The sequence below is a fragment of the Pseudoliparis swirei genome, chromosome 7, assembly GCF_029220125.1.
Source record: "Pseudoliparis swirei isolate HS2019 ecotype Mariana Trench chromosome 7, NWPU_hadal_v1, whole genome shotgun sequence".
NCBI lineage: Eukaryota > Metazoa > Chordata > Actinopteri > Perciformes > Liparidae > Pseudoliparis > Pseudoliparis swirei.
The window spans coordinates 14,782,381-15,070,738 of NC_079394.1; the positions used below are offsets into that span (position 1 = coordinate 14,782,381).

A 288,358-nucleotide genomic window follows, 5' to 3' on the forward strand; every position below is an offset into this window, starting at 1 on the left:
CCTTGGCAAAATGCGCCGGGCAAATCAGCGCGTTGGAGTCGTGTTTCGATTTAGAATTATAAAGCTCTTCGTAATTAATTACCGCTAATATGAGTGTCTCGTCGGGAAAACAGGCGCGCCTAAAACGCTAGAAAAACGCACCGCGCGGCATTTGAAAGACATTCACACGGCGATTTGCCAATTTTGAAGCTCAAAAAAGCAGGTTTGAACTGCTCAGTAATCCATTTGCAGCTGAAGTGGAAAACGCACCATCAAACCTCCACATGGAGCTGATGGAGCTCCAACGCAGTGACACGCTGAAGGCAACATATGAGTCTGTGGGCGCTAAAGAGTTTCCACATTTATCCCGACACGATGCCTCAGCTGCCCCCCAGGCTGCTCACACCTCTCTTTGTGTGGCAGCACATACCTGTGTGAACAACTGTTCACTTTGATGAACACAACTTAGTGAGTAAATTATTCATGGCTGTTGTTTGCCTGTAGAAAATGTTTTCACTTGAAATGACTCTGGAAAAACTGCAGATAGAGCCATAAGCAATAAATGAAACAGATTTTATTACTTTAATTTTTATTTATTTATGTATTATTTATAATTTATATTTCATTTATTTCATAATTAATGTTGTTTTATAGGCAATACTCTATATGCCTTGTTAGTTCCAGGTTCAATATGTGCACTAAGGTTCTTTCAATACGTTTTCAATAAATGTTGAACCCATCTGGCCCTTGACTTGTATCAATTTCTTTATTTCGGCCCACTGTGTATTTGAGTTTGACACCCCTGCTCTACAATGACAATGCACAATGTCAATGTACGATGCCGTAAAACTTATACAGATAAAAGGTTTTATTTATTATTATTATTATTTTAAGACCGATTCGGGGTCCTGCAGCTTTGGCCTAACCGTCCTTTGTCATCCGCCGGCGAGCCCTTGAGCAAGGCAGCAGCAGAGGAAGCGGGTTCAGTCTGCCATCGCTGCACTGTGGCATCGATACCGAGCTGCTGCTGGCAGAGCCACACGGGGAAAAACAATTAATCATTCTGGGTCGGGGAACAGTTCAGGTCCTGGTCCTGGTCTTGGTCCTGGTACTGGTCTGGAGCTTGTACCCCCAACACAAACCACATGCATATTAATATGAGTTCTTAAATATCTGATGCTTTTACTTAGTTATCAGCTAAAGTAAATATATCTATTTTTATTTGATATTTTACTCCAAATTAAAATCATAAAGTTGCTGAATGTTTAAATTTACGATAAGTCTGATATTGTCTCAGGTACAGACCCCTCAAAAGGATTATCTCATGATTATATTTATCCTATATGTATTTATTTATTTAGTTAAGATGACAAACTATTCGGCCAGCTATCTATCTATGTGTCTTTTTTATATTCTATATTACTATATATATATATATATATATATATTGTGGTATATTAGTGAGTCTTATGTCGTCTGTCTAAAAGTAGTCGTAGTAGTAGTTGTTGTTGTTAATCGCTGAGCCGGATTAATCTTTTAGACGATTTCTAATCTGCATGGAGGCTTTCCATGAAACGTCGATTAATATTACATATTAAGCAGTGGCGGCTGGTGAAATTTGGGGGGGGGGGGGGGGGGCGCAGTTGGGCGATGCGGTTTGAATAGCACTCAACAATGAGAAGAAAAGAGGTTTTGAGTAGAATATTGTAAAAAACAAAGCTTTATTTAAAGAAAACACCGTGCTCAACACTGTCCAATAACAACTATCAACACACTGTAACTTTGGGCATGAGAGGTTCAGAGCAGCTTTAAGAAACATTGGGTTGGGTTTCAGAGGTTTACAGAATAAAAGAGTTTCACCCTCACATGAAAGAGGTTCAGAGCAGAATAGAGTCAGAAAGAGATCACATGTTACATTGGGTGTTTAACAGAGTAGACCCACTTCTGTAAAGACAAGTAGCCCTCCTCTCTTTAAAGTTGGCAAACTTCTCAATAACTCTCTGGTTAAAGTCAATCATGTCTGTGATGAGCCTGTTTCCATTATTCTTGAGGGAATGTGTCTGTTTTTCAGAACTTCTTCGTTGTGTTTTCGATGCCAGTTCGGTCTCCTTCTGCTGCTCTGCTCTGCAAACAGGGTTAGCTTCATGCTGTTAGCTAGTTAGCTCCATGCTCTTAGCTAGATAACTGCGGCAAGATTCGTGCTTTACACTTGTCTGAAGCTCTTTAGATCCCTCACCCCGTTGTAGTCCAGAGAGTTTCAGTCCCAGGACTTTGGAACAACAGACAGGGGAAACTAAACAGCGCATTACTCACTGAGCCTCCAGCTAACAGCTCCGTTAGCAACCTGCTCGCGTAGCTCCGTGGAGCTCTCTGGCTGAGGGAACGATACCGGTCTCTGATTGGCCGAATAGTCCAACCACGTGAAATAAGAAACGATGTCATTGGCCAGGGCGCAAATTGTTGCGCCCCAAGATTCACGTTTCATCCGCCAATGAGAAGCCGTCCTTGCCGAAACGACCGTGAAATGTTTCCTCACTGCCGTACACACATTGGGCCGGCGCCCCGAAAATGGGGAGGGGCTTCTCTCCGTGATGATGAGTGGCGATATATTATTTATGTCACATTTAACTTAAGTGGATGTTGACAGGCTGACGGTCTCCCACACACATTTAGCGCGTCAACACGGTATATTTACTATTTAAATGATTTGGTATATAATGTTTTTTGACAGTATATATTATATTTTTTTCTTCTTCTTTTTTTTTTCATCTCAAAATTTTAAGAGGGGCGGCGCCCTAGCGCCCTCTATGGACGCACCGCCACTGATATTAAGTCGTATTTCCGTATCATTGAGCTGCGAGGAAACGTTTTAATCAGAACACACATCCTGCTCCATGCGCTGCTCACCTCACATGATCCACGGTTACTGCGCGGGAACGCGCACAGCCGGTACGCAGGGATGGATTAACCAACGGGCCTACCGGGCCCAGGCCCAGGGGCCCATGAGCTCAGGGGGCCCCTGGGCCTGAGCCTCCGCGCGTGACGTCGCTGTGATTAACATTGTATTGATATGAATATGATGATATGACACGATGCGCCGTAGCCGGTATATGCTAGGCTTAAGTCATTCATGTCAGTAACAGGGCCCCAATAGTCCTACTGAGGGATGGATTACCGAACGAGCCTACCGGCACCAGGGGCCCATGAGCTCAGGGGGCCCGTGAGCTCAGGGGCCCGTGAGCTCAGGGGGCCCGTGAGCTCAGGGGCCCGTGAGCTCAGGGGGCCCGTGAGCTCAGGGGGCCCTGAGCTCAGGGGGCCCCTGGGCCTGAACCTCCGCGCGTGACGTCGCTGTTATTAACATTGTATTGATATGAATATGATGATATGACACGATGCGCCGTAGCCGGTATATGCCAGGCTTAAGTCATTCATGTCAGTAACAGGGCCCCAATAGTCCGACTGAGAAACTAAAGAATAGCCTAAACATTCACTTTGAAGATGTCACAAGAAAGAAACCATCATGATACCTTTCAAGTGAGTGTTTATCCCCTCAGTTTATCTAGAGGACTTTAGAGGAGCTGAGTACTCCATGCAATATGGGCCCTTCAACTCTGTAGGGAGAAATCCAAAAAGCAAGTGCAAAACAATAGCAGTAGAGCTCTGTCTAAGCACCCCCAACACACACAAATGCGCTGTTTATGTATTTCTGTAAAGTTGTTCTTCATGAAGACCCCATTATAATGTTATCCACCCCTGATCTGTCTGAATGGAGCCCCTCAATCATAACACATCATAACATTTCACTGTATGCTCCTTTAAATAGGTTTTACTGGTAGGCCTTAACTGGGACAAGTGAGATTCCTTACATGAGTTTAAAAAAACTATTTTGAACAGTTTCTAAAAAAAAAAATCTCGCAGTAAACTCGCGATAAAAAAATGAACGGCGTTAAAATGGGTTTGCGTTAACACCGTTAAACTGACAACACTAGTTACAACTATCGAATATTTAAAGTTAGTAAACTGGAGACAGGCAAGTTCACGATAAGGTCAATCAATCTCGAGAAGAGGACAAGCAAAATGAACAACAGCCGGACACGAAGTGGAGCAGCTAAACGAAAGCTAAGGAAAGAGAAAGATGCAAGGCAAGCAGATATTGTCAATCAAGTTCCTCACATTTCAATTTTTTTCCAAAAAAAGGATGAGAACAACAACATTGCAGCGGACGCTCACGAGCCCAACATGGGAGGTGGTGGTTACCGTGGTGGCGAGGAGGAGGAGGACGAGAAACAGCCTGGTAGCAGCACTGCTAATGCTGCACCACCGTGGCTACTGTTGTCATCGGCGGGTGATGCTGTACCACCGGCACAGAGGCCACTGTTGGTTGGTGAGGAGGAGGAGACCGTCACCGGTGCTATAGAAGAGGGTCAACAACGCCAACATGCGTCGACTCCGCCGACTGTTAGCATCATGGAGGATAAGTTACAGTCTTCTGAAGGAGAGCAGGGCCAGGGTGAGGCTTGGTTTGAAGCTGTAACTGACCCAGCTTTATGGAGGAACACTCACGGTGAGCGGGCCAAAGCATTTCTTATAGATAGAGGAGTTAAAGTGTTCCACAATCGGTGTGCAAATTATCCAGCCTCTATTAGGGACAGTGGGATTGGTGGCAAGACTCGAGTGTTGACAAATGAGCAGCTTGCTCCATGCAGACTGCCCAATGGCCAAATGGTTGATAGACAGTGGATAACGTATTCCCCATCCACAGGAAATATTTACTGTTTTCCATGCAAGCTGTTTTCCTCAAAATCTCAAGCATTCGTTACTGGCTACTGTGACTGGAAACACCCGGAGCGAATCTGCGAGCACGAGACAAGTGCAGAACATCTAGCCTGCATGCTTGCCCTGCATCAGAGAGCCACAGGTGCCACCGTGGATTCCGACCTTGTTAAGCAAATCGATGGAGAGAGGCAATATTGGAGAGAGGTGCTGAGGAGAGTGGTCTCTGTCATTAAGTTCCTGGGGGAGAGGGGCCTCGCATTTAGGGGAAATGATGAATTGCTAGGTTCACCACACAATGGCAACTACTTAGGCATCTTGGAATTGTTGTCACAATTTGACCCGTTCTTGACAGAGCATATTAGGAAGTTTGGACAGATGGGTAAGGGTAATGTTACGTATTTATCTTCAACAACTGTCGAAAACGAAACAAGCAATTATAAATGAATTACAAAACGCTAAATATTTCTCTGTAATAGTCGACTCTACCCCTGATCTATCCCATGTAGATCAGCTCACATTTATACTCAGATTTGTGAACCAAACGGGCCATGTAGTGGAACGCTTTCTAGGATTCGAGCCCATCACTAGTCACACTGGGGAAAGTTTAGCAGACTGTGTTGTCTCAATGGTGCACGATCTTGGCCTAGACTTGACAAACTGCCGCGGACAATCATATGACAATGCCTCCAATATGTCTGGAAAATATAATGGATTGCAGGCGCATCTAAAGAAGAGGAATCCATTGATTCATTATGTCCCCTGTGCTGCCCATTCTTTGAATCTGGTCGGAGTCAACAGTATTGAAGCCTGTAGCAATGTAGTTGGAAAATATTTTGACTTGTTGCAGTTTCTATATACGTTCACCTCCGCCTCCACGCATCGCTGGGGCACAGTATTTGGAGATTCCCATGTGCACATCAATCTCACTCTTAAATCTCTCTCCACTACACGCTGGAGCTGCCGTGCTGACTCAACAAAAGCACTTTGGGAAAATTACCAGAATATACAAGAGAGGCTCAGGACTTTGTCTACAGATGACACCGAAAAAAGGGACACGCGCTCTGAAAGTGCTGCGCTCTGTGCACAATTGGAGACATTGGAGATGGCGTTCATGGCTAAGTTTTGGGATACTGTATTATCCAGATTTCAAGCAACTAGTGCTGTTTTGCAGCGGGGTGATATAGCCCTTGTAACTGCAGTTAGGGCACTTGAATCCTTGCGTGATTTTGTGGCTGCACAGAGAGACTTTTTTGACAGTTTTGAGAGGGCCGCTCTGAGTTTACCTGGCGTCAGCCAGACTTGGAGACATGACAGCCATCGCAAAAGGAGACGCAAGACTTTTGCTGATGAGAGTGGAGAGCAGGATACTGAGCTTGATGGAAGACGCAAGTTTCAGGTAGAGACCTTCAATGTTGCCATCGACATGCTCACTCAGAACCTTGGACACCGTCTGGAGGCCTACAGGCACCTGTGCAGTTTGTTCAGTGTGCTTTTCTGTGAAAAATCGGAGTCCAATGCCTCAGTGATTGAGAAGGCAACAGTTCTGGCATCTGCATACCCATCTGACCTAGATGACAGTTTAGGCGATGAACTGATTCAGCTCAGATCATTCATTAAGCCTGAAGATGACACAAGCCCAAAAGGACTGCTCCAAAAAATTCTAGATTGTGGCCTGCAATCTATGTTTCCGAATGTTTATGTGGCGCTGCGGCTATTTCTGACTCTGCCCGTCTCTAATTGTGAAGGGGAGCGCTCATTCTCCGTCCTGTCCAGGATCAAAAACGAATTGAGGACTAAGATGACACAAAAACGCCTCAAGGCACTTTCTCTCATGGCAATTGAGAGCGAACTGACAAAAACACTGGACTTTGATGATGTCGTGGATGATTTCGCACGAAGCAGAGCCAGAAAAAAATGCATAGCTTAAGGTAAGACTATTTTATGATTAATTTAGGCTTATAAAGTCTTCCTGTGTTTTCTATATATGACACCATAGCTTGCTGTCAATTGTTTTTAGACTTTGTTCTTGTTGATATTAGAGGTGACTTAAATGTTCCCTTCCTCCGGTCTGCAGGCTGCAGCTACTGGGGCTGGCTGCAGCACCTGTTATCCCCAGCTCCTCTGCTGCCATTTTTGCACTACACATACACTATGCTGATCTGCACTACACACACACACTATGTTTATCTGCACTACATGTTTCCCGTTACCTCCTCTTGCTTCTCAGTTACGGATTTTTGTAAATAGTTAATTTAATAATTTAATAAATTATCTTTTGAATTCTAACCTTAACTCGGTGTGGTCTCACTATGTTATTTCCACTTTGAGTCGTGTGGTTGTAACGATTACAAAAGTTATTCGTTTAATTCATATAACCGAAGTCCCTGCTATCATATAATTCGCGTAATGTTGTCTGCTCAGCTCCGGTATCGTTGTTCCATACGGACTGTTTTTTTTTGGTTTTTTTATTTTTATTTAATTTTTAAAAAACTTTTATTGTATTTTTTTTGCGGGCGGGGGGGCCTTGACACGTCCAGGCCCAGGGGCCCGTGGTTTCTTAATCCGTCTATGCCGGTACGGGGAAAAGAGAAACGCGTGCCCGCGGGCGAGCGAGAGCCAGAGAGAGAGAAAGAGAGAGAGCCAGAGAGAGAGAGAGAGAGAGAGGAGGAGAGGAGGCAGCAGCCAGTGTTCCAGTAGATGGACCGTGTCTCTCTCTGATGCTGAGATGGTCGGACACACAAGATCCTCTTCTACACTGGAGACCCGGAGTGAGACCAGCTGAGACCTGAACCCAGCTAAGACCAGCTGAGACCTAAACCCAGCTGAGACCAGTTGAGACCTCAAACCAGCTGAGGACTGAAAGCAGCTGAGGACTGAAAGCAGCTGAGGACTAAAACCAGCTGAGGACCAACACCAGCTGAGGACTGAAACCAGCTGAGGACTAAAACCAGCTGAGGACTGAAACCAGCTGAGGACCAAAACCAGCTGAGGACTGAAACCAGCTGAGGACTAAAACCAGCTGAGGACCAACACCAGCTGAGGACTGAAACCAGCTGAGGACTAAAACCAGCTGAGGACCAAAACCAGCTGAGGACCAAAACCAGCTGAGGACTAAAACCAGGTGAGGACCTGAAACCAGCTGAGGACTGAAACCAGCTGAGGACTAAAACCAGCTGAGGACCTGAAACCAGCTGAGGACTAAAACCAGGTGAGTCAGTGGAAGTTGCAGGTGCACAATCCCGTCTGGAGGCTTTGATTCATAAATTTACCCAAATTAGTCGTTTCTAATCCAGTCCCGTGGTCATAATGAGGATCAGTCTTTAATGTGATGTCATCGTTTTGAACCGGCTGAAGAATCAAAGCTTTTAAAACGTGAATCAGACGCTCTGCTTCTACAATGATGCCAGTAATAATTTAGACTTGTCAGAATGGTTATTCAGAACATCAGCAGGAATGTCCTGAATGAAGTACTGCGAGTGTGGGAGTGGGCGACAGGCAACAGAAACAGGATTGTTCCACCCCCCCCCCCCCCCCCCCCCCCCATACAAGCTCTTACTATGTGGACAGAAATGCGCTCTAAAGATCTTTAGATGCAGCTACGTCGTGAACGTCGTCCTTCAGACGGATTCCGAGTCTCCGCTGGGAGTGTGTGAGCAGATGGGCTGCGACTGATGTAACATAATACTTCCTGCCTCCTGAATAATAAATGAGGGAGACGTATTGACCGTTATGTACCGGTCTACTCCTAGCGTCGGCCCGGCCTCCTCAAAAGGGATCTTTCGGTACGCAAATGTCACGGTTCGCCTCCTTCGATGACTCTGAACCTCTTCTCCCCCCCAGGTGGCGAGATGGGGAACGGTTCCATGAAATCGAAGCGGTACAAACACACGGACATCTCCGCCAACGCAGCCAACGCCGCCAACGCCTCCAACAGCCGAGCCCACAAAAACCACGGCTTCAAAAACCCATCCCTGGACTCTCTGAGGAACCGGGTGGACGAGCTGGAGCTGGAGGTCAAGCGGCGGGACGAGGAGCTCGGCGCCAAGGAGCGCCAGATCAAAGGCCTCCAGGAGCAGCTGGCCGGCCAGACCCGATCTCTGGCCGAGCTGAGCGAGGAGCTGCAGGAGAAGGGCGTCCAGCTCGGCAAGCTGCAGGACGTGATGAGGAGCCAGGGAGGCGGGGCCCCGGCGACCTCGAGAACCCCCTCCGTCAAGGGAAGCGTCAACCGGAGGAAAGGGGCCAAGTCCGGGGTGTCGGCCGAACCCACGTCTAGGACCTACGACTCCGGAGGCCTGCCCAAGTTCTCCTTCGAGAAGGCCCGGGTGTCGAAGGACGTCAGGTGAGACGTCCGAGTCCATTTCTTCTAAATGTCTGGCTCATCCAACACTTTCGATGGTGAGGTTCGAACGCTTGAAACCAGAAGGCGGAGGTGGTGACACCCTCGGTGTGGGTAGTAGATATTCCAACAATCTCAAAAAAGGGTGACCTCACCCATTGGTTTGTGGACGGCAAAACATTTAGAGTTCGGCGTCAGCGTCTTTGTATCGTGGCCGTCGCCACGTTATTTTTTGTGTGTGCAGCTAATTAACAGAAGTGACCATATTTAGAATATGGAAGTGTGCCGTAGAAACTCTGGCAGTGACTTGTCAATCACCTTGTAGCCCCGCCCCTAAAACACCCCCTGCTTTATTGTCTGTTTGACTCTAAATGACCATAAATGACTTTAATTTATTAGAATACTTGAAACAAGAAATTGAGCCCATAATACTCGCCCCCTGGTGGTCAGGAGAGAGAATGCGGCTTTAACACATAAAGCATTGACTTCTATACAACCAGAGGAGTCACCCCCTGGTGGTCAGGAGAGATAATGGGGCTTTAACATATGAAGTGTAGACTTCTATACAGCCAGAGGAGTCGCCCCTGGTGGTCAGGAGAGAGTATGAAGCATTGGCGTCACTCGTGAGAACAGGAGGTTTTGTATTAAACAAAAAGAAAAATCTTTAGTTATTTTCCCTCAAGATTTATTAAAGTTTTGTTTATAGTTCATCGCAAAAAAAACAATATTTCATGTATGACCTTAGACGGTGTAAAACAGGCAGACATCAAGAAGGCCCTTCCCCTCGTCCCATATAAATAAATAAATAAACAAAATACAATTACCTTTCCTCTCTCCAAGCTGTTATCTTATTGATTTATACGTCCGCGTTACAGTAAGTCCCGCCCCCACAGGAAGTATATCAATTCAAGGAAGTAAGTTGATCTCAACACGCCACGCCGCCTTGTGGGGACGCTCAAGCTTCAGGGCTGAAAACCATCACAACTACTGAAAACCATCACAACCAGAATCTTTCAGACACAAAGGAGAAGCTCAACAATGGCGACAAGTGAAAACTGAGGAAACAGGATTGTTTACATCTTCTTCCTGTAACACCGTCCTTCAGATGTACGTCAGAGGACTTCAAGGTCCTTCTCTAAAACCCCCGAAAATAGAGTAACAACCATTAAAACCTGGAAATTCTTTACTGTTAAGAGATATTAAATAAACATCTGTACGATATGACTAATTGATGTACTTCATACCTAAGAAATCATAAAGAAGTGCAGAGGATAAAATAACTGGAGACGTGCATGACTCATGGGATGCTGGAGAAAACGGGAAAAATCTGTGAATTGGACCCTAAGTCTACCCTGTAATTGTCCTATCGGAATATTTATTGGGCTCCACAGTTGCCAGGTAACCAGCGGTTCCAATGTGTTACTGGTCGTGGCCACGAAAATCATCAAATATGAATCATAAACATGAAACCGTGAGTGGACCCCTTGGTGTGTCTTCTTGCAACAAATGAACAGGAAGTGACCATATTTGGAATGAGGCGCGACGCATAGACACCGTCAACGTCTCTGGTAGAAACCTGTCAATCAACTTGTAGCCCCGCCCCTAAAGCGTCCCCTGCTTTATGGTCTGTGTGACTCTAAATAACCATAATGTACTAAATGATGACATCATGTTGTTTAGAAGAAGACTTGAAACTAGAGATTGAGACATAAACTCATGTTTACAACGTTTACTGAGGGAATACGTCAAGAGAGAAGTAGTCATTATATAGACTTCTATACAACCAGAGGAGTCGCCCCCTGGTGGTCAGGAGAAAGAATGCAGCTTTAACACATGAAGCATAGAGTGTCCATATCCTTCAGGATCTGAGCTTGGATTTCATCCACCGGTTGTGGTTGCCTTGCCGACGAGGATATTTAAATTAGACTTTTTTTCATACCTCTGCCATGGAACTCAAATTGCCTTTTCGTCGTAACACACAACGAGAGCAAATGAGCAGCGTCTGCCTCTCTCCACCTGAGCCTCATGTTTAAAGAACGCGTCGCTAATAAGCCGCCATGCATGATGTAGATGAGGCTGGAGTCCTTTGAGGAACCAGAAGAGGCTTCAAGGAGGAGAGGATGATGTCATCGCTCTGGTTTCATGAAGCCTCCTGACACCGGGTCACGTGACCTACGGTCAGAGTTCAACTTTCTTTTTGGGTTTACAACTCCACAAAGGAAGCGAGATGTTCTTCTTCTTCTTCTTCTTCTTCTTCTTCTTCTTCTTCTTCTTCTTCTTCTTCTTCTTCTTCTTCTTCTTCTTCTTCTCCTCTCTCACCTGGCTCATGTTTTAACCACGCCCCCTGTTGATGCCCCCCCCCCCCCTCCCCACACACACAGCGTGAAGAAGCTGCTGGTCGACGCCCTGAACAAGAACCAGTACCTGAGGCGGCTGGAGGTGCAGCAGATCAAGGACATGGTGGAGTGCATGTACGAGCGCACCTACCAGCAGGGGGATGACGTCATCCAGCAGGGGGAGCCCGGGCACCACCTCTTCGTCCTGGCAGGTACGTTCACTTCACCAGCGTCATCCTCCTCCTCCTGTTCCTCTTCTGGAAGGTTCACTCTTTCGGTCCAGAGCAGCCCGAGACGCGTCACGTTTGCGATTGCAAACGTCACGTGACATGTAGGCGGCCAATAGGAAGCACTCAGGTAACCACAGGTGATGTCAATGATAAGAGTTAATTAGTGAGTGGAATTTGCAGTTTTACACTCGGCTTTTTAACACCAGAGTGCAATTTATATATATATATATATATATATATATTTATATAAATGTGTATAGTTATTTATACATATATATATATATATATATATTCATGTTTATTTTAATTTATATATATATATATATATTTATAAATATATATGTAGATAAATATTTATAAATATGTATTTATATATATATATATTTATATATTTATATGTATATATATTAGGGCTGTGAAACGATTAAAATTTTTAATCGGGTTAATCACAGGTTTTTGTGGATTAATCATGATTAATCACATATTACCGATATTCTCGGTATATTTTGTGAGAACATAGAGATTTATGACAAAAGACGGATATATACATTTATACATTCTTCTATACAATGGTGCTGCAACTCAGCAGTTATTTAGCAGTTTTCTTCCATATGGAACATTAATACATCTTCATCCTAAACAGAATGTTTAACCCTCCTGTTACCTTTCGGGTCAATTTGACCCCATTCAATGTTTAATGTCGGTGTTCTTTGGGGTCAATTTGACCCCAGGCTGTTTTTCACTGTGTCAAACATATCAGAAATATCAACTTTTATTTTTATTTAAAGGGCTATTTAGGTAGTCAACAAACAAACATAAAGTACCTCACACTTAAACTTGGGAAACAATATTAATTCTAATAATTTTCTGGAGGTTTTAATTGCTGGGGTCAAATTGACCCCGAGGGTAAAATATGTTAGTAAATGTAAAGGTAACAGGAGGGTTAAACAGAGCATTTTTCTCTTGTTTGTCAACCATTAACTCCACCATGATACAATCTAAAGGTGGACAGATTGACAGGTTACTTTTTTTGCTCGGTCCCGATGCGCGCGCACGGAGCTCTGTGGCGCGCCAGACGGAGATCGATAAGTGTTAACGCAACGCGAAGAGACAGAAATGACATGCTGCTGTGGAGATACGATCAACAACAGACGTTTAGTTTAATAAAAGAACAAAGGCGTGCTATAGAGAACATGTCAGGAGGCGGGCCAATCTTTTTAATGTCATGCGATCTACCGACACTACGCCGCGATCGACTGGCAGGTCGCGATCGACGTGTTGAGCCCCTGATCTACAGGAAGTAAAAGTCGTAACAAGGTTTCCGGAGGTGAACCTGCGGAAGGATCATTACCGATGAACAGACCGTCTGCATGAGAGCGGACAGAGTTCAGATTGAAGTGGTGTATTGGAAGCTCATTTTGCAAGTGACTTTTTTTCGTCCCGACGACCAACAACAGACGGATTGGAAGCTCATTCTGCGCATGCGTTAAATGCGTAAAAAAAACAAAACTAGTTAAACCTGTAATTGGATTAACTGAGTTAACGCGTTATTTTTCACAGCACTAATATATATATATACAGTATATATATGTAATTACTTACATATGGATGAATTTATTTATATATATGTATTTATATATATATATTGATATATATTTCTCTCTCTATATAATTATCTCTATATATTTATTTCTATATATCTATAGATGTATACATATATTTTTATATGTATACATATGTACATATACATATATATATACACATACTGTATGTATTTATACATATATATATAGATATATATTAATGCTTACTTATTTACTCTAATGACTTAATCTAATGTTTGGCTGTTTGACTTTTCTTCATCTCATTACCTGGTTGGTCTCAGACCTTCAGACCACTGAGTACCACATGGTCACCTGGTCTCTAAACAATGGTCCTGTGTGGTTGCCATGGTGACATCATTCACAGACAACATGTCCTCGTATTTGTTCTGCTTTCGGGTGTGAAAGACATTTATCACCCTGCAGACCGACAACAATTACAAAACTCAAATTCCTAAAAGTCCTGATGCACGTTGTATTAAAATAACTGCAAAAGTATAATTGTACTTGTTGCAGCTTTTTTTGTGTTGTGAATAATTGATAATAAGAGGAATAATGATTATTCATAATGACCCTCGTACGTCAGGAGCCGGTGATTCTAATCTCATTAAAGAGGTTTTTAATTGAGTCATAATTCATTGAGAAAAATGATTCAATTTCATGGTCCAACAGCCTAAAAATATCTATTGTGTCTTTGTGCTGAGGGTAAGGATGCTAGGTAAGGATGCTAGGTAAGGATACTAGGTAGGAGGATGGGAGGAAAAGACACAGGCATTTATTCTTGACAAATTTATTGGATTTTTAAAAAAATACACAATGGGACATTTTTTCACTGCATTAGCATTTTAAATGAAATAAATCAAATTAAAGAAATGAATAAATAAACGAAATAAAAGAAAAATAATGAAATGTGGAAGTATTATTATTATTTTTTTTAAATAGCCAAACATTTTTGCAAATATGTAATAATAATAATAATAATAATTATTATTATTATTATTATTATTATTATTAATTGTGATACATCCCATAATTAGTTTTGGAAATAGTCTCTCAAAATGGTAAAATCCCATGAAATGAAGGATTATGTCTATATATATATATATATATATAACAAATATATATCCTAAAAACCCTCTGTTGACTGTCCTCTTGATTGTGTCTACAGACGGGAAGCTGGACGTGTTCCAGCACAACAAGCTGCTGGCGTCCATCACGGTGTGGACCACGTTTGGAGAGCTCGCCATCCTGTACAACTGCACGAGGACCGCGTCGGTGAGAGGTAACCACGGAGACGGCTATCACGTTATGCTTCACGTATAGCTCACGTTGTATTCCCCATTTCTCTGGTCTACTTTACACACCGATGACTCGTGACTTTGAATGCATGAATAAACAAGAATAAATAAATAAATGCTTAAATAAATGTATAAATTAATAAATAAATGTATAAATAAATAAATAAATGCTTAAATAAATGTATAAATAAATAAATAAATACAGAATGAATAAATATAAGTTATAAATCAACAAGACATCTTTAAATAAATATATTTCTGCATTTCTGTATTTCTTCATTATTATTTCTCTATTATGTGTCCACACGTATTTCTTCATTTATTTATGTGTGACATTTACGTGTCCGTATATTCAAATGAGCTGGGCGGTCCGAACCTCTGTCTGAAGCATGATTGGTCACAGGAGTGTGATGCACCTGGTGTGTTATGCTCTACTATTTCTGCCTGGCACATGACGCTGAAGTTGACTCGCTCAGCTCACCGTTAACAGAACTTAGCCTAGACAGCTTTTTGACTTCAGCCGTTTATCAATTCCAAGAACACTGAGTACAGACTCGTGTTCTTTTGGAGTCTGGTCTTTGGAATCTGGTCTTGGGAATCCAGACTCGAGGACGCAGGATTGTCTTTCTGGTCTTGTGACGTCACCACATCAACTGTTCTTGCGCATGAATTTACTCCAATTATTCACTGTAAAATACTTTACAGTGGAGTAGAATATTCGGTGTTCACTGTTGTTTGGCGTAGGCTACGAATAAACGGTAATAACTATACAACGTCTCGTAGCTTCCTGACCCAGGGTCGCTACAATATGAAGTTATGAATCTTAACCCTCAGTCAAATTGACGTAACGTTATCTTTTAGGAAATAATAAACTCGTTGTGCTCTTTAGATCCTCCAAAACCTAATTATATCTCATGTTTAGCCGCTACAGGAGACGTCGGAGCCAGCGGAGCATTTCAAAAAGTCCTGCCGAGATCAGGCTTCTCTCGGCGCCACACAGCGCGCTGAGCCCCGGCGCCAGGCTCAAAGGTCCCATGAGCAGGACCTCAAATCTCCGTCGCATATCCTTATTAGGCTGAATCTCGATAAACCGACCACAGATTTGATGCTTAAACTACTAACTTCTCGGCTGAAAACATCCTTAAATTACATTCCGTGACTCAACAACAGTAGTATTTAGAATATACAGACAAGAATGCATAATAAACGCTGTTCTTCTACAGATCCAAGTGCTAGGGATCGATTGCTTCTGTCTTGCTCCTGACTTTAATCCAATCCTGTTCAACAATGAGGTTCCGCCCAGCTCATTTGAATATACGGACACGTAAACAATGTCATAAATAAAAATGAAGAATACGTGTACAATAAAATAAGATATAAATAAAAAATGAAAAAAATAGAAAAATTGAAATATTTTTTTGTTTTATTCCTGTTGAGTTATTATATTTATTAATTTATTTTTTTTTTCTGTTATTTATTTATTTATGTATTTATTTATTTATTTATTTTTTTTTATTTATTTTTTTTTTTATTTATTCATTTATTTATTTATTTATTTATATTTATTTATTTTTAAGTCATTTGAGTAGTAGTCACTTTATATTCCATATTGGAAGCTCATTTTGCAAGTGACTTTTTTTCGTCCCGACGACCAACAACAGACGGATTGGAAGCTCATTCTGCGCATGCGTTAAATGCGTAAAAAAAACAAAACTAGTTAAACCTGTAATTGGATTAACTGAGTTAACGCGTTATTTTTCACAGCACTAATATATATATATACAGTATATATATGTAATTACTTACATATGGATGAATTTATTTATATATATGTATTTATATATATATTGATATATATTTCTCTCTCTATATAATTATCTCTATATATTTATTTCTATATATCTATAGATGTATACATATATTTTTATATGTATACATATGTACATATACATATATATATACACATACTGTATGTATTTATACATATATATATAGATATATATTAATGCTTACTTATTTACTCTAATGACTTAATCTAATGTTTGGCTGTTTGACTTTTCTTCATCTCATTACCTGGTTGGTCTCAGACCTTCAGACCACTGAGTACCACATGGTCACCTGGTCTCTAAACAATGGTCCTGTGTGGTTGCCATGGTGACATCATTCACAGACAACATGTCCTCGTATTTGTTCTGCTTTCGGTGTGAAAGACATTTATCACCCTGCAGACCGACAACAATTACAAAACTCAAATTCCTAAAAGTCCTGATGCACGTTGTATTAAAATAACTGCAAAAGTATAATTGTACTTGTTGCAGCTTTTTTTGTGTTGTGAATAATTGATAATAAGAGTAATAATGATTATTCATAATGACCCTCGTACGTCAGGAGCCGGTGATTCTAATCTCATTAAAGAGGTTTTTAATTGAGTCATAATTCATTGAGAAAAATGATTCAATTTCATGGTCCAACAGCCTAAAAATATCTATTGTGTCTTTGTGCTGAGGGTAAGGATGCTAGGTAAGGATGCTAGGTAAGGATACTAGGTAGGAGGATGGGAGGAAAAGACACAGGCATTTATTCTTGACAAATTTATTGGATTTTTTAAAAAATACACAATGGGACATTTTTTCACTGCATTAGCATTTTAAATGAAATAAATCAAATTAAAGAAATGAATAAATAAACGAAATAAAAGAAAAATAATGAAATGTGGAAGTATTATTTTTTTTTTTAAATAGCCAAACATTTTTGCAAATATGTAATAATAATAATAATAATAATAATAATAATTATTATTATTATTATTATTAATTGTGATACATCCCATAATTAGTTTTGGAAATAGTCTCTCAAAATGGTAAAATCCCATGAAATGAAGGATTATGTCTATATATATATATATATATATAACAAATATATATCCTAAAAACCCTCTGTTGACTGTCCTCTTGATTGTGTCTACAGACGGGAAGCTGGACGTGTTCCAGCACAACAAGCTGCTGGCGTCCATCACGGTGTGGACCACGTTTGGAGAGCTCGCCATCCTGTACAACTGCACGAGGACCGCGTCGGTGAGAGGTAACCACGGAGACGGCTATCACGTTATGCTTCACGTATAGCTCACGTTGTATTCCCCATTTCTCTGGTCTACTTTACACACCGATGACTCGTGACTTCCCTCTATTCATCTATCTATCTACCTACATCTCTATCTATCTACAGGTAGATAGAGATGTAGGTAGATAGATAGATTTATAAATAGATAGATAGATAGATAGAAATGTAGAAAGGTAGATAGGTAGGTACTTTATCAATCCCACAAGGGGAAATGTGTTCACTAAAATAAATAACATAAATAAAATAAATAAAATAAATGAAATAAATGAAATAAATGAAATAAATGAAATAAATAAATAAAATAAATAAAATAAAATAAATAAATAAATGAAATAAAATAAATAATACAAAAATGAAATACATACAATTAATATAAATGTAATACAAGGAACAATAGCTGACATGTGCATAATTGTAGCTGTGTCTAAAGGTTAAAGGAACTTTAAAAAAAAAATCTTCCCAGCCATTGTTAAAATCAGTTTCTCATCCTGTTCTTCTCCCTTTATTAACGTGATAATCTCTCATATGTGATATTCATCCCCCCCCCTCCCCCGCCCCCTCCCTCCAATGCACCTCCCATGCAATCTGACACCTTCATCCAAGAAATCGCTTGATAAGTCTCAAGTAAACAAGCTCTGGCATCGGTTTGTTGACAGAAGGCTCCGCCTTGTATCCACAGCTTTGCATTCTGATTGGTTCTCACCTCATCGGCGTTCGTCAAGTGCATCGGGTGGAGGATGTGAGTGCTCTGTGTTGGGGTCTGTATATTTAACCGGGTAATTGACTCGTGGTCTTTGGGTGAGGGGGATTGACCTCAATACTCAGGGTGAACTGGAACAAGTCTCTCTGAGTGGGTTTTACATGAGAAGTGCATTATGTGGGATCTCTTTCTTTGCTATCATGCAGTTCATGTCAAAATTAATTCAATTAATCAAACAAAGTTAACATAAAAATGTAATTAATTAAATAAATACAAGAAAAAATAGCTAACATTTGCATAATTGTATGACCCACTGGCCGAGACAGAGGAAAGGTCTCAGTGTTTTGTCCTCCTGACAAAATAAAACAGCATTTTATTTAATTGATGTGATTTTATTTAATAGTCTAAGTATTCTCCCTGTGGTTCCTTTAGTATGTACTCATCAGCGCCGCAGGTTAACCAGTGTTTCCTGATGGACGTGATGTTGTTCCTGCAGCGGTGAACAAAGTGAGGACGTGGGCGTTGGACCGGGAGGTGTTCCAGAACATCATGAGGAGGACGGCCGAGACGCGGCACGAACAGTACCGCAACTTCCTCCGGAGGTCAGTACCCACGAGATCTCCACGAGGATCAAAAAACGACACGATTTAAATGTCCAATTAGAAATAAGTAGCTTTTAGATGATATGAAAAAAAGATGGTATCTGACCATCTCATGTAAAACAGCTGGTAGCCGGTGATGTTCAGTCGACAGGTCACTTAGATAGCAACATATTGTTAAATAGTAATACAAAAACGATGGAGTGTGTCTTTAAGTGGCATATATATTTAAAATAAATAAAATAAATAAAATAAAATAATAAATAAATGAATGAATAAATGAATAATTAAATTAAAAAAGAAAAGTATATATAAAAATATATATATGTGTTTATATATATATATATTTGATTTTCTTTGTCCATCGATAAAGTCATTTTTTCCACCCACAGAAAATAGATACCTACATTTAACGAACAGTGAAGCACTTTTGGACCACTAAGGGGCAGAAATATTCAAGAAGAAAAAAACTTATTTGTCATCAATGTACTTAGTTTTGCTTGTGTCCAGCCGATGAGTCCAATATTTACTCGTTAGCTGTAGCTTCGTCGGGCCTGAATATATTTATCTTTCGGTACTTCTTTTACTCTTAAAGTAAAAACATCGTTGTTAAGACGCTCTGGACCGTGGTATGTTGTTGTCTCGATGCATTACCCAAACACCCGACAAAAGGCTCTCCGTGAAAAGGTCCCGACATCTATTCGTAACTCATCTGTCTAATAACGTCACACAGAAAAAAGCGAGCGCTCATCACTTATATTCTTCTATGTTTTCAGCGTTTCCCTCTTGGCTTATCTACCGGAGGACAAGCTCAGCAAAATAGTGGACTGCCTGGAGGTGGTAAATGATTCTGTCCGTCTACCTGAGATTCTGCTGCTGGGGACAATTTAACTTCTCATTGTGAAGCATCTGTCAAAACATCATCATCACCATGATGGCCATGCAGCATTACTGCGCGTCAGCGTAATTCTCTCTCCCTCCATTCGGCGAGACTTCACAAATTACCTCGTTGATGAACGGAGACAATATTATTATTATTACCGTAATTATTTGATTAAGAAAAAAAGTGTTTATTCAAAGAAAATGTGGGAAGAGTGATTTCTTAAAGATGTGCGAGTGACATGTGTGTGTGTGTGTGTGTGTGTCATATTTCAACTGTGGAGGCTCGTCGGTGTCGGGACAATAACAGCCTCCGTCAGCGTCTTTTGTTCTTTCTTTCTTTTTTCAAGGACGTTCCTCTGCACTCGCTCGTCTCTTTACGGGAGAATCTCCTGATTCAGTCGTTTCTCATGGAGCTCGTTCTGCTGCCTTTCGGATGGGGGGGGGAGTGGTGATGGAGGGGGGAGAGAGGGGGGGAACCCAAAAGTGGTGCAGATATTCGTTGAGAAATGAAAACAACGTCTCTATTCATTCACTCGTTTTCATTCGTCGAGCAAAATCCAACGACGGCCGAGCAACGGTGGTCCGAATTTTAAAGCTTGACTATGCTAACAAGCTAATGTAGCATGCCCGCTAGCTTTATTCCCCTCTGTGAAAGAATCTGACCTTGTTAGTTTGTTCCCCCTCTGAACATTTAGAAAATAATTGGGAAGCAAAGGTACAAAAATACAACCGACAACACGCCAACCAGAGGTGATAGCAAACGGCTGCTACTGTAGCTAGCAAGGTGTTAGCGAAGAACCACGTTTTGAAGGTTCTTTGAAGAACTCTTGAAGGAAATGGTTCTTTAAAGAACCCTGTTTTGAAAGGTTATTTGTGGAACCAGAAATGGTGCCTTGAAGAACCATTTTTGAAGGTTCTTTAAGACGTCTGGTTGTCTGGATTTTGTTTGCTCGCCTTATTTTTCCCGCCGAAGTCCTGATTTGGACTGAATTTGGCGCGATACCCGGTCACTTTTGGCTCGCTCGCGTCTCATTGGCTGACAGGTGTCAGATATATTCAAGGAAACGCATTAAGGAGATTTCGGGGCTTTTTCCATTTAAAAATAAAATAAAAATGTTCTCCATATTTTGGAAGTTTACCTCAGTTCTCGTAATAATAAACTGTGTAATCAAAATACAAACACACACGGACAATTTAAACCTATTAAGACTACAATGTTCTTAATCAGTCCAACATCTACATTCTAATAACTCAAACTTTCAATCTAGAACCAAAGCTTCAAAAGGGATGTTTTTAAAAACTATTTCCCACCACATTTAGATATTTTCTCATATTAATATATAACAATTTTATTGCTACTTTTTGACACCAAAGTGTGAAAGAGTTAAAACACCGTTCTATAACAATGGGTCTATTCAACATGCAGGTAACCATAGCAGCAACACTGGTTACCACTTTACTCTCCAAACAATTATCTCTCTCTCTTTGTCTGAGGAATAAGGATGATAAGATATACAAAGATATACAAAGATATACAAAGATATACACTGTTTTGTTCCATCAGACCTGATATTAAAATACTGCACAACTGGTACATTTACATTCAGACGACTAACAGAGAGAATGTTTCAGATGACTGAAACTGTACGATTTTAAACCTGTAAACAACTGATTGTGACAATATTATATATGAAAGGAGAATCGCGTGACAAAGCAGGACATTTAAAGTCAAACTCTATTCGTCCTTTAGATGAAGAACCGGAGCCCTCATGGCGGGAGGATGACGTCATGAGGGCTGAACTCGGCTCTCCTCCCTCGGGGGACGGCTACCGGGAACCAGACGGTTCAATGGCCGAATCAATGTAACGCTTCAACTCTGCTGTTGTTGTCCCCCCCCCCCCTCTCCCCCTCTCCTCCCCTCCCCACCCTCCCTACACCCCCATTAGGAATACTTTGACAAGGGAGAGCACATCATCCGGGAGGGAGAGGAGGGGAGCACCTTCTACATCATCGCACAGGGGAAGGTAACAGACCCACACACACACACACGCGTACACACACACATACACACACATGCGTACGCACGTGTACACACACACACACACATGCACACGCACAACAGGATAAGAACTGGATACGATGATATGCGCCTTGTTTTAAATATTCTGTGGTGGCTCAGGTACTGCAGTCAGCACAGATTTCCCCATAGAGCACAATGACACAAGACGAGGAAACTGTGGACGGGACACGACAAACTGCCAACATGGTCAGATATGACTTCATGGGTCTACATGCACACGGGAAAATAATTCTCATTGGACTGAGAGGCGGCCATCTTGGAATGGAATGGAAAAGAGTGACCGTGGCTAAAAGTTACCGACTGTTACAAATAAACTATAAAGGAAACTTTACTACGTGGAAAGTCCAAAACATAACATGCAAATATTCAATACTTTGTTCTGGCCGTTATTCCCGCTAGTCCCGATGCTACAGCTGCACTGCAGAGATTTCGGGGATGTTTTCTGGAACAATGAGACTCATTAGAGACAAGAGACGTAATCCTGTAGATACAATGAAGTAAATCCTGCTGCACGACGTCTCTGCTGCTCCGATAAGGACGAGGCTCTCTCTATCAGGGTGAGCGTGAACGGCTCCAGACTTCTTCCTCTGTCCCGTAGCTTTGGTTTAAGGAGTGGAAAACAAAACTGAACAGAATCAGAATCAGCTTTATTTGACTCCGGTTACACATACACGCTCTCATCGTCCACATGTGTAATTTACGAATAGCAAGATGAATATAAAAGAGACATTCAGGTCAACAGAATAGCAACATGTATATAAAGTATAAAAATAACAACAACAGTGACAATGCATTGGGTGTAATAGCTGCAGTTAAATTATAATAAAAAAATAAAATAAATGTGTATTCGACTTTAATGTCTAAATTCCCGCTGAAAGTTTATCACAACCAATATAAATTAAAGCCGAAAACGAGTTAAAACGCACATAAAATAAGTGAATTTTCCTTAAAAAAAACAGACCAGACCAAAACAATATGAGTCAGAGTGTAAGTAACCTGACACTGGGGGGGGGGGGGGGGGCTAATACAGGAAATGGCTTTATTACCCCAGAGTTTATCCCCTCCCTGACCAGGGAGGGGATAAAGGAGGTCACCAGGGACCAACAGGGGAAGTGAAGGTCACTGAGGTCCAACGAGACACTTAGCTAAAACACATCGGCAGCACGGTGACTTCCACCGGGGGGCGCCGGCTGGGCCGGCTATTTCTTTTACAGCCTCACAAATTAAGACGTTTTGTTTGCCCGGAGTACTTTTTTTTAAAACCCGCTGCAGTAGAATCCAGCAGAACAAACAGAAGTCGGCAGATTTAAACCCTCTCACTGCAAAACATTTCTATTTTGACAGCATGTCGAGAAAATATAACACACTGACGGCACTTTACCCCCCCAGCCCCAGCCATCGTGTTCCAATTACTATCATTAAATATATGTCAATTATTCTAATTTCCTCGCATTCTTTTTTCTTTCTTTATAATGCACGCACAACTATTGGGAGGGTAATTGAAAGCATTTGTAAAAGCTGGAGAACCGGAGACGTCGGTGCAGAGTGCTTTACCAGATCCAGCTGACCGTGTTGTGCAGGTGAAGGTGACCCAGACCACCGAGAACCACGAGCTGCCGCAGACCATCAACACGCTGCACAAGGGGGACTACTTTGGAGAGAAGGCCCTCATCAGGTAAAAACAGACTCCGGATGTCTTGGTGGGAACACGGTGTTAACTGGTGAGCCGTGTTTATTTATACTAGCCATGTAAAAAAACATATTAACAACCTGACCACCAGGGGGCGACTCCTCTGGTTGCATAGAATTCTATAGAAAATGACAAGAGCTTAACTCAACCTAAATGCTTTCTAGATCTTTTTTGGAACACAATGTTTCCCATACACGCTCTATTAATTCCCAAATCCCCATGTAAACAGTGAGACGTGTTTGGTGTGTGTTTCAGTGATGACGTCAGGTCGGCGAACATCATGGCTGACGAGAACGGGGTGGAGTGCCTTGTCATCGACAGAGAGTGAGTATTCTGACATTTGGAGAGATCTGGTTCTCTCTGCAGCGAAAGGTTACGGAAGTTAAGAAAAACAACGACAATAAAATGTTTTGGTTGTTGCGCAATAAATGATTTATTTGGGTCTGAACCATTTTACAGCTTACTTTTTGTTGTTGCAATACCCAATCTGACCAAAAGAGGCTGGCTAGTGCCACCCCCTATGGCAAACATGAGTATTACATAAACAATAAAAAAGACCTTAAAGCACCAGGCTTCTACGTCACTACAAAGTCAACCCGACCCGATGCGTTAGAAAGTGATCCTGATTCAACTGAGAGTTATTATTAGTTACTAGTATAACCCCAGATCTCTGGTTTACACCCCCCTCACCTGGCTTCCTCGTGTTGTAACTGAATAAAGTTAAGAACATGTTCTGGTTATTTTGAGGGCTTCCTAAATGATCCTGTGAGCTTTCCTGTAGCCTCGTGTGATGAACAACCGCATCAGATCTCCCTCGGGGAATATTAAACGTGGTGTTTTTTGGAGTTTTTCTCTGGCCCTGATTCCTGATGCAGGTTGTGAAGGTCGTACCGTTGAAGTGTGCGTGTTGTGTTTCTAGGACCTTCGATCAGACGGTGGGAACCTTCGACGAGCTGCAGAAGTACCTCCAGGGCTACGTGGCGACGCTTGACAGCGACGACAAGAAGAGGCACGCCAGGTAACACCACGGCCCCCGTATCCCGAGACTTATAATATATACTTATATTTGGTTATACAAACTCAGCCCCCCCCCCCCGTCTCCTCCCAGGAGGTCGGTGTCGCATCACCAGAGCCAGCCGCTGTCGCCGGACGTCCTCCAGCTAAAGGAGATGGTGTCGGAGTTTCCTCCGTCCAAGCCCTTCGACCACCTGGAGGTCGTCGCTACCCTCGGGGTCGGCGGCTTCGGTCGGGTAGAACTGGTGAGCCCCGAGTCCTGATAATTGTATATTTTAACATTGACAAGCATCACAAACCTCATTTTTATTGTTGTTAATTACAACTTGAACATAATATAAATATTTATAATAAACCGTTTGCAGGTGAAGGTGCGGGGCGAGGACGTGACCTTCGCTCTCAAGGTCATCAAGAAGAAGCACGTCGTGGACAACAGGCAGGAGGAGCACATCCACTCGGAGAGGAAGATCCTCGCCGAGGCTCGCTCGCCGTTCGTCGTCAAGTCAGTCCGACCCCCCCCCCCATAACCCACAACCCCCAACCCCACCACCCCCCACCCCATTTATCTCAAGCTGCTCCATCAGTTTGGGGGAACAGTGCGCTGCTTATTTGCTTTTGATGAGATCACAGTAGAGATCACATCTTCTCAACGGGGGCGTAGAGCGTGAAATATTGCGGCGGTAGCTTTTTCCTTCCCCTTTTTTTTCTCTCGTGAGATTACGATGATTCGATTTCAACCGGATATTAAAGCCATTCTTCACCTTCTTCCCGCTCCTCCAGGTTGACCCCCTCCTCACACTTTCTACCCCTTATCTCTTCATATTCCATCTTATGGTTATTCCGAAAGATCCAAGACTCGTCTTTTGATCTAGTGGTTGGCTATTGGCTGAAACGTCACCCCGAGGGTCCATTGCAATCACATCGGTGCACCCATGAAGCAATAAGCTGAGCAGTAATGTCTTTGAATACTTTGCATTGATTAATGTGAGCAACCCGCTTCCTGTTTATGGTCTGTCGTGCATCATTAGCTCCCTCCCTGTATATTTGAACCATTTGAAAGCCTTGTCATTGCTTCTTTTCCTGCAGACTCTATCGCACCTTCAAGGACGACAAGTTTGTGTACATGCTGCTGGAGGCCTGTCTGGGCGGAGAGATTTGGAGTCTGCTCCGAGACCGGTAGGAGAGGCCGAACGCCGACATATAGACAGTAATTACGTTGCTGTCGGTTTACCGCCTAACGAGGGACTTGAATCCCCAGAAGAAGAGGCGTCGTGTAACTATGTTGAGCTGCAGGTCTGACTTCTTCTCGCGCCCTTTTTTCTTTTAAAAAGGGGAAGTTTCGATGAGCCCACCGCCAAATTCTGCGTGGGTTGCGTCACGGAGGCGTTCGATTACCTCCATCGCAAAGGGGTCCTCTACAGGGACCTGAAGCCTGAGAACCTCATGTTGGATACCGAGGGCTACATCAAACTGGTGAGCGACCGCACAAAGTCTATCTCGAACAAAATGACTGACGATTACCTCAAAGTTATTCTGACTGTAGTTCTCATCGTACACTGAGTACTTCTTGTACTAAATGATGGAGCTAAAACAAAGTACTCGTCAGGGCGTTTCATGAGATCTAAAGAAAGCTGATAAGCTACTCAACACAACCACAGTCCTCAAAGTGTTCCTTTAAGTCAACGTTCATCTTAAATTGGACCCAACTGATCGACCCCACCTTCCCCAGGTCGACTTCGGCTTCGCCAAGAAGATCCGATGTGGCCAGAAGACCTGGACCTTCTGCGGGACGCCGGAGTACGTGGCCCCGAGATCATCCTCAACAAAGGCCACAACTTCAGCGTGGACTTCTGGTCTCTGGGCATCCTGGTGTTCGAGCTCCTAACCGGCAGGTGATGCGTCACATAATCTCGCTTCCTCGAGTCATCGCTTTCCATCGGATTCACGATTTGCGGTAATAATCGTCAGCTTCTTCTTCTTCATCTTATTCGCTCCGCAGTCCTCCGTTCTCCGGCAGTGACCAGATGATGACGTACACTTTCATCTTGAAGGGAATCGAGAAAATGGACTTTCCCAAGAAGGTCACCAAGAGACCCGAGGACCTCATACGCAAGCTGTGCTGGTACGACGTCGCTTTAGAGATTTATTCCGATGTACTTACTGAGTCCTTTTTGAAGTAGTACACAACCTCATCCAAGTGTCACAATATTAAGTCAGTGCAACTTTTTTACTAATGCTCAAACTGGAAGGACACTGACATTAACTTATTACGATTTAGGCCTTTTGTTCCCTCAGTGAACGTTGACTCCTCTGGTTCTATACAAGTCTATGCTCTAATAAGCAAGATATTATTATTATTTTGGTGAAAGCATTCATTTCCAACTCTGTTCAACTTTCCAGGCGAAATCCCTCAGAGCGACTCGGCAACCTCAAAAACGGAATAGCTGATATCAAGAAGCACAGGTAAGAAGTTCTGATTTTATTTGGGGAAATGTTGGCTTACCTCAGGCCTGGCCTCCTAGACTCCTGGCCTCTCCTGGGCTCCTAGCGTCCTGGCCTCCTAGCCTCCTGGCCTCCTGACCTCTCCTTGCCTCATAGCGTCCTGGCCTCCTAGCCTCCTGGCCTGCCCTGGCCTCTCCTGGCATCCTACCCTGTTGGCCTCCTGGCCTCTCCTTGCCTCCTAGCGTCCTGGCCTCCTAGTCTCCTGGCCACTCCTGGCCTCCTTGCCTCCTTCCAGACAAGTAGACTGTATCGCCCACGAGGAATAAGGAGTCAAGTTCATGTTCATAAAGGTTCCTCAGCATCACTGTAGCATCAGTTTGAGTCAGGTGGACTCACCTTCTCATGTGTTTCTCTGCCCCACAATGTGTCTGAAGGTGGTTCAACGGCTTCAACTGGGAGGGACTGAAGGTCATGACTTCACAGTCTCCATTGAAAAGAGAAGTAAGTGTCTATATTCAACGAGACTAACGCTAACCCGACGAGGAGCCTTTTGCTAAATTATAATACAAAGCAAACGTAAGCACAGATTGAGATGTAACTTTCTTTAAATAGCTTCAATGTCAATGTGAATTAAAACCCTTAAATCCTGAAGCTCGTAAAGTGCCGCAGGGACGACGCCTTTTCGTTCGGCAGACCCAAAAGTCATCATTGTTCAACGAGGGGAACTGATTGAGCGATGATCCTCTGACTATTGGTTTCTAGCGCCCCCTTAAGGCCTCTCAGAAGAGGATATCAGTTGAACATAAACAACCTTGCGATAGCGAGAATAAGCCGAAATTTGACCTTTGAAATCGACGTGTCGATTATATCTTCACCAACAATAGTCTTCCGCTGCTGTTGGATTACACAACTGTGAGTGATTAATCTCCATGAATCAGAATCTCACCCTTTCCTCCGTCTCCTCTTCCAGCTCACAGGACCGACGGATCACAGCTATTTCGACAGCTACCCTCCGGATGAGGAGAGTCCACCCGATGAGCAGTCTGGTTGGGACGTGGACTTCTGAGGCCTTCGGCTCCATCTTTCCATCATTGTCCTTCCTTTGCACACCCCGACAAACCACAACTTAAGGGGGAAAATGGGTGTTGGGGTGACCTCGGATCCCCTCGGGCAGCCATGGTGGACGTCCACAGGTTCTGGGAAGCCGTAGCTGCTGTTAGCTGGCTACTTTGTGAGCTTCTGGTTAGCCTTCTCAACACAAACAAACAATTAGAGGAGAATTCTACTTCGACTGTCGAGTTAAACCGCTTGTTACGTTACCATCACGATCCTTTTGGACAATATATCTGACAGGCACTCGGATAAAGTGTGCTAGTACTAAAAGTGGTAGTGTAATCGTACAGTGTATTAAAACTAGAATCCTTAATACTGAAACACAGCAATGGTTCTCCACAATCTGCTGTTGGAATAAATTGAACCTGTGTGTTGCGATCAGGCCGCAAACTCCGGTTCTGCCGAGTGAAGCCAAACGTGCACACTCTCTCTACTGGCTACCAGAGGGCGAGTCGTCTGGTTGTATAGAAGTAAAAGCTTAATGTATTCAAGCTACATTATCTCTACTATCTACCGGGGGGCTGCTCGTCTGGTTGTATAGAAGTCTATGCTTTATGTGTTGAAGCTGCATCATCTCTACCAGCGACGAGGGGGCAACTCCTCTGGTTGTATAGAAATCTATGCTTTATGTGTTAAAGCAGCATTCTCTCTCCTGACCACCAGGGGGTGACTCCTCTGGTTGTATAGAAGGATATGCTTCATATTTTAAAGCGGCATTCTCTCTACTAAACACCTGGGTGTGACCCCTCTGGTTGTATAGAAGTCTATGTCATGTGTTAAAGTTGCATTCTCTCTACTGACCACCAGGGGGGGCGACTCCTCTGGTTGTATAGAAGTCTATGCTTCATGTGTTAAAGCTGAATTCTCTCTCCTGACAACCAGGGGGCGACTCTGGTTTTATAGAAGTCTATATAAATGACTCTACTTCTCTCTTGATTTATCCCCTCAGTAAACATGAGTTTATGTCTCAATCTCTAGTTTCAAGTCTTCTTCTATACAGCATGATGTCATCATTTCGTACAATATAATAATAATTTAGTCAAACAGACCAGAAATCAGGTTTTGCTTTAAGGGCGGGGCTTACTGTGATTGACATGTCTCTACCAGAGATGTATATGGCATCTCTGCGCCACTCCTCCGCATTCAGTTCCCCAAAACAAATATCATGGCCCCTTATTCCAAGATGGCGACGGCAAAATTGCCAAACTGAAATACGACGAGTCAGGACGAGCTCTGCACTGTGATTAAAAAAGTGTTCAACAAACTAGAATTTATTTTAAAGAATTCCTTTTCCACTCTGCGAGTCTGATTCCCTTCACATTTAAATCTCAAACTTTTGGACTCAAACTGCTTTAGCTACATTTACGCTCTCCGTGTTTACAAAATGGCCGACGGGAGCAGTGAAAACAAGCCAACGCCGTTTATCTTCACCACACTGACAGATGGGAGCGACTTCAAAAACTCAACATTGGAAGGTTTAAGGGTCTTAAAAAAGGCGACTTGCCAACACTTCGAGTCATGTGACCATTGAGTACTTCCTTTATAGCCTCATCTCTTCAAAAAATGTAAAAAGTGGTGCAAAACGTGCAAGTTTAATACATTTTATCAGCACTATTATTATTTATATTTTCTGCAATATCCGATAATGCAAACTTGGCCTGTAAAAGATACGTCATTCCTTTAAATCCACCCCACCCCTAAACAACCTTGAAAGATCTGAGTCTTGCATACTTTTTATTCATTACTTTGAATGCTCTGTCAGGAGCTCAGAGGGACCACACCTGTACAAGATATGCAACATACAGAAAATAAATAGATGCATGTCAACGGCTCATTTCCATATACAAATATATTTCATGAAGCTTATTGTAGAAGCATTTATGTTGTAGTTGTTTTTAACGACCAGCATAACATATACAGAACAAGATTTAACCGTGAAGTGGAGTAAATGGCTTCACTTTGATCTCTTTCCACAACCGGGGAGGTCTCGAAAGAAGAGTCTCAAGAGGCCGCCGCTTCACTCGCAAATTAGAATCTGCGTTGGCACGAGATGAGGAAGCACGAACATGCCGGTACGAAATATATAAACTTTTTTAAAAAGAGAAAAATTATCCGCCCTTCGTTATTGACACAAAATAAAAAGTCTCTGAAAATATCAAAATAGAGAATTATTCAAAAATACATTTGAGAGAGTAAGTTCCTCTGGCGATCGTACACTAAGTACATGTTCACTCATTGTGGACCAAACTTTCGTACCATAAAGAAACTTTTTTCCACATGCTGTTTGCCTTGACTTCAACTACATTGCAAACTGAGCTCAGTCTTTCCCGAAATAGGTCGACCAATCAAATGGAACGGTTCGGAAAAAGCAAGAAATCCATCGGAAGGCACTACTATCTCAGAGACATTACACTGTCATCGGCGTAGAGAGTGAGCATTACACTGTCATCGGCGTAGAGAGTGAGTATTACACTTTCATCGGCGTAGAGAGTGAGCATTACACTTTCATCGGCGTAGAGAGTGAGCATTACACTTTCATTGGCGTAGAGAGTGAGTATTACACTGTCATCGGCGTAGAGAGTGAGCATTACACTTTCATTGGCGTAGAGAGTGAGCATTACACTGTCATCGGCGTAGAGAGTGAGCATTACACTGTCATCGGCGTAGAGAGTGAGCTATGTACAGACAACAATAAACAAGTCGATGGAGAGAAAAACGTTTTTCTGCTATGCGTCAGACCAATTGCTCTGAATATATATTTGGTTTCATGATCTCTGACATTAATCCACAACCCAAAGACAACATCACGACCCTCTTGGTCAATGCTGACCCGACGTGATCGAACAACCGCACGGAGTTATTTAAAAAACAACTCTTTACAGTAATATTCCAGGCTTACGCAACCCAGGAAAACTGATCAGCCCAAATCATTCATTATATTATATGTAATATAACCTTTACTAACAGAATCTGAGTGAAAAGTCGGTGTTAAAAACCCAAAGGCACAATTTGTTATCATTTTGAGGGACTCTAGCTCATTGTTGTTCATATTAAGAAGAAACACTTTAGGAGTCGTTTACTTTAAAATTCAGATCACTGTTTTTTTTCTTGGAGCTAAAACCACAATAGCTTTCATCTGAACTTCATTTTTTAAATTCCTGCTATTTTCTTTTCACGAAATTTGGCAAATAAACAACCTAAAATGATATACCTTAAGAATATTCAAAGCAAAACTGATTCCAGACCGGACCTTTTTGTTTTTGTTATCTTAGTTGATTTCTAGGATTATTCTGACAGTTTATAAGAGTTCTTCTTCATAAATGTCATTCTATGCTGTAAATACATACATTTAAACACGAAAACAAAATGTAAAAAAATACACCAGCATCAAATACATTTTAAATCCCTGTGGTTTTACACTTGTAATGAAAAACTCCATCTTTCTGAAGTTGGCATGTAAGACATTTTCATTGGTCTCCTCAACATATAATAAACTCTTAAAACGTGGTTCTGTACAACAACGGATCTAAAAAACACGAACACGCACACCTTCTACTGTTCCGTCTGCGTCACAGGTCTTCTGGCTTTGGAATCTAATATATCTCTCTATAGCAGCCAAGCCGATAATTACACGATAACTTCTCATATAGTGAATAACACAGTGATGGTACGGACATAAATACGTACGACGAGTAACAAAACCATGCAAGTGCGAGCGTAGGGTGACCGGAAGACGACTTCGCCAGGCGTCGGTTCAAAAGTCTCTCGCCTTCGTTGGTGTATTTTCATATCTTGACAGGCGAGTTTATGAAAGACCGCCCGAGAAGATAATAACTCCCGAGCGGACCGGCCTCCTCTTCACGGGGAACGACCGGCGGCGGCTCAAGTTGAGTCCAACGAGTGTCTGACGAAAGGAACGGAAGGAGAGAGAGTCCTTTTGGGGGTTTCTTCTTAGGGCTGCACGTTTTTCTTCTTTTCTGTGAGTTTTATCTGAACAGGCATTGAAAAATGTGATTACAAAAATTCTATTTATATTTAAACTATCTGCAAGCGCAAGAATCTACAGTCATGTTGGGGTAGACCTTCAGCACCACGTTCTTGTCCTCGTCGAAGAAGAGGATGCTGAGGGACGTCATTTTCTCCGGGACGCAGCACGGCTCAGGGATGCCGGGCACGACGCCCACCGCCCGCACGATGCTCTGGATGGTGGCATGGTTGGAGGGCCGCAGGGCCTGCAACGGGGACGAGAAGGGTTCAACAACGGAGGAGGAAATCTTGTATCGCTTTGAAGGCAAAGCGTTTCATTGATGCACTTCCTGTAGCAGTTTTGTAGCATTCTGTCAAATTTCTTTAAGTATTTTATAGCATTTCGGAGCATTTTGTAGTGTTTTGTAGCATTTTGTAGGATTGTGCAGCATTTTTCAGTGTTTGGTAGCATTTTTGTAGCATTTTGTATCAGTTTTGTAGCATTTATTAGCAGTTTTGTAGCTTTTTTGTAGCAGTTTTGTAGCATTTTGTAGCAGTTTTGATAATTTTTTAGATGCACATAAAGAAGATTTCTAACTAAATGTCTTTGGAGGAGAAACGGTAGAGAATGTATGAATATCAAGCCAACATGTCCGTTCACAGGCCGAGTTCCTCTTTTAGAACTGCCGCATCAACGATGGCGTCGGAACGAGAGAATGTTACCGACATTCAGGCTGCGCTCAAGTTCGGCTTCACCTGGTTTAGATGAACTTGAAAGTTGAATTATCTGACATTATCACTCATAATAGTAGATATATGTAAAGATGGAAACATATGACTTCAATTGTGTTTAACCCGTCTTTGTAGGCAACCTCATTTCCTCCTCACTTCCGTTGTTTTTGGAATCGTAGTCCAGGTCAGACAAACACGGGACTTTTACCCAGGAGACCCGGTGTTCGAGTCCCAAACATTTTAATGTTATAAACTTACTTTCCAATTGACATCTGTAACTTTAACGATGTAAGGAACAAGCTCATTTAAATCCAACTCGATGATGTTTTTAGTGATGGTAACCGAGTTGTGTTAATCTCGTGTTTTAGAGACAATCGATCTGATCGGCTGCTTCGCGTCTTCTGGTCCAATAAGGGACGCCTTTTAATTTAAGGAGCTTTTTAGCAGCTTCTAAGACTTCAGCCTGTCATCAACCAAGATCACAGGGTCGGGGTGGGGTGGTGGTGGGGGGGTCGCCTCGGGCCCTCCTTCTGGGACTAATTACCAGCAACTACAAAGGCTGGAGACTCCGAGGTAATTAATTAAGTGGACGGATCTCGAGCATTCCGGCCATGTTTAAAATACCTGTGATGTTATCTGGTCACAAGGGGGTGAGGAGGGGGATGTTTAACAGGGTTCTTTATTTCTCTCACTTCTCTGGCTTGTCTTTCTGGGTGAATGTTTCCTTTAAAAGGAGTGTCTTAGGAACCGAGTCGCTTCCTCAAAGGAGCTTGTTCACTTTTTTCCCACGAGGCTGCCGATTAATTTGTATTGATTTTTTTAACGTTGAGGTCTGCGTGTTGAGATGGTGCATAATGTCGTTAACATGTTTCTGAACCAGAGCATCGAAAACACATTGATATGAATATGCCTGTTGACCAAACTGATTACAAGGCTGGTAAAAGAACTGAAGGTTTAAAACTGGAAGAAACAGTTGCCTTTGAACCGTGACCCTCAAATAAAACCCCAAAGAGACGAATAAAACCAAAGAGACGAATAAACCCAAAGAGGCGAATAAAACCCTAAAGAGACGAATAAAACCCTAAAGAGACGGGGGGGAAAACAAATAGACAAATAAAACCCCCAAAGAGACGTCTTATAGTCGTCCAGTGACCCACAATGCATCAGTGTCTGGCTCTGGATCCATTCTCGAGGCAAACAAACCAATAAGGAACCCTCATGGAGCCCCCCCCCCCCCCCCCCCCTCACCTTGGGCATGGGGAACTGGCAGGACCCGGAGCAGTAATAGGCGTCGAAGGACTTGGGCGATATAATCCACTCGCTCCACCCGATGTCGGCGAAGTCCACCTTCAGGTACCGGCGGGCGCAGTTCCTGGGCTCGATCCACTGCCTCTTCCTCGCCTTCTTGATGGTCTGCTCGTCGAACTGCAGCAGGGGCATCTTGTGCCGCTGGCTCTTGCGTGCCTTCTTGCGCGGCCGGCGGCTCGGCTTGCCTTCGTAGGTCTCGTAGGGGCTCGCCTCGTCCCAGCCGGGCACCTCGTACGGGTACTCGGGCCCCGGCAGCTCGTTGTTCTGCAGCGGCAGCAGGACGTTGGCCGAGCGCTTGCCTCTGGGCGGCGGTGGCGGCTCTCGTCCCGTGTCGTTCCTCAGTTTCTGGAAGGCCTCCCCGCCCACCGGGTGGCGCCTCTGGAGCGTCGCCACCACGCTCTCCGGCTCCGAGATGGCCGAGTCGTTGGCGTAGACCAGGATGTAGGGCGAGCGGTCGGACAGCAGCTGCTTCCACGGCCGCGGCCCCTGGGACGCCACATCGATGCCGATCAGCAGCTCGTCGTGGTGCTTGGCCTGGCCCACCACGCGCGTCACGTCCTTCCACTGCCAGGAGATGAAGTCCCGGTACAGCGTGGACGCGTTGAGCCGGAAGTGACCCAGGGTCCGGGTCTTGTTGTCCACGGAGGCGAAGCTCCACACGACCACATGGATGTGCTCGTGCCGGTGGGAGCCGCGGCGTGCGCAGCCCTTGTGGCGGGGGCAGCCCCCCCCCCGTGTGGCGTTCCGCAGGTCTCCGATGTAGTAATGGAGCGTGGCGGACAGGACGTCCTCGGACTTGGTGAGCGAGGTGAGGTTGAAGATCTGCAGCTGCTTCTTGTTCATCGTGCCTGAGCATGTGATGAATAATATGGTTTACAATCACAATAATATGTCACGTATTTACATTATTTAAACTACACAACATCTCCATGAATGTGGAACGACTAGACACCTCAGAGAGGTGAACTGAGCCTTTACGTGCAATACAGCCACCGGCCGACAGGAGGCAGTATAATCTCACAAACTGTGACCCTTTGTGTAACCTGGTGGTCTTTACTGCTGCACACGTCCCTGTGATAATAACACAGCGTGGCCTGAAAGCAATTCAGAGTTTATGGGATTAAAGTTATTAAGAATAGTTCCTTAATGGAAACACTCATAAAAAACATCTTATTTAAAATCTCTCCGCGGGCTGGTGGCTCGAGGGAGAACGAACAAAAAGGGTTATTGACTATTTGACAGTGAAATCCTAAAAGGTGAGGAAACTAACAAATGTGTCCGGGGGAGGAGAGAAAACACGATTTAGCTTTTAAAAGAACTGAAGCGGAAACTCTGGGAGGAGGGGAGGGGCAACAGGTTGATCACACCCCACTGGATCAACAGGTGTATCAGCACGGGAATGTGAACGGCATCAGTGTTCACGTATAAAAAATTAATAATATATATATAAATACATATATTTAAAAAAACGAAATCAGGATAATATTGAACATGTTTCTACTAAAAAATGATAAACGTCTCTTTTTTCTCTATTGCCTAAATTGGGCACTTTATTCCACTTGACAGTTTCTTTGAACCAACACATGCATATTTATATATATATATTTATATATATATATATGTGTATGTGTATGTGTATGTGTATGTGTGTGTGTGTGTGCGTAATGCCTCACGGCTGAGTGTAACCGTGAGTAAAAGCTTGGACACCTACCCCAGTGCGCTTTGAAGCTGCGCACGGTGTTTCCGTCCTTGAAGGGAAACCCGGCCCGGTTGTACTTGGCGTAAAGCATTTGCATGTGTTCCGTCATTGTATCCTGTAAGAGCAGATCCATGTCGTCTTTCTGCTTATTATTATTATTATTATTATTATTAGTAGTAGTAGTAGTCGTAGTAGTCGTAGTATCCTTCTCCGAACGGGTAAAATCCACCTTCCGACTGTCCGTGTTCAGCATCGCGCAGTATCCAATGCACAGAGAACTCCATCCGTAGAGCAGCACGAGCGCGAGCCCGGAGTAGAGAGCCATGCTTGAGCCCAATAGGTCAAAGTTATGGCAGCAAGAAGAAAATAATAATAAAAATTAAAAGTTACAGTTGTGGTGAAAACTTAGCGCGTTTCCAAAAAGTGTCTCCGATCTCCAAAAAGACGCATCGTCCCCGGAGGAGTCTCCTCTCAGAGAACGATCCCGTCACCTCGTAACAGCAGGACTGTGGGCAAGAACATGAAAACAAAGGTATCCAAGTTGTCTTTGTTGTTGTTGTTGTTGTTGTTGTTGTGTATTCTCTAAAGTTGCGATGCAGCTCAGTGAACGCGCACACAGAAGGTGAAGATCCGCTCTGGTTGGAGCTTCAGGACCTGCAGCTCCCCCGTCTCAGCTTTCATTGAAGGTAAAAGCATGTTGTGCTCGGTATTATAGGACTTGTGGGACCAGCTGGGTATTCCTCACACACACACACACACACACGCGCGCGCACGCACGCGCCAGTGAGAGAGGGAAAGAGAGAGAGAGAAAGGCGAGAGAGCGAGTTTCCTGTTCCAGACACTTTTACACGCATTCAGCCTGAGTCGGATCTTTAAAAATAATAATAAAATTGTTTTATTTAAAGGAAATTCCGCCGGTTTATTGAAGTGATTTATTTTGTGTGTGTGTGTGTGTGTTTTTTGGTGTGTTGAATATCTAAACTGCCCCCCCCCTCCTCCTCCGTGCGTAATGTTCCCTGAATGCAGCAGCAGTGAACGCGCACACAGAAGGTGAAGATCCGGATGTCGGCATTAAAAGCTCTCTGGCTTCTTTAGTGGAGTTCAATGGAGTTAAGCACGCACATCCTGGACCATCGCGGTCCGGTCCGGATGCTGTACTGTGCCCCCCCCCACCGCCCCGCCACTGGGCTTCTCTTTCAGGGGCGGTCGAGAGGAAATGATTAGCCCTACCTCCCCCCCTGGACATCTGATGGCAATAATATGATCATGTCCTTCATGGCTGAGGGGTTAACCCCTTCAGCCCGGAGGAGACCCACCCCACTGATCCACCAGGGAACGTCCACCAGACATAAAGGAGATCACACAATAAAAGATAACACCATAACTTTGGTGTTTGTGATGAACTTTTACATGTGGTCCTCTGACCCTGAGACTAACCCTAACCCAGACCCTCATGCTGCGTTATTCGTGAGTTTACTTGCTTGATTATTTGTGGTTTATTCGCGTCATTAGCGTCATTCGGACCTTAGAGGGGGCGGGGCTTATCTTTGAGGCTTTACATTTCCTTCATCCACCATGAAGAACTAACCACTAGTTCTGCTTTATACTTGTTGAAGACAACAAACAAATGTCTGAACATGTAGAGAACACACAGAGAACCCACAGAGAACACATGTAGAGAACACACAGAGAACACATGTAGAGAACACACAGAGAACCCACAGAGAACACATGTAGAGAACACGTAGAGAACACGTAGAGAACACATAGAGAACACTTGTAGAGAACACATAGAGAACACATAGAGAACACATGTAGAGAACACTTGTAGAGAACACATGTAGAGAACACATGTAGAGAACACTTGTAGAGAACACATGTAGAGAACACTTGTAGAGAACACATGTACACTCAAAGAAATGACTCATTGGATGAACTCAATTAAATTGCTGGCAGGTTTTCCATCCAATAATTATATGCAACTCCAACTCAAATTTAGCACATCAGTGCAATAAAATGTAATTAAGTTAGTCCAACTCATTTGTATCAAATACATCTCAAATTAAATAACGATATTCATTAAATTAATTTGTGTTTGTCCAACTCAAAATATAAACTAACTAACTAAGAAAATATGCAAACTCCACACAGAAGGAACACATGATAGAGAACCCACAGAGACCTCTGGCTTTGAGAACACATGCTAGCCACTACACCAATAATCTAATAAATGAGAATAAATGAAAGAACACATATAAATATCGTTTTGTAGAGAATTTAAATGTATCAAACTATATAGATAACCACTAGAGAATCACTTTAGAGAACAACTAGAGAAGACATGTAGAGAACACATAGAGAACACTTGTAGAGAACACATGTAGAGAACCCACAGAGAACACTTGTAGAGAACACATAGAGAACACTTGTAGAGAACACATGTAGAGAACCCACAGAGAACACTTGTAGAGAACACATGTAGAGAACACATAGAGAACACTTGCAGAGAACACATAGAGAACACTTGTAGAGAACACATGTAGAGAACACATAGATAACCACTAGAGAACACTATAGAGAACTAGAGAACACATAGAGAACACTTGTAGAGAACACATGTAGAGAACCCACAGAGAACACTTGTAGAGAACACATAGAGAACACTTGTAGAGAACACATGTAGAGAACACATAGATAACCACTAGAGAACACTAAAGAGAACAACTAGAGAACACATAGAGAACACATAGAGAACACTATAGAGAACAACTAGAGAACACATAGAGAACACACGTAGAGAAAACTTGTAGAGAACACATAGAGAGAACACACATAGAGAACACATAGAGAACACACGTTGAGAACACTTGTAGAGAACACATAGAGAACACATAGAGAACACTATAGAGAACAATTAGAGAACACATAGAGAACACACGTAGAGAAAACTTGTAGAGAACACATAGAGAACACACGGAGAACACATAGAGAACACACAGAGAACACATAAAGAACACACAGAGAACACACGTAGAACACATAGAGAACACATAGAGAACACATAGAGAACACACGTAGAACACATAGAGAACACATAGAGAACACACGTAGAACACATAGAGAACACACGTAGAACACATAGAGAACACACATAGAACACATAGAGAACACACGTAGAACACATAGCGAACACAGAGTACACATAGAGAACACACGTAAAACACATAGAGAACACACGTAGAACACATAGAGAACACACGTAAAACACATAGAGAACACACGTAGAACACATAGAGAACACACGTAGAACATAGCGAACACACGTAGAACACATAGAGAACACACGTAGAACACACAGAGAACACATAGAGAACACACAGAGAACACATAGAGAACACACAGAGAGACACACATAGAGACACATAGAGAACACACGAGAACACATAGAGAACACACAGAGGAACACATAGAGAACACCGAGAACACGACATGAACACATAGAGAACAAACGTAGAACACATAGAGAACACATAGAGAACACACGTAGAACACATAGAGAACACACAGAGAACACACGTAGAACACATAGAGAACAAACGTAGAACACATAGAGAACATAGAGAACACACGTAGAACACATAGAGAACACATGTAGAACACATAGAGAACACACGTAGAACACATAGAGAACACAGAGAACACACGTAGAACACAGAGAACACATGTAGAACACATAGAGAACACACAGAGAACACACGCAGAACACATAGAGAACACACAGAGAACACATGTAGAACACATAGAGAACACACAGAGAACACACGCAGAACACATAGAGAACACACGTATAACACATAGAGAACACACAGAGAACACACGTAGAACACATAGAGAACACACGTAGAACACATAGAGAACACACAGAGAACACACGCAGAACACATAGAGAACACACATAGAACACATAGAGAACACACAGAGAACACACGTAGAACACATAGAGAACACACGTAGAACACATAGAGAACACACAGAGAACACACGTAGAACACATAGAGAACACACGTAGAACACAGAGAACACACATAGAACACAGAGAACACACGTAGAACACATGTAGAACACAGAGAACACACGTAGAACACATAGAGAACACATAGAGAACACACGTAGAACACATAGAGAACACACGTAGAACACATAGAGAACACACAGAGAACACATAGAGAACACATAGAGAACACATGTAGAACACATAGAGAACACACAGAGAACACACGCAGAACACATAGAGAACACACGTAGAACACAGAGAACACACAGAGAACACACGCAGAACACATAGAGAACACACAGAGAACACACGTAGAACACAGAGAACACATGTAGAACACATAGAGAACACACAGAGAACACACGTAGAACACAGAGAACACACGTAGAACACATAGAGAACACACGTAGAACACATAGAGAACACACAGAGAACACATAGAGAAGAACATCCAACAAATATAATTCCGTGGCTCGGTATTCCTCAGAAGATAAAAGTAAACACCAGTTGTCACTCTAATGAAAACCGACCGCTTTAAAGCCCAATAAAAGAAATGATAAGCGGGAGTCACCTTTGAGATGAGACTTTATTGTGAAATCATTGCTGTGAGTTCAGGAAACTTGTTTATTTGTTTATTGGGGGGGGGGGGGGGGGGGGAACACACCCAACACAACCATTCTGCCTCACCCACAGCTTAAAATAGATTTTCACATTATTTATTTAAGACGCACAAACAATTTAATAATCGAAACACCCAGTTAACCGCCGGGTTTATGACAAATTTTTTATCATCATCATCATCATCATCATCATCATCATCATCATCAACCTAAAACACCAGTGACGAAGATAAGCCTAAACCAAACCCCCTTTCCCCAAACTCTGCTTCTACAGAACCAGAACTACATCTGGGTCACCGCTCGGTTACAGTGGTTCAGGACCAGAGCAGCAGGAGCAGCTTTAAACTCTTTTGTTTAAAACCTCGTAACATTAAGAAATAAATTGCAGCTGAATTTATTAATCCATAGGAAAAGTCTCCACGTTGCCAGTTTGAGGAAACGTACGGCTAAATACAAACAATCATAATATGAGCATCGGGTCTTTAAATCAGCAGATGGAGCAACACGTCAACGTCACAAGGTCCTCAAAAATTTTCTCCTTCCTCTGGTCACGGAGGAGGCGGGGCTTAAGGACCGTCCTCTGGTCACAGAGGAGGCGGGGCTAAAGGACCGGGTCATCTTATTCCCAGAAGTGAAACCCCCTGTGGCAAGTCTTCATTCTAAGCTAAGCTAAGCTCAGCAGCTTCTGGAGATCTCTTCTCATTGTTTTTCTTCTACAGACTATTGTTTGTGTTGCTCTTCTTTTTATTAATGTCGTGATATCATGAACTCTACATCGGATACGTGCAATTTATACTTCATTTAACATCTAAATTTATACCCCCAATGTTTTTGGGGAATGTAAAGTCTCCTTGTAAATGAAGGACATGCTGTTTCTCTACAGAAAACACAAAACTTAATTCATGAACAAAAAGACAACGGTGCCTGTGGTGGAGCTGATGTTTTCCATGTTTCAATAACAATAACAAAAAAAAATGTAAATGTAGAACAAAGTGTCTGAAATTCTTCCGCACCTCCTAAATAACTCCTACAGCAGGTTGTCTCCCATTTAAAGACTAATATGCAAATGAAGGAGCTCTTTGATGTCCTGTAAAGTGCGTCTAACGTCTGGGAACATGCGGAATGCTTTAAACCCATTACTCGTTCCTCCAGCCGGAGATACCGCAGCCCGGGGTGGAGGACATAAAAGACCCCCCCCCCCCGTCATCTTTCAAAGCTCCAACGCCTTTAATTTGTTTAGACAAACAGCCGATGGGACGACCCGGGGTCCCGGAGCCTGTCACCGTCCCTTCAGGGGGACACGCCGAAGAAATAAGAGGAACTGGGTCTCCACCAGAAGAGTTTAAACATGAAATGACAGGTTATTTGAGGAAAGCCGTCACAGATTGTAAATGACGGGGCGACGACAGCGAGCTGAGATTAGAGGCTTCACGTGTCTGGACCTCTGGAGCTCAGACGGTCCTGATGCTGTGGTCGTAGATGACGGTGTGGCTGTAGAGGTCTGACTGCAAGAAGGTCCGTTTGGAGTCCTCGCCCGGACCGGCCTGGAGCCCGGCGAGTCAGAGAAAAGACAACGTGAAAAGTGAATTTCCATCATTGCTTCATAAAATTTAACCAGTCAAGTCCTTTTCTCTTAAGATTTTTTTTCATTCGTTTTCCAGGCGGCAATGCCCCACCCCTCTTTGTGCCCAATGCCCCGCCCCTCTTTGTGCCTTTCCATCGGCTTCATATACATTTGTGTACCTTCCTCTAAAATGTTCTCCGCTGTCAGTCTAAACACACATGTGAGGATTTTTTTATGCAACATCTCGCTATTTCTGGACTTCTTTCAGGGGGCGGAGTCTCTCCCAAAGATACCGCTGGCTGTTCAACACGTTAGCAGACACTCTACTTAAAGATGAAGGTCCACCAGGGAGGTCCGGAGACGATTAACCAATCGGCTCGCTCGAGGCAGGAGGTCTGCACAATGCGTTGTTGAGGTTTGAGAGTTGTGCACGTTGGCCCCTCCCACGTTAACCATAACACCCTGTTCTACATTTGCGTTACGGGGCGTCTTCACAAAGGCACATTTCCACCTCTAGTTGCTTGATATTCCACTTTCTGAACACTAGTTGCTATATGCGAGCTGTGAGACTCAACCACGGGGCGCACGTTTAACCTGAAAGACCAAAATACGAGTTAAGAAAGAAGCTGTCACGGTTAGATTCAACCAAACAGACTTAGCTAGGGTTAGATAACAGCATCTTCGTAGAATAAGTACACGCTTCATGCGACTCCTGTGACATAACACCCTTCTCTGCATTTGTTTGTGGAATATGACTACTACCAACTACACTTAGTCATATTCATTGATTGTGTTGTTACTGTGTTTTAATTTGTGTATAATGATTCATTCTGTACACATTACATCTATTTTCCCCGTGAAGGGTTGTTTGGGAGTTTTTCCTGATCCGATGTGAGTTTTTGGGACAGGGATGTCTATATGTACAGATTGTAAAGCACTCTGAGACAAATTTGTAATTTGTTAAAATGGGCTATACAAATGAACTGAATTTAATTGAAATTGTTCGCAAATACGCGTTTCTGGGAATCTCAGAAAGCCCCCATTCCAACTTTAGCTGCTCGATATTCCACTTTCAGTACGAGCTCGTTGCCGAGCAGGTCGTGGCAATCTCAGTATCGTGAATTGAAAATAGCCTCCTAACATTTTATATGAGAGCCGTGAGACTCAACCACACTCAAAGAAATGACTCATTGGATGAACTCAATTAAATTGGTGGCAGGTTTTCCATCCAATAATTATATGCAACTCCAACTCAAATTTAGCACATCAGTGCAATAAAATGTAATTAAGTTGGTCCAACTCATTTGTATCAAATACATCTAAAATAAAATAACAATATTCATTAAATTAAATTAATTTGTGTTTGTCCAACTCAAAATATAAATTGAGAATTAAATATTCTATTCCATACCGCTTATCCTCATTAGGGTCACAGGGCGCTGGAGCCGACCCCAGCTGACATTGGGCGAAGGCAGGGTCACCTGGACAGGCCGCCAGTCCATCCAGGGCATATAGAGTCAGACAACCATTCACTCTCACATTCACACCTATGGACAATTTAGATATCAATTAACCTGCTGCATGTCTTTGGACTGTGGGAGGAAGCCGGAGAACCCGGAGGGAACCCACGCTGCCACGGGGAGAACATGCAAACTCCACACAGAAGGACCGCCCCGACTGGGAATTGAACCCATGGCCCTCTTGCTGTGAGGCGACAGTGCTAGCCACTACACCACCGCGCAGCCCTGAAAGCGTGTTCACCTCACGCAAACAACTGATTTTCAGCTGGCGCATGCGCAAAGGGTAGTCCCAAATGTAACACATTTATTTTTAGTTGATATGCACACCATTTAACCTAAATAAATCTAATAAATGTATTCCTACATTTTGTGTTACACCCATTAAATATAAATATCTATTTTTGTAATTGATTTATTTAAATGTATCAAACAATATTTAAATGTGTCCCCTCTAAGAAGGCCTTGAATCGTTTTTTTGAGTGCACATGGCGCACATTTAACCTACAAGCCCAACATACGTGTTACAAAAGCAGCTAGAACGGCCATTGTCGTTGTGTTGGTATTTGACACCCTGAGAGTGAGATCAAGCTGCAATATTAATATAAAAAAACATGTGAAGGACTGACATCAATGAATCGGTAGTTATTAAACAAAACCTCAGATATCCAGAACACGTCTCTTTAGAGGTTCAGTGTATTAAAGGGGGAGGCTGAACTGTAATTTTTCACTCTTCAAGATGTTTTGTGTTACTGTGATTGTCGAATGGGACGCGACCCCACCACTAAGATGTGAAGCCACGAGCAGCTGGGAGCATTTATTCAGGGATGAGTGTGTCAAAAGCTTTCAGTGGGATCCAACGCCCACGTCACACTCTATTTACACTTTTACCTCAAACACACTTGTGGGTGTCCTTATGATTGAGGCGAGTTCAAAAGAGGCCCATTAAAAAAATAGGCCCTTAATGTTCATAAGACACATTAAGGGTGGACTAAAGTATGTCATTAACACTCCAAGTGACTGAAAACTAGATTGAATCAAGGTATTGTCATAACAGACATACGTCTATGCCACCAACCCCCCAACCCTCCAGACTCCCCCAAGCCCCCCAGTCCCCCTTATTGGCTCGGATGGAAGAAGTGGTAGCACCAGAAAAACTGACCAAACCACCCAAAAAGGAGTTGATGCAAGCCTTGGAAAGGTACCCGGCTGTGGATCCGTGGCTCATGAGCTCACGGTTGGTTCGAAAGCCGGATCAATTCTGCGCCGAGCCCCAGAAACGTGGGCTGAGCGGAAGCTGGGTTCTGCGTTCTGGGGTGGTTTTTGCTGTGTCCGGCTTCCCGTGCGCCTCCTCTTGTGTTTTTAATAGACAGGCCTGGTCGGGGCGGTGCTCCACCACAGCCAGCAGCCAGAACACTGAAGCCTCAAGAACGCAGCAGTCCCCACAGCGCCGTCTGCAATTTCAAAATAGGTCACCCCCCCCCCCCCCCCCCACACACACACACACTCACTGGAGTGAAAGAAAACCACCAGAACAAAACCAGTCCGTCGGTGGTTGTTCTTGCAGTGAGGAGGAAGCACCTGTCTGCGACCCTTTGATCCATCCGATCTTTGTGCAGGTGGAAAGCAAATATCTTTCCCTCCCACTGACTGTGGTGTACACTCTGAGAAATAAGTGTTCTTCTTGAAGTTCTACGAAGAAACCTTCTGCTTCTGGAGAACTCTAATTTTTTTAGTGTGACCAAAAGTTTGATTACGAATAGTTTCCTATATTTCTTTTGGAAGAACCAGTGCTTGGAGGATTGTTGTGAACATGGGTATTTAAAGAGACCGCCCACAGAACCCCAACAACTGTGATCGTGACGCATGATTGCAGGGTCTGGGATCAAACTCTTCTCGGTAGAACCCCCTGGGTGGCTTCTAGATGAAACTTAACGTATACAATACAAAAGGGTTCCGATTGGAAGCCGTAAAAAAGGTGTCAAAAGGTTAGCGTAAAGGGTTCCCCTATGAGGACAAGCCATAGAACTCTATATGGTTCTACTTTCCACCTTTATATCTAAAGTTTAGGATCTGATATCTGAGTTTAAAGACAACACAAAGTGTGTTACAGACATCCCTGAAGAGGCTGAAGCCTTTTTGTCTTTCCTAGGACACTTTTACAGCCATGCAACAGGTGAACTGACCCAACTAGCAGTGCCATATGTCAATAACCACAACAATAACACAAACCTACCAATGGGTCCACGTTTAGGATCTTCTTGTCCATCTTGTTCTTGAAGAGAAGGCCATTGGGGTCGTCGTAAATCACCTCAAAGTTGGGGCTGGAGTTGGACGTGGACACCTGTGTCCTCCAGTTGTAGTAGCTGTGGAGAAAAGGAGAAGTAAAGAATTACTTGGACAGATTTCATTTAGCGGTTTAAAAAAATCAGAATGCAACGCTGGTCTGTGATTGGCTGGTTCTATCACTGCACCTAAATACAGAGTGAAATGAAAGGACAGCTCATCCATGGTTGACCCTGCAAAGTCTGCAAAGCTCGTGGCGCATGCTACCTGAACATTTGGCGTTTTGAATCTTTTCTTCACAGGCTTTAAAACAAACGCGACAAACTAAGGTCACGACTTTGTGAGTTTTCACGGAAGAAAGTAAACCGTCGTGCATGGAAGAGCATCGCACGGCTTCTGTTATCATATCGATATTCAACGGTAGGTCATGAAAAGTCAAGCATCTTTTGGAAGGTCTGGAAGGTAGAGTTCTGGAAGGTAGAGGTCTGGAAGGCAGAGGTCTGGAAGGTAGAAGTCTGGAAGATAGAAGTCTGGAAGGTCTGGAAGATAGAGGTCTGGAAGGTAGAAGTCTGGAAGATAGAAGTCTGCAAGGTACATATCTGGAAGGTAGAGGTCTTGAAGGTAGAGGTCTGGAAGGTATACGTCTGGCAGTTAAAAGTCTGGTCAGGGACGTGCGGTCAGCGGAGGCAGGTGAGGCAGAGCCTCATCTGTCATGAGTAAAAAAAGTAAAATAAAAAATAATGATAACATCAAATTTATATTAATATTTGTCCACCGATCTTTATGTATGACTAATTTCGAACATGTTATCGTCAAAATCGCTGAATTTGCCTATTTCCTGTTCAAATACAGGATGAAACGAGAGTTGAGGCAGCGACGAATCGAGCCTCACCTCTGATTGCGCAATCCATCACAAGCTGGGTTGATGCATACAATTGGCCCGTGCGGGTTGCCGTATATCTGCATGTCGCCAATATAATGTTTGCAGATATGTTTATTTGCGCTGATTTTCCACAGTCTGGCTAAGGTCTTTAACCATTACAGTTTAATGTTTGTAAGTGACATATTTAGTTTTGCTGGTGGGAAATAAAGCCGCAGTGAAAAGGCGCAGGGTGAGGCAGATAATACTCTGCCGCCCTGCAGGGGGGCGCTCGTGAGCCAACGGGTACTTGTTGCTGCTTCTTCTACGCAGAGGCGCCAGGCGAGTAGAGTCCGTTTGTTTTTGTATTTTGCTACGTCAGACTGCCAACATGGAAGAGGAGTATATATCTAAGTTTAAAATGTCTCAAAACTGGACTTTCAGTCAAAAGTGGACGTGATTAACACAGGTAGACCAACACCGGAGCTAAAAGGTTTGCTTCAAACTGTTTCTTACCTTTACGTATCTGTAATATGTACCGTGTGTGTTGTGTGGAGAATGCTGATGAGACATGAAATAACCAGTAGCCAATTGAATAAGCTACACTTTTGGGTTTATATATTTGTAAATCTGACACTAAAGGAGTCAGTGCCTCACCAACCATGAACCTCACCGCACGTCACTGAGTCTGGTAGGTAGAGGTCTGGAAGGTAGAAGTCTGGAAGGTAGAGGCAAGGAAGGTAAAGGTCTTGAAGGTAGAGGTCTGGAAGGTAGAGGTCTGAAAGGTATAAGTCTGGAAGGTAGAGGTCTGGAACGTAGAGGTCTGGAAGGTAAAGGTCTAGAAGGTAGAGGTCTGGAAAGTAGAGGTCTGGAAGGTAGAGGTCTGGAACGTAGAGGTCTGGAAGGTAGAGGTCTGGAAGGCAAAGGTCTAGAAGGTAGAGGTCTGGAAGGCAGAGGCAAGGAAGGTTAAGGTCTGGATGTAGAGGTCTGGAAGGTAACGGTCTAGAAGTTAGAGGCAAGGAATGTAAAGGTATGGAAGGTAAAGGTCTGGAAGGTAGAGGTCTGTTTTCACTTCCCCGGCTGGGTTGGAAAAGGCCTATAGCATTAAAGTAAAGTAGTGGCTAATAAGCAGTTGAAACCAAAGAAAAAGAGGAATTCTAAAATAAATGACAGCACCCGATTGTTTTTGAGGGTTTCTGTTATTCTTGATACAGCAGGGTAATAAAAGTGTGTCACGGAGCAAAAATAAGGACTAAACATATTGGCCCTTGAGGTTACATTAATACATTAATAGCGTGCGGACCCATTGGAGGACGGGATTTATCCACATGTGCTGCGTTGCTTAATGAGGGAGCGTTTCTCACGTCGTGGATCAACTGGAGCTTCTCTGGAAGTTTTTGGCGGAGACAACATGTTTGTTGAAAGAAACTGAAAAAACATCCGCGGCAGCGTGACATTTTTCTAGCCGCGGAATTGGCCCAAACTTCTCTCATTGTTGGTGTGAGTTACGAGGATATCTGAAAGTGGAAACGCCTCGTTAAGGGAGCGTTAAAGACCACATTGTTCCCACGTTGGGATTCATCTGAGAGGAACCAGGCACGGAAACCGAGGACACAAATCCTTTGGTTAAACTTTGGTTAAAAAGTAGACCATCTCGCGATGGAATTCGGGTGTTCAACGGTCTCTTATTGGCTCATTGACGTTTTTTAAAGTAAAGTCTCGTTTTTTGTGACACAATCGTGGAACCCAGACAGACATCCAGGGGTTTATGATTATATTCCTCTCTCAAAGTACTCGAAGGTTGCGTTCATGGTAGTTCTTGGTCCAGTAAGTGTCTGCAGGACCTCATTTAGATACGATGACACACACACGCACACACACACAAGTTGAATACAATAAGGTGGTAACGGGCCACATTGAGCTCTAGTGCCCCATCTGTTTTCAGTTAATCAGATTCATTCTTCATGTGTCAAAACTACACTTTTCGTGATATTGCCAACGTTGTCGTTGTCTGGCTATCGTTCCTGAAACGCGTCCGTTTTGTCTCTCTTTTTGAAGCACCGTGATGGCGGTAACACAACTCCACAAGTCACACTCTCCGCTAGTTCGCTCTAGCCCGGGGGCTTTCGGCTGTTCCCCGGTAGCAGTTTGTGGTCCAAGAAAATAAATAAAAAAGGTTGTACCTCAGAGAGGAAGAAGCTCAGGGTAAATCTGGGAAGAGGTTGTAAATATGAGACCATAATACGATGGAGAGTCGCCAGCGTGCTGCTTTTATCGGAGCCAAAGCATGATGAACAGCAGGTATGAAGTATTAATGACCCACAACTCAAAAAGTTCTCCTTCACATTGAGAGACCTCGGCGATCTTTCAAATATATGTTTTTGGCGGTTTGTTCGGCTGGTGGATCCGTTTCAGGGGCATCTGAGCCATAAGGATATGTTGGGACTTCATCATAAAGCAAAGACATGGAACAAGCAGTTTGAAACTGTACCCATTTGACCTTTCCAAAACCCACAACACCACCCCTCTGCCCCCCATGCAATTTTGGGAAATGTAAATACATATTTAGCAGAATGCTTTTTTGTATATCTATGAATACGGCCAGCATATTCTAGCCAATAGCAGTTAAGTGACCAACTTTACTGTTGGTATTTAACTTTTACATATTCCCTTAAGACAGTTTTTACACCTGAAGACTCACATCCATCTGCTTTGGGTTTGGACTCACAACCAAGTACTGGGGACTTAGAGTGATACTTGACCGGTTCTGCTCTCAAATAACAAACTCAAAGCCGGAGTTTGGACCTGTTGTCTTCCTCCTCTGGCCTTGAGAGTAATCAATTTGAGTTTGTGAGTTGCTCCATGACATTGCTTACTCTATATATATTATTTATTTAGTCCTTCTTTTGAAAGCTGAGTTTCTTTTTGAGTTTACACTTTTCTTGGACTCTTCTTTGGGTTTTCAGCCAATTGCTAAAGTCTCGCCCCCTTTGACCTCCTTCTTGCTCCCTTCTCGACCCCTTCTGGCCCACTTCTTGCACCTTTTTGGCCCCTTACATGTTACATGTTACATGTCATTTAGCAGACGCTTTTATCCAAAGCGACTTACAATAAGTGCATTTCAACCTAGAGTACAAACTAAGAACCTATTTAGCTTTAGCTGGTTGACGTTAAGCACAAATCACGGACGTCCAGTCGAACACATTTAAATCCAACCGCCTTTGTTTTGTCACTATTTTTGGTTTTGCGGTTTGTTGGAAAAGCCCAAGAAACCGTTTTGATGTTTATTTGAACTGTGAGGCACATCTGTCTGTATATGTAAACTGAAAATGTTGGACTAATGTTTATGTTTTTGTCCCCTTTTGTGTTGAATGAAGGGAAACCAGATTCAAGGAGCACAATAGCAACATTTAACTGAATATCACATTAAAATGTATGAATAATTCAAAAATCAACCGGGGAAAAAACATTTGCAGTGGAAAAACTTGTATACTTGTTACTTTCAGTATCTGGTGCATTGAGGCGGTTTTCTCCCTATTTTTAAAATTATTTTATAAGCTGTCAAAGGTCACAAAAAGATGAAGCTGAAACAAATATTCAATTAATGAAAAGATCAATTGAAAATACATCAGCGAAACCTAATAAAATCAATTAATGGTTTAACTGGTTTAATCAAACAATCTGTGTTTCCAGTGAATTTCAGCTTCTTTATTTAAAATCATCGTAAACTGATAAAAACCTTTTGGATTACAGAGGTTGTCCCTTTGGAGGAACTTCTGAGGAACACTCTTTATTCTTCTTTTGATTTATATGTTAACAATCTTAAAATATACACATATATTTTTTTTATTAAAAGTGAATAAAATAGGACGGCGGTTCTAATATATTTTTATGTGGAAAATGAAGCCAGGCACACAGATGCATCCACAAGGCTCCGGAGGAGGCGGAGCCTTCAAGTTCAATCTTTAAGGTCCTTCGCTAACTCCACGCAGGAAAAGCTTCACGTGAATTAAGTATACTGATTTTATGAATGACGATAATGTTTCCGCTGACTTCGGAGGGCCGATGTGTTTGTTTTATGAAGTTAAGAAGAGATGGAAAACTCATGAGAGACTCACGATGTTTTCTTCTCTTGCAAAAACAAAACTATTTACAAAAGGAAAAGAATAAATTAGGACTTCGGTATATATGTCAGATGTTGCCGAGCCTCTTAAAAACATTAAATAAAAACAGTCTACTAAACAGTGAGCCTGAAGAGGGAGAGAAAGATAGAGTGTGTGTGTGTGTGGGGGGGGGGGGGGGGGGGGGGCGAGTGCATAAACAGATGGTCACTTTGCTGGGGGAACATTAAATAGACATCAGAGATGCTGTAGGCACATCTGGAGTGGCAGGAAGCTGCAGATCTGTGGGGTAATTGGATGAGAGTCAGGCTTTCAGTGTGTGTGTGTGTGTGTGTTTGTGTGTTCGCACGCGCGTTAGAAGCTAAGTAGAAAGTAATAAAGATATAACCTTTAAGCACCTGCTACGTTATAATTTAAGCAGTTTCTTTACCCTCATAGCTCAAATGTAATTAAAGGCTTTTAAAGTTGGTCAATTTCAAAGTCAGAGTGTTAACGGTGTTAGCAGTGCATGTTAACAGTGAATGTTAGCAGTGCATGTTAACAGTGCATGTTAATAGTGCATGTTAACAGTGCATGTTAGAGATGCTAAAACTTAAAAGGAACTTTTAAAAGTTAAAGACAAGATTCACATTTGTATCTGAAAGTCTTTTAGAGAAAACATTTTTTTAAAGATCTCATTGAGACAAATCAGTATTTGCACAATTCTTTCAAAACAAAGTAGGTTTATTCATATTATTATCAATTATTGCTTCTTCTCTGATGTGGTTTGTGTGTAATTGGTGGCTTCTACAACGTAAACCTTTTTACATATGCAACAACTTTACTTAAAACGTACTTTACTTTAAAACATATGCATTTACCAACGATGTTTATAAGTCCCACCCACCCGGTGGACTCAAATAAATCATTTGTTTGCCACTCGCTGCAGAGTCGATGCAAAGTGAAACATGAAAATCATAATATAAGAGCGAGTGCAGCTTCACCCGGCTAAAGTAATGACAAAAGTCGAAATTAACAGTCTCAAGAAAAAAAGCTCCAGCTTCCTATTTTTGCAACCGATGTAAAAAAATCACAACAAACTTTATTTCGAAACGTTAAAAAAAGTACACATTTAAAAAAAAGTTTAGGTAGAAAATAATGGAGGGAAGCTTCTTCACATCATCCTGTCCTGAATCAAAAAGGTTCAAACAAGCGCGATGCATACAAGTTGTGTGTTTTCTCATTTTGCATGATGGCTTTTAAAGCCAATTACAGAAAAGTTGTAAAGTACGGATTTGTTTTCCTCCCCAGAAACCGCTGGAGCAGAGTCATGTTTTACATTTTCAATATTTCCCTCCACCTCTTGATACTTAGCTCTGGCCCCCTGAGACGCTGCAGACTGTGGACGTGAACCTATCCACCCTTCCTCGCTGGAGGTGGGAGGTGGAGGCCGGAGCTGGCGCTGGTGTCGCTGCTCTGTGTTCTTTGTGGCCTTGCAGGAGGAGGAGGAGGAGGAGAAGGAGGAGGGATTCAGAGTCCTGCGGTGGGAGGTTTTAGTGCACTGAGTGGGCAGCAGCTCCAGCATCTGCTCCCTCTTAGTGGCAACCACACTGGGTGTTATTGTTCCCGACAGAGATGAGGAGAGAGAAAAAAGAGAAGAAGAAGAAGAAGAAAAGACAGAGAGATGGGTTTAAAAGTGTGTGAATAAGGAGACAGAGAGGGGGGGGGGGGGGGGCTCATAAAGCCTCATTAGGGAGTCGCCCAGTGACTCACACCTGCAGCTTGTGAGCGCTTCCACTCAGCAGAGAGGAGGCCGGGAGGCGGGGTTCGTGTTGTCGGAGCACGTGGTGAGAAACAACACGGCGTCGCACACCTGACGCTTCGGTTCCAAAGAAAAGTGGAAAGAAAAGCTACTTCCGCAAAATAAAAGACACAACGGTGATTCTTGTCGCTGAAGCAAAACGCCTCTAAATATTCATGCACACAATGTATTTTTTCTTTTCTTCCAAAAACCTTGGTAGCAGTTTCCAGTGAAAAAGGAAACAAGCTGAAACTGACATGCGTCGCCGAACTGTAGGAAAACGTGTGAAAAATGAGGAGTGAGCTTTCAACGGAGATCAAATGAACCTTTTCACGAGGACGTGTTGCAGACGATGTCATCATTCAATGTGTTTGCGATGGCACGACGGTCGCTTCTGCAATATATACCAAACACTTTACTGTCGTCAGGCTGGGCAGTCGTAGCTCCGCCTAAAAATAATGCGCCGCAATTTGGAGATTTAACCTCAATTAACCCTAAAATAAGAATTTTAACAATGTTTTCTCACTAAGTATGTCACGATTTTTTCCTAAACTTAACTATTTCACGATCGTTTCTTTAACCTAAGTTAGTATTTTAAATTTTTTTCTTAAACCTAACTAAGTATTTAACGATACTTTCCTGAACCTAACAAAGTACTTCCCGATCTATTTCTAAACTTAACAAAGTATGTTACGATCTTTTCTTCAACCTAATTAAGAGTTTCACGATCTTTTCTTTGTCCTAACTAAGTATTTCACGATCTTTTCCTGAACCTAATCAAGTCTTTCACGATCTTTTCCTAAACCTAACAATGTAATTCACGATCTTTTCCTAAACATGGCTAAGCATTTCACGATCTTTTCCTAAACCTAACTAAGTATTTCACAATCTTTTCCTGAACCTAACTAAGTATTTCACGATCTTTTCTTAAACACACCAATGTACTTCACAACTTTTTCTTTCTGAAGCGTAACTTGTTATTTGGTCACCGGTTTACGATGAAGAGCAAAAGGCAAAACAGAAAAGATGGTCAAGAGCAGACAAAGGGTTAATTCCCCCTGAGCGAGGTCACACAGGGTGCACGTCATTTGGCTGAACCCCGTACGGCCGCGTCGACGCTCGGCCCCATCGCTCCCCTCGTCTTGTCGCGTTGGTCCTCGTGGGATTCTTCACACGTATCCGAGATGTTGATAATATGTTACTATGCACGAGCATGTGGAATGTGGGAATGGTTTTGGCTCCGACGACGGGCGCTCCGTGCACATGCCGGATTACGAAGAGGGACCGGGCAGTTCTAGCTGACACCTGTAAGGTCAGCAGTTCGCTTGTGGCCTGGAGGAGTTGTGTTGCCTGGCATCAGAGATACAGTATGGGAGTTTAAAGACCCTGAACACTTAAAGCAGCCATGTGCAGATTTATTTATAGGATTATAGCATTTATTTTAATTTAACTTTCCACAAAAATAGACCAGTAAGCTTGTTTTCTCTCTTTTGTTTTCAGCCTCGAGAACCACCTGTTTCGTAACAGCTTTCATGTTTTATATTTTGAAGAGTTGAAAATTAAATTATGATAATAAAAAGAATCCATTTAATTGCTATAGCGCTTCTTAAGATACTCAAAAACACTTGACATGGTACAATAATACACCGTAGACACAGCTTCGGGGGTTAAGAGTCTTGCTCAAGGACACATGGACTAGGGCGGGGATTGAACCACCAACCCCCTGATTGGAAGACTGACCTGTTCACCACTGTCCCACAGCTCTACCAGTAGATTTGTACAAATTGCTTCATCAGAAAATCTACCCGACAACAAACATCATTTTAACACTACAACTATTCGGTGCTGCAACTAATTATCAAAAAGATGTTAAAAACATTTCACTGTGAAGACGAGAAGACGAAGACAAATAAGAACTCAAGCCCGACCGTGCATCCCGCGCTGATGGCATAAAAACGTATTATTCGATCCATCCATCGTCCATCAATGTGTCTCGTCCTCACGACCTTGCGATGCGTTACACTCATCTGGAGGCGACACGTTTACTGCGCAATAAAAGACGAGGACGATCTCACAGGTCTAAGTCTCCCCGACTCTGGTCCAGACGGGTTTCGGGACTTTGGCAGGCCGTCGCCCGGCTTCACTTCAGACGCGTATATATATTTATTCCTCGTCCACGACGGGGCCGGCACCGCACGTTTAACTACGCGCTCCGGCTCCTTCCAAGCCGACGTCGCTCCCTCACGTCGACCCGAGACTTTAATCCGGCAAAATCAGATTTCCTTACCCTTCAAGTCTTGTCAAGCCCCCCCACCCCCCATCGACGTGGCCCGTTACGATGGAAGGAGACTCACCATAAATCCGAGCGTCTTGGCACCAGCTTCTTCTTTCCGCTGAAATATGGTTCGAAATCTTGGGTCTTGAGTCTGTGGGCGTAGTCGATGTAGCCGGATACTTCCCGTCCGAGAGGATTAAGATCCCTTATGAAAATGATGGACTGTAAGAAAGAAAAAAGCAAAAGAAGGAAACCCTCTGTGTAAATAATCATCACGCTCCTGCTGATGGAGAGCCAGGGGAGGCCGATACCACTTGTTAGAAGTGGACAGATAAAAAGGATCCGCTACGAGTCCCTACCACTTCGAAGAGACAAAACCGATCCGGCTAATGCGGTTCCGCTTGTGGGCTGTCTACACGATATCCTGCGTGGGACTCAGGAGCCCGATCCTCCTCCGATCTACAGTAACTAGAGGCTTGGATCGGTTCCAGCACACCTACATGAAATGTGGAGGTCCTGAGTTAAAACAGGAAGCTGTGAGTTGAGTGAAGAGTTCGGAAGTTTTTAGTGGTAACGAGTAAAGACCAAAAGAGGCCCTTAAAAGAGGTTTGATGTTTTTGGGGTTGTCTGTGAAGAACACCAACTCCCACAAGGCTGCTTCTCAGTTAGTTATCGCCAGTTTGAAGGTCCGATCAATCTATAGACTTCTATACAACCAGAGGAGTCACCCCCTGGTAGTTTTAAGACACTTCTGCATTGGCTTCGCTCAAAACCAGAGGTTGAATGCCAAAAACTTTAAGTATGAACACAACAGCTGAGAGAAAAAACATGTCGGCTCGACATAATCCAAACACCTATTTTTGATTAGCACTCTATAAATTAGAAAGCGGGGAACGAGATTCTTGGATTCAACAAAACTAAAGTACATCAATCCAAAGACAGTTTCCCGCCCGCTCGTCAGGTCTTTGAAGTCCGACACTACCTGGAAGAAGAAGAGGCAGAAGAAGAAAAAATAGAAAGGATAACAAATGGTTTTGTCACCAGATTCAGACAAAGCCAAATGAAAGGGTTCCCTTGGGGAACATGGAATGATCTTTCCATGTTGGATTGTGATGGTTCAGATAACAACGTGATGACAATGGAGGACACGCTCAGGTGTGAAGGGGTTGTTTTGTCTGCCTTCACAAAGATAATAAAAGAAGAAGAAGCTTTGAGGAAAGCTGGACCTCTTGTCTCCGACTGGTCTTGTTTACTCCGAGCCTGAATGAGACCCACTTGTGGGTCCACAGTGACATGGTAAGAGGATCCAAGAGGACTACCTGGACTAGCGGCATCACATTCGTACAGCTGTCAGCCCATCTGTGGATCCCCTCACTGAGCAGGCGTAAGACAACCAGCACTCCAGAGATCAGAAGCAAAGAGAGCTCTTTCTCAAACGGTAAAAACAGATGCTATCAGGTCCGAAGCTGGCTGCAGGCCGGGGCCAGATACCCTATCGAAGGGCTCCTGTCCTCCTGCAGCCAGCCTGGAAAACACATCATCAGCTGGACCCGCCGGAGTGAAAGGAGGCGACCGACAGTAGTATCTTTAAAAGGTGGGCTAATTATATAAAGAGTTGTATTTCCTGGTGGTTCTGGTGCCCCCTGTGGACTAAAGTGGTAGTGTTGGTTCTGGTGCCCCCTGTGGACTAAAGTGGTAGTGTTGGATCTGGTGCCCCCTGTTGACTAACGTGGTAGTGTTGGTTCTGGTGCCCCCTGTGGACTAAAGTGGTAGTGTTGGATTTGATGCCCCCTGTGGACTAAAGTGGTAGTGTTGGTTCTGGTGCCCCCTGTGGACTAAAGTGGTAGTGTTGGTTCTGGTGCCCCCTGTGGACTAAAGTGGTAGTGTTGGTTCTGGTGCCCCCTGTGGACTAAAGTGGTAGTGTTGGATTTGATGCCCCCTGTGGACTAAAGTGGTAGTGTTGGTTCTGGTGCCCCCTGTGGACTAAAGTGGTAGTGTTGGTTCTGGTGCCCCCTGTGGACTAAAGTGGTAGTGTTGGATTTGATGCCCCCTGTGGACTAAAGTGGTAGTGTTGGTTCTGGTGCCCCCTGTGGACTAAAGTGGTAGTGTTGGATCTGATGCCCCCTGTTGACTAACGTGGTAGTGTTGGTTCTGACGCCCCCTGTGGACTAAAGTGGTAGTGTTGGTTCTGACGCCCCCTGTGGACTAAAGTGGTAGTGTTGGTTCTGGCTGCCCCTGTATTCTAAAGTGGTACATTTATTTTCGACTTTTCTGAAAGAATTTCTGGAGCTTTATGTTCGCAAGGAAAACAAATAAGATCAGGGTGAAATGTTAAAAGCAAAAAAAAAGTAGAAGGCCTGTGACAGGTAAGCTAAAGTTCACTTCGTTCTCAAGGAACTGGATTGGTGGGGGTAGTGGGGGTGGGGTCAGCAAGGAAAACAAGGGACCTTCACCGTGCACCATGGAAAACACCATGGAAAACAAGCGGTGGCCTTACGTCACCTGCCGGCAATTACCCAGAACAGGTGCTGTGACCTCACAGGGCAATGAGCACCCCCCCCCCGGAGAAGCTGTGCAGGGACCCAGGTACAGATTCTGTCTGCGACTCTATATACTGTTTTCTTTTTCTTCTTCATGTGGACACAGTTCAAATCGGAACCAGCAACCTCGAGACGAAGCTCACGTAAACCGGTCTAGAAACAGTGGATACATACACGGTGCACTTGATAAACACAACAACAACCACAACAAATGTGTTTAAGTCATTTAGAAAAACAACACAGTGAAACTTTCAGTGTTGACGACGAGTAAAAGCCCACAGATGTGAATCACTCCACAAACCTTTTGGCTAATCGTTCAAAGACCCCCCGGCTAAAAGAGAGGGGCGGGGGGGGGGGTACGAATTCAAGTCAAACAGAAGCTGACACGTACTGTGACCCCCCGCCCCCCCCCCCCCTTTGTGCTGTGACAATGTCCTACAGGTGGAGCCACAATGGACACACCACCTGACATCCTGTGCCACGAGTTGTCGGAATGTGTGTGAGTGTCTGTGTGTGTGTGTGTCTCTGATGTCGCTGTGTGTGCACGAGTGTGTGTCTGTGTGTCTGTGTGTGTGTGTCTGAATTCACTTCATATCGGAGAATTTTTTCTGTGAGAGAAATTAAAGTAATGTAACATATGGTATCGTACAAAAATGTATTTGTTTTTTTTATATTAGTATATACAGGACTGTCTCAGAAAATTAGAATATTGTGATAAAGTTCTTTATTTTCTGTAATGCAATTAAAAAAACAAAAATGTCATGCATTCTGGATTCATTACAAATCAACTGAAATATTGCAAGCCTTTTATTCTTTTAATATTGCTGATTATGGCTTACAGCTTAAGAAAACTCTAAAATCCTATCTCATAAAATTTTAATATTTCCTCAGACCAAGTAAAAAAAAAGATTTATAACAGCTGAGTGTTTGTCAAGGCTCAGGAAACCCTTGCAGGTGTTTCGAGTTAATTAGACAATTCAAGTGATTTGTTTAATACCCTACTAGTATACTTTTTCATGATATTCTAATATTTAGAGATAGGATATTTGAGTTTTCTTAAGCTGTAAGCCATAATCAGCAATAAATCAGAATAAAAGGCTTGCAATATTTCAGTTGATTTGTAATGAATCCAGAATGCATGACATTTTTGTTTTTTAAATTGCATTACAGAAAATAAAGAACTTCATCACAATATTCTAATTTTCTGAGACAGTCCTGTATATATATATATATTTATATATATATATAAATATATATAAAAATTAGAACATAAATCCTCTTGCAGCTGCTAGAGGTTAGGAAAAGCTTAATCTCTGAGAACTCTTTTGTTTTACGCAGACCCCCTCCTACACAAACACACACAAACACCACCGACCTGCCCCCCAGTCCATGGGAACAATCCTGCAGTGTCAGGGCGCTGTGCAGGTGTCTCGTGGCGTCAGCTGCTGTTTGTTATTGGTGCAGCTTCAGGAGGGACCCCGGGCCATCACTAACAACTGTGTAAATGAGTTGGGGTAAAAAAAACATGGCCACGGACGACAGGAATGTCGTCGTCCCCCCTCTGGACATGGAGTGTGTGTCTGTTTGTGATTTGTTTAGAGACGCCTTCAGCTTCAGGTTTTTACAATACTCCAGATGAAAATCAATATTTATTTTATCGAACATGAAACATAGAGTTCTATACAACCAGAGGAGTCTGTTGGTCAGGAGAGAGAATGCAGCTTTAACACATGAAGAATAGACTTCTATACAACCAGAGGAGTTGCCCCCTGGTGGTAAGTAGAGAGAATGCAGCTTTAAACACATGAAGCATACACTTCTATATAACCAGAGGCCGTCTCCATGCTGGTTCAGCTCTCGTTCTTATTTGATTCAGCAACAAATCCTGATCATTAACATATCAACTTTAATTTCTTCATTGAATTCTGTTTTCTTTTCTTTTTTTGTGTGTTCTGCATGTTTTTGAAGCTCATTGTGTGTGTGTGTGCGTGTGTGTGTGTGTTTCAGAGAGTTTCGGGCTTCGGGAGTTGGCTGGGGACGACCATTTATTTAACTTGGAAGTGACTTCACACAGCCCGGCCCGTGTGATCGATGCGACGGTTAGAAACCATGTGTGTCGAGGTGCTCTGCGTCCGCGGGGATCTATCCTGAATTACACATCCTGCAGGAAGTGTGAACCAGAGCCAGAGCTCACTTACAACAGACACTAACCTACAGACACATGTTGATATTGTGACGCAATGCATGTATACTGGCATAGAGGAGCAGATAAATCGTACCCACTGGCACCTTTGATGACAAACACAACACTGTAGTAGAGGTTGATATGTGAGAGTCACACACATATCCATCACACATGGAGCCATGTGGTATGACACAAAGAAATACAAATTTTACTTGGCAGTGTTCTCTGTGATGAAGAACCTTTAGAACATATCTTTGATTCCTAAAGGCCCAGTGGACGTTATATCGGTCTACTTGTGATAGCAGACGCATTCATTACAGATGTGGGCGTGTTCAACACTGACTGATGCACAGATGTTGGCCCAGGGTGCAGGAATTCCTGGAAACAGTTGAATCCAGTTCATGAAGGAGCTTTATGGAGAGACGTTAAGTCACACAGGCAACGCAAACCACCCACGTTATATCAACGGATTGTTTGGTGTCTTACCGAAAGTTATTTGTAATGCGTTTTACGATGAATGTACTGAAACACGCGCAATTAGTGAGCTTGTGCAGAACGTAGTTTGGGTTGAAATAACTATAGAAGTAGTGTTTCTTAAAAATGTAAGTTACGTGATTAATGAGTCAACTTTTGGGTTAAAATAGCTACAAAAGTAACAATACTTAAGAATGTAAGTTTGTGATAAATAAATCAACGTTAGATTTAAAATAGCTACAAAAGTAACAATACTTAAGAACGTAAGTTACGTGATAAATAAGTTAACATTTGCATTAAAATAGCTACAAAAGTAAGAAAACTTAAGAACATAAGTTACATGATAAATACAGTAAGTTAACATTTGCGTTAAAATAACTACAAAAGTAACACTACTTAAGAACGTAAGTTACGTTATAAATAAATCAACGTTTGGGTTAAAATAACTACAAAAGTAACAATCTTTATGTACAGAAGTTACGTGACAAAAATATAACTTTCTAGTTTCATAAAAGACACGAACGGCGGCCTCCTGGGTTAAAGTTCCTCCAACTCCAACCGGTTGCCCTCACCTCCCATGTGATGAAGGTGCTGGAGAGGCTGGTCTTGGCCCACCTCCGGCCGCAGGTGAAATCGTCGCTGGACCCTCTGCAATTTGCTTACCAGCCTCATGTGGGAGTGGACGACGCCATCATCTACCTGCTGCAACGAGCTCAGTCGCACCTGGATGGAACCGGTGTCTCTGTGAGAGTCACTTTCTTTGACTTCTCCAGTGCATTTAACACCATCCAGCCACTGCTGCTGAGTGAGAAGCTGCGGGTGGCCGGTGTGGACGCGTCCACCATCTCCTGGATCACTGACTACCTCACAGGCCACAGTTTGTCAGAATGGGCCGTGTGCTGTCTGGAACGGTGGTCAGTGATGTTGGAGCCCCACAGGGAACTGTTCTGTCTCCCTTCCTCTTCACCCTGTACACCAGTGACTTCCAGTACAACACAGAGTCATGCCATCTGCAGAAGTACTCTGATGACTCTGCAGTGGTCGGGTGTATTAGGGATGGACGGGAGGAGGAGTACAGGGCAGTGGTGAGTGACTTTGTAAAGTGGGCCGATGAGAACCACCTTCGGCTGAACGTGGCCAAGACCAGAGAGATGGTGGTGGACTTCAGGAGGAAGGCGACAGCTCCTCCACCTCTGAGTGTCCTGGGAGTGGACGTGGTGGAGGAGTACAAGTACCTGGGCGTCTCCATCGACAGCCGACTGAACTGGAAGGCCAACATCAACGCTGTGTACAAGAAGGGGAGGAGTCAACTCTTTTTCCTGAGAAAGCTTCGATCCTTCAACGTGTGCAGCAAGATGCTGGAGTTATTCTACCAGTCGGTTGTGGCCAGTGTGCTGCACTTTGCCATTGTCTGCTGGGGGAGCAGCATCGAAGGCGGTGACACCAGCCGTCTCAACAAACTGGTTAGGAAGGCTGGCTCCATCATCGGCTGCCAGCTGGAGCACCTGGAACAGGTGGTGGAGAGGAGGACGTTGAAGAAACTTGTGTCCATATTGGACAACCCGGACCACCCTCTCCACCACCTCCTACAGGGACAGAGGAGTACTTTCTCCAGACGTCTCCTCACGCTCCGCTGCCACAAGGACAGATGCAGGAGAACATTCCTGCCGACGGCTATGAGGCTCTACAACAGATCACCTCTGGCCAGATCATAGTGCAATAACTGTAATAATAACTTCATATTTACACTATGTTGATCTGCACTTCACACATTTCATTTATTTACACTACACACATACATACACTTTGCATTTTGCACACTGTCTATATTTAATATTTTTATATTTAATTTAATTTTACACTGCAGTCATTAGTATTGTATTGTGTATGCATATATGTTGTATATATATACATACATATTTTATTTTGTATTTTATATTTTACTTTGTATACTTCGCACAGTCATTGTATTATATTTGTTTGTGTTTGTATATATATATACATATATGTTTCATTTTATATACATATACTGTATATACTTCATTTTGTATTTTATATTTTACTTGTATACATCTATATCTTTCATCCCTGTTTTTTATATTTTATATTCTATTCTCGTGTGTTTAGTTTATTGGTGCTGCTACTGTGACGACACATTTCCCCTTGGGGATTAATAAAGTATATATCTATCTATATATCTATCTAACTCATCCCTATCTGCACTTTGACACTCCTTACACTATGTCGCCTCACGCGGGTCGGACTCGCTCTCGGATCGTTCGCCCGGCAGATTTAATGATCAACATGCAAAAACCTTGTTTCTGTCATGATCCCATCCTGATACCTCGCCGTCCAGACCATTTCCAAAGCTTTCTGTTGTGCCGTGCCACAAGAGGCCGTATCGTTGTGTGCGTTTGCGCAAAAAGGACGGAAATAATCGAAAGACTTTTCTTCTACTTTCGTTCATAATCACAGGGTGTGTCGCGACACAGATGTCTTGGCACCGGATACAGAAAAATGCACAAGTGAACTGTTCAAAAGGACGTTGTCTGCCCTCCATGGTGGTTTGATGTTATATCTGTTTTCTCTGCACCGCGGCTGGCCAGACAAACGGTGGCGAGAAGCATTTGAATTATTCTACGCAATGTTTTATTGCATTGGAGGACTCGTTTCACCTCCTCATTCTTTATTAAATATTTTAATTCATCCTCTGATGATTTACTACAATAAATACATTCATTGGCGAATGTCCAGCAGCTATATAATGTTCTTTTTCTTTCTTCCTTGAGAACCGGGTTGTAACTGTGTAGGAATCCGTATGGTTTTCTGCACGTATAAATAGTGTTGCGTTCTGCGTAAGAGGTTTTCTTTTTTTAGCTGATTTGTTTGTCATCTTTATGTCCTCGAAGACCACAAGAATTTGTAAAATTCCGGTAAGTTTAACTATGGCAAAGGACGCGGTGCCAAATAGTGCTCTGAGGATTATATGACTGGAAGCCCGGATGAGCTAGTAATGCATCATCCGGTGTACAGTAAGTCTGGCTCAACCGACACAATTTGGGCCGCGCCAAAATACTGATGCTGGATGTTTGGTTGGTGTTTAGACGTCAAGTTTAGGAAAATAAAGGGCATGTTTGTGCATTTGTTTACCTCCATCTGTATCCATAAACAGACTTCGTTTGGGTGTTTGTGCAAAGAGACGGAGTACATAAATCTAGAAGCAGGTGTCCTCCCATCAGGCTTCCTAAGACACCGAATGGTGGATGGCGACGCCCAGTGAGGTTAGAGCAACCGTGGCCGGATGCCGTCGATCCGTCGAAGGAGAGCGAGGCCGCGAGCTAGCTGCGCCCCCTTTTCGTCCTCTGTCTTTTTTGGAGAACTCACCAGTACAGGCCGTGCCGCCACAAAATAAGTGGCCTTGAACCCACGCGCTTTAAATTACAGGACGCCAAGGGGTGGGGGGAGGGGAAGGGGGGTCAGGAAAAATGCTATCCTGCTTCTCGCAATTGGCATTTTAGGAATTCTATTAAAACCTCGTTCAGCCCCACCGTGAAGCTCCAGTGATTTTCCTCCCCGACGGTTTGCGTCGGTTTTCGGGGGGGGGGGGCAACGCATGAAATGACATTGTAGTTTGGCAGAAAGAGCGTCACGGGTTGTCTTTGGATGACAGTGATGGTACACGGACACAGCAACGCGATCTCTGGACCCTTTGTTACGTCGATTTTCCACTCAAAAGTCAAAGAGTCCTTCCTGGGATTCTGACTGGAACCTTTTTGTTACGGTAAAGTATTAATAATCCCAAACAGACAGATTTTGACGAGATTCACATTGCGGGACCATCTCAACAACAACAGCCTTTTTCTAGACATGCGTGCAACCACTACCTCAGAACCCGGACAAAGAGACAATGGGAACGACTCTCAGGTGACGATGAGCTTGTCGTTTGAGATGCTCGGCAGGTGGCAAACGAGGCCTTCAGCCAGACAGGTGGCATCCCTTACAGGGCGAGAGAGAGAGAGAGAGGGAGACCCAACAGTAAAGTATTCTCATGCCTGCGTTGGGCTTGAGAATAGCCGGTGGTGTCTGGCCCATGTGGTCAAAACACAGAATCAGTCAAATGCCAAAGTGGGCGAGCGAGGCGTATCTCCCCGACAATCATGTCCCACATTCCTCTGGCTTTTAAATTACCAAGTGGAAGAGAACGATCCCAAAAATACACGAGGAAGCCGAGTGGCGGCGGTGGAGTCGCTCGTCCGCGGAAAAAAAGCTTGTCTAGCAAAAAAACAAACAGAATTCTTCATTTCTTTTTTTATTTACCGTTAACTTTGTGGGCACTTTAATCCTTTTTCGGTTGCACTTCCTGTCTGTTTAATGCGGCAAGACTTTTTTTCATCTTCTTCTTTTGAGGCACGTCGCAGCAGCTCTACACGAGGCTCATGGAACATCATGACAAAAAGGGAACGATTTTACTGTTTACTTTGATGCTGCGTGTACATTATTACTGCTTCAGAGACAAAGGACTACACGTAATACATTAATCATTACACTATTCATAGGTGTGACTGTGCAGAACAATGCAAAGAGAAACATTGTTCTTGGAGGAAGCTCTGATCTAGAATACAATATTTAATTAATATGGATAGATGGGAGCTTCCAAAGGTCACTTGGGGTCAGTTCAGGCCTCGACCCTGACGCAACACCTTTAAATGAACTGAGGTCTACTTCCTGTGATAACAGTATTATTTCGACGGGACTTTTCCAGGCCTTGAAAATTACATTTTAAAATTCCATGACCTTTCCAAATATTTTGGAAATTAAATGTAGTTAAGGACTTTACAGGCCTGGAAATTACATTTAAAAATGTCATGACTTTTCCAAAATTTCAGAAAATTAAACCATTTTCAAGAACTTTTCCAGATCTGAAAATAAACCATTTTTAAATTCCATGAGAGTATTTGAGCATCAGACAAAATTAATTTTTCTCAACTGAAATGAGCGGCGATCGTCCTTCGAAGAAACCCCCCCCAAAAAAAGATAACTACATGACCACATGGCTGAAGTGCTGACACACGGAGGCCTGGTGCTTGTGCAGGTATTGGTGAAGTCCCTGAGAATGTGTCCACGGACGTCTTGAGGTGTAGTTTTTCGGCGGGGAGCCGGTCGTGGTCCGAAGCTTCCGTGTTTTCATGGGGGAACGAAGGCGTGAACCTCAAGGTAACCAAAGCCGCGTAGGTGTGTGAAGAGGAGGGTGCGCAAATAACGCAGCGGTGGACGTCATCCGTGACACCCAGTTCGACGCTGTGGACGAACCGGTTTGTTTAGACTGGAACCGATACACTGCAGGGTCCACACGGTGAGACTGTCAATCACCACTTCACTGGGTTGTCAGGGAGAATTATTTTTTTCACGGATCTAAGTTTTTTATTTTGTATTATTCTAAACACAAGCAAGTTTGACCCGAGAATTACGTTTCAGTTGGTCATATGATTGTCCAGTATTTGCTGTATTTTGTACACCTGTCGATCACCTTGTAGCCCCGCCCCTAAAGCATCCCCTGCTTTATGGTCCGTTTGACCATACATCAAGAGAGAAGTAAAGTCATTATATAGACTTCTACACAACCAGAGGAGTCGCCCCCTGGTGGTCAGGAGAGAGAATGCAGCTTTAACACTTGAAGCATAGACTTCTATACAACCAGAATAGTTGCCCCTTGTGGTCAGTAGAGAAAATGCAGCTTTAACACATGAAGCACATACAACACATGTGGTTTAAATATTTGCAGCTGTTGACTTCAAGTAGATTACTTCTCCTTAACTTCGGTGTGGAGCTCCGGTGGCTACATCTGCAACACAGAGATGACGAGCTGCACACGATACCAACATCCTGCGAGCCAACCAACTGGAAACAGAAACAACCTTAGCCCAGTGGGTCCCGAAACACTTTGTCATCGTCACCTCGGAGACTAATCATTATGAAGCGGTTTGACTTATCGTACAGAGTCCCGTCCCCCCCCCCCCCCCGCGGTACAGCTCTGAAAAAAATTACACGGTGCCCTTAAAAATAAAGTGGACACGAACGAGGCTGCCACAAACAACTCTATTTCTGAGTGCACTCACTTCCTGTTATTTAAGGTGGTTCTGTTAACAGATTTAGTTATTTTTCGTCGAAGTGGAGGCAAAAAATAAACGTAACAAACAACAGATACAGCAGATACACCTCAATGGAAACGTCTTCTTCTGGTAACTGTCACACCACAGGGTCTGTTGTGTACTTTAACTTCTAAAAAACTACACACTACCTTTCAAAAGTTTGGGGTCACTTAGAGATTTCCTTCTTTTTCAAAGCACTGTTTTTTTTTAATGAAGATAACATTAAAGTAATCATAAATACACTCTACATAGTTAATGTGGTAATGACTATTCTCTGGTGTTTAATGAAGTCTCTACATAGGTGTATAGAGGCCCATCTCCAGTGTTCTAATGGTATATTGTGTTATCGCCTTAGAAGACTGACGGAGGGGTAGAAAACCCTTGAAAACCCTTTTTATGTGAGCGCAGCTGAAAACAGTTATGCTGGGGAGAGAAGCTATAAAACTGGCCTTCCTTTGAGAGACAAGTTTGAAGAACTAAATTAATATTTCAAATAAAAATCATTATTTATAACCATGTCGATGTGTTGACTATATGTTATATTCATTTTGCAATTCAGTTGATAAATAAAAGTGTGAGTTTTCATTGAAAACACCAAATTGTCTGGGTGACTCCAAACTTTTTCTATGTGTGTAGATTTGTATTACTATAACTTAATCTGATTTAACTTCAGCTACTCTGTTACATCAGAGAGAAGACATCATTTATATATAAGCTACATATATCCCCCTCCACTTCCCCCAAAATAGATGACATACTGTGCCTTTAAAAAAAAAAGTGCAAAAAATGACAACTCATTTAATTAGTTTCAAGCCCAAACTTTCAGAAAGAGGTCAACTTTAAGGAAAAGGCTGAGAGGAGGTGAGGAGTCGGTGTATCGGCGTGTCGAGGGTGGAGTGGCATCGGTGCTCCGTGCATTGACAGTTTCAAAGACACCCTCATAATATTTTCCTGGAAGCCATACAGGTGTGACACCTGCCCGACAACCCCCACTTTCTTTTTCTCGGCCCCTGTAACTTAAACCCTGCTTAACAAATAAAATGTGGAACAAACAAGTTCCTTTGATCTGGAACCACGCAAACCTCTGCCGTCATCGTGGAGAAGAGGAAGTGTATGTCGGGGGGGGGGGGTGCTCAGTCAGAAGCCAACACAGGTGTGTAAACCTCACTGTAGCTCAGGGGTGGAGAAGAAGAAGAGGAACAGCAACAACAACAACAAGGAGAAGAACAAGAACAAATAGACGAAGGAGAACAAGAAGAACATGATCATGTCCCTGCTTCGCACAGTCTCCAGCGTTCTGTCACAGTATCTCTGCATAACAGCGTTGGACAATGTCCTGACAGATTTTATGGCACTTTAGTTCATATGGCAGTACATTTAAAATAAGTGTCAAGTTCTAGGAATTGACAAACTGCACTGAAAGTGTTTTCTGGTGTCTCACTCTAACAGGGACAACCCATGTTATGGCACTTTCATTCATATGGCAGAACATTTAAAATAGAAGTGCGCTATACACTACTTTTGAATTAATTATTGAATTTTGCGTATACAAATGCGATTAATCGTGATTAATCAGGGAAATCATGCGATTAATCGCGATTAAAAATTGTAATCGTTGCCCAGCCCTAAGAAGAACACAAAGTAGAAGGAGAACAAGAACAAAAAACAGAAGGAGAAGAAGAACAAGCAGAAGAAGAAGAACAAGAAGAGGAAGAGGGAGTAGTCCACTGTGAAAACACTCTCCAGAAAGCCCCCGAGACATTATTATATTCCTTCCTTTTTATCTGTCTTGGAGAAGGTTTTGTCGGATGAAGTCAGACTCAAAGGATTTAAGTGTCTTTATTTCCCACATCTTTTAACTGACTACATGTCTGCGTCGGGATCCAACTGTGGCAAAGATGTTCACTTGTGGGAAGAAGTGGATGTCCACGGGTCGGGTTGCACGAGACATTGAACGCAGCATCGCTCCGGTTCTTCTAATATCTGTAAACCTTTCAAATACCACGATGACAAGGAATGTTGTGGCTTTGAAGAAATGGGCCCATGGATGTCCAACGTGTGAGGAAACGGTGAATAAATAACATCTATAGACCTAAAGTATCAACCTAAAAGACACTTTGAACCCCGATCAGACCTGGACTGAGGCGGAACTGTACAAATCCAGCTTGATTTTGGTTTGGATCCAATTTGCCCCAAAATAATTGATCTCATTTAATTCTTCTCTCGCTGTCCAGACCTTCTACAAGTCCATCTGGACACAATGTGGACGTGCCCACAACTGGATGTGGCAGCCTGAACAAAGCCTCAGATCTCCAAGGGAAAGGAGGAAGAAACCAACGTCTTCCGTAAAAATTAGAGAAATCAGATTTCAATGGGTATTTGAGTTTGTCGTTTCCAATTTTAAAGATCCATACTCATTTATCTAAAAACTAACAGGTAGTGTATTGTTCTACATGCGCTCAATGCTTAAGAACTTACAGTATTCAAGCATTAATAATATGGGAAGGCTATAAAATCCTGCAACTATGTACATTTCTGGCATTGAGGCGTTATCGAAAAGGACTCAGTCGTGTTAGAATTGATTCGAGTCAAACATGGGCGATTTAATCACAAGAGGACAGTTCTAAGCACATTGTAGTTTTAAAAGTAATTTTGAATGGATTTCCAGGACTTTTCAGGCCTTTAAACCAAATTTATATGACCAAACATGTTGTGAAATCTCCGTGTATACATGAAAAAGTGAGAACATTTGGTATTTGAACTAACAATGAGTACTTTTCCATATGTAGCCAGGAGTGGATACATCTACACTTCCTGGCATAGTGGATTATCCCGACCACTTTCCTTAAATGCTGTTGCTATGGCCACCAAACTTTTCAGTTAAGGTGCGTTCACTCGCGTGAGAGCGTACGCCGGCTTATATTTTGAGCGTCTTTCTATAAAATCATATTAATTATTTCAAACTCAGCATAAACTAGAACGGGCACTCGGTAGAGCGCATACCTTCGCATATCACAATATTGGGCATTGAATTATGAACATGTTGGTATTAGTTGCATGCCAATTGGATAGAAATTGACCGCGCTATGGTAAAAAGAAGATGTTGACCTTTTCATGACCTTGACCTTTGACCCGATCGATCCCATAATCGAATCAAATGGTCCCCGGATAATAACCAATCATCCCACCAAATTTCATGCGATTCGGTTTAATACTTTTTGACTTATGCGAATAACACGCAAACACGCACACATACAAATAAATAAAAACACGGCCATCAAAACATAACCTTCCGCATTTTCAATGAATGAACATATCAATACAACAAATTTGCATAACTTTGCAAACACTTTTGAGATCTTTTCAAGGTTTTTTCCAGGCCTGGAAATAACCATTTAAAAATTCCATGACTTTTCCAGGTGTTCCATGACCGTATGAACCCTGGATACATACCCGGTCTATTCCTTGACGGGTTCCTGGCAAACAAAATCGACAAAAATGTTTGATGTACTCGCTATTTGTCTCAACGGCCTTTTCGACCCGGAGTGTCCTTCACACTTGTATCTGAGCGCTATCGTCAAAAGACTCTTTTAAAACAAGTGCAAACAGGGTATTACATAATCAAAATAACAATCAGTGGATAAGGAATCCACTCCACATCCTCCCTTCCTCACTCCTTGAACTTCCACCTCTGGTGTTTTAGGCCGAGCCGCCAATGCGTGGACAGAAAACAGACTTCAAAGTCTCTGGGTGGGGCACAATTTCCTCCCCCCAAAAAATGTTTTGGAGATTAAGTCTGATGTTCGCAAATCTACCAAAACGTAAATGTGCAGCAGACATATTACGCAATTACCGCCCCGTTCAAAGCCGAGCGACACGCGCCGTTAGCGAATCGGCTCCCGAGGCATTTCGCCGTTTCTCGTCTCCAGGAACTCCCAAATTTTGTTTCATATTGTCGGCTCCCGCTGCGCATTAATCTGGGATTAGGGGGGAAGTCCCTGCCTCGCTGATTCAACATGAACCACAGATACGCACGGCGGTGAATGTGCCCGTGCATGTCAACAAGAACGTATGCAAACACACACACACACACACACGGGATATTGATTCCAGTCCACAAGCTAATGAGAAGCAGCCTTTTTCTAACTGCTCGCACTGCATGTGACACGACGGAGTTCCACCGTATTCAGTCTGTTAACATTTACGAAGAGAACTTTTTGAGTCGAGCCAGGAACCACCGGGGCGGCGTGCCAAAGGCGCGCCGGGTGGCCTCGCGGTTACGGCAACCACCTTGTAACTGAAAAAAAAGGTCATGGGGCGTCACGTGATCTCAATGCAACGGCCCCACATGGCCCGTCGCATTCAATTGAAGCCGAAACCCACCGGGCGCTCTACATGTCAGCCCAACGCCAAATGTGCAGATGACTTGGCGACGGCTTCAGGGTACGGACGGAGCTTTGGAAATTCGTCGATCAGCACTTCTGTTCATCGCTACATTGCATATGAAACTGACTGAGTGAAGCTGGCTTTATTTTACTTCCTTTCCTATTCAGAAGTCTGCAACACATTATTGCACGCCTTCTGCAACGTCAGGTCGGGTTTTGGGCCTCGACTATAAATTTCACAGCTTGACACTCAAGCTGCTACATTCAATATTTCTACTTTTTAAAGTAGGCCTAGGGCATTTATTCAAAGCAGAAGTTCTAAGCACCTCATTTTTATTGTGTCCAAACTGCGAGAACAACGACCCATCGTAGCTCTTGTGGTGATGTTTTCAGAGGAGGTTCTCTCCCAACGCAAGAGGAACTATGAGGGACGTGAGCGTAGAACAATTGATCTGTTAGCCGTGTAAACAACAGAACACAAAACCAGGGCTCTCAAGTTTTGAAGACAGGCAAGCGTGAGATTTCCATCAGCACCCGATACAGCTGACCGTTGCGCGCGCCGGCATCGAGCCGAAAAGAGTTGTTGACGGGGGGGGGTGCTAGTGACTTTTTTTTGCTCCATCCCAATGCGCGCAGACCGGCGTCGGAGCTCTGCAGCGGAACAATCGATCGGCGTATTGAGCACCCCTGCATTCAAGCATTAAATAGCCGAGAGGTTTTTTCAGCGTGAGGAATTCGATGTGTGGCGGGAGTGCGTGAGATGAGACCGAATTGCGTGAGTCTCACGCTCAATGCGTGAGACTTGAGAGCCCTGCAAAACACATCTCGTAACAACAAACAAACACTGAGACAGAGGACGAGTGAGAGATGCTGTTAAGCAAGCTGACCCAGTAGCACTAATGCTGACCTTAAAGCTAACCTAGTAGGACAAAGGCTAACCTAGTAGGACTAAAGCTAACCTTAAAGCTAACCCAGTAGCCCAAAGGCAAACCCAGTAGTACAAAGGCCAACCCAAAGACTAACGTTATAGCACAAAGGCAAACCCAGATACGCAAAGGCTAACCCAAAGACTAACAAAATAGCAGAAAGGCTGACCTAGTAGCACTAAGGCTAACTCAAAAGGCAAACCCAGTAGCACAAAGGCTAACCCAGTAGTCCAAAGGCTAACTCAAAGGCTAAGCTAGTAGCATAAAAGCTAATAATAGCAATAGCAAAAAGGCCCAAAATGTCTAACGTATTGCACAACGATTTATCTCCTGAATCTGCCATTTCCCTTCAGCTCTAAGGAACTTCACAGCGTCTATCTTCTCGTTGCGTTGGTCTCATGTCTCGACTGATTAGTTTTCTTGCATCCGTTTCATCGGCATTTAGTTTTCTACAGCAACAGCAGGTAGCCATTTTCTGAAGGGGCTGAATCTGTTGCATAATGGTGGGAATAGGAGTGCCCGGCCCTGAGCTCTGACTAATCGTGATTACACAGGTGTATTTTAACATAAAAATGTACCGTGGAAAGCTGGTGGAGAACCAGCTGTGTGAACGTTGCTCCCTGCCCCTCTTTATAAAAGATCACTGTAATCTTTGTGTCTGTTCTGAAAGCCACACAACACACTCATTAATACGAAGGAACCGACCTCGTCCGACTTCAAATACAAACATTGTTTCTTTCTGAGCTTTTGCAGCTGTGTAAAGAGTTACCTTTGAACTAAAAAGCAGTCTTAATAGCCCCATCCACCCCCCCACCTCCGTTCATGGCATAATGATGAGTTGTTCCGTGATTATTGTTTACCCCGCTTAAAATAACTTATTAAACAGGTGCGGCCATTATCAGAGCCGTATATTTGTGGCCGCATTCTCGGGCAGACAAAGCCACAGGTGTAAGGGCTTTGAAAAGGGAAAGTGTACACAGCACAATCAGTTCTTAAGTTGGACAAATGACTGCCGGGGCCACGGGGAGATGTTTGCACTCAATTCTATCACTTTTTGTTTGTGCGGTCGATATTGAAAGTGTTTGTAAAAGGCAGATTCCTGCTAGTAGCTAACGCTTGAAGGTCTGGGTCAGTTTTTCTTCTTCTTCCACTAGCAAAACTTCAAATGGGAAGATCGGCAGACGTGCCTTGTAATTAAGTCCTGTTTCTTTTTCGGTAAACTATTTGAAGAGGGAAGAAAAAAAAACGAAGTGACATTCGACCAGAAACCGGCTGCGGACATTAATGTGTACTCCTTATAATAAAGACAGATCTGTCCCCCCAATTATATCTGCATCTGTGTCCCCTTCTGAAGAAGGAAATGCGGTTAGGATTTTTTATTGGTTGCTAAATGCAGATAAGAATTTAAGATGGTCAAACGGTAACACATGACAGAGCTGCGAGGGATTGATTTCCACTTTTGGTAATTAAAAGGTTGAGCAGACGGAAATAGACACAGCGGAGGAAGGATATGATTAGGTCTTTGAAGATGCAGATAGGTTTTCAGGATAAAGAAAGCTATGTTTGAAACAAGCTGCATGTGGTAATAGAAGAGATATGCCAATAGAGATGTGAAATACTGAAAATCAAAGTGTAGACCTCTATGCAATTTGAGTCCACTCAAATGCTCTAATCGTTTAAGGATGTTCAAGATGGCAGATGCACAGGGGAGACCAAATGGTTCCAACAAGTCCTCCAACCTGCCCCACATTGGGCATTGTTCTAGTTAAAGCCCATTGCTTATTTTCTCATCCGCCATCATTATGAGTGTGGTCAGGTTAAGGTTACGGAAAGGTCATTGTTTGGGTTACAGAGCGTTTAAGGAAAGAGCCCCGTCATGGTTAAAAGAACAGCGTCTTGAGGAAAGAGTCCCGTCATGGTTAAAAGAAGAGCGTCTTGATGAAAGAGTCCCGTCATGGTTAAAAGAAGAGCGTCTTAAGGAAAGAGCCCCATCATGGTTAAAAGAAGAGCGCCTTGAGGAAAGAGCCCCGTCATGGTTAAAAGAAGAGCATCTTGAGGAAAGAGCCCCGTCATGGTTAGATTAACCCATCATTGGTAGGTGTTTTTCCACGTCACTTTGTTGGTCCACCTCCAGCTCCTCCCACAAGGGTTTTGTGGTTTACGCCGTTTCCACCACTAGGGGTCCTCATTCGGTGAATGTGAATACATTTATTTCTGGTCATTTGAACAAACAAATGCTGTCTTTTATTCTTTCTATAATGTACTTTATCACTCTTTTATGTAGTGCTATAGTCATGTGCATGCCCGTCCCTCACTAGAGAGACACCAGCACTGGTTGAAATCATAAAAATCATAATTTTTTACTGTAACGTAATAGTGACTTCAAGCCAGAGTTCATGTGTTGTCTACCAACCATCAACTTTGTTTTTCTTTTACCTTACACAAGAAGATTAAAACTTGCCCAAAGTTATTCAAACTGTAACCATAACGGTGTCGGACACATCAACGAGTCCTTTGAATTTTCCCTTTCTGGCCTTCTTTCGAGGAACATTTCCTCCATCACTTCTCATTCTTCTTCCTCGTGTGTCTGTCTTGCTATTTCCCTGAAGAACAAATCTCATGTCAATACAATCAAAATGCAGCTTGTTCTGAGCTCTCCCAGAGGCATTCCAGTGGCCAGTACCACCACTAAGCTAACAAGGCCGACGTGTCCCGGTGGTGGAGCCTGGGTTTAATCTGGCAGTCTGCCGGGTGTCCTAAACAATGAGGGCGTGTGGTGAGGAACATTTTACACATACCGAGCAAAATTAACTCAAGTGTGTTTCTAAGAGTGGGAGTAACCTCAAGTCAATCTTGAAAGGCCTGACTATCACACTCCTGATCCACATTGAGCCGTGCACACAAGCAGGAGGTCAACTCCTCTGACCCAGAGACAAACTCCTCCACGTTTTTGGGCCTATCTGCCGTTGACAGAAGCTTTTAGGGCCCGTTGTTTACTGAGCAAACATGTAGGAGAAAGTACCAAGAATGACAACCATGCCGTTGGCTGGTGGAGACGAGCTCGTCGCGGCCAGAAGCCAGAGCTCGGCTAATTCAAGCCGCTCCATTGAGTTATGATTATCCAAACAGAAACACAGATATTATCTCTCCAATATCGGTCCATTTACTTCCATTAAAGTCATCTGCTGTCAGCCACTGGAAGCCGCCCAGTACACACCAGCCTCCCAGTGCTGGACACTGGGATCCACTGGAGCAGCTGGGTTCTCCCCACGGACCCCATTCAGCTTCCTGCTAGTGCACCGCTAACCTCTAGGCTACTTATTCCTGTTTATTTGGAGAAGCGGTTATTAGTCGTGTTTACGCCGGTTAAAATCTTACAAGCCCGGATGAACTCACTCTTAACACAGGGGTGGGGGGGGGGCAATGTCCGGCCCTCCGAACTTAAACCAATCGGTGTTTGGAGCTGCGGCCTCACTTGTTTACCTTATGAACGGTAAACACGGAGGTGAAAGCTGTAAATCTAAACATCCACCGCACACCGAACCCCATGGCTGAAAGCTTTGAAAAACACGAAGACTTGGAGACGCAGTTACAGGTTCCTTCACATTCCACTTGACAGATCGCAACGAGCAGCAGTCGTAAATAAAGAGAGCGCTGGCCGGGTGCGTGGAGCCGGTCGGGGTGACGACGGGGTCAAGTGGCACCGAGCTCTTTGCCAAACAGCTCCCACCTGCGCCCCATTCAGAAAGATGGCGGCCGCCACCTCCCCCCCCCCCCCCCCCCGGGAACACAAAGCAGAGACGTGCCTCCACGCCACGTAATTTGAAAGTCATTTCACAAACCGTTTTCGTAAAAATGTTCATCTTTGAGTTCATCTTTGTGTTCTTCTTTGGTTTCGTCTTTGGGTTTGTTTTTGGGTTCTCTTTGGGGTCTTAGGTCTTTTTCTTAATTTTACATAATTTCTTAAATTCACTTTTAAAAGGCATTTACATTTAATACATACTCCTGTGTTATATATAAAATAATGCAGAACAATCTCTGCTCTCTATATAATTAAGCACAATTGTCTTTAGGCACAGTGTAAAGAGGTAATCTGGCCCTAAAGCTACAAAGTTGAAGTCTGATTTATTAAAATTCTTCAAATCTCGTGAAAACATCTCTTTACTCATGTGGACGAACTGTTTTGTTGCTTTAAATTGGTTTATCAAAGCCTTACGTTCACAAAAGTGGTGGAATATAGGAATACAATAGTAGATAAATAAATGTCTAAAACCAAATCTTGTAACTTCGTTTTTTTAGTAAAAGTGTTGTCTGTCACTCCACTGGAGAGAGGGACTGAGATGCGATAATTTTGTTGTAATCATTGAATTAAAGCTGAAGTTCTCCATTTCAACTGTTACGAATCTGTGCAAAGAGGTACAATTGTGTGACAGTCCATATATGTTTGGACCTGACTGTATGTAGGATGCTAGAATCCTGGAGGACCTTAGTCCACGAGACGTTTATTATCTGACTCTGGGACAATGGGTCAATGGTTAGCAGGTCTAGCCTATAGTCCACGTGTCCTTGAGCAACTGTAACTGAAACTTAATGGCACCGTTTCCATACAGGACGAAGAGAAACCCCCAAGAAAGCTACAAGACAAACTTGTGTTATGGGCAGCAGAGATACGTCCGACACCAACGCTCCAGCGGTCTGATCAAAGTGGACGACATAAGCCAGCGCCGCCCTCAGAGCGTACAGAGCGGGATCTCTATCAAAGGCGGGCCTGTTTAAAGCTCCTGATTTACCCCCCCCCCCCCGACCCACCCCTCTACCCCCATCCCAGTGGAAATAGGTGTTCAAACATGATTCTGTTTGACTTGGCCTGCAGCTCATCGGAGGAGCTCCCCCGTCGGGCCGAGAGACTCCTGCTCTCGGCAGTCACCAGGAGTTCACAGTGTTTTCTCAAAGCATGAAATGCACTTCGGTTCAGAATGAATAATACCGACCGTGATTCTGTTTGATCTCCGCTTTTGGACTGTGAAAAAATTAAATAAAAATAGTTGTGCTCACGGTTTAAGACAACACTAATGTTGTCCAAAGCAATAAAAGTGACGTTCTCCAGTGCATACACGTTCATCTTCTTTTTCCTGATATCTGACTTTCTTTCTGCAAAGACAATAAGATAAACGAGGGGGATATCCATATTACAACCAACCACTGCGATATCAGCCGGGCCAGATGGTGGCTGGAAATACACAGCTGATAAATAAAGTGAAGCTGGAAGTACAGGATGGGAAGTAAAGAAAACAGTCCTCAGCTAAATACTAAGGCCTTCAGGCTGCAGTGGTGTGGAGGGTTTATCTACCGCGGCACCACTCTGGTAGTCACTAAACAAACAGCTCCAGAGCAGGTGAGTCCTGGCCAGCCAGCGTGGTCGCTGTGGCCGCATGTTAGTTTGGATTGTGTGTGTGTGTGATTTGGAGGGAGGACAAAAAAATGTGCTGTAGTAAGCTGCGGTAATCAACATAAATCATTTAGCTATTTGTGAGACCGGTGTGGTTTCTGTTCTGGATTATAAAAAAATGTAATTTCGAAATAAAAGCATGGCAGTGCGTTCTTCACTTATTTCTTTTTTCTTCTTCTTTCTTTTCTTTCTATTTCTTTCGACATTCTTGCAGCAGGAACATGTAGCATTTCCTGTTTGGGTGTTCCTCCCAGGAACGATCTTTCTCACAGTTTGTTTAGAACAACATGTAAACAAAAATGTTTTAATTCATCTGGCAAACGTGTTATTGACACAACTTGCTAAAAAAGAATGGGAGTGAAAAGTGGAGGGAAACCAGAGAACACTTAAAGGAATTAGGCCGCAGGGTTCTGCACAGGGTTCTGCCCAGGGACCCAAAACCTGTAAAAAGAAACGTAAAAAATATGTGAGATCTGGCCAAAAATGTAAGTTCACAATAATTCTGCCTTCGAGATGAAGGTGAAGGTCTCTCACGGCGTAGACGTCCAGCCTCCCGATTAGTGGCACGGTAAACACAAAGATGGCAACGCTACCGGCCCACGCCGCACGATAAGAGAATAAGATAGCGAGGTTTTTGTTTTCATAACCTGTAAATATAGATTGTATGAAATGCTGTTCCCTAATTCTTGATTCTTTGACTTTTAAGAACGACGAGGCTGAACCAAGACTCAAGGCTTTTTTCTTATCCATTACCGACCGTTAGCATTCCGGCTAACGCAATTAAATGTCCGCATCACTCTTCTTTCTTGACGCTCTGCTAGAAAATAATCTAAGAATGGAAATGTTTTGAGAATCCAACCAAAGGACCTCAGAAAATGCACCGTACTGTCCATCAAACGGAAAATTCCCCCCAAAATCGAACAAAGGTGTAATTAAGACAAACAGTGCCTCGATACGCTTCGAAATTAACTCATAAATAACCACGCTGAGGCATTAGAAATACATCTATCTGACGAGATAAAAAGGTTACATATTGCGTTTCTGACTAATATGGGCGTGCACATGTTGCCCTCCAACAAAGCTCATTACAGCAGAATATATCGGTTCCAAAGCCTGTACGTGAAATATATCAGCCGTCAGTGTCAGATAAGTTCTCGAGGTGATGCATCGGTGTTTAATGTTTTTATTCTTTTTAAATGAACCTTTAACCTTTAGTAATTTTTCTCATTTATTTTTGTATTTTTGTGCTCTTTTGGTCATTTTTACAACCCATAATGACACTTTTCTTGCCAAATTGTGTTTACCTCAAGGGTTTAAGTGTCTACTAAAACGTGATGAATCAAAGGTTCAATGCTAACATGACAACTGTAACTTCTAATTAATTAATAACAACTAAGCAGAGAGGATATCCTCTGTTTAATAGGTCATTCAAACGTAACTGATTAAAAATCCCCTTGGTATTTGTGAATAGACTTGAACCATCTGCGATCGTCTCTGAACCTCGGACGCGTGCTAATAAGCATTACAATGACCTGCAAATATGCTGAGAATGTCTCGATTCTAGAAGCTTGAAAGTTGAACCATGAGCTCAAATCTTTGGCATTTCCAGCGAGGAGGAAGCTCGGGAGAGACGCGATGAGAAACTGTCCGTCACTAGCAGCTGGTCTCTCAGGACACCAATACCAAAACTCTCTCTCTCTCTGTCTCTCTCTTTCTCTCTCTCAGGGAGGCGACGGGGCTGAGAGAAGGAGAGAAGGTGCCTTTGGGCCGGAGAGATGCCGTCCAGTATTTACTCAGGTGGAATAATACCGGAGCGATAAAACAAAGAAGATTCTGAAGAATGTGCTCCATATGTTGCTCACAGCGGACGAGCGTTAGCCCCAATTCCCAGATTGGGTGTCAATGTTTTTGACCATAAATGGATTCCTTCAACCACGACCTGATTGGCCAAGAGGGTTACATCGTGAATCTTGAACAATGAAACATCGCGTCTTCATGTCCAACTGCAGAGAAGATTCAAGCTCTACATTTAGGAGGGCCAGTTTAAAGAATTTGTGTTGGCTAGAAGCTCCCATCACTTTGATCACAGTCGATCCTGAGCAGCGGCCAATAGAGAGGGGGCGCAGCTAAGTGTAACCCGGACAACACCATGGCCGCAATCTGTCAATCACAAGGTAGTCCCGCCTTTTATGGTCTGTTTGACGAGAGAGAAGGCAGCTTCAACACATGTGGCTATAGACTTCTATACAACCAGAGAAGTCGTCCCTCTGGTGGTCAGTAGTGAGAACGCAGCTTTAACACATAAAGCATAGAGTTCTATACAACCAGAGGAATCGCCCCACCCCTGGTGGTCACTAGACAGAATGCAGCTTTAACACATAAAGCATAGACTTCTATACAACCAGAGGAGTCTTCCCCCTGGTGCTCAGTAGTGAGAATGCAGCTTTAACACATAAAGCATATACTTCTATACAACCAGAGGAGTCGCCCCCTGGGGGTTAGGAGAGAGAATGCAGCTTTAACACATGAAGCATAGACCTCGTTCCACAAATAAGTTTCCATGTCTTGAAATGATTCGAGCCTGCAGCTGGATTCATATTTCTTTGATCTGAAACCCATGAAAACACGGACAGCCCTGAAGAGTCTTTTCCTAATGCGAAGAACACGAAGGTCTGTTTGGTCACTCACTCCTTATTGACAACACAAGCTGTTGTGGCCAAACAGGCCTTTCCTGCATTGAATGAATGGTCTACATATTATATTATATTTTATTATATTTAATCTTGTGTGTTTGGTTTATTGGTGCTGCTACTGTGACGACAAATTTCCCCTTGGGGATAAATAAAGTATATATCTATCTATCTATCTACATATACATTTACCCAATGTTCAGATCTAGATTATTTGATAATTAGTGCTCTGTCTCTCATATGTCTTCTATAACCACCAAATGGATACGGTAGTTACATAAGAAGATGATTCTCAGCCTCAGACGGTGAGTAACCCGTTGGCTTCCCTTCGCGACGAGAAGATGCATCCAGACACAAACTGGAATGATCTAATCACTGTTTTGGAGGCGAATCCAAAAGGGATGATGTAATGGTGGTATGCAGAAGAAGAAGAAAACAAAAGGCTGCATAAACACAACTATATATTTTGTCTTTTGAGAATGCGTTGGCTGTAAATTCATTTGAAGAACATATCTTCATCCATTACATTGATTTAAAGGTATTTAAGTGACTATATTTCAGAGCGCAGTGTTGATGTTGAGCCCGAGGAGTCTGCAAAGAAAACACAGCGCCTGCACTCGGCAGGTGTACATTCCTCCGGGGACACGGCCAGAAACCTTTAAGTAGTATTTAACACTGATGGTCCATCCTCCCTTCACATGTGACACATGCACACTGTGTCTTTCTAATACACGGATGGGAGTTGGAGTCAAATGAAAGGAATGCAAAAGATAACACGGCTGTAAATAATGATTGATTACAGCAATGGAGGATTTTAAACCTCACAGTGGAACTCTTCTCACAACAGGGAGAGAAGCCTGTGACCTTCAAAAGGCCTCCAGACTACAGTATAGGGGGATGAACTCAAGGAACAATAGGGTTCCTTTAATGCCGGGTAGGTCTCTAGTTCCTGTTGCAATCATACAACCTCATCCACATACAACGGTTCGTATGATGTCTTACCAAAAGTGATTGGCCGGTCTGCGTTCTGAGGGCGGGTCTTTCGCGAAAGGGTCTATTAAAACCGTTGCGTTCCAACAATGGTAACAACCGTTTTACTCCTGCAACTGTATCAACCTGGACAACCGACCTAAAACCTACTGGCTACCAAACTCCTCGTAGACTTGGGTTAGGGTTAACTCGTAGACCCGATGTCATTTGACAAGGGTGCATACGCAACATTTTCTAGAAGACATGCGAAAGAGTCCCGGTTCTTCGGAGGTTCTTCCGCCCGGGGTTACAGGCTGTTCAGGTGTTTCAGTGCAAAAGGGGCAACGAGTTATTTGTTGCCCGTGATTTAGCAGATGTAGATATGGGATGTGGGAGGTGACAGGAGAAAAATACAGAAATCCCTCCAATAATCTGCTTCTCAATAACTCTTCAATGGTGACGAAGAGTGATGGTAGTCCATCCAGACGGCCAGCTCTTAATGCGTGACTTCCTTTTGAAGACTTCCTTTGATAACCACGCTGTCAGCTTTATTGGGACTCCCCCATCTTGACAGATGTTTTGATGGCAAATTCCACGAATACACATTGAGTAAAAACCAAAAAGAGAGCTTACATTGAGCGTATCCGTTGTTCAGTCGCTCGGAAAATTGGTCCTGGGGGGTTTGGGTATTTTTTGGGAGCGATGTCTCTGGACAATAGCAGCTGTTCATAGGAGGGCGGGGTGCAGAAGAAACCATTACAGCAGTGTCTCTCCCTGTCGGAATAATTAAAATATCTATCAGACCAATCTATTATTATCTTTCAATTGGCATCCGTCAAAAAGCTCAAGAAGACGATATCACATGAAGACTTCTCCTCATTCCTTTGCAAATCCCTCTGTGGCAGATTGGGTTTATTGAGAGACGCGGCACAGCTGCCATGTTGGCTGCGTTTGACATGGCACAAAAATGCTTCAGCTATCCATTTTCTCTTTCTATAGACAAAGACACTGGCCATGAAGTCAACGTCTTGTTATCAGCCAAAAGTAATATTTCACAGTCAAACGTTACGGTTTTTCCTCTCAAGACCTGCAACCGTGAGAAAGTGCAGCCAAAGTATTACAGCTCAGAAAAAAAGAGGTGTGGAGGAGAAGGGGGCACATGAATCAAAAGCCAACAAAACAACGAGGTTGGTCGTTTTGGGGTGTATACACCCTGAAGTCTTAAGAAGTTAAAAAAGAAAACAGATGCCGAACAGGTGATCTCCAATATCACAATGGTCGCTTTTTTTTTTTTGTCCACTTGATAGATGGTTGCAAACTGTTGGGAGGGGGGCTCACGACCCACCTCTCCACAACTCTGTGACACCATTCAAGTCAAGGTCATCCGATAGCCCCGCAGGACCCTTTCCTTTCTAAAGGCCGTCCGCCTTGGTCCCGCTGCTTTGAAATCAAACTTCCCATTGTTGTTTTTACTGCCCGTGACCAGGACAAAGGGGAGCGGGCCGGTAACGCAATAGGGCTGGGAATTCCTCTTTAATTTCAATGCTATACTTGATCTCTGGGCTGCATGACTGACCACCTTATTATCTATAGCGACAGGAGCTTATCAATATAGAACTGGCTGGGTCCACAGACCAAAGACAAACACTTTCTTTATGCAGGGTGTCCCCTCTGGGCATGAGAGCGCAGGCCGACCGGTTGGATTCCACAAGTGAAAAATGGTGGGAGATTGAAAATAATGTGAAAACCGGCAAAATACATTTTACCTTTAAAATGTCCACATTGGTTGCATTGAGATATACTTAATGCTTCTTTCAATCTCTATATCTCAATAAAACAGCATTCAAACGGTACTAAAGGAGTGTATTGTGAAGTATATATAGTAGAATTGTGGTTTTCTTCTTATTTTTATCATGATATCCGAAAGGGTCTAGAGAATTATGGAATTTCACTGGTTTTGCTATCGACTAAACCTACGAAATGTTTTGCGAAAAAGAAACAAAAACTGCACAAAAAAACTGAGTTGGATGATTCCAATCCATGAGATATATTCAGAAGCTTTGGAAACATTATTTCTTTATCTTGACTTCCATCGGTTGGCTTTTCCTTTCCCGCCGACACAACGCAAACTGACCTCTGTGACGGCGTTCCCGCTGCTTTTCAGCAGCGAGCCGAGAGCAAACAAGTGCCTCTTTATGGCGAAGCATTGTTTTAATGACGCTCCCCGTTGTTAGCTAGTGAGTGATCGGCTCCGCCGGTACAATGAGAAACAGATTCATTCGCTACTTTAAAAAGGGAGTGAATGTTTACTTTCAGGGTTTCATTGCGCTCTTCGGTCAACATCGCCCGATGAAGGTGGAACGCATCGCCATCCGTCATAATCTGTCGTGTGATGTGTTTGTAATGCACCATAGGTAAACCAAGTGTCAGTCACATCGATGTACCGCCTGTGTATTGCGCAATAAGGTAGGCATCGATGTACCGCCTGTGTATTGCGCAATAAGGTAGGCATCGATCTACCGCATGTGTATTGCGCAATAAGGTAGGCATCGATGTACCGCCTGTGTATTGCGCAATAAGGTAGGCATGGATCTACCGCATGTGTATTGCGCAATAAGGTAGGCATCGATGTACCGCCTGTGTATTGCGCAATAAGGTAGGCATCGATCTACCGCATGTGTATTGCGCAATAAGGTAGGCATCGATGTACCGCCTGTGTATTGCGCAATAAGGTAGGCATCGATGTACCGCCTGTGTATTGCGCAATAAGGTAGGCATAGATCTACTGCATGTGTATTGCGCAATAAGGTAGGCATCGATGTACCGCCTGTGTATTGCGCAATAAGGTAGGCATAGATCTACTGCATGTGTATTGCGCAATAAGGTAGGCATCGATGTACCGCATGTGTATTGCGCAATAAGGTAGGCATCGATGTACCGCCTGTGTATTGCGCAATAAGGTAGGCATAGATCTACTGCATGTGTATTGCGCAATAAGGTAGGCATCGATCTACTGCATGTGTATTGCGCAATAAGGTAGGCATCGATGTACCGCCTGTGTATTGCGCAATAAGGTAGGCATCGATCTACCGCATGTGTATTGCGCAATAAGGTAGGCATCGATGTACCGCCTGTGTATTGCACAATAAGGTAGGCATAGATCTACTGCATGTGTATTGCGCAATAAGGTAGGCATCGATAAACCGCATGTGTATTGCGCAATAAGGTAGGCATCGATGTACCGCATGTGTATTGCGCAATAAGGTAGGCATCGATCTACCGCATGTGTATTGCGCAATAAGGTAGGCATCGATCTACCGCATGTGTATTGCGCAATAAGGTAGGCATATATCTACTGCATGTGTATTGCGCAATAAGGTAGGCATCGATCTACCGCATGTGTATTGCGCAATAAGGTAGGCATCGATCTACCGCATGTGTATTGCGCAATAAGGTAGGCATCGATAAACCGCATGTGTATTGCGCAATAAGGTAGGCATCGATCTACCGCATGTGTATTGCGCAATAAGGTAGGCATCGGTGTGCCGCATGTGTATTGCGCAATAAGGTAGGCATCGATGTACCGCATGTGTATTGCGCAATAAGGTAGGCATCGATCTACCGCATGTGTATTGCGCAAGGTAGGCATCGATGTACCGCATGTGTATTGCGCAATAAGGTAGGCATCGATCTACCGCATGTGTATTGCGCAATAATGTAGTCATCGATGTACCGCCTGTGTATTGCGCAATAAGGTAGGCATCGATGTACCGCCTGTGTATTGCGCAATAAGGTAGGCATCGATGTACCGCATGTGTATTGCGCAATAAGGTAGGCATCGATCTACCGCATGTGTATTGCGCAATAAGGTAGGCATCGATCTACCGCATGTGTATTGCGCAATAATGTAGGCATCGATGTACCGCCTGTGTATTGCGCAATAAGGTAGACATCGATGTACCGCCTGTGTATTGCGCAATAATGTAGGCATCGATGTACCGCCTGTGTATTGCGCAATAAGGTAGGCATCGATGTACCGCCTGTGTATTGCGCAATAAGGTAGGCATCGATCTACCGCATGTGTATTGCGCAATAAGGTAGGCATCGATGTACCGCCTGTGTATTGCGCAATAAGGTAGGCATCGATGTACCGCCTGTGTATTGCGCAATAAGGTAGGCATCGATGTACCGCCTGTGTATTGCGCAATAAGGTAGGCATCGATCTACCGCATGTGTATTGCGCAATAAGGTAGGCATCGAAGTACCGCCTGTGTATTGCGCAATAAGGTAGTCATCGATCTACCGCATGTGTATTGCGCAATAAGGTAGGCATCGATCTACCGCATGTGTATTGCGCAATAAGGTAGGCAGCGATCTACCGCCTGTGTATTGCGCAATAAGGTAGGCATCGATCTACCGCATGTGTATTGCGCAATAAGGTAGGCATCGATCTACCGCATGTGTATTGCGCAATAATGTAGGCATCGATGTACCGCCTGTGTATTGCGCAATAAGGTAGGCATCGATCTACCACATGTGTATTGCGCAATAAGGTAGGCATCGATGTACCGCCTGTGTATTGCGCAATAAGGTAGGCATCGATCTACCGCATGTGTATTGCGCAATAAGGTAGGCATCGATTTACCGCCTGTGTATTGCGCAATAAGGTAGGCATCGATGTACCGCCTGTGTATTGCGCAATAAGGTAGGCATCGATCTACCACATGTGTATTGCGCAATAAGGTAGGCATCGATTTACCGCCTGTGTATTGCGCAATAAGGTAGGCATCGATGTACCGCCTGTGTATTGCGCAATAAGGTAGGCATCGATCTACCGCCTGTGTATTGCGCAATAAGGTAGGCATCGATCTACCGCATGTGTATTGCGCAATAAGGTAGGCATCGATCTACCGCATGTGTATTGCGCAATAAGGCAGGCATCGATCTACCGCCTGTGTATTGCGCAATAAGGTAGGCATCGATGTACCGCATGTGTATTGCGCAATAAGGTAGGCATCGATCTACCGCATGTGTATTGCGCAATAAGGTAGGCATCGATGTACCGCCTGTGTATTGCGCAATAAGGTAGGCATCGATCTACCGCATGTGTATTGCGCAATAAGGTAGGCATCGATGTACCGCATGTGTATTGCGCAATAAGGTAGGCATCGATCTACAGCATGTGTATTGCGCAATAAGGTAGGCATCGATGTACCGCCTGTGTATTGCGCAATAAGGTAGGCATCGATGTACCGCCTGTGTATTGCGCAATAAGGTAGGCATCGATGTACCGCATGTGTATTGCGCAATAAGGTAGGCATCGATCTACCGAAAGTGTATTGCGCAATAAGGTAGGCATCGATGTACCGCCTGTGTATTGCGCAATAAGGTAGTCATCGATCTACCGCATGTGTATTGCGCAATAAGGTAGGCAGCGATCTACCGCCTGTGTATTGCGCAATAAGGTAGGCATCGATCTACCGCATGTGTATTGCGCAATAAGGTAGGCATCGATCTACCGCATGTGTATTGCGCAATAAGGTAGGCATCGATCTACCGCATGTGTATTGCGCAATAAGGTAGGCATCGATCTACCGCATGTGTATTGCGCAATAAGGTAGGCATCGATCTACCGCATGTGTATTGCGCAATAAGGTAGGCATCGATCTACCGCATGTGTATTGCGCAATAAGGTAGGCATCGATCTACCGCATGTGTATTGCGCAATAAGGTAGGCATCGATGTACCGCCTGTGTATTGCGCAATAAGGTAGTCATCGATCTACCGCATGTGTATTGCGCAATAAGGTAGGCAGCGATCTACCGCCTGTGTATTGCGCAATAAGGTAGGCATCGATCTACCGCATGTGTATTGCGCAATAAGGTAGGCATCGATCTACCGCATGTGTATTGCGCAATAAGGTAGGCATCGATCTACCGCATGTGTATTGCGCAATAAGGTAGGCATCGATGTACCGCCTGTGTATTGCGCAATAAGGTAGGCATCGATCTACCGCATGTGTATTGCGCAATAAGGTAGGCATCGATCTACCGCATGTGTATTGCGCAATAAGGTAGGCATCGATGTACCCATGTATTGCGCAATAAGGTAGGCCGATCTACTGCATGTGTATTGCGCAATAAGGTAGGCATCGATCTACCGCATGTGTATTGCGCAATAAGGTAGGCATCGATGTACCGCATGTGTATTGCGCAATAAGGTAGGCATCGATCTACCGCATGTGTATTGCGCAATAAGGTAGGCATCGATCTACCGCATGTGTATTGCGCAATAAGGTAGGCATCGATCTACCGCATGTGTATTGCGCAATAAGGTAGGCATCGATCTACCGCATGTGTATTGGCGCAATAAGGTAGGCATCGATGTACCGCATGTGTATTGCGCAATAAGGTAGGCATCGATCTACCGCATGTGTATTGCGCAATAAGGTAGGCATCGATCTACCGCATGTGTATTGCGCAATAAGGTAGGCATATATCTACCGCATGTGTATTGCGCAATAAGGTAGGCATCGATCTACCGCATGTGTATTGCGCAATAAGGTAGGCATCGATCTACCGCATGTGTATTGCGCAATAAGGTAGGCATCGATCTACCGCATGTGTATTGCGCAATAAGGTAGGCATCGATAAACCGCATGTGTATTGCGCAATAAGGTAGGCATCGATCTACGCATGTGTATTGCGCAATAAGGTAGGCATCGATCTACCGCATGTGTATTGCGCAATAAGGTAGGCATCGATCTACCGCATGTGTATTGCGCAATAAGGTAGGCATCGATCTACCGCCTGTGTATTGCGCAATAAGGTAGGCATCGATCTACCGCATGTGTATTGCGCAATAAGGTAGGCATCGATCTACCGCATGTGTATTGCGCAATAAGGTAGGCATCGATGTACCGCATGTGTATTGCGCAATAAGGTAGGCATCGATCTACCGCATGTGTATTGCGCAATAAGGTAGGCATCGATCTACCGCATGTGTATTGCGCAATAAGGTAGGCATCGATCTACCGCATGTGTATTGCGCAATAAGGTAGGCATCGATCTACCGCATGTGTATTGCGCAATAAGGTAGGCATCGATCTACCGCATGTGTATTGCGCAATAAGGTAGGCATCGATCTACCGCATGTGTATTGCGCAATAAGGTAGGCATCGATCTACCGCATGTGTATTGCGCAATAAGGTAGGCATCGATCTACCGCATGTGTATTGCGCAATAAGGTAGGCATCGATCTACCGCATGTGTATTGCGCAATAAGGTAGGCATCGATGTACCGCATGTGTATTGCGCAATAAGGTAGGCATCGATCTACGCATGTATTGCGCAATAAGGTAGGCATCGATCTACCGCATGTGTATTGCGCAATAAGGTAGGCATCGATCTACCGCATGTGTATTGCGCAATAAGGTAGGCATCGATCTACCGCATGTGTATTGCGCAATAAGGTAGGCAGCGATCTACCACCTGTGTATTGCGCAATAAGGTAGGCATCGATCTACCGCATGTGTATTGCGCAATAAGGTAGGCATCGATCTACGCATGTGTATTGCGCAATAAGGTAGGCATCGATCTACGCATGTGTATTGCGCAATAAGGTAGGCATCGATCTACCGCATGTGTATTGCGCAATAAGGTAGGCATCGATCTACCGCATGTGTATTGCGCAATAAGGTAGGCATCGATCTACCGCATGTGTATTGCGCAATAAGGTAGGCATCGATCTACCGCATGTGTATTGCGCAATAAGGTAGGCATCGATCTACCGCATGTGTATTGCGCAATAAGGTAGGCATCGATCTACCGCATGTGTATTGCGCAATAAGGTAGGCATCGATGTACCGCATGTGTATTGCGCAATAAGGTAGGCATCGATCTACCGCATGTGTATTGCGCAATAAGGTAGGCATCGATCTACCGCATGTGTATTGCGCAATAAGGTAGGCATCGATCTACCGCATGTGTATTGCGCAATAAGGTAGGCATCGATGTACCGCCTGTGTATTGCGCAATAAGGTAGGCATAGATCTACTGCATGTGTATTGCGCAATAAGGTAGGCATCGATCTACCGCATGTGTATTGCGCAATAAGGTAGGCATCGATGTACCGCCTGTGTATTGCGCAATAAGGTAGGCATCGATCTACCGCATGTGTATTGCGCAATAAGGTAGGCATCGATCTACCGCATGTGTATTGCGCAATAAGGTAGGCATCGATGTACCGCATGTGTATTGCGCAATAAGGTAGGCATCGATCTACCGCATGTGTATTGCGCAATAAGGTAGGCATCGATCTACCGCATGTGTATTGCGCAATAAGGTAGGCATCGATCTACCGCATGTGTATTGCGCAATAAGGTAGGCAGCGATCTACCACCTGTGTATTGCGCAATAAGGTAGGCATAGATCTACTGCATGTGTATTGCGCAATAAGGTAGGCATCGATCTACTGCATGTGTATTGCGCAATAAGGTAGGCATCGATGTACCGCCTGTGTATTGCGCAATAAGGTAGGCATCGATCTACCGCGTGTGTATTGCGCAATAAGGTAGGCATCGATCTACCGCATGTGTATTGCGCAATAAGGTAGGCATCGATCTACCGCATGTGTATTGCGCAATAAGGTAGGCATCGATGTACCGCCTGTGTATTGCGCAATAAGGTAGGCATCGATCTACCGCATGTGTATTGCGCAATAAGGTAGGCATCGATCTACCGCATGTGTATTGCGCAATAAGGTAGGCATCGATGTACCGCCTGTGTATTGCGCAATAAGGTAGGCATCGATCTACCGCATGTATTGCGCAATAAGGTGAGCATCGATCTACCGCATGTGTATTGCGCAATAAGGTAGGCATCGATGTACCGCCTGTGTATTGCGCAATAAGGTAGGCATCGATCTACCGCATGTGTATTGCGCAATAAGGTAGGCAGCGATCTACCACCTGTGTATTGCGCAATAAGGTAGGCATCGATCTACCACCTGTGTATTGCGCAATAAGGTAGGCATCGATCTACCGCATGTGTATTGCGCAATAAGGTAGGCATCGATGTACCGCCTGTGTATTGCGCAATAAGGTAGGCAGCGATCTACCGCCTGTGTATTGCGCAATAAGGTAGGCATCGATCTACCGCATGTGTATTGCGCAATAAGGTAGGCATCGATCTACCGCATGTGTATTGCGCAATAAGGTAGGCATCGATGTACCGCCTGTGTATTGCGCAATAAGGTAGGCATCGATCTACCGCATGTGTATTGCGCAATAAGGTAGGCATCGATCTACCGCATGTGTATTGCGCAATAAGGTAGGCATCGATCTACCGCATGTGTATTGCGCAATAAGGTAGGCATCGATCTACCGCATGTGTATTGCGCAATAAGGTAGGCATCGATGTACCGCCTGTGTATTGCGCAATAAGGTAGGCATCGATTTACCGCCTGTGTATTGCGCAATAAGGTAGGCATCGATTTACCGCCTGTGTATTGCGCAATAAGGTAGGCATCGATGTACCGCCTGCCTATTGCGCAATAAGGTAGGCATCGATGTACCGCCTGTGTATTGCGCAATAAGGTAGGCATCGATGTACCGCCTGTGTATTGCGCAATAAGGTAGGCATCGATGTACCGCCTGTGTATTGCGCAATAAGGTAGGCATCGATGTACCGCCTGTCTATTGGGCAATAAGGTAGGCATCGATGTACAGCCTGTGTATTGGGCAATAAGGTAGGCATCGATGTACCCTCGGCTGAGGGATATTGACTACGATGGAGTCGGTAGCCTAACTAAATTAATAATAATAATAAAATAATTCGATACCCCTTTGGTCCATTCTGGTAGTTCTGCTCATCATGTCGCCTCAATGTGACATTTCATTTCCTTCTTGTCCTCACTGTGTTTCCCTTTTAGAGGCACCGGAAACAGAACTTTTTTTATAAAGGGGTCCAGTTGTGTATTAAGCTGACCAATTCATCTTTTATATAACTAACTAAATTCAAATCATCAGTAATTTGCATTTCAATGGAAAAGCATTCGGATATGATTGATATAATTCAGCACCAACAAGTTTCTGCTTGATATCCTACGACTAACTAAGTAACAACTGTGGTTGAAGGTTTCGACAACAAAGTGACACGTTTTTAGTGTGGACGCAATATCTAAACATTGCAAGACGGGGCATTTCTGAACACGTCTGATACTCTCTAGAATTTGGCACACGGCATTTATTGAACTCGTTTATTTCAATCCTTTCGTCTCTTCGTCAATAATGCGACGTATTGCAATGTCCACATTGATGCTATCAGAGCCCTTTGCGACACAATGAGAACAAACAGGCAGCAGCGAGGGTGGTGGCACGGCACCTTTCGGTTTCACATACAAATCTTTCAACAATGGACGCGCCCCCACCCCCAGGCATCCTGTGCAGGTGTGAACTGGATTCGATTTTTTTTACTTCACTTCTTACACCCAGTGCAAACAGAGCCAAAGCTGCCCAGGTGCAGCTTTTGTTTGTGTGTGACTTTCAGGCGAGCGAGAGGCGGCTTTACGCAACCGGTCCGAGGAAGGGGAAGCACAATGGAGGCTGAGGACCAGGAACTACTGAAGTACTCTGGATGCAAAATAGGCTTCACCATCTAGTGTTCCTTTGCCTTAAAGAAGGGAACCAGTGTGGTTCACCGGGAGTCATGTGTGCACTGAGGCAGAAGAAGTCTGTATTAAGTGACAGGTGTAATTTCAGACTGGCTTGAAAGGCTGAGCAGGACACGAAAGGAGGGTCAGCCCCCCCCCCCCCCCCCCAACCTCCACTCTGATGAACGGGGCCAGGACCACAATGAAGGTGAGACCCGCCCTCCCCTCTCCCCCATGGGCGAAAACCACAATGAAGGCGTCGTCCGTTTCAACGGGAGACGATAAATCAGCGTGGATGATTTTCTGTTTACTGACGAGACGGTGGAAGTTTAAAGTCACATAAAACAAATCGTGCAATTTGTGTTTGATTTTTAAATGGGTTAAAGAGAAATCCTCTGTAGAAATCAACTAGAAGGACCTGTTTATTATTTGAAAACACATCTCAATTTTTAAGGTTTTTTCACGGAGGGGATTCTTAAAATGTCATTCACAGACGGATATACATTTAAATTCAGAAAAACATGACAAAAATGAAGTTATTTATGGCTGATGACAGTATTTTATGATTTTTTGAAGACACAATCCCAACTCCTTTAATGCCAAAATAAGGTTTAAGAAAAATATAATGAAAAATATACTATAACAAAATATATATATATAAATCTATAATTAAAAAATATTTAAATATATCTAAAAAATATATTCTAAAAAAATATCTACATATACATATATAAAAAATATATTATTAGAAATAAATCATAAAACATTTTTATAACACATTATTTTAATATGTATATACATATATATATAGATATATAAATATATTCTTCAGAAAATATTTTGAGAAAAGTCTCCTTGAAAAAAATAATTGCAAACGTACAAAAATAATGAGAAAAAAGTGAAAATCAGGTGTTGGGACTGTTTTGCATTAAAGACGAGTGTATGTGGAGACCTGGACTGCGTTAGTGGGACTGATCCTCGGTGTTGAGGAGCTGGAGTCATGTGTATGAAAATGTCCCATAATGCACAGGGTAAAAGATCCCCCACGACGCCGGGTGGTCTTATTATTGAACCGCATCGAAGATTAACGTGGGTAATTTGAGACTTTCCCGTAAAAAGGACCGTTGGTGCAACCGAGAGAACGAGGGATGAAATCCAAACCTGTGTCCAAGGTATAGATAATACAGTGTTAGGGGTTAGCAATTGACAATATGAATGTTAAAAAGCATACATACAGGAGAATATGAATGTAAAGTATGTGGGGTGGGAAAAAAGACCCTGCACATGTTTTACTGAATGTCTGGAATACATCTGCGTAATGTAAATATGCCGCTGAGGTCAAGCTTGGTCAAATCAAGATTACCCGTTACTTACCAAACAGGTTCAAAAGAGCGGCGGCATTAAGCGTACAAATGTTGGTTCAATTTCAAACAAGAGTGTGTGTGTGTGGGGGCTCCCTCGAAAAAGAAAATAAACATCTTCCCCTTCCAGATTTTTCAGCATAAGGAAGACAAAATTAGGGAGACGGTGGAGGAAAAGTCGGCAAAACGATGTTGGGAAGACGCAACGTGAGATTTTGCTTGTTTTTATTCTGGCCCTCTTCTCTGACTACAGGAAGAGACACTTTACATCACGCGGTTCAACACTGGCAGGTTCTTTGAGAAGAGACAAGCTGTATCGCTCTCATGGTTCAAGGTATGGAGGTGTGGGGGGGGGGACACCGTTTACACAGTAACTCCTGGTGTTACTGCCTCGACTCCCCCCTCCGTGCACTCCATGTGATCTTATAATTGCAGAGCCCACGGGAGCAGGTAAGTGGAGGTCAAACAGAACTCTAGCATCTTGGAAGTGAATCATTTGGAGTCTATCAACACTTATGGTCCCTGCAGAACAATGCTGAGTAGATCAGCAGATTCCCCGCCCCCCCACACCGCCTACCCCCCTCACCACCACCACCACACTCTCTACACATCGGCTGCACCTGGAGATTCGAGGCCTTTTGCTGGAGATTCAGCTGCAGATAAACAAGGACCGGACAGCTAGCCTCAATGGACCCAGAACCCTTTGGAGCCCTCCCCCAGGCCACTTTGCTCAACTTGTGTCAATGTACACTCGTTACTTGCAAAAGCGTCTTTTCAAAATAAAGTCCCGTCTTCACAGGAAGTCGGGTCCGAGCCACAAAACAACTTTGTTAGGGTTAGGAATAACAACTCACTTAACTAACAATACTAACGGCTCTTGTGAATAAGGAAAGTCTAATAACTCACATGACTAGCGGCTCTTATTCACGCGACCACGTAAGTAACATCTGGCTTTGGGTTTCACACAGGACATGAAGTCTCGGGCGCTTCACATACTCTTGAATGCTGAAGACTGGTTAAATGCAGGGATCAGATTTCATGTAAGTGACGATTGAAATTAAGCTTTGATTTTAGGTGTAAGTGTTTGTTTGTTCGCGTGAAAAAATTAGCATGAACAGTTACATTTATTTTTTAAATAAGGCTGGTATATAGGCTGGAATACTGAGTCATAACTTCTTTTAGGATTGATAAGACCCCTTCAGGCTTCTCCTCAGGTGATCTAGACATGCCCCTCAATCTAAAAGTTGCACCTCGGAAACAAGGTACTTTGGAAAATGGGGCTTTATAGAAGGGAGAGGCAGCTGGCTCTCCTGGTATTTGGGGAGGGGCAAGGCTCAACTTGACACAGTATGTATTCTGTTCCTATCCTAATGGAATTGCAGAACTATTTGAGGGGAATCCCATTACGTAGCAATCGGAGTGGTGTAGTAATGTACTCACGCTGGTTTTCCCACTGAGGTTGGCCTCCTCTCGCTCTGCCAGGGCCCTCAGGAAGTTATCTTTGAGCTCTTTTCCTGCACTCGCCAGCGTCCTGGAAAAGACAACATTCAACCGTTACCCTTAACCTGAAAGAGAAGAAGTCACATGAAGCCCTAAAGGATCGTTATGTAAGCTTTTCACCCTTTAACATTGTTTTAACTCAGGCTTATCTCTGCTTGAAGAAAACTCCTTAAAAAATAGATTGATTTCCTCCTGTTTGTCAGAAACATTTACAAGAGCTTAAAATGTATAATTAATGACACATTTAAATAAGTTCAGGCGATGAATGTGAATGAGATTGTGAAAAAGCTCACCAAATAACCAAAATAATTTGATTTTTTTAGGAAAATATCATTAATACTTATTGAGGTTTCGGAAAAGATCGCTAAACACTTAGTTGAGTTAAGGAAATGATCGCTAAACACAGAGTTGGGTTCAGGAAAAGATCGTGAAGCGCTTATTTGGGTCTCGGAAAAGATCGGAAAACACTTAGTTGGGTTTAGGAAAAGATGATGAAACACTTAGTTAGGTTTAGGAAAAGATCGTGAAACACTTAATTGGGTTAAGGAAAAGATCGTGAAACACTTAGTTAGGTTTATCAAAATGTCATGAAGTAGTGAAAAAGCTTAGCAAATATTCAAAATACAAGATATTTTTTATAGAAATTATCAGAAATCGACGGGTAAAAGAAATCTGAAAACGACAAAGATCATGAACAGAATGTATCTATATTATCTATATACAAACATATCTCTATGATATCCCAGTTTAATGACTCCATGCGATACATGGGGAAGCTTTCTTTAACACTTTTTAGGCCGACCCTTTTCTTCAGGCGCACACTAAATGTGTCCGCACCTGTAAAAACACCGGCGCTGATATTTGAACAGTTAGCGCTGCGCTCCGCATGCGGGTTCACACGTCGGAAGCCGTAAACAGGTCGCTGGGAACCGCTCAGATGTGGTGAAGAGCGCAGAAGAAGAAAGAATGTAAAGATAATACAAAACTTAGAGGGGCCCATTCATTAAATCAGAGTTACAGCACCGTGGGGGAAACGCGCCTTGAAGGCCATTTTTTATATTGATGATCTAAACCAGTGGTCGCCAACCCGTCGATCGCGATCGACCGGTCTCCAAAATAAAATGAAAATAAATTCTGAAACACATTTTTCCACATTCTCGAACATTTAATGGAGAGTCTTCTGAAATGTTTTCTTACGGACTTCGGAAGATCAACGTCAGAAAAGATCTCCGTCTGATTCATGAACATCTGAAAATGTATTCTTAAGGTGCGTTCACACAGCGGTATTCTCAGCTGTGCTCCACTAATGAGGGGAATGTACGCAGCGGTACGACAGGTGAGGCGCAGGGGGAAATGCAGAAAGACCTTTATTGAGAACTTCACATATTACACAAGTTCTATGTACACGGACACATACGTAATTAATAAATCAATGGCGAAAAGGCTGTACCTTCGTGTTAATGTTTACGTTACGCCGTTAACAGGTTATGCTTGCGCATGCGCGACTCGCCATGTCCTACCCCCGTGAGATTAGCTGCCCTTCAAAACAAGAGCTCAACATTGAGCATGAGTTGAGAGTAGCCGTATCAAGCCGAACACACACACCAAACCCAGCTTCACACAGCCGAAGCGTTCTTAAATTGAACGCGCGTTCTCGTGCACCAGGATTTGCAAACAGCAACCCCCCGCCAGTTCTCCAGAAGCAACGCAAAAGCAATGTCAGACTGATAAAACTCATGTCACGGAGATAAGCCACGCCCCCTCTCATTCGCAAATGAATCCAAAATAAATAATACTAAAAAAATAGTCACGTTAGTAAACTCACGCAAGTTTCGGTGTGAACGTAGCAATAGCAAGCATGGCAGAGGCTCCACAAAAGAAGGCAAAAACCTACCATTTCCATCCAGAATGGGAGGAAGAATTTATGTTTACCATGGTAAAAGAAAAGTGTGTATGTATATTGTGCCACCAGTCACAGGCACTGTCTAAGCGAGGAAATTTGGAGCGGTACCACAACACTAACCGCCAAAAATTCAAAAACGGCTACCCACCAAAGAGCGAAATCCGCGCCAAGAAAGTTCAAGAGCTGAAGGTAGAGTTGAAGGCTCAGCAGTCGCTTTTCACAAAACCCACTTCTCAGAATAAAGCTGCAACTGAAGCGTCATTTCGTGTTAGCCATCTTTTGGCTAAACACAAGAAGCCTTTTACTGATGGGGATTTATTCAAGGAAGCAATGGCCATCACCGCAGAGACTGTTTGCAGCAACTTCAAAAACAAAGAGGAGATAAAAGCCGCTTTCCGTGCTGTACCGCTTGGTCCTGCAACAGTGACACGAAGGGTCGAGTTACTGTCAGAGGATGTTTGTCAACAGGTGTTGAAGGACTTGTCTCTCTGTGAATATTTTTCACTTCAGTTTGATGAATCTCTGGATGTAATGGACACAGCTCAGCTTGTTGTATTTGTCAGAATGGCTTTCCAGGACTTTACAACAAAGGAAGACTTCCTCACTCTTCTCCATTTAAAGCAGAGAACCAGAGGTGAGGATATTTACAATGTGTTTAAAAGCTATGTCCATGAAAATAACATCCCCATTCATAAGCTTGTGTCAATCACTACTGATGGGGCACCGGCAATGTGCGGTGTGCACGCTGGTTTTATAGCACTGTGCCGTAATGATCCGGATTTCCATGACTTCATGAAGTACCACTGTGTGATTCATCAGCAAGCCTTGGCTGGGAAAGTTCTGGACTTTTCTCATTTAATGACACTGGTGGTCAAAGTGGTAAACTCGATCCGAGCAAAAGCGCTTCAGCATCGCTTATTCAGGGCGTTATTGGATGAGCTTGATTCCTCCTATGGAGACCTGATTCTGCATGCTGATGTCCGGTGGTTGAGTTGTGGCAAAGTGCTGCAGCGATTTGTTGACTTGCTGCCTGAGATAAAGGCGTTTCTATCGAAAAGGAACGAGGAGCACGAGGAACTATCTGATGATGCGTGGCTACTGGACCTGGGCTTTCTGACAGACCTAACGGCAAAACTGAATTTACTCAACAGCGACCTCCAGGGAAAAGACCGGCACCTGCACCACATGATAAGCGCAGTGAATGCGTTCAAGGCTAAACTCTGTGTCTGGACCGGACATCTTAAGAAAGGGAGGCTGACACACTTTACCAACCTGGAGAAAATGTCACATGCCATCAAAGAGAGTTCTGATGTTCACCCTGAGCAATACTGTGTGCACATGGACAAACTGGCAGCAGAGTTTAGTCGACGTTTTGGTGAGTTCGACGTAATGGAGGATATTGCTGCATTTGTTGCGAATCCATTTCTGCCCATTAACACAGAGGAGGTTGCAGACAAGTTACATAAAGCATTTGCTTTGCCAGGTGGAGTGGACATGGAGATGGTTGATATGCAAAATGACAGAGCTGAAAGCCAGGTCAAGGGACAGTGACTTTTGGGGACTTGTCAACAGAGAGAAGTTTCCTCTCCTCAGTGCATGTGCACTAAAAGTGAGTGCCTACTTTGGTTCAACATACCTCTGTGAAATGGCATTTTCTCAGATGAAAATCGCAAAGTCAAAGTACAGGAGCCGTCTTACTAACAGACACCTAACAGACTGCCTCCGACTGGCGGTCTGTGCTTATGAGCCCAACTACAAGGCACTCACAGACAGTGTTCAGTCACAGCCATCACACTGACTTGAGTCACATGACTTTTGATGGAATTGTGATGGGACACAGAGCTCAACTGCACTGTTTTTTCTTGTTCATATTTTCTGTGGTTCACAAATAATTTCCTTTTGTATGTTGCACTGAAATTAAGTGTTTGATTTCATTCAATGAGGCCAAATAAAAAGCCTCAAGTTGTAAGTACAGTCTGGACAGTCTTTTTCTCTCAACGCCGCAATAGGTAGATCTTGCAGGTCACCAAGGCAGAGGTCAAGGATCTTTGGCTTGAAAAGGTTGGTGACCACTGATCTAAACGATATAAGCTGCGTTGAATATTTATGATTTTATCTTGATGTTTTACAAGTGTGTGCTGTGACCCCAGTCAAATCCCCAAAGTGATATATATTCACTTATTTTCATCCATTTAATTGTTTTAAATCTGAAGCTCAAGCTTTTCTATCCTTGAAGCATTTTCTGACAATCCAAGTGCATTGTGCCTCGCTCAAGAATACTAGGAACGAAACAGAAAATCAGGTACAACGTGCAATTCTTCCATAAAATACCTTATTTTCAGAACCAATAACAAAGCAGTACTTTTTGGGGGGGATAGCTTACTTTCAGAAATTAAACCCCTTTATTTTACCAAAAAGAAGCCAACATGTACAAGAAAGCTACACAGCTGCAAAAGAACTAAGTTTTAAAAAAACACTCTGAAAATGAGCAACATTATGATTAGAATCAGGACATTAAACAAACAAAGAAGAAGTCAGCTTTCGGTACACGGAAAAGAAAAAGTGCTGAAGCAATAATCCCCCAAACCTCTCAAACACCTGTTAGGTCGACCCCCCCGCCCCTCCCCCGTCATAAATCTGTTTCTTTTCCTGCTGAATATTCAAAACTACTGAATCCGGTTGTGTCGGCTTCACAGTCCAGAGAAAGTTCGATTGTATTCTCACGTTAACTTTCCAAACCCGACCAGGCCAACCCCAACCTGCTATTAGCTTAGCTTATCCTCACAGTGAAAGAGAACAGGAACCCAAATGTTTAAATCCACTAACATTTTTGGGAAAGGACTGTAATTCATATGCGTCGTTTGGAGAAATCACACGGTGGTAAAAGTGCAACGGGCAGCATATACTTGAAGGCTGGAACCTCCTGAGTGAGTGAAGGATTGCTGCTGGGTCATGTGGGGGGGGGGGGGTGAGGCCCCAAAGTAAACACAGGTGTTGAGGAGGAGGCAAGTGACTGGGGTTACCCTCCCATCCAGTAGCTAAAGCAACACACACAGTCACGGAGAGTGAATAATACTTCAGCAGAAACACACCAGCGAGTTTTGAGTTTCCCCGTCAATTAACGAATTTCTTATCAAGCCTCATTTAGCAAGAACGTCACTATTAAATGATGGTTATTAGAGGCTAATGACGAAGTATTGAGCTCGCCGGGATGTAGTTTAAAGAGTCTTGCTTTTTGGGGATTGTGGTCGAGGCAGGTGGGCCCCGGCATGAGAAGGGAGGGATGTGAATGGTCGACATCTGGCTCTTGGAAAAAGAAGTACGTCTTTCTAAGACGTGGAATTACTTTTCATGAAGCTCTTTATTATTTAAAGGGCCGGCGTGTAGAATTTGGTGGCATCTGGCGGTGCAGAGATTACGACTAACTGAAAGCTCGGCTCGCTCACGTTAACTTGAACCCAACGTATCTTTGTACGATGGTTTGCACGACATCTTACAAAACGTGAAACTTTTACGCCGAAATCCAGCAAAAGGTTTACATTTCTACTCGTCACACGCACACAGTCTTTAAAAAACAAACTTCCGTCTTCACAGGAAGGTTTAAGAAACAAAACTACTTAGCTAGGTTTAGTGGAGATCATGAAACACTTCGTTAGGTTTAGGAAAAGTTAGTTTCGGGAAAAGATTGTGAAATAATTAGTTCGGTTTAGGAAAAGATCGTTAAACACTTAGTTAGGTTTCGGAAAATATGTTGAAATACTTCGTGAAGTTTAGCAAAAGTTAGGTTCGGGAAAAGTTAGTGAAATAGTTAGTTAGGTATAGGAAAAGATCGTGAAATACTTAGTTATGTTTAGGAAAAGATCATGAAACACTTAGGTTTAAAATAAAGTGTTAAAATAGCAACCATAAAAATGATCAAGTATCAACGCGTATCAAAAAATGAATGTCAGATGCTCCATCGATACCTCGTTGCACTCGCCACTAAACAGTAAAGAAATGCACTCTGCAGGAGTTGCATAACTCCTGCCGTCAACACAGCGGTGTTGTGCCAATAACTCCGGCGTGAAAACGCCACACGGCCAAAAACTGAATCACGAATAGGTCGCTGTGAGAGCCGGGCCACCACCTCTGTTGGGGGTGAACAGCTGTTGCTGCACAAGTGTGTTTACGCGGTGTATTTAAACAGATTCCAAAAGCCAGGGGCCCTCTTCCTCCATCATTAGCCTCCTAAAGCCATGTTTTAAAAAATGTCTATTCTTCGTACAACACTCCATAACCCTGTAGACATGTTCTGGACGTTGGTGCATTTCTTATATCTTTTAGCTTGGATGATTCTAATGTGCAGATGTATACATTTATTTTAAATAAAAATGCAGTTATTCACTTGAATAATGACCCGTGTTCTTTCTCTCCCCTTCATTTGGACATTTTGTGGATGGACCAGATTTCATGGTGGAGGCCAGAGGCGACTCTTTTGTCAGTGAACACAATCTGGATTGCGCCACAAATTATTTTGTTCAATTTTGCAGCAACTTGAATAACTGCATCGCGACATACAATCTGTTGATTTATTTTGTCCCAAAAAAACGGTGTTAACGGTTAAAAACTGCTAGTAACAAGCATTACTAGTTTCTTTCAGGAACTGACGGCTAACGTATATTTTTGATTCTTTGAACATATGTAATGTTTTTTTTAAACCTCATCTGAAAACATTTTTTATTTGATATGCAGAAGAAGTATGTGTCCACGTGATGGTTTTTGTGACGCTGTGCTCCCTTTTTAATTAGTCAGGTTTAGGAAAAGATCGTGAAACACTCAGTTAGGTTTAGGAAAAGATCGTTAAACACTTTATTGGGTTTAGGAAAAGATCGTTAAACACTTAGTTAGGTTTAGGAAAAAGATCGTGAAACACTTAATTGGGTTAAGGAAAAGATCGTGAAACACTTAGTTAGGTTGAGGAAAAGATTGTGAAACACTTAGTTAGGTTTAGGAGAAGATCGTGAAATACTTAGATAAAAGAAAAGATGGTGAAACACTTAGTTAGCTTTAGGAAAAGATCGTTAAACACTTTGTTAGGTTCAGAAAAGATCAAGAAATACTTAGTTAGGTTTTTTAAATTTAGCTTTTACGGCACCGTTACGTGATTATTTGATGCTGAAGGAATATTTACAAACCAGAAGTAGCTTCCCCGATGTAAATTCTTGCCGTCTCTCTTGAACGCACTTTGACGCCGTCGACGTGCTTCCTGCTGCACGTGTTCACACACCTGCGTGTCATCGACCTGCAGCCGTTGGACTCAAAGACCGAGCCGCTAGCTGTTTGCACAGCTGAGAGGAGGAGCTACACTTATTTCAGGGAATAGTTCAGAAATTCAATATACGGTAGAGCACGTCGCCAGCTTTTGTTCAATTTCATCACCCTTCGCCAAACAAACTGGATCTGTATCGGGTCGAGTCCTCTTTGTGCCATGGTAATTAATGGAATGCCATTAAAAAGTTATTTGAGCTGAGGATGGGGGGCAGGAGGTAGGGGTTAGCATTCCTTCTTAATTCGCAGCCTTCGTTTAGCAAATAAATATTCCGCGAACGTACAAATTGGGATTTTTCTTTTTCACGATGCGCTGCAGATGTCACGCTTTTGAAATAATTTCTTGGTTTTATTCTCAAGCCAGATAGAAGCTTTTCGACAGGGTGTCAGGCGGGAACTTTTAAATAATAACACATTGATTTCTTAAGGAACAACACACACTGGACCAGAATATTTTTCCTCGCCATGCTTGGAAATATTTGTTTGGGCGGGCGGACAACGTCGAGGGAAATTCCACACAGCATGACAATTTACTTTATTTTGGCCTTTTTTTACAGAAAAAAAAATCCTCTTGTCACCTCTGATTACAATGAGCTGGATGTATCAGTTCCACATGTGCCACGCATGATATTCTACCTGAGCGTTCTCTGTGTAATGTGGCTGCACATCGCCCGCCTGGTGGGTTTGAAAAAGGGGGCTCAAAGGAATCAATGTCATCGTCTTCATACTGAGCTTATTGCACCAAAATTAGACGTGTTCACTTTTGGGGGGAACATGCAGCGATGGACACAACAGTCCAAACACACGGAGTCAGGGAGTGAAATGTGATGTGCCGGTTTGGATGGAGCTGCAGGAAAAAGGATATCTACCGCGATGCCAGTCCTGTAAATGAAAAAACAAGCTTGCTGTCTGTCTTGCACATGTCAGAAGTGAGGTTTTCTTCTTCCTCATTAGTTGTATTATCTTACAACGTGAAGCAAAACCAACACACGTGAAACAGTTCAAGAGTATTGTTTCAACTCGTTTCAGCAGCTGATTAGCGAAGAATTTCCTGGGCGAGTAAATTGTGACAGATCTATTTGTTACGGGAGCGGCTGCGACTCATCCTGCAACAACAAGGAAGCCGGTTCGATCCACCGGCATGTCCAAGTGTTCTTGAGCAAGGACTTTATTTATTTATTTTTTCTGGTTGCTGCTGGGAATGCCTAAGAGATGGAACTACATTTTCCTGTCCAAAACTACAGTCATGCACACACACAAAAATCTATTAAAACAAGGCGACAGACATGAAATATTAGCAGGGCTAGACAAAAAGGGGGTTGCAAACAGCAAAACGTGCCCCCAGACAATGAATTAGTCATATTCACATGGTTTAGTTTGGTTACTGGACTAGGATGACAGGTGGCGTTCCCCAAGGTTCAATACTGGGACCTCTTCTATTCAACATCTACATGCTTCCACTGGCTCAGATTTTGAAAATAAACAAATAATTATGCAGACGACACACAAATATACATAAGTATATCACCTGCAGGGAACTATAACCCCATACAAGGACTGGCTAAATGAATTAAAGAATGTTCTTCAATTAAATAAAGTTGAAACAGAAGTCATTGTTTCTGGTCCCAATGGACGAACAATCAAAAAGTCAGCGCTCAGCTTCAATCTCTGATGTAAAAACCACAGACCGAGGCAGAAATCTAGGTTTAGTTATGGAATAAGACCTTAATATCAAAACAATCACAAAATCAGCCTATCACCTGAATAATGTATCAAGGATCAGAAGATTTTTGTCTCAACAGGATTTGGAGAAACTTGTCCATGCGTTCATCTTCAGTAGACTTCTGTAACGGTGCGTTCACAGGTCTCTGTAAAAAGTCCATCAGAAAACTGCAGCTGAGTCCTCACTAAGACCAGGAAAGTGGATCACATCAGTCCAGTTCTGAGGTCTTTGCACTGACTTCCTGTCCAACAAAGAACTGGTTTATGAAGCACTGAATGGTTCAAGGCCTGAACACATTTGTGATCTGCTGCTACCTTATCAGGGTTTTTCCTGGGTCAAAATGGGTCTTCGGTGCTCCCAAAAAATGTTTTGTGTCTGTGTTGCCATGTCACCGTAATTAGCAGACATCTATGTATTTTTGTTTTTTTCATAAATCAGTCTTGATCAGACAAGAAGACACACTCGATCTGTCTATCAACGCGATTACTATTGCTCAAAACAGAACGAGGGTTCGGCAGTACCTGAAAAATACTATTAAACATATTCGCGGACATGCATTGCACGAGTGATTAACGGCTCCAATAGAAGTTATAGCGAGCACATAGAACTTTATATATATATTCTAATCAATTTATTTATTCCCAGGTGTTTTGCAATTTCCTTTTATTTTCTTCGTGCCTACACTATATATTATGATTCCATGTTAATAATACCAATGGAGGCTGCGTTGGAAATCGTTAATCAAACTTTTGTCAGCATTTTGAGTGGAAATTTCATTTGCATTTGTACAGGTGTATTTGTGCACGTCGGGCTGTTGAGTGATCAGCAGCTGGCCGCTCTGTCCATTCGCGCACCTCACAGTTGCGTATTGATCAGACAAGAAGACAAGCTTATCAACTCGATTACTATTGATCAAAACAGAATGAGGGTTCGGCTGTAGCCTACTTGAAACATACTATTGAGAACATATTCGCTGACATGCACGTGATGAACACAGTTTTTTGTTTTTTTTCCATCGCAGAGTTTTTTTTGCCTTAGGGCACAATCACACCAGACGCGACTCTAAAAAACGCAGCCGCACCAAAATTGCCTTGTCAAAAACCTGCCGGGCAAAACAGCGCGGTGCACCTGTGAAATGGACCTGCGTGCGCAACCAATCGTTGATTTTGGGTTTAAGATATTTTTAAAAAGAAAGGAAAGAGTACGGCGAACACCACCATCTATTCCGCCAATTGTGTCTCGATGGCGAGGCTTTCAGTTTCACTTCCGACCGAGCAGGAGTCAGTTTGAGTCGTGTTTAGATTTAGAATTATAAAGAGCTTCGTAATTAAATACCGCTAATATAATATATAATATGAGGTTCTCCTCCGGAAAACAGATAGGAAAGCCTCCTGCTTGATTCGATTGGCTGCATTGGCCGAGTGTGACGTTGATGAGCTGTGAGCCTCCGCACCTCGCTCTTAAAGTTGAGAATATTTTAAATTTTAACCACCCCTGAAAAACGCAAAAAACCTGCGCCGCGTGGCATTTAAAAGGCGCGTCTGAAAGTCGCGCCGTACCATAGGGAATCAATGGTTTTGCGGGCTACGCGTTTTTTGAGAGGCGCGTCTGGTGTGATCGAGCCCTTAGGCGCTCGGGATTTGTCATAGGCGTTCGGGAAAACGGCTTAGGCGCTCGCCCACATTTTCTCTATGCAGGAAAAACCCTGCTTATGAACCATCCCGACCCCTCAGGTGGTCTGGGACTGGTCTACTTCCTGGTCCAAGTGTCAGAACTAAACACAGAGAATCAGCGTTCAAGTCTTCTGATCCACACATCTGGAACAAGGTCCCTGAATGCTGCAGGTCTGCTGAGACCCTCAGAGACCCTCAACTCTTTAAATCCAGATTGAAGACTTTTTTGTTTGCGGTTGCCTTTAATTGAAGCAGATTTAAGGACATCAATCAATGTCTGCATCTCACTAATGCATTACTTGCTTTCTAACCTTTTAATGTTTGAATTAATGTTCTTAATTGTTTTGTAATCTTGTTTTGCATGATGTTTTGATGCTTTTATGTGAAGCACTTTGAATTGCCTTGTTGTTGAAATGTGCTCTACAAATAACCATGCCTTGCAAGAAGTCTTTATTCTTTTATGTCATGAGCCAAGATAGAGTTGAACACTGTATTAAGAGACCCCCGTACTCCAAACAGACCACGTAATCCATCACACACATCCTCCATGGACAAGTACAAAGAGAAAAGATCACAGTTGGGCTTTCAACTTGATTACCAGAGCTATATGATGTGGAAGCCACTTCCTGCCCTTCATCGGGGGGGGGGGGGGGGGGGGGGGCTGCGCTATGTATGGCCTTTTGGTTTAGGTCAAAGTGGTTTCTATCCAATGTGATCAAAGATCAAGGACCGCTTGAGTGTGTGGGTGCAGGATGCGAGGGTGCAGGATGCGAAGGTGTAGGATGTGAGGGTGTAGGGCAGGGCTATTCAACTTCAGTAGCAAGTGGGCCGAATAAGAAAATCACGGGGGGTGTGAGGGCCGCACAGAATATTGATCAAATCAGCACCCGATGCTCACCTGTGCGAGAAGGATTGTTGGGGGGGGGTTGCTAGTGAGAGTCGCGCGCGAGCCGAGAAGGATTGTTGACGGGAGGGGGGGGGGGGTGCTAGTGAGAGTCGCGCGCGAGCCGATTGTTGACGGGGGGGGGGGGGGGGGGGTTTGGTTGAGGCAACAGTGAAACTCGATGGCTCTGGGTTAGATGTCTCAATGTATAAAAGAGGCGTGTCCGTCAGTTTTATTTTTTCTTACCAAGCTATAGTGATTTGCAGGCAGTCTTGCGGGCCAGAGTTAAACTCAAACGGGCCGCATCCGGCCCGCGGGCTGCTAGTTGAATAGGCCTGGTGTAGGGTGTGAGAAGCAAATATGAAGCGCTCTTCGTTCATTTAAAATGAGCCTGAGCAACTAAGGGACGTAAAGATGAGACTGGAGGACCAGTTGGGTTTAAAAATGACAACGATGACCCTGTATTTACACTTAGAAAAGAAAAAAGAAGATTAGAAATGTCCTTATTTTTCAAAGCACTGTTTTTATTTCAATGAAGATAACATTAAATGAATAAAAAATACACTCTCTACATGGTTAATGTGGTAATGAGTATTCTCTAGTGTTTAATGAAGTCTCTACATAGGTGTACAGAGACCCATCTCCAGTGTTCTAATAGTACATTGTGTTATCGCCTTAGAAGACTAACGGAGGGGTAAAAAAACCTTTAAACCATTCTTGTGTGAGCGCAGCTGAAAACAGTTATGCTAGTGAGAGAAGCTATAAAACTGGCCTTCCTTTGAGCGACAAGTTTGAAGAACAACATTAATATTTACAATAAAAATCATTATTTCTAACCGTGTCAATGTCTTGACTATATTTTAACTATGACTATATTATAAGTGTGAGTTTTCATGGAAAACACTAAATTGTCTCGGTGACCCCAAACTTTTCAACAGTGGTGTATAATATGTTGGTGTTGTAGTATTTGGACATTGAGATGTAAACTGGGTTATAAATGGAGAATTGTTCCTCAAGACTGATTCTAAGCTTAAACTTAGAATAGTCGACTAGTTTAAAAGTACGAAAAACAGTAAAAACTGTACCATTCAATCTATAAAGTATGTCATCAGAAATATTTTGAATTTGTTAATCTAAGTATGTGAATATGTAGTTTTAATCTGGACATTAATAAAATAATGGATATTTAACCGACTAGTATTTTCAGTGTCATCTAGGTCAGTGGTTCTCAAATGGTGGCACGTGGAGCCCTGGGGGTACGTGAAGGCCCTCTAGGAGGTATGTGAGATTTGTTTTAAATGTATTTTTAAAATAAACATCCATTAAAAAAAACTTTGAAAATAGTTATTTAATAAATATTCAATAAAGTACAAGTGTAGGTTCGTAAACTGAATTTAATTTATTATATATTATATGCAAAACGCTGCGTTTTAGATCTTTTTTTCAACCCAAAATCCTTTGCACTGGTCAGGGGGTACTCGGCTGAATAAAATATTTCACATTATGTAAAATAATAATCGGGAAACGTCAAAATTCGGTCAAGACTCCGAAAAACTTGATAGTGAAAAATATAATCTGACTTTAATAAATCAGGTAAATTTGTGAAATGCTAAGACTTAATATAATTTACTGCAGGAAAACAAAGATGGATATTATACTGTAGTACATAACTGGAATAAGGTTGAGAACCATCGGTCTAGCTAGTGAAACATTGACTAATTGACAAACTGACTAATAGTTCTAACCAGCAGGTTTTGGTGTCATTCCTCTGGGTCAATTACAAGTACTTTAAAGTACTTTTACCCATTAATCATTGTGTTATTTCGTTTGTGCATAACAGCACAAACATTCTCCCTAACATTTTCACTCAATAGCGCATAACAGATAATTAATCCAGACCTCCTAAAATAACACAGAGTGATATTTTTAAGAACCTGTGCCGGTGAACATGTGGTTCTCCTCAATGCGGGCCAGAAATAAAATTTGAATCATAAGCTATTTCTTTGTTTTTCTATGTATCGTAGTCCTATAACCATTCTGAGATAATTGACACATTGTATGTTATGTTCAGTTTGAAATGTGCAAACTAGTTCGGGAAATCAATAATACGAGCAACAAAAGGTTTGGGTGAGTAGATTAAAAGATTTGGGTCCCGTTTACATCCTGTGTTACCACGCAGAGTGTGTGGGTAACTTTTCTTTCGTTTTGGTGTCTTCCACCCACCCAGTGAGCGAAGGCAGAAGCTCCATAAATCAGGCCGTTAATCTAAAAAAATCTGGTACGACGTCCAGGACGTAGAAACGTTGGAGTCCCAACGACAGCTCGGTTCTTTATTAGCCGCCACCCGCCACCAGCTGGTTCCCCGAAGCCGGGCGTGATCTACGCGCTGCACGGTGGGATATGGTGGCGAGCTCTAAGCCCTGGCAGGAAGTGTGTCTCTGGACATCGTTTCTACAGGGCGAGCGCTCCAGAGCTACACACCCCCGGCCCAGAATCACAAAGAGCCGGCAGAGGCAATTGGCTTGACAGCACGTGTAATGGAGACCAGTCCCCCCCCCCCCCCCACACACACACACACATCTCCCCCTCGGCTGCAGCCATGAAGAGAGTGGCGGGGGTTTGGCTTCTCGTGTCAGTCACTTCCACAATCTCATTTTCTCTGAGCATCTGGAGGGTTGAAATCTGTATCCACTGTGCGTGTTCGTGGCGCAGGTTGTACTTGGCACGGCCAGTGATAGCTCGCTTTTTTACATTATATATATATAGAGAGCGAGAGAGAGAGTCGTAGAGGGTTTAGAGGGAGAGGAGAAATCTTGAGGTAGACTTGTAAAAAAAAAAAAGCAGCCAGCACAATGGACAATGAGCCTGGCTGTGGTTTCTGGACTGTGGGGAGATCGCGGGGAGTCTGATGGAAAAGCTTGCCGGGCTGCTGTGAGCACGCGAGGTCAGAACATGTGCTGACATGGACTTCTGGGCCCGGAGAGAGGAGAGGAGCCATAGAGGAGAGGAACTAGAGAGGAGCCATAGAGGAGAGGAACCAGAGAGGAGCCATAGAGGAGAGGAACCAGAGAGGAGCCATAGAGGAGAGGAACCGGAGAGGAGCCATAGAGGAGAGGAACCGGAGAGGAGCCATAGAGGAGAGGAACTAGAGAGGAGCCATAGAGAAGAGGAACCGGAAAGGAGCCATAGAGGAGAGGAACCAGAGAGGAGCCATAGAGAAGAGGAACTAGAGAGGAGCCACAGAGGAGAGGAACCGGAAAGGAGCCATAGAGGAAAGGAACCAGAGAGGAGCCATAGAGGAGAGGAACCGGAGAGGAGCCATAGAGGAGAGGAACCAGAGAGGAGCCATAGAGGAGAGGAACCGGAGAGGAGCCATAGAGGAGAGGAACTAGAGAGGAGCCATAGAGGAGAGGAACCGGAAAGGAGCCATAGAGGAGAGGAACCAGAGAGGAGCCATAGAGAAGAGGAACTAGAGAGGAACCGGAAAGGAGCCATAGAGGAAAGGAACCAGAGAGGAGCCATAGAGAAGAGGAACTAGAGAGGAGCCATAGAGGAGAGGAACCGGAAAGGAGCCATAGAGGAGAGGAACCGGAGAGGAGCCATAGAGGAGAGGAACCGGAAAGGAGCCGTAGAGGAGAGGAACCAGAGATTCAAGATTCAAGATTCAAGATGTTTTATTTGTCACATACACACACAGGGTGTGCAGTGAAATGAAAGTGGCAATGCTCAGCAGGAATGTGCAAGGGCAACAAGTACACACTATTTACAATAAAAAAACAACACAATATTTACAGTAAGTGTGTGTGTGTGTGTGTGTGTGTGTGTGTGTGTGTGTGTGTGTGCCTAAGAGGGGCAGTTGTGTGGGTCTATGTGGGGGTCCTGGTGAGGTCGGAGTTCACAATCCTGATGGCCTGAGGAAAGAAACTCCGTCTCAGTCTCTCTGTTCTTGCAGCGTGACTACGGAGGCGCCTGCCTGACCGCAGCAGCTGAAACAGTCTGTTGTTGGGGTGGTGAGGATCCTTCATGATCCTGCCGGCTCTGGTTCTGCACCTCCTGGTGTACAAGTCCTGCAGGGTGGGGAGTGTAGTTCCAATAGTGCGTTCAGCCGAGCACTACTCTCTGGAGAGCCTTCCTGTCCTGAGCGGAGCAGTTGCCAAACCAGGCTGTGATGCTTCCTGTCAGGACGCTCTCTACAGCTCCAGAGTAGAAGGACTGAAGGATCCTCTGGGAAACTTTAAATTTCCTCAGCTGCCTGAGGTGGTAGAGGCGCTGCCTTGCCTTTCTCACCAGAGTGTCTGTGTTCGTTGACCATGTCAGATCCTCGGTGATGTGGACTCCCAGGTATTTATACCCGCTCACCCTCTCCACAGTAGTCCCGTTAATCCCCAGTGGTGAGTACGTCCTCTGTTGTTGTACCCTCCTAAAGTCCACAATCAGCTCCTTAGTTTTGGTGACATTCATGATGAGGCTGTTGTCCTGGCACCAGAGTGACAGATCAGCAACTTCCTCCAGGTAGGCCTTCTCGTCGTTGTCGGAGATCAGGCCCACCACCACTGTGTCATCCGCAAACTTGATGATGGTGTTGGAGCTGAACCTGGCCACACAGTCATGTGTGTACAGGGAGTACAGTAGGGGCTGAGGACGCAACCCTGGGGGGATCCTGTGTTCAGGGTGAGGGATTTGGAGGTGTGTCTGCCCACCCTGACCACCTGTGGCCTGGCGGTCAGGAAGTCCAGGATCCAAGCACACAGGGGTGTTCAGTCCCAGCTCAATCAGCTTGCCGGCCAGTCTGGAGGGACTATGGTGTTGAAAGCTGAACTATAATCAATGAACAGCAGTCTCACATAGCCCCCTCTGGCTGTCCAGATGAGAGAGTGTGGTGTGCAGTACCTGGGAGACAGCATCATCCGTGGATCTGTTTGGGCGATAAGCAAACTGCAGCGGGTCCATGGAGGAAGGGAGGAAGGCGCAGATGTAGTCCTTTATCAGCCTCTCAAAGCATTTCATGACCACCGAGGTGAGGGCCACGGTCGGTAGTCATTCATACATGCTGGAGAAGCATTCTTGGGCACAGGGACAATAGTGGATCTCTTGAAGCAGGCGGGGACCACGGACTCAGCCAGGAGAGGTTGAATATTGTGGTGAACACTGGAGCTAGCTGATTAGCACAGGTCTTCAGTACTCGCCCAGATATGCCATCTGGACCTGCAGCTTTCCTGGTGTTCACCCTCAACAGAGCCCTCCTCACACTGTGCTCGGTCACAGAGAGTGTGTGTTCATCCCCAGCGGTAGAACTCACCTCGGCTACGCTTAACGGTGTTGTTGTTAGCCGGCGAGCTAGCGCTGTTGTTGCTAGCCTCAAACCGTGCATAAAATGAGTTCAGGTCGTCCGCTAGGGATGCGTCGGCACTCACCATAGCGGGGTCTGCTCTGGTAGTCTGTGATAGTCCGTAGCCCCTGCCATAGGCGCCTGGTGTCGCTGCTCCATCTGTGATTCCACTCTGTCTCGGTACCTCCTCTTGGCTTCCTTCACCGCCTCCTCAGTCCATAGACCGCTGCCTTGTACTCGTCCATGTTGCGGATACAAGACCGGAGTTATAGGCAGCAGTGCAGGCGTTCACAGCTTCACGGATGGATCTATCAACCCACGGCTTTTGGTTAGGAAAGACCCTAACTTTTACCGTGGGACGATGGTGTCCGCTAAGCGTTGCTATGAGGCTCATTGCTACTTCATAAACTCGCTGGCGTCACTGGAACTGGATTGGATCATGTCCCAGTCGACGACACGCAGAGCGTCCTGTAGCTCAGCCTCTGATTGGTCAGACCACCGCGTTCGTTCCTCGTCACTACCGCTTCCCGCGCGATCTTTTGTCGGTACTCTGGAAGCAGAAAAATGGCGGCATGGTCTGATTTGCGAACGGAGGAGAGAGACAGCCTTGTAGCCTCTCTTGAATGGCGTATAGCAGTGGTCCAACGTTCTTTCCCCTCTGGTAGCACACGTAATGTGCTGGTGAAAGTTCGGCATGACTTTTAGGTTTGCCCTGTTAAAGTCCCCAGCCACCACCACAGCCGCGTCGGGATACTTGTTCTGATGCCGACATAACACATCATGTAGGTCCGATAGTGCTATGTCGGTGTCCGCTTGTGGTGGTATGTAGACGGCTGTGGTGATGACCGAGCTGAACTCCGGGGGAAGGTAGAATGGATGGGATCAGATCGTCAGATGTTCCAGGTTCCGCGAGCAGGAACGAGAAAGAGTCTTAATGTTCTTGGGGTCGCACCACATGTTGTTAGTCATGAAGCAAACCCCTCCACCCTTAGATTTACCAGACTCTTCCGTCTGTCTGCACGGAAAACAGAGAAGGACTCGGTTGGGCATATGACTCGATCCGCACCAGCGGGTCAGCCATGTTTCCGCAGACAAAGATGTTACAGTCCTCATGTCCCGTTGGAATCTGATCCTTGCCTAACATCATCCATCTTATTTTCCAGAGACTGGACGTTAGCAAGAAGGATGCTGGGCAGAGGTGGACGGTGGGCTTGAACTCAGTCTGTTCCGACCGCTCCGTTTCCCTCGATGTTTTCGCTCTCCCGTAGTAGCGGCTCCACTGTTGTTGATGTGGTTCGCTCGTCGATCTCTGCCGGCCACGCTGGATCGATGGAAAAAGTGGACAAAAACCCTTGTTTTGCGCAAAAGTTTATGTCCAAAAGTGTGCTGTGGTCGTATGCTGTTAGTGCCGATGTGTTTGTGGCAAAGAAAACATTAAAAATAAACACAAAACTAAAAAGAGCGCACAATCTCCGCGGAGCTACCTCGACGGCGTCTGGACACAGCCGCGCCATCAGAGGAGAGGAACTAGAGAGGAGCCATAGAGGAGAGGAACCAGAGAGGAGCCATAGAGGAGAGGAACCATAGAGGAGAGGAACCAGAGAGGAGCCATAGAGGAGAGGAACCGGAGAGGAGCCATAGAGGAGAGGAACCAGAGAGGAGCCATAGAGGAGAGGAACCGGAGAGGAACCATAGAGGAGCCATAGAGGAGAGGAACCAGAGAGGAGAGGAGCCATAGAGGAGAGGAACCGGAGAGGAGCCATAGAGCCAGAGCCATAGAGGAGCCAGGGAGTAGAGGAGAAGAGGCAGAGTCATAGAGAAGCCGGAGCCGGGCCCGAGTCGGGGCCGGAGCCGGAGAGAAGACGGAGAGGAGGCGAAAACATAGAGGAGCCGAAGAGGAGCTGGAGGCCTCCTGTCTGCTCAGCAGTGTCTTCTCGTTTGTCTTTGACTTTATAACAAATGTTATTCTTGTCCGAGATATTTTTTTTTATGTTTAAAGACATCAAGACGTCTGATATGGACGATAACATAAAATAACTAAAGTATGTCCTGCTGACAACAACGTCCTGGTGGGCTGACCTTCTCTCACTTTCTCTCACTTTCTCTTAATATCTCTCACTGTTCTCACCTTCTCTCACTTTGTCAACACAAAAAAATTAACTTTTTATTTGTTATTTTTTGCAGGATTTTTGTTTATTGGCTTTTCATCAAATCTGTTAGTCAGAATGAAATTAGTTCACTTCAACAGAATACATATAACTAATGTTTATTACAGAGACTTTAATACCTATAACTAATGCTTATTACAAGGACTTTAATACATATAACTAATGTTTATTACAGGGACTTTAATACCTATAACTAATGTTTATTACAGGGACTTTAATACATATAACTAATGCTTATTACAGGGACTTTAATACATATAACTAATGCTTATTACAAGGACTTTAATACATATAACTAATGTTTATTACAGGGACTTTAATACCTAAAACTAATGTTTATTACAGGGACTTTAATACATATAACTAATGCTTATTACAGGGACATTAATACATATAACTAATGTTTATTACAAGGACTTTAATACATATAACTAATGCTTATTACAAGGACTTTAATACATATAACTAATGCTTATTACAGGGACATTAATACATATAACTAATGTTTATTACAAGGACTTTAATACATATAACTAATGTTTATTACAAGGACATTAATACATATAACTAATGTTTATTACAAGGACTTTAATACATATAACTAATGTTTATTACAAGGACTTTAATACATATAACTAATGCTTATTACAAGGACTTTAATACATATAACTAATGTTTATTTCAGGGACTTTAATAACTATAACTAATGTTTATTACAGGGACTTTAATACATATAACTAATGCTTATTACAGGGACTTTAATACATATAACTAATGCTTACTACAAGGACTTTAATACATATAACTAGTGTTTATTACCGAGACTTTAATACATATAACTAATGTTTATTACAGGGACTTTAATACCTATAACTAATGTTTATTACAGGGACTTTAATACATATAACTAATGCTTATTACAAGGACTTCAATACATAACTAATGCTTATTACAAGGACTTTAATACAAAGCTTTACCAATATTAAACACACACAAACACACAAACACACACACCTCTTTAACCCCTTTCACAGCCGAGCTGTCAGGAGGAGCGTGTTGTCCTTAAGAACCAGACATCTGATTAGCATTCGGGGCCCTATCTCCACTCCCCTGGTATTTTATTACCACAGGTGGTGCAGAGTATGTGTGTGTGTGTTGGGGGGGGGGGGCACTCATTGATGGGATGTGCACGCTACGGGGCGAGGTTATAGCCCTTAATTGAAAACAGCTCTATTTATACACCTGCAGGCACTAAAGGTCTCCGAGAGGTTGAAGAGAAGAGAAAGGAGGGGGGTGGGGGGGTGGACACAGAGCAGTGACAGAGCGGTAAGTAAAGACATGCCTCTGGGAGACATAGGTTAAGGCCGACACAGGGAGGGCATGCAGGGGATCAGTGTGCAGGTGCAAAGGACTTTGGGGGAAGTATAAAAAACTCAGTTTTAATCTGGATGGATTCTGCGTTGCGTTTGTTTACCGGCCACAGCGGCCGATTTGTTTGCCGTTTTCAGAAAACAGTGTGCCGATTGTGCTCGGCCGCTTTGCAGGTGGTACGTTGCATCCGGGGACTCGTGTTTTCACAATGTGACCATAGCAGGAGGTCGGGGGGGGGGGGGAAGAGTCCAATCAGAAAACAAAACCACAGAGGAGAGAGGAAAGGAATGATGGAAAAGGGCTGCAAATCCTGTTACATTTAAAAAGTGTAGAAAAGCTATATAGCTGACAGCTACTTAGTCGAAACTCTAAATATAGCTGACAGCTAGTTAGTCTTAACTCTAAATATAGCTGAAAACTAGTTCGTCCTAACTCTAATTATAGCTGAAAGCTAGTTAGTCTTAACTATAATTATAGCTGAAAGCTAGTTAGTCTTAACTCTCATTATAGCAAGTTAGCCTTATCTCTAAATATAGCTGACAGCTAGTTAGCCTAAACTCCACCACGGACTTCCAGGTTTGAAACGAGAAGTCGACGTTGGATTCATTTGTTGCGTATAAACGTAACAAGTGGAAATGAAACGAAAACAGATTTTTCATGAGATATGAGAAGCGCGTGAGGATAAGTTACTAACATACTAAGTTACTAACATACTAAGTTACTAACATACTAAGTTACTAACATACTAAGTTACTCACGTACTAAGTTGCTAACGTATTAAATTACTAACATGCTAAGTTACTAACGTACTAAGTTACTCACATACTAATCTGCTAACGTAGTGATCCAACTACAACTGGAGTCTCAGCGGAAACGGTACGCATTCAAAATGGCCGCTATTCCGGCCACGCTGTCGTGTCATCCTGAACAGGAACGTCTGCTCGACTCCTATTTTATTTCCACGGATATATTTTTTATAATTTGAGTATTGAATATTCACCCCTACACTTAAAAAAGGAATAATATAACAATAATTATAATCCTCTACTGTAGTTTAATCATATAACATATTCCACAAATGTTTATAATGAATTGTAGGCATGGGCTTACAAAAATAAATGTCAGTGACATGGATTCTGATGATGATATTTGACCTTATTAGTGTAGTAGGATGGTTATAAAGCATTAGAAGTACTTTTAATGATGCATTATACACATAGGTGTCATTGAACGTTCTACAGGATAAAATAAACTATCTTTGGCACGAATACACTTAATAAAAGGTGCAACATCCAAGATTGGAAGCATCATTTATATTTGTTATTCTTTTCAGCTGTCAGCTGACACCACGCACGGCCCTGGCACGGCTATGTCAACGAAGATACGATGGCAGCACACGCAGCGGGAGAGAGGGAGGGGCTTCCTTCCTGGCTTTTCTGCTTTTATTAATGTCCAGGATGTTAAATAAGAGCTCCTTCAAAAAGGTTGCAGATGCTTTTATTTTGGAATCCACTCTGACGAGACTACCTTTGAGCATTTCATAGCGAACGGAGACGCTTCTCACATGAAAGGTTCCCGGTGTGTGTTCCCCCGGATCCTGTCGGGACAAGATGAAAGGCTTTGGCGGCCCTAATTTCACCGTAACTGCAGGTGTGGAGGCTCCCGTTACACCTGCGTCACCGATGTTCACAGTAGTTTGGATGAGGGGGGGGACATCTGCACATTTGGATAAGCATCTGAGGGTTCAATCAAATTCAACACCTAAAGCAGGTAAATGTTTAGATACCTCCGCATGTGTGTGTGTGTGTGTGTGTGTGTGTGTGTGTGTGTGTGTGTGTATGTATGTGGGTATATGTATGTTTATTTGTTTATTTGTTTATTTATTGGATCCCCATTAGCTGACGCCTTAGCGACCGCTAATCTTGCTCAGTACAGTTGAAGGATAAGATATATGTTATGTTATGCAATTCAACTTAATTCATACAAAGAAAAAGAAAATCAGATGACTAAAAAGCAATAGAATACGTCAAGTGGTGAATGTTCTTAGGTGCGCCTTTAATTGTTTTTTGAATGACAAATTATTACTCATGTGAGTTAAACGAGGAGGTAGTAAGTTCCAAGCGGTAATTGCACGATAGATAACGGTACGTTTGAGGAGGTTAGTTCTTGGGGTTGGCGGTATCAATTGACCTAAACTAGCATTCCTTGTGTTATGGTTATGTCTGTTAAATGTGTAACTGATTGAAGAAATATACCGATGTCTGATTAAATACTACTTTCCTGAAAAACATGAGAAGACAAAAGTGAAGTTGAGTTTCAACTGAGAACCATGACAGGCGAGAGTGCATATATGCAGTATTAGTTCTAATTGAACACTGGAGTGCTAATCTGGCAGCTCTGTTTTGAACCATTTGTAGTTTATGTATGTCCACATTATGTATGTGTGTGTGTGTTTTTGTATGTTCATGTGTGCGTGTATTTATGTATGTGTGTGTGTGTGTGTGTTGTTTGGAGTCTGTTCTGGCTTGTCATCAAAGGGGGGAAACCACAACCACATGGCTTTATCAAGAATGAGAACAATATCTGTGTGATCCTTTCCCCTCGGGGGGGGGGGTTGTGTTTTTTTTCATTCGGCTCGTTTACATTCATTTGGATTTCCTTTTTTTCGTTCAAAGAAAGAAACGCTTTCCGTGGAGGACATGGACTTCCATTCATCCTGTCTTTTGTTATAAAATAAAAAGCAATCATAAAAAAGAGATTATAGAAGCTATAAAAGATCCAGACGTCATGCCCCGCCCGGCCCTGATGAGCAGAGCTCTACATGTTGCTCTGCAGGCTCAGAGAGATGTCAACATACGTGTGCTTTAGATATTCAACATCTACTGACCTCAAGGTCACGGCTCGCTGGTCAGGGTCTTATCAGGGGGATGAGAAAGGGAAGAAAGGGAGAACATGTCACTTTAAAGCTCTTATTACACTAATAATAAACTACTTTACCTCACTTTATCATACATTACTGTACTTTACTTTACCTTACTGCACTTTACCATACCTGTTCATTATGGTCTGTCAAGGGACTACAGATGCAAATTAGCTGAAGCTGCAATCTGGTACCGAGCATCAAATGGTGACATTTATGTTTTAACTGTACATAGTTCCTCTTAAATAAAGATAATAATTAGGGATGCACCGATCTGATCGGCGCCGATCCATATCGGCCGATATTCCCATTATCGGTTTTGATCGGCGTTCTCAAAACGGCCGATCAGATGACGTAACATCTGCGAGAACTATCAGAGACGTTTCAATCGCCGTGCACCGCAACGGAGACCATGCGCCCGGCGAGGGCCGCAGAGTGAGAGGTCCACGAGGGGATCCTCACGCGCCGAGCGGCGTCCCCGTCCCCCGAGTTGAATCTCTGGGTCAACTCAGCCGACTCTCACATGTCTGCCCCTATAGACTGATGTTGACGGTAAACGCATTCGATCGGGAGCGCGCGAGGGTTTTGATAAAGTTAGCGGAAGGATTTAAGTGACAACATTCGGTTTTGCAAAGTTAGCGGAAAGAACCACGTGAAACAACATCAGTTTTCAAAATAAGATGTCGACAAATCATACACGAACATATACAAGTAAACAATGAACTGATTTTGTATCTTTATAGATCGTTTCTGAGATTTAGCTTAACTTATGCTAACATTAAAACATTTTTACTGGACCAAGGAAGAGTTTATAAAAATAAGTCAGACTTTTGTATGTTAAAAAAAGTCCTGTAAATAGATTTCCCCAAGAGTTCCAGTTAATGAATAATGCAGATGTGTCCATACATATCTGAAATCCCCTACAATAGCAATCAAACCATTTTAATGTATCAATTAGGACAATTTTTTTTTTTCAAAGTAAAAGTCCTAAATGTTTAAAAATCTGTAATTTCTTTAATGTTTGAGTTGCTTTATATATGTATTTCCTCATAGTCCAAGGCAATAATGCTACACAATAAATAGAATGCTTCAATCGACACCGTGATCGGTGATCGGTATTATCGGATCGGCAGATACTGATTTCAGTGATCGGTGATCGGCACCAAAAACCTGATCGGTGCATCTCTAATAATAATGGAAAAAAAAGAGTGTTGTACTTCCTCCGTTCAACCGTTCATTGTTAAAATCGTATTTACCGTACACAACCTAATGACCTCGGACTCAATCAGACTCTTCTTCTTCCTCTTTTCTCCTCCTCCGTGTCTCGAGCGGGGTTTGAACTCACGTCGGCCGGCTCCGGCCGTAGAAGGCGTCGCTCCTCGCGGCCTCGCCGGCCTGCGCCGCCGCCTTCTGCTCCTGGAACTGCTCCCTGCTCAGGACACTGCCCTGGTGGCCGAGCTCCACCAGCTGACGGGCCACCTCCCCACTCTGAGGGAGGAGGGAGGAGAGATGAGAGATGGAGAGGGAAGAGAGAGGAGAGGGGAAAGAGGATAGGAGAGAGGAGAGGAGAGAGGGAGGAGAGCCAGGCAAGGAAAGAGGAGATAGGAGAGGAGAGGGGAGTCAGGTGAGGAGAGTGTGGGTGTGTGTGTGTGTGTGTGTGTGTGTGTGTGTGTGTGTGTGTGTGTGTGTGTGTGTGTGTGTGTGTGCTACACTGTATTTCTATCACCGTCCGTCATTAAAGTCATAGCGTTTCATCTAAAAACCAAAATATTGCCGACAAATCCTACAGCTATCAAAGCTTCGGCCACATGGCCTCAGGAGCCGGTGGCCGGCGTCCGTATCCCTAGAGTAAAAAGTTATATTTCCCTTTATCTTTGATGTGGCTCACCATAAAAGAGTCTCAGACATTGAGTCTCTTCGTCTTCATCATCTCAATTCTGATTGAATACGTTTGAATGAGTCCACACACCAGGACCTGGATCCAAGGACCTGGACCTGGACCTCAACCCTCAGGGGGAAAAAACGTTTTAAAAGCTTTTTTAAACAACAGCAGAATGTGATTTATAATTAGCAGCGTCATTAGGGGGCGGGGCTTATCGGGGACCCGGATGGCTGCGCAGTGTCCCAACACGCGGCTGATTGACTGCAACTGATTTTCAGCTCAGTTATGAGAGGCTCTCTTCTCGGTGTGGACACAGGTGTTCAAACAAAGTGGCCCGCAGCAGCAGCAGCAAGACCGCCACCTGCTGGCCAGAAGCTTGATTTGGGACATTTAAAATGCTAAAGCCTTAAACTATTTGAAAAGACCAACAACAAAAAAGAGGACAATGAAGAGGACGTAATTAAGATTGAGAGCTCATGAAGATGCCACTTCCTCCTCATAAAATAAACCAAATAAAGACTATTTCCATTTCATAGATGCATTAAACTCACACATGTGGAAGACTTCACGTCTCAAATCTACCACAACAAAGACCTCAAACAACATGTTTCGTGTTTTTGCTGCTTTGAAATGTCAGTGAAGGAAAGTTTAAATGTTTAAATGTTTAAATGAGGCCGGAATGTCAAACATGTGTGTGACTGCCACCTGGTGGGCGGACACGTGCACTACACCCACAAAACCAAAATCAATTTAACAATCCTAAAAAATATTTATACAATATTCAATGCATGCATATGCTTAGATTAGTTCACAGCAAATACATGAAGAACAAGTCAAATACATGGACAATCGTGTTTCTTGAAAGCAACATTTGAACCATGTGATGTTGTATTAATATTCGAAGAAGAAGAAAAGAAGAAGAAGAAGTGTTGTGTTTTTGCACCGTCTACTGCTGCATGTGTAACAGACTGACTCGTGTTGTGTATTGGAGGTGATTTGTCCCTTCGGTGTTGCCGTGGAAAGGTAACTGGTCTCGGGTAAACAATTTTAAAAAAAGGATGGGAGTAAGAAGTCCACAGTTGTGTTAAACAGCGACTCACTTTTAAGTAAAACAAATCCTTCGGCGTGACTCGGGACTCCAGGTAATCTTCGTAGACTCGAAAGTGCGTCGCGGCGTCGTGGAACCGAGCCGCCGTGCTGCGCTCCATCTTCAGGGCACTTCCGTGTTGTCAGCGGCTGCCACGGCAACCGTCTCGCGCTGCGCGTCGGTTAGGGGCGGGGCCGACTGCAGCGGCGCACGCGATAGGTCACGTGGGCTAGGAACGCCTACTAGAGAGACTTTTTTTTTAAGTAACTTTATTTGTCCTCTTTGTTTCAAACAGTGGAAATGGATTCCATTTTGAATACTTATAAATAAACTTTGTGACTGTTTTTGAGTTTAATTAAACATGTGGGTCAAACTAAAGGCATAGTGTCACATTAACATATAGTAAGTACCAAATCAATCTTACCTGAGCTAGCTAGCTAACAATGAAGCTCTAAGTTATAACTATGAGATGCTAAGTTATAATTCTGAGATAGTAGGCTAAGTCATAATTATGAGATAGTAAGTCATAATTCTGAGATAGTAAGTCATAATTGTGAGATAGTAAGTGGAAATTATGAGATAGTAAGTGGAAATTGTGAGATAGTAAGTCATAATTATTAGATAGTATGTCATAACTATGAGATAGTAGGCTAAGTGGAAATTATGAGGTGATAAGTCACAATTATTAGGTAGTAAGTCATAATTATGAGATAGTAAGTGATACATCCTAATTTGTTCTCACAGTGGCGGCAATGGGCATTTGTCTGTTTCTATCACATACACCTGAACTCATCGTAGACTTTATCTTGAGCCTAAACCTGGACTAATGTCCCGAGAGGACAGAGATGCGGTCCCCTGTAAACGAGTTTTCCACGCAACACGTCGTGTAATTTACCGCCAACGCGAGTGGGAAGTGGAAGGCGGATGGAACCGGATCCTTCGAGATGGACTCAAAACACGCTTCACGGAGCGGCGTCTTGAAACACGCTTCATTATTTAGAACGACGAATAATAAACAAACAACTTCTTTTAATCTCTATTTTCTTCTTTTGAGTTCACGTCGCCCTCAAAACGATTGTGACCATGTTTATAGTTATACTGTGAAGAAGAAGAAGAAGAAGAAGAAGAAGAAGAAGAAGAAGAAGAAGAAGAAGAAGATCAGGTTCAGTGGTCAGGTTCATTGATCAGGTTCATTTTAGACAATTAACAGAAATCCGAGTTCTTGGTTTGACCTTTTGACCTTTCAAGAAGCGGTTCCTCTTCTCTGGATTCATGGTGGAGGCCGTGGAGCCTCCTGCTGATTGGACTTCCCCTAGAGCCAATCAATAGTGAACAATGGTTATTGTAATGGTAACTATATTCCCACAATGCATTGCATTCATTAAATATTGGTTCTTTATGAATAAATAATTATTTGACAGATGCATGTTTGATTATCTGTTAGAGGAAGAGGCTCCGACTAAAGGTCCCGAGTACGAGACCATGACCTTCTTTGATCTCTGACCTCCTCATGGAAGAGAGCAGGCAGCTCATCATACCTAGAAGAAAATGGAGGACATCGGTCTGTAATCAGCCCTACAAACACACACACAAACACACACATGCCCACACACACACACACACACACACACACACACACACACACACACACACACACACACAGAGGCCTGTTTTAACTAAAGGAAAACCTGTCATGACCTCAGAGGACTTGGAGAACATCAGCCAACACAGTCCTGTCTGCACACACATATACACACACCTGTCTTTCATTAGTCGGCCACTGTGATCCTGGACAACTTCTTCTTCTTCTTCTTCTTCTTCTTCTTCTTCTTCTTCTGTTCTTTGTGAATTCAGTGGCAAATACAAAACTCTGAACAAACATCTGATTCTCTGCAGTAACATTAAAGATTAATTAAATCATATAAACACATCTTTAAAAGAGTCATTCTCCCAAACACAACATAATACTTATGAATATTCACTGATATATTTTATTTGTATTAGTCATATAACACACAATTCTTCTTTATACATATGTCTATATACTGTATATAAATATGTATACATATAAATATATATATACATGTATATGTATTTATATATATAAATATATATATATATAATATATACATATATAAATAGATATATTATATATAAATATATGTATAATATATACATTTATATATTATATATGTATAAAATATATATATATATATATATTTTATATGTAATACATATATAATAAATATATATACATTTATATATAATATATGTACATATATATATATAAATATTTATATTTATACAAAACATTCTGGTAGAAAAAATATTTCTTTGTGATGTTTAAGAGGATAAAACAACATGACGACTTCACAGTAGATCATAATATTTACAAAAGCCCCACAGCTATATATATATATATATATATATATATATATATACAAACAGTTTTCCTCTTTATTGACCTTATAACAGAAACATTGTACCCCTTTCGGGTATTTTCGTTGTATTATCTTTCTTATCATGTACAATCTGTAAGGTTGATAAATTCTCTTCATAGTTTCTGAAGACTTTGTGTCTCCTGATCGTCTTTTTGCGTATAATCTTCCGTCTGTGCTTCCAGATGCAGATTAACAACACTTTCTGTTAAATGTTTGTGCACAAAGAGTTCTGCACAGGCTCCAAACCCGACACCCGAACCCGGGTCCTTAAGACCCGACCCAAATGAAAGCCTTCACGTCATCCTTCTGTGGCTCCTAACCGGAGACACGATGGTCGCCGCATATCTACTGCAGCATGCGTCTCACATGGGAGAAGATTAATACAACAGAGAAATACCAATTTATTATAATTAAAAAATGATAATGTATGTATATATACTTAGATATATTATATATATATAAATATAAATATATATTTATCTATGTACAATATATAAGTATATATATATATGAATATATATTTATATATATATGAATATATATAATACATATAAGTATATGTATATATATAAATATAAGTATCTAAAATATATAAGTATATATATATATTTATGTAAATATAAAGATATATATATATATTTATATATGTATATAAAATATCTATATAAGTATATATATATATATATATAAATGTGTATACATGTATAAAATATATATATATATAAGTATATATATATTTAAATATATGTATATATATATATGTATATATATATATATAAATAAATTATATATTTTTAAATGACCAGACCCCAATCAAGTTCAAAATAAACTCTGTGCCGCACTTGAACCATCCTGTCGAAATGACTCACGCTGTTAAACAAAAGTGTTGAAAAATAAAATAAATGTTTTTAAAAAATGCACTGTGATACTGAGTGAAGATATGAGAACAAGCATGTAGATAAACATGAACTGTATATGTTCTGGCTGATTATGATCAAAGAGTTTTAATGTCTTCTGCAGAATGTCCCCCGAGCACAAGTTAATCAAACTAAACAATTAAATTAAATTAAAGCGTTTCGTTTACGTCCTGCCGGCTGTCTGCCACCCGATATCCTCCAACCTTCACCCCCAAACCAGAGGCCCTGAGCCCTGGCAGTTGTCCGGTGGTGAGGGGGTGGTGGTGTTGTGTGTGTGTGGGGGGAGGGTCTCCTGGGACCAGGTCCTGATTTTCATGTAGATTATTGCAGTAAGAGGGCCAGTTGGTCGACGTGTGTTGAGGCAGGATGACGCGTTGTTGGAGAGCTTCAGGCTGAAATACATACCCCAGGGGTGTCCAAAGTCCGGCCCGCGAGCCAATGGTGGCCCGCGGTCAGATTTCATATGGCCCGCGACATCGGTCATATAATGTGTTATTTGTGGCCCGCCAGATCTGTCAGAATAAATAAATCATAAAAACTTGAAAGACGTAATTCCTCCTTTCTAATGTATCTGGCTCTGCATCCGTTGCCATGGCGACGGCAAAAAAAAGGAGAAAAGTTGACAGTGAGGGCCGCCGCTTTCAGGAGCGGTGGGAATTACGAGTGTTTCCCATACCATGAGAACAGGGTGGGGGTCCGCCCCACTGACATGTTCTCTATAGCGCCAGATTACAACATAAGTAATGTCAGGTTGTTTTATTCAACTAAACGGTCGTATATTATTGATCGTATCTACACAGCGGCATGTCATTTCTGTCTCTACGTGGTGGCGTTCACACTTCTCCTGGCTCTCGGTATCCCGGCGGAGCTCCGCCCCCATGCGCACAGACAGGTGCGCACATACAGGTGAGCGCGCTCCAACCAGCCGGCAGAGAGCGTCCAATATGTCGCGGGAACAGCAAACCGACACCTCTGCGTTCCCACGGTGGTGAAGACGGACACGTCGTCTCAGAGTCGCTCTCTGCTAGAGCAGAGACGAGGTGGGGCGCGAGGGTAAATGCAGATTCTTTTATTTCAAGACCTTGTTTGAGAACTTCACATATTACAAACTACACGGACATAAAACTAAGTCATCAATAAATAAAGAGCGAAATGCCTGTCGCCTACTTTCGTGTAAATGTGTACGTTACAGCGTTAACCGGTTAGGCTGCGCATGCGCGACAGACTAGATTCTTGGCGACTTGCCAGGTGTTACCTCTCAGCGTTCCAGCTGTTGCCCTTCAAAACAAGAGCTCAACATTGAGCATTATTGAGAGTGGCCGTATCAAGCCTGCAACCCCGTTTTAAAAAGAGGTGAAGTGGAAAGCCCATTTTATCACACAGAGTAAAACGTGATGACTCAAACATATCTGCACTTGTTTTGTTTTTCAAAGATTGCGCGTTTTTGTTATTTTGAAAATATATGCAGTGTAACTAACACTCAGTAAAACTCTTGATGCCCAAATTCTTGATCTTATTTGGTTTAATTTGTCACAGGTTGCACTTTATTGATATTATCTTGAAAAGGTATTCAGTGCAAAACAGGTTAATTGCAGCCACAATAAGCTAAATGTGAAGTGTGTTGAACGGTAACATATGTCATTAACAGTGAAAAACCTGTAGATGTGACAAACTATTGTGTTTCTGAAAAGATCTAGTAAAAGATAAGGGCAAAATTAATTAGTTTGTAAGTGTAATGATAACAGACCACTTTGCATTACTTATAACTCCTGTTTAAAATGTTCATTAAGCAACGTTATGTAACTCATAGAAATGTAAGGTATTCTATATACAGCGTTTTCATTGTTATCTGACTGAATGAAAGGCAGGCTTGGTTCTATTATATGTGGTTACATTGTCATTTAAAAAATAAAAGTAATTGTGACAGTTAAAATACATTGTTTTATAACAGTCTATATTCATGTAACTTTTGTGGTTTAAATTTTTTTTTAAATGAACTATTAGCCCTCGGGCATCTTGACTTTATCACAATTGGCCCTCATTGCAAAAAGTTTGGACACCCCTGACATACCCTATTTCTTTGTTTTACTATTCACATTCTTGTGATATTTCAGTTTTTCTTTTTTAATAAATTTGCAAAAATGTCTACATTTCTGTTTTTTTCTCTCAAGATGGGGTGCTGAGTGCACATCAATGAGAAATAAAATGAACTTTTTTTATTTTAGCAAATGGCTGCAATGAAAAAAAGAGTGAACTTTTTAAAGGGGTCTGAATACTTTCCGTACCCACTGTATTTAATATGTGCAATATAAGTCGACTGTTGCTTAAATGGTCTTATTTTTAATACAATGCATTTTCTTGTGCTTGTATAATGAAATGATCAACAACAAAAATAGTATATTCAAACCAGAGCCGACGCACAAAAACATGAATCCGAGTCATCACATATATAACTTTTAGGCATTGTACAAAATATTTGTTGCACTTCTCAAAAATTGGGAACGCATCTTCATCAATATCTTCTGAGGTAGAAGGTTGTGTCTGTATTATTACGACTGATGATCGTGACGTGATTGTCGTCTTCTCCTTATTGCAAAAAAGAAATAAAATTGAAGTTTCTGTTACCCCATAAAATTCAGACTGGACTCTTTCAGCGAAAAAGAAAAAAAAATCCACAAGCCCCGAACTCTTTCGTGGCCCGAATTTACCACAAAATAATGACCGTACGGTCCCTCATGGACGGAGGACGTTACGAGGTATTTTCCAATAAATCAGACGGTAAAACATGGACGACAAAATAAAAATTGTGGATTTCAGCTGCAACATATTTTGACTCTTAAAGAAATCGGTTTCAAGACGGGGAACAAAACATTAGTCATAAAACAGGACAGCGCCTCATCATCTCAGGTGGAGACCATGAGCCTATGAGCACCTGGGGCCGGTATTTCAAAACTTGTAATCCAGATTAGAATGATCCGGATAACCAGATCCCCCTTTCCTCAGCCACAGATCAACCTGATCCATCCCGGTATTTCAAAACTTTGCGGGATTGGATCAGAGTGATCCTGATACCGGCAGATTGGGATTTCCAAATCCGTCCCAGCCCCCTGGATCACAGACAGGTAACAGGAAGTGGAGCGAACCTTTTTACAGAAAAAAGGAGAAGCTGGTACAACGATCGTCTCTAAATCTAAGTATAATCTTGGTCAGTGTTGATTCGTCCTAAAACGAGATGAAAGATAATCACTATATTAAGTTAACAAATTACATTGAAAGGAGAGCTCGGCAAAGTAAAATAAAGCCGAGTTCGCGCTAACGCGAGGAGCTAACAAGCTAGTAAAGAGGCTAGCGTCTGTACGTCGCGCTCCACATTTTAATGCATTTACTCGCAATGCATTGGGTGTAGATTTTAAAATGTGTTGTGCATATCTCCGATGTGAGGTCCTCGGACGGATGTCGATGTGTACAGTGTGTAAAGCCCTCTGAGGCAAATTTGTAATTTCTGATAATGTGCCAGTGGCGTCCCTAGGCTAAAACATTTAATTAGCCCCGAATGTTAATTAAAAATAATAATAATAATAAAGATTTGGCACACAAGTGGTAAACACCTCCAGGTCGCACGTGACGTCTTTCACCCAAAACAGCGGAGTCAGGCTGGCAGCAGGCGCACGTAACAGCAAGCTGCTGTCTGAGAGTGTTTCTATGTCTAAAAATGTCGCTGCTTCACTCTTCTGGGCTAAGCCCAGCGCCGCCGCTCCCATCACGCGCACTACGCGCTGCGCGTAGGGCACCAAGTCCTGAGGGGGCACCACAAAATAGGCAACTAAAAAAATCCTCATAGTAATAATAATTATAATGCCGATATTATTTCAGTCTAGAAATATTAGGCGCCTTTTAGGCATGTATATCACAAAACAGGCAGAACAAGAGATATATTTAATCGCTCAGCACCCCCCCGTTAACACTTCTCGGGTCGCATCGCTCTGCCGTGATGCTCGCCGACACATCCGCGCACACAGGTGAGCACACGAAGTTGTTATGCTTAGGGCACCAACATGGCGAGCAGCTGCACTGGCTAAGCTCCAGATGTATCAAAATCCTAGAGATGCCCCTGTAATGGGCTATACAAAATAAACTCAATTAAGTTTCATTTTTAGGAAACAATTGTCAACAAAAGAGATACAACCTTGATATGTGTTCTCTTTAAATATGTTTGTGGAAAGAGAAGACAGCCAGTTAACACAGAGCTGCTCCAAATGCCATAACCGTTAAAGCTTTGGCTATGAACATTAAGTGTGTGTGCTGAATGCATGTTAATGAATACATTTGACTGATTTTCAACGAATACATTGTATTTTTTTTTTTACTTCAATTTTTCACTGTGTTTTCTGAAAAAGAAAGGAACGTGCAAAGAAAATAAACATTGATCAAACAGCAGTCTAGCTATATCTGTATCAAACAATGAACTTTGGGAGTAGTTACACTTCGGCTGGTCCAACCTTTTCATGTAATCTCCCTCAAATCCACCTCTGAGGTGGGATCAGGGTAATCCTGATTTTTAGGATCAAACTGATCCAGATTTCCCACTAAAGTTTTGAAATACTCAACAGCAGTGTTTAATCCGGATAAAAGGCAGGATTGACTTACCAAATCCGAATCTGAATCTTCAGGATCAGATTTGCTTTGAAATACCCGTTTATGGGATCTGATCAGGATTTAATCCAATCCAGGATGATTAATCCTGGTGGATCATTTTGAAATACCGGCCCCTGGAGACCCGGAATGCTTTGAACGCTATACACACCAATGGTTGTCAAGTTTTTTTGGGAGCGTGTCCTTTGCCTCCGCTCTTTTTTTGGGGGCGTGTCCGTCACTTGTGTGTTCAGCGTCTTCAAACTTTTTGGGGGCATCTATCCAAACCGGTATTTAGGCCAGTATTTGACAGGCGTACGTCTCGGCCCCGTTCCCGCACAGACGGCCTTGACAACCAGAGGTACCGGAGGTTTGACCACCGGAGGCTTGGCCACTGGAGGTACCGGATGTTTGGGTACCTGAGGTTTGACCATCTGAGGTTTGGCCACCGGAGGTTTGACCACCGGAGGTTTGGGCGCCGGAAGTTTGACCACCAGAGGTTTGGGGTTCGGGGTCTTCCACCTCTCTTTGCTGCGGCCCGTGATGGTGAAGCCTCGCTCGCCGTCATCCTGAAGAATGAGCCTCGGCAGGAAGTGCGTGGCCACATGCTGCGGTTTGACCCGCGGGCTGGAGCCCATTTTGGCTTTGCCACGCTTGTTGAGGGCCACAAACCAGTCGCGGCCGGTCCGGTGGTTCCGGTGGACCACCGAGGCGTACGTATTGTAGCTGTTCTCCTGGAAGCGTTCCCGGAACCGGCAGTCGTCGGAGAACCGATCCTGAAGGAAGAAAGAATGTAGACTTTAATCATTATCACGTGGGATATAACTTTTTTATAAATCTCATCTCATAGACAATGAGTCTCATTAAAGATTACAACAAAAGAATAGCAATATATATATAAAAATGTATACAGTATATCATGACATTTTATATTTATATAAATATATATATTCAAAACATATATATTTTTTATTTTTTTATATATATATATATATATATATATTGATATATATATATATATTGGTTCAAAATGGCAACATAGTTGAAAAATAGAATTATAATTAAAGCTGCAAGCAGCGATGAACGGGTCCTCGTTCCTGCTTCGCACGTCGGGGGTGCGGGCCGGACGCCGGCCCCCTCCGCCGAGAACACATGCCCGCCGTTCGGACGTTTTATCGTTCGTCACGCGACACTGATTTTACTTTGCAAGTGGGTGGCGCTTTGACTCTGAGTGAAAAAAGGCTTGTTGATATCCTTAGCAGGGTTTTTCCTGCATAGAGAAAATGTGGGCGCGCGCCTAAGCCGTTTTCCCGAACGCCTATGACAAATCCCGAGCGCTTAAGGGCTCGATCACACCAGACGCGCCTCTCAAAAAACGCGTAGCCCGCAAAACCATTGATTCCCTATGGTACGGCGCGACTTTCAGACGCGCCTTTTAAATGCCACGCGGCGCAGGTTTTTTGCGTTTTTCAGGGGTGGTTAAAAGTTAAAATATTCTCAACTTTAAGCGCGAGGTGCGGAGGCTCACAGCTCATCAACGTCACACTCGGCCAATGCAGCCAATCGAATCAAGCAGGAGGCTTTCCTTCCTGTTTTCCGGAGGAGAACCTCATATTATATATTATATTAGCGGTATTTAATTACGAAGATCTTTATCATTCTAAATCTAAACACGACTCAAACTGACTCCTGCTCGGTCGGAAGTGAAACTGAAAGCCTCGCCATCGAGACACAATTGGCGGAATAGATGATGTTGTTCGCTGTACTCTTTCCTTTCTTTTTTTAAATATCTTAAACCCAAAATCAACGATTGGTTGCGCACGCAGGTCCGTTTCACAGGTGCACCGCGCTGTTTTGCCCGGCAGGTTTTTGACAAGGCAATTTTGGTGCGGCTGCGTTTTTTAGAGTCGCGTCTGGTGTGATTGTGCCCTAAGGCAAAAAAAACTCTGCGATGGAAAAAAAAAAAAAACTGTGTTCATCACGTGCATGTCAGCGAATATGTTCTCAATAGTATGTTTCAAGTAGGCTACAGCCGAACCCTCATTCTGTTTTGATCAATAGTAATCGAGTTGATAAGCTTGTCTTCTTGTCTGATCAATACGCAACTGTGAGGTGCGCGAATGGACAGAGCGGCCAGCTGCTGATCACTCAACAGCCCGACGTGCACAAATACACCTGTACAAATGCAAATGGAATTTCCACTCAAAATGCTGACAAAAGTTTGATTAACGATTTTCAATGCAGCCTCCATTGGTATTATTAACATGGAATGATAATATATAGTGTAGGCACGAAGAAAATAAAAGGAAATTGCAAAACATCTGGGAATAAATAAATTGATTAGAATATATATATAAAGTTCTATGTGCTCGCTATAACTTCTATTGGAGCCGTTAATCACTCGTGCAATGCATGTCCGCGAATATGTTTAATAGTATTTTTCAGGTACTGCCGAACCCTCGTTCTGTTTTGAGCAATAGTAATCGCGTTGATAGACAGATTGAGTGTGTCTTCTTGTCTGATCAAGACTGATTTATGAAAAAAACAAAAACAAAAATACATAGATGTCTGCTAATTACGGTGACATGGCAACACAACACAAAAAAAAATTTGGGAGCACCGAAGACCCATTTTGACCCAGGAAAAACCCTGCTCAGGTCGTGAATTCTATGAAGCATGAGAAGTTTGGAGCAGATTCGAGCGAGACCAGTGTGGCCAGTAGGGGGCGCTTTGACAATTTGAACATATACATGCATCATGTGTATCTACGTGAAGTGTAGACCTTGTCATGTAAATTACATGTGAATGTGATGCTTTTTAGGCTGATTTGCTTTGGCCGCTCAGTGGCGCGATGACTCAAATTTAGAATTAGCATCTGGATGTCTTCAGGGTCAGTATGTTATGACATACGAGGAATATGGAGCAGATTGGATAATGTATGGCCGATTTACATCAACTTACATTTTAATGGCGAATGCTGATTATTTGCCGGTCCGGAGAACGCACAAACTTTAATATTTTTAAAATCTTTCAAAGATTTCTCAAGACAAAGGTCTCAAGACTATACTGGCCTAGTTTGGAATGAATCGGGTTTAAGCTCTAGGAGGAGTTAACTGTTTAACAACCCCCCAAAACGTGAGAAAATAATGCAAAAAGTCCCACTATACCGGGGAACAGCAGCCCTGAGTCTATTATTCATGCAGTTGGCAATGTATGGGGCAGAACCAATAAACCACCAGACAGTAATGCTTATAGACGTCTGAGGTCTTACTCTGGCGTCACTACTCATGCAGGCGAAGAATGCCTAGACAGCTGGTTGGAGCAGGTTAATTCATGGTGAATGAAGGTGAATGCTCTGTGAAGGAAAAAAGAAGAAGACTACTTGAGAGTATCAAGAGAGTTTCATATAGATCCCTCCAACGGCTGCCGGGAGAGATATTGTCAGATTTCCTGCAAAGATTAGAGAGGTCTCTTATCAAAGTAGTGCATGGAGGTGGTCTACAGGTTAGCGCCGCTAACACTGCCCGAGTTTAGCGGCTAATTCGAGGTTCAACTTCTGACCTCCTTTTACTTCAGTTGAGAGTTAGGGAGTGGAAAGATACCTAACTTTCTGACTATTACAAGAGATTCGAGAAGAAGAAGATCGCCAGTCGGCAAGACGAAGCCTAAGAGCACCGCTGCGTCGTCACAACGTGCACGCAGTACAAGCAGAGAAAGAATTTGAGCCGGAGTTGGTTTACAAGAGGGAAGAACTGAAAGGTAGGATTGGTGAGCAAACAAGAACCGAGCACCAGCTACCATCTGATTGTCCACCAAGTGGTACAAAGGAAAACTGAGTCACACACTGAAATACAGTCACTTAGAAAACAAGTGAAAGTATTGGAAGATGAAACGAGTGTGATGGAAATGAACTTTCCTGTCGATTCCCCACGAGAGACTACGTCCCAGTTTGATCGATACAAAGGAGCATCAAGCCCCAAACCTGTTCTGTTCAAAGTGCAGTCTTCAAGTAAGAAGAAGAATACTTCTGTTACAGATGTGGAGAGAACGGACATATTGCTTCAAGGTGCTCGGAACCGGAGAATCCACCGAAAGAATATACCCTCTCAATATAACCCCTCAAGGTAGAAGTCCCTGAAAAAGATCCCAGGCTGGACACATGGGAGTAGAACGAACCACTGAACTGATCAGAGACCGATTCTATTGGCCCAGCATGACAACTGAGGTCGAGCAGTACATCCAAACCTGTGGACGATGTATCTCCAGAGAGACGCTCCCGCATCGTGCCTCACCGTTGAATCAGATATCTAGTCAACGTCCCTTGGACCTGTTCGTATTGACTTCCTGCAGTTGGAGCCTGATTCCAAATTGGTTGCTAATGTGTTAGTGATAACGGACCACTACACACGGTATGCCCAGGCATTTCCAACTAAAGATAAAAAATCTCTCACAATAACTAAAGTACTCTGGGAGAAATTATTTGTTTATTACGGTCTACCTGCCAGAGTACACTCTGATCAGGGCAGAGATTTTGAGAGTCGGCTGATCAAGGAGTTTCTTACTATGCTAGGGATCCCGCAAGGTGATCCCAATCAGAAAGGTTCAATCGCACTCTCCTGGCGATGCTTGGTACCATGGACCCTGAACAGAACCATCACTGGAGCCAGCACGTCAGTCAACTAGTACATGCGTACAACTGTACTAAAAATGGTGCTTCTGGATACTCTCCATATTGCCTGATGTTCGGCAGGGAAGCAAGATTACCAGTCGACCTTTGCTTTGGAACATCGCCTGATGGTGAGAGTGAGTCCTCTTACCAGCAGTGTGTTGCACGGATGAAGAAAGAGTTGCAGAGTGCCTATCGGATGGCCTCTGAAGCCGCAACAAAGAGTCACCTGAGAAATAAGGCATACTATAACCAACGTGTAAAACAGGGGTCCCCAAACTTTTTCCTGAGAGGGCCACATAACGTTTCCCTTGTCTGCTGGAGGGCCAGCCGGGGTGCTAGTGAGAGTGTGCTCACCTGTGTGCGCGCATCACGGCTGAGCGATGCGCGCACCACTCGCTGTGAGCACTTCGCGTGCAGACAGCATTTAACGGAGCGGAGCAGCGCGTGCGCTCTGATCGCTCTTTTAATGAAGTATCGATACTAAAAATATGCTAAATCACATCGTTTTTAACGTACGGGTACTTTGTTAGTATCGCTACACCGTGCAGCGTGACAGCAGTAGATGTAGCGGACTAACATTCAAGCTAACCTAACTTCCCAAACGCTGTCGACATCTGAACGCTGATTGGCCGAGACGCGACACGTCTCATCAAAGATGTTTTATTGCGAAGAGCACCACTTCACATTTTCTCTGCGTCTCACTGCAATCTCAACGGCAGCGGGCAGGGTGAAAAAAATAATAAATCGGAACGCGTCTCTGGTATTGTTCAGGGGGCCGGTCCAAATGTGGAGGCGGGCCGAATACGGCCCGCGGGCCGTAGTTTGGGGACCACTGGTGTAAGAGATCTGTCCTTGGCAGAAGGGGCCAGAATCCTTCTTCGATATATATATATATATATGAAGAAAGGACACATTGGTGAAGATGTATTATTTGGGCATATCTGTAACCCTTCTCCTCAGCTTCCCCCAGAGGATCATGGGAAAGGTCCCTTTTAAAAGAGCGTGACCAATCAGAGCCGCTAAAAAGCAGCTGTACAAGCATTATGATTTTAACAATAAGATCTCTGGAATCCGGCTGCGACCATTAAATCCTGTATGAACCACAGCGTGGGGACCAGAGCTTAGTGTGTGTGTGTGTGTGTGTGTGTGTGTGTGTGTGTGTGTGTGTGGGTGGGTGGGTGTGTGCGTGTGTGCCAGAGCTGCAATGTTGGTCTGTTAAATCGCTCCAATCCACCCATAGCGGTGACGCAGGAGTTCTGTTCCACTTTCATAATCATCTTTAAAACAAACAACAACAACAACAACAGCAGCAGCAGCAGCAGCCAAGAGGAACCCGTCAGTCACTTTGAATAACTAAATGTTCCTCGTGTTCCCCAAAACGCTGTAGCGGCATCACGTTCTGCTGCTCTGTCCTCTGCAGCGAGACGCAACGGTTTGTTTTCGTTTCAGAACTCCAGGAAAGGGGCGGGGCTAGAGCGAGGAAGTCGAGCAGGCATCCCCGGGTCCATGTCACAAGTTTCCCACCGCGAGATATTTATAGGCACAAAACGGCGTGGCATGGTTTATGAAAAGTGGTGCACGGTATCTCATTTCAGTCTCATTACCGTTCAAATTACCGTACAAATACAGCTAGCATTGTTAGCGTTGCACATTTCTGCAAAAAACACTGATACCCCGAAGTTTCCGAACCATGAAGTTCAGCGTTCCGTGAATACTTTCCACGTCGACCTCGATTCACGCTACGTGACGTGGTTCTAAGGTGGACTTTTCACACGTAACGTTGTGACAATGGCTCAAAGCCAACAACGTGTTGGGGTCACCTGGGTTAAAGTCCTTCAGAGATGTGGTTGGCTAGATTTAGGTAACAAGGCTACCTGGTTACGGTTCGTGTCACGATAATAACGTACAAACGTAAATAAACGACAACCGACTTTCGTTGCGTAACAACAAAGTTAACGTGTTGGGGTCCCCTGGGTTAAAGTCCTGCAGAGACACGGTTAAGTAGACTGAGGTAACAAGACTACTTGGTTAAGGTTTGTGTTACGATAATAACTTACAAACGTAAATAAACGACAATCGTCTTTCTTAAGGGACGTTGCGTAAGAACAAAGCCAACGTTTTAGGGTCACCTGGGTTTAAGTCCTGAACAGACACGATTCGATAGATTTAGGTAATGTTACTACTTGGTCAAAGTTCGAGTTACGATAATAACGTACAAACGACAACCAAATTTCTCAAGTGACGTTTCGTAACAAAGTCAACGTTAACTTTCCCGTGGGACATGAACAGAGGCCTCCTGGGTTAAAGTCCTGCAGAAAAACGGTTGGATAGATTTATGTAACGCGACTTCTTGGTCAAGGTTGAGGTTTGCGTTACAAAAATAACGTAAGAACATAAATAAACAACAAGCGATTTTTTCTCAAGGGACATTGCGTTACACATCAAAGCCTACGTTAACCTTTAAGTGGGACATGGACAGCGGCCTCCTGGGTTAAAGTTGCTACACATTGCTACCACGTCACTTTTCAATAACTGTCGCTAAAAATCTGATACGCGTCGCAGGCCGGTTAGCAGAATGTTGCCCAACATCAAATGTTCCTCCTCGATGCAGTTTTCGAAGACACGCTCCCCAAAACCTCTCTGGAAATATTGAAATCCATCGATTTAATAGATCAAATCGATTTAATTAATTGACCAAATTCAGTTGTTTTTTTAATTTCCCTTCGTTGCAAACAACACGACCAGAGCGTCTTCACTCAGAAGTTTCAGAGAGGCTTTGATTGACAGCCGCTGTGCAACTGTCAATCAAAGCCTCTCTGAGATGGGGAAAGTCTGCAGAGATCACAGACAAAGCTCCTGTGATATTTGAGCCACAACGATCCGATCACTATCAGATGTGACGAAGAGCAAGATGATATTGTGTGTGTGTGTGTGTGTGTGTGTGTGTGTGTAAGCGTAAACAGAGGGGAGGATCTGGATGGTGGGAGTTTTTCCTCTGGAGAAATAGGAGCCATCGCTTTGTATCTCTCTCCCCAATTTAAAGACGATCATCTCAGCCGACAGGAGGGACCCGGTTCAGGTTTCATTAGAGATAATAAACCCACTTACGCACACACACCCTGGCACACACCCAATAAAAATAACAACAACCCCCGATGCAGGCCTGAGTCGTGGCTGGAGATCGCAGAGGCCTGACACGGTAGTGGCCGCTTCACTTTAGTCCCCAATTACCTCTAATCAGCTCAACAGCTGTTGCTGTACCATATATCACAACAATCCCCTCCCGCTTAGGCCCCGCCCCTCTACCTGACAGTGAGGCTGGATTGGCGGTTGGTCTCACACGCCAGAAAACAATGACGGACAGATCAACCAAAAAATTAGAAAACACAAATCCTATTGTATACAGGGCTACCTTTATATATATTTTATTATTATTATTATTATTATTATTATTATCTATCTCATCAAAATATGTTATAAGGGCTGCATATATATGTATATATATATATTAGGGCTGTCAATCGATTAAAAAAATTTAACTAATTAATCGCACATTTTGAAATTGCGATGAATTAATCGCGATTAATCGCGCTTAAAAGTGTTTTCCTTCTTTTTAAAGACAAAACTTCACACAGAGCTGTGTTTTCAAAGAGGCTCCTACATATACAGTGCCAGCGAGGTATTTAATATCGTGGATGATAAATTGTTTCTTCAGTGAAACATCAGATTAGTAAAAAATATATATATATTGAGACCCCATTGGTCCTGTCATCTTTAACATTGAACAGCAGCAGAACCAGTGGCCTTGGTAACTGACTGACATTCAAATAGGAGGCTGGGGGCATTTTATACATTTTACAAAATAAATTAAATTCACCGTTTAAAGTATTTTGCATGTGACACATCCCCACGTGTTATACATCAAACATTCCAGAACAATCTCAGCTCTGAAATTAGGCTCATGGTCCTCGCGCCGTGTTCTCTGGTTCTCTGACTGACAGGCTGCTAAATGAGCCTAACCTGTGAGGTGGGAGGTCCTTTGTGATTTACTGAGTGTTCATTGGTTGTTTTTTTACCGAAATGTTGACAGACAAACGGATTGACAAATCACGGTGAAGGTTTCGTGTGACGAGTTCTTTCCGCGCCGCGTCACCCGACACGTCGCCCTCCGTTCCTCTGGCTGTGTCTACTACCGCGCACTTGAGCACTTCGAGCACTGACTTTCAGTGCTCGAAGTGCGCCACACTGACAAAACCAGCAAAATTCAGTGCACTGAAAGTACCCGGATGGTGCACTGCAAACGGGCCAAAAATGTAGTGTAAAACGATGGACACTACTCGCACTAAGCGGCCGCCATCTTGGCGACGTAGCGGAAGAGGAGGAGCCCTTTCGCCAGCTTTTCATTTTATTTCTAAAACAATGGCGGACAGCACAAGCGGTAGACCACGAAGCTACAGACCGTAATGTAAGTATCAGCGGTAATTACACATTGTACTGGTATTACAATGTACTACTAACATGCCATTCTCAGATTAGTGATCATACCTAGGTAGCATTAGATGCCATTGGATCTCCATGGCAGTTATGATAAGCTAGCTGGGTAATCCACCACCCGGCCAGTCCGACGAAGGTGCACTTTTATCGGACACTTTTCGCTTGACGAGCGGGGGCAGGTCGGCTCCAGGCGCTTGCTCCAGCGGCAAGTCCGACGACAGATAGCTATGTCAGTCATCGGACAGTGTTAAACAACGGCTGTTCTGTTAAACAATCGAAATAGCAATTTTAATAATGGATTAACAATGGATATGCTCAGTTTAATAACGGGTTAACATGACACCGCGAACGTTTACCAACACGCCGCCCGATAATTAATACCGTTACGATCGCTATCTAAGCTTGTCCTTCTTGAAATAATTGTAGCTTTCAATCATCGTTGTGTTTTTTTAATGTCGTGTATGTATTAATTTAAATGTAATCGTGGTCTGGGACAGAGCACTGAATGGCTATCCTATTTCTGTTTCCTGCCCCAGAGACGTTTCCTGGAGGTGCTGGTGCTGGTCCTCTGCTGCCCTCCCACATCTGCATCTGGCTCCAATGACCTCTGGCACCTCACATCCACCTCCAGGGCCTTTAAGAAGATGGACCGCCATCGCGTATCCCGAAGGACCTCTCCACAACACACCTGACAGGCAGCAGTTGTAGCTTGGAGGTGACAGGCTGCCTGAAGGGGTCATGAGGCAGATGGGTTGGGACAGGCAGGGTAGCCACCATCCCCAAGGATACAGTATCCTGGTGGAGGGATGACTGCTCATAGAAGATGGGGCTGTTATTCAGGACCCTGGCATCATGCACTGAGGGGCCTGTCCCTGGCCACCACCCGATAGGAGGTCAACAAATAAAAACTAGACAGGAGATCCCAACCGTGGTCAGTCAGTGCCCAGCACAGCCATGAGGGCGTTGAATGACTCGGTGAGCCTGAAGTCCACCCTCATGTCACTGTGGCCATCACAATACAACGCCAGCAGTGGCATTGCAACATTGATACGGCAGCGCCGCCTGGGACTGGGTGGCTGCTGTAGAGTGTGTGGGGCGGCAGGGAAGATTATATTAATATGTAAGTCATTTTATCAATAAAATGTTGTCATTGAGGTTTTGTAGTCTTATATTGCGTTTTCTGATTTATATTAGAATTGATGCATGTTTGTAACAATAATTAATATGCCTGTGTGTTCAATTGCTAATTGATTCCTGTATCAGGGTGAACTTCACTACAACAGAGATGTGTATAAAAGTACAGTCAGTCAAAGTAGGCCTATTACTGTGTGAATTCACCCAGATGATGCCTATCATTTCAGTGGATAATTCTTAAAACTAATTGGAATCTGGGACAAACATGTACAGATTTGTCATGTTTTATTTCCATATGGTGGTTATGTGGATTGCAAAGAAGAAGGCTACTTCTGACAAAGATAATTGAGAATTTAGCATACCTAGCGAGGAGAATTTAATTGCAACTACTACATGAAGCTATGCTGTGAAGGTAAGGCAAAATCACAATTAAATTTACATATACCATCTCGACTTCAGCCAGAAGGCGGAGGCTCCTGCCGCGATTGTGGAGGTATCGCAGTTTCCACATGGGGTGGAGAAAGGTAAACAAGGGACAACAAGAGGGCAAGAAGTGCATTCATTTTGTCACTAAGGGTTAGGGTATCGCAAACAGATTTGCATATGTCACTCCCGGCTTAATTTCGCGGGTGCCGTGAACAGATTTGCGTCCGTCACTTCCGCCAAGTGGTTAACGGTTAAGTGTTCCATTTGAGACAGCACTTCATCAGCGACGCAGTACACTGCAATGCAGTGCACTGAATTGCAGTGCACTGCATTGCAGTGTACTTCGTTAAGTGCGCGGTAGTAGACACAGCCTCTGTGTATCAGAGGGGGAGACGGGAGGAAGGAGGAGCAGGAGGAAACCCGACTGATTCATCCACGAGTTAAACTGATTTCTGCTCCTTATTTTCGCGGAGAAATAATTGTTTTAAAAACGGAAACAGTGTCAAACCGTACTGCCGCGGTTAAAAAAGAAAAAGAAGAAAAAAAAGAAGTTGCGTTAATTGCGTTAAAATATTTTAGTGCGTTAACGCGGCCAAATTAATCGCATAGATTAACGCGTTAACGCTGACAGCCCTAATATATATATATGTATTTATGTATATATTTTTATATATAAATATATACACATTCATATATGCATATAAATATACAGTATATGTATACATATATATTTATTTCTATATAAATATACAGTATATTTATAGAAATATACATATGGAAATATACCGTATATATATGTATATATAAATAAATAAAGAAAAACTTTAGGAGAAAACCAATACTAATTATACTTAGTTAATAATCTCTGAGATTTAAGAGGTCTAAAAGAATTAAAAAAGTAACATTCTCTGAGATTAAAGACACCTGAATTTTGGGTTGTTGTTAAGGAACCACATAACTTTACTTGGCTTATTGTATATTAATAACGAGACATTTCACAGAATTAAAATGAAAGAAATTATTATTGTTTTTAGGTTTTATCTGACCAAATAAAACATAAAAGATAATGTCAGAGATTTGGAGAAATATGGTTTTAAAAAAAAGGGATATGGTAAAAAAAATACCATACATTTTTTTGACATATTTTTGAATTTCAGGGGTACGTTTAAATTCTGTGAACCCTGAATGTTTATTGAATGCAATTTAGACCTGCAGGTGGCGCTAGAGTCAGTAGGACTCTGGAGACCATGAATGTGTTGAAATATGCCCCTCAAACATAAATATATTTTTATATATATATATGTAAATATATATATATATTTAAAATATTATATATTTATATATTTAATATAAATACATCACAGCTGCAAAAGAGAGCGTAGCCGAAGCACTACAAAAAGCATGCGTTCCATCAAGCGGTCACATTTGCCGCTCTTTGACCCTTTGACCTCTCCAAAGATGATGTTTGCGATGTGCATCCGTCTCCTCGCCACCCGACACCCCCCCCCCAGACCTAAGGGCCCAGATGCCTGACGGAGAGAGAGCCCCCATCGAGGGTTCTACATCCACCCCAAAACTATAAAGTACGCTGTAGCTGTAGACACAGATTGGAGTTTGAGTTGTTCAAATATTTCCCCGAGGCAGAAGGAATGAGCTCCGCCGGTTGGAGCCGGAGGGCTCGACTCAGAGAGCGAGGTATCTGAGGTGAGCGTTAAAGCTGCAGAAAATTACAACGTCTCACTCTTCATTTACCGCACATTAAACATTTTATATGAAGTTTTTAAAAGCCCGCTGTCAGCTTTGAGTTTTAAATGGAACAAACAACATCACACTTTTTTTTTCAAATATATATAAATATATATATATATATTGTGCAAACTTAATGCTGAGCTTTAAAGCGGTATTCTAAACGTCTTCTAAACATCTTCTGAACGTCTTCTGAACATCTTCTGAACAACTTCTGAGTGCCTGCTAAACGTCATATAAATGTCTCCTGAACGTCTTCTAAGCGTCTTCTAAACATCTTCTGAATGTCTTCTGAACGTCTTCTAAATGTCTTCTAAACATCTTCTGAACGTCTTCTGAACACCTTCTGAACGTCTTCTAAACATCTTCCGAACGTCTTCTGAACGTCTTCTCAAAGTCTTCTCAGTGTCTTCTAAACATCTTATAAACGTCTTCTGAACATCTTATAAAGATCTTCTGAACGTCTTCTGGACGTCTTATAAAGATCTTCTGAACGTCTTCTGGACGTCTTCCTCGGCAGACTGGGTTTTAGTTCTGGAAAGATGTGGAGATCCAGCCACTCACAATCACAGACACAAAGGAGACCCTCGCCATCCACGCTGACATGCCTGATAAGGACAGATCATGAGTCCTACTAATTGTCCCCCGTCCTAAGCCCCGCCCCGCTTTTGCTCAGAACTCCAGTAGCTTATAACACAACACTTAGATTTAAGTATATAAGTATATCGGTTCAAAGGTTATTCACAGACACTTTACGTTGTATTTTTTTCTGCAAGGGTTTGGGTTGCTACTGATGAGTTACCGTTAGCCAGAAATTACGATGGCTAACATTTTCTTTGTGTTTAATTAGCTCTCTAAGGCTACCTCCGGTTGTAAATCCTGCAGTCTGCTGCTCCACTTCCTCCTCGTCCATCATATTTATATTAGATGCTGGACACCCGGCGGTCGCATGAGACAGAACTCACTTTGAGGAAGCAAGATGGCCGCCAAGAGCGTAGCTCCCCGCCGACGAGGGATCCGAGCTTATAGACTCTCCGGCTCTGATTGTTTACTCCACATATTAATCTTCACTCGGCTCTGAGTGTCCGGACTGGACTTTAATCCGCTCTTCCCGTTAACACATGCTAACGGGGAGGCGGCTGGCTCTGCCCGCCATGCCGAGGCCGAGCTGCTGTGGGCAGATTTGGGCTTATTTGTGTGTTTGGGGGGGAAGGCTTGGGGGCAGGGTGGGGTTTGAAAGTCTTTATAAACCCGTGGCTAAAGGTTGCAGCAGCATGCCGTGACACGCTGACGTCTGGTTGGTAGATTTTGTTTGCAGCACAGATGCAAAGCTGCACACGTTAATAAATAAGACACATAGCTGCACTGGGCCACGTTTTGATGGAGCAGAACAGATGTTTGAGTCCAGAAGACAGACTTCATCTTTTGATTCCACGAAACGCACGAGTCCGCCATTATCGACACGTGTACTTCCGTTTATAGAAAGGTGTTCCAGAGAGACGAGAGCAATCTGATAATGAATATCTTTGTTCATATTAATATTAAACATCACTGGAGGACTTCAGCCTCTTTTAGCTCATTGTTTACATATTTACAGATTCATCCTCATCAACTCTAGCTGTTAATAAACCAGGTGTACACCAGGATGTACATTAGTATTATCATCATGTACACGGGTTAGCACCAGAGGTAAAAGCATGTCGTTGGATACTCACGGTGGCGTAGAGCCGGCCTCTCCTATTCATGGCCAGGAATCGGTTCCCGTGGACCCCCTTGATGCCAATGACCCCCTGAGAGACGGCGAAAAGCTCCAGGACACCTGAGGACAAGCAGACGTGGTTGATGGGCGATACAGAGAGTTTATTACTGCTGCATCCACTTCGGTAAGGGAACGGATGCTTATGTCAAACTTTGGGTATTTCGATTCACAAAAAAATGTATGGTGAACAGATGAGCAGCGATACAAACACATTTTAGTTTCATGGCAATTTATTTATTTTCCTCATCAGTATTTTCAAACCACAGTCAAAAACAAAGTCATTATTAGGGAGTTGTTTTTTGTCACTAGATTTAAGTAAATGCCTGTAGTGAATAATATATGTTTTTAAAGGTCCAGGGGGGCGGGGGGCGTGAAAATGTGGTTTCTATAAATATATATATATATATGCATATTTGTATATATATAAATATATTATTAAATATATAAATATGCTTTTTTATATATTTATTTGTATTATATATATGTATTTATTTGTATTATATAGATTTAGATTTATATATATATTTTATATACTGTACACATATATATTTATATTTATACATAATTAATTTTTCCTTTATTTTATATTGAAATTGCTTTTGTGTGTTTATATACAAAAATGAATACCATATATTGATTTTCTTTTATTTTGATGAAGAATAGTCAGCCGAGCGCTAAAATTATCTTTTCAAAATAAAATCTTCCACAGTTACGGTGATACGTCTGTGAAGGTTAAACACGACTTGTTCCTCTACCAGAAGTCGTTCAAACACTTATTTAACATTATCTTTAGAGACGCTGAGACACGTAACCTCCGTTAGCCCTGTACTCCGGTTAGCTCGGTACGCTAACCGGAGTACAGAGCTAACGGAGGTTACGCGTCTCGGCGTCTCTCAAAAGTGGGTCGGCTCGTATTTACTGTATCGAAATAAATAAGTGCATCTTATAAACCCCGATGTCATAACAGGTTCCTCAGGGTTCTGTAAACAGCATTTTGTTTTTGTGTTTCATCCCATGTCACTCATCTATAACATGTGATGACCTCATCAATAGAAGATGTCATGTCAACACAGTGGTATAGTTTCTTGGTAAGCAATAACATGTTGCTCACTAAAAACATCAGTAAATGAAACATTGTTGTTATTAGAATACTTATTGGCTAAATAGTATGATAATCATCCACATAGAATAGTATAAATAAATAAAACTCAACATGTTCTGTCTATATCATCCAGTAACAGCCTCGAAAAGCCCTAAACCCCTTAAATATGTGTCTATCCAGCCTCAATAAACTTCTTCATCACAACAAATATCACAGAAATAATATTGTACTCGTACAACAACATATTACAGCCTTTTGTTTGTGTGTTGTTATCCAAATATTAAAAGTAAAATCAATGAATTTGCATGAAAGTGTGAAAAGATTCAATATGAGTCTGATTTGATTGTCCAATCACTTCCGGCTTCATTGCACCTGTCGCACCTGTCGCGGGCGCAATTAGTCTACCTGCCGACACCAACAAGGCCCGCGGACCAGATACCTCACGGGGGGTCAGGCGGCCTGAGTTCAGGCGCGCGCACCTCCCGTGTCAATATAATAATAATAATAAAAAATCTAAAATAGCAAAACTGCAAAACAGAAGAGATGATCAATGAAAGAGCCGTGTGCGCAATCCCGCGGCGAGACGCGCACTCGGACCCATCCACGCGCCCAGAGTGCGCGTGGTCAATCACCTCGTAATTCTAGAGACTCACTCAGCTGGTCCGGCTCGTGGCTGCCGTTGACGCGGCCGTCCGGATGGATCTGGAGGTGGAAGCCGATCCCGACCCGGCAGTAGAGCCGGCAGGTCCTGCGGCCCGACCGGACCCGGTCCCGGTCCTCCAGGAGGACTTGGCGCTCCAGAGAGACGCGAGGCGCTGCGGCGGCGCAGACCAAGTGCGCGACGGTCAGAAGGTAAAGAAGAACGTGCATGGTCCAACAGAGAGAAGGACGCGCTGCTAGGACACTTCTAGCATGTTTTTTGGGGGGTGTCGCTCTTGAGGCCCCGGATACTCTCTCACGCGCGCGCAGCGCTCCTCCTGGGCATTACAGCCGGATATTTATATCGCCAATGATCTCACTCCCTGGCGCGTGCCTGAGCTCTGAAGGTCCTCTCTTTCCTCCGGATGCCGTCGCCACGCTGCCGCTCCCGCCGCCACAGCCGCGGCAGCGCGCGGAGCAGGAGGAAACGCGCCGGACGCCGCGCATGTTCCCAGGAGCCGACAGCGCCATTGCGCGCGGAGCGCGGCATTTTACGCGCGGGGAGACATCGACGGTTCATGACGCATCAGTAGGGTTCGGACCGCGTATACCACCAGGTGGACTCCCGGCAGCAGTATCTATAGGCTTCAGTCCACCTCAGCACCGGATACGTGCGCGTGCTGCTGTGTGTGCATGCTTTGAGTATTTGGAGCAGAGCTGTGGCTCGTTGGAAGAAATAAAAATGTGAAAAGATGATGCACTTTTTATTGTTTAGTTTTCTATTTCCCAGAACAGAATTCCTTAATTCTGCTTTCCTGTTTAGTTGCATGTGCCACTGTTCATGCAGTGTGTGTGTGTGTGTGTGTGTGTGTGTGTGTGTGTGTGTGTGTGTGTGTGTGTGTGTGTGTGTGTGTGTGTGTGTGTGTGTGTGTGTGTGTGTGTGTGTGTGTGTGTGTGTGTGTGTGTGTGAGCCGTATTGTAATCATTTACACGCAGGACATGGACAGAGGTCTCCTGGGTGAAAGTCCTGTGTGTGTCTGACCCGTCTGAAATCACACATTTCTCTTTTCAATCTTCAGAGCACGCAAAGTTTTCTGTTCTTCGGAGCCTCGCATCGGGAAACATGAAATTCGAACAAAGCGTCGTCGTAATCGTTTGAACGTTAAATAACGGTCGCTCGATGCACGGCAAAATAAAACGTTGACGTGCAACGTGCCTGTTTGTAGAATCCGACATGTTTCCCTTGAGGCTGTATGAGAATGAACAAATAGTCCTTTAATGCACATTGTGGTTACTTCTTTTGACGAGTGTTTGAGATTGAAAAAAATAAAAAAACACGACATAATCATAACCCGCATGCCTGTTTCTAAAGAGTCCGTTTTAAAACTTCTCTCTGACCATGATCTGTGGCCCCGCCCCCCTCATTGTTTTTCTATGTTTGAATTCGATTACTGCCGACGCCCTGGCGGTGGCTTATGGTCTGCATCGGGGGGCCCGACTGTCTCTGGAGGCCCACGCGGACCCTCCTGTGTAAACAGTGTTCAGTCCCACCGGTCTCCACTAACGGTGAGGTAATCCTCCCGACTCGTGTAAACACGGATGATCCTGATGGATTCCTCCGCCGCGGTGATCCGGAGCTCTTAGCAGCTTTTTTAGTCTAAGCAAGCGGTCGACAGCCAGTTCTGTCCGGGCTTGGAGACGGTGATCCATCTGAGGGGTCCAGGGGGAGCTTTACGGGGGGAGGCCTCGACATAACGCCGACAATAACTCTCTTGACCACCAGGGGGCGACTCCTCTGGTCAAACATGATCATCTGCCTCCAAAATAACGGACATTAACTTGCTGCTGTCACAGCTTCCACTCATAGGGGTTCAAGCTTGTCACTTCTGGTTGTATAGAAGCCTATGCTTTATGTGTTATCGATGCATTATCTCTCCTGACCACCAGGGGGCGACTCCTCTGGTTGTATAGAAGCCTATGCTACATGTGTTAAAGCTGCATTCTATCTCCCGACCACCAGGGGGCGACTCCTCTGGTTGTATAGAAGTCTAGGTAATGACTCTACTTCTCTCTTGATGTATTTCCTCAGCAAACATTGTAAACATGAGTTTATGTCTCAACCTCTAGTTTCCCGAGGCTACCAGGTGATTGACAAGCCTCTACGCCACTCCTCTACTTTACAAACATTGTAACTTCTGTTCATCCGTGTATATTATTTTAATTTCATCATGTCTCGTGTTAATTTGCATGTGAACATTTTCTTTGGCCCCCCGACATATTTATTTAAAGATGGCCGACCTCCGGACCTCCGAACCTCCTCCTCGGTGGCTCGAGGTCGGCCAAGTTTCCTTCATACTCTCCGGCCCGTATGATTTATGGTGTTTACGTGAGTGTACGAGGTCGGTTCCATCCACGCCAACAAAGGCCCGCCGGCTGATGTCCGTGAATCCACAAACATGTGAGACCTCGCCATCAGCAGACCCTCGCCGTGGACGATTTCGCCGTCGCCATTTTGTATCACGGCCGTCGCCACGTTGTTGTTTTGGCTCCAGATGAACAGAAGTTACCACACTTGGAATGCGGAGGAGTGACCTGTCAATCACCTTGGAGCCCCGCCCCTAAAGCATCCCTTGCCTCAGGAATTCGGGTGGTGAGACGGTCGCTGAAGAGCAGCTGATGGCGACCTCTGAACCTGGAGCTCAGCCAATAGGGAGCAACGGTTTCACATTCCACATGCCGTCCCTCCAATGGGTGGAACACAAACAGAGTTGATTACATTCGACGCACAAAAACATGTAAAATAATTATTCCATCAAGTTATTTTTGAAATAGGAAGAAAATACAACTTCTGATCTCAAAGAAATCAGAAAATGTGTCCTCGGAAGAAAAAAAACTTAACCCTTTGATTTTTAAATGTTTCCGTGAATGCAAACTCTCCTCCGTAGTCATTTGTAATGATTATTTGGGTAACTTATTGTTATTGTGGGCTGATGAAGTTGTCTGTTGTCACCCTTTAAAATAAAAGTATTATCATCGAGCTCTTCTTGTTCTTCTTGTTTTATTGTAATTCTTCAATTGTGAAAAACCTCTTTCACACGATGTGTCGATACCGGCTGCAAAGTGGGAAAGACCCCCTGTAGTGGGAGGAGGAGTTACCTTCACCTAGGAGTCCTCTGTTCGGGTCTCAAAGTGTTGTTGGCATCTTACTTACTGAACATACTCATCTGAAGCTTTATTCAAACCCTTAGTGAGGCATAAGCCCCGCCTCTCGGCTTCAATGTCCAATCACACCTGCAATCACGTCTGCAGGTGCGTTGCTTTTCTGCAGAAGTGGAGACGAAGACGAAGAGTGAATGTTTCATCATCACACCATTTAGCTTTTGGCCTTTTGAAGATGTGTCAATCACAAGTCAAGGGTTGATTTCCCTCATTTTAAATTGATTGCACTGTGTGTATATATATATATATATATATATATACACACAGTGTATATATATATATAAATAAGTTTTAAATAAATGTATAACAATTGTGTATATATATACATATATATATTTATTTAAATATATATATAAATACGTTTACTTAAATTGTGTACATATATATATACATATATATGTATATATATACATATAAATAGATATAGATATATAAATATATATATGTATATATATAAACATATATTCATATATATACAAATATTTAAATAACTTTATATGAAAATATATATTTAAATAAGTTTTACATTAATTTATTTACATTGTGTAAATATACATATATATATACATATATGTATATATATATGTAAATATATATATATGTTTGTTTAAATTGTGTACATATATAGATATAAATATATATATATATATGTATTTATATATATATATATTAGGGCTGTCAGCGTTAACGCGTTAATCTATGCGATTAATTTGGCCGCGTTAACGCACTAAAATATTTTAACGCAATTAACGCAACTTTGTTTACTTCCGGTGTTCGTTGAAGTTTTTACACTGTTTCCGTTTTTAAAACAATTATTTCTCCGCGAAAATAAGGAGCAGAAATCAGTTTAAACTCGTGGATTAATCAGTCGGGTTTCCTCCTGCTCCTCCTTCCTCCCGTCTCCCCCTCTGATACACAGAGGAACAGAGGGGCGACGTGTCGGGTGACGCGGCGCGGAAATAACTCGTCACACGAAACCGTCAACGTGATTTGTCAATCCGTTTGTCTGTCAACATTTTGCGAAAAAACAACCAATGAACACTCAGTAAATCACAAAAGACCTCCCACCTCACAGGTGAGGCTCATTAGCAGCCTGTCAGTCAGAGAGCAGAGAACACGGCGCGAGGACAACTGAGCCTCATTGAATAGAGATGAGATTGTTCTGGAATGTTTGATGTATAACACGTGGGTATGTGTCATATGCAAATGCCTTTAAAAGGTGAATTTACATATTTTTGTAAAATGTATAAAATGAGCCCAGCCTCCAGAGGGTTAACGTGACACATGTGAATGTCAGTCAGTTACCAAGGCCACTGGTTCTGCTGCTGTTCAGTGTTAAAGATGACAGGACCAATGGGGTCTCAATATACTTCTTTTTTTTTACTAATCTGATGTTTCACTGAAGAAACAATTTATCATCCACAATATTAAATACCTCGCTGGCACTTTATAGGTAGGAGCCTCTTTGAAAACACAGCTCTGTGGGAAGTTTTGTCTTTAAAAAGAAAAAGAAAAAACTTTTAATCGAGATTAATCGCGATTAATGAATTTCAAAATGTGCGATTAATTAGTTACATTTTTTTAATCGATTGACAGCCCTAATATATATATATTAATATATATACATATAAATAGATGTAGATATAGATATCTAAATATATATATTTATATATACATATATTTATATATAAACATATTTAAATAACTTATCTAAACAGGGTTTCAGCATCAGAGATACGAAAATCCCCGAAATAAAGAACCCTGAAGATCTGACGTGACAGGGTTCAGGTGTTCCCTCTTTACCTGGAGCTCTATCTCAAGACTTTGACCTAACCGGAGCCAACGTGTTACCATTCTTCTTCTTCTTCTTCTTCTTCTTCTTCTTCTTCTTCTTCTTCTTCTTCTTCTTCTTCTTCTTCTTCTTCTTCTGCTGCTGACTCGTTATGGTTCGTCCTTCTGAGCACATGTTCACATCCTGAGACCTTCTCCCCCTGGGTGGCCCTGAGGAGATGGATCTGGTCTGATGGATCTGGTCTGCTTCTCCTCACAGGAAACAGACCCACTGATCTCCACTCATCCATTTTCCACCTCTGCATCTGCCCCCTCCATACGTCTTCATTTGGACCATTCCCTGGGCCTGATCACACACTTAACCCCCCACAACACACACACACACACACACAGACATTCTGAAATTAATATGTGTCTTCGTGCCTTTCATCATATTCCTCACTTACTCTCTGATTGTTGAGTGCATACAGAAGAATATAAATATATATTTTGTAATACACACATCATGACTTCTTTACAACCAGAGGAGTCACACCCTGGTGGTCAGGAGAGAGAATGCAGCGCTAACACATGAAGCATAGACTTCTATACAACCAGAGGAGGGAATGCAAGTTAAAGACGCTTCTCCACTTCACTCGTCAAACTGAAGGTTGCTGCATGACTTTTAGGCTAAACGGCTCCTGAACCCTCCTGTTACCTTAGGGTCAATTTGACCCCATTCAATGTTTAATGTCGGTGTTCTTTCGGGTCAATTTGACCCCAGGCTGTTTTTCACTGTGTCAAACACATAAGAAATATCAACTTTTTTATATATTTAAAGGGCTATTTAGGTAGTCAACAAACAAACATAAAGTACCTGACACTTAAACTTGGAAAACAATATTAATTCTAATAATTTTCTAGAGGTTTTAATTGCTGGGGTCAAATTGACCCCAAGGGTAAAATATGTCAGTAAATATAAAGGTAACAGGAGGGTTAAACATTGAATGGGGTCAAATTGACCCTAAGGTAACAGGATGTTTTTCTAATAATACTTTAATGCCGGACTCGTGTTGCTGAGTCCTTCTCATCACGGCCTCGGTCCCTCTCGGATATGATGATAAAAATATAAGTTCCACCAGTGACGTGCGGTGAGGTTCATGGTTGGTGAGGCACTGACTCCTTTAGTGTCAGATTTACAAATATATAAACCCAAAAGGGGCTTATTCAATTGGCTACTGGTTATTTCATGTCTCATCAGCATTCTCCACACAACACACACACGCACACACGCACACGGTACATATTACAGATACGTAAAGGTAAGAAACAGTTTGAAGCAAACCTTTTAGCTCCGGTGTTGGTCTACCTGTGTTAATCACGTCCACTTTTGACTGAAAGTCCAGTTTTGAGACATTTTTAAGCTTAGCTATATAATCCTCTTCCATGTTGGCAGTCTGACGTCGCAAAATACAAAAACAAACGGACTCTACTCGCCTGGCGCCTCTGCGTAGAAGAAGCAGCAACAAGTACCCGTTGGCTCACGAGCGCCCCCCTCAGTGAGGCAGAGTATTATCTGCCTCACCCTGCGCCTTTTCACTGCGGCTTTATTTCCCACCAGCAAAACTAAATATGTCACTTACCAACATTAAAATGTGTTGGTTAAAGACCTTAGCCAGACTGTGGAAAATCAGGGCAAATAAACATATCTGCAAACATTATATTGGCGACATGCAGATATACGGCACCCCGCACGGACCAATTGCATGTCTCAACCCAGTTGGTGATGGATTGCGCAATCAGAGGTGAGGCTCGATTCGTCGCTGCCTCAACTCTCGTTTCATCCTGTGTTTGAACAGGAAATAGGCAAATTCAGCGATTCTGACTATAACATGTTCGAAATTAGTCATACATAAAGATCGGTGGACAAATATTAATATATATTTGATGTTATCATTATTATTTTTTTACTTTTTTTAAAATTACTTTTTTTACTCATGATGACAGGTGAGGCTCTGCCTCACCTGCCTCCCCTGACCGCACGTCCCTGAGTTCCACCTAGTTTCACCATGCACTTCCTCTGCTGCGTCTGAGGAGGTGGTTGTGTATATCTGTGTGTGTGTGTGTGAGTGTATGTGTGTGTGTGTGTTTTTGTTGTTGTTGTTGTGAGCTCAAAGTGAACGGCTGCCGGTTTTAAATAAGTAAGATGTCCTCTGCTGTCGCTCCAGAGAGACGGGAATACGACGGGCCGACAACTCTCAACCTGAGCCAGAGTCATTACTGAGTGATGAAGGTGGGTTGACTTTCATGACATGGGGGGGGGGGGGGGCGGGATATGCCTACCCGGCCTCGAAGAAACCCTTATTTACCAACGGCTGTTATGGAGAAAGTAATGTGAACATATTTTCACCAATGTCAATTGGATAACTTACACGAAAAAATTCATTCTAAGTATTATAATCAATAATATTTATTTTGATATATATTATTATTAATATATTTATATATTTTTAATACATATTATATCATCAATAATATTTATTATAAAAATATATCTTAATTAGTATTTATATAAATACATGTATATATATTAATTAGTATTTATATATATAGTAATATAGTTTGAATACAGATAATATTTATTTTTTATTATATTTTTTATTATCATTCATCTTTATTATAATATAAATCTGAGTTATGATTCATATGTATATACAGGACTGTCTCAGAAAATTAGAATATTGTGATGAAGTTCTTTATTTTCTGTAATGCAATTTAAAAAACAAAAATGTCATGCATTCTGGATTCATTACAAATCAACTGAAATATTGCAAGCCTTTTATTCTTTTAATATTGCTGATTATGGCTTACAGCTTAAGAAAACTCAAATATCCTATCTCTAAATATTAGAATATCATGAAAAAGTATACTAGTAGGGTATTAAACAAATCACTTGAATTGTCTAATTAACTCGAAACACCTGCAAGGGTTTCCTGAGCCTTGACAAACACTCAGCTGTTATAAATCTTTTTTTTTACTTGGTCTGAAGAAATATTAAAATTTTATGAGATAGGATTTTAGAGTTTTCTTAAGCTGTAAGCCATAATCAGCAATATTAAAAGAATAAAAGGCTTGCAATATTTCAGTTGATTTGTAATGAATCCAGAATGCATGACATTTTTGTTTTTTTAATTGCATTACAGAAAATAAAGAACTTTATCACAATATTCTAATTTTCTGAGACAGTCCTGTATATTAATACATTTTTTATTTTAATACTATTTATTATAATATATATACTAATTAGTATTAATATATATTAATGAATTATTAATACATATTATATTATAATATTATATATATTATATATTAAATATTCATATATTATTTATAAATATATTAATATAACTCAATCTTATGAACTTATTGAATCGTGTTCTCGCCTGAAGCCGGAAAACAGGTGTCACCTAAATATCCACGTCCACCATGTGAAGAATCCAGGACCCGGGACAGGTAGAGTCCAGCATGTGGACCAGCATGTAGACCAGCATGTGGACCAGCATGTGGACCAGCATGTAGACCAGCATGTGGTCCAGCATGTAGACCAGCATGTAGACCAGCATGCGGTCCAGCATGTGGACCAGCATGTAGACCAGCATGTAGACCAGCATGTGGACCAGCATGTGGACCAGCATGTAGACCAGCATGTGGTCCAGCATGTGGACCAGCATGTGGACCAGCATGTAGACCAGCATGTAGACCAGCATGTAGACCAACATGAGGACAAGCATGTAGACCAGCATGTAGACCAGCATGTGGACCAGCATGTAGACCAGCATGTAGACCAACATGAGGACAAGCATGTAGACCAGCATGTGGACCAGCATGTGGACCAGCATGTAGACCAGCATGTAGACCAACATGAGGACCAGCATGTAGACCAGCATGTAGACCAGCATGTGGACCAGCATGTGGACCAGCATGTAGACCAACATGTAGACCAACATGAGGACCAGCATGTGGACCAGCATGTAGACCAGCATGTGGTCCAGCATGTGGACCAGCATGTGGACCAGCATGTGGACCAGCATGTGGACCAGCATGTAGACCAGCATGTAGACTAGCATGTAGACCAACATGAGGACCAGCATGTGGACCAGCATGTAGACCAGCATGTGGACCAGCATGTGGTCCAGCATGTGGACCAGCATGTGGTCCAGCATGTGGACCAGCATGTGGACCAGCATGTGGACCAGCATGTAGACCAGCATGTGGACCAGCATGTAGACCAGCATGTGGACCAGCATGTAGACCAGCATGTAGACCAGCATGTAGACCAGCATGTAGACCAGCATGTGGTCCAGCATGTAGACCAGCATGTAGACCAGCATGTGGTCCAGCATGTGGACCAGCATGTGGACCAGCAAGTAGACCAGCATGTAGACCAGCATGTAGACCAGCATGTAGACCAGCATGTGGACAAGCATGTAGACCAGCATGTAGACCAGCATGTGGACCAGCATGTGGACCAGCATGTAGACCAATATGAGGACCAGCATGTTGACCAGCATGTAGACCAGCATGTAGACCAATATGAGGACCAGCATGTGGACCAGCATGTAGACCAATATGAGGACCAGCATGTGGACCAACATGAGGACCAGCATGTAGACCAGCATGTAGACCAGCATGTAGACCAGCATGTAGACCAGCATGTGGACAAGCATGTAGACCAGCATGTAGACCAGCATGTGGACCAGCATGTGGACCAGCATGTGGACCAGCATGTAGACCAGCATGTAGACCAGCATGTAGACCAGCATGTAGACCAATATGAGGACCAGCATGTGGACCAGCATGTGGACCAGCATGTAGACCAATATGAGGACCAGCATGTGGACCAGCAGGTAGACCAACATGAGGACCAGCATGTAGACCAGCATGTGCACCAGCATGTGGTCCAACATGAGGACCAGCATGTGGACCAGCATGTGGTCCAACATGAGGACCAGCATGTGGACCAGCATGTAGACCAGCATGTGGACCAGCATGTGGACCAGCATGTAGACCAGCATGTAGACCAACATGAGGACCAGCATGTGGACCAGCATGTAGACCAGCATGTGGTCCAGCATGTGGACCAGCATGTAGACCAGCATGTGGTCCAGCATGTGGACCAGCATGTAGACCAGCATGTGGACCAGCATGTGGACCAGCATGTAGACCAACATGAGGACCAGCATGTGGACCAGCATGTAGACCAGCATGTGGACCAGCATGTGGACCAGCATGTAGACCAACATGTAGACCAACATGAGGACCAGCATGTGGACCAGCATGTAGACCAGCATGTGGTCCAGCATGTAGACCAGCATGTAGACCAGCATGTGGTCCAGCATGTGGACCAGCATGTGGACCAGCAAGTAGACCAGCATGTAGACCAGCATGTAGACCAGCATGTGGACAAGCATGTAGACCAGCATGTAGACCAGCATGTGGACCAGCATGTAGACCAGCATGTGGACCAGCATGTAGACCAGCATGTGGACCAGCATGTAGACCAGCATGTAGACCAGCATGTGGTCCAGCATGTAGACCAGCATGTAGACCAGCATGTGGTCCAGCATGTAGACCAGCATGTGGACCAGCATGTAGACCAGCATGTGGACCAGCATGTGGACCAGCATGCGGACCAGCATGTAGACCAGCATGTGGACCAGCATGTAGACCAGCATGTAGACCAGCATGTAGACCAGCATGTGGACCAGCATGTGGACCAGCATGTAGACCAGCATGTGGTCCAGCATGTGGTCCAGCATGTGGACCAGCATGTGGACCAGCATGTAGACCAGCATGTAGACCATCATGTGGACCAGCATGTAGACCAGCATGTGGTCCAGCATGTGGACCAGCATGTGGACCAGCATGTGGACCAGCATGTAGACCAGCATGTGGACCAGCATGTAGACCAGCATGTAGACCAGCATGTGGTCCAGCATGTAGACCAGCATGTAGACCAGCATGTGGTCCAGCATGTGGACCAGCATGTAGACCAGCATGTGGTCCAGCATGTAGACCAGCATGTAGACCAGCATGTGGTCCAGCATGTGGACCAGCATGTAGACCAGCATGTGGTCCAGCATGTAGACCAGCATGTGGACCAGCATGTAGACCAGCATGTAGACCAGCATGTGGTCCAGCATGTGGACCAGCATGTAGACCAGCATGTGGTCCAGCATGTAGACCAGCATGTAGACCAGCATGTAGACCAGCATGTGGTCCAGCATGTAGACTAGCATGTGGTCCAGCATGTGGACCAGCATGTAGACCAGCATGCGGACCAGCATGTGGACCAGCATGTAGACCAGCATGTAGACCAGCATGTAGACCAGCATGTGGTCCAGCATGTGGACCAGCATGTAGACCAGCATGTAGACCAGCATGTAGACCAGCATGTGGACCAGCATGTGGACCAGCATGTAGACCAGCATGTGGACCAGCATGTGGTCCAGCATGTGGTCCAGCATGTGGTCCAGCATGTGGACCAGCATGTGGACCAGCATGTAGACCAGCATGTAGACCATCATGTGGACCAGCATGTAGACCAGCATGTGGTCCAGCATGTGGACCAGCATGTGGTCCAGCATGTGGACCAGCATGTGGACCAGCATGTGGACCAGCATGTGGTCCAGCATGTAGACCAGCATGTAGACCAGCATGTGGTCCAGCATGTGGACCAGCATGTGGTCCAGCATGTAGACCAGCATGTAGACCAGCATGTGGTCCAGCATGTGGACCAGCATGTAGACCAGCATGTGGTCCAGCATGTAGACCAGCATGTAGACCAGCATGTAGACCAGCATGTGGTCCAGCATGTAGACTAGCATGTGGTCCAGCATGTGGACCAGCATGTAGACCAGCATGTGGACCAGCATGTAGACCAGCATGTGGACCAGCATGTAGACCAGCATGTGGTCCAGCATGTGGACCAGCATGTAGACCAGCATGTGGACCAGCATGTGGACCAGCATGTGGTCCAGCATGTGGTCCAGCATGTGGACCAGCATGTGGACCAGCATGTAGACCAGCATGTAGACCATCATGTGGACCAGCATGTAGACCAGCATGTGGTCCAGCATGTGGACCAGCATGTGGTCCAGCATGTGGACCAGCATGTGGACCAGCATGTGGACCAGCATGTAGACCAGCATGTGGACCAGCATGTAGACCAGCATGTAGACCAGCATGTGGTCCAGCATGTAGACCAGCATGTAGACCAGCATGTGGTCCAGCATGTGGACCAGCATGTAGACCAGCATGTGGTCCAGCATGTAGACCAGCATGTAGACCAGCATGTGGTCCAGCATGTGGACCAGCAGGTAGACCAGCATGTGGTCCAGCATGTAGACCAGCATGTAGACCAGCATGTGGACCAGCATGTGGACCAGCATGAGGACCAGCATGTGGACCAGCATGTAGACCAGGATGTAGACCAGCATGTAGACCAGGATGTAGACCAGCATGTAGACCAGCATGTAGACCAGCATGTGGACCAGCATGTGGACCAGCATGTGGACCAGCATGAGGACCAGCATGTAGACCAGGATGTAGACCAGCATGTAGACCAGCATGTAGACCAGCATGTAGACCAGCATGTGGACCAGCATGTAGACCAGGATGTAGACCAGCATGTAGACCAGGATGTAGACCAGCATGTAGACCAGCATGTAGACCAGCATGTGGTCCAGCATGTGGACCAGCATGTAGACCAGCATGTGGACCAGCATGTAGACCAGCATGTAGACCAGGATGTAGACCAGCATGTAGACCAGCATGTAGACCAGCATGTAGACCAGCATGTGGACCAGCATGTAGACCAGGATGTAGACCAGCATGTAGACCAGCATGTAGACCAGCATGTGGACCAGCATGTAGACCAGGATGTAGACCAGCATGTAGACCAGCATGTAGACCAGCATGTGGACCAGCATGTAGACCAGGATGTAGACCAGCATGTAGACCAGCATGTAGACCAGCATGTGGACCAGCATGTAGACCAGGATGTAGACCAGCATGTAGACCAGCATGTAGACCAGCATGTGGTCCAGCATGTAGACCAGTGGGTGGGACACGGCGTGTCAATGAGTGCCTGTCAGCGCGCCCCAGATGAAGTGCATTGTGGGTCAGGAATAGTGCTCAGAGGACGATGTTTTTTGTTTATATTTAGTCTTCGTGAGATAACGGCGAGTCAGCGAGATTCCTCCTCAGCCGGACTCGTGTAGACCCCCAGACCAGGACTTTAAAACCGTGGAGCGCATGAGATCAGAGCTGCAGGTCGGGACCTTGAGGACCCTGAAGGTCCCTTAAGGTCCGTGAGGGTTTTAGGTCTGTAAACTTTCTCTCAGACATTTAAAACTTTTATGAACACTTCTCTGTATACCCACAATTCAGAGCGGCGTGACGTCCAACAGGAAGCTGGATTACGTTGACACGGAAACATGAGGAATGAAAGAACTGCTTCTTGAAACAGGTGATGCCTGGTGGAGCCCAGAGGGGTCAGGGGTCAGGGTTCTAGGGGGTGGGGCCTCAGGGACAAGTCAGAGAGCTCACTCTTTCACCCAAACCGTTCCGTTCTCACTTTACCTCGCTCACCTTTCCACCGTAACTTTTCTTCGTTCACTTTTCTTCACTCACTTTACCTCGCTCACTTTTTCACCGTAACTTTTCTTCACTTTTCTTCAATAACTTTTCATTTCTCACTTTTCCTCGCTCACTTTTCCTCGTTTACTTTTCTTCACTCACTTTTCCTCGCTAATTTTTCTTCGCTCACTTTTCCACCCTAACTTTTCTTTGTTCGCTTTTCCTTGTCACTTTTTCTTGCTCACTTTCTTCGCTCGCACCGTCAGTTCGATGCCAGTCGTGAAGTCATGTGGGGTGACGGGGGCCAAGAGGAAGTTCGGGCTTAGCAGAGATATAAACTGTCCACCGCCACTCGGGCGCTGAGTGGTGCGGTGACAAATGTCTACAGGGAAGGAGGAGGGGGGGCACAAAAGGGCCGATGACACAAGCAGCAGAGCACGAGGGCCCCACATACCTCCTCTCTGTCACATGACCCGTGGGCAGCTCTGGTTGCACAAGTTCTCACATCCGTCTCTAATTTTTCAAAAAGTTATTTTAACAACGTTCATCAACAGATTAAAATACTAAAACTCGCCTGCTTTTTTTTTCTTTCTTTTTTCGGGATTTTTTGTTGTTGTTGTCTCTGTTACGGCTCTGAGTACTACGTCACCCAGAATCCTCGGGTGCGAGAAGAATTCCACCTGGAAGCTCCTGAACTTGTCCGGTGTTTTCATCGAGTTGAATCTCGGTGATTTGATACTTATCGTCGAAATTTTTCCTCGACCGTCAACGTCGAAACATTATTATTTTTTTTTACCACAAAAGAAACTTTATTGTGGAACTTTCCATGTGGAATATTTGAACTTTGGAACTAAACCACCTCCATTGTATTTTAATGGCAGAAGACGTTTCACCGTTTCAGGCCCAAAACCAGCCAATTGGCTCAATATAGACATAAATTAAATATTTAAATTATATATTTGTATACGTTTTCCCCCCGTGGGTCACATTACTGACTCGTCTTTACCGGCAGCTGGTTTGGTCGTGGTGGAGATCGGTGGACACGTGACCTCTCGTTGCATCTGATACGGCTGAAAGCTCCGGGGACCGTAGAATTTAACGGTGATATATTTATATATTTATATAGTTTCATCAAACGAATGTCAAGATGTGTCGGAAGTCAAACCGAAAAGCTTTTAAAACGCCTCCCGGTCGAAAGCCTCGAACAGCTGAAGAGACGACGGCCGTGACCTTTGACCTCTCGGCTGCTTTCGATACCGACGATCCAGGAAGTTATTTAGTCCTCCCAGAATGCATTTCTCATTTATTTTTAAAGATGAGTATTTATTTATTTCCATATTTATTTACTTATTCATTTAATTTAAAATGTAATGTTTTATTGCATTTAAGTTAAATAACATTCTTTCATTTTGTTGATTTATTTATAAATTATTTAGCATCTTGTTGATTTATTTATGAATCATCTATTATATTGTTGATTTATTTATAGATTATTTATCATACTGCTGATATATTTGTACATTATTTATCATACTGCTGATTTATTTGTAAATTATTTATCATATTGTTGATTTATTTATAAATTATTTAACTGCATTTAATTCATATACCATTCTATTATATTGTTGATTTATTTATAAATTATTGAAATGTAATTAAGTTGAAAGATTTGATTCTGTCTTACTCTTATTAGATTGAATCCTTATTTTATTTTATATAAATTGTACATTTGGTATTATATTGTATTAATTCAGTTAATATTTAACACGAATTTACTACTAGTAGTGTTTACGAATGTTATTAAATATTTGTAATTACCTTTTTTAATAATTGTATTGTCTCACGTGATCATATCATACAATATAACCTTCTTGTAGTTCCCACGTTGACCGCTAGATGGCGGCGTTGAGCTTTGTTTCCGCTTCACGTTGTTCTCTGTCCTGAAACGTCCTCCATTGATTCTTCTTTTCCATTTGAAATTATTACATTATCATCGATACACGGTTTTAATATTAATCCACAGCCACTGTTAACATATAAAATAATTGGCTTTCTCTCTTTTGGTTTAATCTGAATGTTTTTATACATAAAGGTCACAGGCGGCTGATTATTGATATTAATATCACGGCTCATACAGCGTCCTCGCGACAGGTGAACTTTATTTTTAACGTGTTTTAGAAATTAATATATATTCATAACCTGATGTATCTCTTTGTGTAACGACAAAAATCCTCTTCTGTGTTCTACCATTAAAGTGCTTTTTATTCATACGGAGGAAAATTAATCCAACATATTAATTATATATTAATCCAAAAAGCAGATGTATGTGTTTTATTCTGTGACGAAAAGAAAAATGTTCTGATGAGCCAACAGTCTGTTCTGTATTTTGTATTATTATTATTATTCATTGACTTTTTCCAAATAAACAAAAGATCTGATTGAAAATCATTCTCTCGTCATTTTAAAGCTTTTATTCTGAAAAGCCGTCCACCCTAACTCTTTATGTTTAAAAGGGAAACCGGATGAAAAAATGTATGTACTTCTTTATTTTCCCAATACTCTAAATATCCTTAAGATCAACACGACCTTTAATGGAGACTAATATTATATTATATTATACTAATTATATATACTACTAACAATAAATAATCCTATTCATAAAAATAATAAATATGTACTTCTTTATTTCCCCAATACTCGTAATGTTGTAAATATCAACACGACCTTCAATTGAGACTAATATAAAATAATATAATACTAATTATCCACTTATACAATACATAATCCTATTCACAAAAATAATACAAATTCAAATGTGCTTATATAGGAAATGAACACCCCAGTCAAATATTGAAACATAAATTCACTTTATATTATCTGTTTCATTTTATTTAATTAGATTTTGACTGTACATACATGTGGTATTTGTATTTTCTTCTTAATATTAAATGGCGGCGCTATATGAAATGTATTATACAAACAAATTAGGTCAAGAAATATCTAAATGTTTGTGCTTCATACACATTTTATATGGGATGTATATTATTTTTCTTGCATTAAAAAAACATTTCTACTAATTTTATATGAATTTAATGTGATGTTGGTTGTTTCATGAATGCAAAATAAAGACGGATGTCAGCATCAATACATAAATCACAAAAAGAACAATGCAGGAAGGCCACGGTTGAAAATAAAGCTATTTTATTGTCAATGCATTCAACGTGATTAGATAAACTATCAAGTAGTAAATGTTCCGCAAAAGGAAGAAACACTGAAACTATTCCCCACCGACACAAAATATTACACTTCTTGTATTTCAAATAAAACAAATTATTTACATCTTAGAAACATTTAATAACACATGCACTCTGAAATATAGTCTGACGTAACATCCCAATGAAAAAAAAAGAAAACAAATTGCTGCGTGTGACTACATTTGTATTTCTTCTCTATATTTTGCATTTATATGATATAAAATACAACTTACTGTACATTTACACATATTTCAATCTTCCCTTATTCTCAAACATTTAAGTGCTTCATAAATAGAATCATGTTGCATTTTTCATACACTCAAAACATGACATTCTGTACAGGAGGGGGAGGACCCGAGGGGTCAGGGGGCGTGGCCAAGGGGCGGGGCAAGTAAACGGATCGGAAAGATCGTAGTCCAAAGTGAAAACAAGTGCACGCGGTGTTTGTATTTCTAAGTGGTCTATCTCCAGTCGGGCGGCTTATATCCAGGAGGGGGAGGGGCTCGGGAGCTTGGGGGCGGGGCCTCTCCTCGTTCTGTTAAAAAAAAGGTCAGTTGTGGGAGGTCATGTGACGCGACAGGTGGTGCCGCTCCCGGAAGGACTCGTTGCAAATGGGGCACTTGAGCTTCTCCTCGCGCCGCCGCTTCACCATGGGCTCCATGGCGAACTCCTTCTTGTGGTGCGAGCGCATGTGGTAGACGAGGTCGGAGGTCATGCGGAACGACGCGTTGCACTTGGCGCACCAGTTCTGCGCCGGCAGGCAGAGTGAGGTGAAGGACGGCGGCAGCAAGGTGAGCGCCGACGGCATCTGCAGCTGGATGGCGCCGGAGCTCTTGGGCCAGAAGGTGGTGGCGTAGACGAACGGGTTCTGCTTGGCCACGCCGCCGCCGCCGCCCGGCACGGGGCAGTTGGCGCCCAGCTCGGCGCCGTGGAGCTTGGCGGCGAGGTGGTCGGCCTGGTAGAGCCGGCTGGACGAGATGGTGTCGCCCACCGCCGGGCGGCAGTCCAGCAGCTTGGTCGGCATCACCAGCGGAGAGATCTGGGAGAAGGAGCGCGACGGTTGGCTGAAGGCGCTCTTCCTCTCGCCGCCGCCGTGCTGGGCGACGGAAGTGAAGGCGCTGCCCATCGGCGAGGCCTGCGGCGGCTGCGTCTCCGACAGCACCTGCCGGATGTTCAGGTGCTTCTCCAGCGGAGCGCCGCTGGGGCGACCGCCGTCTTTGTTCTCGGAGTTGGCGCCCTGGAGGTTCTTGCCGCCGTGGTGTTTGAGGTTCTGCGGCGTCTTCTTGACCTCGGTGAAGGCGCTGCGTTTGCCCTGGCCCAGTTCCGTGGCGGCGGGTGCGGAGAAGGTCTTGTGGTTCTCCTCCAGGCCGTACGCCCCGCGGTAGTTCTGCGCCGACGTGGCGAGCTCGTCTTTGGACTTGGCCTGCAGGAGGCCCGGTGGCGCCCGGCGCTCCCGGTCCTCCACCTCCGAGAACTTCCTCTTCCCTGAGCTCTCGCTGCAGATCTCCGCCTCCTTGTCGCTGGGCGGGCTGGTCCGGTTGTTCTCCAGGTCCCGGGCCAGGTTGTGAAAGTCCGTGGAGGGTTTGTTGGCATCCTGAGCGGCGGCGGCGGCCGGTCCCGGCTTTGGGCTGGTCCCGGTGGGCGAGGTGGCGTTGGCCCGCTCGGCGCCGCCACCATCTTTGCAGGGCTCCCTCTCTTCGCCATTCGTCATGCTCTGCAATCTTTTGGTGCAGCGGAACCGGAGGTGGGCCAGGAAGGGGAACTCGAACTGGAACCGCTGGCTGCAGTCGGGACACGAGTAGTGGGACGAACCTGCAGGAGAAGAAAAAGATGTTTAAGATCTGGTCATAAAGAAAAGTAGCAAATCTAGAATCTGAAATCCTACGTTGAGTTCATCATTCTCACCTTTGGTCTTGGGCGGATTAAAAAAATGTTTAACAACATTTTTCATGATTCTTTTTTTTAAACATTTTTCATGAACATTACTGAAAATTTGAAGCAAATAAATTATTAATGTATTTAATTTCACAATTATTATTACTTTACATTTTTCATGATTATTTCTGAGAATTTGAAGCAAATTATTATTTTTTGAAGAAAATATTTTATTAATTTATTTACTTTCACGATTATTATTATTTTTTAAACATTTTTCATGATTATTACTGAGAATTTGAAGCAAATAAATTATTAATGTATTTAATTTCACAATTATTATTACTTTACATTTTTCATGATTATTTCTGAGAATTTGAAGCAAATATTTATTTTTTGAGGCAAATATTTGATACATTTATTTAATTTCACGATTAGTATTAAATATTGAATTTTTGAAACATATTTTGTTAATTCATTTACTTTCACTATTATTACTTTTTACATTTTTGAAATTTATTACTGACAATTTGAAGCGAATATTTATTTATTTTATTTCACAATTAGTTTTGTTTTAAAAGCTTTTTTTTCAAAAATGTGCTTAGAATTCTAATAAAAGTTGAAAATTTTAAGCAAATATTTCAAGAAAAAAAAACCTTCTTTACAAGAACAACCGAACATCACGGAGCCTTGTGAGTCATCGCTCTGACCTTTGGCCTTGGGCGGCGCCCGGGTGGCGCCCAGCAGCAGCAGGTCCACAAGGTCTTTGCCGTACCAGACCAGTAGCTCCTCGTCCTTCTCGATGCGGTGCAGCGAGCGGTACAGGAGCTGGCCGTTCTTCACGTAGGCCTCCAGGTTCTGCTCCTCTGGGTCCCGGGCCGACTGGACCAGCCGGAGCCACATCAGGCCCTCCGAGGTGCTGTTGGCCGCCGACGTGTCCACCTGAGCGGATCAAACGCACCCGTTGAGTTATGGCTCAAAGTCGTTGACGGGCAAAGATTAATCTTCTTTTATTATCATTATTAAAAAAGACTGCAAATATAGCCATTTAATTTACGACTTATCTATGTTTCAATATCTTCATCTTGAAGTTCTTTAATTTCACTATTTTTATGATTATTACTGAGAATTTTAAGCAAATATTTTATACATTTATTTAATTCCACTATTATTAATATTTTTTTATTTTTTTAAGGTTATTACTGAGAATGTGAAGAAAATATACATATATATATATTCAGCAAATATTTTATAAATTTATTTCATTTCACTATTAGAATTTTCTTTACATTTTTATGATTATTACTGAGAATTTTAAGCAAATATTTGAATTAAAAAGTATATTTACACGAACAAAAGGACATCACAGTCTGGAAATAATAAAACCAGGTTTTCACAAATTAATAAAGAACTGAAAGACTTTGAATGGGATTTTGTTGCAGAATATATGCTATATATATATATATATATATATATATATGCAACAACAACAAATATATATATTAAACTAATTCTGCAAACATCAACATGACGTCATGGTGATGCTCGTGCATGTGGAATATTTTGCAAACATCAGCTTCTTTATCCAGTTATGTGCATAAAATAAAAAAAATAACCTGAACTGGTAACAATAGATGTTTGAGACCTAACTGGTTCCACTTTTTACACATTTTTAAAATCACAAAATAGACATTTTTTAAAATGTAAATAGAGGCCACGTGCACGCGCGCTCACCCTGAAGATGTACGGGGCCGTGCGCTTGTCGGTGGACTTGAGCGCGATGAACGCGATGCTGTCGTACAGCGACGTGTGGCTCAGCACGCACGGGCCGAAGATCGCGTTCTCCAGGATGTCGCACGTGGTGAACACGCTGGTGAAGATATCCGTGAGGCACTGCTGCACCGCTTTGGCGTCCCCATCCCACACCGACTTCTGGGCGCTGGACTCCTCCATCTCACCCTGCAGAGGCACGAGGGGAGACGTGAGAGATTCATATTAATAATATGTAACATAATAACATATTAGGACGTGAATACATGTGTAAACTGGCTATTTGGCGTCCCGGCTGTTGGGGAATAAATGTGCTCCTCTGCAGACAGGCAGGATGAAGCAGCTGTCGAGGGCGTCGTTTGGGGGCCCGCTCCTTTCTTTTCTTTTGGCCCGGGCTCTCTAATGAATTCAGACCCCGTAATAATAATAATGATAATAATGATAATAATAATAATAATAATAATAATAATAATAATAATAATAATAATAATAATAATAATAAATTCATACGTTTTATATTTTATAGAAGAAGAAAGAGAAGAAGATGATGATGATGATGATGATGAGAGTATTATTATTATTCCCCCACACTTCATAAATATTATATATATATATATATATATATATATATATAGAGAGAGAGAGAGAGAGAGAGAGAGAGATTTACGGATTATGATATAATTTACCAGCCCGTCTCAATTACTATAATAATCATATTCATAATATCAAGCCATAAAAAGGGGTATTAGGAGCGGTATTAATAGTAATATTACTATTAGTATTAATATTAATTGTAGTATTAATGCCCTGGCCTGGTCAACTGTAATTGTGGGAGATTAAAACGAAAATAAAAACACCCCATAATCTATAATATTTCTATAATTTTCTATAATATTTCTATAATATTTCTATAATATATTTAACGTTACTCCTCTTCGTGTTTTATGCTGTGTGTGTTTTATATATTCGGTGGATAATATAAACATAATATTGACTTTAAAAAGCGGTCTGGGGTCCGTGCGCGTGCAGAGCGCGTGTCCTCCAAACGGCCGCGCACGCGCCTCATCTCCATAATCCGGTTTGTTCCCCTCGGACTGTAATTAAAGCGGCACGACGGGTTAATTATTTCTCCTCTAACCTCCTGGATGTGCGCGCGCGTGCAGCCGTCACGCGCACCGGACACGCGCGTGTCCAGCGCCCCGAATGGGCATAAAAACATAAATAAAAAAGCATATTTTATTTTTAAATGTCTTGCAACGCCGAAGAAGAAAAAAAAGGTAATTAATTGCTGATTTATTTCTGTATTTAATGATCAAGTGTGTTTGATTATAGCGGCACAAAAAAACAAAAATCCCTGTCATATTGAGCAAATATAATATGTATCTTTATATTGTGGGCGAGACGAGCCTTTTTATGTATTATTAGTCCGGGCGTGATTTATTTTTGACGTTTAATTCTCCTGTTAACCGTAAATCGTAAATCCCCCCCCCCCCCCACACACACACTGACACAGTTTATCAAGTACACAAATCAACCCAAAAGTTTAGTTTTGCGCCAAACCAGCAGCGCGCACGCGGACGTAACACGCGCATTTAAAAGAGACCCAGTTCAGACCCGAACGGTCCAGTGACACCGGATCAGACCCTAGTCCGGGTCTTGTCCGTATCACGGAATATTCGTAATATTCTGCTTTATTGCCAATGAAACCTACATATTTTTTAAGGGGGGGGGGGCCTGATTTAATAAGCCGGGATAGTTATATATATATATAAATATATATATTTGCTGTTCGGGTCTCGTGGTCCCCCAAAGTGTCTCTCAGCGGAGCTCTGCTGTGGTCGTTTCCGGTAACCGAGAGAAGACCCCTCCGGTTGTTTTGGAATGGGAGTGAAGGGGGGGGGGGGGGTCCCGTTAAGAGGTTCCAGACCGCAGGAGACCATAACGTGCACGTCGCGGGTCGGATGAGAGGAAGAGGAGTGTAGCGTTCCGCAGGAAACTCAGAGCCCCTCTCCATTGAAAGGGTGAGGGGGGTGAGGGGGGGGGGGTGACCCATCTGCCAGCGCCGTGCAGAGCCGTGCCGTGTCAGGCTGAAACACTGTCCTAAATCAGCGCGGTGACAGAACTGCGTGGCTGTAAAGGACGCGCAGCTACACGCGCGTCCTAAAAAAACCTCTCCACCGACACCTACCTTTACGTGACGATGAGGAGGAGGAAGAATAATCCACGGATGAAGAGCGGCCGATGCTGAGAATCCCTCCCAAAAAAAACCAACAACAACAAAAAGAGGAAGAAGAAGCAAAAAGCCCCGGGAACGAGCGGCGTGATGGAGGTGATGATGGAGATGGTTGCGCGCTCCCGGTCCGCTCCGTGCTGTCAGTGCGCGTCCCCCCCACCCCCGGTGCGGCGGTAGTGACAGCGGCGCTGCTGCTGCGGCGGGAGAGACACCGGAGTGAGGGCGGGGAGAGAGAGAGCCGCACGGATAAAGGAGAGAGAGAGAGAGAGAGAGAGAGAGAGAGAGAGAGAGAGAGAGAGAGAGAGAGAGAGAGAGAGAGAGAGAGAGGGGTCGTGCAGATGGGGCTGATGGCGCACCGACACACACTTTTTGTTTGCGGCACATAATCCACCCAATGAGGCGTGACGTTGCTCCGCGTCTCCTCCCGTTAACTCTTCACCGCCCGCATGTCATCTGATGCGATTTATGGATAAAGGACCCCCCCCCCCCCCTCTCACTATTATTGTAATTCTAATCACAAAAGTTGCTGGTTGTATTATAATAAAGTGACATCTTCAGGTTTTTAGTGTGTTTGAATTTAACAGTGTCGTGTGCAGCTGGATGATGACAATATTTTTAATTTTATTAATTTTAATTTTATTTCTATTTTTATTTATTTATTATTATTATTATTAGTAGTAGTATTAGTATTATTATTGTTGTTGTTGTTGCTTCTTTAAAACATCGCTTTGCTCCCCCCAAAAAATTAAAAATACAAATAAAATACAAATGAAATACAAATATAAATATATAAATCGGGGTGTCAATCACTGCACACTATATTTAAATATATGCTAATGACACGGGATCCCTTTGTGACTTTCTGGACTGTGGCTCCACCCCCCCTGTCTGTACTGTGTTGTGGCTCATTTAGGGGGCGCCAGTGTATAATGTGCGTTGAGTGATGGGAGGGAACAGCTCCAGGTCACCACTGATGTTACATATTTATACTTAGTAAGACTTACATCTGTGCTTGATTAAATGTGTGTTACGGATTTTTTTTTCTTTCATCTGTTTTGCAAATAATTTCCAGGCCTTTTTTTCAAATATACAAAACAAATGAATACAAATTAATAATAACATTAATATCTTGTCCCAAATCTCAAATGTCTTAGCGTTAATAATCCATAATTAGTGCACATCTAAGGAAAACCAAGAACACAGAGTAAATTACTCTAATAACATTTTATCAGATATTGAAATTCAACGAAACACCTATTGTCACACGTTGTGTAAAGTGTCGGCCTCAAACGTTAAAGAAAAGAAATTAAAATGATCTGTGATATTATTTAAAACTATACTCAATATTTAAGGCACAAAAAACAATTTTTATTTTTATTTTTAAGACAATGTTGTTCATTTGAAATAAGACAATGTGATGCACGTGACGAGGAGGGGTCAAAGGTCACAGACGGAACAGAAATAAGGGGACGTGGTGACAACGAGTCAAACGAGTCCCTTCTCACACAAGTCATCATCAATGTTGAAGTATTTCATAGCATATTTTAAATTAATATAATTAGATTCATATATGAAGGAAAAATAGGGAAAAAAAGATGAAGATAAAAGAATCCGTGCAGATCGGCCGAAGGAATGAACTCACGAGTCTCATCGAGAGCTTCTGGGTTCACTCTGTGTTTGTGTGTGTGTGTGTGTGTGTGTGTGTGTGTGTTTAGACACATTCTTGCACACAATCAAGGGGCAATCAAATCAAAATCTTCCGTCTGTCTTTTTTTTGCTTGTGAATAATTCGTTAATTGATAACTGAAAGACGTCAAACTCGTGAATAAAAAATAATGAAACCACTCAAAATATTTTTTGGGTTCAAATAAATGTCCAGAAATTATCATTTAATTAAACAAAATCACCCCATTGAACACGTCGGCTGACTTCTATACGCCTTCGCGTGTTTTGGAGTGTTTGGCTAACCATGTTTGACTAACCGTGTTTGGCAAACCGTGTTTGGCAAACCACGTTTGGCTAACTGTGTTTGGCTAACTGTGTTTGGCTAACTGTGTTTGGCTAACTGTGTTTGGCTAAGCGTGTTTGACTAATTGTGTTGGGCTAACCGTGTTGGGCTAACCGTTTATGGCTAATCGTGTCGGGCTAACCGTGTCTGGCTAACCGTGTTTGGCTAACCGTGTTTGGCTAAGCGTGTTTGGCTAAGCGTGTTTGGCTAATTGTGTTGGGCTAACCCTGTTGGGCTAATTGTGTTGGGCTAACCGTTTATGGCTAACCGTTTATGGCTAATCGTGTCGGGCTAACTGTGTCTGGCTAACCGTGTCTGGCTAACCGTGTTTGGCTACGCATGTTTGGCTCACCCCGGGGTCGGGTGAGTTGTCTGCTACTGACCACAGGCTAAACGTAGCTTCCTGTAGGGGGCGCTGTGAGTCATGAAGTCCACTGAGCTGCTCATACAAACCGCGACCAGCTCCGTGTGCAGAACCAGCAGCAACGTTAAGGGAGGAAGAGGAACAATTAGCGCAGAAAACGCCGACGTTATGAACGGTTGTTGACCTCGTTCACTCGGGTCCCCCTCTCTCCCTCATTAATTCACCCAGTCGTCGTGGTAACCATCTTTGTGTCAATTAAAGAGAGAGAGAGCGCCTGATAGGAGGGCTGTGTTTTTTTTAATCCATTTGAAAAAACTTCTAAACTTTGTGTTTAATCTTCTCCCACTGATGCAAAATTGTGCAGAAATGACAAATGAAGCTCACACACACACACACACAGACACACTGACACACACACAGATCACGAGGGTTTCGGCAGACAGGCTCTGGCAGCGCTGCGTCCCGGGGCGTACACGCTCTCTTCCTGTCACCGCGGCTCATCAAATATTAGGCGTGTTTTGTGCTTTCGGAGAATTAAAAAAAGAAGGGGGGGGGGGGGTGGTGCAGCTCTGGAGAGTAAATGCATTGATCTGTGATGGGTAAACACATCACAGTTATTCATCCGGATGTCAAAGTGTTGACAGTCATCGCTTCATAAATCTCTCTCCACTTTGAGGCGTGGAGCGGAATATGTTTAAAAACACAAATGTTACAGTCCAAAACATGAATAAAATAAAAGTCTCTCTCTCGCTGGTGGGTTCATGCACATCGAGCATCGGGGTGTTATTAGCATGTAGACAAGCCCTTTAACTTTCATTAAATATCAATCAATATCTGTGTCTTCTCTTTTTGTTTGTGGCCCTGTGAGTGTCACAGAGCTCAGGAGGAGCTGATTGTTTACACAACAACATGGAGGGACTTCAACGCACATCTATGTGGAACAATGTAAAATACACAAAAATGCAGCATACTCTTGCAAGAAAATACTCTCTTGAATATCTAAATATCTCTTTTTAATCAATTTTAGAAATCTTTTCAGTGACGGGAAAACCTCCTATCTGCTCTTTGTGTATTTTATTATAAATCCATGTTTGTATTATGTATTTAGAATCCTCATCAAATCGCATTCTCCAAGAAAACAACACCACTTTTTAAAATAATTCTTTAATTTTTAATTATTATACAGTCGATATTCTACTCTTCATTTTTTACCCTGAAAAATTGTTGAAAGAAAATCATCATCACGGTGTTTAACAGGGTTCCTTGTTTTCCACCTGGCGTGTATTAAATATATATATAAATATATAAAAATATAAATATAAATATTTATATATATATATATAATTAGATATATATATATTCATATAGTTATATATATATAATTATATATTTTTATATATATATACAGAATATATATATAATCTGTCATCTTTATTCATCTCTTTGTACCGCTGAGGAGATGACATCGTTAATGACGTCCTACCTGAGCCTTGTTTCCTTTATGCATTCAGCTTTTTGAGGTTTCGTTTTTTGTGTGCGTTTGTGTCACATGTTTAGTGTCTTTTGTCTTCGTGTTGTATCGGGATCATGTTCTAAACTAAAAAACATAAGTGTTTTCTACACCCATAAATAAACAAAATCCAAAAGCGGTTTACACCAGCGCATTAGGACCGTCAGTTCAACGCTTCCTGTGGAGGAATTTAGAAAGTTTACAAGAAATAAGATTCACTGACGCACGAATGATGTTGATCCGGTCCGATTCCTCTCAAACCGTTGAGCTTCCTTGTGAAGTTTTGCCTCTAAAATGACAATTGAGGTGTGTGTGTGTGTGTGGGGGGGGGGGGGGGGGGTCCCTTTGTTGTGAAAAAGAGCTAAAAAACCCAAAGACGTGATGGGGAGTCCGTGAAGACCTTCTAGTCTATCTCCAATGGAGGGCAGGAGAGGAGAGGGAAGAGAGAGGAAGTGTGTGTGTGTCTCTATATATGTGTGTGTGTGTGTGTGTGTGTCAAAGTAATACAATTCCTGTGATAGTGGAAGAGGAATGTGAAAGCTGTTCATGTGAGACAAAGGAGGAGGAGGAACAGCAGCGGTATAACAAATAAGAAAAGAAAGAAAAAGGCCAAAAATCGTCTTTTTTTTCTCGCCCATCTCATCACAGTTTTTAATAATAAGACTGAACGCCGGTCGTCTGGATGAAGCAACGCCACAGGGACTCCACCTTCAGCCGGTTCAGGGCGGCTCTTATGATGTTTAAATCCTCCTCTGTCACACAGGAAGTGAAGGAGATAAACAAGGTTGTGAAGTAAGAGTCCGACAAACGGACACAACTTAAAGCTAACGTCACGTTAACGTACCGCCAACGATGTTAAAATACACGTAGCTTGTAGTTATGATGTACACGGTCACGTATCGGCTAACGGCTACAGAAATAAAGGACATGTTGTTTTACTAGTTTGAATTGGGCCTGGTCAAAGCTCTGCGTTTGTAGTTCTTGTGGTTGTTTCTTCGTCCAGGCGGACGAGCGGAGCCAAGGGGGGAATCGAACTGCTGATCCTCCGATTTGAAGGACGCCCGCTGAGCCGCAGCTGTGTTGTTAATGCTACCGCTAGCTACTGCTGGCAGCCAGAAAACAAAGAAGAAACAAAATATATATATATATTTTTAATATATCTGGATATTTGTTTCTGTAGGTGGAATTGAGAGTTTTTGCCACTTTTTGTTTTCTTCTTCACCAAACTTTTGTATTCTAGCTTTAGCGGTGTTGCTAATGCTACCGCTAGCTAATGCTAGCAGCCAGAAAACATCCGTTTGTTTGTAAGAAGAACTGAAAAACCTATATATATATATACTGTATATATATATATATATACACTACCGTTCAAAAGTTTGGGGTCATCCAGACAATTTTGTGTCTTCCATGAAAACTCACTTTTATTCATCAAATGAATTGAAAATTGAATAGAAAATATAGTCAAGACATTGACAAGGTTAGAAATGATTAATATTTGAAGTATTAATTTTGTTCTTCAAACTTCAAGCTCAAAGGAAGGCCAGTTGTATAGCTTATATCACCAGCATAACTGTTTTCAGCTGTGCTAACATAATTGCACGGGTTTTCTAATCATACATTAGTCTTCTATGGCGATTAGCAAACACAATGTACCATTAGAACACTGGAGTGATAGTTGATGGAAATGGGCCTCTATACACCTCTGGAGATATTTCATTAGAAACCAGACGTTTCCACCTAGAATCGTCATTTACAACATTAACAATGTATCGTGTGTATTTTTGATTAATGTTATCTTTATTGAAAAAACAGTGCTTTTCTTTGAAAAATAAAGACATTTCTAAGTGACCCCAAACTTTTGAACGGTAGTGTATATATATAATCTGTAAGAAAAACAGTTTGTCTCCAAGGTGACCCACAAGTTGTGGAACTAAGAGTTCTTCTGTTGTTTTCTTCTTCACCAAACTTTTGTATTCTGGCTTTAGCTGTGTTGCTAACGCTAACGCCAGCAGCCGAGAAAACAAACATCTCCAGTTTATCATTGTTTTTTTAATCCAAACAATGAAGGCGGTCTGTCGGAGGTGGAGCGTTTCTAAACAGGTGTTGTGTTCGGGACCGACAATAAACTTGAAAACGCCAGTGGGTTTAAAAAGTAGTTTAAGAGTTGTGTTTTTTTTCAGATGGAAACTAAATATTTACAGGAGGAAGACGAGCCGCAGCCCGGTGGAGACAGGTGCAGAAATCAAGAGTGTTTAGAAACCGCCGAACAGGCTGTTGGTTTTGGCCTTTCGTGAGATCTCACGAAAAATAGAAAAAGATCTCAGAACTCGGACGTTACCAAAACGCAGCACGAGGAGAGAATCCCTTCCTCTCCAGCCATCAACAGATTTGGGTTCTGTTGTTACGATAAACCAATTTCGCTCCGATTAAAAGCAATTAAAACCTCATTTGTGCGACAGTAGTGCACAATACACACAAAAAGCTACATTAATGCGTGAAAGTGGACTTTCTAATCCCCGTAATTTAGCCCCCGAAACACTTTAATCCTCACTCGTTAAATTAACTCGTAGACGTCAAATGGATCTGGGGGGGGGGAATGAATTGAGAAAAAAAAATGAAAACACACACAGAGGGAACTGAAAAGAAAAGTAGAAAAAAATGGGAAGGAATGAATTAATAATGAGCCACTTTTATACCGGATCCAGCGATTAGACAAATGGGGGAAACGGCCAAAAAATATTCTGCGTGGCATATGGCACTTCAGATGCCATATGTGCCAGTTTTCACAAAAAATTGGCAATGACGTTCATGACGGTCAGTGGTAACTGCCAAAAACACAGCAAGGCCTGAACAGAGGGAAAGGGAGAGAGAGAGAGAGAGAGAGAGAGAGAAGGGGGGTGGGGGGGGGGAGTGATGCTTCAATAGCTTTTGTTGGCTGGCTTGGACTCTTCTCTCCACAGCTTCTGGTGCTCCAACTACAAAGAACAGAGAGACAGAAGGAGAGAAAGAGAGAGAGAAGACAGAAGAGGTGGAAGGAAGACAGACAAAGAGAAACTGTCTGTGTTCACAGATCAAGAGACATTTGTTTTCTACCTCTGTTCAGTTCAATTTGGTTTGAGTTATTACGATGCCACATGTTCTTCTTCTCCTCCTTCTTCTTCTCCTTCTTCTTCTTCTTCTCCTTCACCTTCTCATCCTTATTCTTCTCCTTCTTCTCCTTTATCTTCTCCTCCTCCTTCTTCTTTTTCATCTCCTTCTTCTTTTTCTTCTTCTTCTTATCCTCCTTCTTCTTCTTCTCCTTCTCCTTTACGTTCTCCTCCTCCTCATTCTTCTTCTTCTTATCCTCCTTCTTCTTCTTCTCCTTCACCTTCTCCTCCTCCTCCTCCTTCTTCTTCTCCTCCTTCTTCTTCTTCTCCTTCTTCTTCTTCTTCTTCTTCTTCTTCTGATGATGATGGTGGTGATGATGGTGATGGTGATGATGATGATGATTATGTTGATGATCATGGTGATGATGATGATGGTGGTGATGATGATGATGGTGGTGATGATGGTGATGATGATGATGATCATGATTATGATGATGATGCTCAGGACTTTCACCCAGGAGACCTCTGTTCAAGTCATTCAGCTGTATAGTTCGAAGGTTTTTTTTCTCCATGTTTTCTGCACTTCATTTAACCCTTGTGTTGCCTTCGGGTCATTTTGACCCGATTCAATATTTAACCCTCCTGTCGCCTTCGGGTCAATTTGACCCGATTCAATGTTTAATGTCGGTGTTCTTTCGGGAGTCAACAAACAAACATAAAGTACCTCACACTTAAACTTGGAAAACAATATTAATTCTAATAATTTTCTGGAGATTTTAATAGCTGGGGTCATATTGACCTCAAGGGTAAAATATGTTAGTAAATATAAAGGTAACAGGAGGGTTAAACATTGAATCGGGTCATATTGACCCGAAGGCGACAGGAGGGTGAAACATTGAATCGGGTCAAATTGACCCGAAGGCAACATAAGGGTTAAATGAGTTTTAAAAACTCATTTAAAGCTCGACTGTGAATCCATTTGTTCAAAACGTTTCTGCTTGAACCTTAAAACTGAGGCGACAATCATTCAGAACAATAAGACACAAACGAGCAAGAATCACACAAATAAATGATAAATAAACCATAAATAATCAGGATGATTCTGAGATTAAAGACAAAATGTACAGTAGATGCCATAATGATCAGTTTTTGGAGACGATGAGAGAATCACGTGACGCCGACGCCAACACACGATTGGCTCACGAGTCTTCCACACATGGCACACAAACCAAAAACATTATTTTGGAACCAGAAACATTTAAATTAATATTATTAATAATAATAATAATAATAATAATAATAATAATAATAATAATAATAATAATAATGTTGTCGCCTCCTTCTAGAGATTCATGTAAATCATCGTTGTGTTTGTTGTTTCCCAGGAGCTCCGAACTCACACCTGGACGCTCATTATTTGTTTGGGCACGTTTACAAAGGGGTCGGCCATCTTTTAAAATAAATGTAAAAAATCTATCTGGCTTGTCTCTGGACGAATGCGACCGGAACAAAGGGACCCCTTCTGGGGCGGATACGTGATCCCACCTCCCTCACAAAAAAACTAAAGTGACAAAAATCATCTCCGTCGCCTCGGACTGGGGAGTGTCCCAGAAGAGTGAGCCGAAGGGGGGGGGGGGGGGGTCTCTAAAAACCTGTGCCCACCCCACGCTGCCACCTCCAGCCCGGGCGAGCTGCCAGAGCCGCTCAAGGCTCCAAGCGTAACGTTCCAGGTTCCTCTGGCCTCGGGGCATCCGCCCGTACGCCCACTACCCAGCAGCCTCAGAGACGCACGTCTGTCTGGGCAACACACACAAAAAACAACTCCCCCCCCCCCCCCCCCACACACACACACAAAAAAGGTCCACCGAACTCTTTGAACGCTCCACTCTGCCTTCGCTATAATCGAGATTATTCAAACACACTGAAGTTGTTTGTTAGTAAATACTAATGTCAGACACACACACAATCTCACCACCCATACCTTCTGGGGACCACAACTGGTGTCTTTGTGATGATGACACGAAATTACAAATGTGTGTGTATGTGTGTGTGTGTGTGTGTGTGTGTATGTGTGTGTGTTCTGGTGCAGACACACATCTTTTGGATGTTTTTACTAAATAATTTCAGACATTTGAAATTACGTTAATTATAATTCTTTCACATTTCGCTTCTATATTGTATATATATAGATAATGTTATTACTATACAAAAAATTGAAATATTCCGACGGACGGAGAATTAAAAATGACGAACGGTCGTTTCTAAAACTTTCCCAACTTTGTTTAATTTTTAACTGTGATTTAATAATTCTGATTTAATTTGAATAATTATAAGGAATTAAATTCCCAAATGGAACATTTTAAATGTGACCTTTTACTCACAGTGCTGTGGCAACCAAGTATTCTCAATGAGAGTGGTGTGTGTGTGTGTACAAGAATAATTATATAATAAAAAATAAAAAAGTATTCAAATTCAACGTATCATTGTTTGTAAACCTCCAGTAGATAACGTTACCATAACCCATTAACCATAAATTCTCTTTACTCCTGTCTTCACTTCCTGGTTTGGAGGTTGAGCGTCCTCCTCCCGGCCGCCCCATTGGTTCCAGTAGCTCCGCCTCCGCTTCCCATTGGTTGAAAGCAACGCCTGTCAAAAGGTGAGCAGGTATTTAGAGACACAGGTTGAGTCGGAGAGGCTTTCCACCCTCGCAGCCTCTAGTACTCAAAACAAGTCCCTGAGGGTTCAGGGTTTAAGGCCTTGGGGGAGGGGGGGGGTATGCAATAATCAACAGGAAGTTGACGTAGATTTGAAACTAAAAGCATATAAATAACACATTGTATAAGTCATATCAAAACAAAACTAGGAATAATAGTAAAACAATTAAAAACATTTCACACACACACACGTAGGAAATATTAGGCATTACCTGTGCCCCCCCCCCCCCCACCCCTCGGCCCACACAGGCGGCCGGCGCCACATCACACCGGCGTCGCCTCATTTGAATGTTAAAACTTCCGTTTGAAGTCGTTTCGGAGCTGAAACCAAAAATGAAAAATAAAGATGACAAATGATGTGGAATGCCTTGAGGAGGGTCTGTCAGCACCACGACCCCCCCCCCCCCAAACACCCCTCAGAACCCGCGGTGAGGCCGGCCAGCTGCTGTGGTGTGTGTGGCCACTCTCACAGGAGAAGCTCTGCTTCGCATCAAAGTTTCATCAAATAATAAAAGAGCGAAGAGAAAACAGAGTACCGCCGAGAGGAGGGGGGATGGGGGTGGGGGGGAGGAGGCTCCTGTGATTGCTCAAAGGCACGTGGCAGGTAGAGATGTGCAGCACAGATGCAGCGAAGTGGAGGAAGTGACACAATCACCACACTGAAAATCACAAGAGCACGAACTGAGGATGAAATGGTGGTTGACTTCTTCTTCTTCTTGTCTTCTTCTGCTTCTACTTCTCCTTTTTCTCCGATATATTCTTCTTCTTCTCCTTCTTCTTCTCCTCCTTCTTCTTATCGTCTTCTTCTTCTTTACTGTATATTCTCTTTCTTCTCCTTCTTCTTCTCCTCCTTCTTCTTCTAATCATCTTCTTCTTCTCTTTATTCTCTTTCTTCTCCTTCTTCTTCTCCTTCTTATTGGTCCTTTTACAGCCATGTCTAAGTTTTGATGAGTTCTGGTTGTCAGTTGGTGTTCCAGTTCAACGAGTGACCATGTTATCTGGTGACTCTCGAGTCGCTGTGTTCTGGAAGGCTTTTATTTTGAAATACATAATCTGGCTTCCCGCGAGTCCTGTACATTTTACACATTGTCTCAGCACCATACGGCCTGCAGGGTGTGAGCGGTGGCGTTAATTAATAAGAATATTAATAACCCCCTGTGGACTTATGCGATGCCTCACAGGGTGCTAAAGGGGCCGAGGGTTAAGGGCGGGGGGTGGAGGGGGAGGGGTGGGGGGGCAGTCACCAGGGATCCTTTAACTCTTGACCCTGGCTGACATGGATAACCGTGTCTGACCATAATCGCTCTGAAGCCCCCCTCTCCTCCAAGACGTTTAAGCCGAGGAGAGGACCCCCCCGCCCTTAATGAGTGACCCCTGGTTTTTTAACGAAGCCCCCCCCCCTCCAGGGCACATTATTCCCACTCCGGGGTCACGCATCCCGGGGCTCGTCGACCTCATTCTCTGTCACAGCAGTGGGCTGAGCAGACGGGCATCACCTTCCACACTTTCTACATCGGCGTGGGGGGGGGGGGGGGGTACAGCAGATTTACCTCATAACCACCAACATCCTCATCCCTCGGCTCTCTGGGGAATCCCCTAATTCCCACTGTGATCTCCTTTGTCTTTGTTGTCGTCTGAGGCTGGCACGCATCCCCGAAAACCACCAGTCCCTCTTAGTCTTATGGGTGGGGGGGTAGAGGTGTGTGTGGGGGGGGGGGAGGTGGGGGTGCAAGAGGCTTTCTGGAGCAAAGAATGTGCAACGTGTTAGCAGGACGCCTGCCAGCAGAGAGGAACCAGGTTTTAATTGGTCTCATATTCTTGGCCTCGAGATTGAAAGCGACTGGATAAAAAAAAAGAAGAGGAGCAGGAAAGGAGGAAGGGTTGTGAGAAAAAAACTCAAATTCATATTGTTTGTTTATTTTTTAAGCAAAACTCGATCTGCATGAAGAGTTTAGAATCAGTGCATGAGTTATTCAACCTCACTGTATGCACACAAAAATAAGCAGAAGGTGCGTTCAGGTGCACTCAAAAAAATTATATCCCGGGCAAGCGCTTAGCGTGATCCACTGAAACACACACACACACACACACACACACACACACACACACACACCCCTTGCTCTTGAGTGGCGTTCGGTGCTAAGCTAACGTGACTCGAGGCTCAGGCGCCGCAGCTCAACGTCCCGGCAGCTCATCGTCCCGGCAGCTCATCGCTCAGATTGCCCACCTCCCCTCCCTCCCCCTCCTCCCCCTCCCCGGTCCGTGCTGGTATCGTAAGTGGCGCTCATTTAAAAAATCGTGTCCGCCTCTGAAAAAAAATTGCTCCGTTCATTACTGTCACAGCCCTTTAATATGACAATAGTGACCCCTCGTACATTAAGAGGGTGACCGGAGAAGGAGGCCAGAGGGGTGGGGGGGGGGGGAGTACTCGCATCCATCCAAACCTCTTATGTTCGCTCGTTGAGGAGGGAAATGGACGCAGAGGCCTTGGCCCGTGTCATCCAATGTGTCCCGTGATGGCATTAAAAATTCACGCTGGCGGTCCGAGACTCTGGTGTACGTTACCGGGACGTGGTTCACAGGGATGTGGTTTACGGGGACAAGGTTTACGGGCACGTGATTCACAGGGACTGTCACGGGGAGTGTAACAGGGTGAGGCTCAGGCGCAGAGAGACAGAATGGACAAAATATAAGTAACAAAAAGCACTCTTTAATGAGGCAAAACAGTTGCAAAATAAACAAGGTCCAAAAGGGGCAGGCAGAGGATCATCGGTCAGGCAGGCAGGGTCGGATCGGACAGGGCAGGCAGGCAAGCAGGATCGAAGCAGGCAGGATCAGGAACACAGACAGGACGACGGGAAAAGGACACGGAACAAGAGACGACAATCCGACAGCAGACAAGGGAAAGACTGACACAATATATAGGGGGGGAAACAGGTGTACGACATCAGACAGTAACGAGACAAGAGTGGCTGAGGGCAGGTGCAGGGAATTAAACGAGAGAGAAGACACAGAGGAGACATGGAACATAGGAGACACGGAACATAGGAGACACGGAACCGGGTGTTACAGTACCCCCTTCTTAAGGGACGGATACCAGACGTCCCAAAGGATCAACAAGGGTGGGTGGAGGGGAGCCGGCGGAGGGACCAAGGGCATGGCAGAAGCAGTCCGGGGGGTGGGCCGGCGGGCGATCACCAGGCGAAAGGCGCGCCGGAGTACCGGTTTGGGTAGCTGGGGTACCGGGCACAGGAGAGGCCGGGGTCTGGAGCCAGCTGGGATGGTGACGGGACACTGGGAACTGGAGCAGGATGAGATGGCGACGGGACACTGGGAACCGGAAGCGGGCAAGGGGGGGAACGGCGACGGGACAGTCTAGAGTGGGACTGGGGAAACGGCCAGGACGGCAGTGGAACACGAGGAGCCGGGACACAGGGAACTACCACCGGGTGGGAAGGGGACGGAATAGGAACAGGAGGGACTAGAGCCGGCCGGGGCAAAGACGGGGCACAGGGAACTGGGGCCGGCCAGGACAGAGATAGAGCACGGAGAACTGGGGCCGGCCGGGACGGAGACGGAGCAGGAGGAACTGGGGCCGGCCGGGACAGAGATGGGAGAGGGGGAACTAGTGCCGACTGGGAAAGGGCATGGGGAGGTCGGATTGTTCTGTCACGGGGAGTGTAACAGGGTGAGGCTCAGGCGCAGAGAGACAGAATGGACAAAATATATGTAACAAAAAGCACTCTTTAATGAGGCAAAACAGTTGCAAAATAAACAAGGTCCAAAAGGGGCAGGCAGAAGATCATCGGTCAGGCAGGCAGGGTCGGATCGGCCAGGGCAGGCAGGCAAGCAGGCAGGATCAGGAACACAGACAGGACACGGGAAAAGGACACGGAACAAGAGACGACAATCCGACAGCAGACAAGGGAAAGACTGACACAATATATAGGGGGGGAAACAGGTGTACGACATCAGACAGTAACGAGACAAGAGTGCCTGAGGGCAGGTGCAGGGAATTAAACGAGAGAGAAGACACAGAGGAGACATGGAACATAGGAGACACGGAACATAGGAGACACGGAACCGGGTGTTACAGGGACGTGATTCAGGGGGATGTGGTTTACGGGGACGTGGTTCACGGGAAATGGTTTAGTGGGACGTGGTTTACGGGGACAGGGTTTATGAGGAAATGATTCACAGGGACGTGGTTTACGGGGACGTGGTTTACGGGGATGTGGTTCACGGGGAAATGGTTAACGGGGAAATGGTTCACAGGGACGTGTTTTACTGGGACGTGGTTCACGGGGACGTGGTTCACAGGGACGTGGTTTACAGGGATGTGGTTCACGAGGAAATGGTTCAGGGGGAAGTGGTTTATGGGGACATGGTTCACGAGGAAGTGGTTCACAGGGACATGGTTCACGTGGACATAGTTTACAGGGACATGGTATACGGGGACATGGTTTCAAGGGGTGTGGTTTACGGAGACATGGTATATGGGGATGTGGTTTACGGGGACATGATTCATGGGGACATGGTTTATGGGGACATGGCCCCGGGGGTGGAGATGGAGGTTCGTTAGAGCTGATGGTCCACCGTGAAGGCTCAAGACGCCCCGATGTGCCTCCGGACAGAAGATAAGTCCGAACTGAAGCCTGGAATATCTTGACAGCCCTCCGAACTCTGGGAAGGAGGTTTCCCTCACTGACAAGTGTTCGTGCAGAAGCTGGTGAAGCGTTGAGGCCACATCAAGGACGTTAAAGGAAACGTGGATTTAACGTGACATAATCGGCAAATCTTGTCGGAACCGTTCTGAGCACGAATATCGAGCTAGTTGTAGATTCCACTTGCAGGTTTCAAGTGGACTTGTTCCCTCTCCTTCAGGTATAGGAGTAGTAGTAGTAGTGTCAATAGTGGTAATATTACGTACAGTAGCCTCAGTTTATAGTACTGTCAGTAGTAGTTTCAGGAGTTTTATTACTATCAGTAGTAGTGGTAGTCGTAGTTTCAGGAGTCATAGTACTATCAGTAGCAATTTCAGTAGTTATAGTACTGTCAGTAGTAGTGGTAGTAGTGTTAGGAGTTATAGTACTGTCAGTAGTAGTGGTAGTTTTAGGAGTTATAGTACTGTCAGTAGTTGTGGTAGTAGTAGTTTCAGGAGTCATAGTACTGTCAGTAGTAGTGTTAGGAGTTTTATTACTATCAGTAGTAGTGGTAGGCGTAGTTTCAGGAGTCATAGTACTATCAGTAGCAATTTCAGTAGTTATAGTACTGTCAGTAGTAGTGGTAGTAGTGTTAGGAGTTATAGTACTGTCAGTAGTAGTGGTAGTTTTAGGAGTTATAGTACTGTCAGTAGTTGTGGTAGTAGTAGTTTCAGGAGTCATAGGACTGTCAGTAGTAGTGTTAGGAGTTATAGTACTGTCAGTAGTAGTGGTAGTTTTAGGAGTTATAGTACTGTCAGTAGTTGTGGTAGTTTCAGGAGTCATAGTACTGTTAGTAGTAGTGTTAGGAGTTATAGTACTGTCAGTAGTTGTGGTAGTTGTAGTTTCAGGAGTTATAGTACTGTTCGTAGTAGTCAACAGTGGCCCTCCTCTGGCCACTTTTGTTGAACTCTGACCTTCCATATCTCTGCCAGGTCAGTTGTGTCAAAAGGAAGGAATATTCAAAACTGTTGAGTTAAGATAAGATCCTTTATTATACATGATTTACAGCAGGAGAGGGTAAAGTGCACACAAGAGACGTCGTAAAAAGAAACAAGAGCAAAACAGGTATTATATATAAGCAAATAATCAATAAAAGAAGTAAACTGACAGCAGCAGGAAGTCCCTGTATACCAGGAAATCCTGATATTTATGGATATTTATAGTACCCAGAAGACTCCGGACCGCCTGGCTTTCCTTATAGTGAGGTCTGAAACCTTTAGACTGTGTAACTCTACACTTTGTATGGATGTCTGTTTACTTTCTACACAATCGTTGTGTTTCCTGTCCTAACAAACATGGCTCCGATACTTCTTACGACATGTGTTTCCTCTCACTTGGGCGAGGTTATTGATTACATTTCACGAGCGGAGGATCACTGGCGTGTCTCAGCCAGTGTGTCGTAGCTCATGTGAGGAGCGACTCCCCTCATCAACACTGTCAGTTCCTCACAGCGGGGGGGCGGCAGCGAGGATTTTGTCCAAGATTATTCTCAATTTTTGGCTTGGATTTCTACTTTTGCGAGCCTCGGGAAATGCAAACAGAGGGACGGATAGATATTTCCTTTGGAGACTCAACGTTCCCGGCACATAAATTAAACACGTTTCTGGCATTGCGTCTCGATCCGTCTGTAGTTTCGTCTGCAACGCAAAGCTATTTGAAGACCACAGAAACCTCACGAAGCCTTGTGGACTAAAGAAGAACCCCGAATCAAGGCCTCGGTAGAGGTCTGCACTCCAAAAGCACTTCTAGTTTCCCTGTGTTACACTAGTCTACTGACATACTGACAATTAGTAGGTGAACACTTTGCATTCTCTCTCTTGACCACCAGGGGGTGACTCCTCTGGTTGTATAGAAGTCTATGCATCATGTGTTAAAGCTGCATTCTCTCTGCTGACCACCAGGGGGCGACTCCTCTGGTTGTATATAAGTCTATGCTTCATGTGTTCAAGCTGCATTTGCTCTACTGACCACCAGAGGGTGATTCCTCTGGTTGTATAGAAGTCTATATAATGACTCTACTTCTCTCTTGATGTATTCCCTCAGTAAACATTGTAAACATGAGTTTATGTCTCAATATCTAGTTTCAAGTCTTCTCCTCTACAGCATGATGTCATCATTTAGTACATTATGGTCATTTAGTCAAACAGACCATAAAGCAGGGGATGCTTTAGGTGCGGGCTACAAGGTGATTGACAGGTCTCTACGTATACGTATCACGACTTGGCGGGGAGCCACAGGAAATAAGACTCAATTGCAGACTGCAGAAATGAGGAAGTCAGATTCGAAAAGCAAACGTTCTTTACTGGGCCACATTTAGAGACGAACCGACACAGATAAGAGGTCGACACAGAACTAAATACACAGGGGAATGAGGCACAGGTGGAAACAATGAGGGCGGGGTCTGCAATCACACAGGAGGGCGGCACACAAGGAGGGAGGAGTCTGAAACGAGAGACAAGGTGAGTGACAGACAACACAACAGAAACAGACAGTGAAAACAGAACTACCCAGAGGGTCTGGGTCAGTGTCGGTGCGTCCATAGAGGGCGCTAGGGAGCCGCCCCTCTTAAAATGTTGAGATGAAAAAAAAACGAAGAAGAAAAAAATATAATATATCCTGTCAAAAAACATTATATACCGTGTTGACGCGCTAGCTGTGTGTGGGAGACCGTCAGCCTGTCAACAACCACATAAGTTAAATGTGACATAAATAATATATCGCCACTCATCATCACGGAGAGAAGCCCCTCCCCATTTTCGGGGTGCCGGCCCAACATGTGTACGGCAGCGAGCAAACATGTCACGGTCGTTTCGGCAAGGACGGCTTCTCATTGGGGGATGAAACGTGAATCTTGGGGCGCAAAAATTTGCGCCCTGGCCAATGACATCGTTTCTTATTTCACGTGACTGGACTATTCGGCCAATCAGAGACCGGTATCGTTCCCTCAGCCAGAGAGCTCCACGGAGCTACGCGAGCAGGTTGCAAACGGAGCTGTTAGCTGGAGGCTCAGTGAGTAATGCGCTGTTTAGTTTCCCCTGTCTGTTGTTCCAAAGTCCTGGGACTGAAACTCTCTGGACGACAACGGGGTGAGGGATCTAAAGAGCTGCAGACAAGTGTAAAGCACGAATCTTGCCGCAGTTATCTAGCTAAGAGCATGGAGCTAACTCGCTAACAGCATGAAGCTAACTAGCTAACAGCATGAAGCTAACCCTGTTTGCAGAGCAGAGCAGCAGAAGGAGACCGAACTGGCATCGAAAACACAACGAAGAAGTTCTGAAAAACAGACACATTCCCTCCAGAATAATGGAAACAGGCTGGTTACAGACATGATTGACTTTAACCAGAGAGTTATTGAGAAGTTTGCCAACTTTAAAGAGAGGAGGCTACTTTTCTTTACAGTAGTGGGTCTACTCTGTCAAACACCCAATGTAACATGTGATCTCTTTCTGACTCTATTCTGCTCTGAACCTCTTTCATGTGAGGGTGAAACTCTTTTATTTTGCAAACCTCTGAAACCCAACCCAATGTTTCTTAAACCATTCTGCTCTGAACCTCTCATGCCCAAAGTTACAGTGTGTTGATAGTTGTTATTGGACAGTGTTGAGCACGGTGTTTAATTGAAATAAAGCTTTGTTTTTGACAATATTCTACTCAAAACCTCTTTTCTTCTCATTGTTGAGTGCTATTTAAACCTCGTCGCCCAACTGCGCCCCCCCACCAAAAAAATTCACCAGCCGCCACTGGTCTGGGTGTAACATACGGTGTCTCTACGTCACTCATCCGCATTCCAAATATGGTCACTTCCTGTTCACGGTCAAATCGTCGAACTCAAGGCTTCATGTGACTTTCTGAATGTGTAGAGACACAAATAAAGAAATGAGAGAAAATGACGGGAGTTTGCTGTGAGTTCATTCAGAGTTTGAGCTGAACAGCAAGAAGACAGAAGCTGTCGGTCTGTCCATCGCTAGCTAGCTAGCATTCAACTAACGTTTAGTTCACAAATTTTGGCTGTTTGGGGCCAATAAACATGAAACGCTCCAGATGTTACATTTCGCCTTTAAAGTGCAGAGAGAAGTCTAACCCAGTGACAGCTGAGCAAACTCCAGGAGGAAGACTGTGAGACACAGTTTAAAGCCCTGAGTCAAGCCGCTAAATAAAGCTTGTGGGGAGTCATAAACTCACAGATGTTTGTTCCCTTTTTTTTTAATACGCTAAACTTGTGACATTTGACCTGGAGGAGTCACACCTTGAAGAGGTTTCATATCATGACACATGGCAACGCAGGATGATAAGGATTCATATTAATACACAATAATCCTGTTTGTCAAAACAACTGTTTTCTTTCAACTCCTTTACTGTGATTATGTAATCTGTTTTATTATTACCTATCGTTCCATAATAATTGTATATTTTTTGTTTTTCCAGTGGCTTTCAGGACTTTTCCAGGACGTTAAACCAAACGTCCATGACCAAACATTTAGTGAAATCTCCGTGTATAATGACATACATGAATGAGAAACAATAGTTTAATTAAAAGAAAACATATTTATATAAATTGTTATTCTTTTAATCAAACTACGTAATGGAACATAAGAATAAAACATCATTTATCTGACTTTTCCAAAGCTTTTAGCATTTAATTTTTTATGGACTTTTCCAGACCGCAAATAACCATTAAAAATAAATGTCTTCTCTTTCTTCTTCTCTTTCTTCTTCTTCTCCTTTTTTTCCTTCTTATTCTTCTCCTTTTTCTTTCCTCTTCTCCTTCTCCTTCTTGTTCTTCTCTTTCTTGTTTTCCTTGTTCTTCTCTTTCTTCTTCTCCTTTTTCGTTCTTCTTCTTCTCCTTTTTCGTTTTTCTTCTTCTCTGTCTTCTTTTTATTCTTCTTCTCCTCCTTCTTGTTCTTGTTCTTCTTGTTCTTGTTCTTCTTCTTCTTTTTCTTCTTCCACTGCTGCCGGCCCTCAAGGCAGCGTTGTTAATCTCTGGCGACATCGCTGATCTCCAGGTCTAGAAAACCTGAGCGTAAAAAAAAAAAGGCGTGCGAGAAAGGGGGGGGGGGACTCGGTGGTCGGTATTGAAAATGGCAGCTGTCAAGAGATGTGCCCCACCACCTCCACAACCACCACCATCTCCTCATCCACCTCCACCAGGCCTGTCTGAGGACTTTGTCGCATGCGCTGCAGACTCCTGGTCGTCAGAACAAATATGGAGCGGCAAGTTGTCAAGTTGAGTGAGTTGGTGAGTCGGTGTCTGACTGTTGAGGTGAACCGTTAACATGGGGGGGGGGGGGGGTTCTTCATGTGTTCACATTTAAACATCACGGTGCTTCACGTGTTGCCGACAGATCAAGAACACAAGATGTGAATGGAAAAATAAACTCATGCAACTTGAGGGGGATTTTAAAGGAAGCGGGCGGACGGGGGTTCGAACCCGCGAGTGAAAGCGTTGCATTGTGGGTAGCCGCTAGATTGAGATGTAATGATCCAATAGTAATGCAAATGCAGTAAGAAGAATAATAATGGTGGAATCAGGGAAAGAGACCACAAAAAGACGATATTATTCTCACATTTGCAAAGTCCATGTGTGTGCATCAAACACATACTAAATATAATAATATTAAATCATGTAAATAATCTACCGAATTAATTAAATAAAGTTCTGTGTGCATGTGAAAAGAAGAAGGAATGATAATTTAATTAAAATAATTAAATACATCAACAAGACTTATTTAAAAAAAAGTTGAATACAATTTTATTAATTTAAAATAAAAAATCAATAAGAATTATTTTTTTAAAGGTTGAATACATAGTAATTAATTTAAAATGAAAAATAAAAATGACTTAGAATCATTTTAAAAGAGAGTAAATAAAAATGTAATTTATTAAAAATAAAACATTAATAAGACATATTGAAAAAGAGACTAAATAAAACATGTATGTATGTTAATTTAAAATATCTCAAATATCAATAAGAATTATTTTAAAAGAAAATGTGAATTCATTTTAAAATAATGTAATGACACTGCAACATCCAGAGCAAAAGAAGATTAAAGGCGCTTGAGTTGAGTGATATAAAACAATCGGATACATGCAGGAGTTCAAAAACAGTCGTTGCAGTCGTTGTTTCCTCAATATCGACGTCTTTTATTCGCGGTACGAATAAAATAAACGTCACTGGTGTTGACTGAACATGCATGTAAAGTTTAAAAGCACCTCTCACACGGTGTGTTGTGGAGACACCCCCCTCTCCCCTTTTAGTGGTCACCCGAGGTCAAAACCCTCCCCTGAGAAAACAACAACAATGTGCCAGCAAGTTTTTCTTCTTAACGTCGGAAAAAGTGCAAAGACTCCTGGTTATGACAGGCTGGAGAAAACATCGACGGGATGAACTGTGAACACGGAGATCGCTCTCGCTCCGAGATGCCCCGAGGGCAGTTTGAACCGGGGCTGGTGGAACGAGGGGGGAGGGGGGAGGGTGGGGTGGGGGTGACGAGGCATGGACGGATTATATGCTGCCGATTTAAGCGACAGCAAGGCTCGTGCACTTCCTCGTTCTTTAAGAGAAGTGTTTCCCCCCCAAGGGACAGGATGCTGTGGGACGGTCATTAAGCTGTAAAAGAAGGGGGGGCGGGGGGTGAAGTGTGTGTGTGTGTGTGTGGGGGGGGGGGGGGGGGTGCCCACCAATCAGCCCCTGTTAGAGTTCAGCGGCGCCGCATCCTGACATGTGAAGCAACAGCTACCGCGAAGCCTCGTCCACTTCGTTCCCTTTGTCCTTCTTTGTTCCGCTTCAACTGTTCCTCCTCCGCCTCTTATGCACCCGTTCAAACACACGCACGCCTTCTCTTTCTTTTCATTTTCCATCGTCTTCTTTAAAGAAACTCTAAGCGTCAAATGCCGGAACATTTCTTTGCCGTTTAATCTCGATTTAAAGAGGGAAAGTTATGCCTCATGTGTTAAAGCTGCATTCTCTCTCCTGACCACTAGGGGGCGACTCCTTCCTCTGGTTGTATAGAAGTATACAGGACTGTCTCAGAAAATTAGAATATTGTGATAAAGTTCTTTATTTTCTGTAATGCAATTAAAAAAACAAAAATGTCATGCATTCTGGATTCATTACAAATCAACTGAAATATTGCAAGCCTTTTATTCTTTTAATATTGCTGATTATGGCTTACAGCTTAAGAAAACTCTAAAATCCTATCTCATAAAATTTTAATATTTCCTCAGACCAAGTAAAAAAAAAGATTTATAACAGCTGAGTGTTTGTCAAGGCTCAGGAAACCCTTGCAGGTGTTTCGAGTTAATTAGACAATTCAAGTGATTTGTTTAATACCCTACTAGTATACTTTTTCATGATATTCTAATATTTAGAGATAGGATATTTGAGTTTTCTTAAGCTGTAAGCCATAATCAGCAATATTAAAAGAATAAAAGGCTTGCAATATTTCAGTTGATTTGTAATGAATCCAGAATGCATGACATTTTTGTTTTTTTAATTGCATTACAGAAAATAAAGAACTTCATCACAATATTATAATTTTCTGAGACAGTCCTGTATATGCTTCATGTGTTAGAGCTGCATTCTCTCTCCTGACCAACAGAGGGCGACTCCTCTGGTTGTACAGAAGTATATGCTTCATGTGTTGAAGCTGCATTTTCTCTCCTGACCACCAGGGGTCTTTGTAGCAACAAAATATCGAGCTTCTCCCGCCCATGCTTCTCCTTTTGGAAGATCCAGCCAACAGAGGTGTTTGAAGACTCGTATCAGAGGGAATAAAGTCCCTCTGGTGGTTGGCGACTGTTTGCCAAGAGAGGTCGATAAAGGTCACGCGTTGCTCAACGGAGCTCGTTGTCTTGATGTTTCTCGTCTACGTGTGCTTTGTGACGATACTGGAAATAGAGGAACTTAAAAGTTCAAGAACCACAAAGCTGAGAAACTCTACGTTCTGCTTCTCAAAGACGTGTTTTATGATCCTCTCTGGGTTCTTTGCAACATATTCTCACTCAGGGCAGATCTTCAAAACGTCTTCAAACTACAGTTAGTGACCGTTTGGGCTCCATAGAATTGTAACTCTAACAGGGGGCGGGGCTTAGCTAAGGGTTTACTGATTCATAGTTTGCTTATACTTCACTAAAGTGATAGACTGCCCAACTAAGCATCATTAAAGTATTCCAATTTAAAAGATAAGAAAGGAGAGTCCAAACTATCCCATCATCTTCGACAAACTCAACTTCAGTAAAGCGCTGCCCCGTCCCCACTGCTCGGCGTCAGGAGTAAACTACCCTCGTGTGTTCACACTTTGACGTTAATCTGTTCCCTCGAAATGAATCCATCCGTCCTCACGCAGGCGTTCCAACTTACTCTTGCGAAAGAAGCTGAAGAGGTAAAAACTCTCGAACTGTCTCCGTCACCTGTTTTCATCCGGCCCCGTCCAGGGAGTGTATTTCATCCTCATCCTTCCTCTAATCCAATTAAACGCGGGAGTCGGCTGTCACTGCCAAACGTGTTTTCCGCTGGAGCCTCGAGACAGATTAAGGCGAAGAAGATCCTTAATTTGTTAATCACTGAACTCTGCTGTCACTGATAGGGCGAGCGAGCACGACTTCATACGCCTGATGTGAGCGGGGGAGGGGGGAGTGGAGCGTGAAACACAAAGGGGGAATCAAGAACAATTACCGGGAGACGCCGAGAGGCTCAAACGTGGATTTGTTTCATTATGTGGACGTCGCCTGGCCGCCCGGACCCGTCTCCCTCAGCGCTGACGTCTTCCTCCAAGGAGTCGGCGAGGAGTTGGCAATGATCTCGCTGACGTCTTTATGATGACGTTTTATAGTTTGACACGTGGAGCTCTACAAATCATAACTCTAATCTGTAAGTACGGTGGCCGGAGTCATTACGAGGGGCGCAAGAGGAGGAAGTCAGAGTAGTTGTGATGCTACCGTGAGGAGTCGCCCCCTGGTGGTCAGAAGAGAGAATGCAGCTTTAACACGTGAAGCGTAGACTTCTATACAACCAGAGGAGTCGCCCCCTGATGGTTAGGAGAGAGAATGCAGCTTTAACACATGAAGCCTAGACTTCGATACAACCTGACTTATTTTTGCTGTGTATGATTTGCTGATTTTAAGAAGATGTATTAGAAGTAAATGAATCGGAAACTAAGAATTGTGTAATTGCGTTATCTTACAATGAGCCCTTCATAGCTGCAGAGGGAGCAGGTCCTCTGCCCCGTTACTACGGTGACCCGGAAAGAATAAAACGATTTTCTCTACTATTTGTACACAGTGAGCAGAGGAGTAATAATGTTGGATGCAATCTACAACCTCACAACTCGATGTCATTATATTCCACACGCTGCTCCTTAAAGTTAGGTACGTGAATATATTTGTATAATAACGACGTAACGTACATCTAGTTCTCGTACTTTAAGTACGTTGCAAAAGTACTCATTTGAAACCAAACCATGTTCTTTTTCCAAAACTTAAAGAAGTAGTTCCGTCCCACGAAATAAAATAAAACGGTCATATGTCGAGTTTAGAGTGTCACTGTTTTCTTTCCATTGGTTTATCTGCCCGTAATGTTCAGAAGAAGCAACATAGCCTCTGAACTTTTCCTTTTGATCTCTGGTTACAGGACATCTGGGTAATTTAAATGCCCGAACCGGAAAAGTTACCCCGTGCAACCTGAAGCCATTTGAAAATACAACTTTAGTCTTCCTAATGTGCGACTTGAGAATGGCGTTGCTCAATCGGTGCATATTTAAAAGAGAATAAATAAGGATAAAACACTATACGTATCCGCAATAAAAAGCAATACGAGTATTAAAATGAAGTATTGTAGAATCGCAATGAAACTAGCAGCAGCAAACATGATGACTAAATCACATGTAGCTGCTCAAATGGACAAACCACAACACTGAAACAACAAGAAATGTAATCTTGTGTATCTTACATCCAATTGGAGACATTCCAACATAGCGGCGTAACGGACAGAGCTGGTGTTGAGTTTCCATGTCAGCTGGTTGAAGTCACTGTGCAAAATCACCATTCACACACTTTTGGCTTTGGTGTGCTCTGACTCTTGGCCCTGAGTCGTGATTGATAGATGCTGTTTACTTGTGGGCAAGGCACTCAATTTCAACTTAAGATGCCATTAGTGACAAACAATGCTTTCTCAAAGGAGGAAAAACAAGCTAAAACAACAGTTATTAAGGTAATTGTGAGTTATGGACGCCATTAGGGCTCAATTGTGACTAATATTTCTTTGGTTGGTTTTCTTGAGGTGCTACGATTTTTTGACGCCTCTCCAATTATCGATAACGAGGTTTTTTATTCTTCCTGATGAAGCATCATCAACCTACAGCAGTTTTAACTTGAAGGACAAAGTTCAGTCTCCGATCTGCAGATCAGTAAAAAGATATTTACTGTGCCTTTAAATACAGTGAGTCACAGAGAGCAGAGGCTGGATCAGGATCCATTGGCTTTTCACAATAAAGCAGAACACCTACTGCGTGGTCACTGCTTTGAAATGTGGATATAAGTTATTTCAAATGTACTGAGCGGTTCATCATCACTATGATCAACAGCCCACTTTGAATCTGAGGAAGGAAAATTATAAAATGAGGAGATGGAGGAAAAAGCTTGCGACACCTGCTCAATTATCCTCCTCCAGATATTAGCGTCAGCTTGATAATTAAAATATCAGACAAAAAATTAAATAAAAGTAATGTGGTTGTCTTGGTTTAGGCTTGTTTGCGGCTCCTTGTCCTAAAGCTGAAGATGGTCGAGTGGACAAAATGTCGATATGAAGGCGTTGAAGATTTTTTGAGGGCTTATTTATGTTAGAATTGCCTCGTAAACAATATAAACGTAACATTTGGCTAATGTTCACAGCACGCCATAACAAAGAAGTAGATAACACTGTTCATGCTACATTAGCATAGCATAACACTGGTAGCAGGAACAAACGGTCATCCACCGTCATCAGTGGAAAATCATGTATTTCAAGATATACAAAATTGGCACCGTTAGCTCTGTCAGCATTTTCTCTGTAGTTGTCCCCGTTAGCACTGTTAGCTCTAAGTGTGCAGACTTAAAAATGAAGGCCGGCATTCTGAGTGGGGAAATTGTTCAACTACACAAGCTAACGGGTAACTAAACACAGTCTCATGAATACCATCAGCAGGACAGATATATTTTAAGTTGTTGGGAAACAGGCTAGCAGTTTCCCCCTGATTGCAGTCTTTATGCTAACTAGGCTAAAGGGACTTGCTCAATTAAACGAGAGAAAAAACATAACAACTTTTTTTGAATTAATATTTAAGCCATATGGGTCTGGTTGGGTTCAGATAAAATCAGGAAGATAATGACAAAATAATACAATCATTTTTACCATCAAATTAATAAACACAACGTAAGCCACAATAATCAGCAAGCCATTTTCAAATGCTATAAACACAACTCACACAATAGTAAAAATAAAAACTCAAGTATCACATTTAGAATTTGCCTTAATTAAAATTGAAATGAGTCGTTTCTCGAGCCAATTTCTCCGATAATGAATAAAAAAGAAAGTTATTATATTAAAGAAAGAGGTTGAGGTGTTTATAGGTTTTCTATGGATCTGTTTAAAAAAATAATCCCACCATTCATGGAGTGTTTGTGGGTAAATTGTTGATGGAAAACTTTTGTTTTCTCGAAACAGAGCTACGTGTTTGTCGTTTTTGTCACGGCTTCATTCGGCGAATTAGCTTCAGCGCTTCGCTGTGTCCCTAAATTAAAGTTGTTGTTTTAACTGTCGCTTTTGATTTCTCCTGCAGCTTAAAAAGCCCCGTGACGAATCAACGTACTGCAACGGTTTTCTCAAGCCGCTGGTTTTCCCAAACAATAGAGAATACATGCTTGTGTTTTTTATCTTCCCCTGTTCCCTTTTGTTTTTATGGAGCGCTGCTCAGGATACACCGAGTCACGGAGCATACACTGAAACCAAGCGGCGTGCAAGAGAATTAACATTCTAATTAAAATCTAATTATACTTTGATTTGCCAGATAATTACACTCGCGTGTCGCCGTTCTCTCGACTATTCGGATTTGATGAGGTGTGTTAGCAGTAATTACCTCCACTGATATGGAGTTGTGTGACAGCGCCACTTTACACGAGCGTAGGCCAAAACAAAAGAAAGCGACGCTCCTTATTAATTGTGTTTTAGTTTTAGTGGTTTTACTGAAAGAAGAACAAAATAAGAGCTCCGGGATTTAAATAAAATCGGTTATATTCCATATTTCCACTGTCAATACGTTCAATAGCTTCTCATGACAAGTGTGGCAAGAAAACTCACCGAATTAATAACTTAAATAGTTGAGAGATTACATTAACTGAGCGTATCGACTGACATCCAGGTCCAGATGTTATATATTTATTTTGAATGCAATAGCCAAACAGCCTGTAAGGGAGGTTGTTCATTATTATTATTACTATATAATCTCAATGTTTGCATGAAACGTACAATGTCTGGTTTGACTTGTCACAAATCAACTCTGTTGTGGGCGAAATGTGCAAAAATATTAAAATTTCTTGTCGTTGTTGCTTAACGAATGGTGGAACGTTTGTTAGGAGGTCACGGAAAAAACATTTCACAATGTAGTCGGAATTTGGGCGAATTTGCAAATTGTTAAGCCGTTAAAAATAAAAAAGGGCACTTCAGTTGATAAAGGGCACCAAATTAAACAGAACATATTAAAAATAATATAATAATAAATTTATCAGAACAAAAGGCTGTCGCTTGCCTTCAAGTTTACGGGCAGCAGCTCTCGCTGAATCCGAATAAATTAATGAATTTAATGCGCTGTAATGAATTAATAAATACATTTATACGTAAGCGTGAGCCAGGAAGGATAAAGGCCTCAAATACCTGCAGCGGAGTCGGGTTTCAAACAAACACTGGACCTTCACCCAGGAGACCCAAGTCAACGTCGGTTTATTCGTCACGCTACTACTCCTCGTAACTTAACGCCACTCCTATAAAGTTATTTCGATCTTTTCCTCGACCTAACCGAGTTGTTCTGGCGCCGAAATCTAACTTGAGTGGCGTCCCCGTGAAGAAAGAAGTTCACTTTGAAAAGACCGCGTGGAAACGGGATGCTTTATCGGGAAAAGGCACGAAATAACAGACGGGGACACGTTACTTCACATCCCTTGTAAAATCAGCAAATACAGAGTTTTTTAATGCCAACGTGTGTTATAGAAATCACAATAAATGCCTAACACCCTTTGTTTATTGAGAGCATTCGTCGCAGGTGAACCAGGTAGAGATTTAGCAGCAGCTGTGGTGCTTTTCACATAATTCCAGAGCCTGAAGCTGCATACACACCTTGTTCAAACAAGAGGCGTCTGGAATTTCCTGCATGTCGTAAAAAAAAATAAAAAAAACACGTCATGAGGAAAGACGTCATTAGCGTTCAGGAGTTACGCAATGTAATTACTCATCTCGATTCAACATGTGTGACGAATGCGCGGGACATTTGTCATCACCCATTTCCAGGATTTCTTTTTTTTTTAAGGAAGGCTCGTCTGTATGGAGGACTTAAAATTACTTAACCCTTGTGTTGCCTTCGGGTCATTTTGACCCGATTCAATATTTAACCCTCCTGTCGCCTTCGGGTCAATTTGACCCGATTCAATGTTTAATGTCGGTGTTCTTTCGGGAGTCAACAAACAAACATAAAGTACCTCACACTTAAACTTGGAAAACAATATTAATTCTAATAATTTTCTGGAGATTTTAATAGCTGGGGTCATATTGACCTCAAGGGTAAAATATGTTAGTAAATATAAAGGTAACAGGAGGGTTAAACATTGAATCGGGTCATATTGACCCGAAGGCGACAGGAGGGTGAAACATTGAATCGGGTCAAATTGACCCGAAGGCAACACAAGGGTTAAGTATAAATAAATAAATGAATGCATGAATAAATATAGGAATAAATAAATGCTTAAATAAATAAATAAATACAAGAATAAATGTATAAATAAATATAGAAATTAATAAATATAAGTTATAACTCAACAGGACATCATTAAATAAATGTATTTCTACATTTCCTGCACCCCCCCCCCCCCCCCCCCCACACACACACACACACATGCACTGATACGATCTAAACTGATGTCCTGCCGGTGCCTTTTTACCCAGAACCCCTTAGACTGGCCCGTGAACGGAGGACTCAAAATGACTTAAGTATAAATAAATAAATGCATGAATAAATATAGGAATAAATGAATAAATGCTTAAATAAATGTATAAATAAATAAATAAATGCTTAAATAAGTGTATAAATAAATAAATAAATATAGGAATTAATAAATATAACTTATAAATCAACAGGACATCATTAAATAAATATATCTCTACATTTCTGTATTTCTTCATTTATTTATTTCTCTATTTATGTGTCCATGTAAAGAATATATATTATAGCTTAGCATAGCCTAGTAGTGTATTGTGCATAAATGTTATGTGTAAAGTGGAAAAACACTGGACGAGAGTTAGAAACATCAGCAGGGCATTCCGGCGCCTGAACTGATCAAAGGAGATAACAGTGACACACAAAAGAACTTTATGCACCAACGCTCACCCTAGATTTGAATAGAACAAAGCAACACTCATGCTCACATGAGGAGAGCCACAGAGACAACGACTGAGCGCAGATAAGATAAGGAAAGGTCCAGCTTTGACAATTAATATCCGGATTCAACCACAGCCCTCTCTGACACACACACACACACACACCTACACTGGCCCTTTGTAAATATCCTGGGAACGACCTTCTCGCCACAGCGCACCCCACCTAGGAAGAGATAAGACTATCTTAGAAAACTCCCCAGCTCAGTCAAGGAAGCTACATGTGAATTCCATCTTTCTTCCTTTCTCACACTTTCACAACATATGCTCTCATTGGCTGGCCACTAGAACCAATGAAGGAGCGACAACGGCAGAAGCAGAGGAACAAGAGCCAATGAGAAAACCCCACCCCCTTATCTCCTGACCAATCAGAACTGGTCCTTTCGGCTATTTAAAATGGCTGCACACTCTGAACCGGCGTCTTCTCTCCAGCGCTGGGGCCACTGGTCCCAGCTGAGGAGGGGGGTCCATGCATGATGTCTACTTGTATCCTGAATTCTGAATAAAACGCTAACAAATGTAACGTAGAAGTCTACCGCTGCTTTCTTCCAGTGAGTACCGTCCAGGTGGTGTGTCGCTGTCCAACTCCAACATCCACACGTATTTCTTCATTTATTTATGTGTGACATTTACGTGTCCGTATATTCAAATGAGCTGGTGCGGTCCGAACCTCTGTCTAAAGCATGATTGGTCACAGGAGTGTGATGCACCTGGTGTGTTGTGCTCTACTACTTCTGCCTGGCACATGAAGCTGAAGTTGGCTCGCTCAGCTCACCGTGAGCAGAAGTTAGCCTAGAGAGCTTTTTGACTTCAGCCGTTTATCAATTCCAAGTACACTGAGTACAGACTCGTGTTTTCTTGGAGTCTGGTTTTGGGAGTCCAGACCCTCGAGGACGCAGGACGGTCTTTCTGGTCGTGTGACGTCACCACATCAACTGTTCTTGCTCATGAATTTACTCCAATTATTCACTGTAAAATACTTTACAGTGGAGTAGAATGTGTTGCGGTGTTCACTGTTATTTGGTGTATACTTTGCTCACAGTAGCCTGGTACTTGTTCCCGAATAAACGGTAATAACTATACGTCTCGTAGCTTTGCTGACCCAGGGTCGCTACAATATGAAGTTATGAATCTTAACTCTCAGTCAAATTGACTTAACGTTATCTTTTAATAATTAATAAACTCTTTGTGCTCTTTAGATCCTCCAAAACTTAATTATATCTCATGTTTAGTCGCCACGGAGACGTCAGAGCCAGCGGAGCATTTCAAAAAGTCCTGCCGAGATCAGGCTTCTCTCGGCGGCCACACAGCGCGCTGACCGCCCGATGCTCCGGAGCTCAGTGGTCCCGCGAGCAGGACCTCAAATCTCCGTCGCATATCCTTATTAGGCTGAATCTCGATAAACCGACCACAGATTTGATGCTTAAACTACTAACTTCTCGGCTGAAAACATCCTTAAATTGCACTCCGTGACTCAACAACAGTAGTATTTAGAATGTACAGACAAGAATGCATAATAAACGCTCTTCGGCTACAGGTCCAAGTGCTAGGGATCGATTGCTTCTGTCTTGCTCCCCGACTTGACCAATCCTGTTTAATAATGAGGTTCGGACCGCCCCAGCTCATTTTAATATACGGACACATAAATGTCACACATAAATGAATGAAGAAATACGTGTGGACACATGAATAGAGATATAAATAACTGAAGAAATACAGAAATGTAGAAATACATTTATTTAATGATGTCCTGTTGAGTTATAACTTATATTTATTAATTTCTGTATTTATTTATACATTTATTAATGTATTTATTTATACATTTATTTCAGCATTCATTTATTCCTGTATTTATTTATAACTTTTTTTATGCATTTATTTATTCTTGTATTTATTAATGCATTTATTTAATTATTTATTTATACTTAAGTCATTTTAAGTCCTCCATATGTCTGAACCCGCAAAGGTGTGGAGTATATAGAGGCAACTTTAATTCAAATGTTAAACATAAAGACCCCCCCCCCTTTTGGGGTTATCTATGAGGGTCATCACAAAAAAAGAAGAAGAAGAAGAAAGCAAAAGAAAACAGAGAAATAAATATTTTTCGACTAAAATGGCACATTTATATATACATATATATGTATGTATATATATATATATATGTTCATGAATATATAAACATAAACAAACATATATATTGATTATATATATTTATATATTTTTTTATTTAATAAAAATGCTGTTTATGTTTAAGGAAATTATATATACATTTATAAAAATATATTTATATATATATATATTCATATTTTTAATTTAGTATATATTTAGATATATATTCATATTTTTAATTGTGTCTATATTTATTCGCTCACTGTATTTTAAAATAAAATAAACTAAAACTTTGCGTCTAATTAAGTTCAAGAAAAATGAAGGAACTGTCAATGAATTATTAACAATAATAAATACAAATAATGTATAATAAAATAAAAGATGTCAACATTTACTTGTTGGGAATCAAACCACCGACCCCCTACACAGGCAGTGCCTTGCTCATCAACAGTGAAGAAGAAGAAAAAACTATCAAACTAATAATGCAACACTATTAATCAATGACACAGATGTTATTGGGTGTGTTTGCACGGCGACATCCGCCTCTGCAGAAGTCCAACAGCTGGGGCCATCTCCCACATGCGCACTAAGCTGAAAACTGACGAGGCATTAAAGTGCAGTAGGAAAGATCGGATCGACACCTTTGTTTGACCTTTTAATGAAACTCAGTAGTCAGTCACAATCAAAAGAAAATGCTAAAAAAAAGTGAATGCATCACTTATATTGTCCCTCTGAAAAGTTTACATTTTGTTTCCATTACTTGTCATTAAACATTTAGAAATATACATTTGAAGTTTTTTTTATCTTACTTTGTCTATTTGCATCCGTGAAATTTAGATTTCTCACAAATTAACTAAAAGTTAGCGTTATTTAAATACCTCAAAGGTTTTACTCCACGCACCTGTAGTGTCGTCAATGTCCTTTTATATATAGACATATATATGTATATATAAATTCATATTTTGCTCGCTAATATATCTATATATTTTTTATTAAGATATTTCTTTCAAAAGATACGGATATATATGTATATATATATATATATATATAATAGGGAGCAACATGTCCCTTTAAGTAAAAGGTTATAATAGTTCAAATACAATTATATATCCTTTTTTAAATTAAGATATTTAAAAAAGAATTAATATACTTATATATATATAAATATATATATATATATATTAGGAAGCAAAATGTCCCTTGAAGTAAAAGGTTACAATAGTTAAAATACTAAAAGAAATAATATATATATTTAGCTCCCTAATATAAATATATATATATTATCTTGATTAAAATATTATTATTATCTATATTCTCCTGTTAAATGAGCCAAGTGTATTTGTTCAATAAAACTAACTTTCTTTCTTTCATTTTTTCCAACTGTGTAAAAAAACAGTTTATTCCGGTAGCACTTGGAATCCCGAGCTTTTTAGCGAGCACTTGAATGCGGCCTAACTTTCTTTCCTTTCCTGTGAAAGGTCTACTTTTGTAGCGCGGAGAACTTTTCCTCGTTCGCATTGATTTCAACCCTAAAAACAAACCCCCAAAAAGGAGTGCGCGTGAGGAGTCCGAGTTCTTACTCTTCGTGAGGAATGTGGAGTGAGCGAAGGGTGAGTCAGGAGGATGAAGACACTCTACGGTCGGTGACGTCGGTTTTCTTCATATATATATATAAACTTGGTCGTCTCGTGCATGGAGGAAGACTTTTTGACATGCAGCTCCGGGGTGCGCGCGCCACACTGAAGCTCTTTTAAACAAACAAAAAGGACACACACACATATATATATATATTTTATATTTATTTATTTTTCTACAAAAACCAAACTATGTTGGAGAAGTTGTCACGTCGTCTGCCCGCGGAGGGTGACCTGTTCTCCGGAAGGAGTCGTTGGACTCCGGCCGCGGTGGCCGTGGTGCTGATGGGGGGGCTGCTGGCCTCGTCCTGCTGGGCGGAGGAGGCGTCCTGCCACGGGGCCTACGACCTGTACTTTGTCCTGGACAAGTAAGTAAGAGAGAGAGAGAGAGAGAGAGATGTGCCGTGGGGGTGGGGGCGGGGGAGAGATTCTGTGACATGTTAGATTCTGTGACTTTGACATGGTGACCCCCATAGTTCTAGTCAGGGCTCCAGACTGCGACCAAATGGTCGCATTTTGCGCCTAAAATTAGACACAGTGCGAGTACATTTTTCATCAACTCGCGCATGCGCGACCAGTAAATTAGCAGATTTTTTTTGTTTTTGTTATTAAATATTTTTGTTGCTGACAAACTTGTTCTACACTTCAGCCCACTATAGTTAGCGGTAATGCCTGAATGACTGGTTTGCTAACCGACATTAACTCCAGAAGAAGAAGAAAGGAGACGAAAACCGAAGAAGAAGGCTGGCCTGTGTGTGAGAGCGGGGGGGGGCTAATGTGTGAAAAGAGGCGCACAGCAACGGAGACAATGCGACCGGCGTTGGCCGCAGAGTGAGAGGTCAGAGGGGATCCTCACCACCGAGCGGCGTCCCCGTCCCCCCAGTTGAATCTCTGGGTCGACTCACATGTCTGCCCCTAGAGCCTGATGCTCACGGTAAACACATTCGATCAGGAGCGCGCGAGGGTTTTGAGAAAGTTAGCGGAAGGATTTAAGTGACAACATCCGGTTTTGCAAAGTTAGCGTAAAGAACCACGTGAAACAACATCCGTTTTTGAAAATAAGATGTCGACAAATCATACACGAACATATAAAAGTAAACAATGAACTGATTTAGTATCTTTAGAGATCGTTTCTGAGATTTAGCTTAACATATGCTAACATTAGAACATTTTTACTGGACCAAGGAAGAGTTTATAAAAATTAGTCAGACTTGTGTATGTTAAGAAAAGTCCTGTATATAGATTTCCCCAAGAGTCCCAGGAAATGAATGATGCAGATGTGTTCCATACATATCTGAAATCCCCTACAATAGCAATCAAACAATTGTAATGTATCAATTTGGACATTTTTCAAAGTAAAAGTCCTAAATGTTTAAAGAAATCTGTAATTTCTTTAATGTTTGAGTTGCTTTATATATGTATTTCCTCATAGTCCTCATAGCAATAATGCTACACAAAAAATAGAATGCTTCAATCGACACCATGATCGGTATTATCGGTGATCGGCAGATATTGATTTCAGTGATCGGTGATCGGCACCAAAAACCTGATCGGTGCATCTCTAGAAACCAACAAATGTTTTGATTGGCCACATCGAAGTGCAACATGCACATGCTCAAGGTATGTTTTTTCTTAAAATATGTTTAAACTCAATACAGTAACTTCTGAAGAGTTCTCTGTTGTGAATGTTTTGCAGTTCATGAAGGCAAAAAGGCATAAGATTGTATATTGTCAAATTATTTATCAGTAATACAGTAGAAATGATGGGAAAACTTTGCAAGTCGATTTATACTGTGCGCAGGGTTTTTCCTGCATAGAGAAAATTTGGGCGAGCCGAGAAGAGTTGTTAACGGGGGGAGGGGGTGCCAGTGAGGAGTGTGCTTACCCGTGTGCGCGGATGTGTGCGCGCATCATGGCAGAGCGGCCAGCTGCTGATCACTCACTCAATATCTCGACTGCATGAATAGATGGTGCGCGCGCAGCGCGGCAAAAATTTTGACCCAGGAAAACCCTGTGTGCGCCCCTAAATTTTCTGCTTGCGCCCCTAACATTTTAAGTTAGGGGCCACTGTGCTCCTAGTTAAAAAAGTTAGTCTGGAGCCCTGGTTCTAGTGTTGGGTGTCAACGCATATTTAACTAGAATGGGCACTCGGTAGAGCGCATACCTTCGCATATCACAAGATTGGGCATTGAATTATGAACATTTTGGCATTAGTTGCATGCCAATTGGACAAAAATGTATCGTGCTAAGGTCAAAAAAAGATGTTGACCTTTCCATGACCTTGACCTTTGACCTGATTGATCCCAAAATCTAATCAAATGGTCCCCGGATAATAACCAATCATCCCACCAAATTTCATGCGTTTCAAGAAGATTTTGACCTGTTCATGACCTTTGACCTTGAACTTTGACCATATCGATCCCAAAATCTAATCAACTGGTCCCCGGATAATAACCAATCATCCCACCAAATTTCATGCAATTCGGTTCAATACTTTTTGAGTTTTGCGAATAACACGCATACAAATAAATAAATAAATACACGGCGATCAAAACATAACCTTCCGCATTTTCAATGCGAAGGTAATAAAGCCACGTCTGAATGGTTCGATGCCCTTTCCTCCTTTCCTTGTTTCAACACACCAACATCCGAAGTAAATAATTGTGTTCCCCAGTTTGCTGAGGAAGAACTTGATGGTTTGAGTTCTGGTTCCTGGACCCCACCCAACACCTTTGGGGTGAACTGAGCCGGACCGGATCTCACTAGGCCTTCAAAAAAACCTACAAACTAGGTTTATTCTGGTATTGAGGTTAACCTAAACCTCACCGTGCTGCCTTTAAAAAAAAAAGAAGGAGAATAGAGGGTCACGTGACATCATGAGGTACGCTTACCCACGTGAGAATGGAGGCGTGTCACGTCTTCCCTTCCTCGCCATCGCAAAGAAACGGCGTGCGACTCGGTTGCATCGCTCCAACCGTTAAACGTCAGTTCGTTGTCGAGTTAAAGAAGCTGCTCGCCGCTCTGTTCAGCTTTCTACGTGACCTTGTGACCTTTTGACTCCTTAAGTTTCTACAAAGGTCTTCAACGCCGCTCGAGACTCGCTCGTGCAACACCTGCAAAGAACACGTTGCGTCACCGTTTGGAAACTTCCTGCGTCTTTCGCAACGCTGTCAACGCCTCCGATGAGTTACGGCAGTTTAACACTGTCCTACCCCGGCTTGGAGACGCGTTGAGTTTCTCTGACCCGATTCTTTTTAGAAAACTACCCCACCCTCGTTTAAAAATGTCTAAACTGAAGATGACGGAGCTCATTGGCTCAAGTTTGTATGATTTACAAATGCTACGCTAAAAACTAGCGTTCAGCTAAAAGCTCCGCTGTGAAGAATAGCTCATCTCTGAGGGGAAGTTGACTCTCCTGCAGGATGAAGCTCCTCCCCTTCCTGTTTGTCCTGATGAGGCTCAGATCGTGGTGTCAGTGAGTCGTGCAGTGTTGCTTCACAGCGATGGCGTTTCAGTCCGAGTTCATGAACGCATCACTGACACTGATGGCGCCGCGAAAGGTCGCCTCGGTGTGTTGGTGCGCGATGTTTTTTATTGTTTTCGTTTTAAATACTGTTTTCTGCTGGGATTCCCAGAGCTCTTTCACCAGAGAAGAGCTCTTGAACATCAGGGGAACAACTCCAGCGGATTTACTTCCAACGTTTTTAACTTCTGTGGAGTTACTGGACATTTTTGTAAAAGGTGTGCTCACCTTCGCCACGTGGTGAAACGCCGCGGAGAGGGAAGCGTTCGGGAGCGCTTATGCGGCTACGAAACGGGATCTCGTACAGCGCTGCCGGGCATATTTCTCTCCAACGTCCGCTCACTGTGCAACAAACTGGACGAACTCCAGCTGCTGGTGGGGAGAGACAGAGACTTCTCCTCATCCTCCGTTCTGTGTTTCACGGAATCATGGCTTAGTGGCTCGATACCAGACTCTGCGCTCCAGCTCGCTGGCTTCCAGCTGTTCCGAGCGGACCGGGTCTCGGAGCTCTCCGGTAAAAAAAAGGGTGGAGGAATCTGCTTTTACCTCAACAACGGCTGGTGCAACGACGTAACGGTGATTCTACAGCACTGTTCGCCGGACCTGGAATCTTTTATCATCCACTGCAAACCCTTCTACTCCCCACGTGAGTTCGCTTCATTCATCCTGGCCGGAGTTTACATGCCGCCGCAGGGGAACGTGAACGAGGCACAACAGACACTCGCTGAACAGATACGGCGTGTGGAGCGGACCTTCCCGGACTCTTTAGTTATTGTACTCGGGGATTTTAACAAAGGAAACCTCAGCCACGAACTCCCTAAATATAGACAGTTAATTAAATGCCCTACCAGAGAGAAGAGCATTCTGGACCACTGCTACACAACAATCAGCAGGGCCTATCACGCCGTCCCTCGAGCTGCACTGGGAAACTCTGACCACGTCATGGTTCATCTGATTCCCTCATACAGGCAGAGACTAAAGCTCTGCAAACCTGTGGTGAGGAAGTTCAAGAAGTGGACCAGTGAGGCTCTGGAGGATCTACGGGCGTGCTTTGACTGTACTGACTGGGATGTCTTCAGGACTGCTACCAACAGCCTGGATGAGTACACAGAGGCTGTAACTTCCTACATCAGCTTCTGTGAGGACAGCTGTATTCCATCCAGCTCCAGGGTGAGTTATAACAACGACAAACCCTGGTTCACAGCGGAGCTCAGGAAGCTAAGACTGCAGAAGGACCAGGCATTCAGGAGTGGGGACAAGGACCTGTACACAGAGTCCAAATACAGGTTTAGCAAGGCGGTGAGAGATGCTAAACGACTGTACTCTGAGAAACTGCAACAGCAGCTCTCAGCAAACGACTCTGCTTCTGTCTGGAGAGGGCTCAGGCAGATCACCAACTACAAGCCCAAATCACCCCACTCCATGAACAATGTGCTTCTGGCAGACGAGCTAAATGAGTTCTACTGCCGCTTTGAAAGACAATGGAGCAGTCCTGAGACCATCCCCACAGCCCCACCAACAAGCCACAGACCATCAGCCCACCCTCCCCAGCCCATCAGGGCTCACACCTCTGGAGCACCCTCCATCAACTCAGCGACGCCTCGTCATCCTGGAGAGAGCAGTCAACAGGCTGTTTAAAAGCAGAACCCCATAAAGCAGCGGGCCCGGACTCCGTCTCCCCCTCCACCCTGAAGCACTGTGCGGACCAGCTGTCTCCGGTGTTCACCGACATCTTCAACACCTCCCTGGAGACATGCCACGTTCCAGCCTGCTTCAAGGCCTCCACCATCATCCCGTCCCCAAAAACCCAAGATCACAGGACTCAATGACTACAGGCCCGTCGCCTGACCTCTGTGGTCATGAAGTCCTTTGAACGCTGGTCCTGTCACACCTCAAGACCATCACCGACCCACTCCTGGACCCCTGCAGTTCGCCTACAGAGCCAACAGGTCTGCAGGCGATGCAGTCAACATGGCCCTTCACTACATCCTCCAGCATCTGGACTCCCGAGGAACCTCGCCAGGATCCTGTTTGTGGACTTCAGCTCTGCCTTCAATTCCATCATCCCGTCCCTGTTGCAGGACAAGCTCTCCCAGCTGCACGTGCCCGACTCCACCTGCAGGTGGATCACAGACTTCCTGACCGACAGGAAGCAGCACGTGAGGCTGGGGAAACACGTCTCAGGCTCCCGGACCACCAGCACGGGTTCCCCACAAGGCTGTGTTCTCTCCCCTCTGCTGTTCTCCCTGTACACCAACAGCTGCACCTCCAGTCACCAGTCCGTCAAGCTCCTAAAGTTCGCGGATGACACCACCCTCATTGGACTCATCTCTGGCGGGACGAGACCGCCTACAGGTGGGAGACTGACCACCTGGTGACCTGGTGCAGCCAGAACAACCTGGAGCTCAACGCTCTGAAGACAGTGGAGATGGTTGTGGATTTCAGGAGGAATGCAGCCCCACCCGCCCTCTCATCCTGTGTGACTCCCCGTCGGCTGTGGAGTCCTACCGCTTCCTGGGCTCCATCATCTCCCAGGACCTCAAGTGGGAGCTGAACATCGGCTCCATCTCCAAGAAGGCCCAGCAGAGGATGTTCTTCCTGAGGCAGCTGAGGAAATTCAACCTGCCAGGGAAGATGATGGTACAGTTCTACACGGCCATCGTTGAGTCCATCATCTGCTCCTCCATCACCGTCTGGCACCCTGCAGCCACAGCCAAAGACAAGCGCAGGCTGCAGAGCATCATCCGCTCGGCCGAGAGGGTTATCGGCTGCAATCTGCCTTCCTCCAGGTCCTGTTCACTTCCAGGTCACTGAAGCGGGCCAGAAAGATTGTCGCCGACCCTCCCACCCTGGACACTCCTGTTGAGTCCCTCCCTCGGGGAGGAGGCTGCGATCCATCATGACCACGACCTCCCGCCACACCAATAGCTTTTTCCCGACGGCGGTCGGGCTCATCAATGGACCCCGGGACTGACTGACTGTCACCCCCAGGACTACCACCTCTTCTTCCACCTTCCTCTCTCCTCCTTCTTCCCGCTCCTTCCTCTTCCTCCTCCTCCCTCTTCCTCCCACTCCTCCTCCCTCCTTGCGTTGATTGTTGTTTGTCATGTCCAAATGTTGCACCTTCCACCAAAAAAAATTCCTCGTTTGTTTGTGAAAACATTCATTCTTTGGCAATAAACCTGTTTCTGATTCTGATTCTGATTCTTTGTTTCCTTCTTCTTTCTTTCCAGTGAACTTTTTTTTTTTCCGCGTGGTGACACCTTTAATGTCTCCAAACTTTATTTTAACCGAGAGCCGAGCTCCCTCCTTGAGGAATATCCTGTTCATTGGTCATGTGGATGAACCCTGTTCATTGGTCGACAAGTGTATGACACAAACACAAGGCCCGCGGGTCGTATCTGACCCGCCACGTCATTTTCTGTCCTGACGGCTTGAAAGACATGTGATCACCTTTTCTTCAAGAAATATAAGAACAATATCGTGTGCTTTTATTTTGAAGGTTTCAAATTAACTGGATTTATGTTATAATATTAGACGAAACAATATTTCTACACTGAAATAAACGCTAATATAACGAAAAGAGAGTTATTTACTATATATTTGAGTAGTTTACATGTTTCAGTTTCAACCCTTTGAGGGCGGCCATGATGCTGAATATGAGTTTGACCTCCCTGCTTTACGGGGTGCAAAATGGCTCTTTTTCGGCGTTGAGATGCATTCTTTTTCGCCGTCATTAAAATCTTCTTTATTCTTTATTTGCGCCCTCTGTTCTGCGAGTGGAAGTGTTTCCACTTGCAAAAAAAAGAGAAAAGAAATGAGACCAGCTGCCGCGGAACGAGGACTTATCGGCACAAACCGTCTCCAGCACGTGGCCGGTGTGAATGTCCAACAGCGAACAGTATCCGACTCCCCGGCACACAATCTGCTGCCGCACACTGACTCTTTGTGTGTTTGTGTGTTTGTGTGTTTTCAGGTCCGGCAGCGTCTCCTCCGACTGGGTCGAGATCTACTCGTTCGTGAAGAACCTCACCGACAGATTCGTGAGGTGAGACGAACTCCGAGCATTTAACGGCGATGCAAAGAATTGCAATACGACGTACAATAAAGCAAAAGAAAGTATTATTCACCTCTTAATGAATGAATGAAAACCAAGCGACGTGATTGGCCGACGGAGCGAAATATTTTTTACTTATCACTTGTAATGGCATCAGTTGACATGCGGCTATAATTAAAGACCCTACCGCTATCAAATAGCAACATCCGTGACGTCCTTTTTTTTGTACATAAATTGATAAATAAAGAAACAACCCGCCTGTAAACGCTTGGTCTTGCGTAACGCCGCCATCTGCCAGCAGAGGACAGACGGCGGCGACCTCCGCCAGAACCGAGTGGTTTGGTTGAAGGAAAATAGCAAAAGGCACCAGGTGGGAGTGGGTGGCAGAGAGGAGCAGCTCTTCTGGGCTGTGAGAATGGCCATTTGCACCGGGGTGTGTGTTTTGCGTCCACACACACACACACACACACACACACACACACACACACAGAGCAGAATATGTACAGTAAAGCAAAAGCACACTGGAAGGCGACGAGGACAATCTGCTAAACAATGTTCGCTCTGCTTCTGTCGCGCCATGTGGAGCGAACTGGACTCCCCCCCCCCCCCCACCATCACCCTACGATATGTCCTTGGCATCCCCTAAATCGGCGGTGTCGCATACGATGGCGAGCCCCCCCCGCCCCCCCTTTTCATCGGCTCGCCACCGCTAAACGTCGCCGCCCACGATTTGTCATCTGTGACTCGGGTTACTTTTCTTTTCTTTTTCTTCTTCTCCTCCTCTCCGTGTCCACACGTGTGACTCTGAAACTCGCAGACGGGATGCAGATGCACGCGCCGCCGCCTCCTCCCTTCGTGCTCCGGAGAGGCTCAGCAATCTTCACCAGCTGAAGTTTAGACGCCGTTTGCAGGACGGCGCCCGTGCGTTGCAAGTTTTATTTAGTCGCCCAACGACCTCTCGGTGGTCAGACTTCATTCGGTGGATCCACTGCAGCCCGTTTTACACTCTATATTTTTTTTACGGTGGATTGACGTATTTTCTTTAATTGACTTTAATTTATTTTAGATAAAGATCCTGCTTTTTCTCACAATTTAGCCATTAATTTGTATTAATTTGTATTAATTTTTGTATTTATTTTAACGCTGTGTAGACAAGAGAAACCGTTATAGTTATTTAAAGAATTCAGTTTTTTGGGGATATACGTTTATATATATATATAGTGCCCGTCTTTTTAAAATGATATATAAACTTCCAGTGCTTGTTCACTTCTCTTCATTTAAAAAAAATAAAAATAAAGTAAAGTCTGTGTAGACGAGAGAAACCGTTGTAATTATTTAAGGTATTTATGGCGTGACAAGGGACCCATTCTGTGCTCCACATGTCGGCACCAGTTCCTCGTCTTCATTTTTAAATATATATATATATATATTTTATATATAAACTTATGTTAAACATATTAAATATATAATATATTTTATATATATATATTAAATCTAATGTATATAAATTAAATATATATAATATTTATATATATATAATATTTTCTATTATTTGCATAAACCCAGTAAGTCGTTATAACCACATTATTGTCAGTCTCGTTTGATTATTTAGTAAAATCACCAGTGGCCTGACATTCAATATCAATATTGAAATGGTGAATAATTGTATTGTTTCATTGTGGATAACAAAACTAAACTGCATACATTTTCGTGTAAAACCTTGTGTGTAAGTCATAATTCTTTAATTCAAATCATGGGTATTATCAATTTTTGCACGGCGCTGACCGTTAACCTCATCTCCATGACGACGCTATTTAATCGCCGATCCTTAAATTTTCACTCCATTACAATTACACAAAGTATTGGGGGGATTTAAACTTCTTTTTTTTGTTGTTGCACTAAATACATTAACACAAGTCGGTTTTCAGTTTTTCAAGCACGTTTATTCTCTTTAAAGAAATACTATTTTTACGAGGCTGAAACGTGAGAAAACTGTCAGACGCATCCGTTCACACCTTTAAACAGTCACAGGTACACTGTGTGTGTGTGTGTGTGTGACTCATCATGCTCAACATGCTTCCTGTCTGAATGGATTAATCACTTCCTCGAGTCCCTCAAGAAGCTGCTCGAAGTCCAACACTAATATTCGTTGAATAGCCACCAGAGTCATTTTGACTGTGTGTTTGGGTGGTTGATGAGGAAGAGGATGGAAGTGATGATTTTAATGGAGGGAGGAAGCAGAGGATCTGAATTGAAAGAGACATTTCTCATTGGCTGCAAAGAAACTGAATAAACCTTTGCTGTCAAAATAATTTAAAAATATAAATAAGTTATAGAAATTAACCGCTTTCTTTTCTTTTCTTCTCCCCTTCAGCCCCAGAATGAGAGTCTCGTTCATCGTGTTCTCGGCGCAGGCCAAAGTCCTGCTGCCTCTGACTGGAGACAGGTAGGAAGGAACACACCATTTTCTTGACGGACATCGGTTACTGTACCTTTAAGAAGCCTCAGGGTCTCGATTCACCTGATGATTACTATACCTTAACCCTTGTGTTGCCTTAGGGTCATTTTGACCCGAATCAATATTACACCCTTCCCCCGCCTTTGGGTCATTTTGACCCGATTCAATGTTTCACCCTCCTGTTACCTTTATATTTACTAACATATTTTACCCTTTGGGTTCAATTTGACGCCAGCAATTAAAACCTCCAGAAGATTATTAGAATTAATATTGTTTTCCAAGTTTAAGTGTGAGGCACTTTATGTTTGTTTGTTGACTACCGAAAGAACACCGACATTAAACATTGAATGGGGTCAAATTAATCCTAGGGCGGGGGGAGGGTGTAATATTGATTCGGGTCAAAATGACCCTAAGGCAACACAAGGGTTAAGAAGCCTCGCGGTATTCACTTGATGGTTAATGTACCTTTAAGATGCCTCGTGGTCTCTTTTGAGTCACTTGACGGTTACTGTCTCTTTAAGAAGCCTCGGGGGCTCTATTGATTCACTTCATCTTACTGTACCTTAAGAATCATCAGGATGTGATTGTTGCCCCATTGTGATGAAAATACCCAATTATGAACATAGTATGAAATGACACTTATTTATAATTAAATTATGTATGATAATGTTCACAGTTTAAATACTTTATTATCATTGTATTATAAGTTATTCATAATATATATGCGGTGTGTGTAAGGTCTGAGATAGAAGAAGGTCTGCAGCGTTTACGGGAGGTGAAACCAGCCGGAGAGACGTACATGCACGAGGGCATAAAGGAGGTCAGTGTGACATCACAGTACTGCAGCTGAGCGCTCCACAGCATTGAGACGGTTTGTTGTTGTTGTCTCCCCCCCCCCCCTCCCCGCAGGCCTCGGTTCAGATCCAGAGGCAGACCACTACGACCTCCAGCATCATCCTGGCGCTGACGGATGGAAAACTCGAGGTTTACATCCACGAGCTCACGGTGAAGGAGGTGAATTAATTTAATTAGGAAAATACAATTATTATTTATTTCTCAGCTTTTAAAAATGATAACAAATATTCTGTTAATTTTGCGAGCAAAGAATAAAAAAATATGTATTTAATCAAACACTTATTTATTAAGTCTACATTTATTATTTTCTTAAATAAAAAAAAATATTGTGAGCATTTTGAGAGCGTAGTATAATATTCTCTTAATTCTCTTTAAAGAATATTTAAAAAAAATATTCTGTAAATTGAGAGCGAAGCGTGACTTTTTTTTTTCTTGAAAAAATATTCTGTTAATTTTGAGAGCGAAGCATAAAAAAATATGTAATTTTTATTTAATTAAACACATATTTATGAATACATTTATTTATCGTTGATTATTCTGGTGCCTACACGTCCTGCGAGTACAATTACTATTTTCTTTTCTTTCCACCTGCAGGCTGACGAGGCGAGGAGATTCGGCGCCCGTGTTTACTGCGTGGGCATCAAGGACTTCGACGAGCAGCAGGTAAGAAAATCCTTCGTTTTAAACCCGCCGCCTGTCGCCCGACGTGTGCCGAGCGACTTCACAGCCGACCGGCGAGAGACAGCGTCGCCGTGTTTGAAGCGTGTCAGAAAAGGTAAAACACGTGTCGTGCAAGCGCCGTCACCTGTGCGGGACAATCCTCAAGCTTGAGAGCGGTGCCGTCGTTAAACCGCCCGGGAGCCGCGTTTCAGATGTTCATCGCCGCGTTTTGGGTGTTCATCGCCGTGTTTCAGATGTTCATCACCACGTTTCAGTTCTATACGAATCGTCTTCGCTTCGCCCGAAAAGGACGAAGGAACATGTATCTTACATATTATTAGTATTATAGTACCATCTTAGGGTAAAAAAAAGAAAAGAAAGAGACTCCTAAACGTTCTTACGATAACAATGTTTCTCCGTTGGCTTGGTGGTGTCAACATGAACTAACGTTAGCTATTCACGTAACTTTAACGTGTCACGATAACACTGGTCCTCCGTTAGCTTGGTGGTGGCGAGGTGAAGTCACGTGAGATAACGTTAGCTTTTTACGTGACTTTAACACTGGTGTAGCGGCGTTCCGTCGGTGTTGTTTTTCATTAAGCCACTAAAGAGCTGCAGACACGCTGAGTTCCCTTGCATGCGCATGACAGGAGACCATTAATTTTCTTTTCTTCTGATTTTATTTTGAGCAGCAAAAAACGCTGACAAAGTACACAAAAGAATAAACGTTCAAAATAATCACACGGTCATACGGTAAAAAAAACTATGCCCTCATGTCTAATGCGGATCTTTCCTTACATCTGCTGCCGTCATAACGTCATTAAATCACCTGGCTCGAGCGTAAGTCATTAACATGAACATCTTTCAATATATTTCACTATAGTTCCTACACCGTGAGTATAATACGGAATATTAAATTATAAACAATTCTGAAACTTCAATTTAATAAAAAACACATGTGGCTCTTACAACTGGTCCTCTGTTAGCTTGGTGGCGGCGACGTGAAGCTAACGTTAGCTTTTTACGTTACTTTAACGTATCACGATAACGCTGGTCCTCGTGTAAATCTCTTAAACCTTTTTTCGCCACTCCTGCAATAAAAAGTAAAAATCCAAAGCTAATTTCCTTTTTCCTATAAAGATTTAAGTGACGGTGAATCTTCCACACTGTAAAAAACTTACTTTTGAGACCGTAATCGATAAAAGATAAGAAAAGTAAATTGACGTAAAAGACAAAAATATAAAAAATTTAAAAAAAGAAGTCAACAATGAACATCGTGAAATGTAAAAGCTCTGCTTTAGTTAATTAGTTGGTTAAGAAGACACGTTGTGAATTCTCTGATAATAACATTCAACAAGGACTTCATGTAAACGTAATGTTTATGTTTCAGGATTTATTAAAAACATTGTCTCATTTCTCTGGCCCAAGAAGGAACCTGTTGCTTATGTAACCATTATCCTCGTTCTCTGTAATACATCTTGAGTAAAATAAAAAATATATATTTTATTGTTTAAAATTGAAAAAAGTGTATTTTCCATCAGATGTGTCTTGACAAACATCAGATGAAATCAAGTGTCGAGCAATCCCAAAAGAAGCCGACTCCTCTGTCCAACATGGCGGACCGTCCCTCGTAACCATTGGTAACCACAAGCTCTTATTAAGTAAACAACACAAAGGGCAACATCGCTCCCAGTTTTGCGTTGCAGTGATGTTTGCCAACGTCGCGCCATCTGCCGTGTCTCCTCCCGTCCGCGGTATAAAGAGACGGCGCTCGCTCGTGAAGACGGGAACGAAAATCCCCAAAAAGAAAGAAAGCGCCGTTAAAAATGTGCGGCGCCTGTTTTTGTTTTCTCGTCTCGACAGCTCGCCGAGATCGCCGACACCAAGAACCAAGTGTTTCCTGTTAAAGATGGCTTCCATGCACTCAAAGGCATCGTCAACTCCGTAAGTGTGTGTTTGTGTGTGTGCTTAACACACACAGTCAATTAAGTCAATTAAGCAATTAAGCAATTAAGAAATAAGGTCATTGAGTTATTGAGTCACTGTCCATGTGACATCCTCTCTAATACAAGCGATGCTTTTATTCTTTAATATTCAGCATCAAACACAACCTATCATAAATAAATACATCATGTGACCTGATATAATGATACGCACCAAAAACGAAATTAAGAATTAATGTCGGCGTTAATTAATTGATTAAATGTGAGATAAACTGATTCCGTTGTATTATCTACCCGTCTATGCTAAGCTACATGCTATATGCAGCTGGAGTGACGGAGCCAAAGGGGGCGTGGCCTGTTTCTGTTGCTATGATTGGTCGACACGACTGTCAAGCGAAAGAGAGAATATACACTTTAAATCTCCACTAATTAGAGGAGACATAGATATCCTCTAATTGGTTTATTTTATATATATATATATAAATATATCTTCTGCTTCCTCTTCCTCTTGTCCTTCTCCTTCTTCCCGTTCTTCTTCTTGTTCTTCTTCTTCTCCTCCTCTTCCTTCTTCTCCTTCTCCTCATCCTCCTTCACCTGTTCTTCTTCCTCCTTCTCCTCCTCCTTTCTCCTCCTTCTTCCTCTTCTTTTTCTTCATCTTCATCATCATCATCTTCTCTTCCTCCTTCTCTTCCTTCCTCTTCTCATCCTCCTCCTCCCTGACAAAGCGCTGCCAAGGTAGTAATTAGACGGGGTAGATAGCGGCTCAGACGAACAACAGCAGATCCTTCTCCTCCCAGCTGTCACCGCACCCCCACCCCTCCTCTCCCTCCTCCCCTTCTCCTCCACCTTTTAACGATTCCATATCAAAGCATCACATTTAATAAGGCCGCTGTAAACACCCCCCACCCCCCTTCCCTTCCTCAGATTAAAGTTTCGGCCCGACGTCAGATGAGAGGTTCAAGTGTCTCTCAGTTAATACGCTTTCCCCCCTTTCTTTTTTTTTTAACCGCCCGTGTTCTGGTATTTGCATAGTTTGTCCTTTTTTTGTGTTGATTTATTGAACTGCGCCACCGCCTCTTTATATGATAATGCTCGATCCAGAGTTTATTGTAATAAAGCGAGGGATGTAATAGAGTGGCATAATTCCCCCATAAACACCTCGATGCAGCTGCATCCAGAGGAGTGAGACGTCTCAGGTGTCTCACCCTTTAATCTGTTTTGTAAACTCCACAGAGAAGATAACGGCCGAGGGCTCGGCGTGGTTATCCCCGGTTATTATTGTTGTTATTATTATTATTTCTCCTCTTCTCGTCCTCCAGATATTAAAGAGTTCGTGCACAGAGATCCTGAGTGTGGAGCCCTCCAGTGTCTGTGTGAACGGTGAGTCCTCCCCCTCCTCTTCCTCCTCTGTTTATGTATTTATATAAATATATTTATATATATATATATTTTTCTCTTTCTCATTCATCTATTTATTAATATATATATATATAAATTAAAATAAATAAAAAAAATATATATGTATAAATATATATTAATTAATTAATATCTATAAAAGAATTATAAATAAAGAATATATATAAATAAATACATTTAAATCTATTTGTATTCATATATATTTATTTATACATATATTTATTTTTAGATATTTATTTATATATATTTTTATTTATTTATATATAAAGGGAATTAAACAGCAGTTTATATATTTATTTTATTTGAAACTATTTACTTTTTGTCTCAACCTCTAATTGTTTTATGAATTAAATAAATTCTGCACGACTGTTCTACTATGACGTTTTGTCTTTTTCTTTTTTCATCATATTCTGCTATGACTTTTTGTCTTTTTATCATATTCAATTCAATTCAGTTTATTTGTATAGCCCAATTTCACAAATTACAAATTTGTCTCGGAGTGCTTTACAATCTGTACACATAGACATCCCTGCCCCAAAACCTCACATCGGACCAGGAAAAACTCCCAAATAACCCTTCAGGGGGAAAAAAGGGAAGAAACCTTCAGGAGAGCAACAGAGGAGGATCCCTCTCCAGGATGGACAGGGATCACTTAAACAAAACAATCCCGTGAACCCTTTGCAGGACACGAGGTGCTCCCCGGGGGACGAGTACCTAATTAATAAACTCGTAAAGACATGTATTTAATATCCCAGAGCTCTTATGTTTAGTTCTCTTCATCCTCATCCTGTACCTCCATGGGTCCTCCCACAGAGCCCTCATGACCTCTGACCCCTGCATCCCGTATGTGGTCTCACCTCTCCCCCCCCCTCTCCCCCGCTCTGTCTCCCACAGAGTCCTTCGACATCGTGCTCCGGGGGAACGGCTTCGCCGGCGGCCGCAGCAACGAGGGCGTCGTCTGCAGCTTCATCGTGGACCAGCAGACCTTCAGTGAGTGCTGAGGGGACGATGCCTTCAGGGGCCTCCGGGGGCATCGGGAACGATGCCTTCAGGGGCCTCCGGGGCCATCGGGAACGAGAGCGAGGAGCCACAAAGTGATCCCTGTCTTTTCCCTCTCTCTCTCCTCTTTCCTCTCTTCTCTCTCTCGCCCTCTCTTCCGCTCTCTCTTTTCCTCTCTTACTCTTGCTCTCCCTCCCTCTCTCTCCTTTCTCTCCTTCTCCTCTCTCCTCCCTTTCTCCTTTATCTCCCTCTCCCCATACTCTCTCTCTCTCTCCTCCCTCTCCCTCTCACCTTTCTCTCTCTCCTTCTCTTCCTCTCTCCTTTCTCTCCCTCTCCTCCCTATCCTCTCTCTCTTCCTCTCTGTCCTCTCTCTCCTCTCCCTCTTTCCTCGTCCAGGTTTTAAGTCCCTATAAACTATTCCCCCCCAAAAGTTCCCTTTTTTTCCTTCCTTGCCTTTGCTCAATGGAATTACCCACAATGCCCCCTGTTATCTCCGAGTCGCTCTCCCCATCCATACGATCAGAGCCGCAGGAAGGGGGTGGCGCTAAGTAGGTCACCGCGTTTCTCGCGTTTGAGCCGGCGGTCTGTTCCCGTCGAGGAGAAAATCCCTTTTTAAATGTTTGTGTATTTTATTTTAAACTGTTTTCTTGGCACCGGGAGCCCGATTCCATCGAAGGGGAGCGACGGTTGCCAACAACACCACAAGTTATTTATTCACTTTTTTAGTCTTTCCTTCTTTCAGTAAGTGAGGAAGCAGGAAGTGTCCGTCAGCAGACGTCTTGCTGCTGGTCTCAGGTCAGCTTGTTTATGTCACCGGGACCTCGTGATTATGGACAGGCATCACAGAGACCACCACGCATATGTGGAGCAGCTGCTCCGGGGCCTCGCCTCCACTCACAGATATTTATATATATATAGAAATATGTATGTATGTATGTATGTATGCATGTATATATATATACATACATATATTTTTTCATATACAGGACTGTCTCAGAAAATTAGAATATTGTGATGAAGTTCTTTATTTTCTGTAATGCAATTAAAAAAACAAATGTCATGCATTCTGGATTCATTACAAATCAACTGAAATATTGCAAGCCTTTTATTCTGATTTATTGCTGATTATGGCTTACAGCTTAAGAAAACTCAAATATCCTATCTCTAAATATTAGAATATCATGAAAAAGTATACTAGTAGGGTATTAAACAAATCACTTGAATTGTCTAATTAACTCGAAACACCTGCAAGGGTTTCCTGAGCCTTGACAAACACTCAGCTGTTATAAATCTTTTTTTTTACTTGGTCTGAGGAAATATTAAAATTTTATGAGATAGGATTTTAGAGTTTTCTTAAGCTGTAAGCCATAATCAGCAATATTAAAAGAATAAAAGGCTTGCAATATTTCAGTTGATTTGTAATGAATCCAGAATGCATGACATTTTTGTTTTTTTAATTGCATTACAGAAAATAAAGAACTTTATCACAATATTCTAATTTTCTGAGACAGTCCTGTATATATGTGTGTGTGTATACATATATATATATATATACACACACACACACATATATATATTTTCATATGTGTATATACATATATGTATATAATATATATTTGTATATACATATGTGTATATATATATATATGTATGTATGTGTATATATATGTATACACAACACACACACTCACAACCACACATCAATACCACAAATATGATTTTAGTTTAAATGAATTAAGTTCACCGTCTAACTGGTCTTTTATTTTGAAAGGAATCCTCAGAGTTCATAATTTAAGGATGTTTTATGGTTTATATATCTTAAATTAACACTTTTTGGGGATTATTATGATTGTTTATAACTTTATTTACCCTATAAACTGATTATAATGCATCATGAATATGTTTATAAAGCATTATTGACACTTTATAAGGTTTACAGGTTTAATGCTGCTGTAATTAACCTCCTGAAAATATCTTCTTTCTCCTCCTCTTCTCCTTCTGTGGTTTTTGTAGATCGCCAGCCGAGTGTCGTGCGTAACGACTACCTGCTGTGTCCGGCGCCAAAGCTCCACGAAGTGGGACAGTAAGTTATGTTTTTATTAAATATATTATTATATATAAATATATTATCAAATATATTTATTAAATAATTTTATTAAATATATTTATTAAATATATAAGCACACACTCTCCCTCGCCCTCTTCCTGTCTCTCTCTTCTCTCTCCTTCTCCCTCTGTCTCTCTCTTCTCTCTCCCTCTCCTCTCTCCCTATCTCCCTCTCTCTCTCTTTCTTCTCCCTCTTTCTCCTCTCACACACACTCCCTCGCTCACTCCCTCTCTCACACACACTCTCACACACACTCTCACACACACACTCTCACACACACACACACTCACTTCCCCTCTCTTCATTTCTCACATGTAGATGAAGACGCGTCTGTTTCCTCTCGTTCTCTTTCACATTTTATTTATTTCTTTCCTTGCGTGCAAACAAACAAACAAACTCCTAAATCTATAGCTGAGCTGTATGTTAGCGTCGCCTCGGGAGACGAGGCGTTCGGTGTCAGCGTAAAGAAGAACGACGTTGTAAACATCGTCTAAAGAAATGAAGGAAACGAGCTGTACAAAGAAAACCCGAAAAAGATTTAAGTGAAAACCCGTGTGACGGCTTATTGGTTGTTATGGTCGTCTCTTATAATCCCAGAGCACATGGTCACCACGGCAACAACAGATTTTAATGTCCTCGCTGACTCCAATCCAATCAAACGTGGATGATTATTATGATGGAGTGCTGCCGGCTCCTGGAGGTCCATGAACTCACCTTGGATAATAACTCGCCACATGTTGTCCTGCTGAGGAGCGTCATGCTTTTATTTTGAAGGGATATGAAACTTGTAGAACACTTTAACTAGTGCGTGTGTGTGTGTGTGTATCAATGCACCTGTGTGTGTCGATGCACCTTTGTGTGTGGATGTGAGTGTGTGTTGATGTGTGTGTCGATGTGTGTGTGTGTGTGTGTCTGTCGATGGACCTTTATGTGTGTGTGACGGCAAAATAAACAAAGCCGTCGCTTAACGACCTCGTGGCTGCCGGCAGCGTTAGCCCGTTAGCCGAGGAGTCAACACATCTGCTGGAGGCTCTAGAGCAGTGGTCCCCAAACTACGGCCCGCGGGCCGGATTCGGCCCGCCTCCCCATTTGGACCGGCCCCCTGAACAATATCAGAGACGCGTTCCGATTTATTATTTTTTTCACCTGGCCCGCTGCCGTTGAGATTGCAGTGAGACGCGGAGAAAATGTGAAGTGGTGCTCTTCGCAATAGAACATCTTTGATGGGACGTGTCGCGTCTCGGCCAATCAGCGTTCAGATGTCCACAGCGTTTGGGAAGTTAGGTTAGCTTGAATGTTAGTCCGCTACATCTGCTGCTGTCACGCTGCACGGTGTATCGATCCTAACAAAGTACCCGTACGTTAAACACGATGTGATTTAGCATATTTTTAGTATCGATACTTCATGAAAAGAGCGATCAGAGCTCACGTGCTGCTCCGCTCCGTTAAATGCTGTCTGCACGCGCAGCGCTCACAGCGCACACAGGTGAGCACACTCTCACTAGCACCCCCAGCAGACAAGGGAAACGTTATGTGGCCCTTTCAGGAAAAAGTTTGGGGACCCCTGCTCTAGAGGACCTGGACAGATGTGGAGCGTTCCCTCTTCCACGCTCCACGTCTAAATAATTCAGATGAGCGGTGGCGGGCAGATGGACGAAGCGAAGACGCGGGGAAGTTCCTCCGCCGCTCCATGGGGGGGGGGGGGGGGGCACACGGCCACAAGGAGAAGCGTCTCTTTACGCCTCGCATTCCTTCTCCTCGGGTTTTGTTGCACGCCAGAGAGGCCTTCTCGTGTCTCCACCGCTCCGCCGACATGTTGTTGTTTATTTATTCGTTGCCGGGGGAACGTTGTTTCGGCTGCAGCTTCCCGTGTCCGGGAAAACCGTGGTGGCGTCCTCGGTTCGGGCCGAAGGCATCATCTGGGCTGACAGCTGCGGCATCGGGCCTGAGACTCTGGCATCTGCTGCTCCCCCCTCTGCATCTCCACATTACCAGACCCACAATGCCGTGCTGCAGAGGTTAAGTGGCGGCGCTCTTGCAGCAGCGTGTCCTCACCTGGTGTTCTCTACATATTTATTTATATATATTTATAGCGATGCTTTCATCAAGACATTCCAGGTAACAGGTGTTTGGTTGGTATCCAGGATGTTTAATGATGTCATGTGACGGGTCTTTGAGCACCTCGACAAGCGCTTCATGAATTCAATGCATTATCATTCTTATTATTAGTATTATTAGAATTATTATTAATATAAAAGGCCTGAAAGTCTATTTAATTATTTTGTGATCCATCCGAACACTTTTTGAAACGATAAATAATAAATAATCCCTTTATATCTTTGTATTAATGTTTGTATGTAAAGTATCAGTGCCGGTCTGAAGTTAATCATCACGTCACTCTGACAGAACCATAAAGGAAACCACGATCCGGTGAGAGACAACAAGGGACCAAGGGGAGAGGAGCCAGACAAGGAGTCAAAAAAGGAAGCGAGCTTCAGGAGCGCTTAGTTTAAACCTCTTTATATGTAATTAGCCCATCTGTTAGAGAGCACGCCGCTCTGCACAAATGGCGCTCTGGAACTCGTCCGGTATCCGTCAGAACCTCTGCCACTCGAGGCCGGGATGCAGAGGGAAGAGACAGAGAGTCAAAGGGACAGAGATACGGTTTGTCTTCCGGGTCGGTCGGCGGTTCGAGTCCTCGGCTCTGGTGAGATACGTTCTGTTTCCACAGCAACGAGGAGACGTCCTCCAAAAGATTATAAATGTTCAGTCACATTAAAAATATTTGAGAATCTGGAAACAGGGATTTTATTCTTGGGTCAACACTTCGTAACGACGTCTCCGGTGGACTCGTGTCCTCTCAGACCTCCTCCTGCTCCTCCGGACCTCCTGGAGATGAAGGAGCAGATGAACTGGACTCTGTGGCGGGGGGGGGGGCGTTAAAGATGTCCAGCCGTGTTAGAGGAGAAGGGGGCGGGTCCACGCCTCCACCTGATTAACAACCTGCCCGCCGGTATCGTGGGTGTCAGGTAATTTAGCCTCTACTACCCCCCCCCCCCCCCCCCCACCACCACCACACACACACACTCACACTCTCCCCAAAAAGGCGCAAATATGGAGCCTCCCCCCCCCCCCCCCAGAGTAATGGTCACATGGTCTGCTCATCTGTTCTGAACCGCGGGAGAGTCGGCGGCCCCCCAGTGGCCCCCTGGGCCTCGGGCCAAATCCAAAGCAAGGCAGAAGAGCTGTGGTTGTTTCGTGGCTCAGGGTTTTCAAATGATTTTTTTTACCATCCCAGCCTCCCCAAGGAACGCCACCCCACACACGCACACGCACGCACACACACCACACAGTCCTTCCCGTTAGATTCTCTCCGTTCCATATCCCAACTTGTCATTAAACTCGTGGTAATTGGATCGGGCGTAATGGACATATGGAAATTGCGGTGCCGTTCATCATTAGTGTTTTTTATTTATTTTTAATTGCCCCCACACACACACACCTTCTAAATAAGTCCTAGGAGTTGAGGAGCCTCGTTACTGCTGCTCAGGTCACCTCCTCCTGACGGCGTGTTAACGAGAGTTTGAACCCGTCGTTACAATGTATCTCTTTTATTGTTTAACAGGAAGTCCTGACAGGAAATGACTCTTATTGGGGAGAAAGAAAGAATAAAGATGTGTGTGAATGTTTAGTGTTCAGTTGATGGACTCTGACGACAGTTCCTGTTCCTCTGTGCAGGACGATGGACGTCCTCATCAGCCTGAACCACGGGAAGTCCTTCATCTCCAGCGCCTACACCATCAGCGCCTCCACCTGTGTGAGTCTGAGAGGAAACTTCACCTGTACTGTCTCTTTAAGAGCATCTCTATAATGTGACTCCAGACTGTTTTTTTTATTATTTCTTTAAAAACTTTTTTTAAAGAACTGAAAGAAAATAAATTGTCGATTAAAAAAGGTTTAAATATCTTCAATATCTTGAAAAATCACCTTTTAGTTTTTTAGTTACTCAAGAAAACACCGGTACAAATGGTACACATATATAAATGTATATCTATAAAATCGATTATTAAAATAGTTGGCAACGAATTTCATTATCGATTTGTTGTATCGCGCGATTATTACGGCACTCAATAAGTCGCGGAGTATAAAAGAAGTTGAGTTTAGAGCAGAGCGGCACAGCAGAAAAAACAGCGGAGAGGACAGACAGAACGCTGCGTTGTGAGAGCCAATCAGCGCTGAGCTGCTCCTCCGTTAGTGAATCTAATTGGCTGCTGCTGCTCACGTGGCGCTGGATGCGGAAGTCATTCACGTCGTCGGAGACATTCACGGAGCTGTGAGCGCCTACGGGTGATGTGATGAACCCAGACACCAGGGTGTTAGATGTTACGACGTGTCTGGCATTTCCACAAGAATTATAATGTAGAAAAAGTGGTTAATTATTCCGTGGCGGATGACGGAAAATATTTTCCCACGGGGCAAAGCAACGGAGATAAGCCACGCCACCTCAACGACGCGTATGACATGTTAAACCACAAATAGTCAGGCGAGTAAAGCGCTGTCAGTCTGTTTGTGACGGGTTCATCCACATGCTGACAAGTGGATCTCCAGGACCTTTCCATGACTTTAAACCAAATTTCCATGATTAAACATTTTGTGAAAACTCTGTGTGCATGAACAAGTGAGAAGATGTTGTATTTAAACTCACAATGAGTATTCCAAAGCATACCGTATATATACCGTGTAAATTAACATTTGAATATAACACATTTGCATTACTTTTCCAAACATTTTCTTTAAAAATATTTAAATTATTTTTCCAGGTCTGGAAATAGGCATTTAAAAATTCCATGACTTTTTCAGGTTTTCCATGACCGTACGAACCCTGAAATTACATTTTTTTAAATCCGATTAATCGATTAATCGAAAAAATAATCAACAGATTAATCGATTATCAAAATAATCGTTAGTTGCACCCCTAATATATATATATATTAGGGATGCAACTAATATATATATATATTAGGTCTGTGAAACGATTACAAATTTTAATCAAATTAATCACAGGTTTCTGTGGATTAATCATGATTAATCACATATTACCGATATTCTCGTTATATTTTTGTGAGAACATAAAGATTTATGACAAAAGACGGATATATACATTTATACATTCTTTTTTGTATTCATTAAAAAAAACCCAATGGTGCTGCAACTCAGCAGTTATTTAGCAGTTCTCTTCCATATGGAACATTAATATATCTTCATCCGCAACAGAATGTTTAAACAGAACATTTTTCTCTTTTTTGTCAACCATTAACTCCACCATGATACAATCTAAAGGCCTCGAGTCTTCCTCTAGCAGCTGCTGAGGCAAACTCACTGTGTGGGTTTTCTTCATGAACTGGGCCGTGATGAAAGGGACGGGGACATTCGGATTGAGCCGCTAGAGGTGACATTCTTGGACCGGCGCCAGACGGACGAAAGCGAAAGCATTTGTCAAGAATGTTTTCATTAATCAAGAACGAAAGTCGGAGGTTCGAAGACGATCAGATACCGTCGTAGTTCCGACCATAAACGATGCCAACTAGCGATCCGGTGGCGTTATTCTCATGACCCGCCGGGCAGCGTCCGGGGAACCAAAGTCTTTGGGTTCCGGGGGGAGTGACTTTTCTTTTGCTCCGTCCCGGCGCGCACACACAGCTCTGCGGCGCGCGAGACGGAGAGCCGAGAAGTGTTAACGCGACACGTAGAGACAGAAATGACATGCTGCTGTGTAGAGACGATCAATAACAGACGTTTAGTTTAATAAAAGAACAAAGACGTGCGGGCGGAAATTTCAGGGGGGCGGGCCAATTTTTTAAAATGTCATGCGATCTACCAATACTACGCCACGATCGACTGGCAGGTCGCGATCGACGTATTGAGCACCCCTGATCTAGAGGAAGTAAAAGTCATAACAAGGTTTGCGTAGGTGAACCTGCGGAAGGATCATTACCGATGAACAGACCGTCTGCATCAGAGCGGGACATAGTTCAGATTAAATAGGTATATTGGAAGCTCATTCTGCGCATGCGCTAAAAAAACAAACTAATTAATCCTGTAATTTAATCATAACGCGTTATTTTTCACAGCACTAATATATATATAAACCACTGGTTAAGTTGAATCTTTATTTTCCCTCCGTGTTGTTCCCTCCTCCCAGTCTGACGGTCTGGTGGTGTTGGTGGTCTTCCTGGTGCTGCTGCTCCTGCTGGCTCTGGCCCTGGCCTGGTGGTTCTGGCCTCTGTGCTGCACCCTGGTGAGCTGATGCCTTCACCATGATGTCATCTCAAAAGCTGTTTCTTAAAATGAGCTTGTAGTTCGAAGGGGGGGGAGCGTGTGACGTTCATGTTACATGTCATTTAGCAGACGCTTTTATCCAAAGCGACTTTTTACAATAAGCATTTTTCAAACTAGAACAACAAACAACAAACAACAGACAGGTAACATTTCCCTCAACATAGTCGAACTACAAAAAGTACCATAAGTAAGTATATCTAGTGCCACTGAAGTGCTAATCTGTGTTTTAATCCAGATATAGTCGGTCGGGTGTGTTTTCAGTCTCCCGGAAGGAAGATGTAGACTGCTGTGTTGTCCTGATGGGGAGGAGGAGCACCACAGAGGAGCCAGGAGAGACAGCAAAGTGTCTCTGGATTTGATTAGCTTCAGGAGGGAGGGGAGGCACAAGTCTGTTGCCGCGCGCGAGCGCCGTGTGCGTGTGTGGTGTGTACGGTCCCGGATGGGGCCGGGGGCGATCCGTCTGATCCGTCAGCACCAGCAGGCAGTTTTTGAAGATGCGCAAGCGAGCAGCCACCAGTGGGAGAGAGGAGAGGGAGAGGGTGGGGTGTGGTGGTGAGGGTGGTGGGAGCTGAAGACCAGTCGAGCTGCTGCATTGTGGATGGGCTGGGCAGGGATGGGGGAGAGGCAGCAGGAGGGAGAGGGAGGAGGTAGAGTGGCAGAAGGAGACCAGAGCCTGAATCTGTTGAGCTCTTGAGTAAGAAGCTTCTGAGTTCTCGTATGTGCCTCATGTTGTGTCAGCGTGACCGTCGTCCGCGGCGCGCGTCGTGTGCGTTGGAGAGTTGAGTCAGGAGTGGTGAGGGGGCAGTCCAGTGAGGTTGTAGGTCAGGGGGGTGAGGACAGGACTGTCGCTGGTGGGGGGGTGGGGGGGGGGGGCTGGAAGGAAGTGGAGTGGAATAGTAGCTCAGTGTGGTCAGGTGTGGTGAGCAGACATCCACTGAGAGAGACAGAGAGACAGGCAGATCAGTGAGAGCCAGGTGATTCGACGGCGGAAGCGACGAAGACGAGTTGGAGCAAGAGCATAGCTATGGTGTCATGGAGCGCATGGTGCGCTACAGAGAGAAGCGAGAGAGAGAGAAGAGAGAGAAGAGAGGAGAGGGAGGGCAGGAGAGAGGGAGAGGGAGAGGAGACTCGGAGAGGACAGAGATCAGACACCAAGTATCCAGAGAGGATCTAGGTGGGTGGAAGAGAGGAAGCTAAAGAAAGAAAGAGAGAGAAAAGAGAAGATCAGATCTGAGATCCCCAGAGAAGAGAGATCTGTCTGGAGGTTCAATGGATAAGGACAGAGGAGGGAAGAGGAGGGACAGAGGGAGAGGCTGAGAGGCTGGACAGGCTCAGAGGCTGCTGTGCAGAGCCGAGTCCAGAGCAGTGTGGTCAAGAGTGAGACTGTGAGGTGTGGAGGGAGAAGTTGGGAGGGGAGGTGGAGAGGGGAGGGGAGAGAGAAAAGAGAGAAGTTTGGAGAGGAAGAAGAGAGAGAGAAGAGGAAGAAGATGACTTCAGGACTAGAGGAGAGTTGGTTTCTTCAGACTTCAGGAGGAGTTTCAGCTTCAGGTTGAGAGGTTTAGGAGATAGGATGTAGAAGGGGAGCTGTTAAGGGGATGGGTGAGGAGGGGGAGAGGAGGGAGAGAGGGGGGAAGGAAGAGTCAGGTGGGCGGAGTCAGGGCGCAGGTGGAAAGAGGTGTGGAGAAGGAGGGGGTGGGGTGAAAAGAAGGAGAGAGGGGAAAAAGAGGAGAGGTGAGAGAGGGAGAAGGAAGAGGTTGAGGGGAGTAGAAGATGGTTTTGTTTGGAGGAGGTATAGTAGAAGAATCAAAATGTAAAAAGGAGTAGTCGACAAAGTGGCTCGGAAAAGGGGGAGGAGGAGAGGGGGGGGGAGGGGTTGGAAGGAGGAAAGGAGAGAGAATTTTTGGGAGGTTGCAGAGGGAGAAGGGAAGAGAAGGAGGAGAAGGAGGAGGAGGAAGAGAAGGAGAGAGAGCAGAGGGAGAGAAGAGATTTGATTGTCTTCATTCCGCTCGCTTGATTTGATTCTTCTCAGTCCGCTTTTTCGCCGTTCGGCCCTCTCGAACGAGATTTCCCGGACGGGAGCGGAGAAAGAGAGAAGAGAGATGGAGAAGATCGAGAAGAGAGAGAGAGAGGAGAGAGGACGACAGGAAGAGGAGAGAGGGAGAGGGAGAGTGGGAGAGCAGAGAAGACAGAGGAGGAGGAGAGAGAGATAGGAGAAGAGGAGGCAAGAGAGGGCAGGGAGGAGGTGAGATGGTTGGCGATACAGGCAGTGGGTTGTCCGCTTGGAAAGACCAGCGCTAACCATGTTTATGGCTCTTAAAGGAGAAGCGTGTAACGTTCACGTCCGCTGGGAAAGCCCAGCGCTAACCGGGTCTACTGCTCTTAAAGGGGAAGTGTCCAACATGTGTTCGACCTCCCGATTACCACGATCCATCAGCTGGCCAAGCAACAAACAGGAAGTGAGGAACCCACTTCCTGGACGTGGGTGTGACGAGTGAGAGACGAGGAAGGGGGCGGGGCCTACCGGGGGACTGAAGTGATGAATATTAATCACAGAGATTATTTATGATTTAATCACATCTGACGTTCCGGCATAAAATACTTAGTAAACACAGATATTTATATTTTGAGTAATCCAGTTTCATTTTCGTACTCCTCCTATTGTTGTTGTTGTTTTTCTTTGGCGATTGCAAACTCTTCTGTTCAACATGAATGAGGGAGGGGGCTAAATCCGGGATGTGAAAAAAAATTCAATATTTTTGCTTTTACTAAATCAGGCAAAATATATCAAGTTCAAATGCAAAAAAAAAGCGTAAAGATAAACCGATAAAACTGTAATAACGATAACGGAGTCGGAGATAATGATCGTTAACTGAACGACATCCTCAGTTTGCGTAGTTTGTTTTTACTTTTTTATTCTTAGCATCCCGCTAACGATGTGGCGGAAAATAATGCCTCTAGTGGACAGAGCGGGTAATGCCTTTTTAAAATCCTCCAGTACAAATAAATGAACAAAACGCATTAATATGGACTCGAGTTCAGAGGCTGGGTGGAGGTCACAAAGGTCATTCATTCATACATTCATTTATTCATTCATTCGTTCGTTCATATGTTCATTCATACATTTCTTTATTCATCCATTCATTCATACAAGCATTCATACATTCAACATACAATCATTCATCCATACTGTCATTCATACATCCATTCATTCATCCATTCATTTATTCATACATTCATTCATACAATCATTCATCCATACATTAATTCATACATTCATACATTGATCCATGTCACCGTTACCCAAATTAACACAAACCCCTCCGATGGAAGCTGTTCTTTCTTTCTTGGATCCATTGTTATTTCTCTCTCATCTTCCCCTTATACAGGGGGCTCACTCCCCCCCCCCCCTCCCTCACCCTCTCACCCCCCTCACTCCCTCACCCGCTAAAGCGTTCACCAAAGCCCACACAGCAGATTACCGTTCGGGGCTACAGATGGTGCTTCCTGGTCTGTTTTCCTTTCTCACATCTACTGGGATCTGATGAAGCACCCCCCCCCCCCCCCGCTAACTGATAGCCGTCACCTGGCTCTGTGGACCTGAAGGGAGCCCCCCCCCCCCCCCCCCTCCAGGGTGAGATGGAAGCATATTCTGGAGGACCAACAAAGGCATTAAAATGTAAACCCCCTGCAGCAGCACGTCTGGCCGCGGACGTGTTTGTCTTGGTGAGGAAGAGGAGGCCATGTGTGGCTGGTTAATATTTAAACCCCCAGTCTGCCATACACACACACTCACACTCTCACACTCACACACACACACACACACACACACGTGGCACAATGCCAACTGAGAGGTCACACAAGCTGTGGAAGTGGTAATTTCTTTGTTTATGATTTGTTTTTGGAAATTAGGCTCAGAGCGCCGTGGCCCCACCGTTCGGGAGAGTTTTTTTGGGGGGGGGGGTCGATAAATTGTGATGCATTCTTTCAATAATCTCTTGATTGCTTCGTTTTATTTTCATAATAAGTTGTGAGCGCCAATCTTCTTTTCTTGTCTGTTGTTGATTCACGAGATAAGAGACAATAGAATGACAATAGAATATAATAACCGTGATAAAGTGTCATAAAATAATGATTCATTATATAAGAGACACTTTTGATTGATCCCCAAAGAGACAATAGAATGACAACACAATAATATAACAATACAATAGAATAATAATAATACATCGTAATGACAATACAATATAATTGTCATTACAATAGAATGACAGTTATGAAGTGTAAAACAATAATGATAAATTAGATAAGAGAGACACTTTTGATTGGACCACCAAAGAGACAATAGAATGACAGTTATTAAGTGTTAAATAATTAAATAATAAGAAATTCGGACACCGATTGCAACAATAAAATGGCAATAAATAAAGTTTCTGAAATGGATAAAAAGTTGATTTCAAACAACAAAGAGTAAAAATATAAAGATTATAAGAAGTAAAGTAAATGTTTAATATGATTTTTAAAGATAAATGTGTCTAAATATGCTTCCTGACACTGAGCCGTCCAGATAATCCCCCCGAAAAACAGCTTGATGCCTCGCGGCCTGACGGTGGGAACGGATTATGGGAGAGGGACATATGGGGGGGGGGGCGCTCTGGTGTCAGGCGGCGTTGGTGTGTCCTGCGGTTCGGGTTCTTTTAATCACGCCGCTTTCCAACATCTGTCGTCCAGGTAACCGCGGAAAGAGAGCGAGCCACGGCGGGCTTACTCACAACCACAATATGTTGCGTAATCACTTAATGGAGAGAGATAATAAGGCGTGGCTGCGGCGCCGTTAATCAGCGTGTGTGTGTGTGTGTGTGTGTGAGCGAGCGAGCGATTAATTAACCCTAATTGATTTATTTCCCATCGTTCTAATGACGGCGGTGTGACGGCAAATGAAACAGCTGCTCGAGCTGAGCGACACAGCAGTCATCACGACGGCGTCTGTTTTTATTATATGATAAATATATATTTACAGGCCGGCTACTGTGAACTGTTAGAGGGAAACAACTTTATTTTATTATCATTTAATCTTTACTAAACGTGATAAACGTCCTCGGTACTCAAAAAGTATTTATGTAGTTTAAAACGTCACATTAATAGTTATTTAATGAAATAAACTTTATTAACGTAGCAGCTTGTTTTACCTCCAAGTAGCAAACGCATCAATAAATTGGTTATTAAAAAATGGGACACAAAGCGCTAAAACATTTTAAAAATATATATATTTAATAGAAGTGTAATATATTTAAAAGAAGGGTAATATATGCACACAAAAGCAATTTGGGAGTAAAAAAAAGAAATATTTTTTACGATAATGATTTCCTTGATAATATTTGATGATGAATTGATCATCTTGATAGTTTCATCTCATGGTGGACGACCAGCTCCTTGGCGGTGATGCATTTCTTTTATTTCTTTTCATTCCCCTCCTGTGTGTGTTTTCACTCGTCTCTACACACACACACTGGAGCTAATTAACTCCTTAGGACTTTATGATGGGGGGTGAATCGCTGAACCCCGTCCAATTAATTAAGGGCTAAGCGACCCCCCCCCCCTCGCCTTGTCAACAAGTTGGTTTTCAGCTTTCATTTATTTATATTTATTATTGGAGGAAGGAGCTGATGTTGGTTTACAAGCTGTAATCAGCAGTCAGCGGCGAGCTGCTCTGGGACGTTTCCGCTTGACTCACCTGTCACCAATCACCTCCGTTAGCCGCGTCTGGGCTCGCCTTGACAAGTGTGTGTGTGTGTGTGTGTGCGTGTGCGTGTCTCCTGACGGATATTGTGCTGACGCTCTTTTCGTTGTCCCCCCCCTCTTGTTTATCCAGGTCATCAAAGATCCGCCACCGCCTCCTCCACCTTCCCGTCCTCCTCCACCTGTGAGTATGTTGCTGTGGGTAGAACATACATTTAAAATAGTATTTTTTATTGATAATCTTATACGACAACATTATCATAAAAAAAACCCGTTGATTTAGTTCCTCCGAGCATTTTATTTATTTTCGAGTGAGGAGAGATTAGCCTAGTTTAGCCTAGTTTAGCTCTAAGCCTAACTCTCACTTTTACATTAAATAAACCGTATAAAGTTTTCATCTCTTTCTGAAAGAAAGGAATTTCAGCAGATTTGAAAAATAATAAAGTTGCATAAGCCATTTGTCCTTAAGATGAAGGATGTCCTTGTGTTATAAACATCTGACTCGTATCTTTAGTTTGTAAAAAGGAAATCCTTTGGAGGAAAAAAGCTCAGAATTTAGTTTTTCTTCCTCCCCTTCTGATGAAATGACATAAATGTCTTTCTGATATATCAACAAATGGGAATTTGAAGACCTTCCTTATAATTCACACATCACCGTTCACGTCTTTTTGTCCGTTCTCATCTTTTTGTCCGTTCACGTCTTTTTGTCCCTCTGAAGGAGGCGGAGCCGCTGTCCAAGATGAAGTGGCCGACCGTGGACGCCTCGTACTACGGAGGAAGGGGAGCAGGAGGGATCAAACGCATGGAGGTCAGAGCCCCAAACCTTCGTCTCTTTGTCTCCTACCGTTTGTTTGTTTGTTTGTTTGTTTTAACCGCTGTGGCCTCGTCTTCTTATATAAAAGTCGTGGCTCACTTATAATAAATTAATAATACTGTAAATCGGGAAAGAAACTCAGGTTGAATTTAATCGCTCTTTAGAGATTAGATTCGATCGTCATCACGTCCGTTACATGTGATGCGTTCAAGGGACGTTGGAAACTTGAGAAATACGACGATTAGAAAGAAAACATTTAGGCATCTTGTCACGTGACCGTCGGTCTCAGTGGAGTCACTCGCATCTTATTTTTATTTATTTATAAAAAAAAATGCGATTATATCGCTCTTTATTTGGTCGTCGTGACGCGTTCAAGGGACGTTAGAAACTTGAGAAAAAAACGACGATGGAAAAATAAATAAACATACAACTTTCAGGCGTCTTTAATCCGACAACCGCAAACTGAAATCCCACGAAGATCAAATCCCAGAGATCAGGAAGTGACCCCGTTGCCACGGGAACCGCATCGGGGAGAAACCCGCTGACGAGAGTGAGGAGTCCCTCCGTCGGCACGCCGTCCTCCTCGTCAGGACGCCGATGTCTCCGACGTGACAGGCGTCCTGATTGGATCAAGTCCTTAGCCGCGGATGACGGAATTGAGTGACACAACCCCTCCCCCTCACACCTCTTATCCCAAACCTTGGCAGCTACCTTTTGTTATGCGCCTCCTCCGAAGAGAATTCAGGTGCCTCCTCCTCCCCCCCCCCCCCCTCGCTGCTTTTACCGAGGAAGTTGGCGGCGTAGCCGGGGATTTCCCAGCATCCTCTTGGGAGCTTTTACTTTCTTTCCCCTCCCAGGTCTCTCGTCTTCCTCCGGCAGGTTGATTCCCGTCGACAGGCCCGTCTCCACTTCTGAAGCCTCCCCCCCCCCCCCCCCCCACACACACACACTTTGTAAGACGCCACCTCCGCCGCCAGTATTTCAAACGCCACGGTATCTTTTATTCATGGCGGCGGCCCCGTAGACGAGTCTGACGATCTGTTCCGTGTTGTCGGCTTAACCTACGAGCTCGGAAAAACGGCGTCGCTAATTAATCACCTCGATGTTTCGTGTCTCCTCCTTCTGCAACAGATGTGATGCATTCAATTAAAAACATTTTTTTTAAAGCCGGACAGCTTAACGACCACGCGGCGGTTCACACGCTCGCACAATGACACATTGTGTTAATTATGGGCTTATTAGTAGAAAAGCAAAAACAGGTTTCTCATGGATGATAGTCGGGTGGAAGCAGTTCGATCGCCTTCTTAAAGGGCCAGCGTGTCAAATTTAGACGAATCCGTTAGAATATGTTATTGACAGCTATGTTTAAAAAAAGACTAAGAATCTCTGTGTTTTCGTTGGCTTCGAATGAGCCCTGAGTGTTGCTATGGTAGCCCAGAAGGGACATTGTTAGGTTACCTGATGCCGATTATGGGTCCAGGTGCGCTGGGGTGAGAAGGGCTCGACCGAGGAGGGCGCCCGGCTGGAGAAGGCCAAGAATGCCGTCGTGTCCGTGCCGGAGGACGCGGAGGAGCCGATGGTCAGGCATCCCACGCCGAAGGCCGGCCCCACCGCCGCCGACCGGAACCAGAACAAGTGGTACACGCCCATCAAGGTGAGTGGCTCAGTTACTGTCATTTTGATTTATTATGTAAGTGGTCCGAGGTCAGAGGTCAACCTTCTCGCTCTTTACAGCTTTTGAAAGCCTCTGACAGCTCCCTGATGCCACATTTTCTTTTTTTTCATTTATAGTTTTTTTGGGGGGGGGGGGGGTTTTATTCTTCAAAACAAAAAAATATATATTTTTTCAATATTATTCAGTTTTTATTTATTAAAAGACAATAAGAAAGAAGGCAAAAGTTGCATTATTAATTAATGCACATTTTTTATTGATAGTTTTTTTGGGAGGGAGATTTTATTAATCAAAACTAATTTAAATAAAAAAGAATACAATTTCATTTAGTTTTTATTTATTAAAGAGAGAAAAAAGGCCCAAAGTTGCATTTCTTTTTAATTGTATTTTTTTTTTATTGTGATTTTTTTTTTTTTTACCAACAATCAAAAAAATAAAAGTTATTTACAAAGTTTTGTTTTAAATTCCACAATTTAACCCTTGTGTTGCCTTAGGGTCATTTTGACCCGAATCAATATTACACCCTCCCCCCGCCTTAGGATTAATTTGACCCCATTCAATGTTTAATGTCGGTGTTCTTTCGGTAGTCAACAAACAAACATAAAGTGCCTCACACTTAAACTTGGAAAACAATATTAATTCTAATAATTTTCTGGAAGTTTTAATTGCTGGCGTCAAATTGAACCCAAAGGGTAAAATATGTTAGTAAATATAAAGGTAACAGGAGGGTGAAACATTGAATCGGGTCAAAATGACCCAAAGGCGGGGGGAGGGTGTAATATTGATTCGGGTCAAAATGACCCTAAGGCAACACAAGGGTTAAGGCTTTGATTCGGCTGTTTTTTCGTCACAACCGCGATGTGTTCGAAGAGCGTCGTAAAGTTGTAAATCAGAAAGTTATGTTTTTAAACTTTTTAAATAATTTTAAAAATATATTTTAAAAGGATTTAAAAAGTTAGTTTGTGGTCCTTCAATCTTTTTATTATTTAGTCACAAAGGTTTAAAAATAACACTTTATTTACAGTTTTTATGTTTTGTAATTTCGCTTTTCAGGGTCGTCTTGACGCCGTGTGGGCACTGCTCGGGCGCCAGTACGACCGCGTTTCCATCATGAGACCCACGAACGCAGAAAAGGTACGTCTGTGTGTGTGTGTGTATCAGTGTGTGTATATGTGTGTGTGTGTTTTCAGTTGCAATCGATTAAAAAAAAAAAACACCCAACTTTTATTTCTCGAGCACAAACACATCGTTATCTCCTCGTGAGGAAAACCATGGAGCTCTAGCTCGGTGAATCAAGTGGAAGTACTGCAGAAGCTGCACAGGAAGTAATGACTCTCTCACACACACACACACACTCACACACACACTTCAGCTCCTTCTAGAATAACTCTGAAAAGCAGAAGATGCATCACGAGAAGTAAAACATCATCTCATCCACGGTTGAAGAAGACGTTCAGATATCTTTGGTAGTTTGGGTTGAAACGGGCTTGAAGCATTTTAATTGGTTAGTGGACATTGTGTTCATGGACTCAGGAGAACGTAGGACGTCCTCGTTTACCGTGAAACGGTTCCTCTTCTTGGGGAGTCGGGAACCTCAAACCCGAAAGAACGGACCTGACTATCGAGGGGGGAGAGAGTCTGAGGGAGGACAGGGGAGAGGAAGCGAGGGAGGAGAGAGGAGAGAGGAGAGTGGAGGGAGCAAGTAAGGGAGGGAGGGAGGGAGCGAAGGAGGAGAGTGGAGGGAGGAGAGGAGAGGAGAGTAGAGGTGAGGGAGGAGGAGAATGGAGAGTGGAGGGAGGAAGGGAGCGAGGGAGGAAGGGAGCGAGTAAGGAGGAGGAGGAGGAGGAGGAGGAGGAGTGGTGCGGAGCTTTGATGGTGACAGGAACCCTCCAGGGTCATGAATGTTTCAGCGAGGACTCGTACAGGTGTAGGAGAAGCAGGTTGTCTGCAGACATCTGTTCAGCACGGGGGACTTCCCCCTTCACCCCTCCCCTCCTTGCCAAGCACCCTCGCTCCCTCGCCCCCTTGTTCCCTTGTTCCCTTCCATCGGTGCTGCCGCCCGGAGCCAGACTCCAGCATATACAGAAGAGAGACGATTCTATTATTTGTTCTGGTCTCACATTTTAGCGCCCGAGGGCCTCCGACACCAAAGGTAAGGGGCGGGGGGGGGGGCACAGCTGCAGCGCCCAAACTCGCCCCCGGGCACAAATCAGGAGATCTGATGTGGGTTGACTGTGAAGTCGGTGAGATCCGCGGACGCTTCAGAGCCGCCGCGCACACACAGCAACATCTGCCGCCACGGCACCGGGGACCGGGGGGGGGGGGGGGGGGCTTATTCTGGTGCTCCATCCGGCTTTCTTTTGTAGAGGTGACGTTGTGAATACATGAGCGTTTTCTTTTCTTTTTCTCGTTCACCTCCCATACACACACACACACACACTCAGACACACACACACACACACACACACACACACACACGTTCCTACTCGAGGTAATGTTTAAAAGCAGCTGTCCACACAACGTCCAAACAAGGTGTGCAATGAATGATGCATCGGCAGACATGAGACCCTGAAGAAGGAGGAGGAGGAGGAGGAGGAGGAGGAGGAGGAGGAGGAGGAGAAGAAGAAGAAGAAGGCAGCGTCTTTTTCCTCCTCTTCCTCCTTTTCCTCCTCCTTTCCTCTTGTTCCTCCCCCTCCTCCTCTTCTCACTCCTATTTTCCCTTCTCCTCTTTCTCCTTCTCCTCCTCTTTTTCCTCCACTTCTTCCTTCTTTTCCTCTTTTTCCTCCTCCTCCTTCTTATCTTCCTTCTCCTCTCATTTACTTCCTCCCCCCTGGTGTTTCCTCCCTCCTCCCCGCCGTGGGCTCCGAGGCCCCTCGAGGCCGTTCATTCAACAGCCGTTGGTCACGTCGTCGGTGCCGAGGGAGCGTTTGATTAAGAGAGGGAGTGGAGGAGAGAAGGAGGGAAGAGGGAGAAGGGAGGGAGAATGTAAAAGAGAGGCGTAAGGAGGGGAGACAAAATAAATAAAAACGAGGTCAAGGCTGGCGTAAGCCGAGGGTGGAGGTGACCGTCTGCTCTCCTTGTCCTTGGAGGTCACAGCGATACACACTCGGGTCCTTTTCCTCCTTCATCACCCCCTCAGCTCCTCCCTTCTAAGCAGCTCCTCCTAAGCTCCTCAGCTAGGAGCCAGAAGAAACAGATCTATTTTTTTGCCTTTTCAGTTTAAATACTCGACTGGCGTGAAGGTGACGCATGTAACCTTTGACCCCATTGGGGTGTAATGACAGTCAACAGCCTGCGGGGGCCACCGGGTCACTTCTTCTGGGAGAAAATGGAGCTCAAGTTTCTATGAGAGTTTCTCTCGGCAGATGGTCGGAGGAGTGAACGGCCAATGGGTGGGCGGGGGGGCGTGTCCAATATGTTACATGCCGGGAAAATGCAACAATGTTGCTTTCGTGGTCGACTTTGCTACATCGGACCTTTTTCCAACCCTTTCCTGCAATGCATTCAAGAACAATCGTACACACTAGGATTTCATAGGAACATTATGGTTTCCACTTCAGTCCCCGGTGGTTGAACATCGCCTTGTCTTTTGGGTTCAGACTTAATGAGATCTCTGTGGGAGACGACGAGAAACAATAGTCTAATCCAGGGGTGCTCAATATGTCGATCGCGGCGTAGTATTGGTAGATCGCATGACATTAAAAAAAATTGGCGGCTCTGTCTCGCTCGCCGCAGTGTGCGCGCATCGGGACGGAGCAAATAAAAAGTCACTTGCACCCACCCCCCCCCACCCCACCCCACCCCTGGTCTAATCCGTAAACAAAAACAACTGAAAAGATGATATAAACTTTTCCATGTTGAGGTTTTTTAATTAGCAATAAGCATCAACGATCTGCACACAAATGCGGGATGAGTAATATCTCCAGCAATTTAAATATTGGACCAGGGCCGAGGATACAGGATCAGTACGTAGTGAGCAGGCTGGAAACCATGGAAACCATCCAGGAAGAAACGGCTGCTTAGAGACACACAACGGCACATTTAGAGGACGTATAGAAGTCTATGCTTCATTTATTGAAGCTGCATTCTCTCCTGACCACCAGGGGGCGACTCCTCCAGTTGTATAGAAGTCTATGCTTCATGTGTTAAAGCTGCATTCTCTCTCCTGACCACCAGGGGGCGACTCCTCCGGTTGTATAAAAGTATATGCTCCATGTGACGTATATCTAGACGCCTCGGCGAGCATTAGGAGCTCATCAGTGAGCTTCATCAACAGATTGTTTGTTCAGTCTCATACATAAATGTATTTAGCAGCTTCTTTCTTTCCGGGTATGTAAAGCGGAGCAAACACTTTCTCTGTATTGTAAACAAAAAACAAAACAAAAACAACAACGACGACGACGAAACAGATGCACAAACACTCGTCCTCCTTCACGCGTTCCCGCCTGTTGCTTTTATCTCTGAATACGGCGAGAACATCTTTACCCAAACTAATTAAAAGGCGTCAATAAATGCATTGTTCGGTGTTATAATAATAAGAATTATAATAATATAAAAGGCCCAGATGAGGAATAACGTGGTACCTAAACATCTGATGAGACAATATGCTAAAGAAAGACAGACTGACGCTCGTCTGTATATTCATAATCTAGACCTCATTTCACAATAAAAGCCTTTTTAATGGGAAGTAAACAAACTGGAAAACAAGTTTAAATGATCCTCTAGACCAGAGATTAGAGGGGGGGGGGGTGGATACTCATGCTTGACATTTAACCCCCGACCACCATCTCCGTGCTGCAGGTGGGAGGAAGTTGTTTCTTTCTTTGCTTCTTTAATACCAGTAAATATCCATGACTTAAGGGTTTGTCTTCAGCCAATCGTCATCAGACGTCAGCGCTGGTCTTCAGAGACGTGAATATAGCGCAAGAGCTTCACTCTGAGTATTTTAAGATGACTAACAGTGTAGAAATGCGAAAGTGAGCCTCCATCCATCAACAGCAATATGACATAATATATATAATGTATTAATATGACAACTTGTGGCACCTTTTCATTGGTAATCAAGAGTGTTGTGTTACATTTCCTTTTATTTTGAAAATATTTACAATACTCACAAAAACTTGAATAAGCCGCCGGTGGTGGTGTGGAGATCTGGTGGTGTGGAGATCTGGTGGTGTGGTGGTGTGGTGATCTGGTGGTGGTGTTGGTGTGGCAGTGTGTGTCGGTGAGCCCTGGGCCTCATTAGTCCTCTCATGGCCTCGTTAGCAGTCCGACGGCTCGGCGCCGCAGTAGTGACAGCTCGACCGCCGGTCACGAGGAGAGAGAGACCAGAACAGAGAGTTACAGTAACCAGATAAAGTAGGGCTGTGTGTGTGTGTGTGTGTGTGTGAGTGTGAGAGAGAGTGTGTGTGTGTAATATGTTAGCTTGTTTCCATTAAAGAGTTCATTAGAATAGAGACACATTTATTTTTGAACCATTTCCTATCAGGCATATTTTCTCTCTCCTCCTCTCTCTCTCTCCATTAGCTGATCGGTCTTGTTGTATCTGGGTGGTTGGGGTTGGTACCTGCACCCCCCCCCCCCCCCACACACACACACACACGCACTGAAACGATCTAAACTGATGTCCTGCCGGTGCCTTTTTACCCAGAACCCCTCAGACTGGACTCAAAATGACTTAAGTATAAATAAATAAATGCATGAATAAATATAGGAATAAATAAATAAATGCTTAAATAAATGTATAAATAAATGCTTAAATAAGTGTATAAATAAATATAGGAATTAATAAATATAACTTATAAATCAACAGGACATCATTAAATAAATATATCTCTACATTTCTGTATTTCTTCATTTATTTATGTCTCTATTCATGTGTCCACACGTATTTCTTCATTTATTTATGTGTGACATTTACGTGTCCGTATATTCAAATGAGCTGGGGCGGTCCGAACCTCTGTCTAAAGCATGATTGGTCACAGGAGTGTGATGCACCTGGTGTGTTATGCTCTACTACTTCTGCCTGGCACATGATGCTGTAGTTGGCTCGCTCAGCTCACCGTTAGCAGAAGTTAGCCTAGACAGCTTTTTGACTTCAGCCGTTTATCAATTCCAAGTACACTGAGTACAGACTCGTGTTTTCTTGGAGTCTGGTCTTGTGAGTCTGGTCTTGGGAGTCCTGACTCTCGAGGACGCAGGACGGTCTTTCTGGTCTTGTGACGTCACCACATCAACTGTTCTTGCTCATGAATTTACTCCAATTATTCACTGTAAAATACTTTACAGTGGAGTAGAATGTGTTGCGGTGTTCACTGTTGTTTGGCGTAGGCTACGAATAAACGGTAATAACTACACAACGTCTCGTAGCTTTCCTGACCCAGGGTCGCTACAATATGAAGTTATGAATCTTAACCCTCAGTCAAATTGACGTAACGTTATCTTTTAATAAATAATAAACTCTTTGTGCTCTTTAGATCCTCCAAAACCTAATTATATCTCATGTTTAGCCGCTACGGATACGTCAGAGCCAGCGGAGCATTTCAAAAAGTCCTGCCGAGATCAGTCTTCTCTCGGCGGAGCTCAGTGGTCCCGCGAGCAGGACCTCAAATCTCCGTCGCATATCCTTATTAGGCTGAATCTCGATAAACCGACCACAGATTTGATGCTGAAACTACTAACTTCTTGGCTAAAAACATCCTTAAATTACATTCCGTGACTCAACAACAGTAGTATTTAGAATGTACAGACAAGAATGCAAAATAAACGCTGTTCGTCTACAGATCCAAGTGCTAGGGATCGATTGCGTCTGTCTTGCTCTCCGACTTGACCAATCCTGTTCAACAATGAGGTTCGGACCGCCCAGCTCATTTGAATATACGGACACATAAATGTCACACATAAATAAATGAAGAAATACGTGTGGACACATAAATAGAGATATAAATAAATGAAGAAATACAGAAATGTAGAAATACATTTATTTAATGATGTCCTGTTGAGTTATAACTTATATTTATTAATTTCTGTATTTATACATTTATTCTTGTATTTATTTATACATTTATTTAAGCATTTATTTATTCCTGTATTTATTTATTTATACATTTATTTAAGCATTTATTTATTTATTCATGCATTTATTTATTTATTTATACTTAAGTCATTTTAAGTCCTCCATACCCGTGCGCCCGAGACCCCTTTCCGCCTCCTCTTCCTCCTCCTCTTCATCACCTATTAAAATCAAAGCCCCGTCGAGGACCTCTGGGAATCCAACGCTTTAATTAAATTACATTATTGTTAACGTCAGCTCTGCCGAGGCCTCCTCCTCCTCCTCCTCTTCCCCTCCTCCTCCTCCTCTTCCCCTCCCCCTCATCCTCCTCCCCCTCTTCCCCCTCCTCCACCTCCTCTTCCCCCTCCTCCTCCTTCTTCTTCTCCTCACATACAGTACATGCAGTACTATATTCTAAAGCCCCTTCTCCTTCCTCTCCCCCCTCTTATTCCTCCTCATCTTCCCCCTCCTCCCCCTCCTCGTATACAGTATATGCAGTAATGTATTCTAAAGGCCTCCTCTTTCATCTCCTCCTCCCGCTCCTCCTCCTCTTCTTCCTCCTCTTCCCCCTCCTCCTCCCCACATACAGTACATGCAGTAATCTATTCTTCTTTTAAAGAAGCAGGTTGTGTTATGCAGTGAATATGTTCACAGTGAATATTCAATCAGCTTGTTTCCTCTACATGAAGCGGTGGCGGTGATGATGATGATGGCGGTGGTGGTGGCGGTGGCGGCGGCGGCGGCGGCGGCAGCTAATAGGTAGTGACAGGCCCTCGCACAGCGCTCCCTGTAACACCAGGTTGATGTTGTGGTAACAGACTCATGAATAAACATGTAAACAGGATCAGCCTGTCAGAGGCTCTTTAACTCTAATGCAGCCTCGTTATGATTGTTATGGTCAGAACCCCCCCCCCCCATATATATAGATATAAATATATATATATAGATATATATAATACATACAAATTATATTTATATACGTATAGATATATCTATATTTTTAAACATATCTACAAATATATATTTAAATATTTAAAATGTTATAATATATATAGATATATAAACATATATTTATATAAATATATATATATATTTAAAACATAAAAAGATATATGTATATTTAAATATATATAATTGTATTATATATATATGTATATAAATACATATATATCTATATATAAATATATATATTTAAACCTATATAAAAAATGATATTTGTATTTAAAAAAATATATATACATATTAATTTATCATTTAAATTTTTTTATTTTTTTGACACTTGTCTCAATAACGCTGAGTCGACAGATTTTTCACAGTTAATTATTGTTTATTTATTTCCACATTAGGCCCCTCCCCCTCCTCATTGAAGTGAATTATCCGCATCCCCGTCAGCACTAAAGGACAGTCACTCCTCGTCCAATTAACTGGCTCCACCTCGTTAACGCCTTCCACGCCTTTTGTCTTCTTCTTTTAATACATATATATTTATATATATGTAACAATTATGCAAATGAGGCTCAGCATGCAAATGAGGCGAGGCCTCTAGTCCTAAACTGTAGGCCCAACAGATATTTAAACCCGTTTTAATCCTGTCTGACGCTGATTGGTCGTTAAGTGACCTCAGAGGATGAGGAGCATGTCGGAGGAACGAGATTCACAATTATTTCATTAATTATTTGTGTTGCAACTTTTGTCACTCTCTCAACCCTTTGTCTTTATTGTAACGTGGCTATGAGAGCAACATTTGTATTTATTTGGGGTGAAATGTCCCTTTAATAAAGATATGTTGTGTACGCTGCAGGCGAATAGAGAACAACATGCGAACTCAGATGAAACTTCTTAGATTTAAGATCATAATTATTTCGAAAATAAATCAAATTTCGATTTTGCAAATGAGGCAAATGAGACGTTATCTAGTAGAAAAAGTAATGAAACAACTCGATGTGTATTTGTTTATGTTTTCTTCTCGTTGAAGTAAAAGACCAAATTAAATCAATAATCTAATGTTCCTGAAGTAAACCTCCGGTCCACCAGTGACTGAGAGGAGCTGATTGAAGAGTTTCCAGATGTAGTTTATTTATTTTATTCTGTAGGTGTTAAACCTCTCGTCTTTCCTCCAGTTCGTCGTCCATCATCATAATAGACGTTACCATGGTAACGATGATAGTTAATTAACCTCAGTGACAGTTTGATCTTTTACAATTGATCGTCACCTTCAATTCCACTGATCGATGATGATGATGTTGATTAATGCTTAAGTCCTCCTCCTCTTCTTCTCCTCCTCCTCCTCTGCTTCTTCCTCTTCTTCTTGTTCTCCTCATCCTCCTCTTTGTCCTCTTCTGCTTCTTGTTCTTCTTCTGGTTATTTCTCTTGTTCTTCCTCTTCTTGTTCTTCTTCTGGTTCTTCCTCTTGTTGTTCTTCTTCCTCTTCTGGTTTTTCTGCTTCTACTCCTTCTTCTTCTTGTTCTCCTCTTTGTTCTTCTTCTTCTTGTTCTTCTTGATGTTCTTGTTCTTCTTTTTCTTCTTCTTCTCTTTGTTGTTGTTCTTCTTGTTCTTCTTCTTGATGTTCTTCTCCTCCTTCTTCTTGTTCTACTTTTTCTTCTTGTTCTTCTCCTTCTTGCTGTTCTTCTCCTCCTCCGTCTGTCTGTTTATTCGTGTCTGAGTGTCTATCCCTCTGTTCAGGATCACAGATGAACATCTCCTCCTCAGTCTTAATAGTGTTAACCCGTCATCTGTCCCTTCTTCTTCTTTTCTTTCTTTTCTTTTTGCCGCTAATCCGGATTTTTACTCTTTTTTTTCTCGCCGAGCAAGTCGCCAACACAACTTGTTCTTCCAGCTTCCCCCTCCTTCTCTCTCTCTCTCCCTCTAAAAGAGAAACATTCAATAAGTCTTTATTTATTCAAACCCTCCACCTCACAGAGGTCCACACGTGTAACCTTCAGGAGTTCTTCAAGGTCAACGACCGGCTCTGAGGACCAATGAGAGGCCGACGCCCTCGTACCTTTGTGTTGTTTTAGTGTGTAGATGTGTGTATCTGTTTTTAGATTCACGCGTTTGTGAACACAGTTTGTTTGTTTCTTTTGATGAAATGGTTTCTGATTTAAATCAAAATGAAGCCGAAGTTTTTTGGCTTAAAACACAGAATGTTTTGTGTCAAACACATTAAAGTAGTACGGTATTAAAAGACTTTCTTTTATTTATATAATATATCAATATAATATATTTATTTATATATATATAATACAATATATTTATATATATATTAATATAATATATTTATATATGTATAAATATAATATATATATACCACAATATATTTATATATTTACAGTATATATACTATATTTATATTATATATAATACAATATACTTATATATATTATATATAATTATGATATATATAAATATTATATAAATATAGTATATATTATATCTATATACATTATGTATACATCACATGTATATGATATATAACACATATATAATATGTGTAAAATATATGTTATATATATATTATATACAATATATATGTTATCTATATATTAAATATAATATATAGATAATAAATATATTCTAGATAATATATTCTAGATAATATATTATATATATATATATATTCGCTCCCCAGATGATTTTGTCTTTTAATCACATTTGTTTTGCACGATGGAACTTGGCTTCAACGTTTCCTTTTAGTGCCACTGCCACAACTTCTCCTCCACAGCCTCTGTGTGTGTGTGGGGGGGGGGGGGGGGGGGGTGTCTGACAGTGCTCCCTAATTAAGACGTAGAACTGCGGGCAGCAGGTTTGTGAAGGTTACTCTGTCTGTAGCGCAGGAAGTGATAAAGAATGGAGCCTCTGATGACATGTGACGTTTCCACCGGGATGATGCAAACCGGCCTAATGAACAGGGGATGTGTGTGTGTGTGTGTGTGTGTGTTTTGTCACAGGCCTTTGGGATTTCGGGGCCGGGTATTTGAGTCCATTAGACAGGGCGGGTACGTGAGAGTCTTCTTCTTCCCGTGTGTCCCACCCAGTGGCGGCTGGTGAATTTTTTTGGGGGGGGGCGCAGTTTAAATAGCACTCAACAATGAGAAGAAAAGAGGTTTTGAGTAGAATATTGTAAAAAACAAAGCTTTATTTAAAGAACACACCGTGCTCAACACTGTCCAATAACAACTATCAACACACTGTAACTTTGGGCATGAGAGGTTCAGAGCAGCTTTAAGAAACATTGGGTTGGGTTTCAGAGGTTTACAAAATAAAAGAGGTTCAGAGCAGAATAGTCAGAAAGAGATCACATGTTACATTGGGTGACAGAGCAGACCCACTACTGTAAAGAAAAGTTGCCTCCTCTCTTTAAAGTGGTCACTTTACTCTCTGGTTAAAGTCAATCATGTCTGTAACCAGCCTGTTTCCATTATTCTGGAGGGAATGTGTCTGTTTTTCAGAACTTCTTCGTTGTGTTTTCGATGCCAGTTCGGTCTCCTTCTGCTGCTCTGCTCTGCAAACAGGGTTAGCTTCATGCTGTTAGCGAGTTAGCTCCATGCTCTTAGCTAGATAACTGCGGCAAGATTTGTGCTTTACACTTGTCTGCAGCTCTTTAGATCCCTCACCCCGTTGTCGTCCAGAGAGTTTCAGTCCCTTTGGAACAACAGACAGGGGAAACTAAACAGCGCATTACTCACTGAGCCTCCAGCTGACAGCTCCGGTTAGCAGCCTGCTCACGTAGCTCCGTGGAGCTCTCTGGCTGAGGGAACGATACCGGTCTTTAGGGATGGGCATCGAGAACCGGTTCTGTTTTAGAACCGGTTCCCAGTGAACCGATTGTTTGGGATCGTTAGCCAAATTCTTTAACGGTTCTGCTAACGGTTCTCTGTGGCGTTAACTTTTTAGTTTCTTCAGACTGCAGCAAACATGGCAGAAGCGCTCTAAAGTTTGGCTCTATTTCACAAGACAAAATGACAACTACGCCACTTGTAACGTGTGTAAAAGTCTATTTAAATCGAAGGAGGAAATACAACAAATACGAATAAGCATTTGAACACGCATGGAATTAAATTACAGGAGTGTCATGTGTTCGATGCAGCAGCTCAGCTAATCATCTCTTTCTGTCCAAGGTAAACTCCTCAAAAGTGATCACAACCACTCACTGTGTGAAGCAATTTGCCTTTATTGTGTGGAGTCGATCAAGTTATCTTCTGTCCCTTCGTTTGAAGCAGACATTTGAGCATTGGTCTCCCATTATCGATCACTTCACGTTTGGATTGAAAGTCCAGTTTTGAGAAATGTTTGATCGGTGTTATCAGCAAACGTTCGTTATCGTGTTAACCCATTATTAAACTGAGCATATCGATTTTTAATCCATTATTAAACTTAGCATATAGCTAGCTACAGAATCTTCCATTGTCAGCCCCCTACATTGAGGCAGAGGTCGTGTTTGCCTCCCCTCTTAAAGCAACACTATGTAACTTTTGGACCTTAAAATAACAGCAAAAAAAAAATTTGTGCCGCTACAATGACTTTTAATATGACGATTTGCGTCTCCACTATTGCCAACGGGGGTCTGTGGGGAAATAACTCCGCTATGTAAGATTCTCCGGCGGATGTACTCGACCTGCTTTCTGGCAGTGATTACGCAATGACATAAAGTGCCACTCCACGCTCGCAGCTACAGTATAAGGGTAGCTTTGTTATGTAGCTTTTTGGTGTTGTCAACAATATTGTATTCGATCACACGTACTCCACATTTGCAGTCCCCAAAACAAAGTAAATGACCGCCCCCTCACTGGGTATTTACGACACACTGAAATCGATACCTAAATACCTAAAAACCTGAAGGAAAAGTTACATAGTGTTGCTTTAATGTGGCTTTATGTCAGCTCAGCAAATTCAGCGATTTTGTTATTGCCATTTGTTTCATTGTGTAAACCAGCTTTCACTATATAAATAATCTCCATTGCCATCCAATGTAGCTGATGAGGTTCAGAGTCAGACCGGTTCAGAGGCTGGTAGTCTGTCTGGGTCACAGGCTGACACCTCCTCATATCTTTGTGTTCATCCTCCACCCCATCTGAGAGAGTGTTCTCCATGGCTGGAGACACAATAAGTCCTGAGAGATCTCCCGGAGAAAGCAGACATGCTTATTTTTCTGCACAAGAATTGTTGATGATCCATACAATTGATGGTTGGACACTTGGTATTTGCCACTGCTAGTTTCATTTTTGACAGCTCAGTTCATATACCCTTTAAAAAAAAGGAAGGAGCACTGTAATTTCTAGGAACATGTTTAAATTAAACAGAATACATTTTATTTAAGTTATGTAAGTTTTATTTTAAGTTCAAATAAATGTTTTTGGTTATTTAAAAAAAGTAAATGTGTATGTATACATACTGTGTGTGTGCAGCATTATATAAAAGAAAATTAATGTGAATAAACCCGTTTGTGCTCTTTTTCCAAAAGAATCGATAAGAGAATCGATAAGGAATCGAATCGATAAGCAGGAATCGATAAGGTATCGGAATCGTTAAAATCTTATCAATTCTCATCCCTACCGGTCTCTGATCTGCCGAATAGTCCAGTCACGTGAAATAATAAAACGATGTCATTGGCCAATAAGCGCACATTTTTGCGACCCAAGATTCACGTTTCATCCCCCAATGAGAAGCCGTCCTTGCCGAAACGACTGACATGTTTACTCGCTCCCCGCTCACACACGTTAGACCAGCGCCTCGAAAATGGGGAGGGGCTTCTCTCCGTGATAATGAGTGGCGATATATTATATTTTTTCACATTAACTTAAGTGGTTGTTGACAGGCTGACGGTCTCCCACACACATTTAGCGCAAATATATATATTTTTATATATAATACATATTTTTCTTTATATATATATTGTCATACAGATATATTATTCTAAATATATATTTTAAATATTGTTTTAATATATATATACCTTTTTTTAATATAGATGTTTTGTTAAGTATATATATAATTATATATATATATATATATATAATATAGACCTTCAGCCTCCAGAGCGTCTCTTCTCTAAACTGACATTTTATTATCAGGTAGCGAGTTCCCTCCAGCAGGAGTCTGGTTGTTGTTGTTGTTGTTGTTGAACCGTGTGGAAACACAAACCCTTAGATGTCTGAGGTGACCAGGAGAGATGCTCTCTCCCTCTCTCCCTCTCCCTCCCTCCCTCTCTCTCACTCCCCACCCTCTCTCTCTCCCTCCTTCCCTCCCTCCCTCTCCCCCTCCCTCCCCCCCTCTCCCTCCTTCCCTCCCTCCCTCTTTCTCTCTCACTCCCCACCCTCTCTCTCTCTCTGTTTCTCTCTCTCTGTCTCTCTCTCTCCCTCTCTCTGTTTCCCTCTCTCTCTCTCCCCACCCCTCTCTCTCCCCTCTCCCTTTCTCTCCCTCTCTCTCTGTTTCCGTCCCTCCCTCTCTCTCTCTATCTACCTCTCTGTCTCTCTCTCCCTCTCTCTCTGTGTACCTCCCTCTCTCCCTCTCTTTCTCTCCACCCGGACACACTAAATGAAATGAAGTCTTTTCCCCCAACGACACACACTCGCTGCCTCGGTGTCGCATCCCATGACTGCTCTCACACACATGCACAGACACACACATATACGCACACACACACAGATACACACACACGCACACACAGACACACAGATACACACACTCACACACACAGAAGCATCTGCTGGTTGTGGAACTTGAAGCTTCCCGTCGAGCTGGCTGCATAAAACATGACGACTGCTTCCTTAAACTAAATAATGTTGACATGGCGGATTAATAAAGGACGGAGGACGCCCCTCCATGATGCAGAAGCCCACTTATAGCAGCAGAAGTTAAACGACATACGAGCGATGAAGAGAGCAGCGTCTGCTCTCACAGCACTCCTCCGCTTCTTCTCCTCTTCTTCTCTTCTTCTTCTCATTGCAGCAAACCAAAGCTCATTGGGCAATCATCGGCGTTGCTTTTTGTCTGGTTATTCATTAGATTTCAGGACGACGTGAATGAGAAGAAGAAAGGAATGAAGAACTGTTTGTTTTGGTGATTTTACTCACGAGTTACCGCGAGGCCTCGAAACACTTGAAAGAAAGAAAGAACTGAAAGAGATAAAGAACTGAAAGAGAGAATGAACTGAAAGAGATAAAGAACTGAAAGAGAGAATGAACTGAAAGAGAGTGTTACGTCCCGTGACTGAGACGGCCCTGTTTCAGGAAGAGGGTGGAGCTATCTCTCTCAGGTCTGGTACGCCTGGAGCAACACCACCTGAGAGGGATCAGCTAATCAGTGGGCGGAACATATAATCACCCAGACTAGGTGTGTCTCTCTCTCTCTCCACCTCTGAGCTGTGACCATTCCGTGGTATGGTGCCGAAGTGTTGGCCACCATTTGTATTTTCGGGTCAAGCTTGTAGGGGTTCTCTGCCATTTTTGTTGTTAGTTTTCTCCTGTTTTGTGGTCAGACAGGGAGCTTAGTATTGTTTTTCCTTTCTTCGATGGTAGGTCAGTGGTATCTTTTGATTTCTAGTTAGCATCGTGGTTTTGTTTGTTGTGTTGGCCTTGGAGACCCTGACGCCTATTTTTCCTTTTGCTTTGCTTCTGTGTTATTCTGCCCTTCGTTAAACCTTAACTGTCTGAAATGAATCTTCCTTATTTTGTTCAAGTAGTTAACTTTATTATTTGCCTCCTTTGTTTCCCCCTTAGCTGTATCCCTTTTTTGTATGTTGCGGCCTGTGCATCCCTAGTTTACCAAGAGGCCGTAACATAGAGAGAATGAACTGAAAGAGAGAATGAACTGAAAGAGATAAAGAACTGAAAGAGAGAAAGAACTGAAAGATACAGAACTGAAAGAGAGAATGAACTGAAAGAATGAACTGAAAGAGAGAAAGAACTGAAAGATGTTTGCTCCTGATCCCTGGCACCTCGGACCAGGACTAGTCCCAGAGGCACCGAGCACCTCCTCTTCCTCCTCCTTCTCCTCCGCCTACTCGCAGGTGTTTGTGTGTAACAAGATCCGAGCTCTTTGGACTCTGCAGCCGGACGTCGGCTTCCTGTGAGATGTTCTGGAAGACGTCATAATAATGTTCAGACATCAGAAGTTACCCAAAAAATATTCAACCAAATAAAATCTCACAGATTGAGAAACTCAGTTTGAACCATTTTACACATCAAGCACGTCAAATAATTATCAATCAAAAAGTGTGTGTGTGTGTGTGTGTGTGTGTGTGTGTGTGTGTGTGTGTGTGTGTGTGTGTGTGTGTGTGTGTGTGTGTGTGTGTGTGTGTGTGTGTGTGTGTGTGTGTGTGTGTGTGTGTGTGTGTGTGTGTGTGTGTGTGTGTGTGTGTGTGTGTGTGTGTGTGTGTGTGTGTGTGTGTGTGTGTGTGTGTGTGTGTGTGTGTGTGTGTTCGTGTGTTTTCCCACCTCCTCACACACTCACATTTCATTCCATTTGCAGCTCCTTTCAAAGCTTATTTGCTTTCACGTCGTGCTCTTTTCTCAGCTCTTCAACGGCTGATTCACAGCTTCACTCTGTTTTATTCCTCCTCGCTCCTGGATCACGCCCTTCCTGACTACCTCACAGGCAGACCACAGTTGTCAGAAGAATGGTGTGCTGCTGGCCTCTCCAGACTTTACGGCCTTGTAAATTACAACTTTTTCTCCCCGCTGTAAAAATCTGATTAAACTTTAAATGCAAAGACAGATTCTAGTCGTGACTCATGGAGCCGGACGTGTTCACCAAGACGGAGAGAAGAAGAAAAGTATCCATTAAATGTACATCTGGTGTGTCTGGTTTTAAACATTTATTTACATTTTTTGTCAAACTCCTGAGAAATTATCGTCTTTAAAAGGACAGGAAGAAGAAAAAAATATATTAAATGTATATTTATCTGGCTTTTAAACGTCCTGCCTCTTTAACTTGTATTTATAGTTGTTTTTTTAGACTCCTGAGAAGTTATCGGCTTTTTAGAATGACAAAGAAGAAAAAATAAGATCCTTTAAAAATATATTTGAGTGGAGGTAGGCCTTGATCTGATCGATGATTCAGTGACGACAGGCAGATGAAACGTTGCTTCTCTCTTTTATCTGTGTGTCGTTTATAAAATCACTTAGAAAATATGAATATTCATGTTCAATTAAATCCAAAAAGATATATATATATATATATATATACATATATGTGTGTATGTCGAGAGAGAAGAAAAGGTTGATTTGTAAGTTTCTCTCGTGTATGGAAATACATATATTTATATAAATATCTGTTGAACTAAATATGTATATAAATATATATACTTTTTATTTTATATATATATATATATAGAAGAAGAAAAGGTTGATTTGTAAGTTTCTCTCGTGTGTGAAAATTTATATTTGTATAAATAAATATGTATATAAACATATATACTATTTTTGTTATTTATATATATATATATTAGGGCTGCAACAACGAATCGATAAAAATCGATTATTAAAATAGTTGGCAACGAATTTCATTATCGATTCGTTGTGTCGCGCGATTATTACGGCGCTCAATAAGTCGCGGAGTATTAAAAAAGTTGAGTTGAGCGCAGAGCGGCGCAGGAGAAACAAGAGCGGAGGGAGAGGAGAGACAGAGCGCTGCGTTGTGAGAGCCAATCAGCGCTGAGCTGCTCCTCCGTTTGTCAATCTAATTGGCTGCTGCTGCTCTCGTGGCGCTGGAAGCGGAAGTCATTCACGTCGTTGGAGGGACATTCACGGAGCTAAGTGCGCCTACGGGTGACGTGATGAACCCCGACACCAGGGCGCTACATGTCACGACGTGTGTGGCATTTCCACAAGAAGTATAATGTAGAAAACGTGGTTATTTATTCCGAGGCGGATGGCTGAAAATATTTTTCCACGGAGAAAGGCAACAGAGATAAGCCCCGCCCCCTCACCGTATGAGGCGTTTAACCCATAAATAGCCAACTCAGGAGAGTAAACCGCTGTCAGTCTGTTCATGACCAGTGAACAGGGTTCATCCACATGCTGACCAGTGGATCTCCAGGACCTTTCCATGATTTTAAACCAAATTTCCATGATTAAACATTTTGTGAAAACTCTGTGAATACTTGAACAAGTGAGAAGATGTAGTATTTAAACTAACAAGGAGAATTCCAAAGCATACCGTATATATTCCGTGTAAATTAACATTTGAATATAACACATTTTCATTACTTTTCCAAACATTTTGGGATTTTATTTTTTTCAATTACTTTTCTAGGCCTGGAAATAGCCATTTAAAAATTCCATGACTTTTCCAGGTTTTCCATGACCATACGAACCCTGTTTTGAATAAAGGGTTGAAAATGACAGTTTTTGTTTTTTTATCCGATTAATCGAAAAAATAATCAACAGATTAATCGATTATCAAAATAATCGTTAATTGCAGCCCTAATATATATAAATATATTTGTATAGATAGAAGAAGAAAAATGTTGATTTGTAAGTTTCTCTCGTGTGTAAATATGTATAAATAAATCTTTATGTATGTATATCTAAATCTATATATAAATATATATATATATTAGGGCTGTCAGCGTTAACGCGTTAATCTATGCGATTAATTTGGCCGCGTTAACGCACTAAAATATTTTCCCGCAATTAACGCAACTTTGTTTACTTCCGGTGTTCGTTGAAGTTTTTACACTCCTCTGAGTGTTAAACCGCGGCAGTACGGTTTAACACTGTTTCCGTTTATAAAACAATTATCTCTCCGCGAAAATAAGGAGCAGAAATCAGTTTAAACTCGTGGATGAATCAGTCGGGTTTCCTCCTGCTCCTCCTTCCTCCCGTCTCCCCCTCTGATACACAGAGGAATGGAGGGGCGACGTGTCGGGTGACGCGGCGCGGAAAGAACTCGTCACAGGAAACCTTCACCGTGATTGGTCAATCCGTTTGTCTGTCAACATTTTGCGAAAGAAACAACCAATGAACACTCAGTAAATCACAAGGACCTCCCACCTCACAGGTGAGGCTCATTAGCAACCTGTCAGTCAGAGAAGACAGAGAACACGGCGCGAGGACAATGAGCCTCATTATATAGAGAGCTGAGATTGTTCTGGAATGTGTGATGTATAACACGTGGGGGTGTGTCACATGAAAACGCCTTTAAAAGGTGAATTTACATTTTTTTGTAAAATGGAGAACATGCCCCCAGCCTCCAGAGGGTTAACGTGACATATGTGAATGTCAGTCAGTTACCAAGGCCACTGGTTCTGCTGTTGTTCAATGTTAAAGATGACAGGACCAATGGAGTCTCAATATACTTCTTTTTTTTTACTAATCTGGATGTTTCACTGAAGAAACAATTTATCATCCACGATATTAAATACCTCGCTGGCACTATATAGGTAGGAGCCTCTTTGAAAACACAGCTCTGTGTGAAGTGTTGTCTTTAAAAAGAAGGGGAAAAAACTTAATCGCGATTAATGAATTTCGAAATGTGCGATTAATTAGTTAATTTGTTTTAATCGATTAACAGCCCTAATATATATATACATATATTTATATGAATATATGTATAAATACATTTATAAATATATTTATATATATAGAAGAATTTTTTTTGATTTGTAAGTTTCTCGTGTGAAAAAAATAAATAAATATATATATATATATATATATACACATGAGAGAGAAACTTACAAATCAACCTTTTTTCTCCAGATTAATTTGAGGTCAGGGTTTGGACCCGGAGCCGCCTCCCCTTTCACCTCTCGACCGGGCGCCACGCCAAACCCATTTCCTCCTGCATTAGCCTCATCAGGGCCTTTTTAATATGTGCCACGCTGTAGGAGGGCAGCCTCCCTTGCACGTGCAACACACACACACACACACACACACACCGCCCCGACTTGACAGCTCACTCCCGATTACTGGCCCTCCCTGTCGCATGGCCTGCATCTCCTCTAAGAGCAGATCACATGTGACCCCGTACAGCATGCCGCTGGTGTGTGTGGGGGGGGGGGGGGGGGACACACACATATACACTCCGGAAGGAAAGAAAATACAAATTGAAGCCAATCAAAGAGCCTCATTTCAAAATGAGATCTTCACCACTTGAACATTCATCTGATAGGGTTTCTTTTTTTAATAATATTTTTTTGAATCTTATTTTTGTAGATATTGACAGATGCATTTCGAGCAGCAATGTTTAGACCAAATGAAGATCCAGCATATTTATTTTTGGAAAGAAACAGTTTTTTATTTTTATTTTTATGGTAAATAATAAAGGCTGTCTCATTTCATCAATTTATTTTAATTAAAAAGAATACTTGCAGCGTAATAAACCAGACAGACGCAGTTAGTCAAATTCAGCCAAAGTATTGTATTATATTGTGTTTATTTATTATGTGCATTTAACGAATGGAAACACTAAAATGAAAAGTAAAAATCATAAAAGTAACTCAAACAATGATCCCAATGAGTCAACACACTTTTGAAACATCACCTCACGTGGAACAATGGAAACCTTTGTTTTGGTATCATGGGAGTAACGTTTTTGTTTTTTAAATAGAATACAACATTTCTCCACATGTGTATCGCGTATAAAGAGATATAGAGACATAAAGACAGACATAGACAGGGGTGCACATAACTGGTACGCAGGTACGCATGCACGAAAATAATCAACGATGCGTAATGCCACTTGTGTTACTTTGCGCCTTTGCGTACTTGACCGATCTGTTGTTGATCGTCTCTACAGCAGCATGTCATTTCTGTCTCTATGTGTCGCGTTAACACTTCTCGGCTCTCCGTCTCGCGCGCCGCAGAGCTCCGATGCCGGCGTGTGCGCGCGCACATCGGGACGAAAAAAAGTCATAGAGACATAAAGAAATAGAGACATAATGACATAAAGAAATAGAGACATAACGACATAAAGACATAGAGACATAAAGACATAGAGACATAAAGAAATAGAGACATAGAGACATAACGACATAACGACATAGTGACATAGAGACATAAAGACATAGAGACAAAGACATAGAGACATAAAGACATAGAGAAATAAAGACATAGTGACATAAAGATATAGAGACATAACGACATAGAGACATAAAGACATAGAGAAATAAAGACATAGAGACATAAAGAGAGACATAGTGACATAGAGACATAAAGACAGACATAAAGACATAGAGATATAAAGACATAGTGACATAAAGATATAGAGACAAAGACATAGAGACATAAAGACAGACATAGAGACATAAAGACATAGAGACATAAAGACATAAAGAGAGACATAGTGACATAGAGACATAAAGACATAGAGATATATAGACATAGTGACATAAAGATATAGAGACAAAGACATAGAGACATAACGACATAGAGACATAAAGACATAGAGAAATAAAGACATAGAGACATAAAGAGAGACATAGTGACATAGAGACATAAAGACAGACATAAAGACATAGAGATATAAAGACATAGTGACATAAAGATATAGAGACAAAGACATAGAGACATAAAGACAGACATAGAGACATAAAGACATAGAGATATAAAGACATAGTGACATAAAGATATAGAGACATAAAGACAGACATAGAGACATAAAGACATAGAGACATAAAGACGTAAAGACATAAAGACGCAAAGACATGAAGATGAACATATTGAAAAGACAGACGGTGACTTGGACTGTCGGAACGGAGAGGATGATCCCTTGATCAGGAAACAACAGAAACGTTGTTTTAAGGGGGAATCGTCTCGTCAGTGGTCTTCTTCTTCCTCTTCTTCCTCTTTTGTTTCTCTTCTAAGGGAGACACTGTCTTGTGTTTCGTGCTGTTTGTCTTTGCAGAGTTTCTAAACATCCCAACCTGACCACCGATCCGCTTTTAAAAAAAGTCTACGGGAATTTTTTAGAGAACCACGCAGAAACGTCCTCAAATTTAAGGTACCGCGGCCCTTCAGAAGTATTTCAACTTCTTTATAAGAAGAAGAACACGGCGCTCCAGACGGGTTTTCACTTAGCGCCATCACCGAGCTGCGATGAGTCCTTCCTACAAGCATCTGCTCAGCACGACTAGGACAAAAAACAGGGATGTTTTATTATACGTTTTTTTGTGTGTGTGAAGGCTTCGCACGGCAAATGTTCAACGTGTGGACATCGCAGCCGTTAGCACAAAGGGACGCGTGGCATCGGGAGACGTCGGTCCTCTGAACCGGGTCCATTAGCCGGGGTTGTCGGTGTGGATCCGGGCTGACGAGAACCATCTCCCCTCCCGTCTGATCCCACCTGGCACGGCTCCACGCCGATTCCTCCCACCGGCTCTCCCTCCTCTTATGATTATTTCATCGTTTTAAATACTTCATGCCTCATCCCCCTCCCCCTGCCAGAGCAGAGCGGGCGGCGTTTGGCCATACAGTACATTCACACTACAGTTATTTGGACGGCGCTCCGGTGTGGCTCTGTCCCGGTCCCTCGGTTGGATTCTGCTCGTCCATTAGTGCCATCTGTGCCTTCCCTGCGCCGTCTGTGAGGCCCCCGCCGACGCCAAAACGATTGGCATTTCTCTGGAACAACCAGAGGGACGGTGCCCAGAGCTTTTAGCTGCCAATGATGTGCACTTACTCTGAGAGGGAGAAAAACACCGGGAGGGGGGGGGAGTGAGCACGAGGGCCCGGCAGGAAACAGCTGCACCTACAGTACCGCGTTCAGGCTTCAGGAGGTAGCGCTCATCCCTGAAGCAACAGACGGCCGGAGCGGTGTCATTTTAGACGCTCATGCCCGATGACGACGATGATGATGATGATGAGGAGGAGGAGGAGGACAACAGGAAGTGGAATGAAATCTGTAGCACACCGGGGGGGGGGGGGGGGGGGGGGTTGGACACTGTTCTGCTGGTGAAAATCAAGCAAGCGTCCTAATCTCACAGCAGCAGACGGCCGGTTAACCCGTCAACAGACAGTCGTCCTCTTCGGGATTCGGTTGTAGTCTTTCGGCTGCTCCGCGGTATGCAGGAAGTGTCGGGCGTCTTAAAGCAACAGGCCGTGTTTCCGCTCGCACCTTTTGATGTCGCATGAGTACGCAAACGGCTCCATGCGTCCATAGACTTTTACCTATTGCCCAAATATGTTTTTTTTATTCTTGACCGAGTTGTTTTTAGCCTTCGCGATTACAGTCGGATCTTTCCTGGGGTGTGTCGTCCGATTGTCTGACTACAACTCGACCAATTGTGTGAAGACGCCTCTCCCTTTGTCTCTCGTGGATAGATGGCCGAGGTGACTCGTCTCGTAGCTGGTTCAACGACTTCCGCTGTCTTCTTCTAGTCGGATTACCGGCAGATTACAGACGTGCGTAGCCGTCGGCAACAACCGCCGACCAAACTAGCCGAGTTCATCGACTCCCAAACAAGTTGATGGAAAGTCACGTTTCATTCTTCTGTCACATGTAGATGGCTATAGATGGTCGACGGGGAACACGACATGAATACAGTACACAACCTATATATATAAATATATTATATATGTATATATTAGGGCTGTCAATCGATTTAAAAAAATTAACTAAATAATCGCACATTTTGAAATTCATTAATCGCGATTAAAAAAAAAATTCTTCTAAAGACTAAATCTTCTAAATGAACGAGTAATCCCTTAAGACAGCGTGTAATTTAGACACTTGTTTAATTGTATTCTTTTTTAAAGACAAAACTTCACACAGAGCTGTGTTTCAAAGAGGCTCCTACCTATAAAGGGCCAGCGAGGTATTTAATATTGTGGATGATAAATTGTTTCTTCAGTGAAACATCCAGATTAGTAAGAAAAGGTGCATTTGAGACCCCATTGGTCCTGTCATCTTTAACATAAACAGCAGAACCAGTGGCCTTGGTAAACTGACACATATGTCATGTTAACCCTCTGGAGTCTGGGCTCATTTTCTCGATTTTACAAAAAAATGTAAATTCACCTTTTAAAGGCTTTTGCATGTGACACATCCCAGTGTTTCCCCCACCATTCTATCAGGGTGAGGCCCCGCCCCCCTGTCATGTTCTCTATCGAGCCAGATTACATCAGAAGTAATGTACGGTTCTTTCCTTAAAGACGTCTTTGTTCTTGTATTAAACTAAACGTCTGTTGCTGGTCGTCTCTACAGCAGCATGTCATTCTGTCTCCACGTGTCGGTCACTCTTCTCGGCTCTCCGTCTCGCGCACCGCAGAGCTCCATGCCGGCGTGTCTGCGCGCGCATCGGGCGGAGCAAAAAAAAAAGTCGCCAGCACCTTCCACCCTGCGTCACCGACACGTCGCCCTCTGCTTCTTTGTGAATATGGAGGAGCAGACGGGAGGAAGGAGGCGGACTGCCGCGGCTTGACACTCACAGGAGTGCAACAACTTCAACGCACACCGGAAGTAAACAAAGTTGCGTGAATTGCGTTAAAATATTTTAGTGCGTTAATCGTGGCCAAATTAATCGCATAGATTAACGCGTTAACGCTGACAGCCCTAGTATATATATATATATAATAAAAATGGTTGATTTGTAAATTTCTCTCGTGTGAAAATATATATATATATATCAGTGTATATAAATACACTATATATATATTTTCTTTTTTTCTATAAATATATATTTCCACACGAGAGAGAAATTTACAAATCAACCTTTTTTCTCCAGATTAATTTGGGGTCGTGGTTTGGACCTGGAGCCGCCTCCCCTTTCACCTCTCAATATGCAAGAGTTTGTAGATGATGAGCTGTTGTCCCAATAATTCCCTTCACTCTGATGCTCGAACGAGAAGTCAAATAACAAAAAAGCTAAAGTCGCGTTTATTCGAGTCAACGCGGCCCGGACCAAAGAGCTCGACCCGTTCTCCTTTTTTTCCCAAGCCGTCAGCTTCTCTTTTTTTCACTCTCCGCTCAGTAAAATATTCTCCGGGAGCTGGCGCTGCTCCGACAGTCTGCAGAACCATATGCTGCTGCTTGCGAGCGTAACTTATTTATTTTTTTGCTTGCAAGCTGTCACTCACTGCGCTCTCTACTCCCCGGGGTCAGCGGAGTGCTCGCTCCCAGACTCCCGATCGGAGGCCGTGTCGGGGTCCCAGAGGCCCGCCGAGACGTAAATATGATGTCGGGGGTTGGATGTCCCTCTGATCCAGTTTGTCTCTTTCCCTATCTGATGTGCCACAAAACCGTCTCCGGAAAGAAATCTTTATTTCCCCAGTTTGTTATGGAAGAACAGAGTCCTGACCTCCGCCCCCCCGGTCAACACCTTTGGGATGTTGGTTTTCTCGCAACCAATAAACAAAAATGACCATATTTGTAATGTGGCAGCGACCTGTCAATCACCCTGTAGCCCCGCCCCTAAAGCATCCCCTGCTTTAAGGTCTGTGTGACTAAATGACCATAATGTACTAAATGATGACATCATGCTGTATAGAAGACTTGAAAATAGAGATTGAGACATAAACTCATGTTTACTGAGGGAATACATCAAGAGAGAAGTAGTCATTATATAGACTTCTATACAATCAGAGGAGTCACCCCCTGGTGGTCAGGAGAGAGAATGCAGCTTTAACACATGAAGCATAGACTTCTATACAACCAGAAGTGAAAAGCTTGAACCCCTATGAGTGGAAGCTGTGACAGCAGCAAGTTAATGTCCGTTATTTTGGAGGAAGATGATCATGTTTGTGTGTCTGCATAACCTTTGGTTATGTCCTTTATGTGTATCAAAGTTCTGGCTCTGTTGCACACATGCAGACATATAAACACAGAGGCATTTATAACATGCATATTAAGCATTAGACTGTTTTTCCTGTTTTGGAGCAGACAAAACAAATTTCTTCCAACATATCTGCTAAACTTCACAGTCGGAAAAAAAAGAAAAAAAGAGCCGTAGTCCACCCATGTACCTTATGGGCTCGTAGAATCTTTATTCATCTCTTTACAATGAGGAGGAAACTGCCCGAGTTGTCAGCGAGCATCATGTATTTGGCCAAGTCTCAGGTGGCTCTGATTTCCCAGCAGGCCAGATGGCAGCGCTGTGTGGGCAGCGTGTGTGTGTTTCTGTGTGTGTGTGTGTGTGTGTGTGTGTGTGAGAATGTGTGTGTGTGTGAGAGAAGACGGCCAGCAGCCTCGTGGAGGGAGGATTGCTCACGCCCTGGCTCGCTGCGCTGTCCTCCGTGCAGCTGTGCTTCTCCCGCCAACTTGAACTTTTTAATTTGTTCAATATGTGTCCGAGGACACGGAATGAAACCGAACACATGTCCGGCGGGCCGAGCCCCGCGACGGGCAGCGAGGCGAGGGGAGTTCATGTCTTTCACTGGTGGACGTCTGGAGCCGTTAGTGGAACCATAAGCCCCTCCCATCAGCGTGGAAGCGCCATGCAAGAACAAGTCCATTTACAGTTTAATTCCGTAAAAAATACACTTTTTTGACATTTTTGCACCAGAATTGATGTTTGAGCTTAAATTAGTGCGATACATTTTTATTTTTTTTAGGATTGAACCATATTTATTTATTTATTTGTTTAAACTATGGAGTTTAAAGTTAATGTTTAACCTTTAAAGAAACACCCTATTTTTTTAGGTTCCTGCTCGAAATAACACACCCTAACTAAACAGGGTGTATATCTCTGCAACCACAAAGACTTTGAATAATGTTGGTGTTATAATAAAGGCAACACGTGAGCTTCTGTTCAGATGTGTAGATATTAGTATATATGTGACTGGTTAAGAGTAAATGAAGATGGATCACAGCAAAAATAGAAGTTGTAGGTTCCCCTAGGGAAGAAAAGCACTTTCAGGATGATTATCTCTTGGATTGAAGCAGAGCAAAGATCTAAACTAACCCAGATAATAGCAAACTATGTGAACATTCTCTCTGCAAAGTTTGACTTTGAAAAAATGAAACAGAATAAAGTTAGAGGTTTTAGTCAAGAGAATCTAGGCGAGGTCTCAGAAATGGGCATTTTTTTCTCTCTCTTGGAGGATGAAAAACTATTAAGTTCAAACTGAAGTTTAACGGTTCAGAGCAACACTCCCCTCATAGCTTCAGTTTCACTGCTTCTGCAGCATTATTACCAGCATATAGAAGCAGCATTAGTGGCAGTAGCAGCATTATTAGTCGCATTATTAGCAGCATGCAGCAGCAGAATTACTTGCAGCAGCAGTATTATTAGCAGCATCATTAGCGGTGGCATTAGCGGCATCAGCATTTTTTGCAGAATTATTAGCAGTTGCAGCATTATTAGCAGTAGCAGCATTATTAGTGGCATTATTAGCAGCATCATTAGCAGTAGCAGCATTATTAGCAGCATTGTTAGCAACATGCAGCAGCAAATTGTCGGTAGTTCACGGAGTAAAGAAACTAAAGTTTTCAACAAGCATAGTGACGCCGTTCAGCTCATTAATATTTTGTCAGAACAACAAACACGTGTTGGAATAATGTGACAATAGTTGCTGTTGGATTAAGTAAACCCGGGATTAACGAAGATACTGTATAGGCTGCAAAGCTCTAATGTGAGGGGGGGGGGGGAGGGGAGGGAGAAAATTGTCTGTTCTGGTAATAAAATCTTTCAAAGCCTCAAGCTTATCACTGCAAAATAAGCATCTTGCAACTGGATTACAACTCTCATGCTTGCAAGTGTCTTCACATCCGGTCCAGATGGGAGATTGTTCCCTAACCTACGTGGAAGTCTTCTTTGGTGCAACTTTTTTTTTAAATATATTGTAAAATGTGACGAACTATACAATCAATTAATACGAGACAAGCCAACACAAACAACTTGGAAGGACGCTAACTCCATCAGCTGTGTTTAATTCCCTTTTTTAAATATGTGTCTCCCCAAAGAAACGTTGAGACTTTTTTCGAAGCGGAGAAGAGGAACACATGGCGGCTCGTTCCTCAGACGTACTTCTGTTGAACTCCGAGCTCACGGAAGATTATTTGAGATTGTTTTCTAAATTCTTGAAGGAAAGTTGAGACGCAAAGGCCCACCGACTCCAACTAAACTACAGAAAGTGCGTTAGCACTTCACGGTTTTGGCTGCGACTAACGATTATTTTAATAATCGATTCATTTGTCGATTATTTTTCGATGAATCGGATCAAAAAAATCAAAAAACATTCATTTCCAAACCTTCATTCGAAAACCGAACTGACAAGACTTTACTCACTTGAGTTTACTCGCCAGACTATTTGTGGTTCATCTGCGCCTGTGAGGGGGCGTGGCTTATCTCTTTTTCTCCGTGGAAACCTTTTCTTTGTTGCTCCGCTCTGCGCTGAACTTTTAATTTTTTAAATACTCAAAATCTCCACGACTTATTGACACAACAAATCCATAAAGAAATTCGTTGCAAACTATTGTAATCATCGAGTTTTAACGAATTGGATCGATTCGTTGTTGCAGCCCTACTTTAAAGAGTCTGACTGTTTCGGCTGAAGCGTACAAACACACAGGTAACGTGACTTTTGGGTTCAACAGACCACCTCATGATCTTATTATTACACATATTCTCACAAGTGTCTATGCCCTTCGATCACGTGGAAAATATTTGTATTCTGAACCTTTTAAACCTCTTTGCGATACACCGTCAGTCAGAGTCCTGGTGAGGAACCGTTTCTATTGACCCCGAAGCTGATGTGGGTGGGGACAATATGCTTGTTTTATTGGCACAAGCGTTGCCCATCTGTACATCTGATATGATATATGAACTTTCTTTACACAACATCCCGGCCTTTGTTGGCTTCTAGCTCAGCGCTGAGGTCAAGAAACGTTATCGTGGACATGTATATACTCATTAAATGGTACATCATGCCCTAGACATGGTCATTTTCCCTAAAAATGTTATGCAGAATGTGAGAAAAATGAATACCGATTAATGATGTGAAGGGACCAGATAGTGACCAGTTGAGACTTGTGGGCCCCAATTTGGTAGTTAGGCAAGAATGTGTGTTTGACCCAAATCTTCAACTATTGATGAGATTTCATATTTCCTGCAGCATTTTGGATTTTATTTTTATAGTTGCGTTGGGAGTTCTTGTTCAATACGGTCTCACTAAAAATATCATCAATGTTGCTTTCAGTGAATTAGCTTTTATATTTAAGTTTAATCCAATAAAAAGCCAGACATTTGCTCGGTATGTTGCGTGATGACAGTTCGCAGCTTTTACCGCCTGCTACATTTTTTATTCACACTGAATATTACTTTATTTTCTATAATAATAATAATAATAACAATGATATTTTAATTGATAATGAAGAGCATCGCAACATCACGTATTGATTTCTGCTGGACCTCTCAAATATAAAATTGTAAAAAATAAAAATGTCTGTTGCTTGTTTTATATTTCCATAATCTTGCACACCCGTGGAGTGTCTTTACCATGGTAATCAGGGTCTTCCCCCCCCACACCACCTCCCTCTTGTCTCTTCACCTCTCCGTCACCCCACCTGCCTCGTCCGCCCGTCACGCTGCCGTCCGCCTGACGAGGCCTCCCTGACACTCCTCGCTGACACACTCAGACTATTGTTCCTCGGCTCCGGGTGGCACAGGTGGAGCCTCCGTCTCTCCAGCGTGGCCCAGTTACAAGGCGGCGGCGTTGCCTGCCAAGTCAGGCCCCTCCTCCACCCGCCGCCATCCGCCGCCACCCGCCCCCTCATCCGATGGGGGAACCGGGGAGCTGGAATGGGTTTGACCGTATTGAGCCGCACCTGCTTCGCCTTCGCCATCAGATACCCCCCCCCCCCCCCCCTCATGCGCCTCGTCTGCCATGCTGCCGCCCCTCCCCCTCCCATGTGCCTCAAAACCCCGTAAAATCCACTGAACTTAGCCGCTCTGACGGCCGTGGCCAAAACAGCATCTGATGTGCCTTATTTGTTGACTGTGCGAGATTAGCTGCAGAGGGTACACGTCGAGGGGCTTACCATGCAGAGATGGAGCGAAGCCCCCCCACCCCCCTCCCTCCGTCAAACACCCACCAGCCCTGCCAGATAATGAGGAGTGGAAGATTCTCCAGCTTGTCTAAAGCCCCCGTCGCAGTCGGTCCGCGCACACTTCTGCTCCCGAGCCAGACTGCAGAGCAGAGACTGTAAGACGCCGAGCTTCTGCTCAGCAGCAAATGTTGCGGTCACTTCGGTCCCTTAACGGGAACTGGGCCCCTGGAATAGGGTGTGCGTCTCAAATATGTGCACATTTTAATGCACAATAAGCTTCTGAAATGCACAAATGCAGTTTGAACTGTGAGTGAACATAAGCTGAAAACACGTCAGGCCACTTCATGAGGACTGATGTGGAGAACATGAGAATCCCCAAGAGACCAGAACACCGAGGAGCTAAATGTTTCACCTGAATGTCAGGAACCACATTGTAGGTATCTGGCTTTTTGTTGTCAGAAGTTTGACGTTGTGACTCAGAAGTTTAAAGAAGTTTGACGTTGTGACTCAGAAGTTTAAAGAAGTTTGACGTTGTGACTCAGAAGTTTAAAGAAGTTTGACACCGTGACTCAGAAGTTTAAAGAAGTTTGACACCATGACTCAGAAGTTTAAAGAAGTTTGACGTTGTGACTCAGAAGTTTAAAGAAGTTTGACGTTGTGACTCAGAAGTTTAAAGAAGTTTGACACCGTGACTCAGAAGTTTAAAGAAGTTTGACGTTGTGACTCAGAAGTTTAAAGAAGTTTGACACCGTGACTCAGAAGTTTAAAGAAGTTTGACACCGTGACTCAGAAGTTTAAAGAAGTTTGACGTTGTGACTCAGAAGTTTAAAGAAGTTTGACGTTGTGACTCAGAAGTTTAAAGAAGTTTGACACCGTGACTCAGAAGTTTAAAGAAGTTTGACGTTGTGACTCAGAAGTTTAAAGAAGTTTGACACCGTGACTCAGAAGTTTAAAGAAGTTTGACACCGTGACTCAGAAGTTTAAAGAAGTTTGACGTTGTGACTCAGAAGTTTAAAGAAGTTTGACACCGTGACTCAGAAGTTTAAAGAAGTTTGACGTTGTGACTCAGAAGTTTAAAGAAGTTTGACACCGTGACTCAGAAGTTTGACACCGTGACTCAGAAGTGTGATTATTTGAACTAAGTAAAATATTGTTACTTAGAGTTTGACATCAAACACTTTTTTGTTTGCAATGCATGAGTCAGAGACAAGTGTGTGTGTGTGTGTGTGTGTGTGTGTGTGTGTGTGTGTGTGTGTGTGTGTGTGTGTGTGTGTTTGTGTGTGTGTGTGTGTGTGTGTGCGTGCCGCTGGCTGTTGGGGATTCTCTGTGCTAGAGCTCCCTCTTGGTGCCAGTCGGCCTACTGTTGGTGAGCAGACTGCTGCAACGAGAGCTACACTCACACACTCACACACGTGCAGGGAGATGTCAACAAGAGTGAGGCGTTTGTTTACCAGTCTTCATTTGATTTAAATATGATTTATGCCGATTGTTTAATTTTATTTCTCCTGAAATTCTAAAGTCATGAATCTGTTAAAAAGTTTGTTCTCTTTATTTTAATTCTGTAATCTGTATGTATATATATTTAATATTTTGTTTTACTAGTAGTATTTTTTTACTTTTGTTAAGATGTATGGAACATCATATTTAATAACCACACGTGTTACTTCTTGTATTATATTTATTGTCGTGTACATAATTTTATTTTAAGTATCTTATAGAATAGAAAACATATTTAAATAGTCGACTATGAAATAATGCTGACAACATTTTAATGTAATTTAAATTATTTGGAAATAGTTTGAAATGCAAAAATAAATAAAATATGAGGCAGGTTCCTGTTGTTTATTTTAATTCTTTAAATATATATATTAATTTATATATATTGCCGACTAAACTAGGAAATATTTAGAAATGTAATATCTTTTTAAAAAATCTTATCTTAGGACATAACAAGAGGCCGGTTCCTATTACAAAAGTTCAGATTTTGTTTCTGTGTGTTTCAGGGCCGCTGCATGAACTTCAGCCGCGTGCAGCACCAGTAGAAGAAGAGGAGGAGGAGGAGGAGCGACATGTGAACAACAAGAATGTCAGGTTGTTGTTGTTGTTGTTGTTTATCTGTCCACTTAATGCAGAGTTTCCTCTTCTGGTTTCCCCGCTCCAAAAAGAAAGAAGCACTCGTTAAAGTTATTTACCGACTTCATCCAGCTGGAACCAGAAAATACAAACCAAATACTTGCTTCTCGCGCACAGACGACTTCGCACAGACGTCTTCTTGCAGACGACTTCTCGCCCGCAGACGTCTTCTCGCCCGCAGACATCTTCTCGATCGCAGACGTCTTCTCGATCGCAGACGTCTTCTCGATCGCAGACGTCTTCTCGATCGCAGACGTCTTCTCGATCGCAGACGTCTTCTCGCTCGCAGACGTCTTCTCGCCCGCAGACGACTTCTCGCTCGCAGACGACTTCTCGATCGCAGACGTCTTCTCGATCGCACACGACTTCAAGATCGCAGACGACTTCGCGATCGCAGACGACTTCAAGCTCGCATTCGACTTCGCGCTCGCAGACGTCTCCGCGCAGACGTCTTCTCGCCGTGGACGTGTGATCCTCCCGGCGGGCGTCACAAGAGCAGAAGTCCGTCGCCTTCTGCCGTCTGTCTCATCACGAGATCGTCTCCTCCCGACTTCAGCGCCGCCGCCGCCGGGTACCCCCCCCCCCTTGTCATTTTAACACTGAGAAGTGCACACGCTTGACAAACCGTGGACAGGACGCCCCCGAGGTATCGACAGAGGAGACTTTACTGCCCCATAGTTTCGTTGTTTCATCCTTTCTCCCTCCGCCCTCCTTCCTCATTGCTTTGCATTATGCGCCCGGGACCAGAGAAATTAATAGAGCGTTATTGGACCCGGGCCCGGTTTGAGGGATGGATGCCTCCCAGAGCTTGACACGGTGTCTCCGTCTGCTGCCTGCTCAGCAAGGCGTAGCGCGTCGACAGGCCCATCACTTCAGGTTTTAAAGAAACAGGCTCCGCCTCCACGCCGAGGGCCCGCGTCGCTACTCGCTACTTCATTCTCCAAGTTTAATTAAAATAATTAAAGGCAACAGCGAGCAGCAGCCTGTGAAGACTCGACTTGTCTTTTTTTTAATGCCTTTTTGACATTGAATGACCTACTACTGCGGAGCACACACACACACACACACACACACACACACACACACACAGGATGCCGCCGCGGTGGCCGTGCACGTCCGAAACACAAACCCAAAGTAACGGATGCGATGAACGGATAAGTATTGTTCATTTCCAGAAATTATGTCCACACCCACAGCTCCTTAATCCCCCCCCCCCTCCCCACGCCAACACACCAAAAAGCAGGGCGTGTCTATATATAATATATATATATATGTACATTAGATATTGTATATTGTGTATTTCTCAGGCGTGCGGTCATGACGCCGATCCAAAAGGATGAAATATTAATGAAACCCACTGTGGGGGGGGGGGGGAGGGGGGGCAGCAGCTGAAGAAAAAGGCTGGACCTGATCCAGTCACTTTGGATCCGGGCCTCAGACTCTGATTGGCTATCGGAGTCGAGACCTGACAACGAGCGGCCGCGTTGACGGGGAGCCGTATAGACAATGACCAGTGGCTGGGTCAGTGGGACGTCTGCGGCGCGGCGGGGGCGCTTATCACATGACACGGGGGATAACTTCTGCAACCATCACGTTTGGGGGGGGGGGTGCAAGGGGGATTAAAATGGCGGCGGTGGCATCGACGGCGGTCTAATTATTCCTTTGTTTCTTCGTCGCAGCGACGTGAATGGAAGCCACGCCCCCTCGGGGTGCGGCGTGTTCACGCCGTGTTTTTCGCCGTTCTGACGTTTGAATGTTGTAGGACGCTTTTGTGGAGGGAAACATTTGAAGCACTTTTTATTATTTTTATATAATCTCACAGGAGCATGAATGTTTATTGTTCACCAGATTTAATGTTATATATATATATATATATATATCCTCACAACACGTCATCACGCAGCGTCTATTGTTTTATTAAAAGGTCGTTGTTCAATTTATCTGCTTTTTTTCCGCTGTTGCTTTTGACAAGAAAAAAAAAGTCTGTATTTCTTTGTATTTCTGCACTTTTTATAAATGTAGTTTATTTTGTTGTTGGTTTTTCACAATTTACTAAAATCAGTTTTTCAATGTATTTTTACAATTGTTGATATTTTTCATTTAATTTCTGTTTGTTTCACATTTTGTGTTGAATTAAATGTTTTAATTTTTTATTGAAGTTGCAGGAATTGTAATTTATCATTGTACAGTTTTTATACCCACGCAGCACCTTTAGGTCCAGGTCCAGGTCCCAGAACCTTTAGTTCCAGGTCCATGTCCCAGAACATTTAGGTCCAGGTCCTATGAGACTCACATCATGTGAGACTTGCAACCCCATAAAACCAAAACAACGAGTTCGACACTGTTTTTAATGTTTTATTTTCAGTGTGTTGAAAATACATTTGATGAAAAGAGAACGTTGTTATCTTGTTGTTGTTTTTCTATTCTTTTTTAACACGTGTGTGTGTGTGGGGGGGGGGGGGGGACATGCTGAAGGCCATGTTTAATTGGGCCCTCGCAGATTTATAGGGCCCGACAGGGAACCTGATTATACAGTGTGTGTGTGTGTGATTGTTTTTGAGTGTGTGTGTGTGGACAGAAGAGTGGACAGTATGCAGCCTCTCCCCCCGTGAAGTGAGTCACTGGAGGCACCACACACAAACACACACTCTCAATAACTTTCACACACACACACACACATTCACACACACTCTCAAAAACCCTCCGAGGTCTTCACCGCCCCAAAAATGAGGTCTCACATTGAGTAAAAATATGCACTCCTACACCTTCTGCTTTATCCGTGTGTGTGTGTGTGTGTGTTGGCCTCTCCTCCATGCTGGAAGTGAGAGATGTCTCCTCGATCGAGGTCATATGAATCATACGTTCCTGTATTAACTCTCCTCTTGATCTCATTTGTTGACTCTAAAAGTCTCAGTCAATAAATCAACAAATCAATAAATCAACACATCCTGAACGTTGCTTTAACAAAGTTGTGTGAAGTTGTTTCTGTAAGCGTCGTTTGAAGCTCAGCAGAAACACGGGAAGATTTAATAAACTAAGTTTTGTTTTTCAGAATAATCTCTTAACAATAAAAACTTTTATTTTAAATTTAAACGTAGAAATAAACAAAAGTTGTAATATCGTTAAACGAAAACACACAATTGACCTTAAAGCTCCGGAGGTCAAAAAGTTCATAAAGAGCCTAAAAAACAACAACAGTGATTTAAATATTTCTATCACACAGGCAGCAATAATACTTATTAAAATTAATTAAATTAAAAGTGTCACAATGTTATAACTTTATTAAACCGGTTATCTTTCAAATATGACGTTACAATTGGCATCTCTGAAGCAAATTAATATTCATCCACAACGTGTTGCACAATGTGTTAAACCCCAAATATTATATTTCTGGGTCGTTATTCTTGATGCATTAATAATGTAATTTCATATATATATATATATATATTCGTATATGTATTTCATTTAGACTAAAGTGTCATGTTTTATATAATAATATAATCTGTAGATGTCAGACAAATAATAAAAGTAATAAGAGAAATAAATACATTTTGTCAATAAATATACTGAAATAAAAATACTATATATATATAAATATATATATATATTAATAATAATAACGTCCAATTAAAAAAAAAAAGGAATTTAATATTATTTGAGGAGGTCAAATTGATTCCTCACAAAGATGTTTTATTCAGATGGTAATTATGTTTTCACTGAACCTCAAATACATCATAAAATGTGTATTTTATATATTTTATAAATATCGAACCACAGATATTCAAACTTGAGCTACTTCCTGTTTCTCCAGAATTGAGACTACATCGAGCGTCATGAACGAATAAATCACTTTTTAAAATAAAGGTTTTTATTTTCTGTCACTTTTCCAGAGTGAACGATCAAAGAATGGAAATAAAACTGAATTTAAATATTCCGGCGTCGTCTACAGCTGTGACGGCGACGTCTTGATTACTAAACGTTCCCCTGAGGAACAGCTGCGTGGATCCACCGAACAAAACCTCTAAACACATTTATTCATTCATTTATTTATTTATCTATTCATTTATTTAATTATTTAAATATTTATTTAGTTCCCCAGAATCTCGTCGTCTTACCGTGGTCTGTGATCCAGGAGATGATGAGCCTCAAATATTAAAACATAAAAACATGAACAGCCCCGAACGACTTCATTACAAATACATCTGCTTCCGTTGTTTTGCTTTAAGGGAACTCTGAGGTCACGTGACCTTGTTATTATTATATCCATTATTAGTATGTATTATTATTAATTATGCAAAATGCAAGATTACCAGTGGACAGACACACACACACATATAGACACACACACACACACATAGAGAAACAGACACACACACACAGAGATGCAAACACACACACACATATAGACAAACCCAGGCACACACGCAGACACAGATGCACACACACAGAGAGACACATATATATACTGTATATATATACATTATTACATATATATAAATTATGTAAATTATACACATACATTATTACATATATATGAAATATACAAATTATACATTATTACATATATATAAATTATACAATTGATGTATTATTACATATATAAATGATTCAAATTATTACATATTATCTATATATAAGTTATACTATCTCTATATGTTCCTCTTATTTAACTGTAGTATTTTTTCCGTGTTAAACAAACGTTTTCACGTCCAGAAGAAGAGCCAAAGCTCAGCGATGAATCATCACAGTTACCAACACGAGGAATCATCCATTCATAATTAAACGATAAACACAGAAACCTGAAACTTTCCCAAACTTTCAATGCAAATAACAGAAATGTAGATTTAACTCTGTCTGCGTCTTCATCTGCAGCTGAAACACCGAGACGAAAGAAACATGTTTGAAGAAGATCAGACACGCACAGATTCTTTAAATTCAGAGGGAGACGAAACACAAGAAAACATAAAAACATGAGAACAAGTCGACTGTTTTGACAAAGATAATTTTTTATTTTTTTATTACGAGTGAAATTGATTTAAATGATGCAGATGGGAAAAAAAGGTCTGAGTTCTGTTTTTGTTTTAACGACTCGCAGCCGAGAAAAAAACACCAAATCCAGCCTGAGGTTCTGTTGGGGGGGGGGGCTTAGCCGCCGTTAAAATGTCATCCCTTCACTTCCCCTGATAAAAGTTTCCTCTGGCAGGCGGCGGTCGGACTTCAGCAGCTGTTGCCCCCCCCTCCCCCCCCATAACCCCATCTTCCCAGGTTATGTATGTGGGTAACTGTAGGGATCAAGTGCTCTCTCTCCGGCCTTTCAAAGCCGGACCCCCAGATCCCCAGACCCCCGTCCAGAGGGCCGAACATCCGCTCTAAGAACAGCTCGTTAGAGTCGACACTTGATTTCGACGCGTTGTGTTTCTGAGAGCTTTGCAAACTAAATCCTTCTGAGGCGCGACGGAGGGCTGAGGAGGTGCAGGTGGTGGTGGTGGTGAGGGGGGGGGGGGGTATTAGGAGAGCTTGGCGGTTCAGGATTCCAGGGCTTTCTCTCGATGCTCTTTTCTCCGGGAGCTGCCTGTGAGTTTAGAAAGCCCCAATATACGATCTGCTGATGAAGGTTTAGGACTCCTGTAATATGATTAGACCGCATGTCATGTGACGCTGTGATTCCAACGCAAAGGGAAGCAGAACACGGTTTTATGGTTGCATAGAAGTCTATGCTTTATGTGTTGAAGCTGCATTCTTTCTCCTGACCACCAGGGGGTGACTCCTCTGGTTGTATAGAAGTCTGTGATAATGTACGTTTATTGCACATTGTGGTATCGCTACTTTTACACATCTTAAATCTTTACTTCATATTTTTCATGAATCCAACACAAAACAGAGGAAACCTCCGACATGCCAGAGAGGAAACATCTTCTCCACTCGGCTGGAGCGTTCCAGGTGAAGTTTTCCATTTGGCCGTCGGAACGATATTTCATAAGCCGATCGGAGAGGGACTGATCTGAGTATCCAGTTGTTGTTGTTTTGAATAATTTCCTTTCCATTAAACGAAAAAGGTTTGCATATTTCATCCTCCCTCCCGCCTACCCATCAGAATAACATAACGGCCTCTCCCAGTGAGCCCTGCCAGGTATGAAATAATGATGGTTGGGGGGCGCATGTTGATTCAGACAGGGGCGGAGCCAGATCACCTGTCGGGCCGGGGGGGTCGTCGGGGGCCTTCTGGAGCCCGTTAATGATAAACCCTCCAACATTCTGACTGTCAGCTCGAGGGGGGGGGGGCTGACTGAAGGCCCTCTGAGCCAATGGCGTGGGGGGGCTGTGTTAAACCAGCGGCGAGCTAGGTTTGTGGGTGTGGGAGGGGGGGGGGGGGAGTCACCTTGCCGGCAGCGCTCTGCGCTTCAATGGAGGCAGAGGGAAACTTTTGGCTCGAGGTGTTTCATGCAAAAATCGTGTCACATTTATTATAATTTAGTTTTTTTCCGCGAGGCCGCAGATCGCTTCTGACTTCTCCAGCAGATGTTTGGAAACAGCGCTAACGTTGTGAGGTCACGTCTGTGGGAGGAGCGGCGAGGAACTCACGGTGTCACGCCGTTAATATGTGCCATTTACGTGACATGCATAAAACATGTTTTTATGTAACATACGTGTTGTGTATTTGACATGTTTATGGGCACTGTTTAGGTACGCTACAAGCTAACATGCTAACGCGACAGCGATAGCATGTTAGCGGCAAGACAATTATAAGAATGATGATAATTCTGGTTTGGATTACTGAAATCCAGAAGGTTGTATAGAAGTCTATGCTTCATGTGTTAAAGCTGCATTCTCTCTCCTGACCACCAGCGGGCGACTCCTCTGGTTGTATAGAAGTCTACGCTTCATGTGTTAAAGCTGCATTCTCTCTACTGACCACCAGGGGGTGACTCCTCCGGTTGTATAGAAGTCTACGCTTATTAAATTAGTTTTCGGTTTATTTCTTTTGTCAAACTAGAGCTAAAATATACACATGGCTCATGAAACACTGGTGTTTTCATGTTGTCTTCTATTCTCTACACCTCTTCCTCCACCTCCTCCTCCTCCATCCCTCTGGAGGGTCTTCGTGGAGCCTCTTGGCCCCTCATCCAGACCCTTAAAAAAAGAAAAGGCCTGAACACAACCTCAGCTGCTCGGCTCGCTGGGGCGAAGGAAAACACAGCCGATGCCACTTCTCTCTCCCCCACCCCCCTCTTTCTCTCTCTCTCTCTCCCTCTCCCTCTCTGGCATCGTTTAACATTACATTATTTTGCCCGTGTTTGCCCGTGGATGACGAGGCTCTGGTTGCTCGCCGCATGCCAGATGAATCATAAACCTTTTCCATATGCCGGCGCAATTTGCTGATGGGCCCAAGCTGTTTTGGAGGATATCAAATCCTGAGATTAGGGAGGCTTGATCCTCAGTGAGCGAGGGGAGTGAAGGGCAGGGAGAGAGTGAAGGGGGGCCTGCTTCTGCTTTGCTATTGGCCGACAGGTGGACACCTCCCGGAGGTATTAGCTCAACCTGCTGGTCGTCATCAGCGCCAACACACAAACATGTTAGTCACCTCGTCCCCGAAATAGTCTGAAAAATACAAAAAGGGGACAAAAGGACCTTCGGGGAATTTCCGTTGTTGTTGTTGTTGTTTTCGTCCTCCGATCTGAAATGGAGAACGTTGGCGTTGGCGGTGAAGCTCTCATTTGAAACACAGTAACCGGTTTATTGAGGAATTTCTCAAATGCATTTTTTTTAATGTTAACTAAAAAAGAAAACAATCTAGAGAGAGCTTAATTTGCATTATTTATTTATTTATTTTCTTTCTGCATCACACAATGTATGGAATATTTCTCCAAAGGTTCTGAACTCAACGGGTGACGGTTGTGGTGAAATGCGTCAGTATTTATAATGTAGAAAACAGGTTTTTACATTCTAATATCTTTAATAGTGAGGAGTTTTGAAGGCCAAACTTTGAAGACATTTTTGTTTTTCTCGATTATTTTTGGAGCTACAAAACCAAAAAGTTGTATTGTTCCAACTCTTGAGAATATTTAAACCGGCAAATACAAATTAAACTCCAAAACTGAACCAAATCACCAGATTTCCTGTGTAAAATCTGGTGATTTTTAAAGACACATTTTTCATGATGAGTTAACAATCTAATTTTTATTTGTAATGGTTATTATTATATTATAACATGGAAATAATGTATTTTTTGTTATTCCTTCATGTCACTCTGGAGCTACAACAGGCGGAGTTGTTGTATTTCGTGTGGCGGTATTCTTTACGCCGTATTTGTGGCTTTGAAGTTGCTAAAATCAACATTCGGATCATTAATATACATTATTTATATGTAAATAATGTCAATGAAGTCGTTCTCTTGGGCCTTTAAATAATAAAAAAATGATATCTTCACCGCTCTGGATAATCACGAAAACAAATATCGATAAACAACTAAAAGAGGCGTAATTCATTTTCTATTAATATCAATATCTGGCTCACGGATTAAAGAATTCATGTCACACTTCGGACGAAGTCGTCAGGATTATTAAGTCTTACCATTTAACTTCACTTTCTAAAGGTCACCCCAATTTAAACCTCTTTATACTTTTTAAAGGTTTTAATGTATCGTGTCTTAAGTAATTGCGCGGTAGCCTCCGGAGCCGCCGGCCGTAACTCCAGCTAACAGCCTGTGTGAGCGATTAGCTCGTCCTCTTTAATCGAGTGGGTTCAGAGAGGCTCAGACTTCAGACTTTAACGAGTCCGCGGGTCCTTTAATGGCTCGGCCGCCGTAATTCGATAATCATTTTCATTTGGTGGAATGCTGGCGATCAATCTGACAGATGACTTCATCAATCCCCCCCGACGCCGGCGTCCAGGACTCTGGAGTGCGAGCTGCAGAGGCCGTGAATCGTCTCTTTATGAATCACGATGAGAGTTGATTGGCGGCCGCTCTCGATGTTCATGAGAACGACGTGTTGCCGCCAAATACATCTCGCCCATTGTGGCGTCGCTTTGTATTCATGAGGCTGGCAGGAAGCTGTGTGCCACCATCTGAAGGGTGCTGAAGGGTGCCCAGACGCTTTTTTTGTTGCTTTGTTTGCAGTATGTATTTCGAAAGTCAAGTTCCAATTTCCACATTTTAAAAACAACATACATTGATCCTCAAATCCTCGTCCAGTCCCTCGAAATCAAACAAGGTCACATGTACAGATTAAAATGCCGTGACGATCGACCAATGGAGCGCAAGCTTTTTCTGAGCTCCCCGCACCAAAATCCCCCCCAATAAAATTCCCCCGCCGTTGATCCCAGATTGGTCGTGTTCGACGCGTCCGAGATGAGTTGTCGTGTGTTCAAACAATCGGTCAGTGAATCATATTTGTACCATCCAATAATAATTGAGATTATCCTACTTCACGATCACGATGTTTTTGTGGAAGAGCTCCGCAGATTACGAGGAACTAGCTCTAGAGGATTTATGAGGTATGTAAACAAAGGTGGAGAAACAATGGGATTTCTCAGATTGTTAAATTTTTCAGTCACCAATTTGGATTAAAAATAAACAACACGAATGTCCGCCCCCCCCCCCCCCCCCCCCCAATTGTCTCCATTTGCGGCTAATCAATTAGCTGAGTTATTCTACTTCATTGATTAATTTTTCCGATCAAACCCCCAGACGACGTCCTAGGAAACCGATCATTGGTGCGGATTGATCGTTCTGCTGTTTCCTGAAGGTAAGACTATCACACACATGTTGTGCCTGAAAAGGATTAAAGATTGGATTAAGAAGTAGTGTGACCCCTGTGGAGAGGTCAGAGGTGACTCTTTGGGAATTACCCAACACTGACGACACATACGCGCTCTCATTTGCGCCTCATTTGCAAGGAGATATTGTTGTAATCTGCAATAGCGTGACCAAACTTTCCGTGACCTCCAAATTTACACCGGGGGGATCAGTGTCTGTCGGGGTCAGCGGCGTCGCGGACAGTCTGCTTTGGGGTCTTACGGTCCTGGAGGCGGCCAAGTGGGCAAGAGGGAACTCACGCGAGGGCGAGTCTGCGGCTTATCCACGATTCTCGTTTACATTCTTAAGACCGTAATAACATGAAAACGTCTTCTGGTGTTGGATTCAAATAATACGCAGATGCTGCTTTAAAGATTTTATGAAATAATTCATTGTTATTTGATTATACACCGACGTCACAGTTCATTGTAATTTTTTTAATATTTGGGGGTGGACGGTCCCTTTTAAGTTACGTAATAAACCTGGACACAAACGGAGGTCTCCTGGGTGAAAGTCCCTCGTGTTACGCCTCTTATCAACGTGTCCTTATGCAACGATTTTGTGTGATATCTTACAAAAAAGATCATGATTCGGGAGATTGTCTTGGTCAACCTCTCCCACCCTCCCTCTCCACACACACACACACTTTTTTGAGGGGTTTCTGCAGACTTTATACAAGCTTGTTAATGGACTACGTTACATTTGCTTTAGTGGGATGTCTATGGATTCCAGTGCATTCCTTAATTTTCATTCGCCGAAGGAATTCAGAATATGGCGATACACAAAGCGTGAAGAAGGGGCGTGCCGCCATTTTTCATTGCACCCCCCCCCCCCCCCCCTCCACACTTTGAGAACTGATGACACACGTCATTGATGGTCTTTGGATTTAACAATAATTATGACATGAAATCCAGTGACCTAGAATACACACATCTCAACGCTGCTGGCTGAAACATGTCGTACAGTAATGGCCATTAAAAGCAGCGATGCTCCAGAGACATGTCTTCTTGTTACATGACGCCTCAGGGACGGATCAAATGGAGCTTTTTCTTGTTTAATCAAATGGAGGGGGGGGGGGGGGTCATTTAATTTAAACTAAATATAATTAATAAATTATGAGTAGAACATGGCAAACAGAAATTGTCATGCATGTATGTGCCGGCGCATGTAGATAATGAAGGACATAAATATATAAAAGGAAACACCTCCAGCTCCCATCAGCCGAGTCCTCCGTCGTCTTGCGTCTTAAAGGGCCACGCACATTAATTAGAAACCTCTCTCAGAAGGCTCGGTAACACGCCGGCATTAACCGGCGTGTCATTAATAAGGAAGGCAGACCGACGTGTGAAAGTCTCACATTGTGACTAATTGAAAAGGCATCAATCATCCGCGGCCATTTTCACTTGCCTCAGCACCTGCTGCTGCTGCGTGTGTGTGTGTGTGTGTGTGTGGGGGGGGGGGGGTCGCACTTTGAACAGGATCAAGACAACTTAATCTAGATGGATTAGCCAGACTGCTTCATCTTCCGGGACCAGGTCCCCGGGGTTTCAGAGCGACGGGTGTTTCAGTTTAACGAGTGACCGTGTCGACTGGTGACCTTCAGCCGAAACGCGTCCGTCCGTGGTTGTTAGTAAAATGCTTTGTTGTCAACGAAAACGAAGAGAATGGATTCAAAATGTCCGGTTGAGCTTTTGCAACTCTGCGCTCTAACCGCCGACGCATTCGCTAACGCAGTCACCGGGTGAACCGGAACACCGGCCGTGAGCCGTTCAGCGTGTTGCCGACCACCAAAGCGGAACCTCTTGAGTCTCTGTCCTGGTGTCTGACGTTCATGGACTCAGAGAACCTGATGATCTAGAGAACCTGCAGCTTGTTCTCGTCTCTCTGGTGTCGCAGTACATGCCAAACGCCGGATCTCTAGCTGAAACACAGGACCTCTAGCTGACCACTGACGTCACACAGAGCCTCTGTGCAAACCCTGTAGAGGAAAACCAATCAAGTGTTCGCTGCTCTGTGGAGAAGGTTGAATATCTTCTTGTTTCTGAAGCATTTAAATAGCAAATTGTCCTTCTTTGCATAACCAACGCCAAGAGCCGAGTATGAACCCAACTTCATGAGACAGCAACAGCGTCCTCTTTAGTTGTAGAGCATCTTTGATGAAGTTCACGTCTCTGTAGATATTAGGGACATTCGACTAAGAGTTCATGAAGAAGGCTCCTCTCGTCATGTAATATGGAGAATTTTGGGGAAAGAGTGGGACCGGCTCCAGAGACCGGATGGATGGAGGATCATCAATAACCCAACCGCCCTGAACTCACTTCTGTGTTTCCCTTCTTTCCACACTCGACATCTATATTTCATCCCTCTATCCCAGCGGCTCGGATCGGCCGCCACCGAAGACCTCGGCCGAGCAGATGTTTGGAATGGCGGATGAACGCGAATTAGGCCTCGCAGATGCTGCGCAATCAGGAGCCGGGAGTGATTTATTCATACCGGTGAATAATGTAAACACGCTTTTTGGGTTTCGGAGTGTGTGTGTGTGTGTATGTGTGCGACAAGCTGATGTTAGTGTCATAGGAAATATCAATCAGGTTGCACTGTGGGCGTCACTCGGCATGATCGTACTGATGCAGACAATTCCCTTTTTTAGCCGTTTGAAGTTAAATCGTCTCTCTGCATGCTTTCTAACCTTTAAAGAAAAGGCACCGGACGTCCCCTCCCCCTCCCCCCGCCCTCCCGATGTGGACTTTCTCGCCCTGAGTTGTTCCGACAGTCTAATAATGTGTGTTGATCGAAAGGCGCTAAAGGTTACCTCGGTGTCGGGATGCAGCCGGATGCCGCCTACGTTCTCCTCAAGATAGGTAAGTAGATGCAGCGAGGCCTCTTTATTAGGTACCCCTTGCTCGTACCGGGTCGGACTTCAGAACTTCCTAAATTCTTCGCAGATTTGAGGTGCCATCGCGGTGGCTGCCGATATTTTTTTCCGGCCACACATCTGCGATGCGATCAAAGGCCAAAAAGCTTGGCGATACGAGCAAGGGGTACCTATTAAAGTGGCCAATGTTTAATATGGGCAGCACGGTGGCTCAGTGGTTAGCACTGTCGCCTCACAGCAAGAAGGCCCTGGGTTCGAATCCCGGTCGTCCCGGTCGCTCCAGGTCCTTTCTGTGTGGAGTTTGCATGTTCTCCTCGTGTCTGCGTGGGTTTCCTCCGGGTACTCCGGTTTCCCCCACCATCATTAAGACATGCACCGCAGCCTCAGCCCGGTTCGTATGGATGTGAATGAATGTTGGCGGTGGTCGGAGGGGCCGTAGGCGCTGATTGGCTGCCACGCTTCTGTCAGTCTGCACCAGGGCAGCTGTGGCTTCTGATGTAGCTTACCACCACCGGGATGACTGTGTGTGTGTATGACTACTGGACGCTTGACTCTGTCAAGCAACTTCGGGTGCCTTGAGAAGCGCTATATAAAATAAATGATTATTATTATTATTATTATTAATATTCATACCAACCTGCTCTTTGGATCGTCCAGCATTGTTGTCCTTCTCCTAAGCGGTTCTGTCTATTTCCGTCCGCCTGGTGTCAACAGGGTAGAACTCCTTCTGGGAGGTAATCGCCGCTGAATAAGTTCATTGCCCCCCCCCACCCCCCGATCTGGTGAAGGAGATTGGTCATTTCGGAGATCTAATTCACCGTCGCCGTGTGATTGTAATGACAGCTCTCTGTAAGAATCATTTCATCTGCCCACATTACCCGCAGGACGGGACTAATGAAGCGCGGCGTCCCTCACTTCCTGCTCTCATTCCCCGACATCCCGATCCGGTGACATTTACTTAAGTTCGGGGCTAATGTATTAATTCCAAAAGATAATTATTCAATATACTTTTGTCACTGTTGATATAGCTCAGCGTCACCCGGCTCGGCTCCGGGAGGCCCGGTGTGACTTTGTCATATGGGGAAGAAAAAAAACCATCCCAAAAAACCCGGCTCCAACTGGTTCTTTGAAGAAGGCCATATGTGAGCGGCAGGATGGAGCGATTACTGGAGACCGGTGGTCCTCCAGGACACCACCGGGACACCACCGGGGTTACACCATGGACCGATTTGGTGAAAGACAATATTTCCACGCACCGTAACGGTGAGTTGTATTAGTATTTTATATTGTTATTTCATCATATTTGTCTCCCACACCTTTAAAACCGGTTGGTGGAAATATTATCTTCCACCAAACCGGTGAATTACCGGAACTTTTATTTCCAAAGCGACACCGTAGAACAATTCCGAGTTAAGTGTCTTGTTCAAGGACACATTGACGTGGCCTCGCAGAGCCGGGAATCAAACTGCCGGTCTTCCGATTGAAAGACGGACCACCCAACCACCGATAAGCAGTCGTCCTTTTGGCCGTCGCCATCTTGTTTTTCAGCTGAGCGGATGGTTTTGTGAAGGTTGCGTGACTCCAAAGTCCCAGAGACCTCCAGAGAGACATCCAGAGAGTCCTCCAGTGAGTCCTCCAGTGAGTCCTCCAGTGAGTCCTCCAGTGAGTCCTCCAGTGAGTCCTCCAGTGAGACCTCCAGAGAGTCCTCCAGTGAGTCCTCCAGTCAGTACTCCAGTGAGTCCTCCAGTGAGACCTCCAGTGAGTCCTCCAGTGAGACCTCCAGTGAGTCCTCCAGTGAGTCCTCCAGTGAGTCCTCCAGTGAGACCTCCAGTGAGTCCTCCAGTGAGTCCTCCAGTGAGACCTCCAGTGAGTCCTCCAGTGAGTCCTCCAGTGAGTCCTCCAGTGAGTCCTCCAGTGAGACCTCCAGTGAGTCCTCCAGTGAGTCCTCCAGTGAGACCTCCAGTGAGTCCTCCAGTGAGTCCTCCAGTGAGACCTCCAGTGAGTCCTCCAGTGAGTCCTCCAGTGAGTCCTCCAGTGAGTCCTCCAGAGAGTCATTGAGGTCATTGAGCCAGAAATGCTTTTGACCTGAAACGCCTTCTTTAAAAAAAAAACCTAACTTGGAAACAAATGTGCAAAACTTTATCCATTGCTATTGTCTTGTATGTTGGACACATTAGAGATGATTAAATGCTCCGTGTTAAAGTCCAGAACCCTCGGTAACCACGGCACAGGTGCTTTGGTGAACACCGGTGTTCTCAAGCGGAACCGTCATGCGTGGAAAACCAACATTTTCTAGGAGATTATCGAAGTCGCCGGCTCGAGCGTGGGTGGAGGTGGGAGGGGGGGTCGTCTGTCAAACAACACACTCCACCTTTCAGCATGTCGGATGACCAGAACATCTGGTGGAGCTCAACTCCACCGGGGGCCGCTCGAATGGGATCCATATGCCGTCGACTTTCCTGGTTTCATGGTCGTCGTCGGCGTGACGGATCCCCTCCCCCCCCCCTCTCCCCAAGGAGCTGTAACGCAGCAGGTGTGTGTGTGTAAGGAGTCACTTGGCAGGTTTCTGGTTCCCTTCAGAGGGATGAGACGGCATCTGAAACTCCCCCCAAGAGTTAAAAACAGCTGATGAGAAACAAAACCTTCATTACATCCGGTGTGACGGGAAATGAGTCACGACGGTGGCCACCTGGTGAAGCATTGTTGTTGTTTTTCATTGTTGTCTCTCTGTTGGTGATTCTTAAGCAGCCAGATGAACCAAAGCATGTTTTAATGTTTAACTTTGTCCATGGATTCAGGTCCTAGTGCAAAGTATTTAAGTACTGTGTTACAAATATAGTGAGTGAAATATAAACTTGTATACAACCAAAGGAGTCGCCCCCTGGTGGTCAGGAGAGAGAATGCAGCTTAAACACATGCAGCATGGACTTCTATACAACCAGAGGAGTCACCCCCTGGTGGTCAGGAGACAGAGTGCAGGGTTAACATATGAAGCATTGACTTCTATACAACCAGAGGAGTCGCCCCCTGTTAGTCAGGAGAGAGAATGCAGCTTTACAACATGAAGCATAGACTTCTATACAACCACAGGAGTCGCACCCTGGTGGTCAAGAGAGAGAATGCAGCTTAAACACATGAAGCATAGACTTGTATACAACCAGAGGAGTCGCACCCTGGTGGTCAGGAGAGAGAATGCAGCTTTAACCACCGATTATCAAGAGAGGCCGTCTTCAGCGCCTGCGCCGTCCTTCCTGCTGCTCTTCACGCTCCACAACAAACACTCTTGAGCATCAGTTCTTTTCTGTTGGCAACACAAACAGAAAGCAGCAAGAGAGGAAACGAAGTCCGGAGAAGAGAAGAGCACATCACAGCGGCTCGCCGTCATCGACATTGCAGCGCCGCACACACACATCAGTCGGGTTGTGTGTGTGTCCGAGGCCATCTTGCAGATGTCTTTGTTGTGTCCTCTTTGGGCCGAGCTGGCCACTGTGTGTGTGTGTGATGGATACCAGGAGACTGGGGGGGGGGGTGCCGCCTGTGATAATTCAGCAGCTGTTTCCTTGATGCAGCTGCACCGCCGCAGACAGGACACTTCACATCATGCTCACCGCGGCCACCGCTGTGCCAGCGTGGCAGTCCGAAGGGATCCGGGCCCGACGTCTGCAGCGAGACACAACAGAGAGGCGAGGGGGCACCGACATCCATCACCTCAGATACATTCAGCACGGTGGATACACTGTGTGTGTGCATGTTTGTGTGTGTGTGTGTGTGTGTATGTGTATGTGTTTGCGTGGATGCTTTTATTCAACGTGTATTCAGAATAAAAGCATCGTGAAAGCCTCCCCCCCCCCCCCCCCGTATGCCCTCCGGTGGGAACCAGCTGACCCATCCCAACTGGAAGGTCCTTGTGTTTGATGGAGGCGGAGTAAACGCGTCACGACGAAAGAGGAAAGTAACAACTATAACAACGTAACAACTATAACAATGTAACAACTATAACAACATAACAACTGTAACAATGTAACAACTATAACATTGTCCCAACTGTAACATTGTAACAACTGTAACAATGTAACAACTATAACAACGTAACATCTATAACAATGTAACGACTATAACAATGTAACAACTATAACAATTTAACAACTATAACAATGACACAACTGGAACATTGTAACAATGTAACAACTATAACAACGTAACAACTATAACAACGTAAAAACTATAACAATGTAACATGACAACGTAACAATTATAACAACGTAACAACAATAACAACGAGTGGGGCTGCAGATATGTGTGTGTGTGTGTGTGTATGTATGTGTGTGTGTGTGTGTGTGTGTGTGTGTGTGTGTGTGTGTGTGTGTAGTATGTGTGTGTGTGTGTGTAGTGTGTGTGTGTGTGTGTGTGTTTGTGTTGTATGTGTATGTAGTATGTGTAAGTTCTTTGTTTTGTAAATGAAAAAAAAAAAATATGTTTGTATGTATTTGTGATTCAAACATAAATATGCAAAATGCATTAATTTTTATTCGCTTAAGCTTTAAAAACTCAAATATCCTATCTCTAAATATTAGAATATCATTTACTTGGTCTGAGGAAATATTAAAATTTTATGAGATAGGATTTTAGAGTTTTCTTAAGCTGTAAGCCATAATCAGCAATATTAAAAGAATAAAAGGCTTGCAATATTTCAGTTGATTTGTAATGAATCCAGAATGCATGACATTTTTGTTTTTTTAATTGCATTACAGAAAATAAAGAACTTCATCACAATATTCTAATTTTCTGAGACAGTCCTGTATGTGTGTGTAGTATGTATGTGTGTATGTGTGTGTGTGTATGTGTAGTATGTATGTGTGTGTGTATGTGTGTGTGTATGTGTGTGTGTATGTATGTCTGTGTATATGTGTGTGTGTAGTATGTGTGTGTGTGTATGTGTGTGTGTAGTGTGTGTGTGTATGTATGTGTGTGTATGTATGTATGTGTGTGTGTATGTGTGTGTGTGTGTATGTATGTCTGTGTATATGTGTATGCATGTGTGTGTGTATTTGTTTTCATAAAAATAATATTATCGGGAGACAGATTATAAAAAACGGACATGACAAATAAACACTCGGCACAAATGACTATAATAAGGACAACAAATACACCTCCACATGTTTATTCTAAGGCTGGTGTTTCACTCAGAGTTGGTCCTCTAACACCTCGACCTTGGACGACCAGCTTCTTCTTCACCGGCTACAGCTTCCACACATGGAAGAAAGTAAAGAAAGCCGGTCGAGCAAAAGTAGAATTAACAAGTCAAAAGGTGACAAATCTCCACAGAAATCACTTTTGACTGTGAAACTGGAAACACACCTGCTGCCTGCTGGGTATTCATCATGTTCTACAGCTTCACTGTGGAGAGCGTTTATGACGCAGCGTAATCAGACTTTGGCATTTCAATGTATCCTGAGATGCTCGTCGGCAGCAGCAGAGTGAAAATACTAGGGCTATCAATCGATTAAAAAAAATTAACTAATTAATCGCACATTTTGAAATTCATTAATCGCGATTAATCGCGATTACTCACAATTAAAAGTTAAAAGTTCATTCTTTTTAAAGACCAAACTTCACACAGAGCTGTGTTTTCAAAGAGGCTCCTACCTATAAAGTGCCAGTGAGGTATTTAATTGTGGATGATAAATTGTTTCTTCAGTGAAACATCAGATTAGTTAATTTAAAAAAAAGTATATTGAGACCCCATTGGTCCTGTCATCTTTAACATTGAACAGCAGCAGAACCAGTGGCCTTGGTAACTGACTGACATTCAAATATGTCACGTTCACCCTCTGGAGGCTGGGCTCATTTTATACATTTTACAAAAAAATGTAAATTCACCTTTTAAAGGCGTTTGCATATGACACACCCCCACGTGTTCTACATCAAACATTCCAGAACAATCTCAGCTCTATTCAATGAGGCTCATTGTCCTGGTGCCGTGTTCTCTGCTCTCTGACTGACAGGCTGCTCATGAGCCTAACCTGTGTGGTGGGAGGTCCTTGTGATTTACTGAGTGTTCATTGGTTGTTTTTTCGCTAAAGGTTGACAGACAAACGGATTGACAAATCACGGTGAAGGTTTCGTGTGACGAGTTCTTTCCGCGCCGCGTCACCCGACACGTCGCCCCTTCGTTCCTCTGTGTATCAGAGGGGGAGACGGGAGGAAAGAGGAGCAGGAGGAAACCCGACTGATTCATCCACGAGTTAAACTGATTTCTGCTCCTTATTTTCGCTGAGAAATAATTGTTTTAAAAACGGAAACAGTGTCAAACCGCACTGCCGCGGTTTAACACTCAGAGGAGTGTAAAAACTTCAACGAACACCGGAAGCAAGTCGAAGTGTCCTTGAGCAAGGCACTGAACCCCCAGTTGCTTCCCGGGCGCATCACTGCAGCCCACTGCTCCTTAATAACTAAGGATGGGTTAAATGCAGAGAACTAATTTCCCCTTGTGGATTAATAAAGTATATAAAAAAAGTTGCGTTAATTGCGTTAAAATATTTTAGTGCGTTAACGCGGCCAAATTAATCGCATAGATTAACGCGTTAACGCTGACAGCCCTAGTAAAAACATAACATTATAACAACTATAACAATGTAACTGGCTGTAATTTGAATAATAACTAAGTATTAAGTGTAAAGTCAACGTGTACACGGACAGAGGTCACCTGGGTGAAAGTCCGTTGTCACCGTAAGGCTGTTACCAGGTCAGGGGCCAACACTCGTGTCCATTATGTTCCAAATGTTCTCCCAGTTGCCATGAAGCACAAAGTTAGATCAATCAACTTGAGGCTTCTCTGTTGTGAATCCCAACGGCGACGCCCCGGCTACAACCCGACGAGCATCTTTTTTTATTTCCTCATTTATTTTTTATTTTGAAGATGAAAAAAACTCAACATTGGCGTGTCCCCGTGAAAAATACAGATTTCACCCTTGTCTACTTTGGGGAGAGAGAGGGCGAGAGGGGGAAACAACACACACAGCGTGTCCTTTGAGCCGGTGTCACCCTGCTGGGCGGAGTTTGACATTCAGGCCATGCGACAGGGCTCGACCCAGGGTGGACGCGCCCCCCTGCAATATGAACTCTCATTTGGAGAGCAGCTGTGGCTATGAGCATGAAACATTGAAGGAAACAGCTGCCATGGATCCAGTGCCATCGCACCACCTCGCGCACTGTCTGTTAAAGCGCCCGCCTCACTGCTCCCTCAAGGAGGAGGAGGAAAAACATACATAAAAACACACAAACCGGCTCTTATTCCTCGTGTGATTTCCCTTTGGACGCCGTCTGTGGGAATCAGCCTGTCGGTGTGAGGCGGGAACGGCCTGGGAGATGTCACCGACATCTGGACGCAGGGAGAGGGCTTTCAAGGCCTCTGTGTCTCGCTCTGTGTGTGTGTGTGTGTGTGTGTGTGTGTGTGTGTGTGTGTGTGTGTGTGTGTGTTTGAATGCAATCAAGGAGATGACACAGAAAGCGTTATTTAAGAGGCGAATGAAGGCAGAAAGGACAGCGACGTGTCGCGTACTGAACGTTGGAACAGTAAACTGGTGGCATGGAGGTCAAAATCTACTATTTTCTGTTGAAGGATGAGATAAAAACAAAGTGTTTTATTGTCTAGGGATTTATAATATGTATTCATGTTTTATTTTACATTTTTTAAAAACATTAAAATGTTGTAAAAGTTGTTAAAAAACACCAGGGGGCGTTGTATAGAAGTCTATGCTTCATGTGTTAAAGCTGCATTCTCTCTCTTAACCACCAGGGGGCGACTCCTCTGGTTGTATAGAAGTCTATGCTTCATGGGTTAAAGCTGCATTCTCTCTCCTGACCACCAGGGGGTGACTCCTCTGGTTGTATAGAAGTAGACTAGACCAGATGGCGACGGACAAAAGGACAAACCAGAGGCTTCAAAACATCCGTCCACAAACCAATCGGTGACGTCGCGACTCTCTCCACACACACGGTCTCCCGACCGGTCGTCATCCCCCAGCATGCATTGCTCTGAAGCCATCACCTCCCTCTGAACGCTACAGCGACTCTGCTTCCATTTTACAATCCGGCATCCGTGTCTCCTCAAAGACCCTCTCGCCTCGCGGAGGAGCTCCTTCGGGGACGCTTGCTAATTCACTTTAGCTTCAGGGAGTGGGCGGGGTTAAAGGTCGGCGGTGACTCCGACTGACAGGCCGAGAGTAAGTGCGCTCCGCCGAGGCCCCCGGGACCGCCCCGGTGTTCTCCTCGTGGCCGTTACGTCGGAGACTGATTCAAAAGGCAAGTGGCTCTGAATAATTGATCGGTCAGGTGGACGGCGAGCCGTGTGAATGCTCGCCAGAACACGGCGTCTCACACGAGAACACGGACAACTTTAATCCCGCCGCCTGTGGAACCGTGTAACAACGTGGACAATTAAGCAGCTATTAATTATTCAAGAGGCGGATATAATGGATCGGCGAGGTTGAAGTGGCGCCGTGCATAGCGATGGCGTGGGCAGTGGGAGGGGGGAGGAGGAGGGGGGGGGCAATTAGCAGAGGGGGTAATTACGCTTAGAGACAGTTTGTAATACCAACCGTCCCTCAATGCCACATGTTGTGTCACGCCCTCAATGGGTTATTATGGGTTTTATTTTTGAGCTCTGATCTGGAGGATGTAGTTAAATAGTGTGAATGAGTTCATAAGTAGAAATAATATATATATATATATATATATATATATATAAAAGAGTGAATGTTACATTTCTAGTTGGTAGTCTTTTACTATGGTTGTTGTTGTTGTTCTGCGATGCCGAGGCCTTTATCGTCATGGTTACTCTGGTTATAGTTTGTTTCCTGTTTTAGTTCCTTGTTTCCTCTCCTATTTGTCTTGTTTTACTTTCTTTGTGTTTTAAGTCTTCAATTCTCACACACACACACACACACACACACACACAACGTAACAAGAATCTAAGTGTTTTAAACATTAGATTTCTGTGAGTATAGACATCGACCAATCAAGAGGAGCCCTTAGTCCCAATACACTTTATTGCTTCTTTCAACCTACAAATATTTTTTTAAACAGTCATTACACTCTCACCTTTCACAATAGAAGCGCTGGATATACTGTATAATATAGTCCCACGCTAATATTTTTCATTTATGGTCCGTTTATTAAACACCTTTTAACACCTCAAGGTTTTCTCATCATGAGGAGCTCTGGTTTTATCACGACTGACAAAGTAACGCTGATGATGTCATTATAATTAACAGGAAGGAAGGAAGGAAGGAAGTAAGGGGCTTTGAACCAAAAGCATGAGGCTATAATGCTGAAAAATATTTGTCCGTGTACGTTGAGTCTCAGACGGATAATTTGTCCCCACTTCCTGCTTCGACCTGCCCGTCACATATTTCCATCTGGACCGCTCGCTTGTTTTAAATGTGTCAGAACGACTCGGGACCTGAATCCCTCGCTGTGGGATGCATTTCTCTAAACTCTCTCAGACTTCATAAGACAATAGTTTCCTTTGGCCTCGGCTAATGCATCTGAGGTTGTTACCGCCCCTTTACGGGGCCCCTGAGCTTCTCTTTGCGTTTGAAAAAGAAAAGAAAACTTAAATTCTTGAATTAATTTAATTTGAATTGAATCAATCTAATCAGAACACCATATTTGACGTAGATCTTGGGTACATTATTGTATCGTAGTGACAATGAATCGAAGGCTCGTTTGTAGCATTTTGGGGGTATTTATGACACCGAATGGAACACGGTGTTCATAACCGTGATGTCATTGTGGTGGTTGTGTAAGCTTGGAGGGCCCTTCATGTCCACACGGAGGCCACCATGACACGGGCTCCACAGAGAGGCCGTCCTCAAGGCCACCGGAGTTCTACGGAAAATCGGCAGTGAAAACGACCTCAACGTCACCGCCCGGCAGGCGTGATGCAGCACGGGGAGCGGAAAGATAATCCGCGGCACAATAAGGGAGGAAGTCCTGGAGGCCGTGGAGCAGGATCCGGACCTGTATCATGAAAGATTACGGTGTAGTAAGCCTTCAAAAAGAGAGCGAGAGAGAGAGTCTTCTCAGAGAGGCTGAAATAACCACTGCAGAGCTGGTTAACCTAAAGTGAAACCACTTTACTGTCTACCACACACACACACACACACACACACACACTGTTTCTCATTCCTCTGATGATTCATTTCCAATGTGCCCTTTGCAATTAAACCCGGGGGTTCCTCACTTAAGAGCGACAGGCCGGGGGAGGCGAGTGTCAGCCGAGACCATCAGTCATGCATGGACCGCCTCGCTCGGTGGATGTGATGACTTCTTTCTCTTTGCTTCTTTTTTTAAACCCTGCAAACAACTGCTGGCTGCCACACACACACACACACACGTCACACACACACACACACAGACAGACAGACAGACAGTCAATTATCAATGAAATGGCACAACACTCTTTCTTCTACTGTTTCTCTCTCTCTCTCTCTCGTCAGTCTTTTCCAGTTCCCCTCCCTCTCCCTCTCTCTCTGTCTCTCTCTCTCTATCTTTCATGGACGTTTTAGCACATTAATTGACTCATTATTCTGATTCTTGCTCCGGGTGGGTGGGGGGTGGGGGGGCGGGGGGGTAGTTGATTAACGAAGGCAGATGCCCGTTCTCTGCAGAGGAGCTCCGGATAACTGGTGTTCATCCAGAACGTTTGCAGAAAGAGGAACACAGGAACACAGGAACGTCGTCAGAGGGATGAAAGAAGCTTTTATATATATTTTGAAAGATGTCAACAATTTCAACCTCTCGTCTGTTTATCAAATTTTTTTTCTTCATTTTTTTCCTAAATGTCCTTGTTTTCACTTCCAGAGACTGAATTCCACATTGGATGGGTGAAGTGAACTTGCAGGTAACAGGCCGCCTACGACGAGGACCCAGACAGGGGGGTGGAGCCTCTAAAAAGGGGGTGGGCCTTTCTTTAT

At 43.3% G+C, this 288,358-nt stretch overlaps 6 protein-coding genes across 7 annotated transcripts; 2 read left to right on the forward strand and 4 right to left on the reverse strand.

Annotated features, from left to right (window-relative positions):
• Positions 1-8,603: 8,603 nt before the first annotated feature.
• prkg2 (protein kinase cGMP-dependent 2) lies at positions 8,604-29,167 on the forward strand. Its single transcript, XM_056419402.1, is given in 19 exon segments — positions 8,604-9,094; positions 11,473-11,639; positions 14,427-14,540; positions 18,873-18,978; positions 19,752-19,815; positions 21,804-21,881; positions 23,518-23,612; positions 23,883-23,951; positions 24,547-24,645; positions 24,736-24,886; positions 25,007-25,143; positions 25,728-25,817; positions 25,973-26,114; positions 26,371-26,443; positions 26,446-26,533; positions 26,641-26,763; positions 27,042-27,104; positions 27,518-27,584; positions 28,054-29,167. Coding segments are annotated over 19 exon segments (2,313 nt in total). The 3' UTR covers positions 28,150-29,167.
• A 746-nt stretch (positions 29,168-29,913) lies between these two features.
• bmp3 (bone morphogenetic protein 3) lies at positions 29,914-36,558 on the reverse strand. The gene is made up of 3 exons (XM_056419406.1): positions 35,914-36,558; positions 34,143-35,050; positions 29,914-32,428 (listed from the first exon to the last, which is right to left on the reverse strand). Exons 1-3 carry the CDS (start codon positions 36,224-36,226, stop codon positions 32,237-32,239), a joined length of 1,413 nt encoding a protein of 470 aa, XP_056275381.1. The 5' UTR covers positions 36,227-36,558; the 3' UTR covers positions 29,914-32,236.
• A 4,015-nt stretch (positions 36,559-40,573) lies between these two features.
• Positions 40,574-120,622, reverse strand: cfap299 (cilia and flagella associated protein 299). Its single transcript, XM_056419407.1, has 6 exons — positions 120,515-120,622; positions 118,878-119,020; positions 94,196-94,286; positions 55,057-55,199; positions 45,893-46,022; positions 40,574-42,119 (listed from the first exon to the last, which is right to left on the reverse strand). Exons 1-6 carry the CDS (start codon positions 120,620-120,622, stop codon positions 42,027-42,029), a joined length of 708 nt encoding a protein of 235 aa, XP_056275382.1. The 3' UTR covers positions 40,574-42,026.
• Positions 120,623-128,769: 8,147 nt separating this feature from the next.
• fgf5 (fibroblast growth factor 5) lies at positions 128,770-145,199 on the reverse strand. The gene is made up of 3 exons (XM_056417934.1): positions 144,475-145,199; positions 142,676-142,779; positions 128,770-129,267 (listed from the first exon to the last, which is right to left on the reverse strand). The coding sequence occupies exons 1-3, from the start codon at positions 144,689-144,691 to the stop codon at positions 128,770-128,772; spliced, it is 819 nt and encodes a 272-aa protein (XP_056273909.1). The 5' UTR covers positions 144,692-145,199.
• A 16,595-nt stretch (positions 145,200-161,794) lies between these two features.
• prdm8b (PR domain containing 8b) lies at positions 161,795-167,402 on the reverse strand. The gene is made up of 4 exons (XM_056419403.1): positions 167,177-167,402; positions 164,953-165,177; positions 163,929-164,160; positions 161,795-163,155 (listed from the first exon to the last, which is right to left on the reverse strand). The coding sequence occupies exons 2-4, from the start codon at positions 165,169-165,171 to the stop codon at positions 161,894-161,896; spliced, it is 1,713 nt and encodes a 570-aa protein (XP_056275378.1). The 5' UTR covers positions 165,172-165,177; positions 167,177-167,402; the 3' UTR covers positions 161,795-161,893.
• A 32,464-nt stretch (positions 167,403-199,866) lies between these two features.
• On the forward strand, positions 199,867-267,661 carry antxr2a (ANTXR cell adhesion molecule 2a). 2 transcript variants are annotated; one of them, XM_056419404.1, is made up of 18 exons: positions 199,867-199,999; positions 200,228-200,391; positions 207,523-207,594; positions 209,978-210,049; positions 210,800-210,881; positions 210,971-211,075; positions 211,511-211,579; positions 213,440-213,520; positions 214,839-214,899; positions 215,830-215,925; positions 217,948-218,017; positions 221,780-221,858; positions 224,244-224,339; positions 230,250-230,300; positions 230,835-230,924; positions 232,411-232,584; positions 233,656-233,736; positions 264,579-267,661. In XM_056419404.1, the coding sequence occupies exons 1-18, from the start codon at positions 199,982-199,984 to the stop codon at positions 264,615-264,617; spliced, it is 1,500 nt and encodes a 499-aa protein (XP_056275379.1). In that variant the 5' UTR covers positions 199,867-199,981; the 3' UTR covers positions 264,618-267,661. The 2 variants fall into 2 exon arrangements, with proteins under 2 accessions (XP_056275379.1, XP_056275380.1); XM_056419405.1 differs by having other exon boundaries at positions 199,867-200,391.
• The last annotated feature ends 20,697 nt before the right edge of the window (positions 267,662-288,358 follow it).

Excerpts from the sequence above, each read along its gene's own strand:
- bmp3 (XM_056419406.1), bottom strand. The coding sequence starts at position 36,226 with ATGGCTCTCTACTCCGGGCTCGCGCTCGTGCTGCTCTACGGATGGAGT. Across the intron at positions 35,051-35,913 it reads CAGCTTCAAAGCGCACTGGG|GCACGATGAACAAGAAGCAG; the intron begins GTAGGTGTCCAA and ends TCACATGCTCAG. Across the intron at positions 32,429-34,142 it reads GCCAGTTCCCCATGCCCAAG|GCCCTGCGGCCCTCCAACCA; the intron begins GTGAGGGGGGGG and ends TCCCCGTTGCAG.
- antxr2a (XM_056419404.1), top strand. Across the intron at positions 213,521-214,838 it reads TCAAAGGCATCGTCAACTCC|ATATTAAAGAGTTCGTGCAC; the intron begins GTAAGTGTGTGT and ends CTCGTCCTCCAG. Across the intron at positions 214,900-215,829 it reads CTCCAGTGTCTGTGTGAACG|AGTCCTTCGACATCGTGCTC; the intron begins GTGAGTCCTCCC and ends TGTCTCCCACAG.
- fgf5 (XM_056417934.1), bottom strand. The coding sequence starts at position 144,691 with ATGCACGTTCTTCTTTACCTTCTGACCGTCGCGCACTTGGTCTGCGCC. Across the intron at positions 142,780-144,474 it reads CCACGAGCCGGACCAGCTGA|GTGTCCTGGAGCTTTTCGCC; the intron begins GTGAGTCTCTAG and ends GCTTGTCCTCAG. Across the intron at positions 129,268-142,675 it reads GAGGCCGGCTCTACGCCACC|GATCGGTTCTCCGACGACTG; the intron begins GTGAGTATCCAA and ends TTCTTCCTTCAG.
- prdm8b (XM_056419403.1), bottom strand. The coding sequence starts at position 165,171 with ATGGAGGAGTCCAGCGCCCAGAAGTCGGTGTGGGATGGGGACGCCAAA. Across the intron at positions 164,161-164,952 it reads CGGCCCCGTACATCTTCAGG|GTGGACACGTCGGCGGCCAA; the intron begins GTGAGCGCGCGT and ends TGATCCGCTCAG. Across the intron at positions 163,156-163,928 it reads GGCGCCGCCCAAGGCCAAAG|GTTCGTCCCACTACTCGTGT; the intron begins GTCAGAGCGATG and ends CTTCTCCTGCAG.
- cfap299 (XM_056419407.1), bottom strand. The coding sequence starts at position 120,622 with ATGGAGCGCAGCACGGCGGCTCGGTTCCACGACGCCGCGACGCACTTT. Across the intron at positions 94,287-118,877 it reads TACGGCCGGAGCCGGCCGAC|GACGCTGGCGAGTGCAGGAA; the intron begins GTGAGTTCAAAC and ends TGTCTTTTCCAG. Across the intron at positions 55,200-94,195 it reads ACCTCAGTGGGAAAACCAGC|TCCATCATTTTCATAAGGGA; the intron begins GTGAGTACATTA and ends TCTTTCTTACAG.